The sequence below is a fragment of the Ceratotherium simum genome, chromosome 2 (assembly GCF_057802395.1).
Source record: "Ceratotherium simum simum isolate JZ-2026a chromosome 2, ASM5780239v1, whole genome shotgun sequence".
NCBI lineage: Eukaryota > Metazoa > Chordata > Mammalia > Perissodactyla > Rhinocerotidae > Ceratotherium > Ceratotherium simum.
Window position 1 is genome coordinate 33,065,616 of NC_141901.1, and position 270,505 is coordinate 33,336,120.

The 270,505-nt window shown below is 40.6% G+C and overlaps 3 protein-coding genes across 5 annotated transcripts; 1 reads left to right on the forward strand and 2 right to left on the reverse strand.

The window, feature by feature from the left end:
• The first annotated feature begins 5,296 nt into the window (after positions 1-5,296).
• CCDC190 (coiled-coil domain containing 190) lies at positions 5,297-11,406 on the forward strand. The gene is given in 4 exon segments (XM_087440162.1): positions 5,297-5,492; positions 9,955-10,081; positions 10,372-10,901; positions 10,904-11,406. Coding segments are annotated over 4 exon segments (891 nt in total). The 5' UTR covers positions 5,297-5,305; the 3' UTR covers positions 10,951-11,406.
• Positions 11,407-42,757: 31,351 nt separating this feature from the next.
• On the reverse strand, positions 42,758-64,910 carry HSD17B7 (hydroxysteroid 17-beta dehydrogenase 7). Of its 2 annotated transcripts, XM_087440167.1 has the most exons (9): positions 64,822-64,910; positions 62,717-62,920; positions 59,035-59,127; positions 57,840-57,954; positions 54,762-54,956; positions 50,864-50,968; positions 50,067-50,123; positions 46,324-46,422; positions 42,758-43,879 (listed from the first exon to the last, which is right to left on the reverse strand). In XM_087440167.1, the coding sequence occupies exons 1-9, from the start codon at positions 64,854-64,856 to the stop codon at positions 43,778-43,780; spliced, it is 1,005 nt and encodes a 334-aa protein (XP_087296293.1). In that variant the 5' UTR covers positions 64,857-64,910; the 3' UTR covers positions 42,758-43,777. The 2 variants fall into 2 exon arrangements, with proteins under 2 accessions (XP_087296293.1, XP_087296296.1); XM_087440170.1 differs by lacking the exon at positions 46,324-46,422.
• Positions 64,911-68,517: 3,607 nt separating this feature from the next.
• Positions 68,518-219,941, reverse strand: DDR2 (discoidin domain receptor tyrosine kinase 2). Of its 2 annotated transcripts, XM_014783292.2 has the most exons (18): positions 219,773-219,941; positions 197,470-197,617; positions 129,107-129,215; positions 105,103-105,205; positions 103,415-103,646; positions 102,959-103,106; positions 102,490-102,595; positions 98,302-98,485; positions 93,152-93,395; positions 90,537-90,599; positions 89,268-89,398; positions 86,211-86,421; positions 84,545-84,768; positions 83,164-83,291; positions 80,907-81,098; positions 80,384-80,618; positions 79,772-79,921; positions 68,518-75,439 (listed from the first exon to the last, which is right to left on the reverse strand). In XM_014783292.2, exons 3-18 carry the CDS (start codon positions 129,186-129,188, stop codon positions 75,305-75,307), a joined length of 2,568 nt encoding a protein of 855 aa, XP_014638778.2. In that variant the 5' UTR covers positions 129,189-129,215; positions 197,470-197,617; positions 219,773-219,941; the 3' UTR covers positions 68,518-75,304. The 2 variants fall into 2 exon arrangements, with proteins under 2 accessions (XP_014638778.2, XP_087296302.1); XM_087440176.1 differs by lacking the exon at positions 197,470-197,617.
• Between the last annotated feature and the right edge of the window lie 50,564 nt (positions 219,942-270,505).

A 270,505-nucleotide genomic window follows, 5' to 3' on the forward strand; every position in this document is an offset into this window, starting at 1 on the left:
ATGCTTGATTCTTTCCCTTTGTTAATTTTCAGGATAGTGAGTTGTATGGCCGTCTTTCTCTTAGCATAATCCTTTTGAGATTAATCCACGTTGTTTCATGCATTGGTGGTTCTTTTTATTGCTGAGTAGTTTTCTACTATATGAATGTACCACATTTTATTTATTAATCTACAATTTTATTGGACAGTTTATCCTTGCATGAGTAGATCATTACTCAACCAAAGACTCAAAGAGACCCCTCTGCAGATCTCTGGAACCTGCTCCCCTCATCCCTCTCTCTCTACATTTAACTCCTATCTGGTACTCTGTTCTGCGAATTCCAGCCACCTTGGCCTGCTCAAACTCCATTCTCTGTGTGCTCAACTCAGAGACAGTTGAGTTCTGTTTTGGTTCCCCCTTCCTGCACTGCAGCCTGAAAACTGCTTCCAGATACTAATTTGGGGGCAATCATAGACCTCATCCTGTTCGTTTCTTATCTCAAAGAGATCACAAACTTGCCTTGCCTGTCTTCCAACGTCTAAAAACAGTTGTTTTATATATTTTGTTTAGTTTTCTAGTTTTGATTTTTTTTTTTTTGGTGAGGAAGGTTGGCCCTGAGCTAACATCTGTTGCCAATCTTCCTCTTTTTGCTTGAGGGATACTGGCCCTGTGCTAACATCTGTGCCAATCTTCCTCTACTTTGTACATGGGATGCCACCACAGCATGGCTTGATGAGTGGTGTGTAAGTTCGCGCCCAGGATCTGAACCTGTGAACCCCGGGGGCACCGAAATGGAGCACACAAACTTAACCACTACACCAGCGGGCCAGCCCTTAGTGGTTGCTTTAGAGTTTAGAGAATATAGTTTTAACATATTGCAGTCCTCTTCAACTGATTTTATACCGCTGCACATATAGTATAAGAACCTTATAACAGTATACTTCCATTTCTTCCCACTTGGCCTTTGTACTATTGTTGCCATGCTTCTACTTCCCTATGTGCTATAAATCTCACACTACTTTATTACCTTTTGCTTTGAACAGTCAATTATATTTTAAAGAGATTGAAATAATAAGAGAAACCATCTTTATACCTACTTATGTAGTTACTATTTCCGGGGCTCTTCATTTCTTTGTGTAGATCTGGATTTCCATCTGTTTCCTGCTGCTTTCCATCCATTCCTTCTGCTTTAACATTTCTTGAACTATTGATGGAGAATTATTGATGCTTCTGTATGACTGAAAAATTCTTCAATTGGCCTTTGTTTTTGAAAGATATTTTTGTGGGGTGTAGAATTCTAGGTTAATTCTTTTTTTCTTTAGAACTTTAAAAATCTTGTTCCACTACCTTCTGGCATGCATTGCTTCTGACAGGGAGTTTGCTCTAATTCTTATCTGTGTTCCTCTATTTGTAACGTGTCTTTTTTCTCTCTGGTTGTTTTTAAGATTATTTCTTTATTACTTTTTTTTATCAATTTTATTTTATATACCTCGGAGTAGTTTTATTCATGTTTCTTTTGCTTGGAATTCTTTGAGCTTCTTGGATCTGATTCTCTGCCCTGCTACTGCTAGCTGTCTTGGCCTTTCTGGACTTCTAGCTCTGTCTCCTCAAGTCAGGGAATCCACTGCCTGGCTGCCTCCTCCCTGTGATGTGGCCTGGAAACTCTTTCCAGGCAGTATGTTGTGGCAATGATAGGGCTCCCCTGGTTTGTTTCCACTCTCTCAGGGACCACCATCCTATCTGCCTGATGTCCAATGTCAAAAAAAAAGAACACTATTTCATACATTTTGCCTGATTTTTCAAATTATTTGATACAGAAGAGTAAATCTAGTTCCTATTGCTCCATATTTGCTAGAAACCAGGAAGTAACTTTTATTGAACATCTACAATGCACCAAACACTTTACATTGGTTCTTTCATTCAGTTCTATCAGAAGTCCTATATGAAGATACTATTAACCCTTTTTACAGATGAGGAAGCTAGAGGACATGACATGATTAATGAATAAAGTTGTACATCCTATTAAATGACAAAATAATTATTTGATCTCAGATGTGTTTGACTACAAAAGGATGCCACTTCCTTATAAAACAGAGAGATAGAAAAGTATATGAACGTGAATAAATAATGTCCATTCTGTAAAATTCATTTTAATCATCACCAGTTTAATAAGCAGTTTAAACTTCCTCTTTCCCCAGTGGTGATAGCAGGGACATCATCTGGGAATGAAACTTTTTACACTTCCGGTCACTATCTTTGTTGATTTTTCTTTCTTGTCCCTTAATGATATCATTGGCAGTTTCTACATATTTCTGGCCACTTTGGTTATCAAAAATTTCGAGTACGCTTTGAGGCTCCAATCTCATAGACAATTTAAACCCTTTCCTCTCTGGACTTGGAGGAGGGAAGGAAGATGATCTGCTCTATCATTCTTCCCTCTCCAACCCCTTGCAGCAGAATGGGGAACATGGTCTTGTTTTGTATACCTCCTCTCGCTTGTCTTTTCACTACTTAACCCCGCCAAGGTTGTGGGATAGAAGGGGAATAGAAGAGCTCTTCCTACATAACTGCTGCTTTGGTGGTGCTGAGGCATTAGTTCTTGTTCAGTGTGCTTCTACTGTCCTCTGCTCTTAAGATGTGTTGTTTTCATGAAAAAGTTCACCTTCAATCAGATCCCCTCTGGCCCTGCCTGTGGTTCTATGCCCACTCTGGGTAAAGTATTACCTTATTTGACCTAGAGTCTTCCAGAGGCAATGCCATGGTTTCTGTTCCCTTATATAAGCCCTATGCTCCTTCACAAGGAGCCAGGAAACTGCTGAGGTCTTCTTGGGCACTCTCAAAGGGCCAAGGGGAACTAGGATGAGTTTGGCCACCATTCCCTTCCCAGGCCCACCACACTAAAGCTCATTCTCGCCCTTCATTTATTTATGCAAGCCTCTCCTTTTCAGCTCTCTCTCAAGATAACATGGAGTAACCAAGCTTTTCTAAGAAATCCCTCACTCATCAGCTCTGGTGGCAACAAAGGGTTGGAGCGGGGTTGTTCTGTGGTTCTGTAGTTCATCAAGTCTCCAGCTGGGGAGTGAGGTGCCAGTCTCTCCTTGTGTAGGCATCCCATTCTCTCTGATGATTTTCTTGGAACCCCACCTCATTCATTTAAATTCTAGAGGTGAGAGAATTACCTCATGGGAAGGGATGGGAAAGGAACTACCTCCCACTGAGAGAATAATGGCTTTCTCTCTCAGTCTCCCCAGTAAGCTCCTTATTACAGCTTGTTTGCTAGGTGATGGCTGTGGGTATTGGGGCCTGTTTAGCTACCTCTCAGTAAGCTCTGAGGGCATCAAGAGGTCCCAGTGTTGGCAGTTCTCTTTGGACTGTGGCACATCAGTGCCTCTTGTTTTCAGATGAAGCCCCAAGGCAACAGTGCAAATCCCACTTAGTATCTTAGTCTATAACCAATAGTTCACTGGCCTTCTACTGCAGATGTCCAAAATATGATCACAAAAGTTGCTTTAAATTTCACTTTGCCTAATTCTGTTGTCACAACTTGAAAACCTTAATAAGCACCGAAGGACACAAAACATGGATAGAAGCCTGGGAAAAGTCAGTACGATGTGCAATAATGCAAAATAAACCAATTAACTTCTCTCCTGCACAAAATGTGCACAACCTGATGAAAAAACAGGGTGCCTTCTTTTGGGGCCTGACCTGGTTTCTAAGAAGCAGAAATGAGCTTGTGGGGGGTGGGGGTGGGAGGGGCAGGAAATAAGGCAAAAGAGGAAGGAAAAAAGGAGAAGGGTGTGGGGAGGGAAAGGGAGAGAGAGCGAGACTGAGAACACAGTAAGACACTCCTTGCTTTCATTCTCGGCTCCATGGACACGGCCCAGAGGGAGCACTGTGGGCCCTTCTAGGGGAGGGCTGGAGGCTGGCAGGCTTCCTGAACTCACAGAGCTATTTAGAGCTCTGGGATTGGTGCCCATGCCCAGGGAGTTAGCATTCCTAGGGAAGGGAGGTGGCATGGAAGAAAGCTCTCAAGTGGATTCAATATTCTCCCCTGGGGCCCTCTCCAAAAGTCCCTCTCCCTCCCTCCCCCACAACACCAAACTCCTGAGTTTACTGAAGACTCAGCCTGACAGCAAAAGAAACCAGCAGTATTCTCATGGGGAGAACCCTGGATTTGTAGGTAAGTGCTACACATCCTGTTTTTTAACAAAAGTTTAGTCACCACCTTAGACTATCAAGCAAGCTGTCTTAAAACTTCTTTCCTGTGTCTTGACCTTAACTTCCCTTTTAATGCTAAGCTTTTTCCTGTATTATTATCACCAAAGCCTTATTGATAACAATCCATTCATATCCTGGGCACATGTTATACTCTTAACTCTGAACTAAGTATTGTGAAGGACTCAAAGAAGAGGAAAGATTTGTCCCTGCCCATTAGTGCTGTAGAGCTCAGAGGAGGAGGAAGTTAGTGTGGGCTTGGTCATCAGGGTACGAAAAGCATGGAGAGGATCAAAGTTCTGAGAAGATGGGTGAGGCAGGAAGAGGAGCTTATGTCTGATCCAAGCGGTTTCACCAGTGCTGCCCGGATTACTTGTTTTGGAGGCCGGTACTATTTTGTGACCAGTAGATCCCACCACTCTTCCCACTTTTTGGAATATTGATGTTCATATGTAGCATGCATTATTAGACTCCACAGTCACAAATCTGAAAGCCTCTTGAGAGCTGGGACTGTGTTTCATTCACCAGTACCCTCAGCTCTGAGCATAGCACCTGGCACGTGGTAGGAATACAGGCTGTATGGACCCATGCATATGTGAATGAATGAACTTAAGAGGTCCTGGAATGGCTCTGCCCCAAGTCCCCAAATCCTCTCCAGACCTCTGAGCAGGCTTTTTGCGAGCTTTTACAGAGTAGCAGAAGGGACTTCCCTTATTGGGTGAATAATGTCTTATATATGTAAAGTGTTTCTATTTTTTGTTTCCACAAAGAGTTGTTCGTACACCTTTCACTTGATCTTTGCAGTAATCTGATTGTGGGCTATGTAGGGAGCCTATCATCTATCACTATTTTATTGGCAAGGAGACTGAGGCTCAGAGGAAGACTTTACCCTCAATCCTTCCGTGTCACTCTGGAAACTCATTCTACTATAGGGCAAAATTTCCCAATAGTGTGACTTCATCTGACCAGGCAGCTGTGGATTCAGAAATACACAGGATTCAAACTCTGGTCTCTGATTAAAAGCCAGGGGTCAGGGTCCCAGTCTTGCTTTATCAGGTTAGTTGTGGTGCCTGGGAGAATCTTGTTTTATTGTCTCTAGACCGTGAAGAGGATGGAGAGGCACACGGTCAGGGGGCCACTGTATACGCACTTTGACTTGGAGAGGAAGAGCGCCAAGCAGGCTGAAGCCAGACTCCGCCAAAGACTACAGAGACTAGAGGCTATCTGCCTGTACCATCTGAAGGTGCTGACGCGGGAGCAGAGACAGCTCCAAAAAGAACTGCTGAGGTTGCAGCAAGGTAAGGCTTCCAGTCCTGGGGAGAGGCAGAGCAGGGCAGCCAGCCATCACTGGGCTGAGGTGAGAATAACACCCTCACCTCATGACAGGGGCCCTTTCAGAGACCCAGAAACCAAAGATACCAAGGAAGCAAGAACTTCTGATTTCAACCTGGATTTTAGGCTGCCCACCCTTCCATGCCCCTCCCTCCCTCAATTACACAGCTCCCTGGAGCAGCCCATTTGCAAACCTTCTTGAGCTAATGCCTCTCAGCTTCCAGTCGCTTCAGTCTTTCAAATTAGCTCTCTCTTGCCTAAATCCTTAGTTTTCTTTCTTATTTCATTTTTCATTCTGCTTTCCTTTCACTATATCTGGGTTGATTTGATTTCACCCCTTTTTTATGCCTGGTCAAAACTATTCATTGAGCGACTGTTACTGTGCAAGTCATTTTAAGCAGAGGAAGTAAAAAAAAAAGTTCCCTGGGATTAGTGAACAGAGGGCAGTATATAATGATAGCTGACCTCCATAGGGCTGAGCAGGGAGCTCTTGGCAATTTTCAACACACCCATCGGAGATTCAGGCCCCACACTCCTTGTATTCCGAAGTGTCTTCACACTAGAATCTGCAGATTTTACTTAGATTAGAAAATATCAAGCAGGCAGTTGTAGTGCATTGGTACTGTGTTTTCTTTGTCTTCTTAAGCCAGAGGGCAAATATTTCTGTCATTTCTCCAAAGAGGCCTTTTTGCCTGTAAGTCATGTGCTTATATTCTTTATAATAATTCCCTCCCATAAAGACCTCCTGTCCCCTAGGAATAACACTTTCCATACATCACCTAGAAGGTTATCCAGTTAACATAGACTACATCATTAAATAGTTATAACAAGAATAACATTACTAAGCTTCAAAAACTAGTTTTGAGTTAGTAGCCACTGATCATCACAGAGGGAAGGGCTACACAATGGTGTCCAGAATCTCAGACCTTCCAAAGCTGTCTATACCATTCAGTAAAAAGAGTTAAAATATAGTGGCTAGGAGCACAGACTCTGGACCCAGATTATCTGGGTTGAAATCCTGACTCTGTCACTTACTAGCTGTGAGGCCTTAGGCAGATTTCTGGACCTGTCTGTGCCTCAGTTTCCTCAGACGTAAAATGGAAATGATATTACCTACCTCATGAAATTATTTGAGGGTTCAGTAAACACTTGAAATAGTACCAAAACACAAAGTGAATGCTATATAAGAGTTTATTCTTCTCCATCAATCAAAGATTGTTACAGAATTGAAATTCTTCTACTGTTTTGTTGAAAATTGCCATAGTTGTACCGTTTGTAGAAACTAGTTCTCCTTTGTTCATCTTTAAAATAATTAGATTTTAATATTACTTCAAAATTCAGCATAGAATAGATACATCTCAGCTCTTCAAAACTACAGTCTCTTCTTACTTAAGGCAGGTTCCAGAACTCAAGAGCTCTGAAAATGATGTAGCGCATTCAAGAGGAGAGCCAGGGGTCATGACTCAATGTGAAATCTTTTAGCTCTACACAGCTAATATATGGACACAGGAGCCAAGAATAATGTCCAAATGTCTGGCCTGGGAATTATTTCTGACCTCCAGCTTTGGGTTTGAAAGATGACTCTGAGCAAGTAACTGAACTTCTCTGCTTTCAATTTCCCTGTCTGTAATAAGTGGCTCAACCAAACTAGAATGAGAGCTCACATCCTGGAAAAGGATCTTAGAAGCCAATTGGTTGATTCCCACTTCAATTCTCAAAAAGAACGTTGAAGACCAGATACCTGCTCTCAGGAGGATGAGCAAAAGGCCAGGCCTTAGGTAGGTGGCCATCCTTGCTCAGTAGAGAGTTTGCTTCAGTGACAGGTGGTGTGGAAAAAGTCTGGACCAGGACACAGAAGACTTTGATTCAGGGGCCTCTGTCTCCATGTCCTTTGGAAAGTCATATCCTATGTGAGCTTCAGACTTCTTCAAAGTAAAATTAGGGGAAAGGGAAGGAAATAATATGTGTGAAGGCTCAGTATTTATCAGGCACTGTACGAGGCGATGTTTTTCCACGATTGCTTTAACAAAATTATTATTGAGCTTCGACTACATACCATTTGGTGGATTGTTTAAAATACATATTCCCAGTCCTCATCTGTAGAGATTTGGATCAGTAGGTTAGGAATTAGGCTCAAAATCCACATTTTTAACTGAGGTGATACTAAGGCAGATTATTCTGGAAGAGGTGTTTTGTGGACCAGACTCTACAAAACACTATTACAGCGACTCAGATAAATGCAGGAATGCAAATATGAAAAAAATGATCTGTGCCCTCAAGATGCTCGTGTTTAAATTAGAAGGTAGCTGTGCTTGCAAAAAATTGTGATAGAAAATGCTAATTGCTAAATTAATTAGAGTTATTTACAAAGTAGGGCAGGAGCATAGGAAGGTTCCTATGTCTATAAAAGGGCCTCAGGTAAGATTTCCTGAAAGAGGCAGTGTGCAGGCAAGATCTTAGAGGAGGAGGAGAATGGAGGGGGGCAGTTTGTCATGACGACATGTGGAATGAGGCTACTCCTGGCAGAAGGAACAGCATGTACAAAGGTGCATGCCTGAGCATGACTCACTACAAATAACTCAATACTGCAGGAGTGTAAGGGGTGAGGAGAAGGTGCAGGTGCCAGGTTTAGAGGGAAAGCCATGTGGGCATTGTCTCCAATCACGAACAGCTTCATAGGTCTTGCAAAAGAGTTTGGATTTCACCCTATAGTGTTTGGGAGTGGAGACATTACATATTCCAATGTTAGAAGGATTACTCTGGCTGCAATGTTTAAGGTAGACCTGATAGGAGAATTCCAAAGTTCAAGCCACAATTTGAAGGCCTAAACTAGGGCATTGTCCAGGTGAAGAAAAGGAGTATCTTAAGATATTTAGAAAATGGAACTGTATCTTGAGTGGACTAGCATCTTGAGATATTACAGAAAGTGGAGTTGTCAGAGCTTTATGATTAATTACATGTCCAAGGGTAAAGAAAACCAGAGTCATGAGTATATTGCCCGGCACAAAGTAGGCACCCAAACATACTTGTTAAATTGGATAACTGGATGGATACAGGTACCACGCCCTCACAGAGGGAACACTGGAGAAAGACGAAGTTTCAGAGAAAGGATATGCTCATTTCTGAACCTGTTGGCTCTGCGGGTCAAAATGCAGAAGAGTGACCTGGCTGGGAGAAGCAGCTCAAAATCTCTTAGTTTTAGGGAATTGATGAAGTTCTTAAATAGAAAAGACCTAAAGACAGACACACACACACACATACACTTACATATACACACACACTCAAGGACACAACAGAGGAGGAGAGGCCCACAAAGGACCCTCTCTTATCTTGACTACCTCACAAGGAAGAAATTGGATGAAAGAATATTAGGAGTTTAATGTGAATTCTAGGCCCCTTATCTGGTCATATTCCCTCTGCCTGGTGCCTACTAACTCCAGTGTGGATTGAAGGAACTCACTCCCATTAGTGCAAGACTAGTGCAAGGTTTTCAACCCCAAGTCCCCAACTCATGGGATGACTTGAAAACTAACTGGGTACTCTACAGCAGCAATGACTACAAGATGCTGAAACATTAGCTCAGAGAGTAAAAAATCCACTTAATCACGGCTAGTAGTTGCAATTCATGGCTCAGGTAGGTAGAAGGTCACATAATGGAGGTAAATGAAACAATAGGGCCACCATCTCTAGGTATCGCTCATACCCAGTTATTTTGTTTTGAAAACACCAGGCTTGCCAAAGAAAACATTCAAACAAAACCTCCATGGGCCTAGCCAGTTTAAACTTCTGATCTCAGTGTTTCTAAATCCTCATTAACATGTTCTAGGTAAACATTGGGGAACTGCTTTAAGTTTTTCTGTTTTTACCCATCATGCCAGATCCACCTAATGTGAAATATGATCCAAGGGTATTCATATACTGGTTCTCCGCCCAAAGAACCGGGTTCCAGTTTCCAGTTTCCAGCAGTCTTTTCCTTCTTCTCTTACTCTATTAGTTTTTCAGGGCTGCTATAACAAAGTACCACAGACTGGGTGGCTTAAACGACAGAAGTTTATTGTGTCACAGCTCTAGAGACTGGAAGTCCAAAATCAAGGTTATTGGCAAGGTTGGTTCCTTCTGAGGGCTGTGAGGAAAGGATCTGATCCAGGCCTCTCTCTTGGGCTTGTAGATGACTGTCTTCTCCCTATGTCTCTTCACATCATCTTCCCTCTGTCTGTGCCCCTGCGTCCAAATTTCTCTTTTTTTAGAAAGACATCAATCATATTGGATTAGGGCTCATCCTAATAACTTCATCTTAACTTAATTATCTCTGTAAAGGCCCTATCTCCAAATAAGGTCATCTTCTGAGGTACTAGGGGTTAGGACTTCAACATATGACATTTAGGGAAGACAAAATTTAACCCATAACACTTATTTATTAACTCAAAGCAGATATCATCAAGAAAAAGTTCTCCTCTTATCTTGGGAATGGAATTCAGAAAAGACTAGAAGATGTTCTCGTGTTCTCACCACAGAGAGGGCAGAAGCACAGAGTTCCACAGGCTAATAAAGCTAGGTAAGAAAATGCTTGCTAAACTCATGGATATGGCATTGAATCCCTCTTCCCCATTGGCTTCTTCAAATCATCCTCTCCCTGAGGAAATACTGCCTTCTCCTTCTTAAGCACAGAGACATTTCCTTCACATCATCACCACCCATTCTCACCCTTCACCCCTTCTCACCCACGTTATTACCTCAGCTGATACCACACTGAAGGGTGCCATGGCCTAATAACTTGAAAATTCAAAATATGAGCCTCTTCATTGGTTTTCAGAGATCTTTCTTCTTTTTTACTTCCCTTCCCAGAGCACCGGCAACCAATAGGAACCAAAAAATATACAAAACCAAGTCCCAGATGCCTCCTTTCCTTCACACTGGCCTCAAGGACCCCATGAGAAGCAAAAATCAATCACTGACTCAAAATGACAGAACTTCCCACTTCACAGAAGACAAGTCACAAGCCCAAGAGAAAGATTCTATAAACCCGCCGAAGAGCAAAGACTCCAACGAGGGCATCTCTATTCTGTGTCAAGATCAAGAAGCCTCCACCCACACCCTAGACCAAGGCCCTGGTTCCTGCCCAGCTGGTGATAGTAGAATGGCACATGTTGATGAGACCAGATCAAAAGATGCCAACCAAAAGCCAGACCACAATGCTAGAAAACAGATTCCCCCGAATCCCATGGAACGTGCAGCAGACTTCAAAGGCAAGTCCACAGCATCAACCTACTTAGAGTTGTTTGCAAAGGCCAGAAATGCCCACTACCTCAGGCACAGGGTCCCTCCTGAGTCTGAGAGATTGCTTAGCATTGGAGAGATATTCGGGCACAAGGAATCCTTATGTCCAGAGCAGGAAAGGGGTGTGAGAACAGGGTGACCATCTAAGTTACTTCCTCTCTAACCATCTAATAAACCTCACAATCACTATAGAAATGTGCTCCTCAAGTAACTGTAGTAAGCAATGCAAATATATATAAGTCAATGTTGTTATAAACCCTCAGGTTTTTTTCTTTTACTGGCATATAATCTTTCACTTAATGAGCAATGCTGGTATATAAAAAATGAGGGGAGAGATGAATCTTCTGAAAAGATTTTAAGCAATGCACATGTGTTGCTAATATCATCAAAAATATAAATCTACATTGATGACTAGACTTCCTGAGAGAGAAAATGTTAAGCGTCCACCTTTCCTCGTATGAGATTCTTATGCTGCCACCTGCTGGCAGAATGGCATAGTTCTTCTGTTTGTTTTAGTTTCACACATTAACGGTGAGAATGGGAACTCAATTGAAAATATGTACTATAATATGGTCTATAAATAAAACCTTCTCTCCTGCCATAGCTCTAGGCTCTTTTTTTGAATCCCTTTCCTTACTTCTTTCAATGCCAGTTAATTCCATTTTAGTTTCCTCATTCCCACTTTCAACCTGATCCTATCAAATTTTTGTATCCTACTGAAAGAATAACTAACAATTTACAAGAAATGTGCTCCCTCTAACATTTTCTTCCAAGAAGCAAAGCATCGGGGGAAGGCAGGCCAGGGGCGACAGAATGGATTCATGAATACTTATTTACACTAGTCACCAGTGGGCCAGCAGGAATAGGGACGTGCAGTTGAGAGAACCTCCTCTGTAAACTGCCCAAGCCCTTTATTCTATGTTCTTTCTCCTTGCCTGCTACTTAAACCCTGTCTGTCTCCATCACAATCACCCTCCAAGGGTGAGTTCTCAAAATGACTTAGCCCACTTCTAAATGGGTCTTTTCTCTGTGCTCGCCATAACTGGAGGACTGGGCCACCACCAGGGCAGCAGGGAGCATGGCCTCAGCCTAGGCCTCTGCTCCACTTGGTTAAACCCCCCAGTTCCAAGTACACCTCAGTCGGGTGAACCTGAGAAATAAACATCCTGCATGTTCCTTCTTCTTATCATGCTTGTATCTTATATATACTGGAAGGGCCAGATCTGTATGTATTTCTTTTCTTTTTTTTTTTTTTTGTGAAGAAGATCATCCCTGAGCTAAGATCCAATGCCAATCCTCCTGTTTTTTTGCTGAGGAAGACTGGCCCTGCGCTAACATCCGTGCCCATCTTCCTCTACTTTATATGGGACGCCGCCACAGCATGGCTTGCTAAGCGGTGCGTCGGTGCACGACCAGGATCCAAACCGGCGAACCCCGGGCCAACGCAGCGGAGTGCGTGCACTTAACCGCTTGCGCCACCAGGCCGGCCCCTGTCCGTACTTCTAACTCCAATATTTTATACATTCTATTTCAAATGACATTTCATGCATTGCCACAGAACTGTGCGTTGACAAATCTTCTAACCACTTAGATTTTATATGCTTATGGTTTAGTCTAATACGTTTTCCTTCCTCAGTACAGTAGAGACAACACTTTTCTTGGTACAACTCAACACAACCAAAGGGAAAGCTACTGCACGGGGCCTTGCTTGGCCTACCTCGTTAAATTCTAAAGAACAGTTTAAATCCCTAATCTTCACAAAGCCTACTGAGCTCTGGGACGGCTTGCACCCAATCAGCTTAAAGTCATTCATTCATACCAGTGGTCTCAACTTGGGATAAATCTGTTCCCCAAAAGATGTTTGGCAATGTCCAGAGATATTTTTGGTTGTCACACCCAAGTGAGGGGGTTAAAAGACCCTGACCTATATACCATTGCGTTAAATCTTCGCAAAACCCTCTGAGGTAGGAAATCAGCGAGATAATTGCCCCCATTTTACAGAAAAGAAAATTGAGGCTCACGATAAGCAAAGTGACATTCTCCATACCCAACAGTGAATGAGGAACAAAGGCCAGGATACTGCTTTCCTGTATTATCCTTCTCTCTCAAAGAGGGTGGGGGATGACAGCATGTCCAATGGTGTATGCCCTCATTTTCAGTTATGAAATACTTTTCAACCCTACAAATAAAAATCTTTAACACAAAAATTAGAAAGAAGTGGCAAAAAGGAAAAATTCATACTTCAGTTTGGGGGATCATGGCACTTTTTACTACGTTCATTCATTTGTTCAGAGATGTATTGAGGAGACCCAATGTCCTCTCCATTTACTCCTCCATGAGGAAAAGGGGGCTTTCACCCTGTTACCTGAACCCATCCAAGGGTAGGGAATCCACTTTTCACCTGGAGACAAAGGCAACTGGAAACTCTCAGAGGTGGTGACTCAGCCTCTCACCCAGGGTCCAAAGGTTCTGGAGACTGCTGAGGGAGATGCTGGAGGTTCCCACAATCCTCAGTGTGGGGGATGAGACTGAGTAAATTGCTACCAGTAACGCTGGATGGACCAGCCCCTCCGAGGGTGAAACGGCCCTGACAGCAGGGCAGAGGGACTCGTACTTGGGGAAATGCTTTGGCCCCACACCAAGAGCACTGGGGCAGTGGAAGCCTAGGTCCAGTTCAAACAGAAGTCAACAGCCCCACCTCACCAACGACATCCAGAGTAGCAAGGAACTGCTGCAGAAAAAAGGGAAGCCAGAGGAGTGTGAACTGCTGCATGAGCCAACTCCTTCCCTCACCCCATCCCCACCCCCCAGCAGGCATTTGGACGTTGAGGGCAGAAGGAGGGAGGGAGGGGAGGCCAGGCCTCGCTCTTCTGCCTGAGGCAAGTTGTGGTAGTACAGTAGCTCCACTGGGGTGGGGGAGGAGGACTTTAAACCAGACAAGGACCATAATTAATAATACCCAAATGTGATGAAAGAATATCTACCAGAAATAAAACTTTTAAAACAGAAGTGACTGGCAGTTATTGGATCAGACTGAGATAATATTAAGCAAAGTTAGTGGCACTTATCGAGGGAAAAAGATATCCATCCCTTGTGTATACCTCACCAAGTTGAGATTCCTCAATCTAATCTATATGGTGAGGTGCCGTGCTAAGAAACATTTACCATAAAGAGCACAGGTATTTATTACTTGGTCCTCATCTCAAATGTGGCTTGGGACGTGGCCCACTTGAGATTTACAGGAGAAAAAGTTTTACCTAATTAGATGTAATATGAACTATACTCCAATTTTCCCATCTTCCCACCACTGTTGTTGTGAATGTGTTGCTGCTCCGTGTCCTAATAGTAGGCACCAATCAATTAGAAAATGTCAATGAAATTTAATGTACAGTCATGTGTCTCTTAGCGACCAGGATATGTTCTGAGAAATGCATTGTTAGGCAATTTCGCCATTGTGCAAACATCATAGAGTGTACTCACACAAACCTAGATGGTATAGCCTACTACACACTTAGGCTATATGGTACTAATCTTTTGGGGTCACCAGAGTATATGCAGTCCATCATTGATCAAAACATCATTATGCAGCACATGACTGTAATTAGTTAAATTATTTTGAACAGCTCAAGTTTAATTCCATTCACGTTGTACCATGACACTGGGCAATGAAGAAACCTTCCCAGTAAAAGGAAAACACATACAAATATACACAACAAGACTCCAAATACACTCAACACATGTTGCTTGGAATCAAACCGGATACTAGCATGGACCCTCTCAGCTCAAAATTATTATTAATAAAACGTTATATCAAAAGCATGTGATAGGGCTGGCCCTGTGGCTTAGTGGTTAAGTGCGCACGCTCTGCTACTGGCGGCCTGGGTTTGGATCCCTGGCGCGCACCAACGCACCGCTTCTCCGGCCATGCTGAGGCCGCATCCCACATACAGCAACTAGAAGAATGTGCAACTATGACATACAACTATCTACCGGGGCTTTGGGGAAAAAAAGAGGAGGTTTGGCAATAGATGTTAGCTCAGAGCCGGTCTTCCTCAGCAAAAAGAGGAGGATTGGCATGGATGTTATCTCAGGGCTGATCTTCCTCAAAAAAAAAAAAAAAACAGCATGTGATAATGAGAAAATGTATGCAAGCTGTAAATAAAGATATTTAATTATGTAATTCACTACTGGGAAATTTTGAACACTCTTGCTGAGGACTATTTGTTCATATTGAGGTGAAAGAAATGAGACAAAAGGCATAGACAATGTGTTCAAAAGCAAAGGACAAAAGCTAAGACTGCCAAACCAAGTGACTGATGTGTCTTCACAGCAGTGGAGAGAGCAACAGACAGTGGGCATGTTTGTGCCTGCAGAGCCATCACAGAGTCCTCAGCCTATTTCTCTCTTAGTTTAAGCTTCAGCAAATAGGACAATATGAGCAGAATAATTAGTGATTGCAATAATTATTTTAATTTTATTAAATAAAAGATCAGGTAGAATTTTATAGAATATGTATAAGAATTTATGTTTGAATAATAATTTTCTTAAAGGATTTTTCCCTTGTTTTCCTTAGTGTGTGTGACTTTCCTTTCCTTGTGTGACACAGTCACACAACACTCTCACACAACAATCTTCTCAAAAAATGGCTATGAAAGGAAGGTGCCCCATGGTCTCAGATGGTGGTTCACCACAAACGCTCACACCAACAACATAGTGGCTCCCAGCATGCGAGTGGGAGGTGATCATGTTTCAGGGAGCTTTATCCTCAACTTTGGATATTGGATTTGAATAGTTGCCCTAAAACGTTTTTCAAGTTCTAGCCTAGCAAATTTGGTCAATTTTTCAGCAGTGTTTTCATCCAGGTTCATCTGGATATAAAAGCAAAAAAAAAAGAAAGTACAACTTGGGTCCTAAAATTAAAGGAAAATTAGATTCGTAAAATTTGGATTGAAAAGAAAGGTATTTAATACATCCAGGAAGAGAATTAAAAGTTACTGCTGGAAAGAGATCAGCAAGATAGGGCTCCTCTAGGAATTACTAGGAACATAAGGACACGTTATCTCATAGCTGTAACTCTGTCCCTTGCCAAGCCCACTGGGACTTCTCATAAACAGAAAAGCTGACAGATCTGAGCTTTGCTGCTCCCTAATCCTCTTGTTCTTGTAGCAGAAGCACTAACTACTGGTGTCATGAACAAAGAATAAAGTCCCCATATTAAAAACACACCAGGGCCCTCAGTTCTAAAATCAAGACTCTTTCTGAAGTATCCGAGCAGCAATGAGTAGCTTTTTCTCCTTTGTAACAACCAATTGCCAACGGACAGTCCTTCATCACAGAAAACAAGCGATAGTCATTCATCCACACCTACATTACTTTTACCTCATAGCTGACCCTCCAGAGGTTGCAAATAAGTCACATTCAGGAGAATATACTCTCTGAAATCTGGTTCAGAGTGATCAGAATCCCTAGGTTGAAGAGTTCTACAGCTCATGCCTGTGTTACCATTTAATCCTAAATATCACTAAAAAAATAAACAAACCTGTTTTTAGTAACATAGAAATAACCATCTTCATCTTGTCTATACTAGTTACCTTGGAGTTTTTCCATAGGATATTAGAGTTGGTAAAGGCTGCAGGGATTAACCAGCTCCACCTCAGTCTAGAGGTGTGAAATGACTTTTTCAAAACAAACAGAAAGTGAAAACACTTGTTTTCAGTGAATTTTCCACCAACGATTTTAGTTTAGAGTTGAAAGTTTGTTCGCTCTATGTAAACCAATGACCCTCCTAGTGGTGAAGACAGCAGGCCCAAGCAAGTCATCTTGAGAGCCAGGAAATTAGTTATTAGACTAATATAATTTCCCAAAGGGTATTCCAAAAGATGTTGCTAAGTGCTATAGGAAAAAAGGACTCTAGGTTAAAATAAGTTTGGGAAAACCTGAATTAAACAATGAAAACAAATTTCTCTAGCATGGAACCTCTCTAAATCTTTACTATGCTCAGGCTATGATGAATGTCTAGGGGGGAATTATGTCATGCTGAATTCCCTTCAATGATATGACCAGGAAACTGAGTCCATAAATTATCTTCAGAGACTGTGGTAATTCACTAAGCATACTTCAGAAACACTCTCTTGGAATAAAAACTAGATTAAGATAAGACTTTTATCTCATATAGGTCCAATAGTCAGCAAAGATCTTACAAATTCCAAATGGCGATAGTAGGAATGACATTTTTTTAGAGGATATTTTCCTTATAGGTATTCCCACATGCACATGCATACACACACTTACACGTGTGTACACATACACACACAAATGTGACAACAGCCTTACTCAAAAACATTCTTAGGATAAAATGAAAGAAATGGCAAGAGGGTGGGGAAATATTTGTGGCTATTCAGCCACTTATATATGTTACATGCATTATCAGGAGGTAATCTTTGCTTCGTGTGACAGATGAGAAATCGGAAGTTTAGAGATGTGAACTTCAGAAGTCCAGCTGGATCCTGCAAAGGCAAGAAGTACAGAGCTGAGATCAAGCCTATTTCTTTCTAGATCCAAAGCCGCTGTTCTCCCTACTATATTATACCACCTTGCTTACTCCCATCCAAAAGTCCAATAACAACAAAAATTGCTAATGCCAAGTGCTAGGCTAGGGGCTCCAGCACAGTCCCCGATCTCAAGGAGTTTGCTGTCTAGTAGAATAAACAGACTCAAAGACAAATTCAATTAAAATTGATTTTGCAGTCACAATTGTTGTCTATTCCCTAATATCTATTCCACTCCCAAATGGTCAAACAAAACCAATTATGGTAATTCTATTCCGCCTGCTAGTCACTCATTCAGGAAAGGGCACATGACTCAATCCTTGACTATCAGACTTAAGAAGTCAATCGAGGGCTTCTGGGAAAGTTATTCCCATTCCCAAGAAATCAACAGAGAGAAAATAATTGTCTTCATCCTTTAGACACTGTCACATCTGGGTGTGACTCCCCAAACTGCTGCAGTCATCTTGTTCCAGGCTGAGAGGCAGCATAGGAAGTGATGAGCAGTCCATAGTGGCTTAAGTTTCCCAGGACTGGGAACACACGAGGAGCAGAGTCCTCACCTCACCCTGGGAAAGCCTAGGCAACCAAAACTCTGAAGACTGTGGGAGACTAAGCTCACTTGGACCCGATGAATATGCTTGTGCATAAGATGCCATCTTGATGGGAATCATAGAAAGTAAATTAGGGGTGGAGGAAATTGTTAGTTTTCCTCTAAATCTTTCAGGCAAAGATTAAAAATGAGAGAAAAATTTGAAGGAAGAGAATCAGTGGCTAAGAGTCCAATAGAGACTATCAACAAGAAGAGACTGAGAGCAACATATTGTAATGTGTCTGAGGCACAGGACGCATGAAGAAGACGAAACCTCACCCTCATTGTCAGGAGCCACTCCCTGCCTGGATTTTTTAGACCACACCCATGCTGTGATTCTGGTCAAATCATCCTCTTTCTGCAAAGAATCAATCTCTCTCTCCCTCATTTTCTTTCCTTGTTATTTTACCAGTTTTAATATAATTAGGGGGCCTGACTTTTCCAATACACAGCTAAGTTAATACATGCAATGTGGTAGTTGCCAGCCAGGGGATAAAACATCCACTGTTCTACTGATTGAAAATTCATTCATTCATTCATTCATCCAACATATATCTCTATTGAGCACCATTATGTGATAGGTCTGTCCTTTTATTACAGAGAACAGAAAACAAGCCATGACCAGTGCACAGTAGGCCCACTTCCAGGCTATTGGTTCCTGCCTGTGAATCTAATCCAGTAAAGACATCTGATAGGCCGGTGTTAGCCAGGAAAACACACCACTCTCCCACTCCTCTCCTCAATGACCTCATCATATACCTTTACAACAGCCAAAAGAGCAAAAGATGAGAACGCTTAACTGAAGTAAGCCCTGAATGTGACCAAGATAAAACAATACACAGTTTTTGTAGGTTAACCATGAGTTTTCTCTTTTCTCATTATGAACTTTCTTCTGCTGTTCTGAGTCTAAGAAGACTTTCTCTCTCTCTGCGCTCCACCCTCAGTGCCTTCAAAACAACAGTGTTTAGGACAAACAAAAGTTAGAGCGGCCTTAGGGTGAATTAAAAAGTAGTTAATCTCTTAAGGGAAAACTACTTTTGGTGAATCAGAGCTCTCCTTTGTTTGGCAGTTCATTCAATGCATATTTACTGTCTACTCTATCTAAAGTCTCCGTTCTTTAGACGTGCGGAACACAGGAAACATGCGTATATAACCCTCCCTCTCAAAGCATTTACTCTGGCAGGAAAGCCAAACAATAAGAAAGTAATTATTCAATTAATTTTCTTTTTTTTTTTTAAAGAGTTTATTTATTTATATTTTCCCCCCAAAGCCCCAGTAGATAGTTGCATGTCACAGCTGCACATCCTTCTAGTTGCTGTATGCGGGACGCGGCCTCAGCATGGCTGGAGAAGCGGTGCGTCGGTGCGCGCACGGGATCCTAACCGGGCTGCCAGCAACGGAGCGCGCGCACTTAACCACCAAGCCAGGGGGCCGGCCCTATTCAATTAATTTTCAATCGCAATTATGATGAGTGTGAGGAAGAAGTACAGGTGTTAAGAAAGCCTAAAACAGGGGGCTGGTCTAGCCTGGAGAGACAAGGAAGGCTTCTATGAGGGCCCGATGTCTAGGCTGAGACCTGATGGGTAAGAAGAAGTCGGCAAGATGAAATGGGGTGAGGCAGAGAGTTTCTGGAAGGAAGATGAACCTGAGCACAGGCCCTTAGGCAAGAATAAGCGTAGGGGGTTGGAGGTCCTTAAAGAAGAGCAGTGTGGCTGGAGCTGAGAGAGAGAAAGAGAGTGGCCAGGAATGAACTGGAAAGGTTTGCAGAGATGGCAGGAGTCTTGCTACTCCAAGTGTGCAGTTAAACAACGTTAAAATAACACACTTTGGGGGATTTGTAGAATTGTTTCCAACACCTGTGGAAATGCTATGACATTTGGTGAGTAGATTCAGAGACTCGGGCTGTTGCTGAAACAGCCATACCTAGAAAGGAAATCGTGATGTGCGTGACTCTCACCAACCAGCCAAGGGAGGTTCCAGCGCTGTTCACCTAGTACCTGACACTGGACAACCTTACAAATCCCATATTCTTCATTTGCTATTTCTCCGGTGATTGCTTATACCTGGAAAGTAAGCCAGAGGAAGGAAGTTGGACAAACTGATGAGCAGTGTCCTCAATTATTTAAGGGAAAAAAATCCCATTACGTCTGCCTCCTTCCCTCAAGCTCTATGGAGTATAACATAGCATCCCTGTGTCAACACGAGATACGGATCTCTAATCTGCTGGGACCTTGAAAGTGGAACGGTAACCCACGGATCTAAACAGACCCCTCAACCGTAATTAATTCAACATGTTTTATAGACATCGTTTGGCATAGAATTATTATTAGTCTAGTTTTCCAAATGGAATTGCAGAGCAGACACATCCAAACCCAGGTGAGACAGACAATGCAGGGCTAAGCCTCATACCTGCTAGAGTAGCTCATCCTGTCCAAATCACAGAACAGGACTGCGAACTGCATCTCTAATACAAGCTCCAACATTGATGTGAGCATAGATATACATATGCACAAGCAGGTACAGTTATATGCATGTAAATAGACACATCAATATTCGTTACCATATTCCATTGGACCCAGGGTACCATATTTTATGAGATGCAACATTATTTTATGTACTAGTAAGAAAGAAAAAAAAATGCTGCCAATTACACTATGGCATGCTATTGACTGTAGGTGCATCATAATTTCAAAGAAGTTAAAATATGAAAAAGTAAATTTTAGAATTGATGAAACGAGGTGTATCTGAGTGTGTATATTGTGTGACACACACATACACATACTTTTTTTTAACATCCCTCACCTATGAACAACCCAATATTATGTTAGAATTAAAATGAAGCCTTGGGTGATAGTCTCCCATAGCCCAAATCATAAGGAATCAGAGAAAGATCACATCAACTGAAAATTTAGATTATGCTGAAATCCCTTTATTCCCACTTATGTCCCACTTACTGCATGAAGCCTCTCCCAGCTGGTCTCCCCCGCCCAGCATTGCTAGAACACCTGCCATCTGTACCACACAATTCTGAACCTGAGTACAGAAAGTCTTGTTTTCACTCTCTTTGTTTCTGTATTTAAATTGTGTTTCCTTGTCAAGAATTAAGGTCCCTCAGGGTGTGTGTGAGGGGGAAGGGGTTACTAGGGATGCTGTTTTCTATCTATCCTCTGGAGCTTTAGCATGAGCATCCATAAACATCCATGCTCTTGACCTGTCTCCCAATGCTGTAAATTGCAGAAAGTAAGTGCCCTCAATAGGCTACTCATTAGTGTTCCTGGAGATTTTCAAAAAGAAAGAAAGCCTTATAGGAAAATGAATTTAAGATTTCTCACTCTGATCGCAAATTTCCCTTTTACTAAATACTTTACTTAGTTTTAATCCAGTAATACTTATGAAATACCTAGTAGGCACTCCTGGGTTAGCTGCTTGAGATACAAAGAGAAGAGCTAACGCTCACTGAGCACTCACCATGTGCCAGATGAGGGCCTGGAGCTGCTCACAGAGAGGCGGTGGGGAGCAGACAGATCAACATGCAAGTACAACGCATTGTGATCTTCTCATATGACACAAGGAAGGTTTGGCAAATAGGCTTGTTTCTCATGGGCCATGAGAGCAGCTGCTTTTGGACTACTGTGTTGAGAAGGATTCTGAAGCCCTAGTACTTACCAACACATCTGCTCCATTGGAAGGTGTCTTTGTGAAGGAATTCACAAAAAAGCGCAGCTGAGCAAAGGAAAAAGATAAGTCACTCATTAACAACTTGCAATATTTTCGTATTTTAGCCAGGGTCAGCAAGACATAATTTTTATTTAATTATTTTATGATTGAATAATGTATGTTAATTGTAGATTTTTAGAAAGTACAAAAAAAATGTTACAAGGGGCTAATAAAATATACATAGTCCTACCATTAAGAGGCAACACTGACGTTTCTTTCCAATCTTATTTCTAAGCATCATTAGATGATTATAAAGGAGGAACATTCTAACAACAATAAAGATATAGAGAAGACTTCACCTTTTGTTTCTGTTAAGGGATAGACAACAGTTCTCAAAGTGCATTCATAGAGTGCTCTTGCCACAAGATGCTCTCAAAAAAGAGATCTATGTTTAAGTACATTTGGGATACACTGCAGACTGTACCCACATCCTAGGGTGGGGGAGGGGCAGTGGTGACAACGTATCAGCATACAAAGGTCTTGAGAAATTCCACAGTGAAGAAACATATTCCCATGGAAACTTTTCTTTTTTCTTACTTGCTGTCTTCCTTCCTTCCTCCCTCCCTCCCTCCCTCCCTTCTTTCCTTCCTTCTCCCCTTCCTTCCTTCTTCCCTCTCTCCCTCTCCTCTCCTTCCTTTCTTTCCTGCTTGCTTGCTTTTATTTCCAACTACATCTTGCAGCAGAGCTACATTTCTGCAGAATACACTCAGGAAATACTTTCTCAGTTGATGTTCCCAGGTTCCCACATTTATATGCTTCTCAGGGCCAAGCAGCCAAGCTGAGGGAACCAGGCCTACTTTGTGCAAGATACAAGCGCTAAGATGCTTGCATTGTACCTGATGGTGCTCGCTGAGGTATATTGCCTCAGAAAATACTGTGTGGGCTGAACAAGATTGCCAGATAAAACCCTACCAAGCTATACCCTCTGGAATTGGTAAGATAAACTCAAAGTGAAGAAGTAATAAACTTCAAAAACTTTTAAAACTTGCCATTTACACAGACATCTGCTATCTTCGTTTCACAAACCTGAAATTCATCTTCTATGATCCAAAGTGAATGCATTTTTATAATTGACATATTTCTTATTCACCAACAGTATGATGGGCACCAGCAGCATCCAGATAAAAGGAGGCAGAATTCCAAATGTCAGGCTGGTCGTCACTGCCCCTGGACACACGACACTGGGACGCAGGCCCTGGGGACACAGACAGAGGCGCTGTGAGGATCTTGAGTCATCAGATACACACTAAATTATCATCATCTCCAAGAGACCATCCTAAGCAAATATTCTCTTAATTTTCCTTGAAACTGGAGATCTATTTAGTTTAACAACCATGTGTTGTGTGCCCACTATATGAAAGGATCCTGGAAGATAAAAGAAAACCTCTACGCCCCAGAAACTTCCAGTATAAAAACATTGACAGCTATCCTGTGCCTTTTCCTAAGAAATGGTTAGGGGTGGGGCAATGTTCCCAGAGGTGAAATAGCCATCAGCTCTAGCCTGAGATAGGAGCTTTCGGCACCAAAGTCTCAAAATGATACACTTAGCCTGAGTCGCATCACTCTAGTAAATTCTGCTCCAATAATGAAAATCTCAGTCTACACAAACGTTTGTTGGCTTTTAGCTATTTTATTCCATAAAAAGGGATAGCTTGATCTTTAGTGATTTGTTATCCACAGCAGAATTGCTTCACTATTTTATCTACTTTAATTTTGGGTGATTTATTTTAATTATTGATAATTTATTTTTTAGATATATTTATTATTTATAATCTTAATTTTAATTTATCTTAAAGCTTATTTTTAATTTATTCTTAATAATTATTATAATTATATAATATATAATTATTATAATAATGTCAACAATTATGTCATATAATTATCATAACTAATCATATAATAATTATTTTTAATAACAAATTATTTTAATCTTAGTTTTTTATCTTAATTTTATTCATTTAAGTGAGGAATAGAAAATGCCAATGTCAGTGAAATAATCTGTGTTCAGCCTATGCCCAAAATAAAATAACGTCGTACTGCCTTTCTTCCGCCAGCCAGCAATACAAAAGTCTGTTAGTCCTTAAAGCAGATTTCCTAACCTTAGTGATTAAATACGAGGCTCATAACATCCTCTGGGAAGGTCAGGTGAATAGTTTTAAACCCAATATGAAGATCTTTGACAATTATTTATTTATTGTTTATTTATTTTAATAAACACTAAAATAGCAGTAGCTATATATGCCAGATACTGTTCTAAGCATTTTATAAATATTGACCCAGAACTTTCCCCCAAAAGACTAATGAGTTCTATCTCAAAAAGAGCTTAGAAGCACTGAGAGAGCTGTGTTTCTATCTTATTTTTAGAACTAACACTAAGTCCCTAGCTGAAGAAGTCTCTGAACTAAACCTCAGAGTCTCCAACACATAAATCAATATTAGATGAGAAATAACTAGGCAGGAAGTCACAGCCTAGTGGGCTCCTCATTATAATGCCACCATAACTTTAATTTAAAAAAAAAAAAGGCAGGTAATCCTGAGACTTTCTATAAGAGGTACATGAGCTACTGAAATCTGTTTTTCTGCTTCTATGAAACCTGACAACTGCTAATAGCATAGTCCTTTGAAAGGAATTTTCTAACGTAGTTCTTTCTCAGGTCTTCCCTGATTAAACAAGCCAAGAGACTCTTCAGAAAGGAATATTCTCTCATTAACTTATTCCCTCTTTATAGAAAACAGAGTCTCAAACCTCCCTTGGCAATCATGGCTTAAGTAAAATCCCAGATCCCTTCCAGAACAGAGAACAGGTAACATACTCTGACCTCGCCCAGCACTAGCTTAGTTTTTACAGGCTAAGCAAGGGTAACCGGATTCAAAGAAACTGACCAGAGGAAGAGAGGGACACTGAAACGATCACCACTCCCACCCCACCACCCTTCAAGCTACAGAGAGTCTATTTTATGTGTTTTAGGAGAATTATCCCTTAAAGACTGTGGAACAGCAGTGCTAGATGATTACATAAGATGGAGATAGATCTGAAAGGAAGATCAGCATTAAAAAAATTAAAGCATTAACAGGAAAATTTTCAGGTGAGAGTAACTGGAGGTGGGGATGTCATTACAGCATGTACCCTGAAGGAACATGTTTAGGAAAGTGCAACGTGGACAAAACACTAATGAGGAGGCACAGAAGCCAACAGACTGGTTCAAAGATCCAAACTCAGAGATGTGAAGGTGGAAAGAAACTTCCTTAAGTTTCTTAAGATGTTCTTAAAGCTTCTTAACAAGCATGTTAAGAAAACAAATGTCTGGGCCTAAAAGCAAAGAGAAAAAAAAGATGAAATAAGACACTGAGATCCTACAAAGAGTGTTAGTTCTACGTGTGCTGGAGAAGGAAAGGGACAAAATCGGGAAATAGGCTAAAATTTGAAAAGCTCAACAGAGCTGCCTAGGAGCAATAAACCCTCAGAGGAAATATAGCACTACTAGCATAAATTATTCAAAGCTTCCAACGTGCAAACAATGAGAAAGGGTAAAGTCTGGGGAATGTATGGCAGAACAAGTATTGGTCTTCACTGGGTTGCCTGAAGCCAGACTCTAGAAGCACTAAGAGCAGTTTCAGTTCAGGTGTATTTGAGGAGGATCCTCTAGCTGAGATAAATCCATGACAAGGGGTAGATTCTCCCTAGGATGAAGTTTTCATAGAAAACTTTCATAGGTTTTCGATGAAGTTTTCATAGAAATTCCAGAGCAAGGGGCCATAATGGCATCCGGCTAAAAATGTCTTAACCTTGTTGGGATGGAGAAATCCCCAGAAAGAGCAAGAGATCAGGATGTGGAGAAGGCCAGGCTATGAGCTCTGTGCTTGGGACACACCTGCCACAAATATGTCACCAGACAGATCCTGCTACAGCAATGTAGTCGGGGACACAGCACTTAAGGAGAAAAGGAAATGAAAAGGTTTTAAATAGGCACAGAAGAAAAGAAGGGAATCTCAAGCAAAGGCCTGGTGATGGGTCACCATTATAAACTTTTCAAATTTGCAAGAAGAAATGCCTCAAATACTACTCTCTGACAGAAAATATGCTTAGATGCATTTTCCTCCAAATATGGTCGAGTGCCTTGATGAAGCTCATGATTTCTTACATAGATTTAACTCCAGATAGCTGCACAGAAAGGCCCGCATCCAGTTGAAGCTGAAAACCAAGACTTTCTCTTTTCTCTCGTTTTTTTCACTGTCTACCCTCCTCCCCACTGGTTACCACAAAGTCCCTGCTATGGTCTTTGGTTGGAATAGCAACGAGCATACTGAAGTTTGCTTAGGATGGTTGCTACAAGGGCTCAGGATTTGTTTGTAGTCTCTCAATGTTTGGAGTATGAAGGTAAAACTGTGAAAATCCTATGTCTCCTATTCACACCACAGATCCTTTACAGAGAGGACCAGGAGAGAAGAGGGTTGGATTAATTCAACCATGGAGTTCTAAAGGAACAGTGTCTACTCCAGGAAGAGAAAACCCAGGTTACAGACACTGGAGAGCCCTACTCACCCTAAACATCTGAGTGAGACTGCTAAAGTGGACAGGCAAAGAAAATGGAGAAGGAAGATTTGAGGACATGGACATATTGAGACCATAACATATAAGGGGGAAAGGAAGTTTAATCTTTGGACTTCAATTTTTCCCTGGAAATTTCAAAGTGGAATAATATGCATACTATCCAAATTCAGGGATTTTGTATAATGCTCATACTGTGTATTTTAGTTGTCATTTTAGCTCATTGCTTAACCTCCAGAGAGCTATATTAAACAATGGGACAGACAATTAGAGAATTAGAACAGAGAATTGAGCGTGAATTTTTATTTTGGGTATAGTGTGACTTTAAGGTTAATTTCATAATGAACTGCTCTGATTCCTTCCAGAACTTTCTGGGAGCAAATGTTTACCCCATGAACCTAGAGAAAACACAAAGAAGCAGTAGTTGGTATTAGAACAATGGTTTTGTTGTTGTTTTTTTTTTTTTGGTGAGGAAGATTGGCCTTGAGCTAACATCTGTTCCCAATCTTCCTCTTTTTGCTGAGGAAGACTAGCCCTGAGCTAACATCTGTGGGTATCTTCCTCTAATTTGCGTGTGAGACGCCACCACAGCATGGCTTGATGAGCAGTGCATTGGTCCATGCCCAGGATTCAAACCTGCAAACTCCAGGTTGCTGAAGTGGAGTGCGCAAACTTAACCGCTACGCCACCAGGCTGGCCCCCAAGACCAATGGTTCTTAAAGCGTGATCTGGGAAATTCATTCAGGGGGTCTATGAAGTCAAAACTGTTTTCATAATAATACATCTTTGATTTTTGACTCTTTTCTCTCACGTGTACACAGCCAAAGTTTCCAAAGGCTCCGTGACATGCGGCTCCATGACATTGCTCAGAAGCCTCCATGCCTCCCACCACCTCCTGCTGACCGCCCTATGGAAGAAAGGGTGACTTACAGGTGAGAGTAAGCAAAAGCAATGAGCGTGTGTGGCTCAGCTCTTTCAGAGCTAGCTTCCCACAAGCAGCATCTACTCCTCTTCTCTCTCCTGCCTCCATTCGGTGAGGCAGGCTCTGCCACCAGAGGGAAGGTTGCAATCATCCATCCATGCAGGGTAACATTAATTCACAGAAAAAGGACTAAGAAAAATCTAATTTTAGCTTCAGGTCCTGTTTTGCTAGAAATAAAGCTAATCTGGTAATCCCTTATATATATGTCACTCAAATAGTGCATGACCTGAAAGGGAAAGGGTAGTAGGGATTCATTTATACCTCAGATCCCAGCATGAGACCCAAGGTAAGTACTGTCCTCTCTGTCTCTTAGTGGCCTCCTCTGGAACATGGAGATATCATAGCCGCCTCACAAGCTTATGAGATAATACAAATAAAGAGCCCAGTACAGTGCCATCACAGATAGCTACTGCTTTATTATCACTCATTAGATAAATGAGATATCCCGGAGAGCTTCAGAATGCATGAGAATGAGCTACACACAAGTAGGGAGCCATGAACTTATATTCCCTGCTCTAAAATGTTCCTTCATGCCGACTAGCAATGCTTCCATCCTATCTTGTCCTCACAGCAATCCTACTCAAGTGGTGGTAACACACTTTCTGAAACTATTTTGGTGGCAGCGATTTTGGTGCTGAATCTCATAATCAGGAATTAAACTGTAATAAAGAGACTCTTTCCCTGCCATTTCCATATCATTGAGACAGGCCTGACACGCTGGTTGAAGTTCCTGTTGAAAGCCACACTCAGAAAGTCAGTGGCGTATTTGAAAGAGCTGTAAGATTCATGGCCTTTGCTGTGCTGGATGTCCTCAAGGCTAAAAGTAGATTTCAAGGCACTGCAGGATGATGTCCAGATGAGCTGAGATGGATGGTCGTGGTGACAAAGGAGAGGTTCCAGCTCTCGAATCTGAGGACAAACAACAAACAAAACTGTATCTTGAAAACCAGCTCACTTTTAGATTTGTTAATGTGACATTGTGATTTACAATAAGATATATACATATTTGGTCTTCGTCCCCTGTGCCTGGCACAGAGCTCCTAAAACCCTTGGAATTTCCTAAGTGAAAGTCAAGAAGAGAGAGAAGACACCAGAATCCTGAGAGAGCTGTAGCCGCAGCTATAGCTATAAAAGGGCTCCTGGCTGAAGCTGTGGCCTGCAGTAGAACACAACCTCTTCCCAATTTGGCCCAGCAGAGGGGCATCCAAGGAAGTAAATACTGCAATCTCCCTTTTCTCCCATCTTGCCATCTCTACCTCCTCCTTCCAGTGGCCAAAACCTACTGGAAGCCAGATGGCAGGGGAATCTGGTAGATCATTTGTAATGTCAGTGTCTCTAGCCACAGAGTGGAGAAATGGATCTGGAGGTGTACATAAAGAACAAGGACTAAGAATTGTACCCTAGAGAACTCCAACATTGAGACATCAAGGAGGAAAGGAACTTGAGAAGGACTAACTATCAAGATAGAAGAATATCAGGAAAGTGTGGTGTCCTGGAAGCTAAATGAGGAAAGTGTTTCAACAGGGTGGAAGTGATCGGCTGTGTCAAACGCTACTGATGGGTCAAGTAAGATGAGGACCATTGCAAGTAGCAATGAAGGTTATTGTTGTCAGTGATAAAAAGTGTTTTGGTAGAAGGGAGAGAAGGAAAGTCTGATTGAAGTGGATCTAAGAGAGGAAGGGAGGAGAGGCCTTGGAAACAGTGACTAAAGACAGGTCATCTGAGTTTTGCTACAAAGAAAAGCAAAAAAAAAAATAAAATGAGTAGTAAGTTGCTCGGGGAAATGAGGTCATAAAGAGATTTTTGTTGTATTTTTCTGAAGAAGGAAGACACTGACACATTCATTCATTCCAAGAATTACTAATTTCCTATTCCATCCTGAAAACAATCCAATTTTTGTAGCGTCCTGGAGACTTTGAATTCCATTAAAACATCCGTGCCTAGCAGCATTTCTCGTAATAGAAATTTTCCTTTCATAATATTATGGCAATACCTATTCCTTCCTATTTAACCTATTCAACATCCCCTCACATTTGCCACACACAAAATTAGGCAGAAAAACAAAGACTTGCACTCTAACAAATACATCTAGAATATAGAAGTTAACTTGAAAAGAGGCAGGAGAAAAATGCTTTCATGTTCAGCAGAGGATTAAGCACAATTCCAGCATTTAGATATATGCATAGTCTACTCTCTGACACCTGTAAGTGAAACACGAACACGGTATTGTTAGCTACAACTAGACTCTCCCCAAAAAAGGAAAAACCATTGTTCTTTTCAAAAGAAGACAGCCAAAGGGATTGACATCCAGTATCATCAGGTTTTCTCCACTCCTAAACAGTTGGCCTTTTATCCAGATAAATTTACAAGATCTTGTTGAAGGGACCGCCCCCGGAGGGGAGACCCTTCCAGACTTCTAATCAACCTATGTCACCACCTTTCCATGGCCCCCACTACCCATGCCCTCATTTCCTCCCCTACCTCGGGGAGTTTCCATGACTCATCACGACCTTTCCCCTTGACTCTCTCACTTGCACTTTAACTTTGAAACCCTCACTTTGAGATGGTGTCAGCTAGAGGCATTTCTCTCAGGTTCACAAAACTGACTTTGACCATTTTGGCTTCAATCAGGAGTCCAAGGAGAGATTAAAAAAAAAAAAAAAAAAAAAAAAACAACTCAAAAATCACTTAATGAAAGGGGAGGAGTGAGGCTGTATTCTAATAGCCATTTACTCAGGGTACTGTCAACCAATGAGAGTTGTCCTCTTCCATTTCTGTATCCAGTTTATCTGGCTGTAAGTTATCATCCTGCACTTATTATGCAACTGACGCCTGAGGGTGATTAAAACCATCAAGAGCAGATGTTAAAGACAGCAGCCTCATTAACCATTTTACATACTTTTTATTTCCTCAACCAGTTTTCAAGCCCTTCAGGGGCAAGTACAATATCATGATAATGTATAATCAACACAGGAGCAAACAACAAATATTTTCTGCATGAATGACTGAATGAATTCATTTTTCAGTAGTCAGTATGAGCAAATAACTAACGTAAAAAAAGGGGAGTTAGAGTAATTAAGTATGTGCTTGGCTTTGTGACGTTCTCTTTTCCTTGAAGAAATTGGAATTTTAGGAGGAAGAATGGAGGAAATACAAAATAGGGACCAGGAAGGAGAAACTAGGAAAAGTAGGATGCTCAAGATACAGGCGTTCAAAGGAGGACAGGTCTTCAGAGGAAGCAAACAGGATTGTGTATTTAAAAGACAATAACCATGACCTCTCATCGAATATATCTTCACCATCTCCCTCCCACATGGTGACAAAATGTTCACACATCCTCTAAAGCATGTTGTGAAACATACCCGTAAGCTAAAAGACAATAACCAAGACCTCTCATGGAATATATCTTCACCATCTCCCTCCCACATGGTGACAAAATGTTCACACATCCACTAAAGCATGTTGTGAAACATACCCGTAAGCTGCTGTCCCTGTAAGCACAGAACCCAACACCTTCATTGTGCACTCTTCCTTCGCTGAGAAAGATGAAGCCTTGCCTTATTATTTATTTACTTATTTTTTTGGTGAGGAAGATTGGCCCTGAGCTAACATCTGTGCCAATCTTCCTCTATTTTGTATGTGGGATGCCGCCACAGCATGGCTTGATGAGTGGTGTAGGTCTACGCCCAGGACCTGAATTCGCAAACCCCGGGGCCGCCGAAGTGGAGCACTTGAACCTAACCACTACGCTACCTGGCCGGCCCCAAGCCTTGCCTTATTTTTACATCCATTCACACACACACACACACAGACACACACACACACACACACTCAGAGAGAGAGAGAAAGACCACACATATTGTGGTCTTACGAGAAACAATCTAGTGTAGTAGTTATGAGTACAGAATCTGGAACTAGTCTGGCTAGGTTTGAGTCCAGACTCTATTGCTTGCTAGATTAAGTACCTAGGGCAAGTTACTTAATCTCTTTGCCTCATCTGTAAAATGAGGATAATCATGGTGCCCACCCCATAGCATGAAGATTACATGAAAAATATACATAGTATACTTAGAGCAATGCCTGGCACCTGGTTAGTGTTACTTGTTTAACATAGTTTTATAACAAGACTATCTTGACTTGTGTGCATGATTTAGACACTGCTGTGTGGAAGGCACTATTATAGGCGTTGTTAGGGGGGTTGAGGAGAAGGAAAATGGTGAGGCTTCACTGGGCATGGCAAAGGGGCACTCAGGCACCTGAAAAGCTGTTTCAGTTAATAGAGAGTGTAGGCAAATACAATCAATGCTGTGTTATTTTAATTGAGACCTTCAAATTTAGCACCAGCATAGACTATAAATGCAGATTCCCAAAGTAGCAAAACAGATTGGTGAATGTCTACAGCCATTTCTTTTCATGCCCCTGCACTGGAAAGACAAGTGAAACATCCAGAAACAGAGAGAGCCAGCGCGGGGAGGCACTGAATGTTCTAGTTGTCTTTGATCCTTTCCATACTCAAAAGGTAAATAAATGATTCTTCCCTTCAATCAGTTAGTCATTGAATAAGAATTGATAGATTCTCCCAGTTGCTCAGCACAAGCTCTGAGGGGGCAAAATCCATTTATGCTCCCCCAGTTCCTATTCTGCTTGATCATTAGATCTACTTGGGAGAGAAGCTGTACTCACGTCAAACAACTGGAAACCACTACGTGACCACGTGGGTCAGGACCAGCGGCTGTGAGTGGAGTCAGGGACGGGGGGCTGCTCTTGCCCATCACACTAGATGGTTACTACTTGGATCTGTGTGACGGCGGGACTCCGGTTTTGGAGTCCAGCTTGATTCAATTTTGAGTTCCCTGAGCTCCCCTGGGCTGGGCGCGGTTAGGAGAGGCGATACAATGACCGCCCCCATCCGTAGGTCCCACACTCGGTAGGTGCTTCCGTTGGGGTCCGCGAGGAGGCCCTCACCTGCTCGCCCCGGTGACCAAAACCACCTTCCTCATCAGCGTGATGGGCACGAAAACCGAGCATCCAGCAGCAGAAGCACAGACGCAGTTTCCCAAATAGTTAATTTCTACCCGCACCTGACTCTGCGGCCCCGCCCGCAGCTCAGTCCTTCGACCCCGCCGCACCGAGGCGTGCAAGGCCGGGACCGCCGGCTGGGGGCCCTCCACCCTCCAGCTGCCGGCCACCCGGGCCAAGCCCCGCGCACCGCGCCGCACCTGGCCCGGCGGCCACAGCGTGAGGGTGACCCCTGCTGGCCGAGCGATGTGCCCGGGACCAGAACCTGCCACTTGTTGCCACGGACTCCACATCGGTCCACGCAGTCCGCCCATCACTTCCACGCACGTCCTCCGCCACAGGCTCGAGCTGTTTCTAGGTGGTTGTTTTTTTGCTAGGAGCTAAAATTTTGAATCATTATTCCACTTGTTCTTTCCCTTCATTTTATTTTTTTTTTATTTTTATTTTTTTTTTTAGATTTTTATTTATTCAGTTTTTTCCCCCCAAAGCCCCAGTAGATAGTTGTATGTCATAGGTTCACATCCTTCTAGTTGCTGTACGTGGGACTCGGCCTCACGTTGGATGGAGAGGTGGTGCCTCGGGGCGCTCCCGGGATCCGAACCTGGGCCGCCAGCATCAGAGCGCGCACACTTAACCGCTAAGCCACGGAGCCGGCCCCTCCCTTCATTTTAAATGTGAAGATGGAGACAGTGTGTCATTTTTGAGTTCACCTTCCAATCTCTCATCTCTTCTTTCCCTCCGGTGCCATGGCACTCCTAATTGCAGTCATCTTTGAGAAAACTCTTCATTTGCCTTGATTTCTTTGTTTACAGGCTGAAGTGGAAAATAATCTGGATTTCGATAAGAAATTGTATGTACTATGAATATATATAATTTCATGGTGTAGAAGAGGTCATCCGTTCAGCTACCTAAACTCAAAACTGAACCTCTATAAAATATTTCAATCGGTTTCTCTCTCTCTCTGTTTCTCTGCTTCTCAGGGCCATCTTTCCCAATATCCACCATCAGGGGGAGGTGGCAGCTTCAACATAGGAGGTCTGCAGACAGAACTAAATCTGAACCAACCATTTAACATCCTAGAGATTTTTTTTCTTTTTGAGTAATACAGCCTGACAATTAAAAATGAAATAAAATATATCAACTACAAATTCACTACAAAAGGAATGCAAAGAAAAGCCCATATAGTACTCCTCTTGTCTAGTTCATCTTCCCAGAACAACCAGTCACTCTCACTAAATTCAGGTTTCTTAGGGGTCCTTCCTGAGATTCTGTGTGTGTATGTGTCTGTGTGTATGTGTGTGTGTACACAAATGAAAGCAAAATATACAAACTTCACAGCATCTTGTTTTTATTTACTTACTAACATCAATCCATATATACCTACTTGCATTCTTTTTTTACTTCATTCCTTTTATTACTTTAAATACTTTTTATTACATTTTATGCATATGACATAATCCTTTATCCAGTACCCAAGAGGCTGGAAAAAGACGTTCAAGTTCTTTCTACTCTTTTGCTGTTACAGGAAAAAAAAATGCTGCAATGAATGTTCTTGTCTAAAATCCCCTATCTGTAGTTCCAAAGCCCAAACAGCTTAAAAAACTGACCATCTTTTCAGATTTTTGGCACACTCATTTGGCAGCTAAACTACTGCTGAACCAATATGAGGCTATTTATAGTCTGTATACTACTTAATGTGAATTCATATATCTTTTCGCTGACATATTACTGGGTTCAATTACAGGTTGTTATCCCAGCTCCCAGTAGAGTTGTTACAAAAAATACTGTATTGTATGCACCAATTTATCTTTGTAAAACCCAAGCAGTTTTAAGTTCTGAAGCACATTCAGCCCTAGGGTTTTAGACAAGTGATGGTGGCCCCGTGTAGATATATTTATACATATTTACGAGTTGTATCTTTAGGATAAAGTTGAAAAAGTAGAGTTGTTAAAGGTATGTGCATTTTAAATTTTGATAGATTCTGTCAAATTGCTCTTCAAAAGAGTAAACAATTTATATCACAAATAATATTAAATGAAAATGCCTGTTCTTTCGCACCCTGAACAAAACCTTTTGATGTTTGCTAATATGATACAAGAAAATGTGATAATTCATGTGGTTTTAATTTGAGTTCATTATGGGTGACATTAAGCATCTTTAAAATTTACTATTGATTTGTGGACATTCTTTAAATATTAGGTTAATTACCCCATTGGCTCCCCATATGTGTTACAAATATCTTTTCCCAGTTCATTGTTTGTTTTTTGATTTTGAGTTTATTTGTAATAATTCATTGTGCAGGAAGTTTTAATTCTTTTTTAGTTATATTTATGCATTATTGGTTCATCTGGAATTTGTTTTGGTGTAAGGAATTGTTTGCAGGCCTAACAAATTATTACAAATTGAGCATCTTAAAACAATACAATTGCATTATCTCTCAGTTCTGTAGATCAGAAGTCCAGCACAGCCTGACTAGATTCTCTGCTCTGAGTCTCACTGGGCTAAAATCAAGGTATTGGCTGGGCAGATCTCTTTTTGGAGGCTCTGGGTAGAATCCAATTCCAAGTTCCCTCAGAGCCTTGGCAGAATCTAGCTCCTTGCACGGTAGATCCGAGGTCCCCGTTTCCTTGCTGTTTGTCAGCTAGGGGCCAGCCTTAGCTTCTAGAGGCCACCCATCCTCACGTGTCACATGGCCCTTTCTACAATATGGTAGTTCGCTCCTTCAGAGTCCATAGAAGAGCATCTACTGCAGCTTCAAATCTCTCTGACTTGATCTCTGCTACTTCTCTTCTGCTTTTAAAGGCTCATGTGATTACACTGGGCCCATCTGAATAATCCAGGATAATCTCCCTATCTTAAGGTCAACTGTGCCACATAAGACAACACAGTCATGAAAGTAACACTGGGCAAAGGTCATGGGGGACATCTTGAATTCTGCCTACTACAGCAATGGAGTAAGTCTCCAACTTTTTTCCAGATTACTAGCCAGTTGTTCCAAAGTTATTTTGAATAAATTACTGATACGAATTTGTCTGGTTGCTTGAAACTTGAATTTCTGGATAACTCGGAAATGTTGATGATTTGAGTGGAACTCAGCCCTTACCATTCTCCCACTCCAACTCCTCTAATGATAAGACATCAGTATTTGACAACTCTAAAACCCCTGGAAATAAGAATAGCCCCATTCTAGGGCCAGTCCCATAGGTTCAATGTGAAGGGTCTGGAGCTCAGATGTGCCATTGGTGGAAAGAAAGTGAGTGGAAGCTCAGGCGTGTGGCTGTTCCATGAAGAGCTCACCCCTGTGGAGATGAGGGGTGGGTCTAGATCTTGTAGGTTTCAGTGCTATTATAGCCCAGGAAGGACAGCCAGCACAAAACTGTGAGTCCCAGGACAGCTTGAAGGCATTGGAGCAAGGTCAGCTGCCCCTCTCTCCCATCATACGTCCATCCAAACCTGGTAAGAAAGACCTGGTTGCTTATATCTACGGAGACTTGGCATCTTTCAACTAAAGAAGTTACTTTCAATCTGCTGCCACCTTTGAACAACTGGCTGAACTGGTGAAAATGACAGAGAAGTCAGGAGGACAGAACTTGGGATGCCTGAAGAAGTCATTTATTTAAGCTGTTAAATTATCTTGTGTATAAGATAGTTATTATCATTTTGCCCATTTCTATGCATGAGATTTCAATAACTCCAATGTTTTCATCTTGATTTTTGTTTTGCAGATGTAGATATTTTAGTTTCTGGAGACTCAGAAGAACAGCCTGGTCATGGTAACCTTATTCCTGTACAATCACTGACTCGTTCTCTTGATATTAATCTGACAGCTCTCTCTCTGGATGATTGCTATTTTCTCATCCATTTCTACCCCGAACTTTAAAATCTAGCTCTGATTTCCTTCATGTGTATGAACTATATTATAGACGGCCAGGAATAAAATGAGTTATCCTTAGCCCTTTATAACAGAGAACTTTCACTTCTCTGTCAATCTCTCTGGAATGAATTTACCTTCAGTTGCACGTAGGGGAAAAGAATCGCTGCCTTGCTATCTAATACTTCCTCCTTTCCTCTCCTCTCCCTCCTCTCCCTCATATCTATTCTTTTCAAATCTCCATACATCCAGCCTGGCTCAGAATTCATGTGTGAGATGGGATTTTTTTAGATTGTTATATGTGATAAGTAATGGATTCTTACTCATAGACCACAAATAAGAAATCATTTTTCTGTTCTAAAAGCCTCAGAAGTGAGAAAATGAGAGCTTGTGAATATGCTTTCTTTTTCAAATACAGAATGTAAATGGTAGTTATAAATGGAAATCATTTTGTAATCAAAGTCGTAGAGAATATAGCATCATTCTGGCTGTTAGATAGAATAGAGTAGGACAGAGTTACTTCCTCATCTAAGAAAGGAAAGACATCTATGCATAGCCTACATCTAAAGCTGTATTTATGACACTGCTCCACATTTAAACCCATTTATGAGTCACTAACAAAGAAAAACAGGTGTTTCTTGAACATCAAAAGTTTCTGGGATTTTTTTATCCCACTACAAACCCTCCATAAAACCTCCTAGAATTCCTGCCCTTGAAGCAGGAGTCAATTAGACAGTGAAGGATAACCCCTAATGAAGGCAAGATGGGCCCTCTCTAACCCAGTAGTTTACTCTCCATTTTCAACAGTCCCTGTCTCTATTGCCATAGCTATAAAAAAAAATGAGATTTATCAGATAATGAAAATCATTCAGGTTTTCAGGTGCCAGATAAGAAACATAGATTATCCATTACTAGGAATAAGACTCATTCTACACTCTGGCTGTTCCTAGTACTTTTTAACTGTTTTCCATGAGAAGGAATTGTATGTATTAGCACAGGGCGATCTTCTAGGCTGACAGCGACAGCAGACAGAGCCTCCATAAACTCTGGCTTGGGACTCGCAACATGATTCCCAATGAAGACTGTGAAGTTGTCATATAGTTGTTTTTTTAATGCAGCTACAATAAAAAGAAGTTGATTAAGGTTACAAAACAGAAATATTAAAGAACGGGATATTTTTATTCAAATAAACATTTGTTTAATCAATTGATCATATATTTATTTATGCAACAAGTATTTATCAAGAGCCTACTATGGGCCAGGCATTGATTTAGTGTTGGAGATACAATAATGCACAACTACCAAAAAACCCATTAAAGTCCCAACCCTCTTGAAGCTTATACTTTGGTAGGGTTGAAAGGCCATGAACAAGATAAATAAGTAAAATACATATGATGGATAGGAATAAGTGGTCAAAAGAAAAAATATAGATGAGAAAACTTGCGGGGCATGATGAAATTTTAGATCAGAATCTAAAATTGATCAGAAAGGACCTCATTGAGAAATGAAGAAAACAAAATGAGAATCAAAACACTTAAGCTAGCAACCATAATTACCCCCTTTCCCACACACACACCCACAAGGAAACTACAACAGAGAAGAAAGCTAACACAACACACTGTCTAATTTGAACTATATATTTGTGCTTACAATCCAGCTTAAGAAATAAAATCTTACAGATCCCAATGCAAAACCCCATGTGATGTTCACCCACTGCTTTCTCTTACCTCACATTCAAAGTAACCAGTATTCTTAATTTGGCATTTATCACATCTATAATTTTTACTTTTTCTACATATGAATGTATTCCTAAACTATAAGTGGAATCAAACTGTATGCATCCTTTTTTTTTTTTTTTTTTTTAAATTTTATTTATTTTATTTTTTCCCCCCAAAGCCCCAGCGGACAGTTGTATGTCGTAGCTGCACATCCTTCTAGCTGCTGCATGCGGGACTCGGCCTCAGTATGAACGGAGAAGTGGTGCCTCGATGCGCACCCGGGATCCGAACCCGGGCCACCAGCATCGCAGCGCGCGCACTTAACCACCAAGCCACAGGGCCGGCCCGTGTATGCATCCTTTTGAAACTTGTCTTTATTCAACATTTTTAGATTTATCCCTATTGACACAAGTATCTCTAGGTCATTAATTCTAAACCGCTGTATAGAATTTTATGGTATGACCATCTGTTCTTTTGTTAATGGTCATTTAACTGTTTCTTAATGATGTAAAGGAATGCAATTGATGTATTTTAAAAATTAATTTGTATCTCTATCTTGTTGATCATTTTAATTTTCAATATAGATGATCAATCATCTGCAAATAATAGCTATTTTGTTTCTTGCTTTCTGATCTTTAGACATTTTATTTCTTTGTTTTGTTTTACTCTTCTGGCTCAAACTTCTAGTATAATGTTGAAAAGAAATGAGGATAGCAGACATACATATTTTGTTCTTATCTTTGAAAGAAATGCTTTCAATAGTTCATCAAGTGTGATGTTATGGGTATTTGCTAATTATATCCAGTTATGGAAATACCCTTCCATTACTGATTTGTTAAGATGTTTTTATTATGCATGAGTGTTGAATTTTATTAAATTTATTTCTGCATCTACAAGGGGATCATATTACTTTTCTTCCTTATTCTTTTAACATAATGAGTTACATTATTAGCTCTTCTGGTGCTCAGCTATCCTTTTATTCCTAATATAAATACAACTTGGTCCTATTTAGTTTTGTTTCTTAATATATTGCTATATTCAGTTATAAGATCTTTGTATTTATGTTCAGTGAATTTAGCTTACAAGTTTCCTTTAAAGTATTGTACTTGTCTGGTTTTGATACAGATGTTATGCTAGCTTCCTAACATGATCTTGCCAGCAGGCACTCTTTTTCAAATAGCTGGAATAGTTTGCACAGCATTGAGATGATCTTTTTTTTGATATTTGGAGGAACTCACCAGTAATCCTATCCAGCATTTGGGAAGGATGTATATTTTTAATTGAAATTTTTACTGAGATAATTGTAGGTACATATGCAGGACTAAGAAATAATACAGAGAGATCCCATGTACTCTTTATCCAGTTTCCACCACAGATAACATCTTGCAAAACTATAATACAAGACCTAGGATATTGACAATCATACAATCTTGTCAGATTTCCTCAGTTTTACTTGTACTCATTTGTAAGTGTGTGTATGTATGTACGTATTTTGTTCTATACAATTTATCACATTTGTAGGTTTGTGTATCTACCACCATGGTGAAGATACAGAACAGTCTCATAATCTCAAGGATCTCTTGTATTGTCCTTTTATAACCTTACAGAGGAGAAGGAGTGTATTCTTTATAATATTTCTTTAATGGTTGTAGGTCTATTCAGATTTTCTGTTTCTGCTTGTATTCATTTTGGTAAAGTACATTTTTCCTAGGAAAACTGTTGCCAAATATTTCAAATAAGTATAAGGTTTCTCATAGTTTCCTCTCCTTTTTAAAATCTCTACTTCTTAGTTATGTCCCCCTTTTGGTCCTAAATTGTTATTAGTGTCTATTCTATTTTCATGTATCTACCTTGTCAGAAGTTTGCCTATTTTTCTTTTTAAAGAATCAACTCTCGTCTGTTCTTCTCTATTGTATTTTTAATTCATTATCTTCTGCTTTTATCTTTTCCTTCCTTCTGCTTTTTTTTGAATTTGTTCATCTTTTCCTCTATCTTCTTGAATAGAATGAAGTCATTAATTTTCAGTTTTTCTTTTTTTCTAATCTATTCATCTATAAATTTCTCCCTTGGTAGTTCTCAGATGAATTTCACTCATCAATATGTAGAATTTTCATTGTTGTTTAATTGCAAATATTCTCTAAATTCCAATGTGAATTCTTTCTTGACCCATGAGTTTAAAAGTGGTAAAACATGTTTTATTACTGTTGTTTTTTGCTTTTTTGTTGTTGTGGTTTTTTTTTTTTTTTTTTTGCTGAGGAAGATTCGCCCTGAACTAACATCTGTGCCAATCTTCCTCTATTTTGTATGTGGGTCACCACCACTGTGGCTGCCAACAAGTGGTGTAGGCCCATGCCCAGGAACTGAACCTGGGCCCTGAAGCAGAGAATGCTGAACTTAAACACTAGGCCACAGGGCCAACCCCTGGTTACCTTTATGTAAATGCATTGTGGTCAGAGAACATGGTCCGTGTAATACACATTCTTTAATATTTATTGAGATTTACTTTGAGGTCTAGTATTCCATTAGTTCTTAAATTGTCACATGTGGATTTGAAAAGAATATGCTTCTCCAATATGGTGAGTTCCATACACATATTCATCAGAACAAGCTTATTAATTGTGTTATCTTCCATGAGCCTACTAATTTTTTGTGTGATTAATAAAAGGAATTTTAGAGGTAAACTCTTTCAGTAAGGGTTAGAGATAAACTCTCAACTTTTCTCTCAAAATTTTATTTCAGGCTTGCTCTTAAGTTACAGTTTAGATGGGTTTAATTTCACTCAGTGCTTTGAAGTTACTATTTTCTTGTCTTCTCAACAGCAACACTAGAAGTCTGCTGTTATCTAATTACCTTTCATTAGTAATCTATTTTCTCTGATTGACAAGTCAGTTTCTTTGGTTCTCTGCAGTTTCAGTATACCTAAGTTTTATTTGTGTTTATCTCATTTGATACTTGTCGTTTTTCCTGAATCTGATGATCATGGCTTCCATCAGTTCTGAAAAATGCTCAGCTTTTATCTCTTCAAATATTGCCTCTTTCCCCATTTTTTCACTTCTCTCCTTCTGGAACACCTATTAAATGCATTTTGAAATGTCCCATCCTATCATCCACATGTTCATTCTATATCCTCAAAACCCAACAGTGGCTGGCACATAGCCCGTGCTCCATACATATCTGTGCAATTAATAAATTATTTATACTAAACCCATCACGGAAGTCAGGATAAATGCACCAGTCCAAAGAAATCTGATTAGCCGTTTATGTGAGAGAAATCAGGCAGCTCCTGGAGTGCAACACGTATACCTAGTGGTTGAATCTCCAACCTAGTAGCTAAGCACAGGTACCAAAACAGTAAAATTTGAGATAATTTAACGACAAGAACCAATTATTGAAGTATACCACTTGGGATGTGTGTTTGAGGGGGCAGGGGGAGCTACATACAATTTTTTCTCCATTCTAAGGAAATTGGATAAAATGGCTCAGAAAATACGTAGAGCACCAACCTACTGACACATCATAAATGACGTGAAATCAGGATTTATTTCATGTTTAAAGTCTCCTTTTGGGTACTTAATGTAGAAGAGAATTAATAATTTATACTGACTCTGCATCTACTAGGATATAATCTCAATTTTCTGCAAGGTAAGCACTGGTATCAATACTTTGTATAATTAAATCGAGGTATAAATTGAAGTAACTTGCCCAAAGTCATACAGCTAGTTAATAGCTGAACCCAAATTTGATCCAATGTCCACCCAGTCCCAGAGCCCAAGCTCTCCCACCACCCTCCTGCTTGACCTCATGCTGCCTCCTGGGTGAAGAGTCAACACTCGGGAAACAGAACCAGCTCTTGGTCAGATGGGACATGGTCACTCAGTGCCTCCTACTGTGGCATTTGAACCATGACATTCTGGCTTATCAATCTCTAATAAAAACTCTCTTGTCATCATTCTCAAAAAATGATCTTTACTCATTCACGTATATTATTACATGATCACTCCATACCCATAATCAGAGGAAGCAGAAAGATAATTACTCTACTCTACAGATGAGGAACTTGAGATTCACCATCAAGTGCTTCTTCCAAACGTGCAATGGGAGCGAACGGAAGAGCAAACACCAGCTCTGCTTTCTGCTCTCCAGCCTCATCCTTCTTGCTCAGAGACAGCGGAGAGTGTCCACTAGTGTTCAGCCCTCATTTTCACGCAAAGAATGTTTAACTTTAATAAAAATATCTTGAGCAACAAAATTAGAGAAATTGTAACTAAAAATTTAAAGTGTACAGAAATTAAATTTACACAAAGTTTTTCACTTTTATGAACTCATTCAAAATTTTACTCTATTATATTCTACGTGTTGTGTTGGTTATATTTAGGGTAAAAACATCTAGGCATTTTTGCCTTTTGTCTTCATATAATGCAAACTAAGCCCTAACTGCTTCTTTTTTTTTTTAAATTTTTTGTTTATTGCAGTCACATTGGTTTATAACATTGTATAATTTCAGGTGTACATCATTATACTTCTATTTCTGCATAGATTACATCATGTTCACCACCCAAATACTAATTACAACCCATCACCACACACATGTGCCGAATTATCCCTTTCGCCCTCCTCCCTCCCCCCTTCCCCTCTGGTAACCACCAATCCAATCTCTGTCTCTATGTGTTTGTTTGTTGTTGTTATTATCTACTACTTAATGAAGGAAATCATACAGTATTTGACCTTCTCCCTCTGACTTATTTCACTTTGCATTATACCCTCAATGTCCATCCATGTTGTCACAAATGGCTGGATTTCATTGTTTCTTATGGCTGAGTGGTATTCCATTGTGTATATATACCACATCTTCTTTATCCATTTGTCCCTTGATGGGCACTTAGGTTGCTTCCAAGTCTTGGCTATTGTGAATAATGCTGCTATGAACACACTACTGATACCAGCAGATATCCCACCAGCAATTATTCAATTGGAAAATTTTATTGAAACAATGTGAGTAAATCATTTTTTGCTGTAAGATTACATCCATTAAAATATGATCATGAAAACGGGTTGGTGAGTAATGAACAAATGTGTAAATAGTATTAAAGGTCAGGCCCAATATTAACAGGGACTACCTCAATATCAATAAAAGACGCTTTTAAAACAAGGACAGAAATAATTCAATTCAATAATTGGGCCAATGGTGGCCCAAATACATATATACTTTTTTTTTTTTTTTTGAGGAAGATCAGCCCTGAGCTAACATCCAATGCTAATCCTCCTCTTTTTTGCTGAGGAAGATTGGCCCTTGGCTAACATCTGTGCCCATCTTCCTCTACTTTATATGCAATGCTGCCACAGCATGGCTTGACAAGCGGTGTGTAGGTCCACGTCCAGGATCCAAACCTGTGAACCCTGGGCCGCCAAAGCAGAGTACGCAAACTTAACCGCTATGCCACCAGGCCAGCCCCCTAAATACACATATACTTTTGTTCCTGTGACTAACTACACAGACATCTGTATTAGGATTGTCAGAAGCAGCATTTGGAGGAAGAAATAAAGTACAAGACCTAGGGAAATTGTTCACAAGAAAAGGAACAAAGCTAAGATTACCACTTAGAGAGTGGCCAGTACTTCGCCCTGCTGGGGAAGGCCGAAAGGAGAACCAGCGTGTGCCTGGTCCTCATCTCATCCCATAAAGTGCACTTCGGGCTCCAGCGGGCAGAACAAATAAACAGGTACTCTGTTGGGTACCTCTAGCACAATTTTGATGTGACACCATTCTGGAGACCATCTAACTGTTACTTTACTTTATCAATCTATTTTCTCATGTGCACACACACATGCACACATACACAGTCTTAGAGATAATTCTGAAAGGAAGGAAAAGAGACAATTATGGTTCATAGTTTACCACAAATGCACATCACCCAACTCAACAGAAACCCATGTGCTCCAGAATGCACAGAAGGTATGCAATGTTTCAGAGCATGTCATTGTTAGCTCTGGTTATCTGTTTTTTGAACGGTGTCCTTAATATGCTTTTCCAGTTCCAGTAACTTTTGGTAAAAATTTTCAGCAGTGTCTTCATCCAGGTCCATCTGGAAAAGAAGCAGATAGGGATCACTAGAAAGGAAAAATGAAACTAACAGTATTTGTGTAAAAGGAATGCATTCAACATATGTAAGAGAACTGAAAAAAACCAAAATGGCCGGTTGGAAAGGGCTGTGGTGACAGCCATGTGGGGACTTTTAGGAAACTCGGAGATCCTGAGGACCTATAACTCTCAGTCCAAACTCCAACACTTACCAACTCTACTGATGCTTCCCTTAAATGGCAAGACTGAAAGATCTGAGTTTTGCTGTCTCCCCTAACAGCTACATACCCAGTAACAGAAGACACCAACCAACTGTGATATGACAGGACAAAAGAGGAAAATCAAGGTTTTTTTTTTTTATTCCAACTGCTACTCACCTCCTTCTTTAGTAAAAGAGCCCTGATTTTAGCTAGGCTCACTGCCCTCCAGATGAAAGACTACATTTCCAGCCTCCAGTGAAGTTAGTGGGCACCATGTGACTGTGTTCTGGCCAATGAGATGTAAGCAGAACTGTTGTGGGTCCTATCTAGGAGTCTCTTTAAAAGGAATGGGGCCTTCCCTTCTTCCTCCCTTCTTCCATACTGCTCTCTTGAGCCTTAAGGATGAGGGCCACACTTTAGGGATGGCAGAGGGGTGACGGAAGGAACCTGGGTACCCGACAACTTGCGGAGCTGCCAGGCCAGCCCAAGGCTGCCTCTCTCCAAACTGCTTTCACATGTGAGAAATCTAAGCTTCTATCTTGTTTAATCCATTGTTATTTTACATTCTTCTGTTTCACGTAGAAAATCTAATTTTAACTGACACACTGTACGTAGAAGAAAACTTTCAACCCCTATAAAATAAAGTGATATCTCTTTTCAAGTCAACACAGAGCCAAAACTTCAAAAGAGGTCTTTCTTCACAAAGCTAAGAGGCTAAAAATTAAAGAAAACTGTATAACATTTTAGAAATAGCATTTACATTCATTCAGTCACGTTAAGAGCTTTTCTATATTGGAACTGGAAGAGGTATGAGAGATCCCTTTAGTTCAACCCAACCTTTTAACAGAGGATAAGCTGACTTCCCCAAATTAATCAAAGGTTAAAACATTTTCTTCAATGCATTTCCATAAAATGCTAATAAAATACTTTGGTTTATAGAATTAAACATTTTCTCCCTTTGGTAAACAAATCATTCCCTCAAGATTAATAGTAAGTTAAACTCTAAGGGTCTAAAAGTAAGCTTATTAATTTACAATAGAGCTCTTCGCGATGTTATTAAGTGTTATGTAAAACATGAAGGGAAAAAAAGTCATATAGTCAAGAACAATTTGGAAATGCCAGGATTAAACATTTCATACGTACTTCTTAACTGTATCAACTTCTCAAAAAAGCCTTTACTAGGCTAATGTGCATTGTGCACGTCTCTGAAAGAGGGGAATATAAAATATGAAGCACTTCTCGAATTTACTTGATGGACGAACTGCTTTTTGCAAATCTTCTCAAGGAACTAGTATCCCACAAACATATTTCAGGAAACACTGGAGGTTCACAGGCTCGTTTTTAGTAAACAGATACCATGGGAAGCAGGGAACATGGTTCCCCTTAGACGTCAAGCCACTAACATTTACACAAGATCACTGCCAATTATTTGACTTTCCTGAGATAACTTATTTGCCTCAACCTAATTTTATTTTATGCCAATGACTCCTCACAATAAGCTAGGCAGTGAAAAATGGGAGGCTGAAATAAACCTTACTCATGACAAAAATACAACAAAATTAATTCTTACAGGTTCAAAATAAATTTTCTCATTTTCTAACATGTAACTCTTTGTTTGATTCTTTTTACAAGATTATACAGAGTCTAAAAAACACAGCACTGATTCTTTTCCTATATCCATCCCCCACCTCTCCAAAACACCAATCTCTTAAAGCTAATAATAGTTACAAGTGGAACTGAAGACTCAAAGGGCAGTTAACTTCACTCAGAAACACACTTTATATTTCATCCATCTTGCAACACCTTAATTGAGTACCTACTATGTGCAAGGCAACACACTAGGAAAGGGAGGTATAACCCTCCTTCTCACAGCTTATATTTGGACAAGGGAGCCCGACGTTGACTGAATACTATGCAGGAAAGGTATAAGATGTCAAGAAGGCCTATAATGGAGGCACCTGCCCCAGTCTAAAGGGTCAGAGAAGGCTGAGATACAAGCTGAGATCTTAAGAATAAATAGTAGAAATCAATCAGTTGAAAGAAGAAGGGTAAGAGCAGGTGATGTGCAAAGGCTCAGAGGCAGGAGACAGCGGACAGAAATGAAAACAGGCCAGCGTGATGCCCGCACAAGCGAGGGAAGACTCGGGGAAGAGAAGCTGGGAAGCTGCTCGGGCTGGTCAGCAACCCCAGGACTGGCTCAGCAGCCTGGCAGTAAACCTCTTCCATGTAACAATGTAAACAGATTTACCTTTTGGGTTGTTACATAATTGCTTCCAAAGCCAGTGGTGTTACTCAGATATTTGGCCAAAGGATCAAGAGACTCGGGCTTTTGATGGAAAAGCCATATCTGGAAAGGAAGAGGGTGTCAATGATTTCTTTGTTCTGCCCAAGGTGAGCGAGGCTGGTGGGATTTACAATAAGTGCTTAACAGACCTCCAAACAAATTCTAAAAATCCTCTTCAATATCATCAGCTAATTGTGATATCTTCATGAACCAATACTGTAATCTGAAGGAAGAAAGTAAGGCAGCCTGTTTACATACCCTTTGAAAATTTATTTAAAGCAAAATAACTCTCATATGTTAGCCATCTCTTCCCTTAATCCCCAAATCAAAGTTCACGGCGTATAGACTATCTGAGTTGATACTCAATTCATGCCACAGTAAACTACAAGTCATTTATGTAATATTTCATTTTAATAGATAAGCATGCATAGGTACAACATTCAAAAGATATACGTGGTGAAAAGCTAGTCTTCCTCCCTTCCCAATTTTCCAGCCACCTACTTCTCCTTTCTGGAAGCAAGTACTCTTACTAGTACCTTATGTATTCTTCCAAAGAAAATCTATTCGCGGGGCCAGCCCCGTGGCTTAGCGGTTAAGTGCGCGTGCTCCGCTACTGGCGGCCCGGGCTTGGAACCCCAGGCGTGCACCGACGCACGGCTTGTCTGGCCATGCTGAGGCGGCGTCCCACATACAGCAACTAGAAGGATGTGCAACTATGACATACAACTATCTACTGGGGCTTTCGGGAGAAAAAGGGGAAAAAAGGAGGAGGATTGGCATGGATGTTAGCTCAGGGCTGATCTTCCTCACACAAATACAAAAAATCTATTTGCTTAAAAACACATATATCCTTTTCTCTTACTCAAACGAAAGCAAAAATATACATGCTATTCCACACTTTGCGTTTTTCACTTGAACAATAGGCCCTGGAGATATTTTCAAATCATGTATGTAGGCCTGTTTCATCCTTTTTTAAAGTAGCACAGTATTCCATTTCATGATGTACCATAATTTATACAATCGGTTTCCAATTGATGGACATATAGCTTGTTTCCAGTCTTTGCTATTACAAACCACACTGTGATGAATGATGAATACATCATTTTATATAAATATGAGTACATCTATAAGATAACTACTACAGATGGAATTGCTGGGTTAAGGGTATACATATTTATTATTCTGAATGATCTCGCCAAAGAGTCCTTGACAAAGGCTATATCAATCTACTCTCCCCCAGCAATAGAAGAGTGGATTCTATTCTAAACGAGCACCCTCGTTTCCCTTATCCTTGCCAATCAGTGTCTTATTAAACTTTCTAATCTTTGCTAATTGGAGTTGAAAAACAGTTTTGTAGTTTTAATTCGTATTTCTCTTAGTAGAAGTAAGAGGGCATCTTTTCATATGATTAAAACAGTTTAAAAACTCTGTTCACGTCCTTTGGCCCTTGTTCTAAGAGGTTATTGTTTTTTTTGATTTGTTGACGCTTCTGAACTATTAAGAAAATAAACCCTTTATCTACGATATGAGTGGCAGGTACTTTTCTTCCACTTTGTGCTTAGTCTTTGGAGTATATTTATAATGAGGATTTTGTCATGCAAATGTTTTTACTTTTATTTAACCAAAATTTTTAGTCTTTTCTTGTACGGTAAATTGGAGTATCTAAGGCTCCACACTCAGATTATTTAAAAATTTCCTCATATTTTCTTCTAGTAATTATATATTTTAACTTTTATGTATAAATCTTTTAATTTATCTAGGATTTTATTTGGTTGTAAGGTGTGAAGACGCTATTCTATTGTTTGGCAACATTTGCCGAATAACCCATCTTTTCCCCACTAATTTGGAATGCTATCATTATCATATATTAAATCCCTGAATGCTATGGGCCTATTCTAAACTTTCTATTCTATTCCACTGATCTGTCAATTCACATACCAGAACTATACTATTTTCATTAAGATAGTTTTCTTTAAAATCTTGAACACTGAAATATACTGAATCCTTTACAATAAGCCTTCTATCGTGTACTCCTAAAATTCCTATTTTACAGATAATAGAATGCTCAGACGAGTGAAAAAATGTCCCATGGGTTCATAGCCGGGAATTGGAGAACTGGGATTTGAACAGAATTCTAGAACCCACACTCTTAACCACTGTGCTTTAAGCCACTCAAGCTTAGCCCATTTAAGGAGACAAAATGTATTCCAAGATTGAAGAGACTCTTGCTACACATGTGGTATGCTCAAATCCTCATCCATATCTACCAGCATCTACAACCATCACTAGGTGGTAATTAAAGGGATAGTCTCCTACCCACCCATATTTTAGGAAATTACATCAGGGTCACAACAAATTTTTTACACAGTGACATTGGGATCACGCTGCCTGTCCTACCCAAATCCAACACACCCTTCAGGGCCCAGATCAAGCCCTACTTGGTAAGCAAAGCCTGCTCCAACTGGTCCAGTCCCCACTGATCCCCCTTTCTGGTTGCTCCTAGAGTGTCCACCACCTGCTGACAGAATGTTTTATTTCTTGCCTATTTTCTGTATTCATTCTTTTTTCTAAACATGACTCGGAGCTCCTTAATAACTGGAGATTTTTCTTCTAACTATTCCCCATACCAGTGACACTCAATTTATACTTGATCTCTAGACTTGATTTGCAGTGTTGTAGATGTGCAGAACGAGTAATTCCGAAAGGACTATTCATTATTTCTAATGGTTTGGCAAATATATTAAAAACTAATTAAAATTAGTTTGAAAGCACTTGCTTCTACAATCAACTTCTGTCCCTACAAGAAATGCATTTATTTCTGCAATGTTTACCAAAACAGGAGTGTCAAGCCAATTCCCTTAAGGTTTTCCTTAGTTAATTGCAATTCAGCCAAGATTTAAGAATCTACTAAGTATAAGCACAACAGTACTAGTCTCTCAAGTTTTCAAGATGCATAGCATAAATCCTGAAGGAGCTAAGTGGAGTGAGGAAGACAAACACACGAAGAACTGACTCTAATAAATGGGATTTCAACCAGATGGTATAAAGAACAAAGGACAAATAAGTTCCATCTTGTATAACAATTCTGATCCATTAGCAGAGGATGCCTTTGGGGTCTTGGGTTGAAAATAGTCACAGACATCATTTGCGTACAGTAGAAAAGAGTATTATGATCCATTAGTAACATCTGCCATTGATGAGGAAACATGCAATCCACTTGCCATGTGTGATTCAAGGAAATGCACTGGTTTCCTAACAAAATAACAACTTGATCCTCTACTATTAACAGAGGAAAGGGAATTTTCATATAAGGAAATGGAGCTGGACTTCATTGCCTCTACTCTTGACCCGCAAGATGCACTTTCCCCGTGGGAAATCTCACACTGATTGCCCAGCCACCATTCTTGCTTTGCCTGTCCCTGTGGTACTCTACTGCTCTGCTCTCCTCCAGCGGCTGATGGATCTTGCTTCTACAGGAGCGCTGTCTCCACAACTGTGGCAGCCAGTGCCACAGCAGATACTAAACTCAAACTTCACTCCTAAGGCTCTACACTCAGCCTTATGGTCCCCCTTAGTCCTAAACAGGAGCTTGATTGCTCAAAGCTTGTTCTCTTATCTTTTCTGTTGAGATTGTTCCTACTACCAGTGAACTTACAGTTTACATCTGCTAAGTGATCGTGCAAGCCATTGAACCTCTAGAAACATACCATGGCTTCCGTTCCATTGTGCGTTGTCAGAGTGAAAGCGTTTGCGAAAAAGCGCAGCTGACGAAGAGAAAACAACAGTCATTTTGTGGTGGTTGAGACTAGAGTCACAAAAGCATCATTCATTCATTTACTACAGAGATAACCTGCGTTTCTCAGCAGAGAATATTTCTGTATGTATCGAACAATAAAGACGTTTCCAAAAGCAGTACCGCTTCATCTCCATCACTCCAAGTCAACCACTGCTAACGTGAAGGCATATTTCCTTCTCATCGTTTTTCAATACCTGCCCTAATGGAGGGACACTTTTCCCTGAGCTCTACAAGGGAGGAACACTGCCTAATGTGTGCTGGGGGAACACTGGTCCTGCAAGTTGCTCAAAACACAAGACAAAACAGAGAAGCAAAAACATAGTTCTAAGGTCATACAGTGTACAATCACCTCCTTCTTGGGAACTGCTGGAACACATGACCACATTAAAAGCTGAGAGAAATCCAATTTAATATTGCTTAACACAGTTCCCAAAATTATATAATCATAGAACTCTTGGGCTCTTTGGCGCATGATCAAAGAAACATTCCCTTAAAGAGAAGTGGACACTCAGATGGTGGTGCAGTGGGAATATTGCGTAGCACGAAGCAGAAGTTACTTATTAACTAACTTCAAAAATCTCGAGTGAAATGGTGTTCTGTCATTTTCAGGTTCAATTTCTTAAATCACTTCCCAGCCCTGAAACACATCTTTTTGGTCCCAAATCGAACAGCTTAAGTAAACTAAGAAAAGAAATGTTTACCACTTACCAGCCATATGAATGGCAACAGCAGCGTCCATATAAAGGGAGGTAGAACTCCATATGTCAGATTGGTCAACATCGTACCTGGGCACAACACACTGGAATACAGACCCTGGGAGCACAGAGACAGGTAGCAATAAGATATTAATTCAGCGTATATTGACTCAGCTATTGACTATATGCTAGCTAACAAAAGAGATACACAAATGAGCCAGGAAGCATGAAGGATTTATGCTCTGAGTTGTCCTTGAAGCTGGATGAACCATTTCAGTTTAAGAATCATGTACTGAGAACTCATTAGGAGAGGCCCGCAGGATGTAAAAATTAGTAAGACAAAGTCTCTATTCTGAAGAAACTTACAGTACAAAGAATAACCAAGCTTAAAGCTGGAGGAGAAAAGTCGGACCTGGTTATCCGAGTTTTCCATGTTATTGGCTTAATTGAAGATCAGTTTATCAATCATAATAAGCACTTAAGATAAAAAAGACATATACGGCACAGTCTTTGCCTTCAAGAAGTGTCTGATCTAGTAAATACAGACAGCTAAACCTAAAGTATGTGTCTGTTGCCCTGCAGGTACATAAGACCCATACCTCTAGCTCCCGGCATCAGAGAGGAACGAAAAGCTGTGTGTGGTTCTTCCACAAACAGCCTCCACCTGAATATCTCTAAATCAAGTGCCTAGCCTAGGACTCATCATTTCAGAAAGATCTGTCCTATAAAGAGAGCCCCAATTAACACAGAGTGTATGTTAATAGAAAGGGCCCCATGTGGTCTTCAGTAATCGTTGGAGCACTGGGATTTGTTTTACCAATTTATTTAGTTTAATTTTTACTATATTTTACTTTATCTTGATATTGACCATTTTACCTCGTACTTTTATTACTTTTAATCTTCTTTTTTCTTTTAAATGAAAAATAAGAAGTGCCAGTGTAACACAGACAGTTCAGTGGACAGAGAGCACCCTAAGCAAGAGAAGCTAGCAAGTTTTCTTCCTTTATTCAGGGCTGCAGAGGAGTGGCAGACCTGGCACAGATAATCCAGTCCCTGAGAGACCCCTGGATTTACCAACAGTCCTCTGAAAAAAGGCAAGAGCCTGGACTCATCATCCTTATAGACCAAAAATTCTTCCCAAGAAAGTAATATTTTGCTCCAAAGACAGCTAAGGAAAATTTCTTATTCTGGTAACTAGCTAGGAACAACTAGAGACTATTCAGCCCTAAATGAAGACATCTGTGAACTAAAATCCAGGGTTTCCAACACAATGACTTTCTGACGTTGAGCAACAAAAGAAACAAACAAGGAGGCAATCTTACCCAAGACTGCAGTCCCTCCACGCCCTTAATTATAGGGAATGAACTGTGACGATCCTGAGTATTTCTCTAAGACTCGTGTGAAGGGTCATGAATGAATGATTCAACTATCAGATAGCCTATACGGACCTAACAACATTTCCAGTAATACAAGTCTTCAAAACAATGTAGTTCTTTCTTAGCTGCTTCTCTCTTCATAAAAGCCAAGGAAGAAAAGTCGTGGGCTGAGAACCAATCATACAGATTTTAGGAAGCAGTAGTGTAAGTGAGCATAAGTGAGGCCACCTTGTTACATCAAACAGCACCAGCCCCTGCTCCGTGTGACTACTCACTGCTCTGCATGTACTCTAAAAAATTCACATGCTCTCCTGATTTATGGCTCCACTTACATATGTACTCCCCAATAGCTTGATAAATTAAAACCCTGTTCTATGAGTTTCTCTCCAAGAACAGGCTGACCACAGGCGGTAAACATACCTACAAGGTATCCATCACAGCTGACAGAAGAATGGAACAATGCGATGCCTGGAGCCCATCATGCCTGGAGAGTAACATCCCTGAACCTCCTCCTTACTGCCCATTTTCCCTATATAACTGCCTCAAGATTCTGTAATCCTTGAAGATGGGTTTTTGAGATATTAGTCACCTGTACTCTGATTTGCTGGCTAACCTAATTAAACTTCCTTTCTCAATCTCTAATTCATTGTGATTAAATGGTTCAGATCGCAGCGACCAGAGCGAGACCATTGCTCAGTAACAGTAGCATTAGCTAAACCTCCCTTTTTTGTAAAAGATGAAATCCCAAACCTTACTTGACAATTGAGACTTAAATAAAATCCCAGAGCTTTTTATGAAAAAAGAAGCTATTCCACTCCGATGTTGCCCCTAAATGGGAGCTTCCAGGGCACAAGCAGTTGCAACAAGCTTTTAAACATCTCAAAAAACCTCAGAAGGAGGCTCACAATTGGACCAACACACTAAGGTCAAATATAATAATAATAATTATAACAATAACAGCCAACACACACATATAAGCATGTACACACACATGTGCAGACCACGTGCCCACATGCATATGCAGACATGCATATGCATACACACCACCTATACAATCACATTCATACACATGTGCACACACCCACAAAACCAATACATGTGCATGTGGATGCACACCCACACATGTATGCATGCACACAAGCACACACAACCCCACTCATTCATACCACATGTACACACGTGTGCAGACACATGCACAAATGCACACATTCTGAGCAAAAAGAACCACTGTGACTGCTTCATATCAGTCCCCTCATTCAATCCTCCAACAAATCCTTGAGGTAGGCACTATTATTATCCCTATTTTACAGATGAGGAAACTGAGGCATAGGAAGATTAAGTAATTTGCCCAAGGTTACAAAGCTAGTGACAGAGCCAGGATTGAAATCTAGTTCTAGAGAGTATGCTCTTAGCATCTACTTATATACCATCCTCTTCACTAAGAGGCATGATTCTAAGAGCCAGAACACACAAGTGAGAATTCCATCTGATAAAGGTCTCCAATCCAGAATAAACCATGTTGTTCAGACCATCACATAAGGCTTAGATGGCTGCGTCTAACGTATGATCAAAGAAGCTCCTTAAGGGCAGTTTCTTGGTCATCTTGTGATGTCTCCTTCCTCCTCGCTCCTAAGCCTGGCCCAGTGCCCTAAACATGAAAGGTCTTTCGCAATTATTAGTGGAATTAAATTTCTCCACAGTCCCACACTCAACCAACATAGTCCATGCAAACAAAGGAAGATGCCCACTGGAAAGAGTGGAGATTTTCAGTTAAGATTTTAGACCTGGGCAAGAGAGACATAAAAAGAAGCAGCACGTTCCAGACCACAGAGGCCCCAAGGAGCCAGCACGACTGACAAGGGTTGCCTCTAAACCCAGGGTCCTCACAGAGACAGATCGCTGGAGTCTTACCAAAGATCACCACTATCACCAGAAGGCTTTGTAACTACTGACTGTCCTATAGCATCTGATATGAAAACACTGGGAGACAGAGTAGTTTAGTGGGAAAAGCCCCAGCTATGAAGTCAGACAGCCTTGGGCTCAACTCTGAGCTCTAGTGTTTACTAGTTATGTTACTTCTGGGTAAAAGACGTAATTCTCCAAACTTTAGTGTCCTCACATGAAAATGGGAATACTCAGACCTACCTCACTATGATGAGAAAGGCATTAAATGACATACCCAGATACAGAGTACAGCACCTAAAACACAGCAAGGGCTTAACAGTAGTTATTGGTATTGGTAGTAGCACCACTCTGTTACATAAATTATAGCTCTTGAAGAGCTACAGAATGGTGAATGAACCCCTATTACCTAAAAAGTCAGGAGCTAATTATCTCTGCCCCAAAACTCTCATATACACCAACTATCAATCTTCTTCACGCCTGATCTTGTCCTCACAGCAATCCTGCTCAAAAAACAATATTGTATCTTCTAAACTACAACAGTTAATAGAAAGCCAGCCATGTTACTAGGAAATCAACTGTAGTTCAGAAACCTCTGCCCCACCATTTCCATATCACTAAGACAGGCCTCACCCGCTGGTTGAAATTTCTGTTCAAAGCTAGACTCAGAAGGTCAATAGCATATTTGGAAGAGCTGTAGGGCTCCTGGCCTTTGCTGTGCTGGAAGTCCTCAAGGCTGAAATTAGATTTCTTTGCATTGCGAGATGACGTCCAGATGAGCTGAGATGGACCATCATTCTGACAGAGGAGAGGTTCCAGTTCCTGAATCTGAATGAGCAAAAGAAGGAATAAAAAATGTATCAAAACGCAGTGGGGGAGGACAGGATAACAATTTTGAAGCCACTATAAACGTACACTGGAATTGAACAGGTGTGTCACTGTTAGAGTGAGACAATACAGATAAGCAAGGGAGGAGGCTAGGATGACCCATGTGATAATGGATTAGAGTTAGAGACATCAGTATGAACTGATGTTTAGCTTAATAAAGACATGGATGGTTACATATAAAAATATTTATAGATATTTATACTTGGGTTAGCATCCACATATATATCTCCTTGCTCTGTGAGCTGAGAGGGACTAGAAGCATCTGCTACCTCAACAGCAATGAGCACCCACATCTTGGTTTCTAATACCATTCTCCAATAAAAGGAATCAGATCTTAGAGAACAGCTGATTCTAGGACTGGAGCAGGAAATACACAAGATGAGCCTGAAACATCCTGAAGTGTCAGAAAGGACGTGCTCCAAACAAAACAAACAACCATCATGATGAGGGTATGTCAAAGATATACAGGATCCAACTGAAAGAGCTCCCGATGGCCCAAACTGAAATATTCTGAGCAACAAAATAAAGTAGTATTTATAACACAAAGTAGAAAATACATATCTGTAGTCCTCATGGATATAATAAATGATTTTTTCAGCTTTGAGATATAATTGATCAATAAATAAATGATTGAATAAAGAATTAAATGGAGGAGAATAGACATAGGTCCCTTGCAGAAAAATTCCAAATAATTTATGTAGCTAATCCATCCTCAAGGAGCACTCCTTAAGTGTGGGCTATACATAGTAACTCTCTTCTGAAGAGTACAGTATGTAAAGGGAGATAGAAAAAGAGTAACTTTATAATGGAAAAACCTGACAAACACCACCTCAAGCCAAGTGATCAGAGATAACAGCAATACTGATAAGTCATATCGATAGTACACACACGTGATATGATGTGATGGGAAAGGTAGTTCACCTCTGTGGTCTTCCTCTCAAAAACACATTACTCAACTCTAACCATGAGAAAAACATCAGACAAATCCCCATTGAGGGACTGTCTACAAAATACCTGAGCAGTAATCCTCAAAACTGTCAAGGTCATCAAAAACAAGGAAAGTCTGAGAAACTGTCACAACCAAGAGGAGCCTAAGGAGAGTTGACTACTAAATGTAATGTGGCATCCTAGATGGGATACTAGAACTGAAAAAGGACATTAGACTTCCAGAAATTATCTCTACTCTTTATAACAACCCTAAAAGTTTGGTCATTTCACATATAATCAAAACACAGGTGGATCCCCTTATATAATGCATTTACACCTGAACCTAGAATCCAAGTTTGTGTTCCATAAAAAGTGGTAAGATTTTTAAACTTAATTTGAAGACCATGGAAGACATTATAAGCCTTCCTATTATTTTATTTGATAAGTCAACTCTAAAACCCCTGCTGACATGCCTACCTCTATAAGGATACACAAGGATAAGTCATGTCACCAGGATACCTGTGATAACTGTGCCTATGGTCACAACTCTCCTCTGCCATTCCCCCAACCCAGATTACCCAAACACTTGATTTTCTTAACAACTTAATTTTCTAAACACTAGATTCATCGACAAGTTAACAGACTATTAATAGTAATAATTAACTTATTCTCTATCATTACCAATTAATGTAATAATTCAGAAAGAGGGCAAAGGAGAAAGGATTATTAAACGATAAAGAAAATGTTAGATAATGGATCCCTGTAAAGTTATAAAAAAAGACCAGATGAGAATTCAATCACATCCTGACTTTATATTTTAATTAACTTTTGTCATTGAAAAAGTAATATATCATTTAAAAAAAAGTACTAAAGGATATAGAATGAAACCTGAATCTCCCACTCATCTCTGACACCCTGGCACCCCAGTTCATCAAAGGCACCCAATTCCATTTGTATCATTCTAGAAATATTACATACACGTATATATAACATGTAAAGATATATCTTTTTCTGCTTGTTTATACAAATGAGATCACACTAAACATACTCCTATTTCTTCTTAATATAAAATACTGGAGCCCATCCTATTAAGTGCAAAACATTTATCTCATTTCTTTTAATGATTTCATGATATTCCAAAGTTTGCATACATCTTAATTTATTATAAATATAGGCTAGTCCTCAAGGAGTTCCAATTTGGAGGGAAATCAGGCTTAAGGTGAAGAAAAGTGATCGTGAATATAAAAGTGTCAAAGATATACAGGTTCTGTGCAGGCAAACTCAGCATCAGGAGGAGTTCTTTCGGCACCAAAGAATTATTAGCAACTGGCAACACAGTCGGGCATTACTCAATCTAGATATTACAGCTCAAATGTGAGATTAAACCTGAGTCAAGACACAGAACAGGCCAGACAAGCTACACATCTCCTGCTTCACTTGATACGCATGCCTGGAATCTTGACAAGAAGCATGGATGCTTCAGAAATCAGAAATCAAAATAACAAACGAGTAACTGTGAACTATTATTTAATAACGGCTTGCCTGCTACCCCACCCTATCTGATGCCAAGCCCAAGCCCAGTTTCAAAGACCATTTAGAACAGGACTGGAGCACTTTTTCTCAGTTCTGTACAGTTTCTGAGGGTGTTTGTGTGTTTCTTTCTCGCTTTCTCTCCACTCTCTGTAGCTGATGTTGAAAGAAAAAATAATATATCAATAGGTTGCTTTAGGGAAGTAATGTTTTCAAAGAGTAGAGTGATCACCCTATTTAAATACTCAAAGATTTAATGCTAGCTATAAACTAATGAGCTTAACAAAAGAACACTGTGATGTACCCATGCAAGCCTTGAGGATCACGGCACTAAACATTGACTTATTAAGCCCAAAGTCTTCTTACCAAGATAAAGTGGCCAAAGACATTTGTTTCAAACACCTCCTGGAGCCCGTCAGCAGTGACCTTGTCATCCTGGGTCAGCAGTCCCTCAGCTGTGGAGAACACATGAATCACTTTTCTGAAACAGCAGAAGACAATTGTATGACTTGTAAAAGCTTCTTTAGTTGAAGATACTGGAGAGACACTCTTGCTGCCCTCCCCAGCCCCCAAATCACATTTTCCTTGATTCTGTAATAACAGGGAGAAAAATACCCATTGCTCAGACTGGATTATTGTGAGTATTAAATGCTTCCTTTCCCCCAATTCACGGAAGTACTTACATACTTATAGCCCATACTCCCAATAGGAACCCAAGTCTCTCAAAGACCTGCTGATAGAACTCTCTTTACCTCTTTCCAAATCACGTTACAAGTAAACTTCTCTGGGAGAATAATAGCTATGCCAAGGAGAAAAAGTCCTCCCCTGCACAAACTGATGTTTAACCCCTGACCAAAGTGAAACAGGTTGTTTTCTTACTGGGAATTCTTGGAGCACTGAACATATTAATACAGTGATTTGCTGTGAGATCAATTTCGTAAGTCAAGACCAGTGTGGGATTGTGTGTATGTTTAAGCGAAGAGAAGGAATACAAAAGCAGTGCAGTAGGGAGCATGCAGTAAGAGCAAGAATATCTATTTATGAACAAGTTATTAGGTCACAAAATAAGATTTATTTCTTACTGTAGGTTGCGGTCAAACATTTTTGGAAGCCACTATACTAATGTGTATTGAGACTCTCCCAGGAAGATGTTTCCATCTGTGCATTTCCCCAGGCTACTGGTCAGAGCACCTGACATACAGCTGGGAAACGCTTCCAAAGTAGCCTTCCTGGGTACTGGAGTCTCACTGATGACTCTGCCTGATTCTGAAATGTTCTCACTAACAGACACATTCAGGCAGAGCACAAATTGACCTTCTGAAACATCCAAACACTTGGAATGTCATGGAGACCTAGAACACCGTAAGAACCAAGACTTGCAGCATTCCCCACAAAAGATGAATGCTTTTCTTTCATGACGTGGTTGCAACACTTCCTTTCTGTCTCCGTTCTTCTTAACACCCCCTCATCCTGCCAACTTAACATACTGAGGGCAAAACTAGGCAGAAAACAAACACCATCTTTTTCCTTCTAATCAGTTCATCTAGAAAATGGAAATTACCTTGAAAAGAGGCCAGAGAAAACGGCTTTGATATTCAGCTGTGGATTAGGCATGATCCCAGCATTTAGATATAGACAGTCTAATCTCTGAAACCTGCAAATAAAACAGCAAGACAAGATTGTTAGTTATCTCTAGAGTGACTGGAATAAAGAAGGTCCAGGAAGGACAGCAAATGCTTTCTGAACCAAAAAGGTGTCTACAGCAAGCTGAAGAGAATGCATAACACGTCAGTGTTACACTACTTCTTTCTCAACAGTTTTCCTTTAGCCACAGTAAATATCCGAGTATTGTTTTTTTTGATGGCAGCTTCAAACAGAACTTGGGGTGCTATAACCAGCTTTGAAGTTAAATCTCTGATCAATACTCCTTCCAGCTTAGTCTGCCAAATCATGCACTGCGGTAACCCTCTGTCTATTAAACCCACTCTCCTTCTAGTCTTAAGAAAGTTTTTTGCCTTTTTTTTTTTTTAAGGTTCATATCTTCCCTATTGATAAGTAAAATTCATATAACATTCATATTCAACTAATCTGATCCATCAATGCAGGAATCCAAATGCCAAGCTATCTACTAAAGCAGAAGATTCATGTGGCAACCTTTCCTTGTTCATGGCCAGGTGCTCTGTACCATAAAATGATGAAGGCTCACAAGAATACACTGAGATTATGCAAGCTGAACGGGTGTGAGGTATTCTCGCTGGGCTCTCTCCAGGACACTTGTCATGGAAAGAATTGTGAAATGCTGACTTGAGAAAGCTTTTTCATTTTTAAACCTACATAAGCCTTAATCTAAGTATATTCCTTTCGAACTAGGTCCAAGACAAGTAGAGCCTGCTCTCGTGATACTCACAGACACCATGAATATTCAGAATACCTCCTAGAATTCTATGCACCACACTGATTCTGTGTCCTCTGTAATAGCCCAGGACAATATGGGCCATAGCTACTAAGGCTAGGACCTTAAAATACATACATGGTTACCAATACAGTTCACACACAAACCTTTCTTGATCATCCTACAAGTAATTGACAGCCAAATGACTCGAATTACTAAACTGACTGTTTAAAGTGCTGATATTGATACCATCAAGTCACCCATGTAAGTGCCGCAAGGACAGTGCAGGTCCATCTATCGTTGGTTGTTCCACCATCTAATTTGCAAACTTTCATCTAAGTATATCAACAATTTTACTACGAATGAAGACAAAATGCTTAGCAAAGAGTGTAAATGGTACCAGAACACCAAATTAAGGTCTGGCTTCAGTAAAATGGTATACTTACTACTTTCAAAGATTAAATGACACAACTGCTCTATTCTGGATAAAACAGAACCACTATTTCTTATTAGTTTTCACCTGCACATATCTAATAGAACAGAGGATTACAGATGGAAAGACCAGGGGTCAGGAACGGTGCTGCTTTAGCTGACTGGAAGGGATTCTTCTCAAGCTGTCTTTGGCTCTAACTTACTTCAGGTCTATACTCAAAGATATCCATTTGGGCCTAAGTGCAGGAGATCCTTGACATAAGCAAGAGATCTATCTGAACACTGTCCCATATTCCCAAATTTGTGAATATCACTACAACCATCATTTCCCAAATTTGGATAATACCATCCACCTCAAAGAGAGCTGGTTTTTTTGTGTGAGGAAGATTAGCCCTGAGCTAACATCCTATGCCAATCCTCCTCTTTCTGCTGAGGAAGATTGGCCCTGGCTAACATCAGTGCCCATCTTCCTCTATTTTATATGGGACGCCCCACAGCATGGCCTGACAAGCAGTGCATCAGTGCACGCCCGGGATTCGAACCTGCAAACCCTGGGCCATCAAAGCAGAGCGTGCGCAGTTAACAGCTAAGCCATCAGGCAGGCCCCTCAAAGAGAGCTGTTTTTAAGATTAAATAAATACATCAAAGCTGCACTAAAACGCTGACAGGCAGCTGGGAAAACTCACTTAATTCCTTAGAGCTCCCTTTTACCCCACAGGTTCAGTGCCTTAAATTTGGGCTAAATTACTAAGTTTGCGAATACTGAATATCTTGAACTTTTGAAGGCAATTGAGAATAGTCAATACTATGAATGTTACAACTTTCAATCTCCAAAGTCAACTGGATTGGAATGGGCTATCATTAACTGAGGATGCTAAAAACAGGAAATATACCAAATCTACACAAAACAGGGAAGACAGCCAGCTGGCTAAGAAAGTTGGGAGAAAGAATGCCTGCAAGCATGATTTGAAACTCATAACTTCTGTCCTGATTCCAGGGTTTTTAACTCAGTAAGGATGTTTACTGTGCAGTTTCACAGATTCGGAGACTCTAAGTTATGGAGGAGCAGGGGATGTGGAACTTAGAAAATCTCCCCGGTTTTTTTTTTTTGTGAGGAGATCAGCCCTGTGCTAACATCTGCCAATCCTCCTCTTTTTTTTTTTTTTTTTGCTGAGGAAGACTGGCCCTGGGCTAACATGTATGCCCGTCTTCCTCCACTTTATATGGGATGCCGCCACAGCATGGCTTGACAAGCAGTGTGTCGGTGCATGCCCGGGATCCGAACCGGCGAGCCCTGGGTTGCCGCAGCGGACTGCGTGCACTTAACCGCTTGCGCCACCTGGCTGGCCCCTCTGCCCAGTTTTTTAGAAAGATGATATGGCGGAGCTCAGCAGTGGAGGAGAGAGAAACCACATTCACAAAGGGCTAAGGTTGCAATGAAAAGAGCTGGGGGTGAAGGATACCAATTTTTGCTTTGTAACTTGTGCATCTGGAAAAGGGAAATGCAAATGGCTACCGACAAACATAAAGAACATGCCAAGTTTTAGTCTTCAGGAAATGCCTTTACCAAGAAGGCCTTCCTTGTTTCTACTGCACTTCATTTTACTGTGCAAGGAAATAAAGCAGCTCTTGTTTCTTAAGGGCCTCAATTACAAAAATTTAACTAATTGTTTATTAATTAAATGATTAAATTAATTTGAAAATTAATTATTTCAGATATCCCTAGGGCTCAGCATGGACTAATGCAGGGTTCTTGACTTTTTGATCATAAACTCCTCTTAGAATTAAAAAAAAAAAAAAGCATGCTCTCTCTCTCCAGAAAAATGCATCGTGCACCTACATGTAACTTTTGTGTATACTTTCTGGGGAGTTATATATCCAAGGACTCTACTCCTTCACTTACTAAATATTTATCAAATGTCTATTACATGACAATTACCGTGCAGGTGTGAACAAATCTTTTCTGGCCTAGGGAAAAAAAAAATCCCTGAGGAAGCAAAGCAGAAACCTGGGTCCTAAGACCAACCCAACCAATATCAATATTACTCTTATTTGGGTGTCTCAGTTTCTTCACTTGTTAAATGTTAGTACCTGCCCGATCTACTTAATGAAGTTGTTTTGTGGAGGAAAGATGCAAAAAGTGCATTCAAATATCAAAGGAGTTATATCAATGGAAGGCATTACAATTGAACACACATCAAAGTGTACTTATAAATCAATCTTCACGAAATAATCATGATTATTATTGAGAATGAAAACGTGGTACTGAAACGTAATGGGTCACTCTATACAGATTTCCTCAGCATATCGTTTTCTTACACTGCACCTGTTTCTTTTTAGGTTTTCCTATCCTTTCTCATTTTGTTAACTCTTGTGTTGTGCAATCACATGAAAGAAAACCCATCTACAAGAGGTTTACCTTTGCTTGAGCTCCTTGGAGGCCCGGAGCACCGACTGCAGGTTGCTGACATCCACCTGCACGGTGGTGACCTCACTGGTGGGGTAAGAGGCCAGCAGAGCAGCACGAACAGCTTCCGCTTTGCCCATGTTCCTGCACGCCAAACACAGGTGAAGCTCATCGTCTGCCTCCAGCAACCGCCTGCAGAGGGCTAGGCCAACGCCACTGAGAGGACAATTCAGACACAGCACATGCATTAATCGAGATGGTGCCAAATAGAGCCATTTCTCTCTGGTTCAGAAAACTGATTCTACCAACTTGCGCTCCAATCAGGAGCCCAGGAAGACAGAAAAGACTCAAAAATTATTTAAAGAAGGGGGGAACCCCCACTCGAATAGCCACTTGCTCAGGACACTCTCCGGTTTGTGTTTCTTTCACGCTGCCATAGCTCAATACACAAAAAACTGGAATGCAGATACGAGCTGTCCTTTAGCATTTCTTCCAATGCAGAGTTCATCCTGCCAGTGGTTTTCATTATGTACTTATTATACCACTCATGAAAGTGAGTCAATACATCACCAGCAGGTGTCAAAAAGAGCATCTTATTAGCTGTTCCCTGAGTGCACATTTTACTCTGCTGTCCAAGTTCCTCAAGGGCAAGGGCTCTGCTATCTGTTGGTATCACTGTCACTACCAGAAGCACCAGAAACTCCTGACAAGGAATAGGATGAATCTTTCGAGAAGAGGCATCAGTAACATGGCAGGAGGTACAAGCCCCTCTCAACTACTATGATCAAATAACCAAGAGGAAGAGAAAGAACTCAACACGATTAAGTAGAAGGTCGGAAGAAGAAATATAAGATGAACACCAGGAAAGAGAAGCACGGGTGAATATGAGAGTCAAAGATAAACTACTTCAGAAAGTGAAACTGCACTGTAGACAGGACAGCAGTCAGACCAGCTTGGCTGATAGCAACGAAAACCTAGGTAAATAAATTCTGTTCCAAGACTTAAGTTGATTCCAGGCAAAGAGTCAGAACACCAAAAAGAGCCTAGCACCATCAGTAATCTGTTGGCCCTGCCCACAGAGCATCAAATATATTTATGTCAATTGATGCTCACTTGAGAATAGTAGGCCATTACTATAAACATACAATTGCACATATAACAATATATGTAAAAGAAACGAACAAAACCAATTCTGACTTATTTAAGAAACTTCAACATAGGAAGCTGTTAAAGTCACTCAGGAGAAGACACACTTAAAAACTGCCAGTCATAGACACCTACCACGCTGCCTCAGTTAACATGGATGTGGCTAGATAACTGAAAGTGGACTAATTTTAAATGACATTTATCATATCCTTTGTCTTAATCCCTCAAAAACTCCACATGCAACAAGTAGACAAATGGTTTGATTAGTTTCATCCTCCACACATTCTTCAGGGAAGTGCAAATAAGAAGCTAAATAGGCAACAGAAAATGCTGAGTCCAAATGAGCAACCCCGGAATAATTATGAACTGGCAGTAACGGTTATTTGCACTCCCCTCACGCCTTAACAGGAAAAGGTTACTTTTCTCCGAGTTTCTGAAGAGAATGTGCCAGGTGTCTAGCACTGTGCTAGATGGAATACGATTTTTTGCTCCACTGTTCTCATGCTCATGAATGTTGAAATTTATCAGAGGGTGAAAGTCTTGCACAGATAAAACACCGGGAGTACAAGACATGGCCACACGGTCACAATTAAACTGCCAGGCATGGAAGATAACTGAAGAGAAAGTCAAAGATAAGACGGGGCAGGGTCCGCGTGGAAAGCGCCCTTTCTCCTGGATCTCGACAGGATCATCACTACGACACTCCTCTCTCACTGGCGCTCTAGCTTTTCTTTTCACTGTCAGGTTTAATTCAAAACGCCAGTTACCGAGTACCTCAAGGGCCCGGCACGCCCCGTACCTCGCTCAGTGGGGCACCCAGGGAACAGCGGGACGGGGTCTGGCCCGAGTCCCCGGGGCAAGGTCACGGGTGGGCGCTCTGGGGGTCTGTCCGTGGCAGGTCGTCCTGGCCCCGTTCTTTCTGCTCCCTCGGACCCCCGATCTCCCGCCGCCGCGATCACGAGAGGCCTCACCTGCTCGCCCCGGTGATCAAAACCACCTTCCGCATCGTGGCGCGCCCCAAAGCCGAGCGGTAAGGCAAGGACACGCCACAGCTTTCAGAAGCCCCAAGACCTCCCGCCGCGCCCACGCGCCCGCCCTCCAATCAGGGCCCGGTGAGGCCCCGCCTCCCCTTGCGTCATCGACTCCGAGTCGGGCCCTCCAATCGCAGCCCGCCGTCCGCTCGCCGCGCCGTGGCCGGGGTGGGGTGAGGTAGGCCGAGGGGCGGGGCAGCGTGACGCAGAGGCCCGAGCCGATGCCGGCTCTGCCAAGCAGTCCGCGGCGAAGGTGTCCCGCCGGCTGCTCACCAGCCTTCCCGGGCGCCTGCCGGTTGTCGTGGTTGGGTACGGGATTAATGGCACACACAGAATGGACGCCCAGGCGCTTCAGATGGATGCTTCATCGCAGGAAGGCCTCAGGATATTTGCACCAGAGCTCCTTATTTTAGAAGAAAGGTTTGGATCTAGGAGCTGAAGTTTGGGGATTATCATCTGCTCTGTTTTCCACTCCGCCTGGACGTGTAGATCCGGGCACTGTCACTTTACAGCCCAGCTTCTGGTCCCAGACCTCCTCTTCCTCTAAAAAATCATCTTTGAGAACATGAACATTGGTTTTATTAAGAATTTTACGCAGAATCAATTTTCAAAACTTGGAATGGTTTTGGAAGGGAAATACGGCGTCAGAGAATCTCACGTAGGACGTAATGGCTCTTGTACTCTAACCTCGTATTTGAGTGTGTCTCAAACTCTTTGTGGTAAACGAGCCGTTTTGTTATTCCAAGCCATCCCACATGGGTATTGTATTTTGGAAAATACAATAAAAATGAATTAGTAGAAAAATGAAACAGAAAGCAAAAGGCATACAAAATACAAGCCCCAATTTTTTATTAGACTCAACTCATAAGAATACTCTGCCACATTGCAGTAAAAGTTTCTAATGCTTAGGTTTCTGTAGTTATCGTGAACTGGTAACAACGCCACCAACACCAGTCCGGGTCCACAGTAATGAACGCGGCACATCATGTGTCAAACTCTACAGAACATACTTTACTTCACGGCCTCTTTCGAAGTTTTAATTATCTATGAACAGCAATGTTCTCCGAAAGCTGTGAGACTGAGATAATCTATATTGGCTTTTGAATATCCTAGAGGTGTTGATAAATTTTATATCAAGTAATTTAGTAATCATTTATACCAATAAAATTAGATCAAAAGAATAAATATGATTATTTGAACATTAGGCTCCTAAATAATCGAATTTCTTTGTTATTGTTTGGGTGGAACTCAGCTTCTACCTTTATCCCACTTTCAACTATTCTTAAAGAGATCACAATTTAACAATATTTTCTGAAATTTCTGGAATAAAATTAACCCCAGTCTTTAGAGTATAGACCCAAAGACTCCTTTTAAAGTGTCATAGAGCTCAGAGGTGACATGTAAAAGGGATAAGAGTGGTGACACAGAGTTGTGTGGCTATCCTATGAATAACTCATTTCTACAAAGAAGGAGGAGGGCCCAGGTTGGAGTTTCAGCGTCACCACAATCTTGGGATGACAGTCAGTGTAGGACTAACTGTGAGTAAAGTGAAGGTGGGAAGACTTCAGAGCAAGACCAGCAGTCTCTCCTTCCACCATGATGTCCCTCCAAGCCCAGTGAGGAAACCTTGGTCTCCTCTTCCTTCTTTCAACTAAAGTTGCTCCTTTCAAGGTTCTGCAGCCTTCAGAAGATGGGCTGAACTGCTAGAGGTGCCAGAGAGACCAGGAGAATAGAACTCTGTTGACAACAGATGTCACTTAATTTTGTGTTTTAAAAATATTTTATCAGAGCCAGCCCGGTGGTACAGTGGTTAAGTTCAGCGCACTCCACTTTGGCAGCCTGGGGTTTGCAGGTTCAGATCCCAGGCTCAGACCTACACCACTCATCAAGCCATGCTGTGGTGGCATCCCACATACAAAACAGAGGAAGATGGACGTAGATGTTAGCTCAGGGCCAATCTTCCTCACCAAAAAAAATCGTAATATTTTATCACATGTAGTACTGCCCAACAACAGTCATAACATTTTTATTAAATAGGTAAGTATGGCTTTTATCATCCCAAATGAGTCATCTTGAGTTTGTGTTATTCGTGGGCTATTTTCCTGGAAAGCAGAAGAACAACATGGTACACAATGATCCCATTTATCCCTGACAAACCTTGGCCCTGTGATCGGAATAGTAAATGTAGCATCTTCACCTTTGAATATTTACTACTTCATATAATAAATTCTCCTCGACCCTAAGACCTGAAACCAATCTCTGGTTCCTCTTATGGTGCCTGAAACAATCCTTAGGTAGATAAAGATGAGTAAGAGTATCTTTACCCTCCAGTACAGAGCTCTAGTCTAGACCCTCATAAACCTCTGCAGGACATACTTGTTTGTCTCTGATTTGCAAACAGGGGCAAAAGAACAGCTGCCAATGGGACCATGTAGCTTTTTTTGTCAGTGTCTTTCATCCATCTTCTCTTCAAATCACTATACATCCAGCTTGGCCCAAAACTACTTTGAGTGTAGGATTTTACCCATTTAATTAGATAGTAAGAGGTCATAAGTTGCCTATACATAAGAAGTTATTGTTGTGTGGGACTCAAGGACGAGAAGATATTATAATTGTGTATACTTCTTTTTTGGATACAAAATGAATATAAAATTATAAATGGAAATAAATCAGTTTGTGAGTCCTCAACACTTAAAACACAGAGTCCTCCAAATTGTTAGTCAAAACATAAAAGAGCAGACGTGATCTCTGTCCTCAGTAACAGATTATATATTCAGATATATGCACAATATATATCTATGCTATATCACATACAGCCACATATATATCATTCATACCTACGTTTAAACCTTAGCAATAGGTGTTGACAGTAGAATTGTACTTGTTTGAACATCTCTGCTATCTCTGTTTGCGTTTTTTCCTCCACCCCCAACCCCATTCCCACCACACAGATATTTGAATCCCTGGCCTTAGTCCTAGAATCAGACCAGACACTCTAGGGGGCAGAGTGTGAATTCATGAGTCCTCTGGTTATTCTCTGGGGATTTAGATCCATTCCCTTATCTATCATGGTCATCACTGAAAAAAACATGTTCATATTACTCAGAAAATTAAAAGTATAAATGTATTCTTCAGGGGAAAGAAGAAACATATTGTTTTGGGTAGTTTCATCATCCTAATCTCTGTTATGAAGGCTGAGTCTATATTCTGGTTGTCCATAGTTTTTGTTGCTTTTTGTATGCATAGGCAGTCTTCAGACAGACCATATTTGGATTTAGAAGGGATTTTTGTGTATCAAACAAGACAACTTTGTAACAACAACAATAAAAGATCCCCATTTAATTCTGGACTGGATTCCTCAGAACTGGACTCATGTGACCACATAAAATCTCAATTTCTGGTGTGTTTGGATATGCCAGAGACCATGATGCTTTTCTTCCAATAAACAGTCAACTGATATGTGCAAGGCCCATGTAAATAACCCTCTGCGGGATAGCCCTCAACGAACAGGCGTCCACACCAGACACACCCTCGGCTCTGTCCCCGCGCCCCATCACTTCTCTAAAAAGGACCTAAGGGTGTAAAGGAGTAAGAATAACAAAGCCCACAACTGTGCTGTTTACACAGAAAGAAGGATCCATCAGTAGCATATTTCTTTAATCATTGTTATTTACAATCTATCATCTGACAGACTTACAGAGAATAAATAAAGAAGAGAAAATATACAATTGGTATCTCATATCTTTTTCTAATACAGAGAATTTTTACGCATTCTATTTTGGAATGACTATGATAGTTTTAAGCAGAAATTAAATCAGTTTGCTATGTACCCCTTGACAAGACACATTATCCTCCAAAGCCTGCAGAATGAGGCCCAGATGTTTCCTCCTCATAGGAAGAATGCACCACATTGCTTCAGAAACTCAAGCCTCAGAAAAAGTTACCAGACAACAGGGTAGAAGAATAGCAGTATCAATGAATAGTAAAGGACATAAAATGAATAGGCTAGATTACAAACTCTTGGTGTGTTTACAGGAATCCTGCCAACTTTCAATTATTTCCAAGCCTCTTGTCAAGAAAACAGTTTTTCATTCAAAGGGATTACCTTATCCCATTGTGCTTTCCCTTGAGTCTCGTTGCAAATTCTTCCTTTACATGCAGTTGTGAATGTGGGTAAGCACAGGCTAGTTTGGGACTCCCATCCTTCTTCTTTAGAGACCCATGAAGTTGTTGACAAGGTGTCTGCAGGAGAAACTAAAAAGCTTGTTTCAAATGGACTGGATTTGGGGCCAGAGTCTGGGGCCTACTCTTGATGACGTGCCCTAGAAAACTACCTTGCATTGCTGTCTAAATACCTCAAAGAATAACGTATTTCCATAGATCGATTTCACCATCAGAAAATATACAAATAAAGGATGTATTTCACCAGGTACAAGTCTGGGCACTTTTTCTCTTTCCTCATGCAAAAATAAACCCTCTACATTACAGTAAAGCAATTCTCCCTAAATTCACCCCAGTTATGCTGGATGACAAGTTTCTGTGTCCATCTTTATTCATTCAAAAAACAACATTCAGCAAATATTGACTGGGTGCTCACTCTTATAATCTTATGACACTTAAATAGGGCAGCTTAAAAATGCCATCACAAAACTCAAAACTGTAATTCACAAAACCAGACTTTCTCCTTCCCCCCAGGTTGCTGCTATGTTCGTATTTAATTTGGTCCAATGCGGTTGTTACTCTCTTTAAGAACAGATATTTAGGCAAATGAAATGTCTCTACTATTCTGTACACAGTGTTTTATCACACATTAGGGGTCTATACCATTGTACTCCATCCTTTCCACAAACTATCTATGGTGCCATTAACTAAGTGCCACCTAGCTGTTGACCAAAATACTGGTTTACTCTAAAGTCCTCTCCTTGCCACCATTACAAATCCTACTCATTGTAGGAACTGCAGGAATCATCTACAATATCCTTCCATACCTGATTCTCTAGCAGCAAGCTATAGGCAGGTCTGACTGTCTTTTGTGTTGCTGAATCCTTCTAAGCTGCTTTTGGATTGTTCTAGATGCTAAACAGCCAAACTAGTCAGAAAATGTGGACGCAGTCTAGGCAGGATATTGCTCATTGATAAAGGAACAGGTTAATTTGTTATATTCTCTTCAGAATTTTGTGGTATTGTATCCAGATAGTGTCTGTCCCACCGCATCCAAGCAAGAACGGGTTACAGATCAGCATGGTGAAAAGTATCCAGAAGTGAAATCAGTACGCGTGAAAAACTGATAAAATCTGAGTAAGGTCTGTAGTTTAGTTAGTATTAGACCAATGTCAATTTTCTGGTTTTGAAAATGGACAGTTACCAGTGGGGAAGGCCTGGTGTCAGGGTAAGTCTATTCTGTACTATTTTTGCAACTTCTTGTGAATCTTAAACTATTTCAAGATAACAAGTTTAAAAAAAAGGATACGGCAACTAAACAATTACCTACCACACTCTGCCACCAAACAATGCAGCTAATTGTAGCAGAGAACTCAAAATGCCAGAAATTGAATCACCATTCCCTCCTCTTTCCCTCGCAATTCAGCATTTCAAGACATTTACCAAGTGGAAAAGGCATTAATCTGTTTCTATAAAAATGTTAAATTTCAATTCAGAAGGATTTCCCAGGGTAGATCTAGATCTGCAACTTCCAGAAACATTTAGGGACCTACCATATGCACTGCCAGAGGTCAGAGGTCTCACTGAAAAGACGAAGATGGCAGGTCCATAAATTCAATTTAGGATCAAAGACTTAATAGCTATATATTGGGAGTATTATAAGTCTTAACTGTAATTTTCTTCATTCTTTTTAGTTTTGGGCAAAACAGATGCTGTTCTGTTTTAGAATATTTCCTTGGAACATCTTCATCTTTTTCCCTCTTTCAGACACTTCCCTTCTTCTTTTCTCCTTTACTCAAAACACATGGCTTAGCCCCGCATCATGGCTTTCTTGTGGGAAGCCTGCACGGGACTGGAAAAACACATGGTTCCAACATGGCACATACCTCTTTGTGCAGATATCAAACAAGATTTAGTCTAGTCTAACTTAAGCCTATTGTTTCAGCGTTTCCCTCTGGCCTTTCTGGGCACAGCAATGAAGAGCATTATTTAAAATGAATTTCATTCACAGAAGCAAGAGAGGGGAACACGAAGATCCGTGAACTATCATCAATTCCCCATCTCTGGGTCTTCATTTCCAAAGCAGCACTTGGAAAACCAAGTCCAGTTCAGGCAAAGAGTTTATTTCTTCTCACCAGCATTAAACCCCAGCACCTGAAGTGGTCTAGCTAGAATATGCAGATGCTCGAACGGCCTCCCTTCCTCACTCCCTCTGAAATGAAAAGATCCCTCCGTGATGGTTGCTGATGTGTTTCATGTTCGTGACGGACTTCCCCTTTCTTAAAACCCTGAAAAGCCCCTTTCCATTTCACCCACTGCACCTGACTTCTCTTTTTTTAATAAATATTTTTATAATCTCTATCATCCAGAGTTTCTTCTCTCTCCATATATATTTATCTTTTATCTTCAAGACACTTACTTTTTCTGCCATCTCTCAGATCTCTCTTCAGAGAGATTTGCTTTCATGCTTCAGAATGTATTCTCAACAGCGCATCTGTTTCTACCTTGCTTGCCCTGACCTTCCCCAGCCCTTCTGGAGCATTCTCCATTACCTCTTTTATGTCACCTTCTTTCTAACCCCCACCCGCCTCCCCATTCAGTCTCATGCACATTCGTTTATTCATTTTTCACTCCACTTCCATACAATGCTCTCTGTTATACCATCTTGTACACTCGAAAGTGTTCTTTCCACAGCATTAAAACCACATTTCCCCCTCGGGTGCCTCTTTCCCCTACAGATCTTTCTGAGCACATATGTGTCTGGACAGCACATCAAGATTTGGACCTAGTTATCAGCACATTAACCAGCAAGAGTATAAATTTAAATCTGACGGCCCAAAACCACAATCCAGACATAAAATATTTCACATATATCATGGAGAGTATAACTTACTACAAAGGCAACGAGGCCCCGCAGTTTCTCATCGCTTTTCCTTTCTCTTTTTCTAAATAATTCCTAGCTTCATTCTTCTCATTTAGATTCGAGCTACTTTTAAATTCTGCATACTAAGCCTTCACCATGGACTCTGTCGCATCTCTTAGATTTATGCTGCTAAACTCTATGGGCATGACTAGATTGGAATTTAAACCTTTGTCTGTAATAAAAAGTCTCAGTGCCAGAAAATGGAGCCTTCCTCATCCCAGAAAAGGATAACTCTACATGATAACATATATTTGCTAGCCACCTGAAACAGATTACTTCTCTGACTGAAGGCCAGGAAAATGCAGACACACTAAGTTCATTTTAAATGTGATTTTTTTATATGGGATCATGAAATTCAATGAATTGAGACAGAACTGTAAAAAGAAATAAGTGCAGAGATGTTAGGCAAAGGAAGGGAAAATGATACTAATTTCTCTTGCCACATAAGAAGTCATGGCATGGTCTGGAAGTAGCCCTACAAGAGGAAGGTCGATAAAGAATAGACTGCAGGCCCCGACTTCAAGTCCATTTAATTCTATTGAAGTGTGATGATTAATTTTATGTGTCAACTTTATCGGGACATGGGATGCCCAGATTAAACTTATTTCTGGGTGTGTCTGTGAGAGTGTTTTTGGATGAAATTAGCATTTGAATCAGTGAACTGAGTAAAGCAGATTGCCTTCCCCAATGTGGGTGGGCATCATCAAATCCATTGAGGGCCTGAACAGAAGAAAAAGACAGAGGAAGGGGGAATTAACTTTCTGATGACTGCTTGAGCTGGAATGTCAGTCTTCTGCCCTCCGCTGAGACTTACACCATTGGTCTCTGGTTCTCAGAACTACACCACCACCAGCTTTCCTGGGTCTCCAGCTTGCAAATGGCAGATCGTGGGATTTCTTAGCCTCCATAATTGTGTGAGCCAATTCCTTATAATAAATCATATATATATGTGTATATGTGTGTGTGTGTGTATATATATATATGTTAGTTTTGTTTCTCTGAATAATACATGAATTTAACACTGATCCTGAAAGCAGAGTGTGACAGGCCCAATGTAATAAGAGAACATGTCTGACCCTGCACGTTATCAAATAGATAATGTATGTGGAAACACACAGAAAACTTTAAAGCACCGTACAATTTGTAGGTGTTACCGTTACTACTATTATAGTAACCTCCCCGCATGATCCCTTTTGCTGACCACAATTTTCAGGGGAGGAAATGACCAGATAACTGAGTCCATGTCAATTGTAGATCAAATTATCCAGAGAATACTGAACATATCAGAACTGAGAGAGACTTCTAGACCGCCTAATCCAATTTCCTCATTTTATAGATAAGAAAACAAAAGGACAAAGAGGCAAAATGACTTGTCCAAGATGACACTCTTGGCTTGAGGCAGAAATAGGACCAAAGCTCCCAAAACAATGCTCTCCTGACTCCCAAACCAATGATCTCTCCAAAGTTAGTCCTGGGAGAGACGAGACACCAGAGTCACAGGACAACTGTGGGGAAAGAGTATTTGCTAGGGGAAGGATGGTGACCTTTAAAACGAATCTTGGGGATTTGGGATTTACGCATCTGCTGTAGCCTGGAGCAATGCTGAAGGCTGAACTGGGGAACACTCAAGTTCCTGAGGGACTATGTAGAAAGTGGGCTGGGTGAGGGCAACAGAGCAGACCCAAGGGGCCAAGACTATTTCTTCTAAGCTTAGGAAGCTTACTCTATAATCTTGTCTGTTTCTCCTCAGTGGGAATTGAGGGTTCCCTTTTCCTGCTTCCCACTGCATCTGAGGATTTGTGGAGCGTGAAAGCTCAGAATCTGCTCTGAGGGGACTCTTAGTTGGCAGCGTATCAGTTCCCATGAATTCTGAAACCAGAGCCTCATGCTGTCTTTTCTGCTGGTCATACCACCTCCAAAGCAAGAGTGTATATACTAAGCAGCAGCACTGGCTGACTTCTCTATCATGCTCACCCTGTGCCTCTCAGGGACTCTTAGGGTTAGAAAGACTTGAAACACCATCTTACACAACCACTTATCTTGTTTGATGTGGTTGAAAGCCTACATCTTTCCTGCCTAGTTCTTCAGCCTATATCTGAAACTTTTCAGTGACAAAGGACTCCCCACTCTGGAGACAGCCCACTCCTCCTTGTATGGTCTGCCTCTGGCTGTGTTTTCTCCAATAAGGAGTGGAAGTCAATCTCCCTGTAACTTCCCCTCATTGGTCCTAGGTCAACCCTTTGGGAACACTCAGGACAGATCTATACCCTATTGTGCATGGCCTTCAGATATGAATGCCTGAGAAATTCAACCCCAGCCCACAGGTCCCATAGGTGATTCAGCCATTAAAAGAGCTGGAAGATTTGGAGAAGATGAACCAAAGGGTCTAAGATCAAGATATCGAAATACCAGTTTTTACTGATTCAAAATCAGGCTCTCACTAAAACACACACCTGAAAATGTCTGAACAGGATAAAGAGGAGGGACCCACCGCAGAAAAGAATAGCACACCTGTTACCTGTCCTCCATAGGCCTCTTTTCCTGTGTCCATTCTCTAGTCAAGGATCCTTCCGTGCATGAGGTACTTTTTGTTTGCAAATGACAATTCCCCTTCATACTACCTTGCAGTAAACATTCTTTCCTATGCACATCCTCTGTATTTCCAATGTATATGGACCTCAACCATGACCCCTACCTGTGAATGAACAAATCACCCATTCCAAGAAGCTGGAGTTTTCCAAGCACATATCATCTACTTTGACAAGAGAGGGAAATGTGGAGTATAGGACATGTCCAGAGGCCAAATTAGGAAACTAAGCCATCTGTGATCAGTTACTGAATACCATTTCATCAGATTCTCCACACTTACCAAGGGTTTTCCCTAAGCCTAACTCATGTTTCCTAAGGAATTAGTGCTCTTCAAGTTTTTCTTTCTGAAAATATTTTTTTAAAGGTGACGTAGAGAAAAAATATTGTAGAATCTGCACATTTATAAACACAAGCATATTTAACCTTTATAAATTATCTAAATTATCTAGCCTTCGTTATCCAACACTTTGGTATATCAAGTAAGATTTCTTTACTAGATTTTATCTGCCCTAGGCTTTTTTTTTTTTCTTTTTTAGTTCTTTAATGTAAAAAAAAAAATGTATATATGGGTTGGGGGTAGACAGTGAGGGAGTGGAGTGGAGGGAGACGAGGGACAGAGACAGAGAAAAGCAAACGGCCTCTGTCTCTCAGGCCCATTCAACGTCCAGATGGAGTGGCTTAGGCGTGGGTGAGTGGTAGGTCTTGTGAGGAGGACCTGGGCCATCAGAACGTCGCCAGGCATTGACAGCATCACTCGTCCACCTGTTGAAGGAGCAGAAGGTGGATTTCCTGGAACGAGGGACGGTGCTTGGTGTCTCTTCTCCAGCAGCTGAGCATCAGCTTATATACAGAGTCAGGGCAAATGGCAGGCTGGGGGAGATACGTCTACAGAAACAAAAATGAACAAAAAAAAAGAGAATATTAAGAAGAGGGAGAGAAAAGGAGGAGTAGTTGCATCTCAGTTTGATTGCCCACTCCCCACTTTCTTGAACTTGATAACTGAAACGAGTGTGGTGTCTGTTCTTCCTACTCATGAGAATTCGAACTCATATCGGTCCCTTGCCCATCCCCTCTGTCTTTTCCAGTTCTCTGGAGCAGGATTTCCTGATGGGCCATTCTGTGGTCCCCACCATCATGCAAAAGTTGAAACTGAAGCAAAAAGAGATCTCAGACTGGAAAGCAAGTGGTTAGAACACCAGATCCTCCATTTACGGTCCAGGCCATGTTGAGGTTTATCTTGGCTGAGCCAATCATGGCAGGGGCAGAAAGTAGATTAGTTGCCTCAGCTCTTCAATTGGAATAAAATCTTAGCCAGAAGAAGAAACTGGGATGCAGGATGTATCCATGTAGCTCCTAACCATAATGTCCTCTGTGCTCCCTCCCCGCTGTATTGGTACCAGATAGAGGAGATTGGATTTCTTCTTTACATTATTCACCAGCATCTGTGCATTTACCCTCTCTATAGCCCTGCATTCCAGGCTAGGGCTATATTTGGCACTACTCCCAAAGCATTAGTTACTGACTACTTCCACCAATAAGATGCCACTTTATTGACTCCCAGGCCACCTTCTGCTTGCCTAGAATCTATTGCTGTCATCTCTTTACCTATGTTTTGAATACTCTGGTATATTGACATATTCCTGAACCATACCTAAATTTCCCAAGCTCTTGAACCATGGATCCAACATCTTAATCATTAACCACTTCCTCCTGCCCTGCCTTCTCCCATACCACATCACCCTATATCATACATCATAGGAGCTCTTCTTTACCCAGAGTCTGCTTATTCCCTCTGCCTATCAACTATTTTTTTTGTTGAAATATAATTGACATATAACATCATATTAGTTTCAGGTGTATAATAAAATGATTTCATATTTGTATATACTGTGAAATGATCACCACAATAAGTCTAGTTAACAACTATAACCACACACAGTTACAAAATTTTTTTCCTTGTGATGAGAACTTTTAAGATACACTCTTTTAGCAACTTTCAAATATACAATACAATATTATCAACTGTAGTCACCATGTTGTACATTATATCCCAGGACTTATTTATTTTATAATTAGAAATTTCTACCTTTTCACCACCTTCACCCACTTTGCCCACCCCCACCCCACCTGTGGCAACCACTACCTGTTCTCTGTATCTATGAGTTCATTTATTTTTTAGATTCCACATTTAAGTGAAATCACGTGGTATGTGTTTTTCACTGTCTGACTTATTTCACTCAGCATAATGCCCTCAAGGTTTATCCATGTTGTCACAAATGGCAAGATTTCCTTCTTTTTTATGGTTAAATAATATTCCATTGCTAAATAACATTCCACTCCACATACCACATTTTTTTTATCTGCTCATCCATTGATGGACACTTAGGTTGCTTCCATGTCTTGGCTATTGTAAATAATGCTGCAGTGAATGTGGGGGTGCATATATCTTTTTAAGTTAGTGTTTTCATTTCCTTCAGACAAATACCCAGGAGTGAAATTGCTGGATCATATGTTAGTTTTATTTTTAATGTTTTTAAGAACCTCCATACTGTTTTCCATAGTGGCTGTACCAATTTACATTCCCACCAACAGTGCACAAGAGTTCCCTTTTCTCCGCATCCTCGCCAACACTTGTTATTTCTTGTCTTCTTGATAATAGCCATTCTAACAGATGCAAGGCGGTATCTCATTGTGGTTTTGATTTGCATTTCCCTAATGATTAGTGATATTGAGCACCTTTTCATGTACTTACCAGCCATTTTAATATCTTCTTTGGAAAAATGTCTATTCAGGTTCTTTGCCCATATTTTTTTTTGGTGGGGGGAGGAAGATTAGCCCTGAGCTAACATCTGTTGCCAATCTTCTTCTTTTTTTGCTGAAGAAATTGGCCCAGGGCTAACATCTGTGCCCATCTTCCTCTACTTTACTTGGGACGCCGCCACAGCATGTCTTGATAAGCAGTGCGTAGGTCTGCGCCCAGGATCCAAACTTGTGAACCCCGGGCTGCCGAAGTGGAGTGCGTGAACTTAACCACTATGCCACCAGGCCAGCCCTCTTTGCCCATTTTTTAATTGGATTATTTGGTTTTTTGCTATTAAGTTGTATGAGTCCTTTATCAGATATGTGATTAGCAAATATTTTCTCCCATTTGGTAGGTTGCCTTTTCATTTTGTTGATGGTTTCCTTTGCTGTACAGAAGCTTTTTACTTTGAGGTAGTCTCACTTGTTCGTTTTTGCTTTTGTTGCCTTTGCTTTTGGTCTCAAATCCAGATCATCATCCCTAAGACTGATGTCAAGGAGCTTTCTGCCAGTGGCTCTTAATTAACAAATAAAAAGGCAAATAGGGGCCGGCCCGGTGGCATAGTGTTTAAGTTCAAGGCACTCCGCATCGGTGGCCTGGGGTTCACAGGTTCGGATCCAGGGCGCAGATCTACGCACCACTCATCCAGCCATGCTGTGGCAGGCGTTCCACATATTTAAAAAAGTAGAGGGAGATGGGCACGGATGTTAGCCCAGGGCCAATCTTCCCAGCAAAAAGAGGAGGATTGGCAACAGATGTTAGCTCAGGGCTAATCTTCCCTACAAAAAAAAAAAAAAAAAAGGCAAATAACTGTGACTTCTATTGGAATATCTGATGAGATCTGACAAGCCTAACTCAGTATGTTACAAATTACTATGTATGTAACAATGTATCTATGGTTATGAAATTCCAAGCATTTAAAAGGAAATATTACCAATATAAATAAGGATACAAGATAACAGGCACTCTCGTATACTACTGGTGAAACTTAAAACTGGTAAGCCTTTTCTAAGGTGTTCGTTAAACAACTTTAGAAGAAATATTGTTATCTCTTTTGAGCCAACAAATGTTAATAAAATTGAAATAATAAATAATTTAAATTCTTAGGGCTGCCCTTTTCAAAATCATATAAACTCGGCAAATAATCGAAGTTATATTTCATAATAATTCTTATCACATTTGTAGAATTTTATTACCTTTCGTAATATTAAACAAAATAAACTTTTAAAACTGTATTTGATTTTTAATTAATTCCATTTAGACCATGAGCTTTCAAGAAAAGTACTCTCCGGGAATTCTTCACACTTAAAGATAAATTGAAAACAAAAATGTCAAATACATTTTTTAATTACTGAAATTATTGTTATAGACTTCCAAGCCTCAGTGTCAATTGGCCATGGGACTTCCAATAGGTCCACCTGGTGACCGTGATGTATTAGTTCAGGAGAAAAAACAACATCTTTCCTTGGTCCACTCACTTATCTCACGCACACAGGAGTAAATGTGCCCTTCGCCATGGTAAGAAAGCAATTACCTCACAACCAAGATGGATAATTTAGATCCCTTGATACCAAAATATCTACAGAATGTCAAGATAAAATTCAATTCCAGAACGTTTCTCTCTTATTTTCAACCTGCATATTGCATTATCTCTTGTCATTCCTTTATCTTTTGCTTGCTTGGATCTATTTAAGCCACAGAAGATCTGCTTTTTATTTTCTGCAAGAGTCTTTGCCCTCTCCCCAGCTGTTATCATTTTCCTGCTTGAGATGCCCCACTCCCAGGGTGTGCTGCAGCCAGGCCACTCTGCAGAGGTTCAGTGCTCCAGCCAATCAGCAAGCTTTAAATCCCACATCTCAAAGGAACTTTAAAAACTGAGCCAACCAAAGAAATCTTACAGTGTCTTAGCTAGGAATTAGTACCTTTGTCTTCTTAGAAACTGAGCTTTTCCTGAGCCCCAAGGGGCCACAACAGCTGGACCTGATCATCTCTGGGCATATAAGTCTAGAAACATTGCTAAATTTTTAACTAATGCTAATAAAACTCTTATTCACTTTTACACTTACATTTTTGTTCTTATTTTTTTCAACCAAAAGGACAACCCACACAGTCTAGATTAAGAAATGGATCAAACATGAGAGATAGGATTTTATTTCCTGGTATCTTTGAGTAGGTATCTGTGATGTGACCCCCTCATACCCTCCAATGATCAATGGGTTGACACACAGATGAAGCGGAGTCTATGATGCCTGGGGAGGACCTTGGTCTTTCACATGATTTGGATAATTAGCAACAAAAGACTATCTCCCAGGTAACCCATCATCCAGCTCAGGCCTACCCTGCTAGGTCAGGACTTTCCTTTCTCTCTCCTTCAAAAGTACCCAAGTCCACATCCATCCTTCCCCAACAGTCCTCACCTGCCTCCCTTGGTCTCGGAAGAACTCTCCAGTATTCTCAATGACCTGTTCATCTGAGAGCTGGGAATAGGGTTGCTCCTGGCAAAAGGTGAAAGTCTCCCACAGAGTCACCCCAAAGGCCCACACATCACTTGCTGTAGTGAATTTGCCCTGTTGAAGTAAGGAAAATAAGAGAAAACCAGAATAACTTGTGCACAAGAGCAGATTAGATTTTCATAATCTGGAGTTATCCCCCTTCCTCTACCCAGGACAAGGAATGCCAAAACATTTCTTTAAATGATAAGTTCTTTAATACCCTAAATTAATTAAGACCAATCAGTAGGTAGAAAGAGTAGAGAGAAAAAAAATGATACTAAATCCCTTATCATTATGGGTATACTTTTAACTTTTTTTCCCAAATTGTCTATAGCAAGCATGTTACATTTTATCAGCAGAAATAGGCAAATGTTAAAAAATAATAATTATTAGCACACGAAGAAAATCATTTCAAGTCAAAGAAAATATCGAAGTCTATTGTTTGCCTCCTGCTGTCTCAGATTTGTCCCTACATGCCAGGCACGCCTACCTACATGTCAGCTGCTAGGGTAGGGCTTACAAATGCTGGGAACTCACCAGCAAGATGCTCTCCCAAGACATCCAGCGGATAGGGAGCACTGCCCGGCCCTGGATCCGGTAGTAGTCACCACTGTACAGGTTTCTGCTCATTCCAAAGTCAGCTATCTTGATGGTATAGTTCTTACCCACTAAGCAGTTTCGTGTGGCCAGGTCTCGGTGGACAAAATTAAGAGAGGAAAGGTACTTCATGCCAGAGGCAATCTGGGTAGCCATAAACTTCAGGTTGGCATAACTGAGGAAATATAAAACAAGAGAGAAAGTAGCCTATGGAAAAAGGAAGCCGTGACAGGTACACATTCTAAAGTTGGTACCAACGAACTGGGTACTCAACATCTCATCTCTATTCTTCATGTATCTCTTTGTTTTCCCTCAAAGTGCAGTCACTCCATTATTCCCTGCACACTAACCTCCCCGACCATCCCAGAACATTGATGAACTTTAAGGCTCACTGCTGCCCATCTTCACATCCCATGTTAGTCTCATGAACACAGGGAAGAGACGGAAGACCTGGGTTATTTACCTGACTGTGGGTACGTTGCTGGAGGAAGAATCGGGGGGCTCATGGCGGGAAAGAAACTGATTGAGATCTCCATTCTCCATGTACTCAGTGATCATGCAGAGAGGATCATCAGTGATGCACACAGCTAGAAGACGGATGATGTTTGCATCCTTGAGCCGGGACATGATCTTTATCTCCTTAAGAAAATCATTCCTTTGGAGGACACGGACATAGATAAACCCAGAGGTTGCCAGAGTTAGAAGCAAGAGGAGGAAGAAGACACAGCAAAGTCTAGTCCTATCCGTGACACCAAATCTTGTTTCCCTTTGGATAACCTTTGAAAGGGCAGAGAATTGGCACCTAGAAACTGTCTCATTCTACTCATCCTGGAATATGATGCACCCTTACCCAACAGTAATCTTTCTGAGAACATGAACCATGACTTATTCACATTTGTATCCCTAGTATCCCACAAAAGACATGCCACATCGAAAATGATTAATATTTGCTGAATCAAATATATGCTACTAAACACTACTCTGCATAATGAAACTTTTCACTGGAAATCATATCTTGAATGCACTAGGGTATTTAACTTTTTAAAAAGCCATGGAGTCATTCTGTTAATAAAGTGAAGACACTTTTTATAAAGTGAATAATCACCCTCTGATTTATCTTATAATTATTTATTTTCTCATACTGGCTTCTCTTAAAACAGGGTGCAATAGCAGTCAGTTGCAACACACATTTAGTAGTTTGCTCAAAACAGAGCTGTTTAAAGGTCATGGTGGCGATGTGGGATTATTTCAAAAGAGGTACTCAGTTGGCCAAGACTAATACCTGTTTGAGTACATGGTGACAGCCACCCTTGAATCACAAAGTGGGCTATAACCTTCCCAGTAGCAATATTTGAGTTAGTGAGACCACTAGCCCACATTCTCAAAACCGTTGGAGCAGATCAGTTTTAAGTCTCCTGTGAGCTGTCTAGGAATCCTGGACTGGGAGTCATACCAGGTCAATATAAAACCCTGGAATTCCACGTAGTCCCATGCAATGCCTCCCCTGTTTCATTCTCCCTTCTACCCAAACCAGAGGTTTCCATGTCTCGGGAGGGCCCAGAGTCTAGGCCACCCATCATTGCTAAATTGGAGTGGGCACAGGTGGAGGGACACCAAACCTCACCAACCAAAACAATGGGTAAAGGCTTTCTCATATCATATGGTTCTTCCCTCTGCTTGCCACTTTATCCACTCATGAGTTAAGATTAATGGTAGGAATACTCCATCTCTCTAGGGGACCCAGAGGATGTCACTTTTTATTCATCCTAATATCCTTAAGATTAAAATTCTCAGTTAAAATTCCAAGACCTCCACAATTCTGTTCCCTCACCTTTCTTTCTTCTTCATTCTACATCCTGTCAATTGCAAGACTTTTAATGGAACCTTATCACCCTTCTTGGAATTTATGATATTTGGGGAATAAGGATAATAAAATTTCTCTCACTTTGAATATCAGTGAGACAAATCAAGCCAACACAAATGGGAAAATGCATATGTTACCCAGATGTGCAGATTTCTCTGAGACACATACAACCAGCTTTCAATCAGCATGCCTCTCTGGGTGAGGATTAACTCACCATTACTGTAATGGAAAGGCTGTCAGACAACGAAGTATGGCTGGAAACTGCAATTTATGTAGTAAAGGATCCAAGAGATTATTAGCCAGTTTGAAAAACTGCTAAAGGACTGTGGATCCTTTTGTTTGAGGTCCATGGGTACTTTTCCGAGTAGAGGTAGCTTCTCATTTTGGGGGTTGCTGGACACAGAAGAAAAGGAGCATAAAAGAGAAAAAAAGGGATGAGAAAGTAAATAGAGATGCGAAAAAAAGGAGAATGGAAGAGGCTTAGCAAGAAAGATGTGCGTGATTTTCAAGTTTGCCGAGAGGAGGTAATGACATTCAGGAGTATGTCTGTGTATAATGATTGAAGAAGTACATATTCCGACTGTTGTGTATGTTGAAAAGTACAATGCTGTGCAAAGGGAGTTAGGAAGTAAATATGCAGCAAATACAATGGAAAATGTATATTTGTGTTTGAGAGAGATGGAGAACAAAGGTAAGGACTGCTGACCCATCAGCAAAATAAAGCCTAACAATAGAAACGTGAGGCAGCTCTAAGACCTTCCCATCTCAAAAGAAAAAATTGTTCAAATTTTTCAGGAGTGTTCCTGATCCTGAAGATGAAATACATAAAGGAAAATTCAAAATTCAGACCACAGACCTGGCATTCTTGTTGGCATCTGCTCGGAGCATTTTCACAGCCACCAGGACAGGCTGGTTGGCACTGACATCTAGGGCAAAATCTTTGTCTTTGAATTTTTCCATTCCCTCCACTTCACAGAGATGAACCTAGACAAAAGTCATCTAGTCTCAGCATCATCATTTCTCCTGAAGATGTCTCAGTACTCTTGCTGGGCATTTCCTGGAGATAAACTAACTCTTACAACTCAAGCAAAATAATCAAAAGACCAATAAGAAGATATGTGTAACATATCTTTGATTCACATAATTGATTAAAAACAACGGTAAAGTACCCAGCTGATATGATATGTTACTGCTTTATAAAAGAAATATACATTGACTGGAACATTAAATATGTGAATGAATGAATCTATAACATAGTATTTTACTATAGTATTTTATTACCCACTATAAAACGCCATTTGGTATAAATGCTTGAACTCTGATTCAAGAAAGTTTAGTTACTGGATCATACAAACACAAGGCAATTTCCTCTCTAAGGTAATCCCTTAGTATGAGATTAGCCTTATAAGGAACCCCTATGTATTAGAACAGTAGAACGAGCCTGTGTTTTCAACCCAGGGGACAGAAGGAGTACATATAACACCACAACAGATGCCATGGACCCTTCAACCTCCACCAGCACCAAACCTACCCAAGGGTAAAGCATGCCACCGACACAGAAAACCAATAGCACATTCTTCTGAAACCAAGTGTTACACTTGGAGTGTAGATGGCAGTGTTGAAGAACTCCTGTTGCCACTTAAATCATTGCTTTGAGTTCTCAGAAGGTTCATGTGACTGACGTAAGAGTGAAAAGTCAAACATTACATGCATCCTTCTGAGGGCAATTGGGAAGAGTGTTCCTCCTTATCGTAGTTGGTGATTCATTCCCTAGTGGCTGATTCTGGGACCAAAGGCAGGGGGGAGGTTGTTTTTGACCATTTTACATACAACTCCCATTAAAAGGAGAAAAACAAAGTGGCTATCAAGTAGCAGGGTGTTCTTGGACAGTTTATAAAAGATGATCACATCTTATGGGTCTCCACCCTCTGTAACCTGTTGTAAAAATTTTTGAAAATACTGAATATTTTTCAGGGTATCTGAAGTCTAGAGACTTTGCCTGCTTTAAAAACTCCTATACAAAGATCAGAAGACCCAGGAATTCCACAGCTATTTGACAAAGATGAGGTTGACCCAATGCTAGTCTTCTGGAGGATAATGCAAGGAAAGATAACTGGTGGAGACATTCAGCTGTGAATCCACTTTGGAAGGGAAACTTCACTCTACCAATTGGTTTTATTCAATCACTACCTTTAAGCTACCAAGAAGAGGAGGGACCACTCAAAGATTCAACTCACCTCCCCGAACTGGCCTTCTCCCAGCTTCTCCTTGAAAGTTAAGAGTTTCCTGGGGAACTCTTCCACAGCCACGTCTTTTCCTGAGAGCAGGTCCATGGTAACAGCAGGCACTGAGTAGGTGTTGCCTCCAGTCACGCCCTGGAGGTTCACAATGTCAGCCTCTGCATAGTGGGGCACCCCCTCAGGCCCATTGGGCTGGACCGGCTTCACAATGCCGCTGCAGCCTGGAAGACAGTGGCAATGAGTCTCATTCCAAGGGGCATCTTTGGAGATCTCTCCAAGGAAGAAAATCTGAGAGGAGGGCTAGGACATGCCACTAAGACAGCCTAATCTACTCCACGACATTCTTATTTAGAGAACGGCTCCTCTAGAGACTCTTGTGGCCTTCAGAATACAGGGCATCATTTTATCTCTTATTATTCTCCTCATATTACATGGTCACTAACAACCTCCTTGGCTAATCTTGTGGAATTGTGGTGAAGCTATAGGAAGGTTCATGATATATAGGAGTGGGAGTATTAAAAGTTGAAGATTTAATAGCATATTTTCTTAATTTTAAGATACCTTCACAGATTTAATAATTCATTTTAGGGATTAAAGAACTTTCTGATTAACTTTATATGATCTAGTTTAAGACACATCCTAACTTAAAAAAAACATTAAAATATGAGGCGACGGGGATGTTTTAGACTTCAGAAAATAGGTAAATTACTTCAGTTCAGCCTAGGAAATAAATCAGTTTATATATTTTTTTCTTGCTGTCTCTGTAAAATTCCCTGAGTTCAATGAGCTCTTTCCATGTCTGCTATCCACTGAGTGATGAATACGTGTTAGTTTCCTTTCTTCTTTCGGAAAGACTCCTTGAAAAGCCTCTGTTTTCATATTTAGCCCTATCTACTTCTCCATCCAGCTCTCTCCTGAACACCACAAGTCCTCTTCTACTGACTTGGGTCACTTTGGTTGCTGACCTTATGGAAAAGCTGCTCTGAGCCTCAGTGATCACCCAAGCGTCCCTTCTGATGTCACTCTGCTGCACTTGTTAAAAACATTGGGATGCGAATCAACTGGCACTGTTTTATCAAAGCAATGTTTTCATGGAAAAGGCAAGAAATATCTACTTTCATAATAAAACCTTGTGTTATTCTAATAAATTTTCACCAAAGAGAAATCAACAAAAATGAGATAACTCAATTATCCAGATGGCTAAGAAACTTGGAATCCCAGGATGTCTTTAGCTTCATTTATTTATTTTTTCTCCAAGTGAAATTCTAGCCCTGAATTTACCCCTAATGATGATTAGTATTGTGTGAGCACTTTATCTTGGCCTTCTCACTTTGCTCCTACATAAAATGAGGAGACTGAACTAGTTGGCCGGTTTAGGTTCTTCCAGTGTTAACACCTTAGTAACACCTCGTATTTATTTTCTTCCTCTTCCCCCTGTGGGTCCCTCCAAACATCTGCTATGTTTATTAGCAAAGGAGAAGTGCTCATATTAGGCTCTGAGCAGCAGCACACCAAATCTAGAAAGGGAGTGTGAACTTCTCAGGAGAATGTGGACTTCTCTAGACTAAAGCCAGATTTGGTTGAGTAGGAGCAATAGTGTCACATCTTCACAATACTTAGCAAAGCTTCTCCCTCGATTCTCTGCCCACTCTTTCATCCTCACCTGACTCTTCCCCCCCTGGAGCAAATTCTGGGAGTTTTCGTATCAGCCTGGACGGCTCCTGGTAGTCAGGGCGAAGGGGAAAGATGCGATCATAAGTGGAGTTGGACTCCTGCTCACTTGGCGATGAGGAGCGGTTATTGTTGAACATGCTGGACTCGCTTGGCAGGGAAAGGCTGACTGTCATTTCATCATCCAGCATCCTCCGGGAAGCCTGAAGGAGAAGGACAGGGAGAAAGGCATGTTGGTGCAAAGGGGATCATCATGTCCTCTTCTTCTTAAACCCAGCTCTTCCACTCAGATGAGTTAACTCTTTAATACTCAAACTCCAGAAGCACTGCAGGTGACAGGGATGCAGTCTGGTTCTACAAATGCCTATGTTGTAGGAACTTAGAATAATCTTTCGTTTCTTCAACACAGAATTTGACCTCTAAATTTCTGCACTGCCAACATTCATTAACTTTCGTTTGAAGTTCTTATAAGCATTATTTCCATGACATTATAAGAACCTCTTAGGAGCCAGTCAAAGAACTTCTCAATCTTACGGAGTTTTCTATTAAATAATGGATTTTTCTGACTTATCCTTTAACTGCTTTGATTTTGTGTAGACATAAATTACTGATTTATTACTGATCACTTTGGCACTGTAGATTAGCATGATATCCCTCAACCCTGCAGTTTTACTAACCAAAAGTAAAATGGCTACAAAAGGGGAAAGGAAAGCCCTATATGTCTGGGGATACTGAGGCGAATTACATCTAATACAGGAATAAGAAGAATAAAACAACTGATTGTTTTGGCATCTTGTCTAATGTGACCTGCCTGCCTTCAAAAGGAAAATTCCAGAATCTGAATATATATGACTATTTGGATTTAAACATATAAAATGCTCCACTCCAAGAAATACACTTTGAATGCTCAGTGAAGAAACTTAGATGTCTGCCTCATCTTGTAGACTAAAAGATTCTTTGTTGCAGTAACATCCCCAATACTCAGGATGGAGCCCAGCACAGAGCAGATACTCAATAAATACAGGTTGAATTTCTCAAAAAAAGAATGCTGAGGACACCATCAGAAGTATCCTACAAATAAAGCTATAGTCTAAAGCTATTTGGAGTAATGTTTCTAGAGATTTATGCATATGCTTTTAAGGGTTTTCCACAAAAGTTTATGTCCCCAGGAAGAAACCTTCTGTCATTTCAGAGCATCTTGAGTTATCTTACTCAGGATGTAGAGGTGTGGAAAGAATTTATTGAAGAACCAAGTTAAACACTCAAGGGCAAAAGTTTTGCTTTCTCTTTTACCTGGAGAGTCTCCAATCGAACATTCCTCTCCAGCGCCTGAATATATTCCAATGGGACCCAGAAGAAAGACCCGGAGAAGTGTGGTAAATTCTGGCTCAAAGAGAAAAATAGCTCATAGAGTAGAGAACACAGACCCTCCCCCCTCAACTAAAATGCAGTCATAACAGACTATTTAATAAGGACATACACCAGCTTGAAGGTGTCCAATGAACCTGCAGTCCACCAGCGTCTACCACTACCACTCTTTGCTACTCCTCACCTTGGAATTTAGATACCCAGTGTGTTCCAGCATTCTGAAAAGGTTTTGATAAAACACAAAAGAAGAAAGGTTTTGATATCACCTCATCATGCCAGTGGGTAAGCTCTCTGTGGATTCTGCATTTCAGTCTTCAGCCACTATTAATGGATTGAAAGCTTTATATTAGGTAAAGCATTTTCAGACTGATGATAAGGTCCTTGTGCAAAGCAAAAAGATCCTCTCTTCTGTGAAATATTCCTGCCTAAAAACCTTAAAATAAACTTCAACCATCTCCACTGAATGTGGAATAGGTCAGAAGGAATTGCAGGCTACTTGTCTGGGTCGTTCCCCTCACTTCTCTGACTTGAGCCCCTTCTCTCCTTTCCTACATCCAAAGAGTTCTGGAGATTCAAGTCCATTCTCATGGTGTCCTTTCCCCTCTTCTAGTACATACTCCTGAGAGAGGAGATCAATCAGGCTATACCCTCCCTCCTGTTCCCTGCCCTCGATAGGCAGTTCACAGCTCAGAGCTTCTATGACCTCTCACAGTCCACATCTATTTGAACTCATTGACCAGGGAAGGGCTCCATGGCCAAAGGTAGAAACAATCATCAGCAGACCCCAAGAGCACCAGACTCTTAGTAGCAGTGCCCAAAGAGCTGCTATTTGGCCTAAGAAACCAAGAAAAGTCATAGATATACCATCTTTGACAGAATGCATATATTTTGGAAAAAAAAGAAGCCAACATACTTCAAGACTGACAATTGGAACGAGCATAGAAAACAGTATATTAGTTGTATGACCTTGAAGCACATCACATTTTCTCATCAAAAAAACAGTTCAAATATAACTACTATGCCCAACTCACTATTATTCAATGAGGTTCAAGTAAAATGATACACAGGAAAAAAAGACTTTGTAGACTGTAAAGTGTTAGACAAATGTAATAAAAATTATTCAGATAATTTGGGCTGGACAAAAAGAATCTGAGGAGGCACTCAGAAGCATGCATAGTCACAGCTTTCAATACACAAAGAAGTAGAAATAGAATTCTGAGAAACGTGGCTTGAATATTAATGAGGTTAGCTGTTTTTCTACACACACACACTCAAAACAAACAAGCAAACAGAAAAAGAAGAGAAGGAACAGCTTTATCAGAAATTTTAGTGCATCAGAATCACTTGTTAATTTTTTTTTAAATACAGATATCTGCACGCTCTCCCAAACTCAGTGAATCCGAATCTTCAAAGGAGATGCCTGAGCTGAAATTCAGTGTACTGGAAGAATTTGCTCATCTTTCTAGGGAGGTTCCATTCTAAAAACAAGAAAATGGACTTAGCTTATTCTTTTCTGACTCCTTTCAGCAACAAACTTCTCCATTCCTGTGCTTCTTGGCAGCCTCAGTTAACTCTCTAACCATTTATAAATTCTCATAATTTGCCTATTACTCCTGGGGTAACCGTGGCTTAGAAAAGGGCAGAGCAGCTTCCTAACCATGATTGTTCTGCATCTCCTCACCTTCTCCAGCATTTTCTGCCAAAACTGCCTCCAGAGAATGATGACAATGATGGCCAGAAGGATGAAGATGATGGCCACCAAGCAGCCAATCAGGATCCGAGTGTTGCTGTCATCGACTTTAAGCATTGGATCTGTGACCAGGAAGAAAAAGGTGGAGAATATTATCATCTCCTGGGGCAAGGACAAGTCTAGGAGATTGGACTAGATACAGGGAAGTAGAACCTTCCCCCTCAGGATAATTCCACAAAATGCCACCTGAACACTGCTGCTTGTTCTTGGTCTTGCTACTTCTGTACTACTTTGCTCCTTTATCCTACAGACCTCCTCCATGGGACGGCAGCCTCCTCCTCCTCACGTATCACACTGGATAACGGAGAGGTTTTCCATTCTTCCAAAATTTTGTTCCTTTATTGTCACAGCCTGGGTCTACTGGCCCCTAATCACACCTCATGAGAAGCAGGTGGAGAAGCAGTTTCACAATTTGTCTTCTTTGAGACATGTTCAAGTTCACTGAGAGTCCTCTTTGTAGACACTTGATCACACATGTTTCCTGGATGGCTGCCTCATACAGCCAGTGACTGTCTGAAGCAATGGATATACTCTTTTTCTTCATTATTTTATTGAGGTCATATTGGCTTACAATATGGTGCAAATTTCAGGTGTACACAATAGCCAAGATGCGGAAGCAACCCAAGTGCCCATCCACGGATGAATGAATAAAGAAGATGTGGTGTATATATATATATATATATATACACAATGGAATACTACTCAGCCATAAAAAAAGACAAAATCATGCCATTTGCGACAACACAGATGGACCTTGAGGGTATTATGCTAAGCGAAATAAGACAGAGAAAGACAAACACTGTATGATTTCACTCATATGTGGATACACTTTTGCATAAATATCTCCAGTTGGAGAGACTAGCATTTTATTTCATAGACTTCCACCCATTCATTGAGATCCCCACTACGGCTCTTACCTAGAAATGTCCCTTTCCCTGTTCCTGCCTCAAGCTTCCCAAACTTTCATGGATCAATTGGAACAACTCCAGACTCTGCCTGAGCTGAAGAATCACATGAACCAGCGGTGAAGAGAGTAAGTTTAGGCCCATAACATTGGAGGTGAGCTGTCCTGTCTTTCCAGGGCTACTCTTTATCCAGAGCCACCTGGTATCAAGGCTCCTACACAGACAGTCAGGCCTTTGCAAGTCTCCACCCTTCTTCATCCGCCAGGAGATTGTTATAACTAGGACTCACACATACCGTAGGTTGTAGGTGCCACAGGCAAGGTGGGCAGGGCTCCAGAGTTGTTGTACATCGCAGCATCTGTTACAAAACAACGGGAAGTCAGAGCTGGGGAGAAGACAGCTAAGTAGCGGTTTTTCTGAAGGCAGAGTGTGACCTAGCACATTGTGAAATCAATTTAGTGGGTTGCCACCAGCCTTTCTTAAAAATGAAATCATGTAATATAGTAAATAAAAAATACCACCATTCATCTACATAGTATGGGCAACTTGTCTGTTGTAAAATTTTTGTTTAAACTTTTACATACTAGGTGTCACGGTACAAAAAGTTTAAGAAACAGTGGTTGAGAGGAGTGTGACCACATATTATCATAAAGCATGCATGGGAAGTGAGACTCAAATTCAGCAAAATGTAGAGAGAATACCGTGTGTAAGTGGGCATGAAACAGACATAGTGCTAAGAGGCTCTTTCCTTCAAGGAAACTGAATTGTTTATTGAAGGGTTTTCACTATGCTTCATTGCTCTCACCCTTTAATTTATAAACTAAACCTTCATCCTTACAGATAGATTATTGATATCAGAGGATCCTTTACTGTGATGTTGCAGCTTCTAAGACTTGATCTCAAGAGTGTATTTGCCAGATTGATGTTGGCAAGTAATTATTCCCTCTGACTTGTCTAATCAAGAATTAGAATATGTATTTCCCTCCTAAGAGACATTCTCTCCAAAAATCCTAATTTTTCTTCCTCCTAGCATTATTATACAAATAGGGAGGCATTTGGCATCTACATATATTCAGGTATTTTCTGAATTGGGTCCTCAGGCTCCATTGAAAACTAATATTATTATGACATTGGATTTAAAGCTCAAGAGATCCCAGGAGTCAAAAACTATAATCCAAAGCTATAATTAGCTATAATAAGATAAATGTACCAATTACTCTGCTGAGATAAGCATTGAGAATGCATGGAAATCTATTGTTCCCCAGTTAACACTTACAGTGTAAGTGACACTGCCTTTGAACATCTAAATTTCTGCTCTTAATGAAAACTTCACATAAAATAATCATTTACTTTTAGATTAAATCTTTATAACAGAAGGCATTGAGGCACCAAACCTGTTTTTCTAAACATATGCTCTATATTTTTATCAGTACATCGTTTTTTTGTGTGTTTGTGAGGAAGATCAGCCCTGAGCTAATACCCATGCCAATCCTCCTCTTTTTGCTGAGGAAGATTGGCCCTGGGCTAACATCTGTGCCCATCTTCCTCTACTTTATATGGGACGCCACCACAGCACGGCCTGACAAGCGGTGCGTTGGTGCGCGCCCGGGATCCAAACCCTGGGCTGCCAGCAGCAGAGCACACGCACTTTATCACTGCACCATGGGGCCGGCCCATATCAGTACATCTTAATGAGCAAACTCTCTCGAAATTTTCTTCTTTTAAAAATCAAATCAGGAAGTATGGGGTCTTCTGGTTTATCTTTAAATTAGTCTTTCCTTTTCTCTTCTGTTATTTTTTGCCTATATATACTTTTCTTCCAGGCTCAGTACAAGTCTCACTCCTTTGACAATGTCCATTACAAATCCACCCTCTAGTGGCCTCTCTCCTTCTGACCACTTATTGTTGGTACCACTTTGAGCATCTTTTGAAAAATCATCATATAGGTTTTGTACCTGCAACTAAATTGTGATGGTACAGACAATGTCCTAAATGCCTTTTAACTTTTCAAGACTAGGCACAGTCCCTATTACCCAGCTGTGGCGGTGTCCCATATAAAGTGGAGGAAGATGGGCACCGATGTTAGCCCAGGGCCAGTCTGCCTCAGCAAAAAAAGAGGAGGATTGGCAGATGTTAGCACAGGGCTGATCTTCCTCACAAAAACAAAAAAAAAAGAAAGAAAAGAAATTGAGCTAAATTGAGCTAATAAGTGCAGAAGGAATAAAAGCATTAGAAAATCACCTTTTAACAATCCCCAATGAAATAAATAATTCAAGCAGTGGTCATCAGTGGAAGGTAGAACCTAAGGTAGAAGTTTATGGGGAACTTTCTTCTGAAGAGGTAATCACCTGAGCCCAGAGATCAATCTCAGCATCACTAAAAGTCAGAGAATCTAACACTGCATCCCAGCGATGAGGTTCAACATCAAGTACACAGCACTACCTATGAAAAATCCTGGACAAAAATAAATATTGGACTTGAATCAAATTAGCCTGTAGATATAACCTCCAGGCTACAGGATGACAGAGGATAGAGGCTATCAATAAATATTATTTATTTAGAAATTTTCCTTTAAATATTTTAATGCTACTTACGTGTGCTTCCCCTTAACTGACTTAATTTATATAAAGTTTTTAACACATTGTACTCTTATTATTTTAAATCCTTCATCTTACAACTCTTTTAGACAAATAGGTGGGAGCCCAGTAAATATTCTGTCCACTTCCAGTCTCATCTCTGCCCTTCCACAATTAAAACTAGTTGCACAAAAGATTCTCTGTATCCACCAATGAGGAGCCACCTGTACAACCCTCCTCCTCCCAGAGATCTGCCCATGAGAAGCTCCAGACACATGCCTGCCTCCTTCACCACCCTGCTCCCACTTCCCTAAGGGGCCCCTGAGCTCCCAACCTGATTGGAAGGTGATCTCACTGAACATCATCCAGGTGTCAGCAAAATGGTATTGGCACTTGATGGCACTGGCCATGCGGTGATGGAGAGGCACTGTGACGAACCGAGCACTGGGGTTGACGTCATCCAGGACAAGGGGAAAGGAGATGGCATTAGGTTCCCACTCATTGGCTTCAGAGCGGAAGTAGCACTGTACCTCCTTAAAGATCTTCACACCTTTAGCAAACATGTTGTTGCAGTGGACCTGGCAGAGAAAGAGGCATGTGAGTGACAGGCTGACACTGCTAGGTAGCATGAGGACATAGTGCAAGCTAACCCAGTAAGACACTAAACCATTTCTCTAAGCACCACTCGGTGAATAGTTGGTGCTCTGCAGTCTTTTGGCTTGTCCCTTCTAGGAACCCACAGTGGCAGCGATACATTGGTCTAGCCTTATAAAACCTGGGTGGCTATCTCAGTCACCTCTAGGCAACCGTGTGCCCCTAGCCACCTCATTTCATGTTGCTGGGAGTAGTCTCCTCATCTGTTAAATGAGGGCTGGACCAACATCGTCTCAGGTACTTCCTTTCCCTTGATAGTCTCAAGTCTATAATCCTCTCAAACACAGTTGCTGTCTACCCCAAATCAAGCTATTCTGAACTGAGGTAAGAGGAAGACCTCCATCGTCCTTCCTCCTTCATACATCCCAAAGCCAGTTCACTCCTCCCAACAGGTTTAGTTGGGAAACCTGAAATAATACACAATCCAAAGCAATTTCATCTTTCTCTTTAGAAATCTCTTTTCAAGTGTTATGTATTAGCATTTTTCAGCCAAAGACACAAAACTTAATGATCTCTCTTAATTAAATTCAGTTTAGGTGAAGCTATTCTGATGAAGACATCCAGTCTTCCTCATAGATATTTTCCGAGATGAGAAAAGAAGGTCTTTTGGAAGGTAGCTACATCCTCTTGCCTGCTCTCATAACTCTTTCACCCAGATATCTGTGTGGCTTTTAAGGGTCCTAAGGAACAAAGAATTCACAACAGTTCCTCTGCAGCACCTTGCTGTGTTTCATTTCCTTCCAAAATGGAAGGTGCATATTTGTAACTAAGTTAAGTTCCTCGTGGTAGCTCACTAACATTTCCTCTGGCTCAGTGTTACATGGAAAATGGAGCTTTGCTGGTCACTATCTCCTGAATTTACAGTCTTCATAGGTTGGAAAAGCATCACTGTCATTCTCAGAATATATTTGCTGTTCCATTTTAATGTCTTGCCTAGGTCCTGAATTGTAATCTTTTAACTGTCTTCACTACCCTCCCCTGATTTCTGGATAGTCAATACAGAATTACAGGATTCAGAATTTATTTTTAACTGAGGAAGAAGCAACAATGATTATAGAAATTTAATGACTGAAGAAACAGACCAGAGATACTCTAAAAGAATAGAATCAGGGGCCAGCCCGGTGGAGTAGTGGTTGAGTTCAAGCACTCTACTTTGGTGGCCCAAGGTTGGCAGGTTCGGATCCTGGGCACAGATCTACACACTGCTCATCAAGCCATGCTGTGGTGGTGTCCCACATACAAAATAGAGGAAGATTGGCACAGATGTTAGCTCAGGGACAATCTGCCTCAAGCAAAAAGAGTAAGATTGGCGACAAATGTTAGCTCAGAGCTGGTCTTCCTCACCGAAAAAAGACTACAATCATAGAATATTAGAGCAACTGGAGACTTTAAAAATCATCTAGTCCAACTCTCTATTTACTAATGAGGAAGCTGGTGCTCAGAGAGGTTTGACTTGCCTGTGGTCAGTCAACAACAGAACTGAGTCTAGAACGTTAGACTCCTAGTCCAGTGCTCATTCCACATACCATGCTACATGGGAAGGGAGCAAATCACCTTAACTTTTCCATTTGGATTTTCCTATAAATGTTTTAATGATGAAAACATATGTTAATGCCTTCCTTGGGATGAATTAGTTCCACTTTATTGAATACAAGTCAATGGAGCAAGGCTAAGAACAAAATCAAAGAAATACCATCTACAGCTTCAATAGAATTTTCAGATATTTTGAAATCTACAAAGTGTTGGATAAGTAGCCTGTGGGGAAGGTAATAATCTCTGCTACAGATGTTTTGAGAATTCTCCTGGAATGCAAATAAATAGCATAGGATTTCATTCTCCTGTGGACTTACATATTTATTTAATAAATAGAATACATTTTTTAAATGCATTAATATATTTTCATGGTATATTTTAACTATACTTCCGGGGGGGGGGGAATGGGCAGTAATTTGCCTAGCAAACAAAAACTACTCCTAGAAGACATCAGTGACATGAAAGTCATCTTTTACTTTTTATTTGTTTCAGAAAAATTAAAATATACTAGAGATCTGTGTGACCTTGAGATGTTCTGGAACATTCTCATTGCAGAATATGCTTTTGAATAATTTTGACCTGTGATAAACTACTTAAATAGGAGCTGCTAGAGACTCAGGAAGATCAAAGCCTACTGACTAAATATTCTACCTCTATGGTGAGTTTAAAATACATTTTATTATTTGTGGGACTAGAAATTCTTCCACTGGTATATAATAAATTGATATACATGTTCATAGGTGCATATGGATATATACATTATTCAACAATACAATAAATTTTCTCTTGAAGCATAGTTTTGTTACTATTCATATTTCCCTCCTCCCTCACAAAAAAACTATGAAGAATAATATGTTGCACACCCGTATGTTTTACAATTACCAAAGAGCCATCCTTGAACAATACACTGGCAGACTGGGCATGTGTTGATCCTTCTGTTCTCATCTTAAATGTTTATTCATTTAACTAATGGCTATTAATTCACTTAGGAGATATTATCATATTAACATGTAGGAGTAATATTATAGACATGCACTGTCTTTTTGACCCTAAGTTTGTGCCAAGAATAACAAATTTGCTTTACTAGGAATCTTTAATGATAAAACAGTTTTCCTTCTTCTGGGTCTCCATATCATCCTACACACCTCCTTTTGCAAATAAATATTGTCTTCTCCCGCTGAACTGCAAATTCTCCCAAGGTAGGGGCCAATTCTTATTCAACTGTTTACTCCCAGAACCTAGCTTCATGCTATATACACTCCAAATACTGTTGCTAAATTAAAAACAAAGATAGAAGAATGAATGAATTTAGGAAACAAACACTGAAGCTGAGAACTGAGTGTAAATAGAGGCAGAGTCACCAATTTGTTGGTCATTAATATTCTGCACCCAACTACTGATGGGGAAAAATAACAGATAAACAGGGATCCACGTGTGAGGTCAAATTCACTTGCCTATTCTCTTTCTTGAGGCTTATACTGGCGTCCTCTCATGCTCCTTCATAAACCTGTAGGTGTTATATGTAAACCACAAAAGCTCCTGGGGTCTCTTTCTTACATTCAACAAAGGGACTTTCCTCTCTATCCTTAAATCCCAGTTTTCGTCAAGCTTAGAATTCAGGTTTAGCATCCAATCTGGTCACTTTTTGCAAGGACTTTTCTTCCCTTCCATTCCTTTCTCTCTGAAACATACTTGGGATTGAGTAAGGGAAAAGAAAAATAATCATTTGAGCTAAGTACCAGGAAACTCACCATTTTATTAAAAGAGATGTCCTCACCCCTCAGTCAATGTTGGGCTCTCCTGGGAGGGCCTACCTCAGAGAAATTGGAACTCAGACCGTAACCCCCTCCCCCGGCTCTTCTCAGTGTCTGCAGGTGCCGTGATCCAGCACACGCCCAGGCTGCACCTTTCCCAGCCTTTCAGCTTCCATCCAACCACTCAACAAAATTTCCCTTCTCTTCTAACCACTCTGTGCCAATAAACTGACAAAATAACTTCTGCTATTGCATTTAAGACATTAATGATTTAATGTCTTACTCTCCGGCAGGTAAAATACTTGCATTCTAATACAGAGTTTTAGGTGATGGTATTTTAGCCACACCCACAAAAAAATCTAATAATTTACATTTTAGGCTTTACATCAGACTTGGGTTAAACCCACCCTACCCCACTCCCAGCCTTGAATCTCACTTATTGGGTAACCAACTCCTCTCACTGCACAAAGAGTCACTGAGATCCCACAGAGAACACAGACTGAAGCCCTGGGCCTGAGAGCTGGAATTCTGATGTTGGCCCAGCCACGAGTAACAGCAGTTCCTCCTCCCTGGCCTCAGCCTCTCCTTCAAGTTTCTGTTTATGGTTAAGAAAAAACTATTTGCCAGTGTCCTATTTCTGTTCATCATTTCTCCTCTTCCTTCTACCCAAAGTGGCAGAGATATTTATAACTATAAATGGTTAGAGTAGGCAATAAAGGATATCATTTGTTCACTCACAAATGTTTATTGAGCCAGCACAATTTAAGTGCCAAGCACTCAGGTATAGAGATCAGAAAGCAGAGTCAAAGTCCTCCTACCTTAGAGGAGTTTGAAATCTAGTAAGAGACCAGACACATAGATAGATGACAATAGATGTGCTGTTACAATAGATAAGGAAACAAAGAACTCTGGGGACAGAAGAAGTATGGAATCTTCTATCATGATTTTTCAGTGCTGCGAGAGTGGAGGAAACTCTAGAGATGGGAAGAGATACAGAGTCCTTTCCTCTTCCGTTGAGAATCAGAGTTGCAATGAGCCACCTTTACTGATATAAGTATGTCCTCTCCTTGGGGAGTGATGGGCAGGGCCATGAAATGACCTCCATGGACTCTAGTCACTTTTGTCTTTGCAGAGCCCTCCTTCCATATAAATATATTAAAAATTACATTTTACAACTGTGGTGTTAAACACATGAAAATAATTTTTGACCCTAAAATTTCATTTTTCTTTTGACAGTAAAAGTTAAAACATTTTCAAGAGCCCTAGACACTGCCCACTGTGCTTAATGTATCCACTCTGGTATTGAAACAACAGAAACAATGAGAACCAATGACCTAGTCTAACACCCTTATTCACAAATGAAGAAACAAACCCAGAAAGATGAAGTTACTTGTGAAATGCACGTAGCTAACTAGGAGCAGATTATGTATGTGAATACAGTTCTGCTGGTATCGCCCCAGCGTTCTTTCTAGCATGTCTTGTTTCTATCACACCATGATTTTGACCTCCTTGAAGAAGTTCTACCACACCTAACTCCACTGACCTTCATTGTAGTGAAATTCCTGATGCGGTCAAATTCAAACATGATCTCGATGTAACCATTGGTGGCACTCTCATTCCTCCAGCCTACGTAGTCATAACCGGGCCACACGTGGTATTCATGGGTCTGGGTGAAATCGTCCAGGCCAGACACCCCATCTGTCAACTGACCCAGCCCTTCAGTCATGCTGCTCAGGCCAGGAGAGGAGAAGGGAAAGGGAGAGAAGAACCTGGAGTTAATTACACATTCACAGAAGAGCTGAAACAATGTTTTTTCACCCCGGGTTTAGTAAGGGCTGATTATCTTGGAGGTTGAAGGATTATGAAAAATCCAATACATTTTATATCATTGACTCATTTCTTCCACACCAGTGGAGAGCTAAGAATTTCACATAAATGGATTTCACAAAATATTTCATGTTTACTCCTTTAGTAGCGAAATTTTTAAACAAAATTTTATCATTTTATATGAAAAGCTTTCTATAATTCCTTGTATCCTTACCTATTCTTATATACAGAATATAATAAGTCTTTCTATAATGGCTCAATATTATCAAAATGCATTTGATTAATGGATACGTTAATGAGTAAATGAGTGAATGAATGAATGCATTGAATGAACATTACAGTAGATAGTAGCACTTTCCCATCACTAAATAAATGGCCCCAGAGGTTGTTGGAAACTTTTATGACTGTATGTTGTCATTGTTCAGTGAATCAGTTTCAGAGAAGCCAGTCATGCCCTCTTCTACCCTACATCTCCAACAACCCAATTTGAAATCAAACTAAAGGGGAAAAAAAAAAAAGTAATCTTTGCCAAGTTTAAATACTAATTTATATTTAATTTTAATTACATTTGTAGAATACTAGACTCATGAAATAGAATGCATGGATTACACGAGGGTCTCAGGCATTGGGTTTAGTTTTGTTTTCCAGCTTGGCAGGCTTTCCACTTCGGAGTGTAAGCCTCTGTTTTGAATGGTTGAGTTTGCCAGATGCCTGACTGCTAGACGGGATATATGCGTATTTATGTTAATTTGACTATTTTAAGAATGTAAAGAGGTCTTCCTTCTTTTCATGGAGGGACAGAGCAAGAACCTATCATATAGAACGTCCCTCTCAAGCTCTGCATCTCAAGCTCTGGAAGATATGTCAGGAGTCTCCCAAATGAGGAGATCGGGCTACTCACCCTCAAGCAAGAATGTATGTGACCCTTGGGGTTACAGCCAGACTAACGATATGTAAAATTTGTGAATTACAAAAAAATGATTAACAGTGATTATGCCAGCCTTACAGATACACTTTTAAATATATTGTTCACTGAAAAATGTTTGGCAAATTAAAAATTTGACTGGCCTTATCCACAGTGACCAGAGCCTGGATCTCCCTTCCAAGGTTTTGCCATCTTTTTCTTCTCTCTACAGATCAGAAGGCTAGGAGAACATAAGTTTACTTGCAATAAATATATTTCCTATTGTCCCCAGAAATAAAAAGCCCCATAAAAATCTTATGAAAAGCAATATAAATTAAACAGAATGCTTATTCAGTTTCTCCTTAATCAAAATTAAATCAAGGGGGGAAGAGACAAGGAAAGAAACTTTTCCTGTTTACTTCATATTCTTCAGAATTGTTAGAATTACTACAACATGCATATACTACTTTTAGAATTTTTTTAATTAAAAAAAGCACTTTTGCTACTATGACTGTTTCCTGAGACTCTGAATTAGGCGGCTTGTATCTCATCACTCAGCCACACCCCTACTGGATATCTCATTGTCTCAATTAAGTGGAAGCTGGCTGTATCTATATCCCTGTAACTATTTTTGATCTCTCCTCTGGGGTTCAGACCTATACTTCCAGCTACCTGCCTTATTTCTCCATTTGAATGTCCTGTCAGTCCCTTAAACTTATATGCCAGACAAAACCATCACCATCTCTTTCTAAACTAAATCTTTCACCTGAGTTTCCCACTTCTGTCAATTATATTTCTCTTTCATCTGCACTGAAAGTACCTGGTGCATAGTAAGAACTCAAAATACATTTGTTGAAGGAATAAATGTCCTCTCCATTGTTTCAGTCATCTGGACTATTATGTTTCATCTAGCTCCCTACATCCAATCAGATTGCAAATGTTCCCTAAATGAATGTCTCCTCCTCTTTCCCATTCCCACAGTCACCATTATGGCCTTGGTCCTTAATTCTTTTCATCTGACAGAATTCAGAATTAGAAAATGTCCCTCACTACCTCCTCTTTCCACTCAAATCTAAACTGTACATGCTGCTCGATTAACCTGTCTAAAGCACAGTTCCAATCATGTCCTTCCCCAGTTTTAAAAATCTTCAATGACTCATTATGTTGGTAAAGAAGAAAAACTCCTCCTCCTCCTCCTCCTCCTCCTCCTCTTCCTCCTGGCTCTGACATTCAAGTTCTCCAAAATATGACATAATCTGCCCTGTTATGCTTCTCATCTACTACTTTGCTACATAAACATGGCCCATGGTTAACTAAATTGTTGATCTTTCCCAGACATTCCCCTAAACTTTACAACTGTGATTCTTTTGTCCTCATGGTAGTCCCTCCACCTAAAATGTCATTTCAAGATTCTTTGCCTGTGAAAGTTCTACCCATCTTTTGGGGCCCATTTCCAATTTCATCTATTCCATCATGTCTTTATTGGTCCTCCAATCAGATAATAACTTACATGTATATAATGCTTTACCTTTACAAAATGCTTTTCTTATACATTTTATCACCTAAGACTCACAGCAAACAGAAGTAACTTTTATTACATGAATCCAGGTGTTTCCACTCCCAATGCTGTGCTTTCCTAGTATAGCTTACTCTTTCTTTGGAACCCCAGAGCACTCACACTATATCTCTTACTTGATGCTTATGTCATAGTAATTTATATCCTATTGTAGCCCCCATTCCTAACTGTGAGCTTCTTAACGGTAGGATCAATGACTTCACTATATGTGAATACCTACCATGTCTAGCCAAATTCCTTGCACACAATAACAGTTGATTAACAAAGATATTCAATCAATCTCTAATTTCTTCTATTCCTTGAGTATACGCTGGTTGGGGCGGGGCTGAGTGAAATAATGCCATGACAGTTTAAGCAAATGGGGAAGAACAGTGACTAAGTAGATGGAAAGGAAGTGACTAGGAATAGAACACTGGATGAGTCAGATCTTCACCAGGGGATGGCAGCTGGGCTGGGGGGCAATAGTTTGCTCTTCACATCTAAACCATTGGAAGTACTGTCATTCCACACTCCTATTCCTGAGACTCACTAATCTCTCTTTCTCAGCCACTAGCAACCTGCATCATCTAGTCTGGATTTACTATGGACTGACCTCTCTGCCAGGCTCAATCTCTGCAGACAAAGGTCAAGCTAAGAGAGAGAAAATTGTTGAAGTGGGTAGAAGAAGAATGACAAGGCTTGGAGTGAAGTGGGATGGGTGGGGACATCTCTGATCCAAACCTAAACTCCTACTGTATCTGAACATACTTCTCCACCATGGCCCTCCATTGGTCCATTTCACGTCTAGCCATTGGTCATTCTGCCGTTCACAGCTCTAGCTTCTGCTATAGTCAAGTCATTCTTGTCCTCAGCCCTGCTTCCTTTCCTCTGTCCCCTTCTACCTACCTCCTCTGCTCCAAATATCATCTCATCCTAGAAACTTTCCTTGTCTATTGTAAGCCTTACTAGTTTCCTTTTCACAATTTCTACAGCATTTATATTTATGGGGTTCATTCTTCCTGAACTTCTTGATCCACCCAATTTACTATACTTATAACTTCAATTCTTCTGGTCCTTTGTCTCCATAAGTAGGCCACTATTTGTGTCAGATGACATGTCCTCTTTTGAGGGTCAAAAAATATGGCTACCATACTTAGCTCCATACCACAAAGTTTAACCCTTGCTTTGTGTAATTTATTGTTTTCGTTGTGATTACTTTGTCTTCCCAAACCAGGCTCTAAGTTTCTTGCAAATAAAGATTACATGTTTTACTTCATTGAATTATCTTACAATGGTAATTTACATTGAATTATCTCACAAATCTCAGGGTCTAAATAAACGCTGGTTGGTTGGTTGATTGAGTATTGATCCCAAGCCATGATAAAATATTATTCTGTTCTAGTGGCCATTTCCCATTCTGATGACCAAAGTTTCCCAGAATTTACCTGTACCCAACGGCTCCATCATAGACAGAATCGTTTAGATAAATGATGGAGCCTCCAGGGAGTACAAACTGCTGTCCAGCTGGAGCGTTGTAAGACACCAAGCCATCTGTCAAAAGAAACACAGATGTGTCAGTGCCTTTGGAAAGGAGATGAGCCTGCTGCTCAGACCAACCATCCCACAGAGCTACCTGAGGCCTCAAGGGTGCAATCTTGTGCAGTGTGACCACCCAGGACTCAATCTGGACACACAGCGAGCACTGCTGAGGAGCACTCCTCAGTGGCAGTCAGCAAAGTGTCTCTGAATGCATTACTCCAGGTACTGGGTGGATGAACAATATTCCTTTCTTTAACCAAGAGGGAATCACTTCTTGGTGATTAGTAATCCCATCCCTCTCTGATTTGACTGCCTTTATTTCCCAGGGGTTGGAGTTTTTAATAAGGTCTGTAAGATCTCTCTCTAGAGACCTACCTAGCCAGACACAGCCATAAAGCTCCACTCTCATGCACACATTCATGGAGTGGTCAGTGACCGGAATGAAGCGGACAAATCTGGCCACAATGGGTGGCTCCAAGTCCTTTAGGAAAATGTCATAGGGGTTACTATTTCCATCCAGCACCTGAAGAGAGAGAAGAGAAAGAGTGAGGAGATGCTATGAAGTCACGTTGACTTTTCTTCACCCCCTAAGTCATCCCCCCTTTGATGGACCCTCTCTTTTCAATTCAAGGAGCAGAATATATCCACTCAGCTTTCTCAGTAGCCTTAATATTCCTCTCTATACACCCTCCCTCATCTTGGGTCACACATTTACAAGGGCATGCCAGGTCTGTGGATACATGTACCTATACAACATGTATACTTCCTCTTCTAGCCCAAGTCAAATTATGGTCCTGGACATCCCAGGGTCTAGATGTCTCTTCTTCCTACCTGTTTTCCATGCCGGTTCCGCCAAGAGATCCAGCGAGTGCCATCCCGACTGTAATTGATCTTGTACTTGGGGGCAAACTCAATACCATGGCCCCCTGCATGGCGCCCCTGGGTCCCCACCAGAGTGATAAAGTGCAGGGTGTGCAAGTCAATCTGCAGAAACTCCTTCAGGTCATCGGGTTCCACTGGAATCTCAGGACACCAGGCTCCATCCCCTTCTTCTGAATCCAGCCTTGAAAGACGACGGTTGGGGAGAGAGGGAGGAACCATGAAACCACAGAGTTATTTACCAATCCACAGCAAGCAGCTACCCTGTCCTGAGGAGAGAGAGCAGGCTGGGAGTCCCATCCAGACGGACTCTTGGGGTTTTCCCCACCACTCTGACTGCCGCCACAGTACCCACTTGCGGTCAGTTCCCTCTCCCTGGAGCACCATGAAACTTAGAAAAACAGTCACCACCAGGGAGTTAGAAGCCTTCCACTCATATGTAGCCTTTATTTCCCATCCTAATTTAGAGATCTCAAGGGAGGTCCCGTGCACTGAAACCCTTTCTACCCTCTACTCCCCCATTGAGTCATTTTACCACCCCCCTCCCACTTTCAGTCTCAGCGTAACAAGGTTAGCCACTCCTTGCCTGGATATCAAGTTATAGGAGTGGGGAGGGAGGGATCATAAGATCTCCAGAGTGGGTTATGTAACGCAGTGGAATGTTAACCAGCAAGATGGGCCTGGCAGCCCAGCAAAAAGCCATGGAAACCCATGTTGAGAGTGAGGGGTAAGAGAATGCCAGGGAAATAGTAAATAATCTGGTTTCATTTTATTACCTCCAGGCTGAACTACCAGTGAAGAAAATTGTGAAATCAGTATAAGGTTTATTTCAGGAACCTCTTACCACTTTCCCTCCTCCCTTGAATGCACCTTTTCTCACAGACGTCACCTACTCATTGTTGCTCCCTTCCAACCCCACCAACCATCACTCTAATCTGTCACACACTGACACAGAAATTATGAGGTTTACTAGTGTTGCTTTTCTTAGGGGTGATTCCATTTTAACAGAAATCAATACTTTACACCAAAAGAATTAGATTCCATGAGGAGGATTAGGCCCTAACAAGCAGAGTAGTTTTTGACAAAGACGTTTATTGCTTTAGAGGACCCCTTGTATTAGACCACAAGGAGCCCCTATATTCTGTTTGTGGATGAGGCTGGCTCTTCTAGGGGAGGTATCTTTGAGAGAAGGGAAGAACTTGTTGGAGGTTTCAATGGCTGTTTAAGGCCTGATGCTTTGCACTGTGAGTGATGTTTCACAGAAACCACCTGAGAAAAGGACTGAGTTTCCAACTCCCAGTGTCCTACATAATCCACATCTTCCCAAATCTACCACTGTAGTCCACTTCCTGTGGTAGCTCGCAGTGAGAAGGTAAAGTAAAACAAATTCACCGCACATCAATGAACCCATTTGCTGTGAGTGGTGTGGTTGTAGGGCCTCTGTGGTTGGAACGAGGTTGCTAGACCACCACATGCTGCCAGGCCCTGAATTCTCTCCCTGAAAACATAGACAGGCCCACTTGATGTCTTTCCTTCATTCCCACCAGCTCCTACCAGGTACCACCCTTCTTCCCTAGCTCCTTGAGTCGGGAAACCTGTCCAACCCAGAACTCAGGCTTTCTTGGGATGTCCATCCTTACCTTCCATATTTGGCAGCTGTGGATTCTGACCACTGACTGGAAGCTGTGATGTCCTCATCTGGAATGTGGCCTCCTGACATGCCCAGAGGATAGCGGCATATGGCTGGACCAAGAGAAAGCAAAGAGTAAAGAGATGAAATGTTCTTACTTTTATTTCCAGAGACCCTCATGAAGAATGTAATTGATTATTGGCAAGAAAGAAGAGGACTTAATCTTTCTAAGTCCCTCTATGACCCCAGTTTGATTAACCTGACTCTCTCAGCATTTTTTTCCTGGCCCTACCTCCAAACTTATTACCAATGAATCATCCAAGCATTGACCCTCAGCCAAATCTATCTTTTGGACCAAACTCTGACAGATACTGTAACGTAATGTAACATAATACAAGGTGCTGGTTTATCCTTTATTTGGTAATATCCCCATGGCCTATCCCCATTCCCTTATTAGCAGGCATGCACTTCTAATCAGTTTCCCAACAGTGGTGGTCATCCTCATAATCACCATATACCCTTTATGATCCATAGCATTCTTTTTTTCTAGGTAGCTGATTGCATTAAACTATGGAGCAAAGCCAACAAACTCTCCTACAATAGGATTGAACACAGCTTTGGCTCCCATCAGCACCATGTTTTGGCCTCTGGCTAAAAATAATAACCTCTGGAGATGGACTTCCACTTTCCAACCAAGATAGAGTAACAGAGACCAGATTTACTCTCTTGGGTAAAACAACAAAAAATGGACAAAGTGCATGAAAAATTGCGTTTCAATATAATGAATATCAGACAACAAAAGACAGCAATCCCTGAGAGACAGGAAACAAAGAAGATGAGCCCTATGATTGCACCAGCTTACCGCCATGAGAGAGTGCTCAGACTGCAGCACAGCGAGTGAGAACTCAGGCAGAGGCTGGAGGATTCCCTGAGTTGAGGAGACAAAGATAAGAGTCTGGAGAGATCAGGGGAACTAGAGCTCTCAGGACATATGGTTGCCAGATAAAACACAGGATTCCTAGCTAAATTTAAATTTCAGATAAACAACGAATAATTTTTTAGTATAAATATGTCCCATGCAATAAAAAAAAATATGAGGCATGTAGACAAGCAGGGAAATAGAACCTATAATGAGAAAAAAATATCAATCAGTTGAAACTGATTCCAAACTAATATAGAAGTTAGAATTAGAAAAGAAAACATTAAAACAGTTATAACTGTATTGCATGTGTTTAAAAATATAAGGAGAGTTATAGACAATATAAAAAATAAATAAATAAAATTTCTAGAGGTAAAACTTGAATGCGTGATATAAAATGCATTGGATGGGATTAAAGGCAGATTACACATTGAAGAAAAGATTAATGAATTTAAAGACAGCAGTAGAAACTATCCAAAATGAAACAATGACAGAAAAGAGAATCAATCAATCAATCAATCAATAAAAAGTAGAACATCAGTGAGTTGTGGAACAACTTCAAACATCCTAATGTACATATAAGTGGATTCTTTGAAGAGGAAGGAGAAAGACAGAAAAAATTTTGAATATAAGATGGTGGAAATTTTTTCAAATTTGGTGAAACTTATAAATCCAAGAAATCCAACGACCTAAAGCTCAAGAAACATAAAGAAAACTACACTGCAGCACATCATAATCCATTTGCTTACAACAAGTGATAAAGAGAAAAGTTTTAAAGGAGCCAGAGAAAAAGGACACATTATGAACAGAAGACCAAAGATAAAAATGACAGCAAATTTCCTATTCAAAATGGTAATTACACAGTAAATACATAAAAGGATTCTTCATCTTATTTCTATTTCTTTAAGTGGTAACTGACTAAACAAAAGTTATAACAATATATTGTGGGGTTTACAACATATACAAAAGTTAAATGCATGACAGTAATAGCATAAAGACTTAAAGGGGAAAACTGGACATCATCCTATTGAAAGTTTCTTATATTCTATATGAGTGATACAATATCACTTGAACATAAACTTTATTGAGTTAAAGATGTACACTATAAACCATAAAGCAAGCACTAAAATAATATTTTAAAAGCGCTTATAGCTATTAAGTTAAGAAGAAATAAAATGGAATCATAAAAATTCAATTAATTGAAAAGAAGGCAGAAAAAAAGGAAATAAAGAACATAGGACAAACAGAAAACAAATAGCAAAAATACAGACCTTAAATTAACCATATAAATACTCCCATTAAATATAAATGGTCTAAATACCCTAATTAGAAAGTAGAGATTATCAGATTGGATTTTTAAAAAATGTTTAAACTATATATTGCCTATCAGAAACATACTTTAAATATAAAAACACAGGTAAGTTACACGTAAAAGAATGGAAAAAGATATACAACAAAAACTTAACCAAAAGAAAGCTGGAGTGGTTATATTACTACCAGACAAAAAATTTCAAGACAAAGAATAAAGATGATATTTCACAATGAGAAAAAGTTTAGTTCATCCAGAACTCATGACAGTCCTAAATATCTATGCACCTAATAACAGAGCTTCACAACAAATGAAGCAAAAACACAATTACAAAAAAAAATGGACAAATCCATAATTATCCTTGGAGATTTCAACTAACTTCTTTCCAAAGAAGACATACAAATGGCCAATAGGTACATGAAAAGATGCTCAAATGCAAATCAAAACCACAATGGGATATCACCTCACAACTGTTAGAATGGCTATTATCAAAAAGACAAAAGATAATAAGTGTTGGTGAGGATTTGGAGAAAAGGGAACTCTTATGCACTGTTGGTGGGAAGGTAAATTGGTGCAGCCACTATGAAAAACAGTGTGGAGTTCCCTCAAAAAACTAAAAATAGAATTACCATGCGATCCAGCAATTCCACTTCTGGGTATTTATCCAAAGAAAACAAAACACCAACTCAAAAAGATATATGCACCTCCATGTTCATTGCAGCATTATTTACAACAGCCGAGATATGGAAACAACTTAAGTGTCCATCGATGGATGAAAGGATAAAGAAAATGTGATACACACACACACACACAATGGAAGATTATCCAGCCATAAAAAAGAATGAAATCTTGCCATTTGCAACAACATGGATAGACCTTGAGGGCATTATGCTAAGTGAAATAAGTCAGACAGAGAAGGATGAATACAGTGTGATCTAACTTACATGTGAAATCTAAAAAACAAAAAAAACCAAGCTTATAGGTATAGAGAACAGATTGGTGGTTGTCAGAGGCAGGGGGTGGGGGGCGGGCGAAATGGGTGAAGGGAGTCAAAAGGTACAAACTTCCAGTTATAAAATAAATAAGTCATGAGGATGTAATGTACAATATGGTGATTATAGTTAATAATACTCTATCGCATATTTGAAAGCTAAGAGAGTAGATCTTAAAAGTTCTCATCACGAGAAAAAAAATTTTTAACTATGTACGGTGACGGATGTTAACTAGACTTATTATGGTGATTGTTTCACAACATATACAAATAAAGAAACATTATGTTGTACACCTGAAACTAATACAATATTATATGTCAATTATACCTCAATAAAAAAAACCCATTATGTTGGAATTTCCAGATAGAGCAATAAGGCAAGGGAAAAAAATAATAAAAAGCACCTAGATTGGAAAGAAAGAAGTAAAACTGTCTTTGATTGCAGATAATATGATCAGTTATATAAAAAAATGAGATGGAGTCTACAAAAAAGCTACTACTAGAACTAATAAATGAGTTTAGTAATATACAACAATCAGTTGGATTTCTATGTACTAGCAGTGAACAGTTACAAGTTATAGTAGTACGAAAAATTATAAAATACTTAGGGATAAACATGACAAAAGATGTGAAAGACATGTACACTGAAAACTACTCAACATTGCTGAGAGAAATTAAAGATCTAAATAAGTGGAGATATATACAATGCTCATGGGTCAAAAACTTAATACTATCAACATGTCTATACTACCCAGTCTTAGCAAGCATTTTTGTTTAAACAAAATGATTCTAAAATTCATATGGAAACGCAAAGATCTCAGAATAGCCAAAACAACTTTGAAAAAGAAGATCAAAGAAGGCAGACTTACATCAGATTTTAAGATTTATTATAAAGCTACGGTAATCAAGACAGTGTGATATTGATGTAAAGATAGACAAATACATCAGTGAAACAGGAAAAATCCAGAAGTAGACCCACACATAACGTACACCTATCATATTATGCAACCATTCTACTCCTAGGTATTTACCCAGAAGAAATAAAAGTGTCTGTCCATACAAAGACTTATGAGTGTTCATAACAGCTTTAATTGTTGTACACAACCCAAATTGGAAAACAATCATATGTCCATCAACAGGCAAATGGATAAACAAATTCTGATACATCTATACAATGGAATACTACAGAGCAGGATGGGGATTAGAATGAAGCAAGTGAGGAGCCTAGAGTGCCAAATGCAAGGAGGCGCTGGCTCCCAGGGTTATGGAAGTGCCAGTGCTGCCTTTGCACGATCCTGAGAGCGAGGATCACCTTGCATTTTGCACCCTAGGCTCCTCACTCCCATCTCTGCTACTCAGTGATAAAAAAGAATGATCTATTGATACATGCTCCAACACGGATAGATTTCAAAATAGTTACACTGAGTGAAAGAAGTTGGATGGAAAGAGTACATAATGTATGCTTCCATTTATATATTATTCTAGAAAATGAAAACAAGTCAATCTGTAGTGACAGAAAGCAGATCAGTGGTTTCCTGGGGAAGGGAGGAGTGGGTGGGAGGAATTACAACGGGGCACGAAAAAGCTTCTGGTGGTGATGGATATGGTCATTATCTCGATTATGGTGATGATTTCATGGGTTTATACATATGTCAGAACAGATCAAATTGTGCATTTTACTGTATGTCAATTATACGTCAAATTATACTTTTTGAAAAAGTACCCTCTGAGGCAGGATAATACATTGAGATTTTTATTTGTATATTTTCACTCCCCTTGTCAAAGCAGGAAGCCAGGCCTTCATGTTACTTCACCCCATGGGAGGTTCACGTTTACAGGGCAGCAACAAGAAATTGCTTGAAGACAAATGGCTTCCTGGAAAGCCTGCCCTTGTTAAGAGACTGTAGGATGGAGTAGAGGTGGCAGGAAGAAAGGTGAGATTTCTCTAGGCTTGGAACGGTCAGAGGAAGTCAAATTACAGCACTAACAGGACAAAGCCCCATTTCCTGGAAGTACCCTGCAGAGGCAGCAAAACATCAAAGGGAAAATGGTTTCACGTGAGCATAGTGCCCAAGCTTGGCACAGAAACAGCAGAACCACTGTCTTTAAGGAACATCATGGGCTTGGAGAATGAGGTTATCCACTGCAACCATGATGAACTGAAGACAAGAGGCCTTCCTGCCTGTATCATACCAACTAAATCTCCTGGATTCTTGTCTGACCCTAGGACACAGAAGGATGGCTCCAGGCCAAGGACCAGCTGATACTTCCAGAAACAGTATGATTAAGCAAAACCATGTAAATGCAGCTTTGGCAAGAAACATGGCCATATACCCAACTGAAACACTTCCATGTCCCTGTCCACTACATTTTCCAAGTCAGATTTGAATCAAGAGATGGACATGGGTATTTGGTTTCATTTTGCCTTTTCTTGTCAAATGTATAATTTCTCCATGTGAGGTGGTAGGTTCTGCAGATAATCATTTTGCTTAAATTTTAAATGCAAATCTGGACTGTTTGGGAATGAAGCACCAAATTCTCAAATTCTGAACTCTCTGGAATGTGAAATTGAAGGGAGGAGTAAGGATGTGGAAATACTAACACTGGATACCAATGAGGCCAAAATTACCAATGAGTGAGGTCAATGTACATTTCAAAATCACGCACTGGGCTCGGCCCTCTTCTGCTCCATCCCATTATGCAGCAGAGGCCGTACCCTGACGCACGGCCTGCTCTGGCTCCACTTCTCAGTGTTTATCCTACATGTTGTTGGGTGTGCTAAGTGTTGTAGTCTTCAGTACCAGTGATTTAATGGGCAAGGAGAGGCTTCTGGAGGCATTTATCCCACATGCTGCATGCCTCAGTCCAGTTTACCAGAGCACTTGCATTGGCATTTGAGACACAAGCCCAGCTACATTTTATTAAAAGTAGAATTTTGCTTTCCTTTTGCCACTGTCCTCTGTGTGTATATCTCCCTCAGGGACCTCCTGCAGAGGGTGCCTGGCTGGCCAAGGCAGTCAATCCTAGCTTCTTTGGCTATCGTCCACGTCATAGTGCCCCCATTTGTCACCTTGGCCCCTAAAACACAGTTCTTCACAATTTGCAAAGTGCTGTCCCATTGCGTACCTCTTTGCATCCTTACAACAACCCGGTGCGGTAGGCAGGGCATGTACTATTACTCCCAAATTATATATGAGGAAACTAGTTGAAGTCCCACAGCCATTAAGTGGCACGGGTTCGACTTAGATCACATTTCTGAGTCCTGATCCAAAGTTCATCCCAATACACCAGACTGCCCCTGCTCTGCTTTAACCAAAAGAATGACCTCATGCGAGCTGCTTCTCCCAAGATGCGAGGCTGCTGAGTGAAGCACTGCAGGTTAGTAAGAGAGCTGCTCTGCAGCACCTTCCCTCCCTTCTGAAACCAAAGCTTTGTTCATGAATCCGGTCCTATCTTCAACCTCACCCCAGCGGGATAATTTACTTGTTTGCTTATTGCTTTCCAAATCCATAGACTTTTTAAATTCCTATTTTTATTAATTCATTCACTCAACGATTTTTTGAGCACTAGGGGGATACAGCAATAAACAAAACAGACATAGGGCCTTTTGTCACAAAGTTTATGTGCTAGTGTAGGGAAAGAGACAATAAACAAATAAATATACAATATGAGAGAAGATGGCAAATGCTGTGGAAAAAAATAAACTATGGAAAGGGAATAGGTGTTCTTTTATGTATAGTTATCAGGAAGGCCTTTCAGATAAGGTGACTTTGAGCAGAGACCTGAGTGAAGGAAGACAGCAAGCCAGGTGACTCTTTGAGGGGAAGATGCTTCAAGCAAAGGGAACAGGAAGCACAAAGGTGCGCTTAAGGAGAGAGTATCTTGATTATGGGGAAGTACAGCAAGAAGGTCAGTTTACCTGAAGACGAAAGACCAGCTTAAGATATTATCTAGCATTCTCCTTTTGCAATGTAATGAACTTGAATGAAGAAACGAATGCAATGAATGAAAAAAAGCAAGCATTTTTGAGGGAGGATTGTATCAATTCCAATAAATTTCTTGTGCCTCTATTTCTGACATTTTTATTCTCTCTTTTATAGCATTGGATACATACTGCTTTGTAATTATTTGTGTGTGAGTCCTATCTCCCTTACAGATGGCAAACTTTTTGGAAAAAAAGGGAGGGGACTGTATCTTTTTCATTTTTATTTCTCAATGCATATCCAGGGAGAGAATAGGTGCTCAAAAATATTTATTGAAAAAAGAAGGTAAACCTTAGAGATAGCTATAAATTAGGCATAAGAATAAAGTTGAGTAAAATATAGTCTCCCTCTAAACCTTATCCTCTAGTCCTTTCCACTTTAGCCCACTCCATTCTTCCAATTACTCGAGCCAAAAATCTTGAGTCCATCCTTGACTCCTTTAATACTCCATATCCAGTCCATCAGCTGATAGAAAATCCCCTAAAAATATTCCCATATCCTGCAGACTTCTTGCGTAATCTGTTACCATTCTGAGCCAATTCATTGTCTTCTAGCACCGGGAATGGAACAGTAATCTCATAACTGGTCTCCCTTTGTCCACCTTGCCCCATGTATCTATTAAAATGTAAGCCAGATCATGTAACTCTTCTGCTTATAGATCTCCAGTAATTTCCCATCCCACTCATAATAAAATTCAAAATCTTTACATGGTCTCCAGGGCCCTGCATAACTTACCCCTGGGGGTCTTGGACCTCTTCTCCACGCGACTCACCCCATCAGCCACACTGGCCTCCTTGCTGTTCCTCAGGTGCACTAAGTATGCTTCTTTTTCAGGAATTTGCATCTACTGTTTAAGTATTTAATTTAGTAACATAATAATCTTCATAGGGTCGAGGAAAGAAAAGTAGAGTACAGATGATCCCTAACTTGTGATGGTTCGACTTTACGATGGTGCAAAAGCTATATGCATTCCGTAGAAACTGTACTTCGAATTTTGAATTTTGATCATTTCCTGGGCTAGCAATATGTGGTATGATACTCTCTCCTGATGGTGTGCAGCAGCAGCGAGCCACAGCTCCCAGTCAGCCACACGATCACAAGGGTAAACAGTTACAACCATTCTGTGCTCATACAACCATTCTGTCTTTCACTTTCAGTATAGTGTTCAATAAACTACACGAGATATTCAACCCCTTACTATAAGACACGCTTTGTGTGAGATGATTTTGCCCAACTATAGGCTAATGTAAGTGTTCTGAGCACGTTTAAGGTAGGCTAGGCTAAGCTATGGTGTTCGGTAGGGTAGGTGTAGTAAATGCATTTTCAACAATATTTTCAACTTACAATGAGTTTGTTGGGATGTAACTCCATTATAAGTCGAGGAAGGTCTGTACTGTATTTCCCATTTTTTTTTCACACATTAACGTATCTGAAATCTGATTGCGTATTACAAGCAAGGAGTAAGTCATAGTTTAATGGGTTTTTTTCCCTTAAAGTTACCTAAAGTAGTGATGCATCTTAGAGTCAGCAGTTTCTTAAATTTGATGAAATACAGTAATAATAGCACCCATTTAGAAGCATTTATCAAGTGTCAAGCAATGTGATATGTATTTTCTCCTTTATTATTTCATGGTTTCCACTAATCATCCATTCTCCAAATAAGAGCTTAAACAACCGCCCAAGGCCATTCGTTGAGTAAATAATAACTCAGTTTAGAATCTGACACTAAAGACTGTGACCTCTTTAAATTACACAACCTCTGAAAATCCAAAGATTTCGAATCCACTCCTGGCTCTAACACTTACACCATGTGCAATCTGAGCAAACTCCACACCCTCTTTGGGCCTCAGTTTCCTCTTGTGGAAAGCAAGGGAGCTGGATTAGACATTTTCTAAGGCAGTGGTTCCCAAAAGCCAGTCCATGGACCAATTGCTTTAGAATTGCTTGGGAAGGTTCTAGAATACATGTTTCTGAGCCTTCTTTTAGAGATTTTTCTTTGGTATATTTGAAGCTGAGCCCAGGAACCTGCATATTTTTAAAGTTTCCCAGGTGTACAGGTGAGGACGGGTGGCTCTGTTGTACAGCCAGGCCTGGGAACCACTGCTCTCAGGTCCCTTCCAGTCTGGACATGTGATGATTCTCTGGGGCCATGATGGGCAGCCAGAGAAATCCACATGCTCAGTCCCCGTGATAGCTCATTCCTGGCTATCATGCATCTCTAGACACTGGGCCATGAATATAATGAGAACTTGTGCTTCTCAGAACATCTAAAGTAAATCAGAAATGGAGAAAGAGGGTCGCACAGGGTGAGTCATGGTATTGTTGCAAATAGCTCTCCCATCAAAGCGCTGCTTTTCCTGGGAACAGCAACCAAAAAGTTTTAACAGAGCTGCTGCAGCTGCAGCTGCCTTTATGAAATATTTCAGTTCAATTATATTTCCTGGGCTCAAGATTCCTTTCTATTTTGTGTTCTAACTAAACCCATACAGGAACTTTCCATATTTAAGAGAGAGAGAAAGACAGAGATCCACCTACGATCCTCTACTTGGTGTCAAAGGAGTAACAATTCCCTTCCTGAAGGCTCTTTGCTCTCCTTATCTACCGTTGTGTTAGAGGTGCAATCCTCGGTGTGCTCCCAGGACCAGCAGCATCACCATCAGCTGGGAACTTGTCAGAAATGCAAATTCTCAGTCCCCACCCCAGACCTACTGAATCAGACACTCTGGGGGTGGGGCCCAGCAAACTATGTTTTCACCAGCCCTCCAGGTGACTCTGACGCACACTCAACTTTGATAACTAGAGGAACTGGAGAATGAGATGAGGCTTCCTTTCTCCACACGAAAAAAATGCTAAATATATGTGTGCTCCCCCCTCCTCACCCCTTCCAATCCTTCCATTACACAAAAGGGTTTAAGCCAACTGTGTGTGGACAGCAGAGTGCCAACAACATTGATAAGAACTGGAAGGGCTCTCCCTGAGTGAGGACGGGTGACTCTGAACCTCTGCCTGGAGACCAATATGGAATTCTTGGCGAAGAGGAGTTTAGGAATGAGAGGTGACATGTTATTCCTGCTAGGAGGAATCAAGGGGTGAGAAGTAAACCTGGCCTTTGAGAATCATCCAGTCCTTCAGCAAATCCTACAAATTCTACCTCCTGCGAATTTCTTGAGTTCAGCTCTTTCTCTCCTCCACTCCTCCTAGGCAGGGCCCAACCTCCGCCACCTCCCATCTGGACTACTATGCCTTCCAGCCCTTCCTCCTGGTTCATCCATCGTCTCTTCTCCACACAACAGCCCAAGTGCGCTTCCTAAAACGTTATCCTGACATGAACCTTCTAACAGCTTTCCATTCTTCTCAGGATAATGTAACCCATGGGGCCTACGTGATCAGGCCTCAGCCAACGTCTCAGATGTCTGGGCGTCAAAGATGCCCAGATCTTTGTTCTCTATATCCCAGCACACTGTCTTATTTCAACTTCATAAATGCACAAAGTACCTTCCAGCCTCAGGGTCTCTCTGCATATGATGCTCCGCTGTCCTGGAGTGTTCTTCCTCTCCCTTCTTTTACCTGCTGACTCTCGCTCATCTGCAGCTCTCAGACTAGCCCTCCCTCAGGGAATTCCTCTAAGCCCTTGTGTAAATTAGGAATCTCTGTTATATGCTCCTATAATGCACTGGTTTTCCTCTTTAGGCTTTTCCCACTTGCAATACAAATAATGTTTGTTTAATTTTGGTCGTTACAGGAAGTGTCATGAGGGCATGGATCCTGTCTCTCTTTGTCTCTGTTGTCTCTCCAATTTCTATTCTGGCATTAACTGAGTGCTCAATAAATATCTGTTGAAAAAGTGAGAAAAAAAGAGTTTTCTGTTTTTCATTATTACAGGGCTTAAAAACAAAGATCTGGGAAGTTAGTAATGGGTATCCCCTGTCAATGACATTTAAACAGGCAACAGATGTACGAGTCATTATGTATTTTATTGCAACCTATCTTTTTCTTCATGGATTTATTTAACAAAAAAGTTCCTGCTATGTGTCAGGTACTATTCTCAAGACACAGTAGTGAACAAGACAGATAAAATGATTTATCTCATGGACCTTACATTCTGGTAGGAGAGACAGACAAAACACAATATATTTTCAATAATCAAACACGCAATCAAATTGTCTATTCAACAATAGCTATTACTAGCTATTGCTATTTCAGGTAGTGTGACAAAAGAATGGAAAACACTAAAATGTAGTATGAGGGTAAAAGTGATGGTGAGAGGGCTCTTTTAGGTAAGAACCTTCACTAGACATTTTCTGTTTCACCTGTGATTGTTTACCTTCTTATTGAAACCGCAAGCAATTTGGAGAATAGTAATCATATCAGATGTTCCTTTCCCCCTCAGTGACTGCCAACCCATAGCACCCATTAGATGCTCAACACACACTTGGCAAATAAATAAGTAAAGAAAAAGGTAGAGAGATGGGCAGATGAATGCAACGACGGGTGAATGGAGACCGTGAACTTCACCACATGTTGCCCTCTTCAGGCAGGTGCTGTAATTGATTCATTCCTCTGCCCAGGATCTCCCAAAGTGCCTGGCCATAGTGGGTACTCAGCACACATTTGCTGAAGAAATACCCTGCTCAACTGCCCATCAGCAGGCAGTGCTCTCCCCGACGAGGGTCAAGGTTTGTCGGCGTGAGCATCATCTGGTTCCCAGTTCACAACCATCTCCAGAGGACAGTGAGCAGCAAGGATGCTCTTTAACGGCTTTGTGGGCATTTGCACTAGAGGAAGAGAAGCTCTGGCACGAATTTTAGTCAGTAGACACTGGATAACTATCCAACAAGCTGTGCTAAGGGGGGATCCCCAGCTTTGGTAAGGAGAGGTACAGAGGATGGAAAAAAAAAAACAGGAATCTGGCTCTGTGCTTTGATGAGGATCCCCAGCTCAATGCAAGAGTAAGGCTCTGGATCACAAGTACTACAAACCCTCTTCAGACAATGGGAGTGAGTCTGGAGATCTAGAAGTTGGGGCCAAGGAATGTAAGGATGAGAATAGGGAATTCAGAGACAGGAATCAGCAAAGCGGCCATTAGGCAAAATTTCTTGGTGAATCAGTATTCCCAGGGGCCTCAGAGAAAGGGCACAGGAAAATAGACAAGCTGATCTTGGATGGCCTTTCTCATCCTAGTGGGTCTTTGGAACCAGGACAAGCCTTGGCCCAGGGCAACCAACGTGGCACTTCTCAGCAGGACCAGTGTGGTTTTCCTATTGAATATGCCTATTTTTGGTAAACTCCTTCTGTGGAAGGGATCCCAGCCAATAGCAAAGACTCAGAACTGCCAAGTAGGTCCAAGTCCTAAATGTCAGGCCCCCTTGCTCTCCCCAAACCCACTTCATTGTTTATCAGATCCCATCAATCTGTCCCTGAATGCTGCATTATGAACTATAAAGAAGCACGAAAAGGGAGAGAATAGCAAAGGAAGCCAGAGACCCGGCAGCAAAGAAGTCTCTCCTGATTTTGCCTGCTGAGTCGTCTTGGTGGTTTCTTGACGCTTCCGCTACCCACCAATCTCCTGGACAGAGAAGCCAATTTACTTTCCAGTTTCCCAGAGTGGAAAACTACCAGCACTGGCTGCTGCATGCCCAGGCAGGAGCTCGATCTGTCCCGAGCCCTGGTAGGGCCTGGCAGGCAGGCTGAAGAGAAGCAGCTGCCACCAGGCCCAAGCTTCCCAAGAATTATTTTCATATCATGCTGCCAAGCTTGAGAGCCTGAAGGGCTGCTTGTTCCATGATGTTTACCATCTCACTGCTCGCTCCAGACCACAGGCTTACCCATCAATGAGTGTCCTATATGCAGCTTCCAGGAAAACACACACATGGCACACGTGAGGCCTGAGGCACAGAGAGCTGATACCTGGGCCTCTCTGGGCACAGGGAAGACAAGACTGACCGGGAGGGGGGTCACCCCTCCCCACTCCCATTGGGGTCACCCATGGGACCCAAGATAGTCTGTGGTCTAAAGGAAAATATGCAATCAAAAAACTTTAGAGCCAGGAAGGGACTTGAGGAAACCAACCCCTCCAATGGCTCCATGTTAAATATCAGAACTTCTGAGGCCCAGAAAGGTGAATTGATTTACTCAAGGATGCACAGCTGATTAGTATAACCAGGACTGAAATTCTGGTCTCCTAATCTTTGGTTCCTCTTTCCTCAGCCTCAGGCTACCACGATCTAGTTCTTCCAATTCCAGAAACGACAAGATGGTCCAATTAAAGACGCTGTCAGCAGGGCTCTGGCTCTCCACAAGCTCCACGGTGCAGGCTACTTCAGACTGGCTTACTGTTCAGGTAAATATCTACATGATGGGATCCTGCTGGGGGCTAAGGAAGATTATGTGGTTTTCTCTATGTACAAGGAGGCCATTTTACCAAGACCTCTTTTGCCCAAGTTGAGATTCTCCTTAGGAATAGCCCTTTAGAATTGCAGTTTTCCTAGAAGCCCAAAATACTTTCCAGAAACAATTATTGCAGAGTTCCAGAAGAGGGGTCCCCAAACTGTATTGGATTTCAGGGTACTGAAGTAAGGGTCAGACAAGATACGTTCTTCTTCCTGGTTAACAATGTCAGTGAAGGCCTCATGGTAAGATAGCATGTCCTTTCCTCCAACAAGGAGGTGAGTTGAAGAGACAGCCAGGTAGCCATGAAGGTCAGGAGTCGAGAAGCAGACTGGGGCATGGTTTGGGGTCATAATAGGTCTATGCTTAAAACTTGATTCTGCCACTTCCAAATTACGGGAACCCAAGACAAGTTAGTAAATCTCCATGAACCCCAATTTCCTCATCTTTAATAATTCTGCCAAGCAGTGTTGTTGTAGAGATTTAATATAATGTATACACAGAATTTAGCACACTTCATGGAATGTAATAGGGTTCAATAAATGGGAGAGGGGATTCTTTGTTTTAAATATTACACTACTCTGTCTTAAGCAATTCACAGGTTTTATAGCCTTGGGAAGGTTACTTAAGCTTTCAACCTCTCAGTTTAATGGTAATAATAGTACTTGTTTACAGGAATGCTGTAAGAAAGTATGAGTTAAGGGGGCCAGCCCACTGGCACAAGCAGCTAAGTGCGCGTGCTCCGCTGTGGCGGCCCGGGGTTCACAGGTTCGGGTCCCGGGAGCACACCAACACACCGCCTGTCAAGCCATGCTGTGGTGGCGTCCCATATAAAGTAGAGTAAGATGGGCACAGATGTTAGCCCAGGGCCAATCTTCCTTGGCACAAAAGAGGAGGATTGGCAACAGATGTTAGCTCAGGGCTGATCTTCCTCACCAAAAAAAAAAGAAAATATGAGTTAATATATGTCAAGTATTTAGAGCAGTAATGTTTAATAAAGGTTAGGCTTTTTAAAATTGTTTTTATTCTGACTCATTCTAAAAAAACATTGGAGTTGGCTTCCAAAGTTATATAAGATACAAAAATAAATAAATAAATAAACGTGAAGGAATATGGGTTAAGGGGAAAGAAAATAGGGACATAAGATAGGCTGGTAGTAAGGTTGATATCCAAAATATATTTGGTTTTATACTCTTTGCTGGTGTAGGGCCTTGAATTTGGCTCTGAGCTTCCTACTAGCCAATTCAAAAAGTTAAATATAATCAGTTAACAAGAGTCACAATGGCAACAGGGTAAAGTTAACTTTTTATTTCTGTTTCCAGGTGGGATGGAGTAGCTTGCGAGAATAACTAGAAGAGCTAGATAAAATTCATAAATCAGCTATTTGAAGGCCCCTGATTGCTGCTGAGGTAGTACGAACAGAGGAACTAACACTTCAGAGAAGGGAGAATCTGAGAAGTAAGATGTAGCCACTTTTAGCCATTTGTCAATTTGAGGCAGGGGCAAGAGGCTGACGCTGGGCTTTGCACTGTGGAGGGTCACCATAGGACAGAGTCCCAGAGCTTTTGAAGGAGACCCGGGATCCCTCTAGCAGGCAGCATTTTTCTTGCTCAGCACGTTTACCAAATGTCGGGGCTGTGTAAAAGGGGGAATGTAAAAACCTAAGGAGAAATTCGAGCTGAGTTTTGGAGAGTCTGTTAAGACAAAGATTAGAGTTGAGAACCCACCAGAGAGAGAGGCCCCAGAGAACACACGGGAGTTTTTTAAAAGAACCGAACAACCAAGAATTCAAGCTTATCCTCTACCAACTACCCAGAGTGAAGATATTCTACTCCATCAACTGAAGGCAGATCTGACTGCTGTAACTGTTGGCCAGTCCGGACTTTGGGTTCACATTCTCTTAAGAAAGCCGAAGATCCAAACACATTTTTAAAGGGAAGACCACCTAGCCTCACAGGGAAATGGGCCAAGCTAGTTTCCGCCTACAGGCAGGGCATTTAAGCGACTATAAATTAGGGCAAATGTGCTTAAATATACCCAAATACGTGTAAAGCTCTTACTCTTGGCACGTCAAGGGAAGAATTCAGATTCAGGCTTTCAGGTGCTGTAACCCATATTCAAGCTATAAGGTCTAACAACAGAGCTCACCTTCTGTGTATAAGCAATGCTAACTTAAGAAACGCTTCATCCCCTTAAGAGAAATTAGAGACTAATTTATTTAATCAAGAAACACAGCGGTAACCAAAGATATATCATGTTCTCGTTTTTATTATCAACAGTTAAGAGTAGTAGTGATATGGCTAGCCATCACTATTGAGCAAATTTATCAATAAGAAAAGCTATAACAAAGTCCTAAATATTGGTCTAACCTATTAAAAACAAACAAACAAATGGAAATGATAGCTTCCGCAAGGTAGATTTACTCTATCCCCACAGCCAGGGATCCTGCTACGCCGAGATGAAGCATGTCTTAAGTTAGCAACGCTTGTACCTAGAAGATACACTTCATTGTTAGACTTTATGTCTTGACTATAGGTTACAGCACCCAAAATATTGAATCTGAATTCCCCCCTTGACACGCCAAGAGTAAGAGCTTTACACGTATTTAGGTAAAGTTTAGCACATTTTCCTTTACTTATAACTTATAATTTATAACTACTAAAATCCTCTGTCAATAGGCCAAAGCAGGGAGACCTTAGACGTTTAGGAATAAGCACAGAGGCTACTCTCTGTCTGCAAGGGGAAGGGCTCTTCCCCAGCTCTTGGACACCAGAAGGCTGGATCTCCGGTACTGCACATTAGTAGGTGCAGCTCAGGGGACTTCAGTCTGTCAACCACCTTCCGGTTTACTCATCCCATACTTAGCAGCCCCATCGTTTAAAGGGATGATATTCTTATGGGCTCCTTCTCAGCTTCCTAACATCTTTGTGAGATCAAGTCTCACATGGCATAATTTAGATCCTTTTTTGCAGAAAAATACAGAGAAGCTGAGAGCTCATTGCCTTCCCCCCTTCCTGCCTTCTCCTTATTCCTCAAACACTTATTGATTACCTATCTAAGCCAAGCACTGTGCTAGGTGTCAGTCATGAGTACACAAGAGATCATCACCACACCAAATAAGACAAAGACTATAAAGTCACAAACATCTGTGAAGCAGGGAAAAAAAAGTTGCATATTTTTCAACTCTTCACCTCATACTTAAGCCCAAAAAACACGCTCACTGTTTCGAATGTCTTAACTTTTACTATATTGTGTATGTCTCCAAACCACTGAAAAATTCTGAGTGGCCTATCTTGCCACAGCCATGCTCTTCAGAGGCCTTCTGGCTAAGACCAAGATCAAGAGCTAAGTCAACAATCACACAATTCTCTCCTGAAAAAATACACTGTCATGGATATGCTCAACCTGGGCACAGGGCCCTGTGTCCCTTGGAGTTAGGACGGCCAGAGTTCATGGTTGTTAGAAATCCCATTTCCCAAAGGTAATTTGAGTCTCTCTTGGAGACCACAAAGCACCATAATGGTCACTAATGAACTCTTTTTCTCTTTCCTCCTCCATCATCTGCTTGATAGGAACTATTGTTTTATGGTGTTTGGGCTATTTTAATTTCCTTCTCTTCCAAAAGTAACAAATCACAACCTTTAATATTTGCACATAACTTTCCAAAGCACGTTGACTTCCACTATCTCATTTGGTCCCCCTATAGCAACTCTATGAAGTACAGAGAGCAAAGTTGATTCTTCCTATTTTATAAGTGAGCGAAGTGAGGTACAGAGACTTACCTTAAGTCACAAAGCTAGACAGTGACAGGGTTGGAACTAGAATCTAGATCTCTTGATTTCCATTGCCATACCACACACTATTCACCATCCCATGTTGTCATGACACTCCACTGTCAGCACACACTCTCCACACTGCCTATAGTGTGACCTAAGGGTCAAGAAGAACCACCAATTTGGGGAACAATCTGGAAAGAGGGCCCAGGAAGCGTATTGCCTGTCTAAATCTTGGAATGTCCTGGTCTCAGATTTGTTGAAATCTTATAGCAAAAGGAACCTGCATGCTGGGAGGGAGGACATGGCATGGCATCTTGTTATCACTGGGCGAAGACAAAGCTTTTGATCAGAAAGTACTTGTCGCATAGTGAGGATCCAAAAATTATGTGGTTCCTGTTTTTGGTGCAACCCTAACCTCACCTTTGCCCTCATAACCCCTCAATGACAACCATCCTCACCCTGTTGTTTTTCTATTTGTGCCTCTGTGCCTTTTCTGAAACTCAAATTGTTCCTCTTTTCACCCAGCCCGACAAATTCCTTCATCTCTAGTTCACTCTCATATCTTCAATATCTCGGCCAACATGACATTGAAGACTTGACCTGATTGGGCAGCACATGAACATTCTGTGAGTTTAATACTCCAAGAGGCAGTAGAGCACAGCTGTCAAGAATGTGCTTGCTGGAAGTGGATCGCATCCCAGGACTGCCACTTGGCTAGGTCTGTAACCTTGAGTGAGTTACCTAATGTTTCTGGGCCTCAATTTCTCTTCTGTCAAACTGGAATAATAATACTGCCTACTTCATAAGGTTACTGTGAAGATTAAGTTTGTTGATATCACTTAGAATGGTCGCAGGAATATACCAAGCGGTCATTGAATATTAGTTGGTACTCTTCTTTAAACTCTGCTTTCTCTTTTTTCCTATTTGGCACAATCAAGGGTGCTTAAGGGGCAGATGAGTTTCTGTTGTCCCTAGAGTAAGATCCTTTCCCTGGCAGGAAGGATAGCAGAGGCCATCCTCAGGCTAGACTCAACAAACACACAAGCAAGAAAAAGCCAATCTGAGCAGCATGTAGCATTGCTCACTTAAGAGAAATTCAAGCAGGGAGGTCTCCTCCCAGCTTTTTTATCTCCCTCCCTGGGCCCCGCTCAAGCCATATAAAGCACGCACACACACACACACACACACACACAGCATTAGCACCTCAGGCCTGGTTTTAGACACCACATTCTCATTAACAGATGAGGCTCCATGAACCCTCTCAGCACATCTCTGGGGACGTGAGTGATGAGAACCCAGGGAAACAAAAATGATTTTCCAATTTGGAGATGTATGTAGGTAAAGTAACATGTATCAGCCTTGGTGGGAGACAAGAGGGTGGGAGAAAGGGACAACTCTGTGCAGAGGGAACCAGAACATCTCCAGTGCTTCGATGTCTTTGTGACAGTGAGTCGGTGCCAAAGGGTTTCTAGCTCTAGCCTTGCCTGCTGAGCGTGCTAACGAGACCTAGTTTCCAAGTGTGAGCTCCATGTGGGATCCTGTTAGTCATACTCTAGTCCTTGGCCTCAGGCTGTCCCTCAAACCCCAATTGCCTCTCGCCCCCATAAGTGTACATTGGAAGCCCCAGAAAGGAAACCATGAGGCTGCACAGCTATACATGATTATTAAGGAAAGGTCATCTCCTCAAATGGCTCCCTGAACGGCCAGGTGGTCTTGTGGAATGAACCTGCTTTACCATTAGCCAGATGTGTGATCATGGACAAATCACCTGTCCCCTTTGACACCCAGTCCCTTTATCTGTAAAATGAGGAAGAGAGATTTAGACATCTCTAAGGTCCATTGCAATATGACTAGCCTAGGATTCTAGTTGCCTAAATCCTAAGAAGTCACTGGAATGTAGGATTGATGGGGGAAAGAACAAAACCACAGTGATGAACCTAAAACACATTTGGAGCCTGTAAGAAAAGAACTCCGCCTCTCTGAATCCCAAACCCTTAATGTCTTTGTCCCTGCCTTCAAAGTGGGAACATTCTAGACACCAAAGGAGGACTCCCTGATCCCAGGGCTCTGAACCACCAGCAAGTTGCCTGCTTCCTATGAAGGGAAAATGTGAAATGGAAATGGCAAGTCCCAGCACTGCCCTGCCCTGGCTCTGTACCATGGATCCTAAATGCCTGAGTTGCCTGTGGGGGAGAAGTGTTTCTCCCTTTTCCAAGCACAAGCAGTTGTCACAGGGCAAGTCAGGAGAGTGCGGCCAACTGCCCCTGTGCTCTTTACACATAGCAGTTATCTAGCTGGCTGCATGAGTCCTCAGGACTTCAGACCTCCGGGCTAGGTTTTCAGGATAGTCAGGTTACTTCTACGCATCCTCCTACCTGGAAATCCATAAGGTTCTGGACCCCTGCTGGCCATTGGACCACTGGTTGTATACCCTCTGGAAGAGCCTGACCTTGGTGGCTGATCAAAGAACTACTATAGCCCAGAGTAGTCTTGTACTTCACTGTGGAGTCTAAAGACTTCCCTTTCTCATGGAGGTACTCTTAGCTCTCCTATTAAGTCCAGTAGCCCCAGTCCAAGTCAGGAAAGAGGGGAAACTTGACCCAAACTCTACAGAAGGATGGAAAAGCTGCCCGCTTTGCGTCCCTCTCTCATCACCCTCCACCACGCAGCCCCACCTCTACTGCTCCCTCTCTCCCAGCCATTGCATATGTTATATTTCCTGCCTGAAATGCTTCCTCTTGGACCCACCTCTAGAGAAAAAGATGCCCTAGAGTAGGGTGGCTTCTAGTACAATGAAGCTCCTGCAGGTTATGCTGAAGCAGGTTTCTGTACCCAACTTGTCACTAGGGCATTTTAGGGTTTAAATTTTAAAAATATCAGCTATCTCCTATGTGCTTAGCCACATAGGCAAGATTCTCCTGAAGTTCAGACTTTAGACCCCGGGCCTGGGAAGTGGGAGAGAGTTGGGGACAAATGGTCTTTCTTACAAAGAAAGGCCATGCAAGTTCAGGGACGCTGCTTCCAAGCCTAAAGCCCATCAATATCTTCCAATATGGGCAGTAAAGCTCCCACTCATAAAATTATAGTAAGTTTGTGATGGAAAGAACCTCATAGATTATCTAATCCAATTTCATCTTACTACAGGTAAAAGGATTAAGGAAGTACAAAGAGAAATATAACAACTTGCCCAATGTCACACAACTAATTTAAGACCAAGCCAGGATTTGAACTAGGGTTGTTCCTCAAACTAATTTTCTAAATGAGTTAAATATTATTTTCCAAATCAATTGTAAATCATTCATCAGAATGTTCTAATAACATCCAAATCATTTGTTGATTTGTAGAAATACTTTTCAGAAATTGTTGGTATGATTGTTTGACGCAGATGCCAATAGCTAAATGATACTACTGAGTCATGATTTTGACGGAGGTAACTGGCTCAAACTTTTCCAGGGACTTCCTCCATTGAATTGACAGTCAGTAGGTCCCAGTCCCTGGTGCACTGTTGCAGCTGGGAGATGGCTAGTGGATCTGCATATGTTCCACTGCAGCCCCCAGTGACAACACCACCTTCAACACTGCCATCACTGGAAATGCCACTAACACCAGCTGCCCCACTACTTGCTTTGCTGCCACTGTCAAAGCTCCAGTGGTTTAGAGCAGTGAATCCCACTGCCATTGCGCCTTGACTTATAGGCTACCTATATCACACATGCATTACTCTGCAGCCTTCATGGGGGGACGCCTGTAAGAGACTTATGGTCTCAAATAGTAGAGAATTTCTCTAAATATCAACATTATTTACACTCTATTGGCTTCTGCAGATCTTTCTAGATTGATATTTTTAAATATTCGATATCCCTATTATCAATAAGTCATGCTAAACCAGAAGGCTCATTGACCAGCAGTCATGGTGAAATATTCAAAATGAGCTTAAATTAATGTTTGTTTTAGACTTTGTATTGTTAATTGAATTTATTGCTTTGCACAGTTACTGTTTTCCAAACAATGTTTATATTCAATAATCTATTAAAATATATTTCAATATTTTAACAATTGGCTGTATATATAATGTTTGCTCATATTCCAGTTCTCCTGACTTAAGTCCAACATTCCATCTATTTATACCATATGGCCAGCCTGTGGGGAAAATCTAACTGGCTTAGCAGCTGGTAGCAGAATTTACTCTGCTGCTTTCAGTCTTTGAGTAGACACCAAAGAGGACATCTGAAAAGTCATCCTTAAATCAACATGCATTTGTTACATACGTACTCTATATTCATCAGTGTGCAAGCCCTACGACTCCATGAGCCCCAAGCTTTGTGACCAGACTCTCTGATGACAACTTCCCATTGCTTGTCTCCAGCTTACCTTGGTAAAATAGAAGAAATGGTAACGAAAAAGATTATTCCTTCAACATACCTCAAATATTCCAGGGTCCTATAAAGATCTTTGCAAGTCATGACTTTCTCTGGGAGAAAAAGCCAGTAGAAACAGTTGACACCAGGAATAGGGGAAACAATTTTTAAAGATAACTGTTTGCTGTCTTCAAACAGCCTGTTTCCTGCTGTAGAGCTACAGAAGTGTTCTCTAACACAGATGACTGGCTCTTTTGGTTTAGTCACCACGTCACACTAGTCTCCGTGAGTGTGCCCAGCACCAAAACATCCTACCATTCTGTGCAATCACAGAGACTCTTCCTTGGAGACCAAAGCACGGAGAAGGACACTGGCCTTGTTAGATGTAATAGAAGGTAACCAAACTCCAACTGGGAGAGAGGAATATAGAGCATAAAAATGAAAGAATGGTGTCCAAGTTCAGATCTGAGATGCACCAACTAAGCTTATTACAAGAAAATAATATGGCACTGGATACATTAAACCAATAAATCTTTGATTTTAAGATGTTTTGATTATATTTTCTGTTAAAGTATAAAGAATATCTCATGGAAATGGAATTTTTGTGAGGGGAAGAGGGTGAGCATTTTCACAAATGTACCTTCATGCTAATGTGAAGAGGACAAAATGAAAATGCCCGCAGGGATCCAAATACAGCATGGAGCCACTGGAGCTCTCATACACTACCGTGGAATAGTAAATAAGTAAAACCACTTTGGAAAACTCTTTGGTAGTATGTAGTAAAACAGATGTTATGTAGTACATAACCCAGCAATTCCACTTATAGGTATATACCCAAAAGAGTTAAGTATACACTTCTACCAAAAGACCTCTACAAGAATGATTATGGGAGCTTTATTCATCATAATGGGCCCAAAATGGAGAAGATCCAAATTCTCATCCACAGTAGACTAGATAAATAAAATATTCAAACAAAGCAATATTATACAACCATAAGAAACGTCACGAACTGCATGCAATAATATGGATGAATATTATAAACAAAACATTGAATGAAAGAAGCCAGACAAAAAAGTATTTATGCATCATCGACTCCATTTATATAAAGTATAAAAACAGGCAAAACTAATCCATGTTGTTAGAAAGCAGGATAATGATTACCCTTGGGTGAGGGTGGAGAGAAGTGACTGGAAGGGAGCCTGAGAAGGGTAAGTGCTGAAGTGCTGGTAGAGTTCTGTTTCTTAATCTGGATACTGCTTAGATGGACGTGCTCAATTTGTAAAATGCATCAAATTGAGCACTTACGCTAGGTATACTTTCCTATCTTTATAGTTGTGGCAAAATGACTCCAATCCTTCACCTTCCCCTGTATCAGACCCTCCCCGTGTAATTTTTTGTGCCCTCCCACTCTGACTTTGGGCTTGGCTGCATGACTTGCTTTGGCCAATGAGATCTCAGCAAACATAACTCAAGCATTGGCTTGAAAAATGCTGCACATTTCTGTTTCTGCTCTTGCTCCTGTGCAATTTCAATTAAAACATATCCATGTTAGTCTGCTGGAGAAGAACACAGCCAAGTTGCCCCAGTCGTCAGAACCAAGGCCATCCTAGACGAGCCAATAACCAGCTGACTCCCAGATATGTGCCTGAACCTAGACGAGACCAGAAGAATAACCCAACCAAGCCCAGACTAAATCACCAACTTTGCATTGGTTGTTAAACAGTATTAGTGTGGTAATAGACAAGTGATACAACAGTAGACTTCAGTTCAAAGTTAAAATATACGTGTAATAAAAAAATTGAGGGGGAACTAAAAGATTCCTCTTAATACATCTATTTTTTAGCATGGCCACACTCTGTAGTAAAGAGACTGCCTGAGATCCCACAAGACCAGGGTCCCAAAAGCAGAACATGACATCCAAGTAAAATATAGGCCTAAACCAGCCAAAAATAACTGGAAAACCAACCTGCAGAAGTTCTCCAAAGCATCTAAAAATTCTCTCCTTCCGTTTCCCAGAAGATGCAGAAGTAAATGGTTGCTCCTTCCACCTCTTATTTTTTTAAAATTCCCTCTTACTCCACTCTACTCTATATCAGAGGCCCTTTCACAATATTCAATGTGTTATATAGAGAGAATATATTAGTTTCTGTTCCTGCTGTGGCCATGTTTCACTATAGAAGTAAAAAAAAAAAAGACCCTTTGGACCCCTTGGCAAGGCCTGTCTCAAGGTGAACATTGATGGGCTTGAGTATCCAGTCTTCTAGCATGTGGCTGAGCAAAGGCTGTGTTACCTGGATTAACCTGAGCTTTTGCAGAACTCAAGATAGGCAGCAGCAGGAGCAGCACCAAGGGCATTCTGGGAATCAGGATCATCTCAGAAGATGGTGTTGGAACTGGAGCCTACAGCCCACCAAATATGCAAGAAAACAAGAAAGAGAAGGAGAGGAAATGAGTGAGGCAGATACTATCAACATGAATGAACACAATTTGCATGATTATCTTTGTGTTCTCACAGTGTTTATTTCTACACTTAGGATTTCAAATCATAGACTTTGAGAGTTGAATGGGACATTCACAATTCAAAAGAATTTTCAAATTCTATTAGATCATATTCTCGTGGAATTAAAATTAGCAAAACTATAGGCAGGTAACAAAGTTTCACTAAGATAAATACTTACCCAAATTGTGTATAGTGATAAAGTAAAACTTACACTTATGATGTTTTCATAATTTTAATATTTATTCTAATATTAAACTGAGAAAAACATTCAATGATGTTAATGTGATTGCCTTTCAAAAGATGTAAGGTCAATATTTATCCTGATTTATTAGCTCTGGAGTGGTACCTAGGATTCTTTATTTTGAAGTTTCCCCAGAATGATCCATGTGGTAAAGGATTAGAGTTGAGACAGTAGTATGAACTCATGTTTAGCTTAACAGAGATACAGATGGTTACATATGGAAATATTTATAGACGTGTATACGCACAGGTTAGTATGCATACATATAACTCCTTGCTATATCAGCTGAGAGGGCCTAGAAGCCATGACACCCCAATACAATGAGCAAACCTAGCACCCAGATCTTGGTTTCTAATACCATTCTCCAACAAAAGGAACCAGGGTTCCTTGGAGAAATGGCTGATTCCACGACTAGAGAAGGAAATATACAAGATGAGCCAGGAGGATTTTTTAGTGCCAGAAATTGAGAAAGTGTACATATAAAAAAATGATTTGGGTATGTCAAAAGGACACAGGAGCCAACTGAAAGAGTTCCCAAAGGCCAAAGCTGGAATAATTTGAGCAACAAAACAAATAAAGTAGTATTGGATTATAACTCAAAGTATAAAACAAATATCTACAAGTCCATGTTGATATAAAGAAATGATTGAATAAACAAATGGGGGAGAATAGACAAATTTCCCATGCAAAAGAATTCTAAATAATTTATGTAGATACTCTCTACTCTTAAAGCATAGGGGGGAGCATAACCACCTCCCCTCCACTCCTTGAGTGTGAGCTGCACATAATGACTTTCTTCCAAAGAGTACAGTATGCAATGGAGAAAGAAAAAGAGTAATTTTTCAGCAGAGAAACCTGACAAACACTAATTCAAACCAGGTGATCAAGGTTAACATCAACTTCGGTAAGTCATATTGATAATATGTATCCTTGATATAATGTGATGAGAATGACACTTTACCTCTGTGGTCTTCCTCATCTAATCATGAGAAAAACATCAGACAAATCCCAATTGAGGGACATTCTACAAAATTCATGATGAGCAATCCTCAAAACTTTCAAGGTCGCTAAAGACAAGAAAGTCTGAGAAACCATCACAGCTAAGTGAGCTTGAGGAGACATGATGACAAAATGTAACATGATATCCTGGATGGGATTCTGGAAGAGAAAAAGGACATTAGGGGAAAACTGAGGAAATATGAATAAAATGTAGACTTCAGTTAATAATAATGTATCAATATTGATTCATTAACTGTGACAAATGTACTATACTAATGTAAGGTGTTAATAATAGGGGAAACTGAGTGTGGGGTAAACAGGAATTCTATGTACTATCTTTGCAATACTTATGTAAATATAAAACTGTTCTGAAATAAAAAAATTATTAAAAAAGAGACAGTTTCTTCCAGGTAACACTAATAATCAACCAAACATTGGATCCACTATTAAAAATAATCTGTAATACAAAATTGTAAAGGAGATGAAATCCCTTTAAGTTGGGGTGATCAGAAAAGGCTTCATGCAGAAATCAGCGTCTGATCAAGTTCTTGAAGGATGGGTAAGATTTTAATGGGCAATAATGAGGATGGAGTAAATAACAGGATAACATAGCAAAGACACTTTTTTGAGGAAGCAGAACTATGATATTCTCTAGGCAGTAGAACTCTGACTCCCCAAAGTGGTAAAAAAAAAAATATATATATATATATATATATATATCAGATATTCAGATGGTTCTGCTTGAAGAGGATGGAGCCAAAACCAATAAAATACAAAAGACTAAAGCGGCCCCATGGTGGGGGACAGGGGTTGGTGATCCACAGACCACAAAAGGGTGATGAGCATCGTTTCATGGCATTGATTTAGATGGGATAAAATATGTGTCTCAGTGTGCCTAGTCACTGCCAGCAGCGAGAACACTGTGTTTCCATAAATGAGTCCCCAAGCAAACATGCCCAGAAAAGGAAACACACAGGCAGATGTTGGAGACATTGATCTTGGCTGTAGTCGAGAACTAGCCCATGATCATGATCCAGGATGTCCTTCCACAAAGACCCAAGCTCCTGGTGAGCAGCCATTCAGCCTTGTAAGTATTGCCAGGGCTAACCAGCATTTCCCAGCAGCCTTTGTTAGAAGAATCCTACAGTTCTCTCTCTCTCGTGGCACCTTCCCCATGGTTACTAGCCATAACTTTCTCCCCTCCATAAGCTTCCCTAGTGGTTCCTTCTACAGGGAACATCTTCTACACCTCATTCCCTTCACCAAAACACACACTGAATCTACCTCTATTAGATCCTCAATAACATTGTTATAAAATTATCCATTTAATCGTTAGCTTCAAAATGGCTCATTCTTTATCTCCAAAGTAATACTTTATATCTTGTACGAAGTAGGTGCTCACAAATGGTTTTGAACTGAGCTAAGAAGAACTCACTAAGTGCTCAAAAGTTGTTGACTGAATTTCCTTTTAGAAACTGTGACTTGGTTTCAGGCTGTGAATCTCCAAAACCAGTGATTATTTCTGCTTTGTTTGCTTAAAATTAGGGTGACCAGCAGCTAACAAACACAGAAGAACCATTAACAAACCTGGAAGTACTATAACTATACCGTGAATGTCTAACATGTGCCAAGGGCTATCTCATGTAACATTCACAGTAACCCAACGAGGTTTCTTTTCATCAATAAGGTCACCAAGGAGGAAGAGGTTAAAACTGATCTGGTTACACAGTTGATTGGTGCCAAAACTCATATGTGAACCCAGGGTTTGTATTACTCCAAAATCCACATAGGATTTTTTTGTTGTTTGTTTTGTTTGTGTTTGTCATACTACACTCTCCTTTGATCTGGCCTCTGCCTACCTTATCAGAGCTACACTGCTGCTCCATCTTTCCACTTCAGTCACATTTGGGGCTTCTTTCACTTTTTTCTTCCATTTTCTTCTGCCTCAGGACCTCTGCCAAAAAGTTTCATGCTCTCTTTGTCTAGATCAAATCTCCATTCAAAGGTCACTTCCTCAGTGAAATATTCTCCGGCCCTCTTGATTGTTACATGCACTAAAAGCATCTTATAACTTTTCTACATAGAAATGGTCATAGTTTCTAATTATACATTCATTGCTGTATCATCTAATTAGTGTCTGTTCCCTCATAATGGGGAAAAAGCTCCACGTTTATTTTACTCGTCATTGCATTCTCAACACCTACCAGAGTGCTGCATAAATATTTGCAGAATGAATTAATGATTGCCTTGAGCCACATATTCAGTGATTGCATCTGCCCACTCTAAACTCCATACCCTAAAAGGCAGTATCCCCAAAGCTTTTATAAGCAGACATCACTCTTTTCTGCCCCTTTGAATGAGTCCTTCCAAGGGTTCAATATTTAAGCAATGTAGCATGTGAACAGAACCCATAAACATACATGGAAGAATTTCACGGAGCTGAAAAGGTCCTTCTCTAGCCACTTCTTTGGTTAATAGTACAAATTCCTTTGACAAACAGTTTATTTAAGCCTTAAAAATAAAACTCAAAATGTAAATACCCCTGGTCTGGGGTATTCTTTCATTCATTCTTTTAGCAACTATTTTCTAAGTGTTGATTAGGTGCTATTCTAGGTGCTAAGAAAGGCAGAGAAGGAGCTTATAACAAGCAAACAAGTAAATAGAGAAGAAATCTAAAGAGGTATATGTGCCATGAAGAAAATAAAATGGAATAACGTGATAGAGAGTGAATGAGGGCTATTTTAGGTAAGGCGGTCAGGAAAGGCCTCTCTGAGTATGGGACTGGCACACAAACAGAACAGTGTAGAGAACTGGTAACTCAGAAAAGACTCAACTATAAATCGGAACGTACTCTATGATAAAAGGGGCATTTAAAGTCAGTGAAACAGTTTATTTGTTTTCAAAAAGAAATAAAAGCATACCCATACCTCACACAAAAAATAAAGAGTCCAAGATGTAAAAACAGAACTATAAAAGCATTTCAAGAAAATATAGGGTAATTTGCTATGAGCTAAAGGTAAGGAAGGCCCGCATAAATAAGACATAGAAAGCAAAATTCGTAAATTAAAGAATGATAAATTTTTCCATCAAAATTCAAAATGTCTTTGTGACAAAAGACATCATAAACTTAGACAAGCAACAGGCTAAGGTAAATATTTGAAATTTTATGACAAAATAATTTGTGGTATGAATAATCTCTAGAAATCATTTTTTTAAAAGCACTACAAAAATGGGTGAAGTAAATTAAAAGCATTTAACAGAGGAGAAAATAAAATGAGAGTAAACATCTAAAAGTACTCAACCTCACTAGTGATCAGAAAGACACACATTAAAGCACTCATTGAATACCAGTTTTATTCACCAGATTGGCAAAAATTTTGTGTGATAATATGAAATTTGGCAATAATGTGGGGAAATGGATACTCCCATACTCTGCCACTGGGTATATAAATTAGAAGATAATTTAATTTAAAAAGGCATATACCTTATAAGTCATATAGTTCACTTATTATTATTTACCCCTGAGAAAGACTTATGTATCTGCACAATGAGGTATGCACAAAGAAATGCTTTACAACATTGAAATTTTATTTTATGTGGTAAGAACACTTAACATAAGATCTACCCTCTTAAATTTTTAAGTGTATAATACATTGTTGACTACAGGTACAATGTTGTACATCAGATCTCTAGAACTTACTCATCTTGCTTAACTGAAACTTTATGACTGTTGACTAGTAACTCCCCATTTTACCCTCCCCTCAGTCCCTGGCAACCAGCATTCCACTCTTTCATTCTATGAATTTGACTATTTTAGTTATCTAATGTAGTGGAATCACACGGTATTTGTCCTTCTGCGACTGACTTATTTCACTCAACATAATGTCCTCAAGATTCATCAATGTTGTTGCATATTGCAGAATTTCCTTCTTTTTAAAGGCTGAATAATATTCCGTTGTGTGTATATATCACATTTTGTTTATCCATTCATCTGTAGATAGATATTTAGGTTGTTTCCACATCTTGGTTACTGTGAATACTGCTGCAATGAACAAGGAAGTGCTAATATCTCTTCAAGATCCTGATTTAATTATTTTGGAAAAATATCCACAAGTGGGATTGCTGGGTTATATGGTAGTTCTATTTTTAATTTTTTGAGGAACCTCCATACTTTTTCCCATAGTGGCTGCAGCCAACTTATCTTCAACAAGAGTGCCAAGAATATACAACGGGGAAAGGAATGTCTGCTCAACAATGTTGAGAAAACTGGATACCCACAAGCAAAGAACGAAATTGGACCCTTATCTTACACTACACACAAAAATCAACTCAAAATAGATTAAAGACTTACATGTAAGACCTGAAACTTTAAAACTTCTAGAAGAAAACATATAGAAAAATCTTCATGACATTGGTCTTGGCAATGACTTCTTAGATATGACACCAAAGCACAGGCGACAACAATAAAAATAAACAAGTGGGACTACATCAAACTAAAAAGCTTTTGCACAGCAAAGGAAACCATCAACAGAGTGAAAAGGCAACCTGTACAATGCGAGAAAATATTTGCAAACCATATATCTGATGAGAGATTAATATCCAAAATATATAAGGAACTCCTACAACTCAACAGCAAAAAACTAATAACTTGATTTAAAAATCAGCTAAGGATTTGAACAGACATTTCTCCAAAGAAGATATACAAATGGCCAACAGGTAAATGAAAAAATGCTCAACATTACTAATCATCAGGGAAATGCAAATCAAAACCACAATAAGATATCACCTCACATCTGTCAGTATGGCTAATATCAAAAAAACAAAAGACAACATGTGTTGGCAAGGATGTGGAGACATTGGAAACTGTGAACACTGTTGGTGCAATTTTTTTTTAAATTTAATTTGAACAAAAACTTGGAAAAATTTCTATCAATATGGGAATGCTATAAACTATAGTATATTTCTGCTGTGAAATACTAAGCAATAGTTAAAAAGCATGAGTTAGAACTACATGTAGTTACATGGTTAGATGTCTATGACATGTTTTTAGTGAACAAGCAGGTTGCAAGATTTATGAAAAGCACACCATATGTTTTTACGGATAGATACACACACTCACAGACATTTAGATATACATAAAAGATCTAGAGAGTTAAACACCACACTGATAACAAGCTTCACTCTAGTACTCACTCTGGTGCTCACATAGCATGGCAAGTGGGGATAGAGCAAGGAACCTTGGGAGATGAGTCTTGATAACAGTAATTCCCTCAGAGATAGGAGTGTTTGGCAGGGGAGATTGGGAATGGTGATCAAAAGGAAACTCTAGCCCAATTTGTGATGTTTTGATTCTTAACAAGGAAAATATGTTCTTTGTTAACGTCTTTTACATTGTCTTTTCTGACAAAAAACAATTTTCTGGGGATAGTTTATCAGAATCTTGAGGGAGCTTTCCAACCAACCATGCATATCCCAGAGGTTGGAGGTGTGGGAGGAACTTAAACCTCGAGAATCACTTGGGGGATTGAGAGATATTATTGATTCGTACATCTTGAACACAAATTAAACAGAAGCAGAAAACAGTTGAGAATTGCTGCTTATACCCTACTTTCTTTTTTTTGGAAAACTTGCACTGTAGTGGATGCTTACAAACACAATATCACTGAGGCTTATAACAATCCTGAGGAGAGGGATTACCACTTCCCTTTATGACGTAGAAAAGTAAGGCCCAAAATCACTTCACCCGCAACCTAGACAGATTTACCTGGTCACAAAACTAAAAAGAGACAGAGTTAAGACTCAATTCCTGTTCTTCTGACTCCAAGGCCAGTGTTTCTTCATTGACAGTCCAATATTTTCCAAGGAACATCAATGAATATGTAGCTCAGAGAGAATGTGTCCCTTGTAATAAAGACCCCACTTCCCTCTTCACAGTCAAAATCCCCTCCCCTAGCCCAGCTGCATGAACACTCCAAATTGACTCCAGAATGAGCCATGGCTGAAGACCTCCCAGAGCCAATGGGAGGTGGTTGACTCTCTATCTCAAGGCTGCCCACAGCAGGATCAGGAAAATCAGGAAGCAAATGGAAGGTCAGGCAGATGGGAGTGTGGCAGCCACAACTAGAAATTAGCAAAAATGCAAAAATACAAGAATCTAGAAGGTCAAACTTCCTACAAGTTGTCTCGTACTTGGGTAAGCTTCCAAAAACCTCTTTCTGAAACGTAGACAGGGCCACATTATGACGAAGGAGCAAGTCATCAGCACGTTCTGCTTGACAAACCTGGGAGAGGAGAGCTGAAATGACTCTTGAGCTGCTGAGTGAGAAAGAGTGAGCAGGAAGTTAAAGTCTCTCACCCAGCTCCCACCGCCAGTGATCTTGGAGGATGGAGCTCTCTATGCTGGTGGAACAATAGCCTTTCAGTCTGCCAAAACACAAGCCCTACTGCAATGTTTATTTTTTACTATAGAACTGAATACACATGATAGAGATAGATCGATGGATGGTAGATAGATGATAGATAGGTAGATAGGTAGGTAGGTAGGTAGATAGATACATAGATAGATATTTAGATGATATAGATGTAGATATAAAGAGAAACACTTTCACAAATGTAGCTATAATAGTTAACTCCATTTATTTGGAAAAACAGCAGCATCATTTCCACTCTGTGATAATGTGGAAAGTAGGCAGAGCAGGCAACCCTTGGGATCTTTTGCCCTAACAAAGTGGAAACTCTGAGTACCTCTGGTCCTCCCAAGCCCCTTTGGAGTGACCATAACTTACAGATAGTAAAGCTGTCTTTCTTCCCCCAAGTTTGAATATTAGCAAAAACCATCTTTTTCTCTACAGCAGAATTAGAGGTATATCCCACTTCAAGAAATGTCTGAACTTGCCAAACTCATAAATCATGAAATGTTTATCCACATTACAGAATAATTCTTTGCACAAGCCATCAGTGCTTGGCACCTTTGAATAACAAGTTTTCACACAGTACATTTAAAATAACATTTGGTATACAAAAATGTTCCATCTACTTACCTAACTCATAAATCACTGAGAGAGTCTCCACATTACAGAATAGTTCTTCACTGTACAAAAGGATTCAGTGCTGGGTTCCTTTGAATAGCAAATCCTTCCGGTACATTCAAAATATGATTCAAGATACCTAAATCTAGTTTATAATCAATTTTTCAGGAATACAGCTTGTGTACAAAGCAGGGCACATCTGATTTGGCAGATGGTCATTCTCCCCAGATAGCACATCTTCCCAGATCCAAAAGCTAGAAATGATCTGAGGTGACCACACTTTGGCAAAAAATAAAAAGTCACAGATTTCCTGCAGGGATATTCACAGTGAGCCTGTGACAGGGGCCAAAGAGGAAGCGCCCGCCCTCCTGACAAATCAGCTGCGGCAGCCCGGACCCCTCCACCGAAACATGAATAAGCCTTCGCTGCAGGAAAGGGTAGGGCCCTGGAAAGGCTGGAGTGGGAAGCGGAAATGAGATAAAGGACTTGGGTTAAGTCGGAGCAGATACACGAGGTGTAGTGTGTGCACAAGTGTGCGTGGTACTTGTGCTGTAGCCAGCCCCGGTGGTCTAGTGGGTCAGATTCGGCACTCTCAGCACCACGCCCAGGGTTTGTTCCCCGCTCAGGGAACCACACCACCTGTTTGTGGGTTGTCATACCGTGGCGGCTGCATGTTGCTGTGATGCTGAAAGCTACGATTTCCATATTTCAAATACCAGCAGGGTCACCCCTGGTGGACAGGTTTCAGGGGAGCTTCCAGACTAGATAGACAAGGAAGAAGGACCTGGCCACCCATTTTCGAAAAAAATGGCCATGAAAACCCTATGAATAGTGGTGGAGCATTCTCTGTTACAACACTTGGAGAGGAGAGGATGGAGCCAAAACACCACCCAGGGTTCTGCTGTGCTGTACACAAGTCTCTAGGAGTCGGAATCCACTCGCATGCAGTAACAACAACAAACTTGTGCCTGTGTGTGTTGTAGATTAGGGCTTGGTGGGGAGAAGAAAACCCACGTGATTTAGGGCCATATATTTTCATTTAGGGGCCATTCAGGGCATTCAAGGCTTGTTTTTCCTCTCTGCTGAGTCATTTTCATTTCAGATTCAACAAATAGAAAGAGTAATCTTTAGAGTATTTAATACTCAGCAAACAAGTATGCAGAAATGAGTTTGGTTTTGGCAAGAGATGGGCCCCCAAACACACACACACACGCACATGCACACGCACACACCCCACAGCTACCCCAAACATCCTTATGTTTTATCTTGATTCCCAAGGATTTCTTGAAGTCTTCCTCATTCCCAGCTTTCCTCTGGGAGTCCTAATCTCGTGCTTCTCAAAATGTAGCCCCTCAGTGCTGAGCCAAAGGCCCAGAATGGCGCAATCTGTAAGTATTTAAGCACATAGGACACGCCCCAGATGATCTGAGGTGTGCCTTACTGCTCAGAGGGGGATGGAACAGCAAGGTCTGCACCTGCCTTTGTTAGAAGAGCACTTTGCTTCCCTCTACCTCACTCTTCTCATCTGTAGAATGGAGACAACTAGAGTTCACGGAAGAGGTGGAAGGGGAAAGAAACAGAGAGCTATCTCACTCTCTCACTCCCCATTCAGGAAGAGGAGAGGACGCTGAATGAAATTATTGTCACAGAAGATACTCCCCCTGCCAGGGGCAGAATGGACCACAGAACATCAATGGTGTGACGTCATTTGCCTGTTATGCTTTCTGTATTATAAGCACAAGGGATGTCAAGTCTAACGTCTTCATGCAATTAGTGGGAGGAAGAAGGAGAGTAAATACAAATTGAAGGCAGAGGATTTTCAAAACAGAAAATGATGTTAGAAGCTCTACAATCCAGTATCCCTGGGCCACCTGAGACCTTGAGCAGGTCCTCTGACCTCGCTGAGCTCTAGCTATCCCTGGCTCTTCACAGGGATATTTTACTCCCACTCCTGACTTCCACTATCCTGCACTTGAGCATCTTCCCCACCTAGCCTCTCTCATTCTCTTCCCCCATCTCACCCTCTACCCCAGGGTCCTCAGACCCCTGACGCATGTGCTGGTGCGCAGAGGGCCGCCTGCATGCGCTATTGGGCACAGAAGGTCAGCATGAGGAGCTATGGTCAGAGGGCTTTGGAGGTTGTGAAAGAAAGATACTAGTCCTCAAAATTGTAAATCCACAACAGCGAAAGCTTGAAGGGACCTGGGAGCTCATCTTTCTCAATCCTCTCGGGTTAAAGGGAAGGAAAGTAAGGCAGCCCAAAAAGCAGACAGGCCTCCCCACAGGCAACAGCTGGTCAAAGGCAGGGCCAGGCCTCTGGTCACCCAGTCTAGCACTTGTTCTCTTATCACACTGCCTCTCTTGGCCCAACCTCCTGTTCTTCCCTCCTAAAACTCAGAGCGCACACAGCTTCTTTAGGCCCTGCCTGTCTCAGATAACTGATTTCTTTAAACCAGAGGGAAGTTACTTGGAAAATCTCTGTGGTGGTTTTCAAATGTGTCCACAAATTTTGTGACACTGTCCCCTTGAGAGCTGGTATCTAATTTCCCTCCTCTTGAATATAGGCTCTAATAAAATGAATGTAGTAACAGCGATGGCTATGAAACTTCAGAGCTAGTCCCAGGAGGTAACGTACTTCCACTTGGCTCTCTCTCTTGGGATAGTTGCCTTGGGAACCCAGCTGCCATGTGGTGAGGGAGCCCAGGGCACATGGAGAAGCCACGTGCAGGTGTTCTGGCCGGTAGTCCTAGCTGAGGTTCCAGCAGACAGAGGCATCGACTCATACTTGTGAGTGAGGAAGCCTCGCAGGTGACTCCAGCCCCAGCTACTATCTGCTGCAATCACAGGGGAGACCCTGAGCAAGAACAGCCTAGCCGAGCCCAGTCATCTCAGAAACAGGAGAGAGAATAGCAATAATGGGATCATTGTTGTTTTAAACCATAAATTGTGAGGTGATTTATTACACAGCAAGAAATAACTGGAACAACCTCCTTGAGTCAGGCGCAACCTCCACAAACATAAGTATTTGTTTTTGAACGTTGCCTAGTTTTTTCTCATCACTAATCTGTCCATTGCCTCAAGAACTAGAAGGAAGACATAGGCCATGTAGTAAAGTGGTCAAAGGGAAAACAATGGTAAGCAAGAGACACATCTCTCTCCTAATCCCAGAAGTGAGTTTAAAGACAAATGGTGTCTACATATAAGATGCCTTCCTCTTGAGGGCTCAGCGGCAAATCTGGAAGCAGAACCAGACTCCGTGGATCACCCCTTCCTGTGGCCCCTGGGCCCCTGTACCCCATGCTCTGCCTCCTATGTCCCTGGCCGATCTTGCTCAGGCGCCTTGTCCGAAACCAGACTTGCTGGGTTTTAATCCCGTCTCCTCCTCCACCAGCTGTGTGGACCTGGCCACACACCTGAACCTTGGCACCTCTATTTCCTCATCTGTAAAGGGAAGGTAATAACAACACGTGCTCCTGTAAGAATGTTGTGAGGATGAAATGAGTTATCCCATAGGAAGTGTCTAGGACAGTGCCTGGCTCGTAAATGTTTGCATTTATTTGTATTTCTATTTTACTTTTCTGTGCCTAGGCGTTGTCTCCTCAATAAATTAGGGGCAAGTTAGGGGCAAAAAGCATGCCTCCCCCACCCATATCTTTATTTTTGTATTGGCTAACACCGACATAGTGGGTGCTCAGAGAACACTTGTAGGTTGACTGACAGGTCATTTCAGTGGTAATAAAATAGGTGAGAACAACACCACAAACTCCTTGCCTCTCACCAGCACACTAAACTTTGCTGGGTGCACACTGTGAGTGATGCTGCCTCTGGAGAAAGTGACTTGGTCCCTTACATGCAGTCATTCAGAAGTCATGAAAGACCCACGTGCTTAACTATGAACCAGCACAGCAGAAACCAGCCTGAGGCTGAGGAGAGCTCGGCAGTGGCCACATCCATGGGGACAGTGATGCGATCACACTGCTTGCTCGAGTACTGTTCTGTCCCTGTGTGTGAGAGTGCACATGCCCCAACAATCTCCCAATCCAGCTACCCAAAGCCTGGAGGGCCAAGAGCTTGTTCTGGCCATGCAATTTCCATCAGGGCCACCCTACTCTTGGGGTCCGTGATGCTGCTGGCCTCTTAAGAACACATGGCTCTATCAGGCTGCTTACTTTTTGCACAAGACCAGTCAACATGGGCTTGAAGCATCTCTGGGACATGAATAAATTCTCTCTCATCCAGCTGTAAGAAACCCTCCTGAACCCCAGAAGAGACTAGTATGATGCCAACGAACCCTGATTTCTGTTCCCTGAAGGAGGTCCTCCATGGAGAGAGACTTGGACCCACTTTCCCAGGCTCCAGCCAGGGTCTGCCCTTTCAGCAGAGCAATCTAAGTGTCTTTCCTTTAACATATTCAGGACCTCCAGGATGTGAGGGCTAAGCCTGGTGCTTTTGCCATAAAGGGCGATCCCTCACCTTCTCCAAGACCATCAGCTAAAGGAGGCAGCGAGGATTTCACCTCTTAGGCTTTTGCCACCATATTCTGTGGTGAAAACGTCAGCAATGAGACAGGTCAGGCACTTCTAAAATAGCTAGATACTAATAAATCTCTGAGTTGAAGGACACTTTCTACAAAAAGTAGAAAATAGGTCACTATTAAAATTAAATGAGATGATGTATAGAAAGGATTTACAGCACAGTGCCTGGGAGACAGTAAGTGCTTATTAACATGTAGTTATTAGTAGTGGTATTATTAATAGAATGGTGTATAGGGAGAAAGAAAGATGAGTAGTCTAGGTGACAAGTATATACCGGGCATCTATAGTAAGCCAGCACAGGTGGAGGCAATACAATAAAATGCACCCATCTTAGTTCTTGCCAGGAGGACATTTACATGACTGGCATATGCGAACATTTGGAAAAACAAAGACAGTGGACAAGAAAGTTCATGCCAGGCCATGGCTGCAAAGATGGTATGATAGAAGAGGAGATATACAAGCAGGCCTAGATAAATAATAGATGAAGAAGGACCAAGAAAGACCAAGAAGGAAAAATACAAAATAAGGAATCATGAAAAACTGCAAAGTTTGAATGTCCTGGCCAATGAAAGAGGCAAAAGCTCAGGACGACCTTCCAGATTGAGAGAGAGAGGAATGCAGAGTTGACCAGCCTGTTCTCTATCTCAACCAAGCCCTGACACCTTGTCGACCCTCTCAGGGATTTAGAATGTCTTCTTAGGCTCAAATGTGTTAGGAAAAACAATCAGGGGAAGGACATGGAGTAGTAATTCTAAACTTAATCTTCCCATTTCTCTCTGACTTTAGGGACGACAGTGCAAAGTGGAAGATGTGGTGTTATACAACAATTGGCCCAGGAACATATAGACACTAAGAGTGAAGTCTCACAGTTCCCCACCACCTTGGACAAATATGACTCAGGAGTTCCTGCCCAAATCCCAGAGCCTGAAAGCCTCGTTCAACAGTTGGGTTAGGACTAAGTGTCTGGGATTCCTTTCCTGGTCCCTACCCCTTCCTTCAAGCAGTCACTCTCTCAGCACCTGCAGCTCTTGCAATCCTTGTCAAAATAATAATGTCATTGATCAAAAAAAGTTCTGCCTCTAATCTTTTCCGTTTCATGCTTCCTTCACATTGCTGGCTGGACATTCCCTTCTATCTTACTTTTATTGGCAGCCTCTGAGCCAAGCGACACAGAAAATGTAAGTTTATTTAAGGCTTTGAAACATCTGCAGACTCCATCTGCCTTCAGGAAGATTCCCCTTGAGTCATCAGTGTCTGGCATTTACTCTTGATGTGTAAAGAGCCTCCTCTCTCCAATATGCCAGGCCTGCCCCTCTCCACTTCCTAGCCCAGGTCAGGGCTGAGTGTGAGACCAAGGACCTGCCAATTCTGGCCTCAGAGCCTCCTCAGTCTCAGTCTCAGAATGTTCTTGTTTAGAACATCAACTCCACCTCTCCTGCAGAAAGACTCACACCAACCAGCTCCTTTGGACAAGAGCTCATGGCTTGTGCCCCTTTTTCACCAAGTATATACAAGCTTTCCTTCAACTCTTGTTCTGAGCTCCTCTCTGACTACCCCCCGCCTTTGGGCTCAGATTGGTTTGGAGATATAAGCAGATATGAATACAGCATTTGTTAGTTGTAATATCTCTATGCATGCCCGCTTCTCTAGCTAGACTGTGAGCTCCTGGAGGGAGAGACCTTGTTATGCTTTTCTTTAAATTCCCAGTGCAGAGCACAGAGTCTGGAGATAATCAGTGAATGTGTTCGGTGGGCAAATGGATGACCTGAGGGATCTGCAGTATCCAGGCACGGCTGTTGCCCTGTTCATCTCACTGCTAAGAGTTGAGAAGATGGAGTACACAGGCTTTTTTCCATAAGGCTCTTACCTCCTCTTTGGCACATCTTCCAGCTCATAATAATCTGCCTCATTTCTCAACTCCATTGCATCTACCCCAAAACTTAGCAGATACCATATAGTGACTTATAGCTCCCTAATTGTGCTTGCATATGTGTATGAAATCTTGTCTCTTCAACAAGTCTGTGAGCTCCTTAAGGACAAGAATACTTTGCATCTCTCAGGACTTATGAGAGAGATGATAAACATTTATAGAGCACTTATTATGTACTTTTGCTAAGTTAGACACTAATTTTCTCATTTTTTCCTCATAACAACTTTATGAGGTTATTATTATTATTATTATCCTCATTTTGAAGATGAGAAGACTGAGACCCAGAGAGTAGATCATTTGCCCAAGATCACACAGGTAGCAACCACAATGGCATTCAATATCTGGTTGCTATGGGATGGTCAATGTGGCTTTAGGGGTATGCCACGCCATGTTCTCCCCATCCACCTCTACTACCTAGTCTAACAGGACAGTCTCATCAGGCACAAAGGTGTGCTCAGCTCTACTCCACTTGCAATATTTCTGTCACATGCCAGCATGTGAAGCAGACTTTAGGAGGGAGTTCCCACCTGGCTCCACGGTGCTCATTGTTTCCCATTGGCTGACCTGGAGACTCTGAGGGACCTGACCTCAGAGCTGGCTTTGGCAGCACAGCATCAGGACAGCTCAATGTCCACGTCTGTCCTCTCCCCTCACACTCAAACTCACACACACAGGCAGTTCAGGGTAGTAGAAAGGTCTGGGCAGGGGCAGGTGGTTCTATGGCACTTAAAGCCTAGACAATTTGAAGTGCCTACTTTATTAAGAAATATAAAATTACAAATAGAAAATTAGGTTCAGGGCCTCAAAAGGATCTTGAACAAGCAAGGAAGACAGAGGCAGAAGCTTCACTCACTGACGGCAAATCCACTTTGGGACCTGAGTTCTAGTCTCAGCTCTGCCAGTAACCACTCTATTGCCTGAGCAACAATCCCTTTCCCCAAATGGGCTTAGCTCCCACTTTATTCAAATGAGGAGGTTGAAACGAGTGAGAATGGAGGAGCTCTGAGGCCCTGCTCAACACTGGCATTCAAAATTCCATCAGCCATGGTTCCACTTTCCCAGGCTCACCACAACATAACTGCCCCCGGATCCAGGAGGGATTCTGCTCCTCCCTCCAGCCCAGGCACATACTGTATTACAGTAATGAGAGCTTTGGTTGCTTTAAATATCACAAAACAAAAACAACAGGCAGCCTGCTTCATCATCATTCCCCATCCAGACCACAGAGGAGAGCGCCGCCAGACCGAAGCCAGAGAAGAGATGGCGAGAGGAGCCCATATAGCCAGGAATCCATTGGCTTGTATCTGGAAAGAAAATCACCAATGGCAAGGGCTGTTAAAAGCCAGTCAGAGGGAGAGCCCGCGAGGTCACTCTGGGACGCAGAGGCCCTAGCCATAGTGAGATTGGAGATCTGCGCCCTGGATCCACCAGAGATGAGCTGGTGCCAAGCCTGAGGCTGCAAGAACCGCGGTCTTTCACCTCTGGGAGAGCCAGAGAAGTCCAGCCAAAGGTCTCCATAGAAAGGAGGCTAGTCTTCCCCTGGGTCCTGGGAGGCATCCGCAAAGCAGAACAACAAGCATTAATCAGAAGGGAAGGAGCCATGCGCAATGTGGGAGAGGACTGAAACCAGACACTTTCTCCCTCAGGGCTTCCCCCAAAGCCAGAGGACAATCTTCAGGGGAATCTGGCAGATCCTACAAGGTGAACTCCTTGAAGCAAGAATTATGCTGCTCAGCTCACCATAGAGAGTTTCTAGCAAACTTGTATTCTGGTAAAATGGTCCCTGGCTGTTCAGAGGCCTTATCAGACAGTTGTTTGATGTTGGTATGTGTTAAATCAGGGGGAAGGGCATGCGCATAAGCAATCCCCCACATAGACAACAAACAAGGCCCATATGCATACTCTCATCCTGCAAACCTGGCTCCTCTGCCCCTTACAAGCTCAGGCTGTTTGACTCCACTGCTCCAAGGAGTTCCCTGGTGATTAGAGAATACAGCATTTATGTCAGGACAAATAGGGGTTAGGGACAGGGAAATGCCCTTTCTACACCATGTCCATCCCACACCCCTGAACCCTCCAATACATGGTGCCTCCACCAGAAAAGGAAGTTAGGAGGAAATTTGCCAATAATTTGTGTTTGACAGCAAACACTCATGGGCAACTCTTCCCTGAGCTTTAGGTTCTTCACAGGATGAAGCTTCTCAATAGCCATGTCAGTCAGACGTTTTAAAAGGGAAGTGGAATGTCTGAAGGCAAATGAAGGACTGAGCTCCTTTGCCAGGATCCTGCTCAGCAGAAACTGCAGGAATGTGCATCGAGCAACAGGATCCAATGGCGGATGGTGTCACCAATCCTATGGGGACCTCTGCATGATCACAGAGGATAGAACTAGGCCTGGGAAAGACCGAGAGACTCGGGAAAAGGCTGGGGTTGACTGGAGGGGGAGAAGCTACTGCAAAATCCATTAGACATGAAAACCAGGCCCTGGAATACCTGGTTCCTAGCACACGGCCTGGCTAGCACTTGAATTTACACTCCATGAAGGCAGAGATATTATCTCTCTTGATCATTGCTGAATCCCCAACACCTAACACAGTGCCTGCCACGGAGCAGGAGCTCAGAAAATATTTGTTGAATTAATATATAGTAAGTGCTCAACCAACTCTTGTCCCCTTCTTTACATTCTTAATCTCTTCTGTCTCAGGAACTTAAGTCGACTGTGGGTTTCTGGCCTGTTTGCCACCCGTGGCTGGCACTAAATGGACAATACTTTTCTGGAGCACACCTGTTTCTCATTTTCCATCTGGTCGCCCTTCCTCCCTCCTTTCACCACCCTTCCAATGAGAACAACAACATAATAGCAAGATGTCCATTACCTTCCCTTCTGTGAGCTCCTCATTGATATTGAATACATTCTCCCTTGGACTGGAAGTTAATTTTTTTCATATGATTCAGTCTTGTCTCTATTTTTATCCCATCTATATAGTGCCAACTGTATTTATCTCACTGTAAACTCACTGAGATCAGAGATCGAGTTTCACATCCTTTGTAGGCACCGTGGTACCCAGCAAGATGCTTTAATAGTTCTCTGAAAAAACCTCACAGACTCTCTCTCCCAAGATATGACGTCCCTAGTTATACTTACTTCCTTGATACTCAATCTAGTCTTTTTCTCTTAAACATTTTCCCAACTTTCAAAAGGAAAAAAGGCTTTAAACTCTAGCTAACAAGAATTTATTGAGAACTTATCACATACCAGACAACGTGTTAACTGATGAAAAGGGAAAAGATGTATATACACACACAATATAGATCGGAAATGCCACATTTAAGTCTATTTCTCTACTGAAGCCAAGGGAATGAGCTAGCTGAGCAGTTTAGCGGAAACAGTATCTGACCAGCTGCTCAACTAATGGTGTAGCCTTGGACGAGCCAAATATTCTCCCTGCGATTCTGTTTCTTCATCTGTAAAACAGAGAGAAGGACTGCCAAGGACATGCCCTATCTCATATTCTGTTCCTTCTGGACAATGAGCAGGACCAAAGTTCATGTGATTAAATTCTGTGGTAGGGAGTAAAAGCACCATAGCTCTTGAGAGGAGAATAAGATCCACGAAGTTGAAATAATCAGGAGGTAAAATTTAAACTGCGTGTAGAAGCAACTACTCTTAAGCCCACAGCCATAAACTACATACACAGAGACTTTAGCAGTGACAGACATTCTATGACCTGTACTCAGAGTCACACATGTGAATCTAGCTGAGTAGACAACATCGATGCAAATGAGGGTGAATGTAAGACCTTGCATTGCTCTTGGTCTTTTTGAACTCACTGGTTCCAGGGGCTGTAAATAGAATCTGGTTTTACAGCTGTGGGAGAAAGAATAGGACCTAAAGAGTGTCTCTCTTTGCTCCAGCTGATGGGACAAGTTAAAAATTTTCAAAGGAGAATGGAAGAAATAATCCACGAAGGAAGGCAGAGTGACCACAATTGCAAAGAAGCGAAGATAAGGAATGTGGTTCAGTACATTATGCATAATAATGCCTGTGTGATAAGGATGCTGGGAAGGAAAAAAAAGACAAAGAAGAGAAAGAGAAGAACTCGAAATGGTACATCTGGGACTAAGAAGAAGAATGAGACTCCCTCAAAGAGGGTGTATTGGACTTTGCGGCAAGGAAGCAGAACCTCCAGGATCCACAGGTTCAAGGAGCTTACTACATACCCAGTGGGAAGAAGGGAGAAGTTGTCTCCCTGTAAAGACAACAAGAGTCACAGAAGGACCTCGGAATGTTTCACTTGGAAAAAAGAAGACTCCACTAGGAGTTGATGGTCTTCAAATATGTGATGCATTGTCCTGAAGCAGAGGGATTCAGACCATGCAACAGAGCTCTAAAGTCATAACCAAGGAAGTTGCAGAGAGGCAGATTTCAGCCAAAAATAAGGGGGAACATACTAAAAATTAGAGCCATTCAAAATTGGAATGTGCTTCTTTTTGAGGGGATGAGCTCCCCATTACCCAAGTGTTCAAGTAGAAGCTGAATAATCATCGATTTTAAGAGACTGTAGGAAAGAGTCCTTTTCTAACCAGAAGACTGGGCTAGCTAACTTCTAAAATCCCTTCCAATATTAATACTCTATGTGACTGTTCATCAGAGCACAAAAACAAGGCAATCTGACACAGAGGACAGAGAGGTACCCGTGAATTGAAATAACTACTTACTTATGCTGATACAAATTTGAAACCTCACATAACGATAACATATGGCCCAAGAGTCATATGGCTTGTAGACACATGGACACTCTCACGTGCTCACAACACACATGGACACTCTCACGTGCTCACAACACATACACATGCAGACACCAGAGCTGGTCATTGTTACCTTCTGTCTTACACATATGCCATCTGGCTCAGATTCTGCGGCAAAAGCGGTATATCAGGGCTATGCTCTACTCCAGCTAAGTTGTTTAAAGCAACTTTGAGCTTCAGTCAGAAGTGAGATCTGGAACGCAAAATTGATCACTTTTCCAAGAAAATATGGTCAGCCTATTTAATTCCACTTAATAGCTGTAAAAAAAATAATTAGATCTATTGTGGTCAGTCATAAAATCCTAGCTATTCAAGTCTTTTAATCTATGAACATACATTGCAAATTACCTTTGTTTTTCAGTTTCTCCTCTTGTATACTGATATCCCCAAATGCTAAATTATTTATCAAGGTCTTGAACACCACTGAAACACAAACCAACACTGCTCAGTGTTTCTCCTATTTCGTTTCACTACAACATACATAGAAGACAGAATATGGGAAAGAAAACATTGGTTTAATTACACAGCGTATAGTTTCATTTTCTATCTCTACCCAGAAGCTATAAGCAGTTTGAGGGCATGGACTCTGGCCTGTTCCCCATAGTGCCCTGCAAGTGATTAATGACTCTGAGTAACACCTCATAGCTGCATCTTCTCAAGACTATCTCCTCCAGTGGCTTGTCATCACCCCAGATCCCAATATTAGCATCCTAAAGTCCCATTACTTCTAAAATTTTGGTTAAAATGTACATTTTAACATGTTTAGTAAAGGAAAGACCCAACCCAAGCGTGCTCATCCTCCTACATGACTACTTTCTCTTGTGTAGAGGTTTGTCTGTACACCAGGGTCCCAACACTGAAATCATATGATAAAAATTCCAAAAGCTCAACACTATCCATATAAGCCTGGAGTCCCAAAGTCTCAGGCTGCCCAGGAACAAAATATTCCCCTGGGTGTGATCTTTAATATGGCACTCAAACGAGTTGCATGATGTCCTTGACCTAGCTCCCTGAAAAGGGATATGGCAGACAAAATTATCTAGCCCGATAACCGTAGCACTCACAAGGTCCTGAGCCTAGGTATAGGATCCGGCACTGATAAGAAGGAGCACATTTACGCAAAGTGGCAGAAGATAATGCTGCCTGTGGAAGCTAGGATATTGCTGCTGAACATCAAGTGAGGGGTGAGCTAAGGCTGAAAACAGGAAAGCAAATCATAAGGTTAGAATTCCGAAATATTGGAAATAAGAAACATGGTGAGAGACAGGCTCAGGGCAAAGTTACTGTCACGGCAAATGAGCTGAATGCCACCTCTGTGTGGTCCATGACAGTTTAAAGAAGCTCTCTCATGAGTAACAACATTTGTCTGAAAATGCTTGTGATTATGGTCAGGGCATACACGGGATATCTCGTTCCTGACTAATTGAGCCACATACCAACTGATACAACAGGACGGGGTGAGAACAGAAGCTAATTAGGTGGAAGAGATCTTTCCGAGTGTTATTTAAACTATTTACAAATCCAAAAAAAATTGGCATTAATGTCTAAGAATTTTACCATAGAATTTTGGCTCTTATTCTTATATCCATAGTGTTACGAAACTAAAACTGGGTTTCCACGCGGATAAAATTGATGGTATTTGTAGAAATAATGAGTGATTCTTAGAGAAGGAAACAATAATGAACTTAAGAGAAGTTGAACACACTGAAGATACTCTACATCTCGCTTTTATTTCCTTATACTTTGAATGGACCCAACAAGAAATAGAGAATGGCATAACGGTATCCAGCCACCAGCTGGACAGTTTGCAGGAACCAGATCACATAATCACATTTAGTCTCAAACTGTTCTCCAACAACACTCCGCAGTCTTCAAAACCAATGTTCATAAAAGTAAACAATCCCAATTTAGAGCAACTACTATAGTCAGTTTTTCACAGAAATTGGATTTGCAGTACAGGACAGGGCAAACACTATTTTTTAAACAAGTGATATAGGGGAAGTGGGATAAGTGTCCAGAATTGATGTAGAATTGAAACCATGAATGCAAGTGAAACCAACATAGGTCTTACGAAGGCAATCATTAAATCATTACACTGCCCAGTAAGGCCAGTGTTTAGAATTATAATGCTAAGGAGATAAGTTTCAATTCGATTCAGCAAACACTTTTCGAGAAGGCATTGAGAAATCCAAATGCCTCTAGTCAGTTCTCAAAATCTCCTTGCCCTCTTCCCACGTTCATAGGCATCATGGAGCACTGACATAAATTAGTAGTCAGTGCTAGCCTTCTCCTGCTTATCTTGCCATGGGAGCATCCTGTTACAGATAATTCTGGTTAAATAAGGATCTGGAGAGCCCCAGAGAATATCATCAGAGTACCAAAAACCCCCAAAGGATTACAGATTAAAAACTCCTCACCCTATGAATCAGCAATTTCAGGCTTGGCAGAGCCTACTAATCTCTCCTCCCTTCCCTCTGAAAACCCCCAGGACAGGCCTTTAGAAATAAAGCACATTCTTAAGAGGCGATGAATTACAGAAGAAGCCCTCCAAAGCTAGCAATGGAAACAATTAGGGAGGAGCTCTCTAAAAAGCCCCTCAGACTCCTCTGTAGTTTGAAAGGAGAGCTGTGAGTTGCAAGGCGCCTACAAGCCTTCCAGCAGTCAGCTTCTGCTGGTGGGAACATTCCTCACCGCACCTTCCGGCCCTGAAGATGCTTGAGCCATGCCCACAGAAGGAGCCAGAGGAGAGGCAGGCAGAGGATGGCCTGATCCTAATCGTAGGGCTGGATCTCAACCCAGCTTGAGATAAGCAATATTCCTCCGTCTTCCCTGAAAATTAATCACCATGGCACATCCAGAGTGAAAATAAAGGAGAAGGAAGGGTAAATTAAACATATTCTCTATACTGGGCAGGCCTGAAGGGGCAACAAGATTAGGCATGTTGAATGAGTCAGAGATCAATCGTGCCTCCTCTGATGCTTTGAACAGTCTCAAGTGTGCACACAGCAAGGGGCAAATCCCCTCTGGTAAGCAGAGCATCTACGTGGATGGCTTCTGAGGACTGAATCCCTGGGCAGCTCTGCTTGTACAAAGTAGCCCACAGAGCTTTGCCATTTATCTGATCTTTCTCCCTTCTCAATTATCGCACCTTCTCAGTTTCCCACTCAGTCAGCTGGCCCAGTGTTGAGTTTCATTCAGCAAAGCTTTCTAAGAGGATACTTTTAATGCACATAGACAAGAAGATAAATTGCAAGTATCGGTCACCAAGAAATCAGTAGATTCTATTCTCAGTCTCAGAGAGGATTTATTTGATTGGCAGTTGCTATCTTTATGATCAATAAGTATAGATTCTCAGGGTTAGAAATAGAGCCCCCTAGCCCTTCTAATGCTACAAGCCCTCCTTCAACAGCCGTAGCAAGCAGGAGAGCTCAGGGGGTGGGCCACAGGCTCTGGAACCAGGATGCCTGGCTTTAATCTCAACTCTGACCTTTATAAGCTGTGTGATTTTAAACAAGTTATGTAACACTCACACCTCAGTTTCCTCATCCAAATAATGAGATACTAACAGCAGTGCTCCCCAAAAGGACCATCACGAGGAATAAATGGGTTAAAACTTAGAGCAGTGCTTGGCCTCAAGCCTTGGCTATTATTATTACAACTGGAGTTCGTCTCCTTTCGTAGTAAATATATTTTGACTACCCCTAGTACATGGCGAGGGCTCATACGTATTAAATAATCACGACATTACAACACTTTGGCAGCAAAAACAAACATACCAGAAACAAACAAAAAGCCCCACCTTCTTCGCTCTAACAAGAAGCAGTCCAGGTTAGCATGCAAAGTTGTCAGATTCAATCCCTTCCTGGAACGTCTTTCTCCAAGGATAGCTAACGCTACATTTGTTATAAACTTATAGGATATTTCAGCTTTCAGCAAATGACTGTGTGAGATTCTGCAGTTTCGATTACTTGCCAGGGGGCTCTTATGACTTGGATTTTATGACCTACCCAGGAGACTACTTTGGCTCCAATAGTTGAGCTGCTCTGTGCACTCCTGGGAGGCAGTCTCTGGTTCTTCTTAAAAACAGTCTCTAATTCCATCTCTTCTAAGAAACACACACTCTAACCAGTAAGCCTAATCCATGAATTCAATGAAGTTCAACAAACAAACGAACAGAGAAAGAGGTGCTCATAAAAGTGTCATTACTTCTCTACTGCGCTCTCCCCCTAGGACGATGATCAGACTCCAGCTGCATGCGTCCCCACCAATTCCACCCCACCCCACCCCTCCCAGAGTGGTGACGGGGGATTCAGCAAAAAGAAATGGCTGCACGAGGAGAGGGTTCTAGAACAGGGAAATCTCAGCAAGGAAGTGGAGATTCTGGGCAGCAAAGTACAGGGACTCAAGGTCCAGAAATTGGGAAGTGAACTCTGGAGCCTCAAGCAGAGGATTAGTCCAGTTAGACAAGCAGGGCTTTCCATCACAGAGGAAACTAGTGGCTGAGGAGAGAGCGTGGGCAGGGAAGAAGTCTCTGGGGCACATGGCCTACCTCTGATTGCAGCAGGAAGAGCTGGGCAAGCAGCGAGTGTGTGGGTGAGGAGGGAGAGGAAGGGGCCTCTCTTAATAAGGCAGTGGTTTGGGCCCCTACCAGGAGGGTGTAGCTGTCAGTTTCATTTTGGGCTGGGGATTGGAGAGGTGTTTGTCCAGCAATCGCCCCCACCAAATGTGCATCCAATCAGTGTCATTTTTCAAACCCTCACTCTGCTTTGGCCAAGGAGGCAGCGACTAAAGCCAGAGGCTCAGGCCGAAAACAGGCGGGGGAGCCTGGAGCTCTGTGGCAGGCTCTGGCCCTGGAGCTCATGAAATCTGACACCTCGAGAGGGAAACTGAAGGAAAAGAGTCACAGCCAAACAAACAAACGCCCTCAGCCAGAGCTCTGGGCCCAGAGGCCAAAGAGGGGGCTGCCGGCCCTTCGGGGAGAGAGGGCCAACCGTTCCCTCTCCTTTTCTCCTTCTTTCCTCAGAGAGGAGGGACTCTTTCTGCGCAGAAAGAATAATTACGCACCCCACCCACAATTTAGAGATCTTCTTTCATGAACCCGTGCTTGGTGAAGCTTATTTTAGTGTTATTTGGTGAAAAAGATGTTATTTCAGTGTCTTCTGTAGGTCAGATGCTCACGTTTGCATGGAATTTGCCATCACTTGTCTCCCACACTTTAACCAGGACTGCAGCATAATGGGTGGATTATGCTGTGGATAATCCACAGCAATAGATAACCTAAAGTGAGATGCATTTAGCTGTAGAATGAGTTAGTTGATTTATTTTTCAACATGGGAGGCAGTAGGGCCTAGGAAGTAGGAGGCTTGCACGTTTCGAGTCAGAGGGAATGGGTTCATAGCTCAGCACTACCAGTGACATGCTGCGTAACCTGGGGCAAATCATTCAACCTCTCTGAACCTTATTTTCTCATCTGTAAAATGGGGATATAATGATATTGATCCTGTGGAATTAAAACAAAAGATAGAGGACCCCTAAAAGGGAAAGACAAAATGGACTCTGTGTAGCTAACCAAGACCTAAAACAAAACAGAGTCAAGTGGCCATGCGAGCCGAGGTGCAGTCACACACTCTGTTCTCAGAAAAACCCCAACTTGTACATGAAACTGAGCGTTCCCTCCTAACTGATGGCCAGAAGCCTGATATAGCTGATTTTAGAACACCAGTATCTAGAGGGGAACCAATAAATCAGAGGGCTTTCAAAACAATCCCTGTGGGAAAGGAATAAAGACAGGCAGACACCTTCATTTTAGCCTTGTGGGACTCAAAACAGAGAATACCATTAAGCCAGGCTTGGACTACAGAAACTATGACAGCAAATGGGTGCTGTTTTAAGCCACTCAGTTGGAGGTAAGTTGTTATAGACCACCGGAAAGGTAATACAACACTCTGAGTATTTGACAAGTGGATGGTCCCCTTTCTTAGCTTAGAATGGCAATATAGACTTTTCCCTATTTTATTTCTTTAGTTACTTCAGTGAGAATTTGAAATAAATGAGAACTTGAAGCAGATGACTTGGGAAAAAAAAAAACATCCCTGTGGTCTATGGATTTTGTCTTTATAAGCTCTGCTCTCCCACACCCTCCCCTGTGCATACTTTTGATTTGTTTCGGAGGCTGCGACTCCCCAGTTTGCAAATTGTATGAGCAATAAAGCTTTCCTAACTAAATTCTTGTATTGCAGATATTTTTTGTTGACAATCCCATATGCCTGGTATTGGAATTAAATAAGACTGTCTATTTAAAGCAGTTATGGTGACTGCCATATAGCAAGGCCTCAATAAATGGTACCTATGTGTGTGTCAGATGCTCATTTATAATTCTCTAAATAATCCTGTTACAACAATTTTAAAAGTCAGTTTGAGACACTTTGACACAATGCCCCATCCCCATTTTAAGTCCCTGCTCAACTCTCTTCTAGTCCTCACACCTCGTGGGGTCAGGAGTACCACTTCTCACCTAGGTACAAACCACAGGTGAGAAGAGCTTCTACTTTCTCTCTTGTATCCCTCACTCTCTCAGCGTGTTAAAAGCATTCAGTTCCATATTAAGGGGCTGTGACAAACTGGAACGTCCACCTAGCATGCCAAAAACTTGACGAAACTCATAAAGTTTGACTCAGAATTTTTTTTCTAGAATTAAGTCTCAACTCTAGAAATAAGTCACAATAATGATATTATCTGCAGCCAGAGCACATTTGGAGCTCTACATTTGAATTTTTTCACAGATAGATTCAAAGTTCTCTGAATTGAAATTTTACATATTATTGATTGAAATAAGATAATATTAAAATTTGAAAGATAATATTTACGTGTTTGAGAAATAATGGAACACAAAACTACCAGGAACAAGAACTTAAACACAAGGCTGGTCTAGCTTTTGTGAGTTGATGAATATTGTTTTGACTGTAAAATAGTTCTATCAATTATTAATAAAAATACTTCTAGAGGCCTTCCCTGTGGCATAGCGGTTAAGTGCGTGTGCTCCGCTGCTGGTGGCCCGGGTTCGGATCCTGGGCGTGCACCGATGCACCACTGGTCAGGCCATGCTGTGGTGGCGTCCCATATAAAGTGGAGGAAGATAGGCACAGATGTTAGCCCAGGGCCAGTCTTCCTCAGCAAAAAGAGGAGGATTGGCATGGATGTTAGCTCAGTGCTGATCTTCCTCACAAAAAAAAAAAAATACTTCTAGACTCTTGTTGTATCAGAGGGAGCTAGCTCAACATGCATTCATTTGTTTAATATTTATTGTGCAATTTCTAAAGGTCAGGAACTGTGCTAAGCACTGGGGCACAAAGCAGCAACAGTTTCTTCCCGCTTGTGTCTTACTTAGAGTTTATTGAGAGGTTCAGAAAAATAAAAGGCAATTACAGAATGATGTAAAAGAGCAATGATGGGGAGACACAGGGTTCGATGAGACCCCCTTGGAAAGATACCCGGCTGACGTTTAAGGGGCAGGAAAAAAATCCCAGAATAAACATCTAAGCTAAGATCTGTGGGATGTGCAAGGTGTGAAATGAGTAGGGGGGGAGGGGAAAGCAAGCAACAAGGAGAAGCACCCTCATATAGAAAGGCCCAGAGACCAGAGGGCTCAGAGGGAAACTAGAGAAAAGAAATCATTTTGGTGTTGACTTGAGCATGAAGTTCAAGGCACAGGCAGCAAGAAATGAGAGCAGAGAGGAAAGCAGAAGTTTTGCGGGGCATTGACTCTGAGCACAAAGGGGAGAGGTCCATCAGAGGACCAAAAAAATGGGAAGTGGGCAGGCAGAGTTAAGAGACTGTTGCCCAAATAGGCAACACCTGTGCAGATGGAGAAACAGTAGAAAAATTAAAAGATACTAGGTATGGAATCAAATGGATTGGTGATTTGGTTTGAATATGAGGGTGAAGAAGAGAGAGAGAAGCTCAGAATGAGGCCCTAGTTTCTGGCTTGGGAAGCTGGGGACCCCACTACAGGGCCACTGCACTCACTGTTCTTTCTGCCCGGAATGCTCTTCCCCCACATACCTCCTCCGCTCACTCCGTCACCTCATTCGGGTTCTTGCTCCAACGATGCCTCATCAGAGAGTCTTCTTCAACCACCCTCTATAAAATCACACCGAATCAGTGCCCAAATCCTCACCCCAGCTCCATTACTCTCTATCCTCCTACTCCAATGTTACTTCATAGCATTTATCACCACCTGACATTTGATGTATTTGTTTGTTCAATTGCCTTTCTGTTCCCACGTGAGCTCCACGAGAGCAGCAATTTTCTCTATTTTGTTCCCTGTTTTATCCTCAGTATCTAAAATAGCTCCTGGCATATGGTCACTCTCAATATATCTTTGTTTAACGACTAAATTCACAAAGACAGGAAATGCTGAAAAAGAAAACACAAAAGCAGTCTAGAAAAACATGCCCTCACCTCTAACACTTTCATTCAGAAGTTCCTTTGTTTGTTTTAGTTAATGAAAATGTAAGACATACAGAAAGGTACACAAATCATACATATATAGCTCAAGGAATTATAACACAATGAACATACTCACATCATCACCACTCAGGGCAAGAAGTAAAGCATCACCAGAGCACATGACCCTCCCAATCACTACCAGCCTTGCTCTTCCCCAAAGGTAACCAGTAAACTGACCTCTAACCCCATAAATAGTTTTGCCTGCTTTTGAACTTTATATAAATGGAATAATTCCATTTGTATTCTTTTGTGTCTGGTCCATTTCATTCAATATTAGATTTGTGAGATTCATCCATGTTGTTCTATGGAGTAACACTTCATTCTTTTTTTTTTTTTTGGTGAGGAGGATCGGCCCTGAGCTAACATCTGCCAATCCACCTCTTTTTGCTGAGGAAGACTGGCCCTGGGCTAACATCCATGCCCGTCTTCTTCCACTTTATATGGGACGCCGCCACAGCATGGCTTGCCAAGCGGTGTGTCGGTGCGCACCTGGGATCCGAACCGGCAAACCCCAGGCCACCGCAGTGGAGCACGCGCACTTAACCGCTTGCGCCACCGGACCAGCCCCTGCATTCTTTTTCATAGCTGTATAGGATTCCAATTTATAAATGGTCCATAACTTATTTTCTACTATTGATGAACATCTGGATGTTTCCAATTTGGAGCCATTACTACTGATGCTGCTATGAACATTCCAGTACATACCTTTAGGTGAACATGTGCATGCATTTGGGGCAGGGTGGGGGAAGCTATATATCTTAAGAGAATAATTGCTGAGTCATAGAGTATGTATATGTCCAATTTTAACAAATACTGCCAAAAAGTTTTCAAAATGATTGTATCAATTCCAACTCTCAACTACAATGTATGTTACTTTCCATTGCTCCAAATCCTCAACACTACTTGGTAGTGCAAGTCTATTTAATTTTAGCCATTTTTGTGGGTGCGTAGTCGAATCTCACTTCCTCAATGACTAGTGAAGGTAAGCATCTTTTCGTATATGCCACTTGGATATCCACTCTTGTGAAGTTCCTGTTCACATCTCTCTCTCCTTTTTCTGTCTTTTTCTTATTGATTTGTGAGGGTTCTTTATATGTTCTGAATACAAGCCATTTGTTGGTTATAAGTGCTGCAAATACTTTTTTCTGACTCTGTTGTTTGCCTTTTACTTTCTTAACAGTGACTTTCGATGAACATAAATTCTTAACTTTGATGTAATCCACTTTATCAATGTTTGTGCTTTCTGTGACTTGGAAGAGTTCCTAAAGGAGGATGAGGAAAACAGAGAAATGGAGATGAGGGGAAAGTGCTTTCCAAATGGGGAGAGTGGTGTGAGCCAAGGCAAGGATGTGCCCTCAAGACTGGGCGGGACTGGCCAGAGGGGAAAGCTTGTGTCAGTCAACGTGGGAGAAAAGGTTAGCCAGGTAAGGTGAGGCTAGACTGCAAGGGACCTTAAAGCCAGGCCAAGGCATTTCTCCTTGACCTGAAGACAACAGGGATGCTCTGAAAGTCCCTGTCTCCAGACCTTCCTTACATATCTTTTCTGTCCCTGCAGCTCACCATGTGGATGTGCCCGGCATAGAACTGAATCACTATCCACCGTGACACCTTGCTACCTTGTACATACTTCTATCTCTGCCCTTATCATACTGCACTGCAATTTATCTACGCTCCAGTTTAAACTGACAACTTTTTGAAAGCAGACATTGGCAGGAGAGTACAGGACCAGCTTGTATAGCCTCATGAGAGCTGACTAGCAAATTTTCAAGACTTCTGCAAGCTGGTTGACATCTTGTTGGTAGCTTGAAATCAACCATGGTGAGAGTATTTTTACACTATGGAAATCAGCAAATGCTACAGACTGGGGCTCCCCTGTGCCCCCACAGAGCCCCTTGTTAAACTTTTGCCAGCACATCACTAGACACTGGTCTTATTCATCTTTACATGCCTGTCACTGAGCATAGCGCCTGCACCAACATTAGCTGAATTAAATCACATTTTTTTGACAACACCTATCACTGCTTTGAAAACCCCAAGTAAACAGATTCTTCCAATAATAATTAGACACTATGCTAAGTGAAATAAGCCAGACACAGAAAGACACGTACTGCAGGATTCCACTTATATGAGGTATCTAAAATAGTCAAATTCATAGAATCAAAGACTGGAATGGTGTTTACCACGGGCTGGGGGAAAGGGGAAATATACAACTATAATGCATTGTACACTTAAATTTGTCAAGAGGATAGATCTCATGTTAAGTGTTCTTCTCAAAATAAAAAAACATTTTGAATAATCCTGCTTTCTACACCTTCAGTACAACCAGCAAGTATGTCATGCTCATTTACTGTACATGGCGACACCATCCCTGAGAGTCTACAAGTGAGTCCCTGACGCATTTAGAGAACAACGGGGGTAATGCATAACCAAGCTCACAGCAGTGTGTTAGAGAAGCGAACCCTTCCAGAGCCCAGTTCTCAAGGGGCATTTATAAGCCAGTTGGTGTTCCTAAGAGGTCTGTGAAGCATCGTTTCCCATGCAAATCTCAAAGTAAAAACAGCCCAGACATTTCCTAGAGCCAAAAGCTCAGGTAACTCACAAGGCCACTAAATGAGGAGGAGCCTGTGGGCCCACTGTGTCAGACACATGGACGTGTCCCTTGATGTCTCCTCCATAAACAGGATGGGAAAATGTCAGATGATGAGAGAGCTCATGACTCACAACAATGCCCTGGTGGGGGAAAGAGGTTTTCAGTAAAAGGAATGAGTAAAGTTTTGTTTGCCACACAAACCCAAGAGCCAAAACCTGGTGAAAGAATGAATACAAATTAAATAGAACAACCCCAGCATTTCAAAGCAATTAAAACTTAACTGTAGATCCTTTTGTTGTTAGAGTGAGACTACCATCCCGATGATACTTAAACGAAAGAATACCCGGTGTTGGGGAGGGCAGCGTATCAGAATCTCCCTAGGGGAAGGGATGAGGGCCTGTGTGATTCAAACAAAAATTACTCAATATTATAATTGCTTTAATTTATTTTTAGTCACGGTAATTCACTCACTTAAAAATTTCAAAGAACATCAGGGAAGGCGTAATGTTTTGTGTTTATAAAAAGAGGCATGGGTTTTCAAAAGAATGAGAAATGTTTTTAATACATTTTAATTCTCATCTTTTGTAGATGAGAAAACTGACAATTCAGCCGTAAACTCTACAAGAGCATGACCAAGTCTGTCTTATTGACCAGTATGTGCCCAGCACTAACAATGCTTGGCACATAGTAGGTATGCTATAAATAGTTGTTGAATGAATGAATGGGAACCAGAGAAATGGTGAGACTTGGCCAGCATTACACAGCACATTGTGTAATTGACATTTTGGCAGAGCCGGCATGAGTGTCCTAACCCCAAACCCAACAATCTTTGGACGCTAGAGTGGTGGGTAATTAAGAACATGGACTCTGGAGCCAGACAGCCTGGGTTCCTATGCCAGTCCCGCCACTGACTAGCTGTGTGACTGTGAGCAGGTTATATAACATCCTCAAACCTCAATTTCCTCTTCCATAAAATGGGGATAATTATAGTCCACTCCCAGAGAGTAGTTATGAGCCTAAAGTGAGGAAACACATGTAAAGTGTACAGAAAGTGCCCAGCTCACAGGATGTGCTCAATATACAATGGCCATTATGATACCACAAATGATAAGATGGCACTAAATGATCTTAGTCCCAAATGGCTCGGCATTGTCTTCTGTGTTCTTGATAAGCTCTTTGAAAAATTAGCTCGAGACAAAACCTTGAAGCATTACTTATAAACAACGCTTTACATTTTTTCCAGAAGTCCCTCAACTTAAGGTAAACCCAAAGACTACCAAAAACCTAAATAATTGAGACCAATGAGACAGTCTTAGAGGGAAGTCCTATGTTATTCATCACTTTATCTCCTATAAAGTCTAGCAGAGAAGACGAGGGTACTTGATGGTCGAGAGCACAGATGCTGGGCCTTAACTGTCTAGGTTTAAATCCTAATTCCCCCATTTGTTTACTGTGTGACCTGGGCCAAATTATTTGCCCCCTCTATGCCTATGCTCCTTCAATTGTAACATGGTTTAACAATTGCACCTACCAATAGGGTTGTGGTGAGGACTAAGCAGTGATGGGCACATTGAAAGCACTACAAGTAGTAGCCATCACCACATGCAATAGACACCCCAGTGAATTCATGTGAGTCACTATGAATTCAGCTACACGACAGAGTATGTTGTTGTCCTGCCATTGGCTATCCTTGCAACAGTTGATCACATTGCAACTGGCACCTGAGCCATGGTCCCAACCCATAGTGCAGCCCTGACACAAGCCAGAAGAGATGCAAAGAGTAATACACAAAGCCAACACTGATTACTGGAACAAAGTCCCGTCATCCAGACTGAATTAAGCAACTCAAGTCACACAACAAAAGCGTGGGCAATTTCCTGGCCCAACATTGTGACGGCATCCCAGGGGCCTGGGACTTCATCATCAGTGGAAAAAAAGCCACCAAGATACTAATCCATTGACAAGAGTCTGAAGAGAGCTAGCACCATAGCCAGAACCAGCAGAGCTACGAGCTACGATTGTCAGGTTCTGAGGGATGTGCTGGGAGCTAAGCACTCTCAGGTTACCTTTCCACCCCTCCATACCTTCCTGAACCTTCTCCAGCCAGTGTTCTGGCAGCTGCTGTAACAACTCAGTTCAACCCAGGACAGCTTTTGGACTATCATGGCTACTTATGCACCCCGGCCACCCCTCCTCTGTGAGTCACAGCAGAGTCTTCCTTACAGACAGATTCATAACCCAAACATAGCTCAGATTTTTAATAAAGATAGTATATAAATGCTTTTCAACTAACAGAGCTTAAAATCAATAACCTTGTAGATTTTATAGAGCCAGTGTAGTGTTGTAGTTAAAAACTTAGACTCTAGAGCCGGGTGCTGCCTGAGTTCAAATCTTGGGTAAACCAGTTATTTATCTTGGGTGAGATACTCAACATCTTCGTGCGTTAGTTGCCTTATCAGTAAAGTATAACAATTATATCTACCGCACATGGCTGCCATGAGATTCAACGAGGTAATGTGTAAAACACTTAGGAAGTATCTGACAAATACTAAGCACTACACACGAACTAGCTTTGATTAGCATACCACTTGCACTGGGTGGTAAAGGTACCTGTGCAAATGAAGATATAGGAGACCCAAAGAAGAAGTCTCACACCGACCAGAACAAAAGACTGTGTCCACTTGTGTGTGCTGGCACTGGACTGGAGAAATATGTTAGTCTCACTTGTTTCAGTCTTAACCCTTGCTCAAGTATTCCCATTGGTAAGAGTCACTTAGAACATATCCAAAGTAAAGGGACCAGCCTGGTGGCATAGTAGTTGGGTTCACGTGCTCCGCTTTAGCAGCCCAGGGTTCTCAGGCCTGGATCTTGGGCACGGACCTACGCGCCGCTTGTCAAGCCGTGCTGTGGTGGCGTCCCATATAAAGTAGAGGAAGATGGGCATGGATGTTAGCCCAGGGCCAATCTTCCTCAGCAAAAAGAAGAGGATTGGCAATGGATGTTAGCTCAGGGCTAATCTTCCTCACAAAAAAGAACATATCCAAAGCAAAGCTTCTTTCAACTGCCTCCATCCTTCACTTGCATAACACTGGAGTCACCAACCAATCTCATTCAAATTTTCCAAAACAATCACCTTTGTACTGAATCAGCCTGGAAACTTTTAGTAGATTGGGTTGCAGTTTCAAAAAGCTGTGAATGAAAACACCAGATACTCACCTACATCATGTCTTGCTTTTCTGATTGTACCAACATGTAAAAGGGCACCCACAAAAACGATCCACTCTGTTACCCCATTAATGCGTGCTGTGTGTAGCCTAAACACTCATTATTCATTGAAGGATCAAGTATGTAACTGCATTAAGGAACTGATGAGGTCAAAGTCTTAGAATTCAACTTCTCTCCTACCCGCAGTCTGGCCCAAGCAATATCACCTGTGCATCAGGCATTTCATCCATCCCCACCAGAAATCTGGGTCATAAAACAGCACAGGTCAGAGTGTCATTACAGTATCATAGTCAGTTAAAACCAAAACTGAGACTAGAACACCCAGGGCTACTGGCTCCAAGATCAGAGCTCTTTTGCTAGGACAGCTGAGAAAACACCTCTAAAGATTATGTCCTTGCAACAATGTACAGAACTAAAAATAAATATTAAATTAAAATTAAATATTAATAAAAATATTAAAATTAAATAAAACAAAAACTCAAAACAAAGCACTATTTCTAATCTACCATGCTCATTTCTCGAAATAATAAGTGAGCTCAACATTGCTAGAGAGAGTCTGATAGTCAGCACAGAATTTACAGAGGCTAGGGAAAGCAAGCTAAGCAGTGGTGCCATTTTATGGCCGTGGCGGCCATACTTGTTCCTAAGCTTACAACTAGGCTACTGGGCACACAGGGAAGAGAAAACTCTTGTCAGTATTCCTGGTCCAGGTAGTGACTTACCTCCTTTTCCTTCTACCACGTCTAGGGCATCTTTGAGGGACATCAGAGAGTGCAACTCGCCTCATAGGAACATAGTAAGACCACTTTACCAGATGTGAAATGAAAACAATGGCAGGAGGAGGAGAGACCAGAGCGGCCCAAAGCCAGGCAGCCTCACTGTCTTCTCCTTGCTCTAGATCTTCCCATTTTCCTGTCAAGAGGCCTCCTGTGCCCCTCCTGTGCCCCTAAGGGAACCTTCACCTTGTGTGGATAATATTAACAAAAGAAAATGAAGTTTAACATCGTCAGCTTCTAAAACATGGCCAGGAGGCTGAAATTAACTTAATTCAACAAATTTGTATCATCATCATCAACAACAAGAATGATAAATGTGTATTGAGGACCTATACAAAGCTCCAGGTACTCTTAACAGGCCTGTGGGGGACACTAGATGAATAGGACACAGCCCCTCTTCTTTAGTTATTACTTGCCTAGTACTGTCTGGTACTGAACAGAATGCCTGGTATGTGTGCTCTACATCATCTGGATATAAATCCCAGCTCTGCCATTTAATAGCCATGTGACCTTGGGCAAATCGCTTAGCCTCTCTCTGCTTCAGTTTCCAGCTCTCTAAAATGGGGATAATGATAAAGCCTTCTTCAGCGGATGGCTGCAAGGGTTAAATAGGTCAAAGGGCTTAGAAAAGCAGCTGCTACAGAAAAAGTGCTCAATAAATGCTAACTATTATTAAGCTTCCATAGTATCTATGTCAATAAAAACAGTCTCTTCACAGAGATTGGATTGGTGGTTACCAGAGGGGAATGGGGGAGGGAGGAGAGGGAAAAGGATGATTAGGCACATGTGTGTGGTGATGGATTGTAATTAGTATTTGGGTGGTGAACATGAGAACATGATGTAATCCATGCAGAAATAGAAGTAAATGATGTACACCTGAAATTTATACAATGTTATAAACCAATGTTACCACAATAAACAAAAAATTTAAAAAATATAAGATAGAAAAAAAAGTCTCTTCATCCATGGAGCATCTTGTCTCTTCAGATATTAGAGCTGGAAAGGACCTCAGCAATCATACAGCTCAGCGTCCTCAGTGCACAGATAAGAATGAGGTTCAGGGACACCAGTTGACTTGTCCAAAATTATGCACCTTGTTAACAGGAGCCCTGGGATTAGATCCAGGCCCCTAACCCAGGTCTTCAAACTGCCTCCCAGTGTAATAAGCTAGTTTATAAATCACTCTGGTGACACTTCTCAAAATGTATTTGTATTTTAATGACTCAAATAAAGAAATGAATAATGTTAGGAGTATTGTGGCAACAGTACCATGACAGGTATATGGAGAAATTATTTTAAGACATTGGGCACCAAACTGTCCCACTCCATTCATACATTATATGAAAGAACACAATTATTTCTGATTTACTCTGTTCTAAATGTATTTCATGCATAAAAGCTCAGCATAAATTATTTCTTCAAATCCTCACAGCAATCTTGTGACATAGGTATTATTCTAATTACAGTGAAGAGCAAACCAAGGCACAAGGTAGTTAAGTAATGTGTCCAATATCATAGTTAATACATGGTGAGGTTGTGATCTCAACTCAGGCAGTCTGCCCCTACAATTCATATTTCTAACCACTATGCTGTGCTGCCTCACTAGTTTGAGAGGGAAAAGTTCTTGTGGCCTAGTTCAAGTTTGGGTGTTATTGACATCTACATATTTTAAATTTTCTTACTTGGTTTTAACCATGAGTATTTATGGTAGTAATCATATAAGGTGGGATTGGTGCTGAACGTGCTGTTAGTTTGTGTGTGTGTGTGTGGTGTGTATCTGTGCATCTGTGTTCCATGTATGTGGCTTTCAAAGCTCCCAGTACCCACACAGCATGAATTTACCTATAATCCTCTTCGGGTGGTTGGCTGTTGGTTGGTTGAGTCATTTCAAGATCTTTCTGCCCACACAAGCAGAAGTATTCTACTGGGAAACAGAGCATCTATCTTTGAACTTCTTTTAAATTGCTATAAAATATCTTATTCACAGACATTCTCAGAAGTTCACATAGCCAAACCCGGAACTTTGGGCCTTAGAGAACTCTAAAAACAGCTCCACAAAAATGAGTCCCATTCCTCATGCTCCTTAAGAAGTCCAAATGAAGAACTGATGGTGTTGGGAAGAAAGAAACTAAATTACAAACAAACAAACAAATTACACTGAAGTTCCTAGCATTTGACTTTGGGTGCACAGAGTTGAGTTCTCATGATGTTGAGGTGTATTATTAACATCAATCAATATAGTAATTCTTTTAGCTTGTAGAATTCTTTGTGCATAAAAGAGAAAGGTATTTTGTCATCCCTTGTCAAACAGAGGGTGGGAAGGAAGAGAGGCCAGGTGTCCCCATTAAACAGAAGGGGAAGTTGAGACAGAAAAGTTAAGTGATTTAGACCCAGAGAATCAAAGACTTTTAGAACTGGAGGAAGTCACTTGTCCAAGGCCACACAGCAAGTGAACAGTAGTTCCTGGGACCAAAACTTAGGCCTCCTGACTCTGAATCTAGAGCTTTTTTGCAAAATAAAGCCTCACAGAAGCATATTTGTGTAAGTCTATTTTTTGACTCTCTATTTTCTTCTTTTGTCTATGTGTGTATCCTTTTTATTAAAGTACCACACAGTCTTGATTACTGTAGCTATATAAGTCTTCAATTAGGATAGACTGATTCCTCCCACTGTATCCTTTTTCAAAAATTTTCTAGTTATTGTAGTTCCTTGACCTTTCCATCTAAATTTTAGAATAATATGGTCTATATTCATTTTTAAAAATTGCTAAGATTTTGATAGGAGTTGTGTTAAACCTGTATATCAATTTGGGGAGAATTGGCATCTTTGCTATATTGAGTCTTCCAATCCACGAACACAGTATGTCTCTCCATTTATTTAGTTTTTCTTTTGATTTCTTTCCTCAGGTTTTAAAATTTTCAGCATACAAGTTCTGTGTACATTTTACTAAATTTACCTTTAAGTATTTTTGAGTGATTACAAATGGCATTGTATTTTTAATTTTGGTGTGCACATGTTCATTGCTAGTATATGAAAATACAACTGATTTTTGTATCCGGGGCTTATTGTGCTTGTATCCTGTGACTTTGCTAAACCCACTTATTAGTTCTAGGAGGGGTTTTTGTATAGATTTGGGGGGATTGTATAAGTAGGCAGTCAAGTCACCTTCAAAGATAGTTTTATTTCTTCCTTTCCAATCTGCATGCCTTTATTTCTTTTTTTGCAATGACTAGAACTTCCAGCACCCTGTTGAATAAGAGTGTCAAGAGCAGACATCCTTGCCTCGATCCCAGTCTTAGGGAAAAAAGCACTCAGTCTTTCATTATTAAGTATGCTGTTAGCTGTTAATTTTTTACAGATGCTCTTTGTCAAGTTGAGGTAATTCCCCTCTATTACCAATTTGCTAAGAATTTTTATCATGAGTGGGTGTTGGCTTTTGTCAAATGCTTTTTCTACATCAATTAATATGATCATATGATTTTTCATATTGAACCACCCTTGCATACCTGAAATAAATCCTACTTGGTTGTAGGATTGTGCAATTCTTTTTATACATTGTTGTAGTCTATTTGCTAATATTCTATTGAGGATTTTCACATTATTATTATAGTCACTCCTGCTTTCTTTGGGTTAGTATTTGCATAATATAGCTTTTTTTTGTTCTTTTTCCTTCAACATGTCTATATCATTATATTTGAAGTGAGTTTCTTATAGACAGCATATTAGGCAGACATGTTTTTAAAGCACTCTGCTAATCTTTGTTATGTTTATAGGTTCAAAACAGTTAAAATATCAGCAGTTACATGTGTTTCAATCTAATGTGTTATCTCATTCAATCCTCAATACAGTATCCTCAAAACCCCCAAAACATATCCATTTTACAGATTAGGAAACCAAGACACATTTGCCTAAGTCAACACATCCAGATATCAGTGGAGCTGGAATTTGAACCCAATCTGGCTCCAGCATGCTTGCTTGCACCGATTATACTTCACCAGCTTAGGCTAGCCAGCAAGCAGGTAGCCTAGTTCCTACCCCTGGTGTTGTTTGGCACAGGCTGTGTATATTCTAACAGGTACACCAGCTCAGGGAGCTTCAGTCCCACTAGGGAGAGAAATGAAGTTCCAGTTCACTGGCTAGTCCTTCAGCCTGATAGTACTTGTAGCCCTGAATGCTAGTCGGAACTGGCTGCTGCTGGGTTTGGGCAGGCAGGGGGAAATAGGGCTCTCCTTATGATCCCAGAGGGCCTCAGCAGAAAGGGCCAAATCATTGGTAGGCCAAGTGCCTGTGGGAGAGTCTCTGGCCAATTAAAAAAAGAGAGGCATACTTCAGCCTCAGCCAACAAAGCATCAGTGTCCAGCTCAAGTGAGGTCCACCAAGATAAACACTGATCCCCATCTCCACCCTCACTGTGAATAGGACACAGGGCAGCACCTTGGGTCTGGTCCAAAGCAGACACACAGACACATCCAGGGGCCCCATGGGGTTACAGCTCAAGGCTCTCCTGGATTTGGCAAGAGTCCCTTGAATGTTCCAAGGGGGACCCAAAATTAACCTTCCTTCCTTGAAATGAAGCAGCTAATAAGATGACTCAGGGAAGAAGAGTGGAGTTTTACACACAATTCATGGCTCCCTTCAGCTGTGAACATCCCTGTGCTGGGAACATTCACTCTCCTACCACCTCCACCATTTATGCAGAGTCTCCTGGGATCTGGGTGGGCTTGAGTAGCTTAATTAACAAAAATAGAAGGACAAAATGATCTGGTAAATGACCCCCGTCACCACAGAGAGGAGAGGACCTGGGGAACCAGCATAAAGAAAATCAGTTAGCAAAGACTCTCAATCAATCCACAATTGTAAATCATATAAATGAACCAAACTGCAATCAAAGACCATATAAATGAAATTTTACCCTGAGTCCCCTGGAAACCTATTGCCTGTGTCAAGGCTGAGCACAGTACCTGTTAAACAAGCTGATGCTATCACCATGTGGCAGTAATCTACTTTATAAAAGCCAAAAAACAGATCCAGAAAGGTTAAGACACTTTCTCAAGGTCATCCAGCAAACAGGGAAGCAGAGCTCAGGCTTAAAGTCTGGTTTCTACCACACTCCATCACGGAAACAAACAGACTCCAATGCTCATGTTCATAAGGATGCAACACTCTCCTCCCAAAAAAGAAGCCAGACTGACTTCCCTGAGACTAGTCAGCAAGTCCTTCACTGAACCAAGAGCAGGACTTGAGTTTTCTTAGAAATGTCTAGCTCTATAATTTCAATTTTATAAAATTTTGCCTTTATAGAAAAAGCCTGGAATATGCTCACCTGATAGGATTATGAGTGAAGTCCTCTCCCCCAGAAAAGACATCTCCTCTAAGGTTGAGTTGTATTATTTTTACACTTTGTTTTAAAGGAGTCTGTTTCCCCAATGTTGTTCTAAATATGTCTAAGGCCAAGGAACTGAGGCCTTCAACAAGAAAGAAATAAACTGGGGGACGTCACTCTTCTTAAGAACATGCCTCAGCAATGCAGGAACCATCACAACAAAAATTTACCTAAGTTCTTGACTCAAAAATAAGATGTTCATGTGTGTCTTTGAGAATTTTCATGTTTCTCATTCCATTTCAAATTACCTCAAAATCCTCCTTTACCCACAGGTCTCCAGGCCTCTCAGACTTCACTGAGCTCCCCTTACCAAGTCCAACCTGGAGATCAGTGGCTGAGGCAGTGTCTCCACTTCACAGGTCTTTGAACACAACCTACTTTGTTACCTGAGGGACTCCCACAGAAATTGTGCCACTGTCAAGGGGAGATGGCTTTACAAGGTAATATGAGGTCATGCCTGGAGAGCTGGTCCATCTGCCCTCCAGGACAAGGATGAGCAGTTTTATGAGAGGAAACGTGTTCTGAGCAACAGACAGGATGCTGTTTTCCGATGCCTTAGCAACTCACTCTGTGACCTTGGGCCTACATTTCTTCATTGACAAAAGAGGCGTTTGTATTAGATCACTTCTAAGGTTCCTCCCAGCCCCAACTTTCTGCAAGCCTAGGTTTCTAACGCTAAATCCTAGGGGATTTATTTGAGAGAGGTTAACACACCAGGTAGGACAGAACTTTAGAACCAGATATTAACCATAGCTCATTTTAAGCAGCATTTTACTATGTGTCATGCACTATTGTTAGTTTTCTACATATTTGCTTCATTTAATCCTCACAGCAACCCTATGAAGTAGGAATTATTACTATCACTAATTTATATAGGAGTAAACTAAGGCTCAGAGAAGTTACCTAACGTGCCCAAGGTCACACAACCAGTAGGTAACAGAGTCAACACTTGAACTCAGCCAGTTTGGTTGTAGGGCCATGTTCTTAACTGCTTTTATATGTTGAAGGATCTGTCTGCAGAACTCAGGGTCTCCCCAATGAGTGACATTTACTGACTTTAGGTTTCACCAAATTCACTCTCTCCTTCCCTCAAGTTGCACAAACCCTTCATAGTTTCCCTTCTATAAATTTTTTTTTACCCAACACATAAGTATAAATAATATGAAACGAGAGAAGTGATGAAGAGTATATCTCAAGTAGAGACCTAAGCATAAAGCTGAGGGAACGATGCTAATATCTAGCAGATAGGGGAAGTGGTTTGGAAGTAGGATACCTTCCTGTAGTCCTGAAATCACTGACTTCCCCAAAATTCATAACCCCCCATGTTCATTTCTGCCTAGTTTCCAGGGCTGAGGGCTGCCTGGGAGATGCTGTTCAGTCCCAAAATGCTAAATAAAAAGACCATGTGGATGAGTCCTCCAAATTGGAGAGTGTAGAAAAGTCAGGCAGGAAGAAAACAAACTAAAAGATCTCCCTGGGATACCCCACCTGTCCACGTAGGAGAGGCTCCTCTGTGCTGCTTCCTTCTCCCTGGGTTACCCACGACAATGAGAAGCCCACTGGGAAAAGAGCTGAGGAGCCTGGAGAGATCAACGGTGATTTATCCATGAATGGAGCCTTACAAAGAGTAACCAGCCAACTGGGATCTATCAACAAATAAAATAGTAATAAAATACCAACTGTGTGCAAGGCAATCTGGAGATAGAAGTTCCTTGCCTTTTTGTTTAAATCCCCCATAGTAACTAACACAGAGTTGCAAATAGCAAACCCTCGATAAATTTGAAGTTTTCAACCAACAGAGCAGAATTTGGAAGTGGCTCCCCCTGAGGTGGAAAGCATCCCGCCTGGATCCTTGGCGAAGAAAAGAAAAAGGCAAACATTTGAGGAAAGGGGAATCTCTATCCTCAACCCACCATGAGCTTGGATCTCAACGATTATCATTCCTCCTGCGCTCCTGGGAACCAGCTCACAGCATCCAGAGCTGGAGTTAACCCAAACCAGCCACATCTCTGGGATAATATTGTTTTTGGTTCTTTCTCTGTGATTGCCAAACCCCCTTAAGCACAGAGGAAACACTGTTTCCTTTTGACCAGATTAAACCCTTGATTTCTCACAGGAAGGGCAGTGACTTCTCCCATAGTGCAGGAAATAGAGAGCTGGGGATGGGGCGCCGTAGGGAAGGGCAAGCTGCAGAGTGCAGGAGTTCAGAGTGCAGGTTTTGCTTGTGGTGGTAGCTCTCTCCTTTCTAGCTGTGTGACTTGGCAAGTTACTTGACCTTCGTGAGACCTCTGTTGTCTGTAGGAGGCAGCTGATGATATTTACCTCCTAGGATTTTTGAAACTCCAGGGACTTTTAAAAACATTGCACATAATGTACTTGGCATTGTACCTAGCACATAGTAGGTTCTTAACAAATGGTAACTGTTATTACTGTTGTTTCCAAGAGGTAGAGGAGGCAAAAATGAGACTTGCTTTGGAGACTTTAAGTTTTGGTCAGCTACAAAATTGCTCTTTTCCTTTAGTTTATTCAACAAATATTAGCTGAATACCCACTATGTGCCTGAATAAATTAGGCTCTGGGGATAGAAAGATAAATGATACACTTTCCCATCCTTTAGGATTTCACAGCCTAGCAATGGCAAAGTACTATATAAACTAAGAAGAACAGTGGTGTGACAAGTGTTATAGAAGAAAGTGCTGTGTGAGCATTAGGAGGGAACAATTAATTAACTGGGCTGGAAATGGCCTGGGGTGAGTCAGGGTGGAATTACTGGGCTGAGCTGTTCTGCCCATTTCTGCATGTGACTTGGAGCATGTGATCAGGAGTGAGGCAGAAGGAGGACTTTACTAGCCTTTAGGCCAAATAGATAACTATTAGTAGAAATCATTTGTGACTGCTCACCTGCACTCATGCGTGCACACACACCCATTCCAATGCACTAGCACTCATAGCATTCCAACATGCACACACTCCAAATCACTTGCACACACACACACATTCCAACTCACTCACACAAACATACACTCCAACTCAAGTATACACACATATTCCAACTCAAGTGTACACACACACACTTTTCATCTCACTTGCCTACACACACACACATTCCACTTTGTGCAAGTGCACACATACACACACTCCAACTCTTTCTCTCTCCCACACACACATTCAGCTTAATCACGTTCACACATTCCAATCAGTGCCCAGATGGTGATGCTCCACGTGTCTGTCTCTACCTTTCTACAATGCTGGGCCAGGCCCAGGGCTTCTCCCTGGATTACGCAACCGTCTCTGAATGCCCTTCCTGTCTCCACTGTCAGCTCCCACCAAATGCTCGGCTACCCTTCCTGTCTGTGCTTAGGGCTTCAGTCTCATTCTCTCCAATCCATCCTCTGTTCTGCAGCCAAAGGAATGTTTCTAAAATTCAAACCAATCCGGTCTCTTCCCTGCTTAAAGAAAACTCCATTGGCCACCTCTCCACTCTCATCACTGATCTAGCTTGACATACAAGGCCCCCTATGATCTTGCCTCTCCCAACATCTCTAGCTTCCCCCTTGCCACTTTTATCTACTCATTCATTTACTAAATATTAACTAAGTGCCTACTATGTGCAAGTCTTTGGGCCAGGCACATTCTCTTTGAAACTCATGCTTCAGCAGGCCAGGCGAAGCGTGGTTCCTTGAAAGCCCCAGGCTACCTCCAGCCTCCAGGCCACCTCCAGCCTCCAGGCCTTTCTCATCTGTTCCTTTTCACTGGTAAACTCACCACCAACAATGACATGATCATCAGTCTTCCCTTTCCCACATAATCCCCCCATAAAGCTGACCCCATGTCCTCTGTGGTCCCATCCACCCTGTGCGAATGCTACACCAGCACCCATCCCTTTCTTCCTCTCATTGTGTACATGCCTAACCCCCCATGAGCCTGTGATCTCTGTATGATTCACTTCCATATCTGCAGCATCCAGCATAGTCCCTGGACCACCAGAAACTCTTACTAGCACTTGCCAAGGGAAGCAGTGTTCCTCCTCTATTCCCAAACAGAAAAGCTTGGTTGTGCACTATTTATCCCTCGCAGTCAAAGTGCTTCTAGAGAGGAAACTCTATATGGGGTTTTCCAAAATTGATATTAGCTTTATTATTAATAATTACAATGTAATTAGCAAACAATGTCTTGTACAGCGTTCTACAGCAGTTGACCTTTATACTAGTAAGGAACAGAAGTAGGATTCAAACTCAGACTTCTGACAGAATTGTGTGTCCAAAAGAACTGGTAAAAGCAAAGGGTAGATCACAGAGACAGAAAGTAGAAAGATGGTGGCCAGGGGCCAGGGGAGGGAAGAATGGAGAGTTATTGTTTAATGGGTATAAGAGTTTTGGTTTTACAAGATGAAAAGAGCTATGGAGACAGATGGTAGTAATGGTTGCACATTATGAATATATTTAATGTCACCGAACTGTATACCTAAAAATGGTTAAGATGGTATTTTTATGTTATTTGTATTTTACCACAATAAAAAAAATTGGGAAAAAAAGAGAGATTTGTTGGTGAAACAGTAAAGCAGAAGGGGTGGTCTGCTCTCACCGAAAGATAAATGTCACACTTTACCCTGTTTGTTAATTACCTATGAAAGTGGGTTAATCCTACTCTGAATTATTAATTCCTAGGAGGCAGAGTCTCTGTTATTCATTCATTCATTCCTCAATATATATTATTGAGTATCGAACATGTTCCAGGTTCTATGTTAAATGCTGTATAACCTATCAGTGAATTAAGAGTATATAAATTGCTGTTCTAGTGGAATTTACAACATGTTGGGGGAAATAATTACAAGGCATGCTGAGTCCTGTGAAAGAAATGACCAGCACACAGTGATTGAGAAGAATAATCTCCAGTTGGGGAGCCTTCCCTGAGAAGGTGGAAGCTCAGACCTGAAGGATGAAAAGGAGTCACCAGGAGAAAAGTCAGGAGGAGGGGTGAAGTTGGTTGTTCCAGGCAAATAAAATGGCTTGCATGAAGGTCCTGAACCAGAAAAGAGTTTGATCTGTTCAAGGAACCAAAGAGTCCAGAATGGCTAGAATGGAGATGACCAGTGCAAGTGAAGGGGACCACACCACATAGAACTTCACGGCCATGTGCTATGGACTGAATTGTGTCCCCCCAAAATCCATATGTTGAAGCCCTAACCCCTAATGTGACTATATTTGGAGTCACATTACTTAAGGGAAGTAATTAAGGTTAAATGAGATCATAAGGGCAGAGGCCTGATCCAAAAGGATTAGTGTTCCTATAAGAAGAGACACCAGAGAGCTCACTTTCTGTCTCTCTGCCGTGTGAGAACACAGCAAGAAAGTAGCCATCTGCAAGCCAGGAAGGGAGCTCTCACCAGAAATCGAACCCTGCCAGACCTTGATCTTGGACTTTCCAGCCTCCAGAACCATGAGGAAATAAATTTCAGGTGTTTAAGCCACACAGTCTGTGGCATTTTGTTATGGCAGCCCGAGCTGAATAATAGACCATGTAAGAGGTTTGAGATTATAGAAAGGAAATCAATGAAAATTTTTAAGCAAGAGAATGACGTGAGCTAATTAATTTTAACAATTGCTCTTGCTGGCACTTGGGAGAAAGATGAGATGTACAAGCACTGAAGTGGAGAAAACAAGACGCTACCACAGTTAGCTCGGTGAGCAATGATGGTGGCCTGCCCCGGGACAATAGCACTGGAGAAAGAGAGAACTGGATAGATTTAAGATACGTTCTGCAGGACAAAACAATTTTTGCTGACGGCTCCTATATGGAAAGAGGAACCATCAAGGATGACTTTGAGAGTTCTGACTTGAATAGCTGAGTGGACGGTGTTGCCATTTATCGAGTTTGGGAAGAATAGACAAGCAATGAGTTTGGGGGAAACGTAAATCCAGTTTTGGATGCATCAAGCTCAAAACACCGATGAGTCATGCAAGTAGAAATATCTAGAGTTCTGATGGTTATCTGAATCTGGAGCTCAGAAGAGAGGCCGGGGCTCTCCTAGAGACAGCATTTGAAGCATGAGACTAGTGAGATCGCGTACAGAGAGTGTGTATGTGCAGAAAGGAAGACAAAAGGGCCCGGACCCTTACTAAGGCTCTTTCTACTCTACCAGACTGCCTCTTTTTGCTTAGATTTACAAATGGAGGCAAATAGATAAATACGTAGAATCTCTAGGATACAATGGAACAGCATGGTCCACAGAGAAAAACCCTGGAGTTACTCTTTTTTTTAAAGTAGAGTGCTATAGATAGAGAAAACAATAAAGAAAGATCTAAATTATTGAGAGTACTTATAAAATTAATTCTAATTTAATCAAAGTCTGGGCTTGTTAAACATGTAAAGTAACCTCTGTCTCTTTCTTTCTCTCTCTTTCTCTCTCTCTTATAGACGATAGATGATAGGTAGATAGATAGATAGATAGATAGATAGATAGATAGATAGATAGACAGACGATTAGCTGCTCATAGACAAATAAAAAATACAAACTCCATGAATCTAAAATGTTTCATCTTTTCATCTTTTAGTAAGTCACAAGAGAAACAAAAAGCCAGAGTTTCTCCAACATTAGTTCTTTCCTCTCCCATGATTCATTAAGTATTGATGTCACCTTCAAATTTTCCAGTCAAGAGAAATTGCTTCTATATGAATTAAAGGAGCTCTTCACTGCCCTAGACCCAGCAAGGTCTCTCTGACATGCAGCAGCACAGTCTCTGGGGAATATAGGGAGGGTAGCATTCCTGTATCATTCCTGAACCAGGGTTCCCAAAAGCTGCCCTCTGAAAGGCACCTTCCGTGCACAAAATTTTTAATGATGTATTGATTTTCTTTGAAAGGTAGGGTATGGGAAAGAATCTGGAAGCACATTTGAGCTGATTGTAATATCTACAAAATTAACGTTTTTATACCTAATTACAGAACTAAAATGGGCAATTAGAGCCCATAATTAAAGGATGTATGTAATGATGAAATTACAGTGGGCAATGAGTCGGGGAAAATCCTAATTATACTCTGTGAACCTGAAATCCCTGGCACTACCTCACATTGCTATTTTCATCACAGAAACTGTTTACATGAGCTCTCATCTCAGAGAAGGTTTTCCACGTCTCTGAGTGGGTCCCTTTCATCGGCACAGAGAATCCCTGAGAACATGCCCACTGGTAACATTTACTAAGACCAGTCAGCACTGGCCAACCTTATCAGAATAACCAGTACATTGGGGAAAAAAACTATATCACGTGCTTGGTGTGATGGAAAGCTATTCTCCAGACAGTTTTGAAAAATTAATCTTTTGCCATCACACAATGCATAGGGATTTGCCTAAATAAGTTTTTTTCATTTAGAAGCATCATCAAAACATTGAGTCGATTAATTAAGCAACAAAGAAGAGACTATACATGAATCTATATGTATATGTGTGTATATACTTTAGTATGTATATGCATGTGTGTGTATATATGTGTGTATAGTTTAGTATATTTATACATATGTGTATATATGCATATCACGTATCATGTAGGTCCAGCCATTAGTCTATGAACTACTTTGCAAACAACAATTCAGAAATATAACAGACAATGAGAGTTAGAAAGCAAAAAGCCCAGGTACAAGAAGGAAAACATGGAGAAACAAGGGGCCAGAGGATCTATCTGGATGGAATGCTGACAGTACGGCAGGCACTTTTATAAGCACTGCACATGCATTGACTCATTTAATCCCCATCACAACCCCAAGAGATGCACACGACTCTTTTACAGATGAAATAATGGCAGCACAGAGTGGTTAATCACTTGCCCAAGGTTACCCAGCTGGTAAGGGGCAGAGTCGGGTTTAGAACCCAGGCGTCTGGCTGCAGAGCCCAGCAGTGATCCACTGAAGGCTTCTGAGCCACAGAGTGACACCATGAGACCTATCAAGAATATGCTCTCTCTGTCTGAAGAGGTGGACTAACGAGGAGGGAAAACTACAAGTATGGAGGCTGTCAGGAAGCTACAGTGATTGCCCAGAAAAGTGGCCAAGACAGTCTGACCAGGCTTTGGGAGTGGCAAATAAATGGAGGGGAGAGATAAGAGACATAATGGGGGTACTTAGGGGAAGGCTAAGTGACTGGCAGGTGTGATAGAGAGGGTAGGTCAAAGATGACTAAGTTTTGAATCTAAAAGAAAAAAAGAATTGTGATAAAATTATCAGAGACAGAAAAGGGAAGGAAGAATATAATGGAAATGTTGACTTCTTCCACAAATGTTGTGCCTTTGAAATGCCGGAGGGTTTCCACCAGGAGGTATCCATCAGGCAGCTGGAGATTCAAGATGAGAGCTTGGGCAAAAGGTCAGGTACAGAGGCTGATGGGAGAGAGGTCTCAGAAGAGAGGAGATCCCAGCCACGGGCCATCCTGAGATGGCCAGGGGAAAGGACAGAGAGGAGAAGAAAAGAGGATCCAAGAACGGACTTGACTCCAAAGGAGAAGAGATATTAATAATTTATCCATCTCCTTCCAGAAGTTTCCCTAAGCCTAACCTAGACTAACCCCCTACTTCCTCTATCATAACCCACACGCTTGGGACATGGTAACTCTCGGTAAATACTAACTATATGATCACTATTACTCATTGAAATTGCTTGACATAGGCTCAAAAAGGGCAGGGACAGCATCAGCCTTATTCACTGCTGATCCTAAAAGCCTGCTGCTTAGCCTGGCATGAAATAAATACGTCCTGAGTAATGAAGGAACGAGCAGAGGGTTGAAGGAACCATGTCGATGAGAAGTCGGTAGTAGTTAGTTAGCATCAAGAACTCATTCCCAGTCCAGTGCTGTTTCCACCAAGCCCTACTGCCTCCCCTTCCCCCAGACCACCACCTACAGTTTCTCAGGGCAGCCCCCACACAAGGCATTCACATGTCAAAGAACACGCATGTGCACTGACAGGGTGCGGAGAGGCCAAGCCACAGCCACTTTCCCTTAACAGACCACACCCCTCATTTACTGTGAACCTCCTGGCGCACGAATAAAAGATGAAATCCAGCATTTCAACCACCATAACAAGCATAAAATGTTTACCAGGGCCAAAGGAAAAAACTTCATCCCACCCTCTGTCCCCACAGAACTAGTACCAGAGTCAAATCAGTGAAATTAGTGTTCGGCTCCAAAGCTAACATAACCACTTGCTTCTGGCAAATCAGAGAGGAGCCACTTACCCTTCCAGACCACGTGAGCCTCTGAGTACAACTGACGACAGAAGCAGCTTGGAGTTTGCACTTGGTTAACACAACTGAAGTCAGAGGCAGAAGCAAAGCTGAATTCAGTAAATATCATCAAAAGTATTCAAGTTGATATTATCTCTATTGTCGAAGCCCAAGAGGAAACTAGAGGGCAACAGTTTCTTTAATCACTGGTATCATGGTCTTCTTGATCTGTCAACTTGGCTGGCTCCAGTCCCCGGTTATTCAAACACTAATCTAGGTATTACCGTGAAGGCGTTTTGTAGATGTGATTAAAATCCGTAATCAGTTGACTTCATGGAAGAGAGATTATCCTAGGTAATCTGGATGGACCTTACTTAATCAATTGAAAGGCCTTAAAAGCAGAGCTGAGGGGCCGACCCCATGGCATAGTGGTTGAGTTCACGTGCTCTATTATGGTGGTTCACAGGTTCAGATCCCAGGTGTGGACCTACACACCGCTCTTCAAGCCATGCTGTGGCAGCATACCATACACAAAATAGAGGAAGATGGGCACAAGTGTTAGTTCAGGGACAATCTTCCTCAAGCAAATAGAGGAAGACTGGCAATGGATGTTAGCTCAGGCCCAATCTTCCTCACCAAAAAAAAACCAAAGCTGAAACTTCCCTGAAGAAGAAATTCAGGGAAACAGCTTCAGCCAGTGCCCAAGAGTTCCAGCCTGCCCTTCCTGATGGCTTGCCCTATGGATTTTGGACTTGCCTATGCAGCCCCCACAGTCACTTAAGCCAAGTCCTCGCAATAAACCTCTTGATATGTACCTCCTACTGGTTCTGCTTCTCTGGTTGAATCCTGAATGATACAATCCAAGATAGCCTCTGAATAGATACATCCAGTCAGCAAGTATTTATTGAGTGTTTACTAGGTGCCATGCCCTGTTTTAGATGGCAGAGATGCAACAGAACAGAATAAAGACAGGTGAAGGGGCAGCTGCCTGCACCTTGTGAAGGATGAGCACCAGAACACCCGCCTCACCAGGAGTACCTCCCACACCAGCCTGAAACCCCTGCCGTTAGGTACTGGTGGTTGCCGCAAACCCCCTTAAATGCATATACAGTACCTGGAATTGCCCTCTCCCGATTGTCTGATAGATGTGGACTTTGAAGGGAATAAGGAAATAGGATTCATTTTACAGAAGTAAAATCTTCACAGTTTTTCCTAAGATGAGGGTGCGGTCTACAAGAATGGCAATTTTCTCAGCGGTGAAGTTAAGAGGGGGTAGCAGAGAGCAGCCCTCAAGCAGAGGGCACAGGGGAGTAGATCAGAAGTCACAGAAGAATGAAGGTGCCCAAAGGGAAAATGGGGCACCTAACATGGTCTCTCTCTTCTACCACCAGGCTGAACTCTGGCCTTTGAAACCTTGACCTTGGCTGTGCCCCACACCTTCGTACACTCTTTTCACAGTTGGAGTGGGGGAAATATGCTGCAAAGGTGGGTATTTTTTAGCCTCAAAAAGGGCATATCTTTTAGAGGTTATAAGTTTGAGGCTATCCACTTGAACCCCTAAAACTTTAAAACTCAGGCAAATTAGGAAGAACAGAAAAACAATCATTCTAATATATGTCTAGTAATTCCAGATCGCCCATGAATTTTCCATATGAAGCTAGAGGTCCAGCTGGGATTCTATACTGCAGACGTACAGCACAGAGCTTATTCACACATGTCCTAGTCTGTGTGGAGGAATTTGGAGATAGAATTTTCTAGAAGTCTGTCTCATGAGGGACTGAGGCACCTCCAGGGGAATCACTTGCTCCAAGGAAGAGAGAATCAAGACTACAAGTTTAGGCCAATTAAGTCACCTCTGGGTTGATGGAGTGGGTGGCAAAGAGTTCAAGACAACGTTTCTCACTCATGCAGCCACTGCTGACATAGCTGTGTCTCAGCATCTGAGAGAGGGATCCTGAAGTAAGACTGAAAAATCTGTTTTCACTAAAAATGTGTATACTGCCTATGAGGCATTGAAAACATGAGACAGTAGACAACGAAACTCTATTATAAACATTAAACTTGTTAAGAGACTAGATCTTAACTGTTCCCAACACTAGAAGAAATGACAATTATGTGACCCAATAGAGGTGTTAGCTAACACTACAATGGTGATCATCATACTGCAATATAAATGTGTCAAGTCAATATGTTGCACACCTTAAACTTCCACAACGTCGTACGTCAAATATATCTCAACTAAAAAAAAAAAACATGAGACAGAACTGGATCATAGCATTAATGTGGTATCAGAATGATACCTCCTTTTCGTTGAAAAACCCAGAGCGTCAACAGGATCAGGGTTTGGCAAGACTTGGCAGCTCGGGCACAGCACAGCTGTGGCTTTGGGGCAGCTGCCTGGGGTGGACATTCAGGTGATACCCTGGGCTGGATGGGAGTGGGAGGTGAGGCTGCCATGGAGACAGGGGTGGTGGCGGCTGCGGCAGGCACCTTCCCTACTATGCAGGCATCAGAGACCTCAACGGTGAAGGCAGCACATAGAGCCAGAGCTGGAGCCAGGAAAGAAGGATTGAAAAATGGAGCTGCTGCAGGGTGAATGGGAGAGCTGTGTGCCTGAGCCACATGAGAGACATCCCCCCAAGAAGCCCTGGAGCTACTGGAAGGGATCTTCATGCCCTAACAGAGAAGGAGCTGGAGGTTCACTAATTGAGGATGCAGACAAAATCAGAGAATTACTCTTTTTTGCCATTATAGTAACTTAGTGTTTACACACACCAGCCTAAAGAAACAGTGGTAAACAGGAGACAAATATTAAACCAGAACAGTTACAGACTTTGAGGTAGTACCAGCAGTGTGGCAAGAAGGGCCCTGTACAAGCCAACAGCACTCTGTCACATCGGGGTGCTAGGGGGCGCTGTATTATTTTTCTATTGCTGCTGTACCAAATTATCACAAACTTAGTGGCTTAGAACAACATGAATTTATTATCTGGAGGTCAGAAGTCCTAAAATCAAAGTGTTGGCAGGGCTTTCTTCTTTCTAGAGGTTCTAGGGGAGAATCCATTCCCTTGCCTTTTCCATCTTCTAGAGGCTGCCAACACTCCTTGGCCATTGTCAGCAGGGTAGCATCTTCTCTCCTCTCTGACCTCTGCTTCTATCCTTACATCTTCTCTCTCTGACTCTGATCCTTCTGACTCTCCCTTTCAAGGACCATTGTGATTATTTCAGGCCGACCTAGATAACCCAGAATAATCTCTCCATCTCAAGGTCCTTAATGCTAATCACATCTGCAAATTCCCTTTTACCAAGTAAAGCAACGTATTCACAGCTTCCAGGGATTAGGACATGGACATCTTCCGGGGGACCGTCATTCAGCCTACCACAAGCCCCTCACCCACTCCCATTAAATTACTCTGGCCATCCCAGGCCAAAGAGCTTCCAGGCTTTGTTGCCCCCTGCTCCTTGTGCCTGTCCCAGAGTGCCAGGCAGCAGGGTCAAACTAGATCAGCCTCCAGAATACCTTTCTGCCAACAGGACTCCCTTATGCTTGTAAAACACTTCAGAGTTTACGGGAGTTTTTCCATTCTCTCTCTCATTCATCACCACTAGAGATCAGTCACATGGGGCAAGAGGAGAAATTCGATTCATCTCGCTTTACGGATGAGACACAGAGGGGCTGACTGACAAGATAAAGCTACACATTTAGAAAGCAGCCAAGTGGAGATCAGACACCAGCCTCTCTGGCTCCGAGTCAACGTACATTCTGATGTCTGTACACTACCCTTGGTGAAGGTGGCCAGCCAAGTGTCATCTTAAGTAAGGAGCCATGCAATGGAAAAATTTACATCTATTTCATTTTGTTCCTCGTGACCCATCAGCCACTTATTTATAAGGAAACACCCTGCTATCACACACACATTCCTAAAACAGCATCACGCCCATGCCGTCATGAACTCACAGACAGAATCAACAAGTGAGAAGGGCCCAACAGGGTTCCTCCAGTCCAGAAGTTCTTAACTTTTTTCATGCCATGGATACTTTCTGCAGTCTGGTGAAGCTTCTGAACTTTTTCCAGGAATAATGTTGTTAAATGAATAAAATAAAGAACATAGGATTACAACAAAAAACAATGATATTCAAGTATAGTTATCAAAATATTTAAAAATATGTATGTTACAGTAAATATACGTGCACCTTATAATCCATTAAATAACAAGATCTCATCAGGGGTCTAATGCTGCTACAGGTTCAAAGTGAGGATGACTATACGCAATATTTTGAGATAGTTGTTACAATTATAATGTGTATAAAAAACGTGATAAAAAATACCTTTGATTTCTACTAATTGGGTGAAATGCTAAATCTTGATTAGAGTTTATAAAAGTAAACATAATTTTTCCCCAACCAAGGTTATAGACCCTTCCCTCCAAATTCTATTCTCCAACCTCTTGTGTGAACCTCAGATTTAAGAATTCTTATTTTAGTCCATTCTTTTGCCCCTAGACAAGTTCATACCTAAAGCAATTAGACAAATGTTGGGTATTTAAACAAAATTAAAATTTCAACAGGAATGGAAAATCCACACACTCCTCTAGCCGCTTAATTCAAATTATAGACCTTCATTCTTTAGACACTTTTGTAAAATTATTTAGTTTCTACTTATTTTTAGTCTATAATAAGGGGTAAACTGAATTAAACTAAAATAAATTCAATTTTACCTTTCTACCATAAAAAGTGTTTACAAAGCAAATCATTTATATAAACAAGATGGCAGGGAGAACTTTAGCCTTTTTGAGAATGCAAACTATTTTCAAGCTCTTAAAAAATGGTTTGGTAATTTAATATGTGTATCAACAACATTAATGCTCATGACAACTGGTTTCTCCCTGTTCATTAAAGCAGGACCCCTTCACTTGGCGCCAGCAGCCCTTGCTGGCCATGCTTCCTACCTGTTCATGTTCACGCACTTATACAGAAAATAACCTATGTACATACAGAAAGACACAAATATCTTTAAATGGGCTGGTGTCCCCTGACCAAAAGCAGAAAAAACTATGTAGGGCATTTCAAACCCAAGTAAACAGAATATCATTCTTAAGAAACAATTACTGCATTAGTAAATGAAATAATGCACATTAAGGGATCAATCCCTATACCTGGCACATAATAAGCCCTTAATAAATATTAGCTATTATTGTTGAATTATTAATTTAATAATGATACATTTATTGATTATATAGTAATTATGGATTAGTGATATAATAATTAAAATAAATAATATATTATTATTGCTGATGCAACCAATTGTACCTGCACTTTAAGCAAACATGTTTATAAACGTTGTTCACTAAAAGACTATGACTCTTTCATGTTTTGGAGCTTGGCTGTGATATGTCTGAAAAATGGGAGAAAGCAGACTTGCTTCCCATTTACATCTCAACTTACTCAAAACTCAAATGGCATCCAGTAATCCCCATTGTTTCACTGCCTTTGAGCAGGCCTCAGGGGCATAACAGCCATATTTCATGAGCTAAAAGTCAGAATGCCAGGTCTGACAAAGGACATTTTTCCCCCAGTTTGTGAATTTATGTGAAAAATCTCTAAAAGGCATCACATTCAGTTATAGTAGTAATAAATTAGTAAATTGCTTTTATTGAGAAGACTAAAATGTCAACAAAAGAAATATAAAATTTAGCAAAAATATTTTCCAGTCACTATCATTTGAATATTTGAAATCAGGACTACCATTAAAAATCCTGCACCTATTTGTCACCGTGTCCATTAACAGAGGTTATAACATATAAACTAAACTGTATTTCCTTCAATATTTCTTTAGGTACTTAAATCACGGCAAGGGTTGGCCCCTGACTCTGCTGTCAGATTCCTGCAAATAGATAATATGTTTCTGCTGCATCTAAGTTAAATCCTCTGTTTAATAGAGTAGTGAGCTGAATTGTGTCCCCCCCCCAGGAAGATATGTTGAAGTCCTCACCCCTGGTACCTGTGAATGTGACCTTATTTGGAAATAGAGTCTTCACAGATGTTATCAAGTTAGGATGAGGTCATACTAGATTAGGGTGTCATCAAATGAGCGGTATCTTTATAAGAGAAAAGAGAGGGAAATTCAGACACAGAGACAGAGACACACACACAGGGAAGAAGGCTATGTGACTATGAAGGCAGGGTTTGGAGAGATTGCAGCAGCCACCAGAGGATAGAAGACGCAAGGAAGGATCCTTCCCTAGAGCCTTCAGAGGAAGCATGGCCATGCTGACATCTTGATTTTGGACTTCTAGCCTCCAGAACTGTGAGACAATCAATTTCGGTTGTCTTAAGCAACCCAATTTGTGGTAATTTGTTAAGACAGCCCTAGGAAACTAACAGAAACTGTTAAATCTATTTATTCTTTTTCTTCAGAAGTATTTTTCCCATAAATCACAGGCTAAAGTCTGATATTTCTAGCATTCACATGCTTAACCAGGGTTTTTACATGTCAAAGAATTAGCTTGGAGCTCCCCTGCTGTTGCACCTCTACTTTGAGTGGCTTTCCAATAAAACTTTATTGACAAACAGGCTGCCAGCCCATAGGTTGTAGATTGCTGATTTGATTATTTTAGTATTATATTAAAGTATTATTTATCTTGATCACAGAGTTTTTTGGTGCCCCTTTAAAGTTTTTACCGGAGGTGAGGGCTTCACTGTCTCACCCCAGGCCCAACCCTGTTCCCCTAAGACTTTTCCCACTATATTCATTAGTATGCATTTTTCCAGGCTGAATTACTCTTCCTGCCAGCCTCTCTCCAGTGCTCTTGATGCCTGTGAAATAATTCTTGGTCCCCAGCGACTCTGACAATTGATTGCATCTGTGAATTTTAATAACAGAGCTGATATTTCCTGCAGATAATTGAGGAAGATGGCAATCAAGGCCAATCCTAACCAGATGGCTACAGACTCTTTGTAGACACCTCCCAGGGGTGGGAATTGGGCGGGGCAGGAGGAGTGTCATTGTTGGGATTGTTGGGATGTCCTTTGTAATTCTCCTGCCAAATTTATGAAACCTAAGCCATCCTCACCACTTGGATATCATATTGAAAACATTGCAAAAGAGGTGGTAGCTAGACAAGAACAATTCATCTTACGCTGGCCCCTCACTCGCTGCTAGTGTGATTCTCCCAAACTATCTTTTAAATGTGTTTGGACTTGAGTTTTTTGTGTTTTTGTGTGTGTGTTTGTTTTTTTTAAATACAATTTAATGCAGCTGCCTGCTCACTGATGCCCTCTTCTCTGCCTGGGTGTGGCTGTTCCCTCTTGACTAGTGCTTTATTGGAGGGCTTTATCACACTTGACTAGCGTGAGAAGAGGAGTTCTGGACTAGAAGTCGAGTAACTGGGAAATGCCAGCTCTGCCACACCCAGCTTGCTCCATCTCTGGCAAGTTGCTGGTTCCCTTTCATCCTCTGTTTCTTCATCTGTGAAATGGTCTAACAATATCTACTCTTCCTTCTTAGTGGTTATAAGTCAAGAGAAGAATAAATATTTAAGTGCCTTGTTGTTAAAGTAAGTGCTACACAAAAGCTTACAAATGTATATGTACAAAGAAGTTCATTGCAATATTGTTTGTAATCCCAAAACACTGGAATGGGGGACTGGTGGTAAATTATGGTATATTCAAACAATGAATAGTTCTGCTGTCATTCAAAGAATAATTGACTTTGAGATGATAGATGGATAATTGATAGACAATAAATATGAATAGTTCCATTTTGAAAATGTGGGTCTGTGTGCATAGAGATACGCCTGTGCAACTTTGGAAAAATATCAGGAAGGATAAGCATCAAACCTTAAATGTTAAGGAAAGGAGTTATCTCTGGGGAATTAAAAGAGATGGCTGGGAAGGGAAATTTTACTTCTTATTTTATATCATTCTTAAATGATGGGATTATGGGTTATGTTTACTTAGTAATTTGGGGGTTTATTAATTTTAAAAAATTTAAGGAAGAAAAGTGCTCCATAAATGCCTACTCTTCAGCTGCCAGCATGTGCCACGTGATTTTGCATACACTCTGCTTAAGGCTCACATTTTCAATCACTAACTGCTTTATACACACACACACACACACTTTTTCAACTGCTGAGGGAACTCATCTCACAGTGATAAAGGGGTTTGGCCAAGGTTACATAACCAGTCAGTCAGAGCAATGGTCTATCACCTACTCTGACTATAACCCTGTACTCTTTCCGTAGTTCACACTGCTCCTATTGTGATCAGAGTATGTCTGTCCTTCATTTGCTCATTCATTCATTCCACTAATAATTACTAATGCCTGCCCTGTGTTTAACACCATACTTGGTTCCAGAAAAGATTACAAAGATAAACAAGGTAAGATTTCTGCCCTTAAGCAATTCACAGTCTCTTGTGCGGTTAATAAAAAACAGAAGGAAAAAGAAGGCTCCATAGGCAGAGAGAGAGTAAACAGTTGGGAATCGTCCACCTGCCCTGGCTACTCTTGAGAGGTTGAGTCAGAAGACGACTCTGATCCCCTCCTTCTAAAATGCCCTTTGTGCTGGAACATGGCAAAGATGCTCTCGACATTTTGGTACATCCTCAGTTTTCTCAACCAACCTCTTTCATTATTTTGTCCAATGTGGAAATATGGGTAGTGGAGACAAAGAAGGAGACCGATGTATTTGTAGAAATTTGAATGCAGAGAAGGGCTCTGGTCATGGTAAGAGTTATACATGAACTGAAGGTTAAACCAATAGTTGGTAGAAGGGCAACTACTCTGATGGATTCTTGAAGTTCACATTCATATGCTGGTGAAGAAAGAAAAAATTCCTCTGACACAAAATAAAGAAACACAGATTTACTGCGGGCCCATGTGTGATTTTTTTGAGAATTTTTGGGAATATTGTGAATAGTCTATACACCCTTCTCCCCTTATGTATTTGGGGATCACAGGTTGGACACTATTGGACCATAAACAAAGGATTTAGAGAAGTGTACACCTTCATCTCTAAAGTTAACTTAATTTGGTGTTTTACCATGGAGTTGAATTGTTTTTCCAATGATAGTATCTCTTATATCCTTGGCATGTGGCATGGTTTTGATTAAGAGGCGGTACATATGAGTGACCAAAGGATTGATACACACAGTCATTGTTAACTGGAACTGCTGGGGATACATCATGAAGGAAAAGAAACACGAGCTAGGAAGTGGAGAACTTGACAGGTGGAGAGGAGGGGAGAGGCACAAAAGGCAGCGATCACAACCTGAGACAAGGTGCAGAGAGATGAATGAGCACACCTATGACAGTGAGAGGACAAGGCTCACCAAGCTTTAGAGCTGCAAGGAAACTTGGCAACCATCTATTACCCTCCCTTGTGCCACAGGTGTGCCATCTGAGATCCAGAGAGGTGAATAACTTGCAAAGACCACACAGCAGTATCAACCTGGTCATGTCGAACCTGGTCCACTTGACTGTGTTTAATACATGCTCTGTGAACACGCTGTCTCCAGGAACAAGTAGAGGTTCAGAAACGGGAAGGTGGGGACACATAGAAGAAAAAGAAAATCCAAGGGGGGTTTTGATTTGAGTAGACAATACATGTAGGGAACTGATTGGAAGTGAAGTTGGAAAGATCAGTTGGGATTTGATTCTGAAAGACCTTGCATAGCAGACCAAGGGGTGTGGATCTTGTTTTCCGTGAAGTTAACAGAGAATTACTACATATGTTGAAGCAGAGCTCAAATACCAAACTCGCTAGTTTTGTCCCCAGGAAGAGACTGACATGTAAAGATCATTTAACCAGGAGCAAGGAAAGATCTTCTTGAGAGTAAAAAAAAGCTCAGAATCCCTGGGAAGGAAAGAGGTTATATAGATTTTTCATATATTCTCTCTGAAAACAGCAAATATTCCTCTATAATATCTTCTCTTTTAAAAAAAATACACAACTTCTTTTATTTCTTTTTCTGATATAAAAGTAATGCACGCTCATTTATGAACTTCCAGTTGTACAAAGAACCAAAAATCTTCCCATAATCTCCTCACCTAAAGTCAAGCATGGTTAATATTTTGGCATATTTTCATTTGAGTTTTTTTCCTGCACATTTTAACATCATGACTTCGTACCTTTATATAACTTTGTGACTTCTAATTTCACTTCATATAAAACTATAAATACCTTCCTGTGCTATCTAAAATTCTCAAAACTATCATTTCAAAGGCTTATAACCTATATACTTAAACAATATCCTCAGTGCTGGCCATTTAGATTATTTCTTTTTTTTTAATTATTTTTTTCATTGAAGTATAGTTGACATACAATAGTATGTTAGTTTCAGATGTTAGATTATTTCTTTTTTGTACCTAATACTACATCTTTTTGTATAAATTTTGTACCTTTCAAGATACTCTCTTAGAATAGATTCATAAAAGTGAAATTCCTACATCAAATAGTATGGACATTTTTTTAAGGTCATTCATGCATCTGGTTGAATTGATTTACAATTCTGAGGGGTATATTACCTAGAGTTACTAAAGTTTTTATTGAGGGAAACTAGTTTCTCCTTTTTAATGGCTTTTCTTTTATTACAAAAATATTTTGTATTTGAAGAACAGAAAATTCTCCATAAAATTAGACTGTGAGGGGAAAAAAAACCCATGAATTACATGAAATCAAATGTCTGCTCACCCTTGACCACTTTTTGAATTGTTGCTTTCTCCTGGTTTCTGCTCAATGTTACGTCGCCCTCCCTTGCCTCACAACCTACCCCACCCCTGTCCTCTCTCAGCCTCTCAGATTCTTGAATACATTATTATTTGTTCTGTGAATGATTAAGGGGGATTCCATCTTCTAGTTCCTATTAAAAGGCCCAAGTTCACACACTAAGGCTTCTGCACCCTTGCCCAGGACTTTGGAAAGCAAAGTTTTGCAACAAAAAGATTAACGGTGCTTTCCTGATCTTCATGGCCTGTGTGTTTCTCATTATCTGCTCTTGGATGCAATCACTGGCTTTTGTTCCAAAGTCACACAAGGCTGGACATTGTTCCTCCCAGAGCAAGGAGACTTCTCTGGGGCTGATGCTCTGGAGAAAGCCGAGTCATCAGCCTCTTGTATAGTCCAGGGCCCCTCCTCTCTATTCCTCATGGCCTAGCTCTGCTTCAGACTCCTTCACTGCCCACCTGCTCTTCTGCTAGGCCTCCTAACAAGTCTTCCCACTCCCACCTCCCTTCCCTTCCAATCTTTCTTATACACTGCAGCAAGATCAGGACTTCCTGAACAAAATCCATATCATCTTATAACTCTGCTCAAACATCTGCAGCAGATCTTTGTTACCTACATGGGAAGCAAGGTCCAATATTTTGCAATGGATCAATAAATATTTATCATGTGCTTTTTAATGGTGAGCATTAAGCACTGTGGGAGCTATACCATGAGTTCTGTGTCTAGTTCTGGGAGCTAAAACAGACACGTGAAAAGTTAAATAACAAGGCTCCAGCTCTCGTCTCCTTCCAGTTCTCCAGTCCTGCACATTTGATGGCCAGATCTCACACTCACTGTATTTCAAACTGAACTTACTCTCTTCTCCCGAAATCTACGTTTTCTATATAATGGTTCCACAAACCAGGTTCTCAAGACAAGACGGATACAAGTCAGGAATATGGGGAGATTTGGGGGACAGGAGATTTTGGCCTTGTAGTGCCCATCAAAATCCAATTACCTACTGCTCCACTTTTTTAGTTGTGTTTAGGAACATAAAAGAACACAATAAATACAGAAGTACAGAAAAAAATGACATGTCCCACTGTTGTGAGCATGTAATCTAGTGAGGGAGATGTAGAGCCTCCTGTCCAGTGTCAGCTCATACACCCAAACTGTGCCTCACAAGCCTAAGGCTCCTGATCCCCCTCATTCAATTCTCCAGTTTAGGAAAAGTGGACTAAGACACCTCCACATATTTTTATGATTCTCTTGTACTTGTCTTCTACCAAATCCCAATCAATCCAGGTATTAGAACAACAGTAATACCTGTGAGCACTTTATATTTACGGAACATTCTTCCAAACATTATCTGATTTAACCCTCACAACAAAATCACAAGGTATATTTTTATCACCTTCATTCCATAGATGAGAAAACCGTACTTTAGGGAAGTTAAGTCACACAACCAGTTCCTTTCAGTGCAACAGACATGTGTTTAATTTCTAATGTGTGTCAGGCACTAAGGGTAAAAAAATATTAACAAAGATTTCTGCCATCAATGACTTTACAATCTGGAGAGAGAGACGGACGCTGAAATGGATGATTTCCACATAATATGGTATGAGGACAGACTATACGGAAGTTGCAGCCAAAGCAGACAGATTCGGGGAAGGTGAGATGAGGACAGAGGAAACATGCCAACTGAACCAGAACTTGAACGAGGAGGAGTTAGCTCATAGACGAGGAAACTAGAACTTGAACTCAGGTTTGGCTGACTCTCCAGTTCATGCTATTCCCACTACCCTGTTATATGGTAGGTGTATCAAAGGATACTCATTGAATGAAAATGAATGAATGAATGAGTGAATGATACTTCTTCCAATGGAGAGAATGGCTGAAATCTCAGCCTAAACAATAACTTTGGTTTTAAAACCCCTACATTCTGACCAGTCGAGCTAATCAGCTAACGCACCCTAGGGAACTCCAGGAGGACTCTCTGGCAATAGGGCGGGGGGTTCTCAAAACATGGGGCCCTAATTCACTCCTATGTCTCTCCGAATTGGTTGGAGGTAAGACAGAGTCTAGAACAGAGGAGGTGACCCCCCGCTTTTGTCTACTCCACCTCCTCAAAAAACCCATTTAGTGCCCTGGGCTCTGCAGACAGAGGGAAAAGAAACAAAGACGAAAGCTCCTAGAGCTACAGCAAAGATTCCTCTAGAATCCCACACTAAACCTCTTTGGCTCCAAATAACTCTGGATAAGGAAAAAAGATCCTAATTCTCCTATACCCACCTCCTCTGAAATTTGGTTCTGGAAGGAGGAGAGCCTGGATCTCCAAGACTTGAAGATCAGAGTGATGCGCCCACATCCTCCAACGATTACATGAGACTGCCTGTCTCCTCCCAGAACCTTCCGCCCCGCGGTGTTTGTGGAGCAGATGCCTTCCTGCCAGCAGCCCCACTTCTGTACTTCCTGCTCCTTGGCCCAAGTCACTGCTTTGCGTCTCTGTAGGCTTGGCATACACATGCGGCAAGCTTGGAGCTTGTGTGTGCCATCATTTCACAATTCAAAAACCTCAAATAAGAGACAGGTGGTGGGATTCTCCCCGGGAATTAAAAGAAGGACTCCAAGCCCACACCCTCTGAGTCTGGCTGCCCAGTGAACAGCTCAGGGGTGGGCTGGCTGAGGCTACTGTTTCAGGAGTAAAACGCGGATTCCACGCGACCCATACAAGGCTGTTTTTATCCTTTGGTCCCGGACTTCTCTACTCAGAATTTCCTCTTAGCCCTTTCCTATTCTTGAGGAAAGTCAAACTTATTTTGAACAATTAATAGAATCAATTTGTGGAAGGAGTCAGCTCAATAAAATTATGATCATTTCTTTAAGGAGGAAGGTATGAAATGGCCCTTGGAAAATCACAGACTCTTTGGTACCATTATGTGGATCAATCTGGGTCTCAAAACCCTTCCTCGCCTGCTTGGGAATCATGACTTATGATTCAGCTTCTCCACGATGGATTAATACAGGCTTGCAAATTTTGCAGCTGGACAAAAGATCATAGCTATTTCCTTTACTTCAAGGAAATATTTAGGGTTCATCTCATAAGCCAGGGATCAACAAACTTTTTTCTGTAAAGGCCCAGAGAGTAAATATTTTAGGCTTTGCAGTCCATAAGGCCTCAATCGTAACTATTCAAGTTGGCCTATGTAGCATGAAAGAAACCATAGACAGTATGCAAATAAATGAGCACAGCTGCATTCTAATAAAACTTTATTTACAAAAACAGGCAGCAGCCGGGATTTGGACCACATGCCATAACTTTCCAACCCCTGACATAAATCATTTGTTCTGTGCAGGAGTGTCAATTTAAGAAAGGAATGATGTTCAATGACACCCTTAGAAAGGAAGTTGCTACTCTGGTGCAAGAAAACTTTGAAACCTAGTTGTTCTACCATTACCTAAGTAACCTTGAATTATCAGCATCTGCATTTAACATGATACCCAGGTGACTTGTATATAGTACCTCTGGAGACCAATGTGTCTCAAACACCAATCAAATTACAGATTTTGAGGTCTGAGGACTAAGATTCTATATTTTGAACAAGCTCCTGGGTGACGCTGATGCTGTCAGTGGATGATACTTCAATTAGCAAAGATCTATTTTAAACCATCCTCTACAAAACCCAATACTGGGGTGGAACATGGGAGCAGGTGGGTTCCAGCAGCCCACCACCACCTACTCAGTTCCGCTACCCCCAAACAGAATAACGCATGTGTAATACTATGCTAAATGTTATGCAAAAGCGAAAATACCTGACAGAGACTCAGACCTCGACTAAGAGGGTCTCACCATCTTTAGAGGGGGGAAAAGCTTATATACATAAAAAGTTAATCAACATGAGAGGTTGTATGAATGTCTCTTATAAGACAACGAAACATCAGTGAGAAATCCTGACAAATGCTATGAATGGTTAGAAGGGAAACCCCAATCCCTTTCATTCATCATAAATGGAGGAGGAACCAGGAGCTCCACGCCCCAGGAAGCAGGAACTTTGAGCAGGTTCAAGCGCAGGAGGAAATTCAGTGGACATTGCCAGCCAGGAACACTTAACATCATTCCTGCAGCCCACAGTCTCAGGCTGATGTATACCTGAAATTTATACAATGTTATAAACCAATGCTACTGCAATAAACAAAAAATTAAAAAAAAAAAGAAATTATAAGGCAATGAAAATTGAAACAATGGAAATAAGATTCTTGCTCGCAGCCCTAGATCTACTCTGACGGTAATACAGTTTGTTGCTTACCCTTAAACTGACTCTTGTAAGCTATGAAGACCAAATCAAAAACAAGACATTGAGACCTTAGAAAACACTGGCTCAAACTGTCTCATGCATATATATTTTAGGCCCCCAAATATTTCCCCCTGACGGTTTATTGTTATGAATAACAATAATTACATTAATAACCACCTTAAATCTGGTTCAGAACTGCTCCCACACTCAGCAAGAGGGGCATTGGAAATGAGCAAATCCAAAAGCAAAGTCATCTTTCCCTCCCAGAGCGTGTACCACGCAGATGCTGAATCCCTAAGATGGGGTCCAGATGTCTTAGCCCAGGCAGTGGTCAGAGCTCTCAACAATCTGGCACACTCTCTTTTCCAGCTTTATCTTCCGCTACTCCTCCACCCTACCGCTCTGCTCCCAGTAGATTGCTATCTCCTCCTTCCCTTCCACCTGCATGCCCAGTGTGGTCCTTGTTCACTGGTCACTCTGAGTCCTTGTTGACTAGTCAGCTCCACCGATAGTGACTGACGCACACTCCTCTCTATACGTTGAGTTCCTGCCTAGCCTCCAAGGTTTGGCCCAAAGCCACCCCCTCCACAGTCAAGGCATTTGTTAACTGACCATCCCAACTACAAGTGCTCTCTCCTTCCTTCAACCATTCATCACTCTCTTGATACGTCCTTACCCTCCCTTGAGGTAGTTCTTTTTTGTTCCTTCCCTCTCCTACTAGCCGTGAGCAACTTAGGCTGGGATTATCTCATATTTATATTTGTATCCTTTCAAGTCACTTCCAGAGTCCCTTACACGTCACAGGTGCTCAATAAACATTGTTATTATTTTAGTAAGTAAAAATATCCAAAGTCCTTGGATCCTGTGAGCAAATAAGAGCATGTTGTTCTCCAACCCAACAGATTTTTTTCATATTACCATACGCTCTCAGCTTATGCTTTTCAGAATGTTTTTGGAACCCTGTTCATACAGAAATGTCTAAGTCAACCTTTGGCACAGCTTACCTCCCTTGCCCTTTGAAGGGCTTGTTTCCTCAGTTTCTAATAGGTTCTCTCCTCGCCTGTAGAGACACACCCACAATAGCCATGGCTCTCTGATTAGTTAGACACTGATCCTTATCTTGCCTTTTCTAAAATGATCCTGGCACATCCAATGTTCAAAATCTCAGACAATAAGGCTTATGCAGCAACATTATCAGAATGTCTCATTTATCTCAACCATAATCCATTTTGTAACAAGCACATGCCTCTGAGGTTTGTTCCTGTCACAGCCCCAACTTCCACCCATCCCCACTCCTACCCCCACCTCCAACACCCCAGGCTATGCTCTCTTCATGCTCTAGAAAACATGTCCTCCAGGACACATGAAACCAGAACCTCCCATCAAAGAGATTCATGAGAAACAGACCACCTGCAATGGGAAAAAGATAGTTTCACACTCGTGAAGGAAAATCAAGTTACAGTTGGAAATACAAGGTTTTTCTTTAAAGGGGAAATTAATGTTGGCAGCATTCCTCATTTGAGTTGACCTCCAACAATGCTGAAAGAGCCATTTTGGGAGAGAGAGGGAAAGGAAGAAAGTGTGAGTGGCAAATGGAGAGAAGGAAATAGAGAAAGAGAGGGAGACAAAAAGATAAAAGGAGAGAGAAAACAGAACAGGAGGGAGACAGAGGGAGGAGGAGGTGGGAGGCAGAATAAGAGAATGAGGGTCAAAAGGATTAGGGAGCAAAGGGGAGAGGTGGAAGAGGCGAGAAATAAGGGGGAAGAAAGGCAGAGGAAGTTGCTTGCTGTACCGCTGGGTCTCACCAACTCAGGTCCCCAGTTCTGTGGCAATCTTGACAGCTCCCCTAAGAGCTCTAACATCCATGAGGGGACAGACTCTCCGCTGGCTTATTATGAACACTCAATGCTATGAAATCTATGCCAGAGTCCCCTCCGCCCAAAACAGATAACTGAACAGAGTTTGGGGAGTTTAACTCCAAAAGCTCTTGTTAACTTTTTGCTCTCAGTATTCATTAAAGATGCAAAATTTTTAAAAAGTAGGTGAGCATACATACAGATTAAGCCTCATGTTCCAGAGTATACTAATAATGCCCCCTTTTCCTCACAAGTCTTCCAGTTTAGATGCTAAATTACTTTGTCTTTCTATTAATAAGAAACACAGGAAACTGAGACCTATTAAGTCTCTAAACAGACTGAAATACTTAGTCTCATCATTCTCAGAAAAGGAGTAAGCCTAGAATAGTGACCAGAAGAGATGAGGACTCTTTCCTGCGGGAGCCAAAGTACTTGAGATAGTTCTAGGCATAATACTATGATAGTGGGGGTGGGGAAAGGCACCCAGATTATGCTTCACAAGCCAAGGCTATATATAGCACATGCCTTGGATACTGAAATAATAATTTCTGGAAATAGTTGTTTACGTTTGGGTGGCAGGGGAAGAAAAGACCACAATGACAGTTTCTGAAAGGTAAAGCAGAATGATTCACAGATAAATAACGTTTGAGGAATCTCACGTAATAGAGAAAACCTGCAATAACTTCTGGTTAGTGGTTAAATGTAGCTATGAATTATTGATTCTGAAATGTACACTATGAAGGCTCAAGTTAAGACCTCATAGCTCTCCAGTATCAAGAGTCTACTGGAGAGAGGGAGGGAAGGAAAGGAGGAAGAAAGAGAGGGAGGGAGGGAAGGAGAGAGGGAGGGACGAAGGAAAGGAGGAAAGAAAGGGAAAGGAAATTAGTTTCAAGGCAATTTGTGGGAATAAGAGGATCCAAGATATTTTGTCACCACAAAAAGACTAAGGAGAAATGGGTGGGTGGGGGGTCCCTAGATAGTAAACAGAAAGGAGTATATATTCCAACAAGCATCTTGACAGTGAGAAGAAATCTCCTGGGGAATGTGAGAAAATACTACTTTATCTTCCTGCCCTCATCCTTCACTCCCAAGAACTCACAGGTCCACATATTTCACTCACTCATCCATTTATTCAGCAAGTTTTACAGAAGCCGTAATGGATATAATAAGTCTAAGTCAGGTCACTGGCTTCTCCCTGAGCATCTCCCATGTGCCAGACCCTGCATTAGATGCTGGAGATGCAGGAATGAAGGAGGTAAGGTTTCTGCCTTCAATGAGCTCCAGGCTGAGAATTCTGGAATTACTACAGATCTAGATTTGTTGGTGAGATTTGAGCTGCTGAAGGATGAACTGAGAAGTCCCACTGAGACCAGAATTCACCTATAGCAGACCACCTTGACATGTGCGAGTGCTTCCTAGTTTCCTCATGAAAGCTATGCAGTGTATCACACTTCTCTTTTGCCTTGAATCCCGAGCTAAGTATTGCATTTATCTGCAATGAGTATCCCTGGGCTAGGTTTTCTTGTACATTTAACTCCCCCAAATCTTATTACCAGACTCTGGTTCTAATATCCTGGTTTTAGTAGTTCTATTAAGTATTATTTTTCTCTAAGCCACCTCAAATTATTGCTGGAAGAAGGAAACTCACAAAAAAATTAATACATGAAATTACAATATTAGAAGAGACCTAGATCCAGGAACCCCAGAGATTCTGACAGGGCCTGTAGGGACAGGGAAGGCCTAGATATCCCCTAGGTCACTCGGAACAGACACTCTGAGCCAAGACACCCCAAGATTGGCCTCTAACCTGGGCTGGCCCTAACTGGATCCATGAAGTGTGAAGAGGAAGCTGACATTCAACATCAGGTTTCCTAGACAGTAAAATACATGAGCTTCTCTCTTGATCTCAGCTCAGACACAGAACCCAGGTGCTCAATTTTCCCTGTGACACCAGCCAGGGTGAGTGAGGGACTCCAGGGGAGCCACATTGGGAACAGGGGGTTTCCCCTCCTGCCATCACCCCCAACCTCATGTGCTGACAGAGTGTCCATGACAGGCCCTGCTTACATCAACAGGTGCAGAACATTCTCTGAGGAACGAGATCTTCAAGAACAGCTGGCCTCTGTTTCTCTTCAATTATTGCAGCTTCCTTGCTTCAAGCCACCAGCCTCGGAACTTCCTAGAGCATTGAACCCCAGACCGGTTGTAGATCTCCCTTTATGTAGGGGGAAAAAAGGGAAAACAATATTACATTGCAAACTTTTGCTTCATTCATGTTTTCTTCCCAACTTGACATTCCTGTCACTGCTATCAAACAGAAGCCTCCCAAGTACCCCAGGCAGTGAAGGAATTTGACAAATCCCAGAGGACCTCAAAGAGATTCTGTTTACGGGGGTAATACCTATTGATATTTATTGACTTATAAATTAAAGCTGAGAATTTTAAATTTATGATTTATTAATTCATTAAAATAATAATTGCATGTTAACATAATTTTTTATAAAAAATAACTGTTTTCAAAAAATATTTAGTGCAAAGAGTGACTTTGTTTTACATTTTTGAAAATCTCTTTGATATCTGGCTTAATCAAACAAAGATTCTCATATCTGCTTCTGGATTCAATTTGTTGCAGTATCATGTGTATTTAACTTCTGGAAAACTCCACCATACACTCACGCGAGAATGAGAGTGAAAAAAGCAAAAGCATCTTAGTACTATTAGGACAATAGTTTTGACCTTGTGGATCCCCCAAAAGGGTCTCAAGGACTCTCAGTGTTCCCCAGACAACAGTGGAACCACTGCTCCATACAATCAAAAGTCAGTCTCTCTTCCACCTCAGACTGTCACTCCCTTCATCAGATACAACTAGTTATCAGTTACCTGAGTAGTCTTCTAGAACCATCCTACACGGCTATAAAATATATGGATGTATAGTTTATTTTTAATTAAAAAAATCAAGTCTTAGCATACTATACATTTCACCTTGGGTTTTCTGCTGTACAGTCATGCATTGCTTAACAACAGGGATCTGTTCTGAGAAATGCGTCGTTAGGCAATTTCGTCATTGTGCGAACATCATAGAGTGTGTACTTACACAAACCTAGATGGTGTAGCCTACTACACACCTAGGCTATGTGGTACTAATCTTATGGGACCACTGTTGTATACACGGTCCGTCATTGACTGAAACGTCGTTATGCGATGCATGACTGTATATGTTGGGGTAGTTGCATGTTAGCACGTGTAGTTATGTCATTCCTTCCCACAGATCCATTTTTTCTCACTGAATGGATATAACGACATATAACTCTAGTGCCACAGTGTTCATGTGGGTCGCTGAACAGCTACTGTAAATTGCCAATTTCTTCAGGGAAGGATACAGAACTTAATGGGAATAAAGTGGCCACACAGAGCAAGAACAGATGTCACATATATTAGTACATCTTTCCCCTGGCTTCTAGTTCCCTAACAAGGCATGCAGCTAAAGTCTTCAAATTTGAGAAAATATTCAAACTTGTGCTATACTACTGCCCTTTTATACTTGGGGCTCACCTCATTATTCCACAAAAACTTGTACTAACAATCTCTGTGCCTATTTTTACGGGAATGTTTACAAATATCAACCTCTCTTGAAATACTCACTATCATTAGTGTCACATATTGTGGAAGAGGAAAGCAGGATGAGGGTCCAAGTGTCCCCAAACAGTATTTCTGAAAACTATTTGCCTGTAGAACTAAGGTGGCAAAGGTTAACCCTGTTAGATCACAATTTTCCTGACATAGAAAACCAAAAGGAAACCTTCACCTAAAGGAAACCTTCACGTCATACAGCTAATTTGCTCAAATCACCTTGCAGGCTTGAAACGCTAAAATTTATGCAGAGCATCTGGGTTCATTTTCTCACTCTGAGATTGACCAGCTGTGTAATCTGGGGGATTACTTGGCTTCTACTTATTTGTAAAAGAGATAATGAGACCTATCTCACAAAGTTATTAAGAAGAATAATTATAATTGTGTATAAAATGTGCCTGCCACATAGTAGGTGCTCAATGCTCAGTAATTGTTAGCTCCTTCCCTTTATTGCTCTATGAACAGACATAAGATATGAGACAGATGTGTCCTGGACTGAGCTGGCTTTTCAGGGAACCCTGGCAATCTAGTCTTTTAGGAAGTCTGGAGATATAGAAGACTGGGGCAAAAGAAGATGGTAGAGGACTTTTTTCCAACAAAAAGGAGTTTCGTGAGACGTTTGTCATCTGTCTAATTCAAAATAAGAGGCACAGGTCGACTTTCTTCCTTTCTTCCTCAACAGGCCAGGAAAATGGGCACCAACAGTCCCTGCATTTCTGTTTCAGCTTTCTATCTGCCTCTGAAATTACATAGGCCAGTGTGGTTTGCATTTGTAGGTCCAGGGAAACTAGAGAAAATCCACGAGGTTTGGAGGAGCCCCCAAGGAGAGGATGAGGAAGAGATTTACTCCTGAACCATTCCCAGGAGTAGAATCCACATCTACAACAATTACAGGACAGATGTATTATGACCTCCATTTACAGATGAGGAAACTAAGGTTTGGAGACACTAAGTAAATTCCCCAAGGTAGCAGAGCTAACAAGGACAGGGTCAGAATTCAAAACCAGATCTGCCCTACTCCAAAGCCCAGGTTTGCAACCACATCATATGATGCTCCAACTAGAAAGGGTCCCAGCCCTGTCATGACTTAGTAAGGCCAGCCGGCTTCATAGAGATGGTCTCACAAGAAAGACAAATTATCCTCAGCTGTAAGTTAATGATTTCACTAACCCAATACTGTAACTAAAATCAAAATCAAAATTCTTCAGAAAATCATCCCTAAACTACACATAAAAGTAGAATAGAAGGACACTAAAACCCAGATTTTATTAGTTTTGGATTTGTAGATTATTTATTTTATTTTCTCAGTATTTGATTAGATTAAGATTAGTAGATTGTTTCATTTTATAGATTATTATTTTGAATAATAGATTAATAATTTAATACTAATTTATCCAACAAAGTTTCTAGCTTCCAGTATGTATTAAGTGCTAGAGGTGCTAAAGATGAAGAAAACATGTTTCTTGGCCTCAAAGAAGATATAATGGCTATAACTATTCATTTGGGTTGGTGGGATAATAAGATAAAAAAAGAATAAGGTGGTAAAAGAAGGAGAAAGCAAGCCAGTGGAGTGTTCTGGAAAGACTTGTTGAAGGAGGGAGGAGGCATCATCTGAGCTGACTCTTGAAATATAAGTAGAATTTTGTCAGGTGGAAAAAGTGAAGACAAAAGTCTAAGACAAGGGAACAATTTGAACAGGCAAGTTATGGAATGAGGACATCAATAAATAGTGGCCAGAGGACAGGAACACCTCAGAAATTGAAGATAAAGCTGGAAGATGGTTGAGGCTGTGGGCGCTGGCAAGGAGTGAGCACAGGTGACCCAGGAAAAGCTTTGGAAGGGAGGGATGGCAGGTTCAGAGAGGCTCTATAAGGCTTAACCTGGCACGTGCGATGCTTTAGAGGAGAGACGGGCAGAGTGACCAATTAGAGCCTGACCTAGAATAACGACACAGGAAGGGAAAAGAAATAACGAGGAGGTATAATGATGATAATGTGGAGAGAATTGAGGATTGACCTCTGACTGGCTACAGCATGGCAGAACGAGGAGTCAAAGAAGCCTGAGTTTCCAGCCTGCCCGTGACCAGGACCATGTCACTATTAATGAGTCCTGCGAAAACTGGGAGAGGAGTCAGTTTGTAAGGGAAGATTGTGAGTTTGGTTCTGAACACAAGGAATTTGGTTTCCTTACAATCAGAACAGGTAAGCACTTTAAGTAGAGAAGTAGAAATTTGGCTCTGGCACTCAAGAGAGAGTTTGGTGTTAGAGACACATATTTGAACATCAAATATGTAAGGGCAATAATTGAAGTATGAGGCAGTTGAGATGATCTAGGAAGAAGGGAGAGAGGAAAACTGAACACAGAACCTTGGCGCCCATCTCTATTGAGTGGGTGGAAGAACATCTCTGAGTAAGACCCAGGACAAATTAAAAATAGTTCTTTCACACAAAACATCAGGAGTCCCTGATCTAACCTAACTCCCTTATTTCACAGATGCAGAAAACCCAGGCCCATAGGATTAACTGTTTATGTAAGATAAATCAGTAGCAAAACAGCTGCTTAGTAGCAAAACTAAGACTAGATGGATGAAGTGACTCTTGGGAATTAGTATTGCCTTAGCAACTGGGAGAGATGTATGTGCACCATAGGACATAGTTGGATTCAGAGAAGCCTAAGAGCAAACTAGAAACTTCATTTATCTCTGCTACATCAGTCCAGCACTGTCACTGTGCCCAACCATATAATCAGCTCAGGGGTTCAAACCACATCTTATTCATCTTGTTGTCACTGTCTCTCTGCCCTCACTTTCCCCACCACTGTCTCCACCAGCAGTGTTATTACAGAGTAGAAAAATCACAGATTATTTTCCTCGTCTGAATATGCACGTGATCACAGACTTTTGGAGTTGAAAGAACTTAAGAATTCATCTAGTATTAGCGTAATGTCTGTGGAAACAGATCCAGAGAAGTTCAATGAACAGATGACCCATTAGAAGTAGAACCCTCACCCAAATTCCGGTCTCTTATTTTTTCCCATTACCCTACCAACCTTTAGTGCAAGAGACTTAGTTTTAAGACAAACTCTCTAGTCTCTAATTTCTCGAAATCTATGTTACGCAACCCTCTTCCCTCAAGATGCTTCTTTAAAAAAGAGCTCCATGGTCCAAAAAGTTTGTGGAGCACTATAAGCTACCCCTCTCTTGGACAGTCAGAGTGCTCATTACCATATTAAAGACCTTGGGAAGTCCTGCAGTGAAGAAACCTATTTAATTCTCTACGAATATTTCCCAAACTTATTTGACCACAGAATTCTGGCCCTTGCCCTGTCCCTGTCGTTATCTATTTAAAAACCCACAGGTTTCCAAGGATTGTACTTTGGGAGACACCACTTTTGTCTAATTAGCAAGATTTCTTCGGCAGGTCCCAAGCAGAAGTGTCAATGCTGAGAGGTCTTCACTGTGAGAACCGGGTGGGGGAAGTGAAGAGAGACAGAGAAGGAAAGAGAAACAACAAATAGTCGGTCTCCTCCAGAGCCAACTGCTCCGCCAACAACAAAGGGTGAAAAAGCTATTTGAGAAATTTTGACTTAGCATCCTGGTTGTAAGCTTAAGGCACTAGTCTTCAGCTAAGAGTTCTTGTGGGAAAACGGGTTGCTAAGTACTCAAGTACTCCACGTCAGCTGGTGTGTGAGTTTCACTCTGCTTCTGCCACCCCCCACCCCACCCCCAGACCTACCCCTGGTTAGCAGCAATACTATCCCGTCAGTGTCCTTCAGGTTACTCCCACAGCCTCCCCAGCTTGTCCTTGCTCATTCCACCCTCCTGGTCCAACCCCAATCACATCACATCTGGACAGCTAGAGCTGCCTTCTAACGAGTCTCCCTGACTTAACTCCTTCTCCCCTGCAGTTTACCTTACATGCTGCAGTCACATTAATCTTAAAACAACACTTCACCTGCTTTAAGATAAAGAAAAATGTTCAAAACTCCACAACATCCGAAGCTCTCCTTAATGTAATGAAACACATCTGTGCAATGCTGTTTCTCCAGGCTCCCCAGTGGAAATTTCCCACCACCCCAGGCTCCTGTCCTCACTGGTAACTGAGCTGGCCAGTCATAAGCAGGCTGACTGCCAAGCCTCTGCTCTCGCTGCTCTTTGCTTCCTGCCTATCCAATTCCATTCAGTTCTCACTCAACTTCCAACATCCAGCCCAAGACCCTTGACTGTCGAAACCCTTCTGTGCTCTCTCCACTTGCGGACACTGAGCAACTAGCCCCAAGTTTACTCGTGTTGCTCCTTTACTGTTTCCTGAATTTTCTTACTGATAATAAACTCAGGAAGAGAAAAGACTGTGCTTTATTAGGTTCAAGGTACCAGTAAGTACTCAAAAACACTCTTGCCGAATCAAGGATTGAATTCATATTGACCTCAGAACTGTGAGTTAAGCAGAAAACTTCACATCTACAAAACACTAGGGAAACTAACCCCTTTCTGGGCCTCAAAGGTGTTTAAACCTTTCTAGTTCCATTGATCTTAAGTTTAGAAAAAGGGAAGATTGATTCTCTCACATCCTGGAGTTTTCATTCTTTTTCTTATGGACAGAGCTGTGCTTTCTGCCACCTTTGTAGGCTCCTTGCCATGCTTGGCCTCCAGGAGAGAGAGTCTAGACTGAGTATATTAAGTGATATTTAAACATGTATCTCTAAATTTTCCAAGGGTCTGGCCAAAAGAGTGTTCTTCCCAAGAACATATTCTCAATTGACAATTGTTCCTTTCTTCATTCATCCTTTGAATTATTCGACAGACATTTAGTGAGCAAGTCCTCGAGATACAAAGGAGGATAAAAAATAATCACCATCCTTGAGGCACCCACGACTGAATGCAGTTTTACTCAAAACATGATCAGAAGAACTACTGAAAAAGAATCACACGATGGAGGTTGTTAAAAAATATAGGTTCCCTGGACACTGGACAGAAAATATCTTATTTACCAAATCTCAGGTGGAGCCTGGGATCTGCATTTTTAAAAAGCACTCCATGTGATTCTGATGCATACTGAAGTTTGAGACCCACTGGCCCAGTGGAAGAGACAGGCATATAAGGAGATAATTATAAAAGAGCGGTGCCTACTTGCAATAAAAGAGATATTCACAGGGTGTAACGGAGGTGCAAGGAGAGTAACGAAGCAGTGGTAAAAAGTTAGATGTTGCAAGGAGAAAGACCTAGGTTCAAATTCTCGTTCTGCCACTTACTTGTTATGTGATTGACCCTCTCTTAGTGTCATGTGTCCTCATATATAAAATATGAAAAATCCCCACTTTACACAATTATTATAAGGTTTCGATGAGATTACGTATATTAAACGGCTTAACATAAATTTTGGTACACAATGAACACTCATCACTCTGAAGTCATCATGATTATTATTTTTAATTATTAATGAAATTTAAAGGAAAGGGCAGATTGGGAAAGTTTCCCTTAAAAAAAATGGATGCTGAATTTAGTTTTAAAGCCGCATGTCTCCAAGTATAAATACATTCCTGTGGTCCACAGCACACTTCTAGAATTTTTTAAATTTTATATCTTCAATTCTATAATTTGAAACTCTTAATCCCAGCAGTAACCAAGTACTGTCATGGAATTTCAGTACCTGCCATTTCATTTGTATATACGATTATACAAATGCCAAATGAAAGCCAGATCAAGTCAAGAACCAATCTAGAAACAGAAAATGGTGGGAGAGTTGAGTTATGGCATGGCATGGGGCAATTTAATCTGCTCAGCCATAGGGGTCAATGTCACGTTCCTGCTGCAAACAGATGTCTGATACGGACTCTCTCTTTTTACATACCAACACCTACCAGTTTATAAGCCAAAACCTGAGGCATAAACACACAAAGCAGAATGGTTCTGTCCCTAGTTCTATTAGTCATTGGATTAGATACCCATTTAGTAGCAATTTCAATAACACGACAATGCCAACCTCATCTTCAAGTGAATAGACCGTTGAACCAATTATTAAATGATACCTCATTAAACTGACATGTGACCATTGGCTACTGGCAGAGTTTTGGTTAAGTGTGAGATCTGATTTTCCTAAACTTGTAAACCCTTGAGGCTATTAATAACAATTTGTTTAACATACTTACACCAACAGGCATTTTCTGCATGAAATTATTAATTATCTTTAAATAACAGACCCAGATTAAACATGACCAGGTCCTAAGGCTACATGGGTCCACTCTGCCTATCTTTAACCTCCACACTAGTGATTAATTTCAACAAACCACATCATCTGACACATTAAAATAATGTTTTTAACTTATTTTATTGAGTTTATAGTTATGTTTAATTTCAGTTATAAATTTGCTTTGGCTTGATATTGCAGAACTAAAGCATAAGAAGTGTTGCAATATTGTGCTTTATAAAGAAGTATAGCATTCAGACAACCAAAATATATTTCTCGTATATTATATTTGATCTTCGTACACAGCTCCTGGCTCATAGAGCTCCCAAAACCCTTGGAATTTTCTGTGATGAGAGCCATAAAGGTGCCTTTTGTTAGGTTAATGAGGTGATTTTTGGACCCCACCTAAGGACGGGGGCTGGTTGTCAGGGAAACCAAACATGTGATTAGAGGGGTAGAACTTGCAGTCTTATCCCACACCTCTGGGGAGAGGAGGAAGGCTGGAGGTTGAATCAATCACCAATGGCCAGTGATTTAATTAATCACCTCTATGTAATGAAGCCTCCATAAAAACCCAAAAGGACAGGGTTCGGAGAGCATCTGGGTTGGTGAACAAGTGGAGGTGCTAGGAGAGTGGTGCACCTGGAGAGGGCCTGGAAGCTCCATGCCCTTTCCCCACACCTTGCCCTATGCATCTCTTCCATCTGGCTGTTCTTGATTTATAGCCTTTTATAATAAACCAATGATCTAGTAAGTAAAATATTTCTCTGAGTTCTGTGTGTTAATCCAGCAAATTAATTGAATCCAAGGAGGGGGTCTTGGGAACTTCTGATTTATGGCCAGCTGGTCAAAAGTACAAGTAACAGCCTGGACTTGCAACTAGCATCTGAAGTCCAATAGGGAGTTGTGGGAACCTCCAATCTGTAGGCTGTTGGTCAGAAGCACAGGTAACAGCCTGGGCTTGCAACTGGTGGCTGAAGTGGTGGTAGGGTGGAGGGCACTCTTGTAGGACTGAACCCTTAACCTGTGAAATCTGATGCTATCTCTGGATGCGTAGTGTCAGAATTGAGTTGAATTGTAGGACACCCAGCTGATGTCCCAAGAATTGTTTGGTGTTGTGTGGGAAACTCCCCTCAAGACACACACACGTGAAAATTGGGTCCAGGAACCTAATTTAAGTGTATACTTCATTTTATGCTGGTACACGTTTTAATAATGTCCAAATAATTGATCATCTTAAGGAGCTGAAAAAATTTTCCCTATAAAATGGTCCATATATTTTTCAGGTTTGAGTAACATCAAATTAGATACTCCTGAAGGAAGTTTCTTAGAGAGCGGAGTCTATTCTGTCTCCCTTAAAAAAGCCTGCCCCTACCTTTTCACCAAGAGTAAGCAGCAAAGAATCTGCTCCTTCAGAAACCCGTGACTAAAGCCACCCCTGCAGCATATCTGTTCTACACAGCCTTTGACAGCTGTTTCATTGACTTCCCAATGCATCCTCCATCAGCATTAGCAAAGCTATTATTCTAGGGTTGGGGGGTGGGGGTCAAGAGAGTACTTCTTTGAATGTGAAAAATCATTTGCCTTACCCTTGAAGCCATTTACCTGGCCTTAAGAAGTGGAGTTAATGGTGACAGTGGGAATTACTGAGTTCTGATGAAAGGAAAAGACATGGGTCTAGATATCTTAATGCTTTGTCACCACTTTCATCTAACCCTCATTTATTCACAAGAAAATGTTTTAACACCCCATGATCCGTGGGGTGGATATTTTTCCCTAATGTCTACTGCTGAATCATGCAATGGTAACTATAATAACCTCCTCATCCTAAGGATGGATTTGAACGTATTTTTGAATGGCGTCATAGTACTTCTCCCTACAGCTCTGAGGAACTGTGGCTGAGTAAATTCAGGAACAAGTTGTGGATGGCATAGTTTATGTGCCTACAAAGGGCTGGATTAAGACCTTCAGAGCCTCCAAGCACTGAAAATATTATAGCACCTTCCCCAACCCCACCCCACCATGTATTTTGTTATTAAAAAAATGGAAAAATGTAGAATTAACTGTAAGAACGTTCAATAAAGTTCCTATTTTTTTTCATTATGACTATTTTAATACTTTTATGGAACACCAAATATCAACTTATTTCCAAAAGAAATTGGAGGTACCCCTGCTAGTGCCTTAAACACCTTTGCGTAAAGCAACATCGTAAGTGTGTTCAGGGTTTTCACATACATCATTTCACTTGAAACTAAGACTCATTTGTTACATATGGTCTGCAGATAACAAATATGGAGCCATTTTTACGGTGTCAAACTCTTTTTTTCCTATTTAACTGCCCAATACCTTCTTTGCCAGGCTTCTCTTTGCCCTAACCCTGCCCAACTCAAATGAGAACTTAGATCAGTGATTCAAGACTTAGCTGTGAAAGTGAATATGGGGGTACAGGTGCTGGTACAGACAGTGATTAGCATAATTGAACTGGAAAATGTAGAAATTTTACATTGCCCTTTACAGATGATAAAATTGAAGTGCAGATAGGTTAAAAAATATAGTTGCACAAAGTCCAACTACTAGTAGGTGGCAAATTGAAAATGAAAATCTCACCCTGTTGACCCCTGGCCCATCACTCTTTCTACCATACCATGATTTTAAGTGAGAATGTTTGTATGTTGCATTAGTTAAAACAACTTAAGTGACTATTCTTTCAAGCAATAGTTATTATGATTTGAATATGACAAAAAGATTTCCCAAGTATCTGCTACTAACCTGTTGGATTAGTTTTTCTCACTAATTTTTAAAGTTTCTGCTTCCATTAGCTTTATTAAATAAAATAATATTATTAAAGTTTAGGATACAATAGCCATACTTATCCGAAAAACAAAATCAATAATTTTAAAATATAAATTATTAATTTTGTTATGTATATAATATATAACAAATATATATATAAATGTTCGTGATTATAACTATATTACAAAGTCTGCCTTCAGATAAGAAAGAAATAGCCAGGATGAAATCAGAGTGTTGGGAATTTTGGATTTGGGGGTTTTATTTTTTGGAGCAGCTTTCCTTTCATGCAAAATTGAGCAGAAAGTAGAGAGTTCCCATACACCCCCACACGCACACTCACGACCTCCCTCACTGTCAACATCCCGCACCACAGTGGCACATTTGTTACAATCGATGAACTTACATTGACACATCATTATCACCAAAAAATTCTAGTTTACACTCAGGTTCACTCTTGGTGTTGTATATTCTATGGATTTGGACAAATTTATAATGACATGTATCCACCATTATAGTATCATATGGAATAGTTTCACTGCCTTAAAAATCTTCTGTGCTCTGCCCATTCATCCATCCCCACTCCCCAACCACTGGCAACCACTAATATTTTCACTGTCCCCATAGTTTTGCCTTTTCCAGCATGTCATTTGGTTGGAATCATACAGTGTGTAGCCTCTTCAGATTGGCTTCTTCCACTTAGTAATATGCATGTAAGCTTCCTCCTTGTCTTTCCATGGCTTGATAGCTCATTTCTTTTTAGTGCTGAATAATACTCCATTGTCCGGATGTACCAACAGTTTATTTATCCACTCACCTACTGAAGGACATCTTGGTTGCTTCAAAGTCTTGACAGTTATGAATAAAGCTGCTATAAACATCACAAACATCTGTGTGCAGGTTTTTGTGTGGACGTAAGTTTTCAATTTATTTGGGTAAATACCATGGAGCATGATTTCTGGATCAAATGGTTAGAGTATGTTTAGTTTTCTAAAAAACTGCCAAACTATCTTGCAAAGTAGCAATACCATTTTGCATTCCCCCCAGCAAGGAATGAGAGTTCTTGTTGCTCCATATCAGCACCAGCACTTGGTGTTGTCAGTGTTCTGGATTTTGAGCATTATCCAGTGTTCTGGATGATACCTATTATACAATAGGTATATAGTGGTGATTCACTGTTGTTTTAATTTGCAATTCTCTAATGACATATAATGTTGAACATCATTTCATATGTTTACTTGCCATCTGTATATCCTCTTTGGTGAGATGTCTGCCCAGTTTTTAATTGGGTTGTTCGTTTTCTTATTGTTGAATTTTAAGAGTTCTTTGTATTATTTTGGACAACAGTCCTTTATCAGATGTGTCTTTTGCAAATATTTTCTCCCAATCTATGGCTTGTACTCACATCGTCTTGATACTGTCTCTTACACAGCAGAAATTTTTAATTCTAATGATGTCCAGCTTATCAATTATTTCTTTCAGGGATCATGCCTTTGGTGTTGAAAAGTCATCACCATACCCAAGGTCCCCTAGACTTTCTTTTATGTTATCTTCTAGGAGTTTTATAGTTTTGCATTTTACATTTAGGTCCATGACCCATTTTGGGTTAATTCTTGTGAAGGACATAAGGGCCCATTTTTTTTGGATTTTTTTCTTTTTTTTTTTTTTTGCATATGGATGTCCAGTTGTTCCAGCACCATTTGTTGAAAAGACTATCTTTGCTCCATTGTACTGCCTTTGCTCCTTTGTCTAAGATCAGTTGACTATATCTATATGGATCTATTTCTGGGCTCTCTATTCTGTTCCATTGATCTATTTGTCTATTCTTTCACCAATATCACACCATCTTGATTACTGTAACTTTATAGTAAGTCTTGAAATTGGGTAATATCAGTTCTCTAACTTTGTTCTTCTCCTGCAATACTGAGTTGGTTACTCTGGATCTTTTGCCTCTCCATACAAAGTTTAGAATCAGTTTGTCAATAGCCACAAAATCACTTACTGGAACTTTCATTGGGATTAGAATTTATTTTTAATTTCCTTTGATACTATTTTAACATTATAATCTCAATTTTAAAACTCTATGTAATGTATACATTCTAAAATTAGAACTTCTGTCTGAGGAACAATTAGCTGCTCTTGAGTGAATTTAACTCCCACCACTCTTTTCTTTAGATCAACTTGTTCCCTAGACTCTCAAGAGAGTACATCCTGAAGGACAAGTCCCAGCAGCCTTTGTAACCCTCACCACTCCTCTAAGTTTTTTGTCTCTGGGAAATTACAGTCCTACAAGGCATTTTGTTGGTATAGCTCCCATGAGGACTTCCAAGGTGTGATCTCTTTTTACACAGCCCACATAGCAGTTCGTTTTACTCCCAGTGAGCAATGTAACTGGCATGAATTGGTGTGATGGCACTTTAAAATTGCTAAAATCACACATACATATGTGTGTGTATCCATCATGAGGATGAGGGAGTTCTTTTTTTAATGCTTGGGTTTAGACACAGAAAGATAGCCATAATTAAGACCATAATATGAAGGCCATGGCAACAAAGACAATACTGATGATAAGGTCAGGAATACAATCCCAATAAGGAAGATGGGCCTATGGCTTTATACCTTATTTGCCTATACCAATGACTCCCTTATCAGAGATCCAATAATATTTTATATATTTTTGAAATTTTCTCTAGTCACTGTCATATTTGTCCATTGTTTCCCAAGCTCTTAAGGACCGGGATTATTTCTTCTAATTCTCAATCATTCGTTTTCATTTGTTCATATAATCAACAGGTATTTATTGATTGTCTACTACGTCCAGAGCCAGCTCTGGGGGTCTACTGGTTAAGATTCAGCCCTCTCACCACCACAACCAGGGTTTGTTTCCCAGTCAGGAAACCACACCACCCGTCTGTCGGTTGTCATACTGTGGTGGCTGCGTGTTGCTGTGATGCTGAAAGCTATGCCACCAGTATTTCAAATACCAGCAGGGTCACCCATGGTGGGCAGGTTTCAGCAGAGCTTCCAGACTAAGACTGACTAGGAAGAAGGACCTGGCCACCCACTTCTGAAAAAATCGGCCCTGAGTAGCAGCAGAGCATTGCCTGATACAGTGCTGGAAGATAAGAGGATGGTGCAAAAGAACCAGGCAGGGTCCACTCTGCTGTACACAGGGTCACTAGGGGTCAGTGTTGACTCAATGGCACTAACAACAACAAACTGTGTCCAGGCACTGTGCTAACCTTACCACCAAATTAGGCAGGCACTAAGTGCACAACAAATTTTTTTAATGAGTGAGAGGATCCAAACTGTAGATATACAACATTATAAACAATTTGAGAGGCAGAAATATGATTTATTCTTTTTTACCTCGATAATAACTAGTAGAAAACATACAATGGATGTTAATAAATACATATTGAGCAATTGATAAAATATAAACTATAATACTAATGCAGGATGTTAACAGGGAAATTGTATGCAAAAAGGAGATGAGGTGCATGGGAACTCTCTGTACTTTCTCCTCTATTTTTCTGTAAACCTAAAGCTGCTCTAAAATATAAAGTCCTAATTTAAAGAAAGAAATTATGGAAAATAAAATAGTAAACTTCGGGTCTTATGTTTTATACAATGTCTAGCTCTGCTGACAATCACCATACAAGAACTTTTTTGAATTACAGTTAAAATTTAAAAAGAAAAATCTTATTAACCTAATCCTGGGTACGGATTTTCCAAAGAGAATTTTGTACAATCAAATTCATATTTTGCTTCCCAGAACCTAAAGTAATGAGTGTCTAAAGCAATGAATGATCATAAACATCTATAATCTTTCTGGTTTCCTTGATCACTAAAACCTATAACAGTTGCCTGGCAGACAGCAGGCACCCAATAACTATTTGCTGAAGAAATGAATTCAGCCAAAACAAAATTATGACAGAGTTTACCAGGATGCTGTGAAATTCATAGGGATAAAAACACACCTTGTGATTTAAAAAAATCAGTGCCATTGGAGTGAAAAAATAAAATCAATGAGAAACTGCTTATCTTAGACATGAGAGTTCACTGTGATTTTAATTGCTTCATGTTTTCTGAATTCATGGAGTGTTCAAAATTTAAAAAGAAAAAATGCAAAAAAGAAAACCCACTAGATTATTTGTCCTCCTTTTTAATCCATCTCCCTTCTCAATCTATTTTTGGCTATCTAAGCCATTAAGACCCTAAAGACAATCTTGCACACAGTGAATTTTGCTGGATTAGCTACCCAAGAAATGTGTCCGAAAAGGCATCCACACCTACCATCTTCATAGGCACAGTGCTCCCCAGTTTACAAGGTTTCCTGCACATTATCTTATTTGAACCTAAAAGGAGGGCACAAAAACTCATGAGGGAGACAGATGAGGAAACTGAGGCACAATGAAGTTAAAGACTTCTCTGAGGTCAAAAATCTGGAAAATGATGGTTCGGGGACCAAAATCTTACTACCTATTCTTTTCACAACCTTTTGCGCACGAGGTTCTATTTTTCACACGCCCTCTCCCTCACACCCACTCCATGGAGCATGTAGCATTAATCTCTGAGAAGCAGGTCCAAGGAAGTCCTCAAACATTTCTTTGGGGTCTCTCTAGGCACAAAACACAAGCCACAAGACAGTTGAATGAGTGAATCCATTACAGACAATGCCCAATCTCCAGCAGAAGCCCAGCTGAACCCGGGAGCTTTGGAGTAAGCCTAAACCCATTTCAGAATTTCTCTGCCTTTTCATTGCTCTTCCGGGCCTCAGTGATACTTGGGCTGGCTCAAACCTAACCTTTCTCAGGGCTTAGAGGCCAAAGTGAGAGTCCAGCTAATAAGTACATGACCTGCCAAATCCTGGGATGTCCATTGCTTGGAGAACTACAGAAACTTGGAAACATCAGATAGTTCTGTGCAAAACAGGAAGGATAGAAGCGAAAATAAGAAAGGAAATCAAAATAAGAAGAGAACTGGGGCTGGCCCTGTGGCGTAGCGGTTAAGCTCGGTGAGCTCTACTTCAGCCAACCGGGTTCACGGGTTCAGATCCCGGGCGCAGACCTATACCACTCATCAGCCATGCTATGGGGGCAACCCACATAGAAAACAGAGGAAGAGTGGCCACATATGTTAGCTGAGGGCGAATCTTCCTCAGCAAAAAAAATAAATAAAAATAAAAAAATAAGAAGAGAATTATTTTCAGCTAAATCATATCTGAATAACACAGGCCCAATCATAACATATGCAAATAAAATTAAAAGAGATGGAGAAAATTTAGAGACCATCATTTTAGGCATTAGGTGATTGGTGTTCTGGTGAATATCCCCGGACAGTCATCTCGGTTCCTTTATTAAGCTATTGTTATTAGAAAATGTTAAGCAGAGCTTCTTGCAGTAGGCAGTCAATAAATGCTAAATAGAATTAAGCCAAATAAAATAAAGTAGAATTGCCGAAGGATCCTAAAACGATCAGGGAGAGAAACAGGTTAGAAACTCCTGAGAAATGTAGCAGAATGGGGAAAAGGGGTAGAGACTTGGGTATTTAGACTGTAAAGTATCAAAGATTCCATCAGAAAAAGTAAGAGAGTTAACGTTTACTGAGCACTCACTTCTTTAGAGCATCAATTATGTATGAGGCTTTATGCTGGCCCCTTTGCATATCTAATGGTACCTAGTTTTTGTAACAAACAAGTCTCTACGGCTTGAGAAAAATGAGACTTGGAGAGGTTAAATATCCTGTCCAAGGTTACACGGCTAGTAAGTGGTGGCAGAGCCAAAATTTAAACTCACATCCTTTCCACTGTGAAAGCACTTTGGGGAGTACTCTTGGCAGAAGTGGACTTTGGTGGGTGAATGCTGTTGGCCTGGAAGAATGTTGTTGGACTGAGGAATGGGCTATGGGAAAATAGTTGGGCTGGTTCTACGTGGTTTAACAAGGGTAGCCAAAGCAACACTGCTGACCTAATAACAAAACTAATCATCATCAACATCATTTATTAACTACATGGCAAACATATGCTAAGTCCTCACAAGTGGCATCTGTAATAACTATTAGATGGGAACTATAATCCTTATTTTACAGAGTGGGAAACTGAGACTTAGAGAGCTTAAGCAGTTGCCTAAGGTCACACAGCCAGTGAGTGTATAGCAAGGATTGGAAGCCAGGTCTGTCTGACTTGACACTGGAAAGAGTCTGAGGCCTGGACAAGCTTCTACTTGAGGGGAAAAGGGAAGTTGTGTACATCATGAGGAGATCTCAACCAAGCTCAGAGAAGCCAGCTAGAAAAGGGAAGGATGCCAACCAGAGGAGGGGGGCACTGACAGTTAAATTCTTTATAGGACAGTGAGGAAGGGGAATGTGACCATGTTTGGTTTCTCTCCCAAGCCTGCCCTTACTCCTTGCTAAAGAATGGCTGAGGCAACAAACATGGAGATTTATCAACAGAGGTTCATATTAGAATCACGAGGAACACTTCAAAGTACTGATTCCCATGCCCCACTCACAGATGTTCTTATATAATTGATCTGGAGATCCTTAAGTTCTACCCAAGGTTTCTAATTTATTGGTGACAGCCCTCATTGTGGATGGTTGCTGAATTCAGAGAAGCTCTGGATGCCTGGGGATGTGGGACATATATCTGGACTGAGGAGTCATTGTTGGGGAAGAGTCAGTTGATATGTAACACAGCTTCAAACAGGTCAAGGGGTACAAAGAATCCAGTGTGTCTGCATTGCAGACAGGTCACCATTTATGTCAGCTGGCACAAGGCTTCAGCATGTCTGTGAAGGTCCGTTTTTAGATGAGTGTTAGCTTTCTGGATGCCTGTGAGACGTGTGTTTGGGTTGTGTGTTTGAGGTGTGGGTGATGTGAAGTGCCTAAAAGTGTATCTTATAAGGGAACTTGGGAAGGGTGTCCAAGAGTTAATGATAATTTAAAATGGTGTGACATTAATATATAGGGGGTGGCCACTAATTTTTCAGTGTGTCTATTAAAAATGCAGTCCCATGTAGCCACACACAAAAGAACAAAAGTAGACCATTACCTTTCCATACACAAAAATTAACTCAAAATGGATCAAAGACTTGCAGGTAAGATGTGAAACCATAAATCTCCTAGAAGAAAATATAGGCAGTTCACTCTGACATCGGTCTTAGAAGGATCTTTTTGAATACTGTGTCTACTTGGCAAGAGAAACAAAAGAAAAAATAAACAAATGGGACTTCATCAGACTACAGAGCTTCTGCAAGGCAAAGGAAACCAGGAACAAAACGAAAAGACAACCCACCAACTGGGAGAAAATATTTGCAAATCATATATCTGACCAGAGGTTAATCTCCAAAATATATAAAGAACTCACACAACCCAACAACAAAAAAACAAACGACCTGATCAAAAATTGGGCAGAGGATATGAATAGACATTTTTCCAAAGAAGATATACAGAAGGCCAATAGGCACATGAAATGATGTTTGACATCACTAATCATCAGGGAAATGCAAATCAAAGCTACACTGAGATATCACCTTATACCCGTTAGAATGCCTATAATCACCAGGACAAAAAATAACAAATGTTGGAGAGGTTCTGGAGAAAAGGGAACCCTCATATACTGCTGGTGGGAATGCAAACTGGTGTAGCCACTATGGAAAACAGTATGGTGATTTCTCAAAAAGTTAAAAATAGAAATACCTTATGATCTAGCTGTCCCACTACCATGCATTTATCCAAAGAACTTGAAATCAACAATTCAAAGAGACTTATGTACCCCTATGTTCATTGCAGCATTATTCGCAATAGCCAAGACGTGGAAGCAATCCAAGTGCCCATCGATTGATGAATGGATAAAGAAGAAGTGGTATATATATATATATATATATATATATATATATATATATATACACAATGGAATACTACTCAGCCATAAAAAAGACGAAGTCGTCCCATTTGCAACAACATGGATGGACCTTGAGGGTATTATGTTAAGCGAAATAAGCCAGACAGGGAAAGACAAACACCACATGATTTCACTCATATGTGAAAGATAAACAGACACATGGACAAAGAGAATAGATTAGTGGTTACCAGAGGGGAAGGCGGTTGGGGTGTGGGCACAAGGGGTAAAGGGGCACATGTATATATGGTGATGGATGAATAATAATGTACAACTGAAATTTCACAATGTTACAAACTATTATGACCTCAATAAAAATTTTTTTAAAATGCAGTCACATGGAAAGCTCTGACTAGATTCATTACATGTGACAGATAATTCATATGACAAAGTCTGGAAAGTGACTATAAAAAGGGAAGAAAACAGTGAGTTAACAGAGAGGCTAGGGGAGAGTGGGGAGGTGATGAGGCTCCTTGAGATGACACTCCCACTCTGTGGTTGGACATCACCTAGGAAAAACTCACTGTTTTTTTCTACTCACACACTCACAATATTTCTGACGCAGATGTGTGGGTTACACCTAGCAATTCTGACACTAACTTCCTGGAGTTAGTGCAGACCCCACAGGTTAAGGACTCAGTCCCACAAAATTGTCCCCCCAGTGCAGACACCAATTACAACAGGTAGGTCCCAGGTTACCCACAACTTTTGTCTGACTTGGATACAAATCAGAGGTCCCCACAGTCCCCTCCTTGGACTCACTCATTTGCTAGAACAGCTCACAGAACTCAGGGAAACTTTTTTTTACATTTACCAGTTAATTATATAATGAGGGATCCAGAGGAATAACCAGACAAGGAGGTACATAAGGCAAGGTCTGGAAGGGTCCCAAGTGCAGGAGCTTCTGTCCCTGTGGAGTGGGGTATGCCACCCTCCCAGCACATAGATGTGTTCACCAACCTGGAAACTCCCCAAGCCCCATACTTTTGGGATTTTCATGGAAGCTTCATCACGTAGGCATGATCGATCATTAACTCAGTTTCCAAACCCTCTGCCCTTCCTGGAATATGGGAGGTGGGGCTGAAAATTCCAAGCTTCTAATCATGGTTTGGTCTTTCTGATGACCAGCCCCCATCCAGGAGCCCACTCAGAGTCACCTCATTAGAACAAAAGACACTGCTATCACTCAGGAAATTTTGAAGGATTTAAGAGCTCTCTGTCAGGAACTGGGGTCAAAAACCAAATATTAGAACAAAAGATGTTCCTAGTGCTCTTATCACTTAGGAAATTACAAGGACTTTAGAATTTCTGTGCTGGGATCTGGGGGCAGAGACCAAGATATATATTTTGTATTATCTCACAGACATGGATACAGTTGGGAGCTTCAATTTGAGGATTCTAAGTAAAAGATTCTGGAAACGCCTTCTGTGTCTCCATTACCTTTGGTGTTTATAAAGGAAACAGATCTTAACCAGAAGCAGAGTCAGGGGCCTCCCCACTGCCGCTGGCCCCTCACCCCCACCCCCAGGGCCACTGCATTCCTTCTGACTGCAGGCACAGAAGAAGAAACGAAGGAAAGGACAGGGTGAGATGTGCCTGCCGGTGACAAGAAGGTCCTGGGTCCTGAAAAGCCAGTCTCCTTTGAGGAGAAACCAGTGGACTGATGCTGACTGAACCCTTCTTGTTCAAAGACGAAGCAGACCCCAGCAGGTGATGCTCGAACAACCTGGTGTCCTTCAGCCTCCACTGCTTTCCTCGGATAAGGAATCACGGCCAAGCTAGGCCATCAGAGGAAAGTTTCAGATAGAAAACCCAGGAATATTCCCTGTGACGAGGGATTGCTTCCATTCAAAAGAGATGGGCACTGAGGCGGAAGCCACCCATTTCAGAGTTTCACACACAGCCAAACACAACCGCCCTCCTGCCGACATCAGCACTGCTGGCCAGACCCAGCTCGTTGGAGGCTGCTGCCCGTCACGTTCCAGTATTCAGTGATCATCAGCAGAAGAACTGGTATGGTTAAGCCCTTCATAGCCTTCAGAACACACTCGTGTCCAATACCTCTTAAAACAATAATACCAAAGAGTATTGCCACTATCCTCTTGTCATCAATACAGAGGCTGAGGCACGGAAAGGTGAAGCAACTTGGCCGAGTAGTAAAAGGTAGACCCAGAACTTGAACCTGGATCTTCTGACTCTAAATCGCAGGCTCATTGCATAACAAAGCTAAGTATATACCAAGCACTCAGAATTAAGGCACAGAGATGCCTACCTGCAGCCCCTCTCTGACATCCAGACAAACACTCGTCCAAGTGCAGAAGCTGCCTCCAAGAGAGAATCCGTACTGCTCCCCTCGCCTGATACCTTCACCTCCTGGTCACAGAGGGAAACGTGGAATCTGACTAGAAAAGTAATCAAAAGTGTGTGCGGAGGAGCAAGGGGAGTATAACTGCAGAGTGATTCAGAGCATAGCCTGTAGAATCACACACACATGAGTTTCAAACCTATTAGCTGCATTTCCTTGAACAACTCATTCTGCTTCTCTAAGCCTTAATATTCTTATCTATAAAATAGGAATAACGCCTTAAGAACTGTGAGGATTCAATCAAATAATGTATGTAAAGCTCTGAGCATGGAGCTTGGTGCATAATAAATACTCAAATGTTAGCTTTTTTTAGTTCCACACACACAACCAAATATAACCATAGATACACCATTAGCTGATGCATTACCATTAGCATCCATCCTCTCTTGCTGATAATGCATGTCCTTGTGGCGACTTGTTAATTCAACTGCTTCTATTATCTCAGCCGTGAAATGAACATGAAAGTAGAGGTATGGAGAAGGAGCATGAGCATGAGATATGGAGTGGAAGGAGCACTAGATGAGCCGGAAACGGAACCTCAATTTCATTGTCAGCTCCGCGACTATGCTGTGTGACCCTGAACGTGTCAGTCTCCCTTCTATCATTGCCAACATCTGCCAAGTGAGGGGGTCAGATGAGACCTCTAAGGCTCTTTTCAGGACTCTACCTCAACGTTCCTCCAGGGAAAGGATGCAGAAGGCAAGCAGTCAGCAAAATGGTGCTGAACCCCTACTGGCTTGAACAGAGTGAACTCCCGCCTCGAATGGCTGGCCTGGGAGTTTCAGCCTCTTGGAAAAATTCTCTTTCCCCTTGGATGGGACTCTTGAACCTCAGCCAGGACTCAGAGGTCCCAACTGCAACCAGTCCCAAGTGATTCGTTAACAAAGGGAAAGGCTGCCCAGGGGAAGATGAGGCTGGGCAGCTGTATTTCCTGGTCCCCAACTGAGAAATGCCGGCTCTACCCAGCGCCAACCCCCCCCCCCCGCACCCCCGGGCACCCTAAACTCATCCAAAGTTGCCCTTCACACAATGAAGTCAGCATCTCCCCTGACAAAACAAAAGTACTGAAAGTTGCCCTCTCCAAAACTCAGGACCCTCGAGCACCACAACTAAATGCCAAAAAACCTAGCTCCCCTGCTCTGGTTTCTCCATCTCAAAACTAGCTCTGCAATCGGCCTGTCTGGCCTGCCAACAATTTCAACTCTGCTAACGCTGTTTATTGTATCTCGCAGCTGCTAAGATTCGTTTATTTTGCTTCAGTCTTCTTTGGTTATTAATGCTCTTTATTCTCCCTCCGTAACATAAATCCAGCCCCCCGAAGATGTGAGATCTTGGATTTCTCGAGTCTGTGGTGCCCCATTCCCTTCCCTTTCTCTCCTGACTTGAAACTCCCTTCTGCCTCCTTTTTAAAACTTTTCCTGAGACACCAGGAAAAGTTGATTCAGAGCTTTCATTTTCGGAAAGGAAAAAAAAAGGAAGAAAAAAAAACACATAACTTACGTTCATCCAGGAGTGAACAGTTTTGAAAGGAGAAAACAGAGCTATAATCCACCGCGTTCCCCCAACCCAAAAGGAAGGATTTGTTGTGAGACGCTTCTTCTTCCACTTTGCCGGTGAAGGCGCCCGGCGGTAGGCATACATCCACAGGCTGATGCAAGATGCCTTTGAGAGAAACCTCACATTCTGAGGATTCCTGGGAAAGCGCCAGGGATCCCAGCATCCAATATATTGCACATTTGGTTTCAATTAGGAAGGGGGTTGGGGAGGGAAGAAGGAAAGTCACCAATCAGAGCTGTTTTCTGTTTAGAATCTATTTCTTTTGACCCAGGGGACCACGGGCAAAGCTATAATTTACAGCAAAACCCATTCATAGAAGAAAAAAATATGTATAACCATAAGACAGACTTAAAGACATAGCTCTCTTCCGCCTTATCCCCACTGGATCCATCCCCGAGCCCTCCCCCTCCATCTAAGGCTTGGTCCCCGCCCCGAGACCCCCCACCCCATTTTTCTTACTGAAGCAAAACTATAAGCACAACTTAAGGTTTGGATTCTCTTCCAGTTGAAGCTTCCAGGAGAGTTGGGTCACACACATGGAGCTGATCTTTAGTGTTTTATCCACGAAAGCCCAGAGCTGAGCCCTCCCCAGAAAGATTTGATTTAATCCCGTCCTCCCCTCTACCTCCCCCACCAAAAAGCTGGGCAGTTCGAGAGTCTAGGATTCCTATTTTTTTTCCACTCAATTCCCAGTCGGTTGCTGCCTCTGAGGGTCTGTTGCTGTCCTGGATTCATGCTGCTAAATGAAAACACAAGCATTTACAAGAACTCTCTAAATTATTTTGAAAACCTTTTTTTTTTTTTTCCCTTTTTCTTCTTTTTTTTTCCCTCTCCGTGGCCATGGCCAGAGATCCTGTTGAAAGGAGAGTGTAGGCGACAGGGAGGAACCCTGCCTCCGCTCTCTAAACGGTAACTAATAATCCTCTCCATCCATCAAGGCTCCAGAGCTTAACCCTTTGGAGCCTGGGTCGTTTCTGACCACGGGCAGGCTCAGGTTGCCCTGGAGGTCCTGATTTTCTCTGAGTATCGAGAATGCAGAGCAAGTGGAGACTCAGGGTCAGAGGATCCCTGGAGGAAGGCAGATGGCAAAAGAGAGGTTAAGAAGACCTAACCTGCCTTTGAGAGATGGACTCCTCATAAAGAGACTTCCTTCCTCTGGGCTCTTGAGCCATCACCATCTCTTCCCTGCTTGTGTTTTGGCAGGCAATCTGGGATTGCACAGCCTCCAAGATGAGCAGGAAGAGAGGTGGAGCAAACAGGGAAAGGAGAGTGAGAAGGGACCATGCAGGGACATTTCCATAGCAAGTCTGGAGCAGGAGATACTTGATAAGAGGACCAGGGAGGCAAGGAGACCTCCAAGTGGGATGGCCATGAAGAGCCAAGCTGTCAGGGTTAAGTCCCTAAAGGCCCTTCAGCTCAGTCAGAAAGTGGCCTTTCATATCTGTGCTTCACAGCTGGAAGAGGACACGGAGAACTCGGAGACTGTTCAGAGGGCAGCCACAGAGAAGATTAAAGGTAGAAAACAAGACCTAAGAGAAAAAACTACAACCAGGGTTATTTTACAAAGAGAAGAGACAGCACAGAGATAAACCTATTAAGAAGACTCTTCAAATTACTTAGAAACTCTGAAGTCAGGTCTGAGGGTGACCAAGGCTAGGACACTCAGCCCAACTCAATAAATACAAATTGAGCATTTGTCAGGCACTTTACTGAGTGCTTGCCTGAGACAACTACAGACATCTGGTTATAGAAAGAGTCCTAGAATCCTCCCAAATGTCTAGGCCTGTAGTAATTTACTGTGTTGGCATTACCATAAAGAATGCACTGATAGTATGATCTACAATTTCCACAGGTTTGGTGAGACTACAGGTCAAATGTGGAAAACAGTGTAATAATTTCATAAAGCCAGAACCTAATAAAGGACAGGTACCTGTAAGTATAAGCATGTGTCCTCAAACAGCAGTATTTAAGGTCGTTCTGCTCCATAGCCAAGGTTGTTTGTTTGTGTATGTGTGTAACTAGGATTCCAGCTTGAGCCAGCAATGTTGCCTCCAAAAGTCAGGCACACTGGGATCTGTCTGAGGAAGGATGGGCAGTCCCGTCAAGAGTCTATTGGTACGCAGTCCGAGGAAACTTCTGGGAGGAACACTGAGTGAAGAGAGAACCAAGGGACAAAAGACAGCCCCAAATGCACCTGAGCTGTGTCAAAGGTAGGGAGAACCTCTAAGAAAAACACCGTATCTATCCCTCAGGTTATTCTCAGCCAAATCTGGGGTCTAACCTTGAACTCTAAGAAGAAGGTGCTACCAAAAAAAGAGCAAGGAAAAGCTGAAAGCAGTATTTTACTAAAATCTTTGAGGGATGTTTAGAGCATCGGGAGGAATCATTAGATTTGAGCCTCCGTTTTGGAAGACAGCTCTGGTTGGGGAAGAGGGCTATGCTTTCTCAGCCTTGACAACAGCCATTGCTGCAGGAAGCCACAGCTGAAAAGAAAGAAAATGGCAAACACCACTTCAAAGCTGAGAGAAGTAATTCATGGAATACACAGAAAAAATTTCCTGGAGACTCAGAACGATTTGATAGTTTTGAGTAAGACTGGAATTCCTAAAGTTGTGGGAACAGATGTGGAGAAATACCATTTTGTTACTCTTTTGCAAACAGATTTTGCCCCCCTGGTTTGGCTTGGAAAACATGAGTCATTGCAATTGGAATTATTTATGTTCCATGGGAGGTAATACATCCTGGTTATGAGGACTGTTTTACACTAAAAATGAATTACTGACAAACAGTATAGAATTCCATTACCTGGATTTTACTAAAAATAGGATAAATCCAACTGGAACGGTCAAGATGGTAGTATTAATTAGAAGTAAGGAAATGTGCAAGATGACTTTTCAACATCTTTTCCAGTCTATAAACCAAGGTTCAAGAAATACAAGTGTTAAGAATTGAAATAACTATAGTATTTCTGTCTTGAAATGGCCAGGGGTTGGACACCTTTGTAATGTCTTAGGAAGTAAAATAAAGGATGGAAGTAAACGGAATGTAACTAACTTAGTTTAAGAAATACACACACACACACACACACACACACACACACATCTTCAAAGGCTTATGTGGGTATTTACAGAAACCAACCCAGTTGGTACATTTAAGCTTCACAAGGAATTAAAACCAGAAATTAGCCAGCAGTATCCTAGTGCCTAGTTAACTGTCTTTTCGCTCTCTTTCTCTCTCCTTCGTTCATTCATTTCTCATCTCTCTCCTCTGCTTATCTCTACACATCTTGCTTTAACTCATTCTTTTTCAGCAGACTAGCCTTTCTGCTTCTTTTCACACATTATTGAGGGTGGTTACACTAAAACGATGCCTTAGCTCTCAGACGTATATCTCCTCACTTCACATGAACAGGAGAGAATGACTAGTTTTATGGAAGCCCAGTTCCAGAATCTTGAGATGAAATATTGATTGGTCATGTGTGTGTCATGTATTTATCCTCGATCTCTAAACTGTGGAGGGCAATGGGTCATGTAATATAAATATGGCTCCATCATGCTCACAGGCAAGTCAATTCTCAGAAAACGGGTGTCATACATTGAAAGACAGGCCAAAATCATCTGCTACCTCAATAATGAACAAAGCCTGACAATCCCTGGGCTTTAAAGAAATTATAACTCACCGAACAAAACCAGAGAACACTGTATACAGTGGAGTCATATTGTGCACAGTATTTATTTAACTTGAGTACCGAATTTAGAACCTAATCCTTAAAATCAGATGCTTTGTTACTGGTTAATCTCCTTATAACATATTAAGGCACAAAGGCTTAATATTTTTTAAAAATCAATGTGGAGAAAATCTAGGTAATAGAAATACTTTGGTTTTCTTAAAAGCAGAATGGTCTGAATGTCCAGACAGCTGCATATAGGCTTTCCTTTGGTTTCTTCCTGAGTTTAGCTCATGATTCAAGAATCTTAGTGTGCTTAAGAACTATCCTATGGAATTGTATCCACAAAAGCATGAATACTGAGGTCAGCCCAGTGGCATAGTGGTTAAGTTTGCGCACTCCTCTTCTGCAGCCCAGGCTTCACAGGTTCGGATCCCAGGCACGGACCTATGCACCACTCATCAAGCCATGCTGTGGCAGCACCCCATATACAAAAAATAGAGGAAGATAGGCACAGATGTTAGCTCAGGGCCAATCTTCCTCAGCAAAAAGAGGAAGATTGGCAACACAAGTTCACTCAGGGCCAATCTTCCCCACCAAAAAAAAAAAGAAAAAAAGAAAGCATGAATACTATCTTTATGAGGGATTTAAAGGTCTTTCAAAGATCATCTTAACCCTAAGAGATTTTTTCCCTTTATGAGCTGGGTCCCAACCCTACATGCTACTAGATGCTGTTTTTCTGTGATGGACTTTAATTGAGGATGATCCAAGGTCAAACCCCTAGTGAACAGAGTCACCTAGAACAAGTCATTAACTTTTCTATCTATAAAATGGGGGATGATATGAACTGACAACTCACAGGGTTGTGAGGATAAAATTAGATCAGGAAAGAATAATTTATTGAGTGCTTACTGTATGTCAGGCACTCTTCTAAGAGCTTTACATTTATTATTTCATTTCTCACAAGACCATTATTTCATTTCTCACAAGACTAAAGGTGGGTACTATTATTTCCCCAATGTCCATATGAGGAAACTAATGCACAAAAAAGTTAACTTGCCTGAGATCATGCCTGATGGAGCTAGAATACACAGATGTGTATACGTGCTTTGTTGACAATAAAGTGTGTGTTTAGGTGGCGAACAGGAAAGACGCAGAGTAGGTGGGAAGAGTCAATTCTTAGTTTTTCAGGGATTGATGTCTTGTTATCCATATGGAGAATCATCACGTCATTTTCCTTCGCATCCTTTTTTCCCCTGAAGCCCATCCTTGTGTCACTGCTTCTTAACACTTCCACCAGAGGAAGAAATGAGAAATTTTTAAAAAATTAAGATCATTCTGTCTTCGACTCTTTCATGGATGAGCTGAAAAGTCAAGCAAAGAGAAAGTTGGGGTTAATGGCCAAAATAAGGTTCCTATTTGCTTGTGTTTTTAACAATGGCTCATATAATATTTCACAGCGTAAGGAGTGCTTTCACAGACATGACTTCATCTGATCCTCAGACAGCCCCAATATGTACTCAGTGTGGATATTAATATCCACATTTTACAAATAAGGAAAACGAAGCTCAGGGAAGTAGTAACTTACTTGAGGGCTTTTGCTGGCAAATGGCAGAGTCTGAGTTTGAATCTACTTTGATTCTCGGTGCTCTTCCTGCCCATTTGGCATCAACCACAAACCTTCTCAGAGCCTCTGGACACTCGATTTGCACGCACTTCTAGGAATCTAGGTTATCTGGTTTCCCTGCCTGCCTTGCTGTCCTTCCATTTCCCTTCTCGCCGTGGAGCAACAATAACAGATCCTCACCTCGGCAGAAATTCCAAGATGGGGTGAAAAAACAGGCACAGAAAACTCGGAAGCGTAACTCGGCTTTAGATTCCCTGAGGAGAGTGAGGGCTACAAAATGAGTTTTTAAAATAATTTATTTCACATCATCATGCTGGAAATGTAACTCTTCTCCAGGCTCAAGTCTGGAAACCTAAACTGTCCTTGTCAGATAAGAAACCAACCTACTTTTAAATGTCTCCAGGGAACAGGATCTCTCAACAGCCTGAGTGTTTATCAACAGTGTCAAAAGTTCTGCTTTATATCTACCCTGAATCTCCCCTGCTACCATTTGTACCTTATCCTTGTCTGCACTCATGGAAACAACCGTCAGCTAGTTAAACTATCTTGCAGCTCCTCACACACATATTTCAGAGCAGAGTGGAGTTCGAGGAGCAGTGTTATTTTTCCTTGCTCAGGCCCAGTTTGGAGCAATCATCTTATGCATAATGATAACCCTCCTTATGAAATTTGAAGACCCTCAGCTGCCTCGCTTCCGGGCTGGGGTTTTTCCGGTGTCTGGGAGAAAAACAACATAATCCCCACTGACTGTCCTGTTAGGGATCCAAGAAGCTTGGAAAAATCAAAGGACTTTTAGTTGTTTGAGTCTTGCTTTTAGGGATTTAGCCTCCTTTCCTCATGTATCTCTGGGGGGCATTGAGAAGTTAATATCTGTGAGTTCCTATTGGGAGGGAGCCTCTACATAATTATTAAATATTATTTTATCCTCTAAAACAGCTCACTTTAGAGACTTGGTTTGCTTAACATCCAATCATGCAGCTCTCGATGCATAACTCCATCCCACTTGCCCTGAGTTACATCATAAACACCACCTCTCTGTTTCTAATACACAACATATTTCAAAGCAGAAAGGAATTTATAGCGCCAATGTTATTTTTCCATGTACAATTCCAGTTTGGAATGTCCAGCAGCATTCAAATTGCCTCTCAAGATAAAGACCAGATTCTGATTCTATGTAATCCTTGTGTGCTTCTGGGAAGGCTCAGATGTTAGTCTTATGGATGGAATCTGCATTCTCCTGGGCCCTTCATGCCCCAGAGAGGAACCATTCATACCAAGCCAGGCTCCATCGGAATTCCACGGTGGTCTTTTGCCAGAGTTCTCACAACTAGCAAAGCAAGTTTCAGTTCTCTGCAACAGAAAGCAAGTGCAAATTCTTCTAAAGCTGCAAGGAGCCTCAGTGGTCAACCAGCCTAGCCCCCGTTTTTTATAGCTGAGTCTCAGCACAGTTGAGTGACTTGTCAGAGGTCATACAATACAGGAGGGGAAAGCACAGCATAGAACCCACATCTCTTGAGTTCCCATCCATTACTCTTTCCAAAACATCATGCAATTGCACAAAATGCTTTTACTTTAAAGAGGTTTGAGACAAACAAAGTAAATAAGAAAAGGTAGGTAAAGTGTCCCTAGACCAATTGAGGGTTAAAAGAGTGGCCAGATGGGAATGGAGTCTGGAGAAGATCACCCCGTGAGATGTCAGCAGTCTCTGAGAACACAGATGAAGTCCTGCAATCTCTTGTTCTTTGCTCTGCCTATAGGCAGCCCCAGTTTCTTCAAAAGCAGGAAGGTTCAAGGTAAAATTATTTTTTTCATGAGAAATCTGAAGTATACTTGAGAGAGATCTGGCAGAGGTGAATGGAGAGATGGGTCCTGAGTCTGTATCCCTCCCACTCCCTACAAAGGAGGCCCCTGGATCCTCACCTGCAGACTCAGTCTCGTCCACCCTCCCCTATCTTGTTAGAGTCCATCTGAGCCTGAGATGGGAGGATCTGTGCAGTTACGGTTCGTCTGTCTTGGATAAAGACCTACATCTGGTCATGGTCCCGATTCCAAGTTTTATCAACATTCTTGAGGCCCAGGATAGTAAATATTTGTAGATCTGCTCAATCCACAGTGACCTCAGTACTGCCCTCTGTCTCTCCCCTGTAGGGATGGATTACCAGAATCCGTGCTTGTGTTACATAATCTCCACTTCCTTGGCTATAATTGAAGGGATCAGTAATAGACAAATGATCCAAGATATTTTATTAATTCTGTTTCATAGAAGGCAAGAAATTGTTTAATAAAATTTGAAAATGGATCAAGGAGTTGCAAGTCCAGTCTGGACTAGTTTCTTGGAAAGAGGAGATATCAACTCTGAAACCGTAAGTGGTAATAGTCTCTGCATCACATGGACTGTGGAAGCAGAGAAAGCTTGTCTGCAGGGAAAAAACAATGAAGTTGATATGCAGAAAAATACAAAGGCAAGTAAGAATCCTGGCTTTTTTCTAGTTCCCAGTCCCAAGCTCTTCTTCCCACAGTCAAGATGTATTTCCTGCTCTTGGATCCCCTAAGACACTCTGTATCCTTATAATACATTGACCTGTGTTACTTAAACTGTGTCAGGTGAGCTTCTGTTAACTTGAAATCACACTTCTTTCAGGTCTCTATGGGCATCTCTTCTGCTAAATTAACTGATACTTCAATAAGAATAGAAGATAGGTAACCTTATTTCAATTATAACAGATGAAGAAATCCACTCAGAAACTCACATAGGCATCCCAGTAACTCTTTGGCTACCTGTTGACCAACTACATACTTGGATTCCTAAGTAATACCCGCCTCTTGTGTTCTGTGCTCTGAGCTCTACTCCTATATAAGTCAGGATCCAGTCAGGAAAACAGACACCACACTAGGTATTTCAACAGAAGGGATCTAATGTAAGGAATTGGCCACCAAGGTGTTGGAGGGCTGACTGATCAGAAATAATAACTGCAGAAAGCAGCTACCACCCTAAGGCTGGGGAAATAAAAGGAGTGGGATCGGGACTACGACAATCTAGGAGCTAGAAGGAGGGGCTACCATGAAACCACAGCTCAGATCTCTAAGATGCTGAAAATCTGGTTTCTACTGGTACCATTGAGGAGACATGTTGAGGCTGGTTCTGGGAGTGTGGAAAGAAGCTGGAAGCTGGAACAAACTGCCATGCTGGTATGAAAAGCCACTGCTGGGACTAAGTGCCACTGCTGGAGCAACAACACTGATATCAAGAAACAGGAAATGACTCTCTTCTCTCCTCCTCCTGTCTTTTTTTTTTTTTTTTTTGTGAGGAAGATCAGCCCTGTGCTAACATCTGTCAATCATCTTCTTTTTTTGTTGAGGAAGACTGGCCCTGGGCTAATATCCATGCCCCTCTTCCCCCACTTTATATGGGACGCTGCCACAGCATGGCCTGCCAAGCAGTGTGTCGGTGTGTGCCCAGGATCCGAACCGGCGAACCCCGGACCGCCACAGCAGAGCACGCGCACCTAACCACTTGCGCCATCCAGCAGACCCCCTCTCCTCCTCCCTTCTTTCAATCCTCATCTCCTGCCTCCTATTGGCAGAATCTAAGAGATGGTCTGTTGGTAAAGGAATTTCTGAATGTAGTTTGCAAAGACCCAGCTCCAACATTACAGAGCAGAGCACAAAATGGATTTAGAACTGAGAGACAATAGGCAAATCACCAAGACTATTTCTATCCACTTGTTGGACACACTGTCTCCACCCATTACCAATCTCTTATATGGCTTGCCACCCACATATGTCTTCCTTCCTTAGATGCCAGTCTTTGCTGTGCCATCTAAACCTTCTTTCAATTGCTGTACCTAGTGCAGTGTTCAAGGTACCAGTTCTTCTCCACAGGGTATTTCTAATTCTACATCATGGTCTTTCTCCAACTTGCTCCAACTAATCCGATATGCTAATATGCCTCCTCAAATCAAATAACCAGCTCCAGGGCCTTTGCACATTGCTATTACCTTTGCATGGAATACTCTTCCTCGTATATTCACCTGGATTGCTCCCTAACTTCCTAAAGGGCTTTACTCAAATGCCACTTTTCAATGAACTCTGACGACACTTTCTAATAGTTTAACCTCACTACCACTTCCTATCTGCCCTTCCCATTTCTTTTTCATTTTATGGCTGATTGACACATTATATATTTACTCCTTTATACCCACTAGAACGTAAGCACTATTTATTTTGCTTACTACCATATTCCCAAGTATCTATAACTGTTGTTGGCATATGGTGGGAACTCATAAAATATTTGTTGAATGTTGAATGAATGAATGAATGAATGCCTGCAATAAGACCTGAGGGAGCTGGAAATGTGTGTTTCCTAAACAAAGAAAACAGAAAGAGACAAGAAGAAATATCCCTTGCCTGTGCTAGAAGTCTCCTTTGGAGTCAGCTGGGGAGAGATGGACATCAAAGCTCCTAGAGCTGACAGGGCTATTCTGGAATGAGAAATAAAAAGGACAAGGTGGGGAAAAAATGCGGGGGTCAAGAGTATCCAGCTCTTTCAGCAACTCTTACTCTGATAGGCCAAAGGAGCTATAGCTAGTGCAGGATGAGGTGTCTAAACCTCATAGTGGAGAAAGGCAAATTGTTAAAAGATAAAGACAAAGCAGGGGCATGTAGTGGCAGGATGGGGACAGTAGGACATCAGGATGTGGACAGGATGGAGACTTTGGGGCTTGGCAGGCAACAGGGCCATCTATCCCTTCAGAAAATCCCAGTCCAGGCCCAGGCTAGCAATGAACTTTGATCCTTGTCCTCACAACAAGTTGTGCTTGCATTAAGTGGAGAGAATATGATTTTCACGTTGAGGAATGAAGAATTCCAGGCATCATTCACCCTGCTATGCCCCCACCACTGGAGGCTGAGTCATGATGGCTTGAGGAGAAACATGGGACTAGCACAGCCTGAAATCCTGGCGGTGCTTAGGAAGTGCCCTCCTTATGCTAGTAATTGAGACTGCTGCTGATGGAGGAACCCAAACTATGGACCAGCCTGGTCCTAATACTTTCTTAAGAGGGCTCTCCCTGAACCCCGTTTCTCCATCCTCTGCCTCCCAAAACTCCACCTCTCTCTCTCACCTGCCAATGAATTCTCACCAGGGAGGAATAAAAGCTGGTGGCTATGTAGCACTGGGAAGTCCCCTCACTTCACCAGCAGCAGAAAAATTCCAAAACAATACAGGGAAGTAGCAGTGTGGCGGGATGGGAAGGAGCAGGGGCTCTAGAGTGAGAATTATAGGGCTTATTTTTTCCAGCTTTTTTGAAATATAATTGACAAATAAAAATTGTATATATTTAAGGTGTACAAGGTGATGTTTTGATATACGTATACATGGTCAAATGATTACCACAATCAATCTAATTAACATTTACATTACCTTACATTGTTACCTTTTGTATGTATGAGAACACTTAGGACCTACTCTCTTACAAATTTCAAGTGTTCAATACGGTATTATTAACCATAGTCACCATGCTGTACATTAGATCCCCAGAACTTATTCATCCTGTGTAACTGAAACTTTATACCCTTTGATCAATATCTCTCCCTTTGTCCCACATTCCATTCTCTGGAAACCACCATTCTGCTCTGTGCTGCTATGAGTTCAACTTTTTTAGATTCCACGTATAAGTGAGATCACGCAATTTTTGTGTTTCTGTATCTGGTTTATTTCACTTAGCATAATGTCCTCCAGGTTCATCCACGTTGTTGCAAATTGGAAGATTTCCTTCTTAAATGCTGAATAATATCTCACTGTGTGTATATGTATGTATGTATATATACATATATATCACATTCCTTTACTCATTCACGTATATATCATCATATATATATCACATTTTCTTTATTCATTCATCAGTCAACGGTCAGTTAGGTTTGTTTCTGTATCTTGGCTATTGTGAGTATTTCTAGAATGAACATGGGAGTGCAGATATCTCTTTCAGATACTGTTTTCATTTCCTTTGGATATAAACCCAGAAGTGGGATCGCTGGATCATATGGTAGTTCTATTTTTAATTTTTTGAGGAACTTACATACTATTTTCCATTATAGCTATACCACTTTACAGCCCCACCAACAGTATTCAAGTGTTTCATTTTCTCCACATGGCCAACCTTGTTATCTCTTGGCTTTTTGTTAAAGGTCATCCTAACAGGTGTGAGCTGACATCTCATCACTGTTTTGATTTGAATTTCCCTGATGAGAAGTGACACTGAGCACTATTTAATATAACTATTGGCCATTAGCATGTCTTTTGAGAAATGTCTATTCAAATCCTTTGTTCATTTTTTAATCAGGTTATTTGTTTTTTTGCTATTGAGTTGTTTGAGTTTCTTATATATTGGATATTAAGGCCTTATCAAATGTATGGTTTGCAAATATTTTCTCCCATTCCATAGGTTGTCTCTTCACTCTGTTGATTGTTTCCTCTGCTGTGCAGAAGTTTTTGGTGTGATGCAATCTCACTAGTCTATTTTTGCTTTTGTTGCCTTTGCGTTTGGGATTATATCCAAAAAAAATCACCGTCCGTACCCACGTTAAATAGCTTTTTCCCTATGTTTTCTTCTAGTAGTTTTATAGTTTCAAGTCTTAGGTTTAAGTCTTTAATCCATTTTCAGTTGATTTTTGTGAATGGTGTAAGATAGGGATCCAGTTTTATTCTTTTGCATATGGCTGTCCAGTTTTCCCAGCACCATTTAATGAAGAGACTATCCTTTCCTCATTGTATATTCTTGGCTCTTTTGTTAAAAATTAACTGACCATATATGCTTAGGTTTATTCTTGGCTCTCTATTCTGTTCCATTGATCTATGTATCTGTTCTTATGCCGATACCACATTGTTTTGATTACTGTAGCTTTGTAATATAGTTTGAAATCAGGAATTGTGATGCCTCCAGCTTAGTTCTTCTTGCTCACGGTAGTTTTGGCTATTCAGGGTCTTTTGTGGTTCCATATAAATTTTAAAATTGTTTTTTCTATTTCTGTGAAATATGCCATTGAAATTTTGACACAGATTGCATTGAATCTGTAGATTGCTTTGGGTCATATGGACATTTTAACAATATTAAGTCTTCCAATCCATGAACATTGAATTTCTTTCCATTTATTTGTGTCTTTTTCAATTTTTTTCATCAACATTTTATAGTTTTCAGTATACAAATCTTTCACTTCCTCGTTTAAATATTTTCCTAAGTATTCTATTCTTTTTGATGCTGTTGTAAATAAGATTGTTTTCGTAATTTCTTTTTTGGCCAGATTGTTATTAGTGTATAGAAATACAACTGATTTTTGTATGTGGATTGTGTATCCTGCAACTTTACTTAATTTGCTTATTAATTCTAACAGCTTTTTGGTGGAGTTTTTGGGGTTTTCTATATATAGGATCATGTCATCTGCAAACACTGACAATTTTACTTCTTTTCCCATTTGGATGTCTCTTATTCCTTTTTCTTGCCATATCTCTCTGGCTACAAGTTCCAGTACTATATTGAATAGAAGTGGTAAGAGTGGGCATCCTTATCTTACTCCTGATCTTAGAGGAAAAGTTTTCAGCTTTCACTGTTGAGTATGATGTCAGGTGTGGGCTTGTCTTAAATGAACTTCCTTATGTTGAGGTATATTCCTTCTATACCTAATGTTTTGAGAGTTTTTATCATGAGAGGATGTCGAATTTTTTCAAATGCTTTTTCTACATCTATTGAGATGATCATATGACTTTTATCCTTCACTCTGTTAATGTGATGTATCAAATTTTTTGATTTGCAGATGTTGAACCATCCTTGCATCCCAGGGATAAATCTCACTTGATTGTTGCGTATAATTATTTTAATGTGCTATAGAATTGGTTTGCTAGTATTTTGTTGAATATTTTTGCATCTATGTTCATCAGGGATATTACCCTGTAATTTTCTTTTCTTGTAGTGTCCTTGTTTGGCTTTGGTATCAGGGTAATGCTGGCCTCATAAAATGGGTTTGGAAGTTTTCCTTCCTCTTCTATTTTTTGGAAGAGTTTGAGAAGGATTGGTGTTAACTCCTCTTTAAATGTTTGATAGAATTTACCAGTGAAGCCACCTGGCCCTAAGCTTTTCTTTGTTGGCAGGTTCTTGATTAGTGATTCAATTCCTTACTCATTATTAGTCTATTCTAATTTTCTATTTCTTCATGATTCAGTCTTGGTAGGCTGTATATTGCTAGGAAGTTATCCATTTCTTCTAGGTTATCCAATTTGTTGGCATATAATTGTTTATAGTAGTCTCTTATTTCTTTCTTTGTATTTCTTTGGTTATCAGTTGTAATGTCTCCTCTTTCATTTACAATTTATTTGAGTCTTTTCTTAGTCTAGCTAAAGGTCTATCAATTTTGTTTATCTCTCTAAGAAATCAACTCAGTTTTGTTGAACTTTACTATTGTTTTTCTATTCTCAATTTGATTTATTTGTGTTCTGATCTTTGTTATTTTTGTGTGTGTGTGTGTGAGGAGGACCAGCCCTGAGCTAACATCCAAGCCAATTCTCCTCTTTTTTGCTGAGGAAGACTGGCCCTGGGTTAACATCTGTGCCCATCTTCCTCCACTTTATATGGGATGCTGCCACAGCATGGCTTAACAAGCAGTGCGTTGGCATGTGCCCGGGATCCGAACGGACAAACCCTGGGCCGCTGCAGCAGAGCGCGCGCACTTAACCGCTTGCGCCACCAGGCAGGCCCCCTCATCTTTGTTATTTAATTCCTTCTGATAACTTTAGGTTTAGTTTGTTCTTCTTTTTCTAGTTCTTTGAAGTGTAAAGTTAGGTTGTTTATTCAAGATCTTTCTTTTTTCTCAATGCAGACATTTTTGCTATAAACTTTCCTCTTAGAATTGCTTTTGCTGCATCCCGTAAATTTTGGTATGTTGTATTTCCATTTTTGTTTGTCTCAAGATATATTTTGATTTCCTTTTTGATTTCTTATTTGAACCATTTTCAAGAATGTGTTAATTTCCACATGTTTGTGAATTTTACAATTTTTCTTCTGTTATTGATTTCTAGTTTGATGTATTGTGGTCAGAAATGATACTTGATATGACTTCAATTCTTCATAAATTTGTTAAAATTTGTTTTGTGGCCTAACATATGCTCTATCCTGGAGAATGATGTGTGTGAGCCTGAGAAAAATGTGTATGCTGCTGCTTTTGTATAGGATGTCCTGCAAATGTCTGTTAGGTCCACTTTATCTATACTGTTGTTCAAATCTCCTCTTTCCTTATTGATTTCCTGCCTGGATGATCTATCCATTGTTGAAAGTGGAGTATTAAAGTCTCCTACTATTATTTTATTCCTTTCTATCTCTCCCTTCAGTTCTGTTAATATTTGCTTAATATAATAAGGTGCTCTGATGTCGAGTGCATATATATTTATGATTGTTATATCTTCTGGATGTATTGACCCTTTTATTTCTCTTTGACTTCCTTTGTCTCTTGTGACAGTTTTTGATTTAAAGTCTATTTTGGCTGATATAAGTATAGCCATCCAGGCTCTTTTGGTTACCATTTGCATGAAATGTCTTTTTCCATCCCCTCACTTTCAGCCTCTGTGTGTCCTGAGTCTCTTGTGGCAACATATAGTTGGGTCTTGTTTTTTTTTTTTTTTTTTTTTATCCATCAGTCACTCTATGTCTTTTGATTTGAGAATTTAATCCATTTACATTTAAAGTCATTATTAATAGGTAAGGAGTTACTATTGTCATTTTGTTCATTGTTTTCTGACTTTTTTGTAATTTCTTTGTTTCTTTCTTCCTCTCTTGCTGTCTTCTTTTGTGATTTGGTGATATTTTGTAGTGATATACTTTGATTCCTTTCTGTTTATCTTTTGTGCATCTACAACAGGTTTTTTCTTTGTGATTACCATGAGGCTTCCATAAAACATCTTATATTTATAATAGTCTATTTTAAGCTGATATCAACTTCATTTCAATAGCATACAAAAACTCTATACTTACTTCTTCCATCGCCATATTTTATGTTATTGATGTCACAATTTACACCTTTTTATATTGTGTGTCCATTAACAAATTATTGTAGCTATAATTATTTTAATATTTTTGTCTTTTAACCTTTATGCTAGAGTTAAAAATGATTTATGTATCACCATTACAGTATTACAGTATTCTGAATTTGATTATATACTTACTTTAACCAGTGAGTTTTATACTTTCACGTGTTTTTGTGTTGCTAATTAATGTCCTTTCATTCTTACTTGAACTCCCTTTAGCATTTTTTGTAAGAAAGGTCTAGAGGTGATGAACTTCCTTACCTTTTGTTTTTCTGGAAAATGCTTTGTTTCTCCTTCATTTCTGAAGGACAACTTTGCCAGGTATAGTATTCTTGGTGGGAGTTTTTTCCTTTCAGGACTTTGACTATAGCATCTGACACTCTCCTGGCCTGCAAAGTTTCTGCTGAGAAATCTGCTGATAGTCTTACAAGGGTTCCCTTCTATGTGATGAGTCATTTTTCTCTTGCTACTTTCAAAATTCTCTCCTTGTCTTTGACTTCTGACAATTTGGTTATAGTATGTCTCAATGAAGACTTCTTGATGTCCAGTCTATTTGAGGTTCTTTGGGCATCATGAATCCAGATGTTCATTTCCCTCTGCAGATTTGGAAAGTTTTCTGACATTATTTATTTAAGTAAGCTTTCTGCCCTTTCTCATTCTCTGCTCCTTCTGGGACTCCCATAATGCGTATATTAGTTCTTTTGCTGTATCCCATAAGTCATGTAGGCTTTCTTCTCTCTTTTTCATTCTTTTTTCTTTTTTTCCTCTAATTGGATAATTTCAAATTACTTGTCTTCAAGTTTGCTGATTCTTTCTTCTGCATAATCAAGTCTGATGCTGGAGCTCTCTGTTGAATTTTTTGATTTAGTCATTGTATTCTTCAGCTCCAGAATTTCTGTTTGGTTCTTTTTTATGGTTTCTATTTCTTTGTTAAACTTCTCATTGTGTTCGTATTTTTTTTTCTGATTTTGTATAGTTGTCTGTGTTCTCTTGTAGTTCATCGAGCTTCTTTTAGATGAATATTTTTAATTCTTTGTTAGCAGTTCAAGGCTCTCCATTTCTTTAGGTTCAGTTACTGGAACTTTATTAGTTTCCTTTGGTGGTGTCATGTTTGCCTAATTCTTCATGATCCATGTAGTCTTGTATTGATGTCTGTGCATTGGAAAGAGCAGATACCTCTTCCAGCTTTCCCAACTGGTTTTGGCAGATCTTTTCCTGCTGGGTCCCTGGTTAATGGAGCTACCTCAAGAATTGTGGTCAAGCAGAGTTAGAACAAATTCTATTGGCTGCTGTTTGGACTGCAGTCAGGTCTGAGGTTGGCAGGCCTTTTATCAGGAGTGTAGTTGAGTGTGGCTTCTGCCAGGTCCCTGAGCATGTGCCCGTCAGGTGGCTGGGCTGGCCCCTGAGAGTTACAGGGTTTAAATCCAAGTTCTGCCATTTTTACCCATATTTATTGAGATATAATTGACAAGCAAAGATCTATGTATTTAAGGTATATGATTTGATGTTGTGATATACATACAATCATTCTTTGGTATCCATGGAGGATTGGTTCCAGGAACCCCCGCAGTTACCAAAATCCACAGATACTCAGGTCCCTCATATAAAATGGTGTATTACAATGAATACAGTAGACCCTCTGTATCCACGGGTTTTGGTACCACAGAGTCAACCAACTGGGAATTCCTCTGCGTTGGTTGAATCTGCAGATGCAAAACCTGCACATACGGAGGGCTGACTGTATACATTGTGAAATAGTCACCACAATCAAGCTAATTAACATATCCATCACCTCGACAGTTACTTTTTGTGTTTGTGGTGAAAACAAGATATAGGCTTTAGCAAATTTCAAGTATACAATACAGTATTGTTAACTATATTTACGTTGCTGTACACTAGGTCTCCAGAACTTATACAACTTGCATAACTAAAACGTTTTTCCCCTTGACCCATTTCCTCCTCCTCACTCTTCCACTTATTAACCATGAGAATTTGGGCAAGACTTTTACCAAAATTCTCACAATGAGCAAGGCAAGTCCTCACTCTACGATCCCGTGCAATGTAACTTAAGAGGAAGCCATTCCACTCATGACCTAAATTTTCTGTGCCTCGGTTTTCTCATCTGTAAAATGAAGATGTTAATAGTATCTATCTTGTGGGTATAAATGAGTTAGTACACTTCAAGAGTTTATAATAGTGCTGACATTCCTCAGTTAGTATTAGCCATTATTACCATTATAATTATACCATTATATATTCTTTATAGTTATTATTCTTAAATGTAAGCTTGACCAATTCTCTTAATGGTCTTTCTGCTCACTATTGGCTCCCATCTACTATTTCTTTCAATCCTACCCAGATCTAAGTTCATCAGAGTGTCTTAATTCCCTCTCAAGCGTTAAGTGCTCCCACTTGGAAACTATTAAGTTACATTCCCAAATGATTATAATAAGCTTTGAGTATCTCTGCCAGAAATTTTCCCAAAGAAAGAAAAGAAGAGTCCTCTACACAGTTACAGAGCATGATGATTAACTGGGATCCATTAGTCTCCCACAGTCTCCCGCAGAGGCACATTTGCAGTGAAGTTTCAGTTTCAGTACCCCTAACTGGCATGGTCCCTTCTCCCTCTCCTCTCACTTCTCCATGCTGAATATTCCAAAGAAAGTCTCTTCTACCAGCCTCAAAACCTTTTGAAAGTTGATATTATGCCTTATTCATCTTTGTATCCCAAGAATTTCCAGTTCATAGTAGGAATTCAATCCATGCCAACAGAATTATAATACATGGTAGAAAATAAATGTCATTAGTGAGTTCTAGATCAAATGTTATAAGATTTTAGAGGAATAGAGGACTTCTTGTTGGATGGATCACAAAGGCTTCATGGAGAAAATAGCATTTTTCGAGGTCTTGGAGAACAAATACAATTTGTAATTCCAGGCAGATAGAACCAAGCCAGCAAAGATGCACTAGAAAGTGAAGATCATATTCTAGAGGCCAAAAAAAAAAATGGTGACTAAGTCCCAAATGTGGTACCTGTGTGCATCTGAAGCAGAGAAGAGAGGAAGACATTTATGTTTGATAAAGTAGAGCAAAATTAAGAACCAGGTATCTACCTGTGGTCAGAGAAGATAACAGCAGAATGTGGAGGAGAGAGATACTGAACCAGGTGCTACATCCTTAAAGATGGGAATGAAGAGTCAGCTTGCAAGGTGTTGAGGAATTAGTATGTAAAGAAAAGGAAGAACATTGAATGAGGAATAATATTTTATATAATTTTATAGTGAAAGGCAAAGAATAAAAAGATAGTAGCTTGAAGCTAGATTAAGGTGAAACAAGATTCTTACACAAAAAGTGGTTTGGTGCATTTGAGAACATGATTCTAACACCTGGCTACTTGAGTTTAAATTTTAGTTCAGGTTTTGCTATCAGAGTTATCTTTAACAACTTATTTAACCTCTCTGTGCCCTATTTCCCTGATATATAGCTTGGATGGTTGTTGTGAGGAATAAATGAGCTAACAAATATAAAACAGTTACAACAGTATCTGACTCATAGTAACCACTCAATAAATGCTATTTAGAATATATAAGACAGAAAATATGTATATATAGAAATATATAGAAAGAGGATGACTATCAAGGAAATTAGGAAAAGTCGAAAGCAGTGGATAATTACGGTATATTGCATAACCAGAAATATTTTTCTTTTGAATCATAGAAAAATATACTTGAAACTCATTGAGCCCAACTCCTTTCCCCACACACACTCTGTTTAATTCTATAGATGAGGAAACCTGAGGCTCAGAACGAATAGGTAACATGGCTGCAGGTCACTCTGGTTAATAACAAGGTAGGATGAGGGCCTGGGTATCTTGATTCCCAATCCAGTGTAGAGCAACCATCTCATAGAAAATGCCATAAAGGTGACCCAACCAGTTGATCAAAATCTGAAGTGATTTACCAAAAGAATAAGAGGGAGACCCAGAGAAGTTAAGGGGTGAAGGTTGCATTGAACTGGCCTCCTAGCTCTCAATCTCAATTCTCCAGCACTTTTATTTCTACTTGAAATTAGTTTAGAAGACAGTTTCTCTAGAAACAACCCACAAACTATCCAAATCTGAAACACAATATTATATAATCGTAATCATATCCCAAAATGGGCATTTGAGAATAATGTCTCAAAGAAAATGAAAAAAGTAGGAAAAGCAACCACACAAAAAACCTTCTGTGGAATGCTAAAAATAAAATATTGGTTAAACTTTTAATTCTCCACTTTCAAATTTTATCAAATGATATAATTTTAGTGTGTCCTGTTTTGTACTAAAAAGTTTCTGTTGTCTATGGAAAGCTAAATGAGAATATCTCAGTCAGAGATGGAGATATATTATTCTCAGATATATTAAACAAAATTTGGTTAGCCAATAGGTCAGATTATGTTTCTGATTAAACAACTTGCTGGTTAAATATAGGACTTAAACCAGCAACAGATTACCAGTGGTTTTCTATTGTTTGGTTCTTCACAAAGGAGCAATTATTTGAGAAACCAGGGAGGGAGAAAAGAAAGGAAGCCTGTTTTTGGAATAATATAAAGGGACTTAATTTGTAGTTTTCAGAGAAAATGAGAATCAAATGAAAATAAAATTGGCATTCTGGGTTTGGGGACCTAAACAGGCCCAATATAAAAAAAGAAAGAAAGAGATTATAGAAATGTGAAACTATCATCATAATTTCAGTTGCACACTTGAAATAAATAAGGAAAAAAATGTCTAAAATAGAACTTTTATTTGGCCTGCCAACTGAAAATTGATATTTTAATCATGCTTTCAGTCAAGGGTTGATTTGTAAATACTGGGTAGACTTTGGCTCCATGAGTTAAGCAGCTTTTTCCTATAGAGAATCTTGTGGAGAGTATGGGAAGTAAGAAAAAGCATATATTAGGAGATTTTTTTAATAACAGCAGAGACAGCGGTCTCTGGGTCTCATCTCTTGGATTCCTATAATGGTGTAGCAAAGTGCTGGGTCCAACTTTACCACTCATTAAATCCGTTTTGGTTCACTCACCTAAATCAAGTAAGATGAACAAAGGCTCAAAGGATCATTGTCCTTAGCTAACGGTTGGTTATAAATTATGCTGGTCTGAACCATGAAATTTTTTTTTTCAAGATTTTTCTTTCTTTTTTTTTTTCCTCAAAGCCCCAGTAGATAGTTGTACGTCATAGTTGCACATTCTTCTAGTTGCTGTACGTGGGACGCGGCCTCAGCATGGCCGGAGAAGCGGTGCGTCGGTGCGTGCCCGGGATCTGAACCCGGGCCGCCAGTAGTGGAGTGCGCGCACTTAACCGCCAAGCCACGGGGCTGGCCCTAAACCATGAAATTTAATGCTTCAGTTTGTCCACCAATAAAAATAAAACCCTGTAAGGACAATGCCTATATATGTTTAAGGTAGCTGTCAGGGGAGAAAAATATATGTATCTTATAAATGGTATCCTTTAAAAATAAGGCATGCAGATGAATCATCATCCACCAGTTTGTATTCTCTCTAAAAATCAAAGTCATTGGATCAGTCATGAGATGTGTTCTTTTTTAAGCTAAACCTCCAGGTTTTGAGGTTATGTTCACAAACTTTTAGACATGATTATAAAATAATTTGCCTGTGTGAGATGTGTTGTGGCCAGTTTCTTACAGGAGAAATAGTAATATGAGGATTCAAATTTTAAGAAATCAATTTAGCCATTTCAAGATGACATATTTACCTGCATTAGTACTTCCTTCCACCTGAGTTTGAATCCAAATGTTAGCAAAAGGAGAAGCACTTCCAGAATGGTGTAGTAAGCACCTCCAAAAATCTATTCCTCCATAAAAGCAACAAAAACACTGGAAAATTGTCAAAATCAACTTTTTCAAAACTCTGGAAATGAACCAAAGGTTTGCAACAATCTAAAGAGCATTTATTGAAGAAAAATGGCTGAAACTAGGTAAGAATAGTGAATTTTGTGGTGTTTTAACTTGCTCTACTCTCATCCCCTTCTGCCAAGCTCTGTGGTAGCCTTTAAAACCAGCAGTCTCAAAACCATGGTAGCTGTGAAAAACAGCAGCCTAGTAGCCACTAGAAGAGACAGGGGTTTTGAGCTCCCAAAGTAATATCCCCAGAAAATTGTTGTTATTTTACCTGTCTGGTAACTCTCTGGAAAAGCTACATTCACAGGCCTTGATCTGACTCAGATCTCATTCAGTAAAACACCCTATCCCTAGGACATTTGTCCGAAATAATCAGTGACAATGGTTTAACATTGCAGTGATGTGAGGTGGCAATACGAGTTAGGACAAATAAGAAGCTGGTCAAAAAACTTAAAAGGAAAATCTGGATATGCTATCTCCACTGGGGAGTTTGAAAAGCCCAAACATATTCCTAGAAGGCCACACACATGTATAAGCCTATAGGCATGCCAAGGAAAGATCTGAGCAAGACCTAAGCTCTCTCCTCTGGTCAACCTTGAGGCTCTGTGCAAGTAGGCAGTAAAGACTAAGAAGAATTGTAAACTGCTGGCCAATGCATTGAAGATGTGTCCCAAGACAGAGACCCTCAGAAAAGAATGGGAGACTTTTTGGTTCAAAGCATTTAAGGAAATCTTTAACCAATCAATAACTGGCCTCTGAGTTATCATAACAGATATTCCAGTGTCCATATACGCAAAGAATACAGACTGCAGAATTAATCAAGAAAAGTCACTAAACAAAAAAACAGCAACAACAAAAAAACAACACTAAGCCCTGGGGAGAGAAGGGAACCTGATTTCTAAGTTGCCACATTTTATTATTTGAATTGTGCAACTAAAAAAAAAAAAAAGACAAATGCACACAACCAGGAAAGTATGGCCCACACAAGGAAAAAAAGTAGTCAATAAAAACTATCCCTGAGGAAGACCAGATGTTAAACTTACCAGTCAAAGACTTTAAATCAACTATTATAAATATTTCCTAAGAACTAAAGAAAAACATACCCAAAGCATTAAAACTGTGAGAACAATGTCTCACCAAATAGATAATATAAATAAAGAGAAAGAAGTTATAAAAAAAAACTAAGTAGAAATTTTGGAGTTGAAAAGTACAATAATCAAAATCAAAAGTTCACTAGAGGGTTTCAACAGAAGATTTCGGCTGGCAGAAGTAAGAATCAGTGAACTTGAAGATAGATCAATTGTGATTACTGAGTCTGAGAAACATAAAGAAAAATAATAAACAAAAAGGAACTAAGCCTCAGATACTTGTGAGATGCTATCAAGCTACCAACATGTTCATAATGGGAGTCCTGGAAGAAAAGGAGGGAGAAAGGGGCAAGAAGACTATATGGACAAATAATGACGAAGAATAGACCAAATTTGATGACAAACATTAATTTACACATCCAAGATCAATGAATTCCAAAAAGAATAAATGTAAAACACTACACCCAGACCCATTATAGTCAAACTATTGAATTCCCAAGACTAAAATAGAATCTTGAAAGCATCAAGAGAAAAATGACTCATCATAACAAGGGGTCCAAATTAAGATTAAATGCTGACTCCTCCTTAGATACCATGGAGGTCACAAAGCAGTGGGATAACATATTTAAAGGGCCAAAACAAAAAGAATGCCAACCAAGAATTTTATATCCTGCAAAGCTATCCCTCAAAAATGAAGGAGAAATTAAGATATTAAGAGATTTTTAAAAACTGAAAGAATTCATTGCTAGACCTTCATGCAAGAAATACTAAAAGAGTCCTTCAGGCTCAAGTGAAAGGACTCTAGACAGAAACTTGAATCCATATGAAGAAATAAAAAGCACTGGTAAAAGTAACTACACAAGTATATGTGAAAACCATATAAATGTGTTTTTATTTTTAACACTTTTCTTCTCCTAATTTATTTAGACGGCAACTACCTAAAGCAAAAATTATAAGATTGTGTTGCTGGGCTTATAATATATAAATATATAATTTGTATAGATAATAATCGCAGAAAGGAGTGGGCCAAGAGGAGAGCTATATTGGATACTAATTTTTATATACTATTAAAATTAAGTTGGTATTAATTTGAACCAGATTGTTTTAAGTTAACATGTTAATTGTAACCCCTAGAGAAAGCACTAAAAAAAAAAACCCCAAAAAAATATAGTAATAGAAAAAGCAAGAGAATTAAAATGGTACACTAGAAAATATCTATTTAACACACAAAAGAAGGTATTAATGTAGAAATAAGGCAAATAGGGGGCCGGCCCAGTGGCACAAGCAGTTAAGTGTACACACTCTGCTGCAGCGGTCCGGGGTTCGCCGGCTTGGATCCTGGGCACGCACCAACACACTGCTTGGCAAGCCATGCTGTGGTGGCATCCCATATAAAGTGAAGGAAGATGGGCATGGATGTTAGCCCATGGCCAGTCTTCCTCAGCAAAAAGAGGAGGATTGGCAGATCTTAGCCCAGGGCCGATATTCCTCAAAAAATAAATAAATAAAATAAAATAAAATAAAAGCTTAAAAAAAAAGAAATAAGGCAAATAGAAAACAATGACAAAATGGAGATGTAAAACTTACACCATTAGTAATTACATTAAATGTAAATGGATTGAGCTGCTATAGGTCAAGATGGCAGCTCAGGCAGATTCTGAACTCACCTCTTTCCATGGACACAACAAATTTACAACTACTCTTGGAAGAATTATCCCTGAGAGAGAACTGAAAACTGGATAAAAAGAATGCCTACTACAAGGGACAGTGCTGACTGAGGTGGAAGAGGCAGAAATTCCTTTCTGGAGAGAAAAAAGTCACCTTCTAGCTGCATTGCTTCATGGCTGGCAGGGAGCAGTCTCAAGGTACAAATCCTTCCCTGGAGGAGTGGGGGATCTGAGCAGGGGAACGTTACTGCAATAGGCATCTTTTGGACTCAGCACAACTGAGACAAGTGTCATAATATCTGGCTTTGCTGGCTATTAATTACAATGGGGAATATCCCCAGAAAAGCTATCAGATATAAGGGAAAAAAGCCTGCTTCTAAAAGGCCCACACACAAATTCACCCATTTTGGGAAGCAACCTAAAATCACCAGAAAGAAAGCTGCACAAGTCCTTTGGCGAAAAGAGATTCACTTGATAGGCTCTGAGTGCATCTTGGTGAGAGGTGAGACCTCCCCAGGGACTGAGACATTGGCAGAGGCCATTATTGTGACCTAGTACAGGCATGTTGACACAGCCACTGGCAGACTCCATTGGAGTTCTTCCCCTGGCCTGTTAGCACAGAGGTCTGCCCCACAGACTAGAGCACTGATTTAATCCAGCTCAGCCAGGGCAGGCAGCCCACCCTAGAAACTGGCCTCACCCAACAGCAAGCCCTCAGGCAACTTGTGGGCCTGCATAGGTGGGATGCCTGGAACCTCTGCAGCTGGGTGACTGGGTCCAGCTCTGCAGGGCAGGGTGTGCATGAGGGGTGGCCCTGCATTGGTGGAGCATGTGGAGCCTCTGCAGTGGGGCAACTGAGTCCGCTTCAGTGGGTCAGGGCACACGTGTGAGACAGGACTGTGTTGACAGAGCGTGTGGCCCTGTAGGTGGTGGGGCTTCTCAGCAGCAGCAGACTTGTGCTTCTCAAACAGCCACATACGGGATCAGCCTCACCCTCCAAAGCCTGAAACAACTGGGTGCTCCCACTCAAGCCAGCCCCACTCAGCTGCAATCCTGAGAGAGCTGACAATAGCCTTGCAGCCCAGAGGCCTACAGAAATTATGAGACCCTGAGCCTAACAATTAGCCACACTTGGGGCCGACTCACTTCAGAGAAAAACTGAAACAGGAATCTGCTATTAGACCTTGCAGCCAACTGTGCTGGGACTCCCCATACCCAATAAAGTCACTGAAGGGTCCATAGCAGCCACAAGCAGCTGAGCATGACAACCAGCCAGCCAGGGGGACAGCCTAGCCTCCCTGGGCACCTGCAGCAAGAGCAACCCTGCCACAACAGAATGACACAGGTAGCCCGCTCAGGGATGCTCTTGAAACATTTGGGACTGGTGACAAGATGGAAGCACACTGCTGGGCCTCATAAGGCATCTCTTATGTAAGGCCACCTCTCCAAGATCGGGAGACACAGCTGACCTACCTAACACATAGATAAAAGCACAGAGAAAGAGGCAAAATGAGGAGACAAAGGAATATGTTCCAAGAAGGGAACAGGACAAAACCCCAGAAAAGAACTAAACAAAACAGAGATAAACAATCTACCTGACAAAGGGTTCAAACTAATAGTCATAAGGATGCTCACTGATCTTGGGAGAAGAATGGATGAACTCAGTGAGAACTTCAACAAAGAATTGGAAAATATAAAAAAGAACCAATCAGAAATAAAGAATACAATACTGGAAATGAAAAATTCACTAGAGGGACTCAATAGCAGAGTAGATGATACAGAAGAATGGATCAGTGAGCTGGATGAAAGACTAAGGGAAATCACCCAAGCTGAACAGCTAAAAGAAAAAAGAATTTAAAAGAACAAGGACAATCTAAGGGACATCTGAGACAACATCAAGTGCACTAACATCCGTATTATAGGTGTCCCAGAAGGAAAAGAGAGAGGCAAAGGGGTAGAGAACCTATTTGAAGAAATAATAGCTGAAAACTTTCCTAACATAAGGAAGGAAACAGACATCCAGTTACAGGAAGCACAGAGAGCACCAAACAAGATAAACCTAAAGAGGCCCACACCAAAACACACTTTAATTAAAATGTCAAGAATTAAAGATAAAGAGAGAATCCTAAAAACTGCAAGAGAAAGGCAATAACTTACACACAAAGGAAACCCCGTAAGGCTATTAGCTGACTTCTCAGGAGAAATCTTACAAGCCAGAAGGGAGTGGCATGATTCATTTAAAGTGCTGAAAGGAAAAAAAACTACAGCCAAGAATACTCTACCCAGCAAGGTTATCATTCAGAATGGAAGGAGAGATAAAGAGTTTCCCAGACAAGCAAAAACTAAAGGAGTTTATCACCAAGAAACCAGTCCTACATGAAATGCTAAAGGGACTTATCTAAGTGGAAAACAGAAGATCACAAATAAGAATAAGAAAATTATCAAAAAAAAGAAAGCAAAAAAATCACTGGTAAAGGCAAATATACAGTAAAGGTAGCAGATCAGCCACCTATGAAGCTAATATGAAGGTCAAAAGATAAAAGTACTAAAATTATCTATTTCTATGATAAGTGGGTAATGGATACACACTCACCAAAAAAAAGGTTAGATATGATATCAAAAACATAAAATATGGGAGGAGGGGAGTAAAAGAGTGAGCTTTTAGCAAGAGGTCAAACTAAAGAGACTATCAACTTAGTATAGAATGCTATATACATAGGTTATTATATATGAACTTCATGGTAATCACAAACCAGAAACCTGTAATAAATAAACAAAAAATTAAGAGGAAGGAACCAAAACATAATACTAAAGAAAGCCATCAAACCACAAGGGAAGAGAGCAAGAGAAGAAGAAAGGAACAGAGAAGAAATACTAAAACACCCAGAAAAAAGGTAACAAAATGGCAATAAGTACACACTTATCAATAACCACTTTAAATGTCAGTGGACTAAATGCTCCAATCAAAATGCACAGGGTGACCAATTGGATAAAAAAAAAAACAAGACCGATATACATGCCACATACAAAAGACACAGTTCAGACCTAAAGACACTCACAAACTGAAAGTGAAGGGATGGAAAAAGATACTCCATGCAAATGGCAATGAAAAGAAAGCTGGGGTAGCAATACTTATATCAGACAAAGGGGACTTTAAAACAAAAACTGTAACAAGAGACAAAGAAGGGCACTACATAATGATCAAGGGAACAACCCAACAAGAGGATATAACACTTATAAATATCTATGCACCCAACACAGGAGCACCTAAATATATAAAGCAATTATTAACAGACATAAAAGGAGAAATAGACAGCAACACAATAATAGTAGGGGAATTTAACATTCTACTTACACAAACCAATAGATGATCTAAACAGAAGATCAATAAGGAAACACGGGCCTTAAATGACACATTAAACCTGATGGACTTAGTAGATATATACAGAACATTCCATCCAAAAGCTGCAGAATACACATTCTTTTCGAATGCACATGGAACATTCTCCAGGACAGATCACATATTAGGCCACAAAACAAGTCTTAATAAATTTATGAAGATTGAAATAATACCAAGCATCTTTTCTGACCACAACAGTGTGAAACTATAAGTCAACTACAGGAAGAAAATCAGAAAAGCCACAAATATGTGGAGATTAAACAAAATGCTACTGAACAACGATTGGGTCAATGAGGAAATCAAAGCAGAAATCAAAAAATACCTGGAGACAAATGAAAATGAAAACACAACATGCCAAAATTTATGGGATACAGCAAAAGCAGTTCTAAGAGGGAAGTTTATAGCAATACAGGCCTACTTCAACAACAAGAAAAATCTCAAATAAAAAATCTAACAGTGCACCTAAAGGAACTGGAAAAAGAAAAGCAAACATAGCCCAAAATCAGTAGAAGGAAGGAAATAATAAAAATCAGAGCAAAAATAAATGAAATAGAGACTAAAAAAAAAATAGAAAAAATCAATGAAACTAAAGCTGGTTCTTTGAAAAGATAAACGAAATTGACAAACCTTTAGCTAGACTCACCAAGAAGAAAGGAGAGAAGGCTCAAATAAATAAAATCAGAAATGAAAGAAGAAATATTACAGAGGACACCTCAGAAATAGAAAAGATTATAAGAGAATACTACGAAAAGCTATATGCCAACAAATTGGATGGATAATCTAGAAGAAATGGATACATTCTTAGAATCATACAACCTTCCACAACTGAATCAAGAAGAAAGAGAGAATTTGAATAGACCAATCACCAGTAAGTAGATTGAAACAGTAATCAAAAACCTCCCCAAAAATAAAAGTCCAGGACAAGACAGCTTCCCTGGTGAATTCCACCAACCTTTCAAAGAAGACTTAATGCCTATCCTTCTCAAACTCTTCCAAAAAACGGAAGAGGAGGAGAAGATTCCTAACTCTTTCTACAAAGCCAACATTACCCTGATACCAAAACCAGACAAGGACAACACAAAAAAAGAAAATTACAGGCCAATATCACTGATGAACATTGATGCAAAAATCCTCGACAAAATACTAGCAAATTGAGTTCAACAATACATTCAAAAGATCATACACTATGATCAACTGGGATTTATTCTGGGATGCAGGGATGGTTCAACATCCACAAATCAATCAATGTGATACACCAGATTAACAAAATGAGGTATAAAAATAACATGATCATCTTAATAGATGCAGAGAAAGCATTTGACAAGATACAGCTTCCATTTATGTTAACAACTCTGAATAAAATGGGTATAGAAGGAAAGTACCTCAACATAATAAAGGCCATATATGACAAACCCACAGCTAATATCACTCTCAGTGGAGAAAAACTGAAAGCTGTCCCTCTAAGAACAGGAACCAGACAAGGATGCCCACTTTCACCATTCTTATTTAACATAGTGTTGGAAGTCCTAGCCAGAGCAGTCAGGCAAGAAAAATAAATAAAAGGGATCCAAATTGGAAAGGAAGAAGTGAAACTGTCACTATTTTCAGGTGACATGATTTTATATATAGAAAACCCTAAAGAATCCACCAAAAAACTTTTAGAAATAATAATGAATACGGTAAAGTTGCAGGATACAAAATCAACATAGAAAAATCAGTTGCGTTTCTATAAACTAAAACCAAAGTAGCAGAAAGAGAAATTAAAAATACAATCCTACTTACAATTGCAACAAAAAGAATAAAATACCTATGAAACTTAACCAAAGAGGTGAAAGACCTGTACACTGAAAACTATAAAACATTGTTGGAAAAAATAGAAGAAGACACAAAGAAATGGAAAGATATTCCACGCTCTTGGATTGGAAGCATGGAATCTAAAGCAATCTACAGATTCAATGCAATCCCTATCAATGTTCCAGTGACATTTGTCACAAAACAGAACAAAGAATCCTATTTTATATGGAATAATTTATGGAAAATTTATATGGAATAATAAAAGACCCCAAATAACCAAAGGAATCCTCAGAAAAAAGAACAAAGCTGGAGGCATCACACTCCCTGATCTCAAAATAGACTACAAACCTATAGTAATCAAAACAACAAGGTACTGGCACAAAAACAGACACATAGATCAATGGAACAGAATCAAGAGCCCAGAAATAAACCCACACATCTATGGAAAGCTAATTTTCAACAAGGAAGCCAAGAACATGCAATGGAGAAAGGAAAATCTCTTCAATAAATGCTGTTGGGAAAACTGGACAGCCACATGCAAAAAAAATGAAAGTAGACCATTATCTTACACCATACACAAAAGTTAACTCAAAATGGATTAAAGACTTGAACGTAAGACTTGAAACCATGAAACGTCTAGAATAAAACATAGGCAGCACGCTCTTCGACATCGGTCTTAGCAGCATATTTTCAAGTACCATGTCTGACCAGGCAAGAGAAACAATAGAAAAAATAAACAAACGGGACTACATCAAACTAAAAAGCTTCTCCACAGCAAGGGAAAGAAAATGAAAAGACAACCTAACAATTGGGAGGAGTATTTGCAAACCATATATCTGATAAGGGGTTAACATCCAAAATATATAAAGAACTCACAGATCTCAACAACAAAAAAACTAACAACCCAGTTAAAAAATGGGCAAAAGTTCTGAACAGACATTTCTCCAAAGAAGATATACAGATGGCCAACAGGCACATGAAAAGATCTTCAACGTCATTAACTATCAGGGAAATGCAAATCAAAACTACAATGAGATATCACCTCACATCTGTCAGAATGGCTATAATTAACAAGACAGGAAACAAAAAGTGTTAGAGAGGATGTGGAGAAAAGGGAACTCTCGTACACTGCTGGTGGGAGTTCAAACTGGTGCAGCCACTATGGAAAACAGTATGGCGATTCCTCAAAAAATTAAGAATAGAACTACCATACAATCCAGCTATTCCACTGCTGGGTATTTATCCAAAGAATATGAAAACACAAATGCGCAAAGATATATGCACCCCTATGTTCATTGCAACATTATTCATAATAGCCAAGACTTGGAATCAACCTATGTACCCATCAAGGGATGAATGGACAAAGAGATATGGTATATACACACAATGGAATACTACCCAGCCATAAGAAAAGGATGAAATCTGGCCATATGTGACAACATGGATGGACCTTGAGAGTATTATGGTAAGTGAAATAAGTCAGAGGGAGAAGGTCAAATACTGTATGATCTCACTTATAAGTAGAAGATAAAAACAACAACAAACAATCACATAGAGACAAAGATTGGATTGGTGGTTACCAGAGGGGAAGGGAGGAGGAAGGAGGGCAAAACAGGTGATTAGGCACATGTGCATGGTGATGGATTGTAGCTAGTCTTTGGGTGGTGAACATGATGTAATCTACACAGAAATCGAAACATAATGATGTACAACCAAAATTTATATAAGGTTATAAACCGATGTTACTATGATAAAAAAAAAAAAACAGAAAAATAAAACCAAAAAACAAGCAGAAAAATATAAATGAATTAAACATTCAATCAAAAGGGTGAGATTGGAAGAACAGATTAAAAACATACGTATGTATATTTGTGTGTGTGTATATGTATATATATATAACTATATGCTATCTACAAGAGACCCACTTTAGATTCAAACACACAAACAGATTAAAGTTAAAGGACAGAAAAAGATATACTGTGCAAACAGTAACAATAAGAGAGCTGCAGTGGCTATGCTAATATAAGACAAAATAGAATTTGAAACGAAAAATGTTACTAGAGATGACGTCCACTTTATAGTGATAAAAAGGTCAATCCATCAAGAAGACATATAATCATAAACAAATATGCACCTAACAACAGAGCCTCAAAATACATGAAGCAATAACTGACAGAATTGAAAGGAGACATAGGCAATAAACAATAATAGTTGGAGACTTCCATTTTCCACTTTCAGCAATGGGTAGAACAACTAGGCAGAAGATAAACAAGGAAATAGAAGACTTAAACAACAACATAAACTAACTAGATCTAGTAGATATCTATAGAGCACTCCACCCAACAACAGCAGAATATACATTCTTCTCAAGTGCACATAGAACATTCTCCAAGTTAGACTATATGTTAAGCCGTAAAATAAGCTTTAGTAAATTTAAAAAGATTGAAATCATTCAAAATATATTCTCTGACAACAGTGAAATTATATTAGAAATCAACAGCAGAAAGAAATTTGGGGAAATTCATATAGCACGAAAATTAAACAACACACTCTTAAGTAATTCATGGGTCAAACAAGAAATCACAAGAAAGTAGAAAATATTGAGTGAGTAATAAAATGAAAACACAATATGCCAGAAACTTAGATAATGCAGCTAAGACAGTGACTAAAGGGAAATTTGTAGCTGTAAATTTGTATATTTAAAAAGAAATATTGCAAATAATTAACCTAACTTCCAGCTTAACAAATTAGAAAAATAAGAGAAAACTAAACCCAAAAAAACAAAAGTCATTTAATAATAAAGATTAGGGCAGATATAAATAAAATAGAGAATAGAAAAATAATAGAGAAAATCAACAAAACCAAGAGTTGGTTCTTTGAAAAGATCAACAAAACTGACAAATCTTTAGTTAGACTGACCAAGAGGAAAGAGAGAGGACTCAAATTACTAAAACCAGAAATGGAAGAAGAGACATTACTATCAACCTTACAAAAATAATTTTTAAAAAGACTATAAGAGAATGCTATAAACAATTATATGCCAACAAATTAAATAATCTAGATGAAATTGATAATTTCTAGAAAAAGAGACAGTACAAGAACTGACTGAAGAAGAAATAGAAAATCTGAATATACATATAATAATAAAAGAGGCTGAATTAGTAATGAAAAAACTACCCACAAAGAAAAGCCCAGGCCTAGATGGCTTCACTGAACTCTACCAAACATTTAAAGAAGAAATTTATCAGTTCTTCTCAAGTTCTTCCAAAATATAAAAGAGAAAGGACCACTTTCTAACTCATTTAATGGGGCCAGCATTACCCTGACACTAAAGCTAGACAAAAACATCATGAAAAAGAAAACTACAGAACAATATCCCTTATGAATATAGACACAAAAATCCTCAATAAAATGCTAGTAAAATGAAAGCAGTACATTAAAAGGATTTTACATATAACCAAGTAGCATTTTTACCAGGAATAAAAAAGTGATTCAACATGTAAAAATCATTCAATGTAATACACCACATTAATAGATGAAGGGAAAAAACACGTGATCATCTAAATTGATGAAGAAAAAGCATTTGACAAAATCCAACACTCTCTCCTGGTGAAAACATTCAACAGTCTAGGAATAGAAGGAAACTTCCTTAATCTGACTAAAGTCTTTTATGAAAATTCATAGCTAACATCATACTCAATGGTGAAAAACTGAAAGCATACCTCTTTTTTATTTTTTTTAAAATTTTTTGTTTATTGCAGTAACATTGGTTTATAACATTGTAAAAATTTCAGGTGTACATCATTATACTTCTATTTCTGCATAGATTACATCATGTTCACCACCAAATGCAAAGTGAAATAAGTCAGAGGGAGAAGGTCAAATACTGTATGATTTCCTTCATTAAGTAGTAGATAATAACAACAATAAACAAACACGTAGGGACAGAGATTGGAAAGCATGCCTCTTAAGATCAGGAACAAGTCTGGGGCCGGCCCAGTGGCGCAAGCGGTTAAGTGCACGTGCCGCTGCAGCAGCCTGGGGTTCGCCAGTTCGGATCCCGGGCAGCACCGACGCACCGCTTGTTAACCCATGCTGTGGCGGCGTCCTATATAAAGTAGAGGAAGATGGGCACAGATGTTAGCCCAAGGCCAGTCTTCCTCAGCAAAAAAGAGGAGTCTTGGTATTAGATGTTAGCTCAGGGCAGGTCTTCCTCACAGATCAGGAACAAGTCAAGGATGTCCACTCTTGCCTTTCAATTTTTCATCACACTGGAGGTCCAGAGCAATTAGACAAGAAAGCGAAATAGAAGGAATCCAGCTTAGTATGGAAGGAGAAAAAGTATCTCTATTCTCACATGATGTAATCTTGTACATAGAAAATACTAAGGAATCCACACCCAGAAAAACCTGTTAGAACTGAAGAAACAAGTTCAGCAAGGTTGCAGGATACAAGATCAATATACAAAAATCAATTCTGGTTCTAAACATTAGCAATCAACACCCTGAAAATGAAATTAAGAAAACAATTCCGGGGCCGGCCCAGTGGCGCAAGCGGTTAAGTGCGCAAGCTCCGCTGCAGTGGCCCAGGGTTCGCTTGTTCGGATCCCGGGCGCGCACCAACACACCGCTTGTCGGGCCATGCTGTGGCGGCGTCCTTTATAAAGTGGAGGAAGACGGGCATGAATGTTAGCCCAGGGCCAGTCTTCCTCAGCAAAAAGAGGATGATCGGCAGATGTTAGTTCAGGGCCGATCTTCCTCACAAAAAAAAAAAGAAAGAAAGAAAATTCCATTTATAATCATAGCAAAAGGAGTAAAATACTTAGGAATAAATTTAACAAAGGAAGTGCAAGGCTTGTACACAGAAAACTGCAAAACACTGTTGAAAAAAATGACCTAATGAAAGACATTCCATGTTTATAGATCAGAAGACAATATCACCATGACAATATTCTCCAAAATGATACTCAGATTCAACACAATCCCTATCAAATTCCCATCGTCTTTTTTTTCAGAAATTGCCAAACTGACCCAATAATTCAATGTAAAAGCAAGAGACCAGAATAGCCAAGATAATCTTGAAAAAGAAGAACAAAGTTGGAGGACTTGAGCTTCCCAATTTCAAAGCTTACTACAAAGCTACGGTAATCAAAACAGCCCTCACATTACGGCAGTTGGGAGGTACTACTATAATAGCTTGCTCCTTGCCCGTCCATATTAAAATGAAGACTACCAGGAGAAAGAAACAATCACAGAGCTCCCAGACGCTGTATTTTGCCTCCTCTTAAATATAAATCAACAGCTGAGGACTACCAGAATGTGAAGAATGTCTACAGCATGAAAGAAAAGGATCAAGTTAAAAAAAAAAATAGAAAAAAGAGACAACCAGATATTATGTACCTTCTAATAGATACCACCTATGACATATTCTGGCCAAAAACATCCAATATGAGTATAAACAAGCCTCTCTATCTCACTCCAATTCACAGAAAATATAGGAGCTTGTTACATGCGGTTGCAATCAATAAGGGCCAAACTGTGGGAAGCTCTTCCCCATGTTCTTAACAAAATAAATTGCATAGGGAGTAAAGAGAAAGAGAGAGAGGAAATGTATAGCTTAAACGAGACTTAAGACATATAAATTAATTGCAATATGTAGACTTTATTTGAATCTTGAATGGGACAAGCTTGAAAAACCACACACACATACATAAAATGAGCAAATCATGGAAATTTTAACACACACTGGATATTTGATGATATTAAGGAATTTTTGTTAGTGTGGTTTATGAATTTTTAAATTCCTTATCTTTTAAATGAACATTGCCTATTTATGGATAAAATGATATGATGTTTTTAATTTTCTTCAAAATAATTCAGTTGGGGGGATAATAAAGAATTTAAACAATACAAGATTGGCGGTAAATTGATCATTGTCAAGACTGTGTGAGGGGTACATAATACATGTAGGTTCACTTTACTATTTTCTCTACTTTTATATATGTTTGGAATTTCCATAATAAAAAAGTTTAAATTAATTATTTAATTTAAAAGCATCTACCAGAAAAAAAGGGGGGGGCCTACCAGGATACATACCCTCTATTAGGCATATCATTGTGGAATTTCACATCTCCCAAGATACAGAGAAGATTTTTAAATTTTTCAGAGAAAGAAAAATAATTTGCCCGTAAATAACAAGAATCATAATGGCAGCAGGCTTTTCAAGAACAATAACGGATGTGTGAAGATGATGAAGCAAGACTGTCCAAGTTCTGAAGGAAAATTCATTTCAACTTAGAATATTCCACTCTGCCAAAATATCTATCAAATGTAAGAGTAAAGTTTGTAAGAACTCAAGAAGTTTAGTTCTCATTGACACTTTCTGGGGATGTTGCTTGAGGACCCTTGGAGCAAACCGAGAATGAAAACCAAGAAAGACACAGATGCAATTTCAAGAAGAATCTGGCAGGAGGAGGGAAATGTGTCTTCAAGAAGAAAAATGTAATAATTTCCAAGCAATAGGAAGAACTGGTAGGGATATTACAGAAAAGATACATATATAATATATGGATAGATAGATAGGTAGGTAGGAAGATAGGTAGGTAGGTAGGTAGATAGATAGATAGATAGATAGATAGATAGATAGATAGATAGATAGATAGATAGATAATCTCTACCATGAAGCAGGCTTAGAGAACAACCAGTTCAGGTGGGAGGATAGAGGGAAGCAGAAGGGATGACTGATGTGTTGGAGCATTTTGAAAATACTATTGCTTTGCATTTGCAGATTTTTTGGAGCATTTGGATAAAATAGCAGTAGATAAATAGAAAACTAAGCAAACAGAAAAAATCAGGAAATGATTAACTCTAGGTTAAACAAAAAGTTGTATACAAAAGAAAGCATAATCATAGCATACCACTTGGAGCAATTGTGATACATATTTATAGAATCATAACACTGTAAATGCTAATATTGATTTGACCGAATATTGTGATATAATCATATTGGGAAGATATTAGGAGGAAGAAGGGGAGATGATTAGTAGAGAAGTATTAGAAAGCTAAGCCTTCATCTACGATAATAGAAAGTTAATAGATAACATCTAAAATTGATACATTATTAAATTGTAGTATATACATACACAAATACATATATATAAAAATATGGAAGTAAATACTAGAAGAATAACCTATAAGAATTTGAAGTGGTTACTTCTAGGGAACAGGACTGGTGGGAGGCTGAGCAGGGGTGGGGCAGAGGATTGGTACTATTTTAATAATCCTTTTACCATCTTTTAATTTTCTAAATCAAAAGAAGTAACAAATTAAATCTGTCAAGTAACATTTTAGTATTAACAAATTTATCAGATCCTCTTTTCAAAAGGGCTTTTATTGGAGTGAAATCTGGAGAGAGCATACAAAAAACAAGAAAATTTCACTAATTTCTTTAATCCATACTCTTAGTACTATTCCTGGGACTCCTTCCTGGGCCCCATCCTACCCTGCCCATTCTTATCTTACTCTGTAGTCTCTACCATTTTTTTTCCCTTTTTTTTTAAATTTTATTGCAGTCACATTGCTTTATAACATTGTATAAATTTAAGGTGTACATCATTATACTTCTATTTCTGCATAGATTACATCATGTTCACCACCCAAAGACTAATTACAGTCCATTATCACACACATGTGCCTAATCATCTCTTTCGCCCTCCTCCCTTCCCACTTCCCCTCTGGTAACCACCAATCCAATCGCTGTCTCTATGAGATTATTTGTTGTTGTTTTTATCTTCTACTTATGAATGAGATCATACAGTATTTGACCTTTTCTCTCTGACTTATTTCGCTTAGTATAATACCCTCAATGTCCCTCCATGTTGTCACAACATGGCTGGATTGCATCATTTCTTATGGCTGAGTAGTATTCCATTGTGTATATATACCACATCCTATTTATCAACTCGTCGCTTGATGGGCTCTTAGGTTGCTTCCAAGTCTTGGCTATTGTGAATAATGCTGCAGTGAACACAGGGGTGCATGTTTCTTTATGCATTTGTGTTTTCATGTTCTTTGGATAAACAGCCAGCAGTGGAATAGCTGGATCGTATGGTAGTTCTATTCTTAATTTTTTGAGGAATCTTCAAACAAACTGTTTTCCATAGTGGCTGCACCAATACGCACTCCCACCAGCAGTGTATGAGAGTTTCCTTCTCTCCACATCCTCTCCAACACTTGTTGTTTCCTGTCTTGTTAATTATAGCCATTCCGATGGGCATGAGGTGATATCTCATTGTAGTTTTGATTTGCATTTCCCCAATAGTTAATGATGTTGAACATCTTTTCATGTGCCTGTTGGCCATCTGTATATATTCTTTGGAGAATTGTCTGTTCAGGTCTTTTGCCCATTTTTTAATTGGGTTGTTAGTTGTTTTGTTGTTGAGATGTTGTAGTCTCTACCATTTTATCCACACCTAGACCTTTAGTTACTCTCAATAAACTGATGACCCCTAAATTCTAACTCCAGCTTGGCCCCAGAATCTAGTCTGAACTTTGTCACTAACCAGCCATGTGACTTTGAAGGAGTCACTTCTCCCCTTTGGCCCTCGATTGCCTGGTCTGTAAAATGAAGTACTCAGACTAAGTGAGCTCTTAGGCCTTCTGCAGATGGGAGCGGCGACAACAGAGACACGTTTGTGTGAGCCAAATTGTGGTAAGACCCCTCCTGAAATATTGATCTGGAAGGGGAAGTGGGCTCATGGGGCATTAATGCTGGCATTCTGGGATAAACATCCATATCCCAACATTCTAGAACCTCTAGTTCCACTTTCTCCTGTCTGAGCATTTGAAACTTCTGCCCTCTACTGCACAGAAATAACCCTACCAGGAAGGCCACAAAGGCCTCCAGCAACCACAGCCAGCCAGAACAAGGCCTCTAGGGAGGCTGCTGACTCACAGGAACTAGCCTATAATGCACTCAGAAAATACGTAAAAAATCAAGCCATAAAAATCTGCTTAAGCAAATACATTCTGCTCCAAGGCTTCGGGTATGACCTCATTATTACTCTCAAGTTTTGCTTACTCCAGCCCCCCTGACAGCAGGGCAGATTAAGATAGGACAAGCAATGGTGCCAAGGCCACTGCCACATTCCAAAGGACTCGAGACATCTCCAGAAACAAGCCCCCTGGAGTGTCATTGTTGGAGGGGCAGTGAACTATGGATACAAAGATAGAAGGGTGAGGCAAAAATAGCTCTTTAATAATAGATGTTAGTCTAAAGAGTACTATGGGAGGCCGGCCCGGTGGCGCAAGCGGTTAAGTGCTCGCGTGGCCCAGGGTTCGCAGGTTCGGATCCCAGGCGCACACCGACACACCACTTGTTAAGCCATGCTGTGGCGGCGTCCCATATGAAGTGGAGGAAGATGGGCACGGATGTTAGCCCAGGGCCAATCTTCCTCAGCAAAAGAGAGGAGGATTGGCATGGGATGTTAGCTCAGGGCTAGCCCTCCTCACAAAAAAAATAAAAAATAGAGTACTATGGGCGTTTTTGATCACCATTTGGATAGTCCCATCTCTCTGATTGAGAACAGGCCAATAAGCAAAGCAGTTAGTCTTACAACTTTGTTCTCTGCAGGGGTAAAGTTTTTAACTTCCTCCTGCAGCCCAAAGCATAAATTGTAGGTTGTGGTTTTTTCTTCTCACTCTCCAGAAGCAAGTTATCAAGATTCCCAGCCCATTTCCCAACAGCTCAATAAATGGAATTGGATAGAATTTAGTGTCCTCAGGCCCTTTTCTCTGCTGAGACAGTCTGACCAGTGCCAAATTCAGCCTGCCAAATGCATTGCCCCTCAGTATGTCTTTTATGAGCAGTGGACAGATGTGTGCTGAGAATATAATAAAGGGAGAGGAAAGAGTATGAGAAAAACTTTTCCACTGAAACAACTCTGCTTATCTAAATATAGCCCAATTCTACTCTCAATGTTGATTAGATAGTCCCAGAACTGCTCTTTGCTATTCCCTGCAACTACACACACACATAATGCATGCACACACGCACACACACACGCACACACGCATACACACACGCACACACGCATACACACATGCTTTCCTATAAATAAAGAGGAAATGTAGCAGAGGCTCAAGAAGAGTAATTGGCTTGGGGCTGGTGTTGCATAAACTTGTCGTTATTCCCCTTATTTTCACACTAACTTGAGTGGGGCTCTGGGGACAGCCATCTGGTCCTGATCATCATCTGGTTTCTCTCTTATGCTTATGATCTTTCCTCCTTTGAGACTGCAGAAGGAACTTGGTAAGAAATCTCTTACCAAATTGCCTTTCACTTGAACTGCTAATTGTGAAGCGCACTGAAAACAATTGCTCTCCCTTTGTTATTAGTTTTTTCCATTCTTCCTCAAACTTTATAGCTTAAGAATTGAAATACACAACTGTTTCACTCCTTTTCTCTTTCAAAAGCTATAGTTGATGCATATAGCATTTTTCAGAATGCTTTTGGGATTAGGAGAAGTCGTGGCAGGAAGCAGATAGTATAGCAATTAAATCAGGGATTTTAGAGTCCGGTAGACTCGGGTTTTAATCCCACTGTGTCTTCTACTAAATTATAGAATCTTAGGTAAGTTATTTAAACTTGCTCTTTGACCAATGAATTATTTTAAAATGTATTTTAAACTTCAAAATGCATAGGGGAGTAAGATATCTATTTTTTCTCCTTAATTGAGGTATGCCTTCAAAGAGTAAAATAAACAAATATTAGGTGTTCAGCTTGATGCATTTTTACAAATGTGTACCCATCTGTAACCACCACTGGTCAACTTATAGAATATTTCCAGCACTCAGCAAGCTCCCTTGTGCTTCTAACTCAGTAGATCCCCCTCCATAGATATTACTATTCTGACCTTCTTCACCATAGATTAGCTTTGCTAATTCTTGATCATCATATAAATGGAATAGTATAATGTGTACTCTTTTGTGTCTGACTTCTCTCTCCCAACGTTATTGCTAGGCAATATGCTTAATTTATGTTTAACTTTTTAAGAAATGCCAAACTATTTTCCAACATGGCAGCACCATTTTATACTGGCACCAGCAACAATGTATAAGAGTTCCACATCTTTGTCAACTTTTGGTATGGTCAGTCCTTTTAATTCCAATATATGTGTCATGGTACCTCATCATTATGGTTTTAATTTCCATTTCCTTAATGACTAATGATGCTCAACATCTTTTCATGTGCTTATTTGCTATCAATATATCGTCCTTAGTGAAGTATCTTTTCAAATCTTCTGTCTATTTTTAAAATTAGTTGCTTTGCTATTGAGTTTTGAGAGTTCTTTATGTATTCTGGATACAAGTCCTTTACCAGATATATGAGTTGCAAATATTCTCTATCAATCTATAGCTTGTCTTTTCATTCTCTTAACAGTGTCTGTCAAAGAACAGAAATTCTTAATTTTGATAAATTTCTATTTATCATTTTTTTCTTTTATGGATTGTGCTTTTGGTGTTATAGCTAAGAAATCTTGGCCTAACCACAGGCCACAAAGGTTTCTCTTATGTTTTATTCTAGAAGTTTTATAGTCTTAGGTTTTACATTTAGGTCTATGATTCATTTTGAGTTAATTTTTACATAGGGGGCAAAGAATGGATAAAAGTTCCCTTTTTTGCATACAGATATATAATTATTCCGGGATCATTTGTTGAAAAGACTATTCTGTATACACTGAAATGCCCCTGTACTTTTGTTGAAAATCAATTGACCATGTTCTGTTCTGTTGATCTGTTTGCTACCTTGTCATCATTACCACACTATCTTGATTACTGCAGCTTTATAATAAGTCTTGAAGTCAGGTATAAGATTTTCAACTTTGTTCTTCCTTTTCAAAGTTGCTGTGGCTTTACATTTCCATATCCATTTTAGAATCATCTTGTTAATTTCTAAAAAAAAGGCTACTGAGATATTAATTGAGATTAACTGGAATCTATAGATTAATTTGGGGAGAACTTACATCTTTACAACACTGAATCTTCTGATTTCTGTAATTTCACTAAGCAGTGTTTTGTAGTTTTCAGTATACAGGTCTTTCACATATTGGTCAGATTTATCCATAAGCATTTCATGTATTTTGACATTATTATGATACTGATTTTTTAAATTTCAATGTCTGATTGTTTGTTGCTAGGATATAGAAATACAATTAATCTTTGTAGGGGGCCAGCCCGGTGGTGTAGTGGTCAAGTTCACGCATTCCGCTTTGGTGGCCCAGGGTGCACCGGTTCAGATCCTGGGTGCAGACCTACTCACCGCTCATCAAGCCATGCTGAAGCAGCATCCCACATAGAAGAGCTACAACTCTACAACTATGATACACAACTATGTACTAGGGCTTTGGGGAGAAAAAAGAAAAAGAGAAAGATTGGCAACAGATGTTAGTGCAGGGCCAATGTTCCTCAAAAAAAAAAAATTTGATGATAACCCACAATCTTGCTAAACCAACTTATTAGTTCTAATGACTTTTATGTAAATCCCACAGGATTTTCTAGGTAGATGATCAGGTCATCTGCAAATAAAGACAGGCTTACTTCTTTCTTTCCAATCTGAATGCCTTCTATATCTTTTTCTTGCCCTATTGCACTGGCTAAAACTTCCATACAACATTGAATAGAAGTGGCAAGGACAAACATACTGCCTTGTTCCTGATTTTAGGGGGAAAGCATACAGTCTTTCACCATTAAGTGTGATATTAAACTGTAGGTTCTATATACATGACATTTGTTTATCACATTTATCCCTTCTATCCCTAGTACATTGAGACTTTTTATCAGGAAAGGATATTGGATTTTGTGAAATGCATTTTCTGAATCTCTAATTTGTCTGTTAATATGGTGTGAACATTCATCAATTTTCAAATGTTAAGCCAACCATGCATTCTTAGGATAAACTCCACTTCATTATAATACATTACCCATTTTATATATCATTGGATTGGATTTGTTAAAATTTTGTCGAGAATTTTATACCTATGTTTGTGGTAGCCAGCCTCTAAGATGGCCCCTAATGATCTCTGCCTCCCTTGAACAGTCCCTTCCCATATTGTACTCTAGTTGACCAATACAATACTGTAAAACTGTTGCTATGTCGCTTCTGAGATTAGCTTATAAAAGACACCATGGCTTCCACCTTGCTTGCTCTCTCTCTCTTGCTTGGATCACTTATGCTGAAGAGAGCCAGCTTCCATGTCATGAGCAGCCCTATGGAGAGGCCCACATGGCAAAGAAACTGAGGCCTCTTGCCAACAGCCACATGAGTGAGCTTAGCATCAGATTCTCCAGCCCTAGTCAAGGCTTCAGATGATTGCCACCTGGGCTGACAGAGTGACTGCAACCACATGAGAGAACCTGGGCCAGAACCATCCAGCTAAGCCACTCTCTGGATTCCCAATCCCCAGAAACTGTAAGAAAATAGGTGTATGTTGTTATGCAGCAATAAAAAATAATACAGACACCATTAAATTACATGGAAACAGTTTGATCCTTTCAGGTCTTGCTTTTAAGCTTAGTTAGGCTGGACAAGAACTGCATTTAGTCTAGGCAACACCCTCTTAGTACTCTATCCAATACCCTGTGAATTATGAGGTTTCCCACTCCGGGCACTGTTCTATCCTTTCAGGTAGTTCTTTCCTCAGCCTCAAGTAATTTCTTTATACACATGTGTGCTGATCATACTCAACTGAATACTCAAGGGGGTGCCTTTGCAGATCTCCAGGATTTTCTTTATGCAGCTCTCTCTTCTCCAGTACTCTGCCCTATGAACTCTAGCCATGTTGGCTTCCCCAAATTCCTAGCTCCATCTCCTCAACTCAAGGAGACTACCAGATTTTTCTTGGTTCCTCCTTCCTGTGCTATGGCCTGAAAATTCTCTCCAGGCAGCAAGCTGGGACAATCATAGGGCTAACTTGATTAGTGGCCTGTCTCCCCTGGATCATTGACCTTCATTGCCTGACGACCAATGTCTTCAGTGCCATTGTTTCATTTATTTTATCTGGTTTTTTAGTTGTTTCAGGTGAGAGGGCAAATCCAGTCTCTGTTTATTACCTCTTCATAAGAAGTGGAAGTTCCAACAAGTCTCTCTTAAGCTCCAGAGAAACAGAACCAATAGGATGCATATATATAGAGAGAGATTTATTTTAAGGAATTAGCTCATGTAATTGTGAAGACTGGCCAGTCCAAAATCCATAGGGTAGGCCTGCAGGCTGGAGACCCAGGGAAGAGCCCACGTTGAAATTCAAGTGCAAAGGCTATCGGCTGGCAGAATTCCTTCTTGCCCAGGAGAGGTCAGTCTTTGTCCCATTAAGGCCTTCAACTGACTGGACAAGGCCCACCTACATTATGAAAGGCAATCTGTTTTACTCAAATTCCAACAATTTAAATGTTAATCTTACCTGAAAACATTCTCACAGAAACATCCAGAATAATGTTTGACCAAATATCTGAGCACCGTGGCTCAGTCAAGTTGACACAAAAATTAACCATCACAGTAATATAAAGAAAATAAATAATTACATTGGTTGTTAGGAACCAAGATTTTCAGCTTAAGATAAAAAGAGACACAAATATAAAATCAAAGAAGTAACTGATTTTTAAAAATTGAAATTATCAGTATAAACTCATGTCATATTTTTCCTTTTCAAAACAAACAAAATGTATTTTCTAGCTCAGTCCTCTAAGAGTCTAGAACCTCTAGCAATAAACTCTCCTAGTGCCCATATTATAGTATCTAAATACCATTTCCTACTAAAAAGAACCAAGGTTTTTTTGAGAAATGGCTTTCTTTGGCCAGTTGAATTCCTTTCCCGGTGCTGGGCACCACTGGGTACCTCTCTCTTTAAAAGACTTGCAATCTCATTTAAAGGGGACCTCATGAAGTTTGTAGGAATTATCCAGATTTAACTTGCACTGAGTGAGTCACAGACTCTGGGAGCATGCAGGGAGGAGTGTGGGTGCCACAGTTCCTAGAAACTGACTCCTGGCATGTCCCTGGACTACACTCATTATTTACATTCTTATCCCAGAGAGTACTGGATATTTCTAGAATGTGGTCTCATCCCTTTGGTCCAAGAGTGCAAGCATGATTCCACAAGTAAATTTAGATTTACAAACCTAAATTTTCATTGCAAAGATTTCCCCTAAATACAGTCAGAAAAGTAAATATGTCACAATAAATGAGTTAATAAATATATTTTATAGAACATGTAAACCAGTATTCCAAAAAAAACCCAAAATCTGTCCAGGGTAGGACTGGAAATGTTTAAGTTGCTCCTGAGACATCTTGTCATACCAGAAAGCAAAGAAGCTACAAAAGAATATTGGAGTTATGTCAGAAGGACGCAGGAGGCAACTCAAAGGGGTTCACTGGCCAAAACTAACAGTAACTGTAACGGATGGAAACATATAAAATATGTTTTTAAAAATCCGTGAGTTCATAATGATATTTAGGATTGGGGAAGACTTCACTGATCACCTTCAGAGGGTGCTGGGGTATAACTCATTCTTCTGGAAACTGGTGAAGGGAAAGAATCAAGCATTTATGCTGCTTTTGTGGTTCTAGGTAATCAAATAACGGATGAAAGTTTTCTTTATAAAGAATTCTTGCTAATACAAAAGAAATGATAGGAAAATCTCCATTTTTCAGCCCTCAACGAAATAATGGATCTAGGAAACAATCATCAATTACTACTAAGATATTAAATGAAAGATTGATGGGAAACTTTATAATGGCTGGATCAGGATGACAATACCTAAATTAAAAACACTGATCAATCTTAACATCACAAAGAGAAAGACAATTACGTGCCTTCAAATCAGATTCAGTAGGAAGCATGCAGAACGATCTATGAAGTAGTTTTTATCAAAATAAGAAAAAAAAAGAGGCTGAATCTGATGAAGCCTAGATACAACTACAATTTTCAGGAAATATGGAAGATAAAGGGAAATATTAAAGGACACCATGGAAATGAAATCCAAAATCTATAAAATGATATTGGAAAAATAACCAGTTTTTTCCAATAAATATTAAAAAAAAATAGGAAGAGGACCTCCATAGGTTAAAAAACATTTAAGAGATGTAACAGTTAAAGGCAATAAATGGACTTTAGAACCCGATTCAAACAAATCAATATTAAAAAGACAAGTATGTGACGCTTGGGGAAATCTGAACACTGGCTGGATATTAGTTGATGTCTTAGTCTGTTCAGGCTGCTATAACAAAAATACCATAGACTGGGTGACTTATAAACAGACATTTATTTCTCCCAGTTCTGGAGGCTGGGAACTCCAAGTTCAAGCTGCCAGCAGATTTGGCATCTGGTGAGTTTCCACTTCCTGGTTCATAGATTGATGGCCATCTTCTCGCTGTGTCCTCACATGGTAGAATGGGCAAGGGAGCTCTCTGGGGTCCCTTTTATAAGGTCACTAATCGCATTCATGAGGGCTCCACCTTCATGACCTAATCACCTCCCAAAGGCCCCACCTCCTAATATCACCACACTGAGGGTTAGCTTTCAACAAGCAAATTTGGGCAAGACACATTCAGTCTATAGCAGACAATATTAAAGAATTATTATTAAGGTTTTTAAGGTGTGTGGCTATCTATATACAAAATAGAATTCTATCTGTTAGATATATACTGAAGTATCATGTCCAATATGTAGAACTGATTTTAAAGAAATTCAGTGGAAGTGTTGGTGGGTGAGAATTAAATGAAACAGGACTAGCCCATGTTCATTGTTACAGAGTAAGTAACAGAGGGTCATTATTCTGTTCTCTGCTATTATCATGTTTGAAAATTTTAAATACAAAAATAAACAAAAAGAGTAGGTCTCTGGATTCAGACTCTAGGTTGAATTTCCAGCTTTACTAGGTGCATAATCTTAAACAATTTACTTAGCCTCTTAGCCTCAGTTTCCTTATGGACTGGACAATAAAAGTTCTCACCTCATAATAAGGATTAAATGAGACACTGTACATAAAGTGCTTGACGCAATGCCTGGCACAGGGTGAAGTGCCATAAGATGTTGGCCCTAGTTATCATTACTTAATATTCACTTTGTATGTTTATGAGATTTAATCTCTCCTCTGTCAAATTTTAGACCTTTTAGAAGTATATAAATTAGGAGAAATTTTAAGCTTTAAAAAGAAATCTATTTTCTCTTTTAACCTTATTCATATCTCCTATATTTTTTCTGTATAAAATATATACGTTATGAGTTCTACACATCATTTTGTAAAAGAAACTTTGCCCGAGAGAAGAAAATCTGAGAAGGAACATTTCCTGAGAAGCAGAATCACTGAGAAATAAAAGAACTGATGTGGAAACAATGAGTCATGAAGCTATAATGATAGACTTTTTGTTCTTACGTTATCCTTCTAACTTTGTTCAGAACTTTGAAAACACTGTCTATATAAACATACTTGGTGTCACCACTGACTCACTGTGCTTTTGGCGAGCCTTTTGGGCCTCGTCTTTAAGAGGGCCTGATATAATACTGAATTCATATATTACACCAGAGGACTCATATCAAGCCTCCCACAGAAAGGCTTTATCTCCAAGTGCATTACCTTGAATTCATACAATATATTTGCTTCATACATCCCTCTGAATTAAGACATTATCATATTTCACAAATAAAGAAGCTCTAAGTAATACCACGATCAGAGATAAAGCATGTGAAAACCATCTTGCCTTACACTACAATGGTGCACTGTCAACACTGCATTATCCGAAGGTATGTTTACATCCCCCAACTTCACCACAGTCAATTTTACCTCCAAGTTCTCTCACAGCTGTACCTAATTGGTTACTGTGCATACCCTTGGTTTAGTTATCCTTTGAGCCTTTATAAAAGGTAAAATTTTTTATCATAAAATTACTAAGAATGCATCATCCAAAAATCTATGAGAGAAAAACTCCACCCATAATGTCATCACCTTAACACATCATTTTACATTTTACTTCTCATTCAGCCTGAAACTCATATTTTTAAACCAAATTATCCATTAACTTTTATCTTCTCCCCTACTATCCCCACCCTGTTTTAGGAAATACTATGAGTCAGAGAGAAATAAAATTTAGAAAGAGCCTTATTTAATGTGGTTCTTTCTAGCAGTCTGAGATATTTGCAAAACGGAATCATCCCCAGAATGCTTGTTTCCTGGCCCCATCCACCCATCCTGTTTGTACTGTTTTTCTCAAGTGAAATGTTCTTCACTCTTTGCCTCCCCTTGTCTAATTTTTCAAAGCCAGAACACATTCAAACTCCTTTTTCCCTTGGTTGGTGATTTGTAAGTGTATACCTCCAAGTCAGTGATTCTCACTTGAGCTGCATTTTAGAACCATCTACCGTAGTGCTTTTTATAAATTAGCTACCAGGCCCTCCACCAGACTGCGAATCATAATCTCTGGGATTGGAGTATGTTTTGTTTAAATTTCTCCAAGTGATTCAGAGGACCAAGGGTTTGGAAACCATTGTTCTAGCAATTGCACCTGTCCTGGTCAGTTCTAGTTAGTTCCATCTTCCATTCTTTTACCACTATCAGTACATCCCTTGATATTCTAAAGAATAAAGCTCACAGAAGACATATCTATTTGGTTTCTGGCTTAAGCTGTTCTTGCTCTAGGAACACTGGCCTCCCTGTCTCTCCCCCTAGTTTACATTCTCTTTTTGGTACCATCTCTGAACTTTTGATTAGCCTCCCTGAATTCTCTTACGGCAGTGGTTCTCAAACTTTAGTGTGTAGCAGAATCACCTGGAGGGCTTGTGAGAACACAAATTTCTAGGCCCCAACCACAAATGTATAATGCAGTAATTCTGAGAATCTGCATTTCTAACAAGTTTGCAGGTGATAGTGATGTACCTGGTCAGGGGACGACACTTAGAAAATCACTGTTACAGGTTTTCTAATTAACCCTATAACTTGGGCATCACCTGGCAGTTTGACAGAGTTAAGTGACCCCTTCATCTCCCCAGAATAATCATCCATCTCCCTTTAACAATCCATTTCTGCATCACAATACACATTTGCATTCTAAAGCAATTAAATCCAATAAATTAGATTTAAATTGAGTGCTTACTATGGGCAAAACATGGTTCTGATTACTAAAAAACTCTGATTTTCCATAATACATTAGAATTATTAAGGTACATTTTCTTGTTAGAACATAAACCTGTGACCCCAATTTAAGAAGGGAACAGCTCTACTCTCAAAATGATGGGGTTCTTTGTTGAAGAGTTCTGTCACATCAAACTCCAGTTCATAATGACCTTTAACTGTTACTGAACTTAATTCCTTACATTTTAGTACTAAATTATCTTTCCATTGTAAGTGGGTTAATTTTATCTCTAACCAGAATGTAAGCTCTGTAAGGAGAGGACTCTGTGTCATCCTTTTTATCCCAATAGTGCTGGCGATGGGACAGGCACTCAGCCCTTATTGGCTGACTCATTCATTCATCACTTCCCAACGTGCTTTTCCTAAACTAGGGCTCTAAAGGGGGCCATGAATTGCAAAAGCCATCAGTCTCAGCCAGTAGAAAAACAGATTTCCAAGCCAACTGAATGATATGTGTTTTAGTCACTCTCCTGGATCATGCAGGACTTTTGCCTTTTTTTACCTTGATAACTGAGATCTGACTGTACCATGATGAATCATCAAGAAAAAACACTGGAGATAGTAAGCTAGGGTTAGAAATGAAATCGCATATTACCAATAACAGCCCGAATTCCAGGAATACAAGGGCTAGAAATTGAAAATGGAATTCTTTTTGTTCATCTTCCTGAAAATGTCACTAATAATTCCTTTTTAGACATCAAAACTGGATCAATTTCAAAAGCAAAAGGGAAATTGAGGAACAAAAATTAAATATTCAAATAACGCACCTATTGGGCTTATATGTTCATTGTGACTATCAGTAAAGTTATTAATACATGGCAAGAGTGAGTTCAAGCAAACTCAAAGTGATTATTAACTCCCACATAAATTCCACCACACTGTTGACAAGTGATTCTAACTTCTATTTTCGTAAACATTTTACCCAATTCTGTATTTTCCTAATTAGAACAATTAACGAGGACTTATGAAGGTACGTAATGTTATCACCCTATAAATTCATGGCTCAGAGGCTCTGAGACTCTTTGCCCTTAATGCAGCCACTGTTCCCAGCCACTGCTCCTCTCTAATAAAACCACTACCACCATCCCATGCTGCAAGCCCTTTCTCTCCCTGGCATTACTAGTATGATGTGAGAGAGAAGAAATAGCAGATGAAGGTTCAGAAAAAACGAAACGAAGCCTATCATTCAGGTGCTAAAAACCACAGTTCTATCCTCACAATCCATTTGGAGCTTGTTTTAATGGAGAAATCAAACCTCACAAATCTTTTTGAGAAATGGAATGGATAACAATAGCAAAATTGGGCTGTTACTGAAATAAAACAGAAAATATGCTAGACACATTATTTAGGCCTTAGCACAAAAAAATAAATTTAAATAGATATAAATATGATATACTCTTTAAAAAACAGTGATCTTTAAACTTGGTACTTCTAGAGAACAAAAGACCCACCCATGACCTTCCATCTTATAACAACTTGTCAGTGGAAAATAAAATTTACTAATCGCTTCTGTACACATAATTTTCAGAATTTTTCATTTACCCAGATGTTAATTTTTATGCTTTTGATCAATACTCAAATGCTATATAAAATGCATTTATAAAGCTCAATAGTTTCATGCAAACTACATTTTAGACATAGAGAACCTTTACTAATGACCAATGATCTATGGCCCATATTTAAAGAACCACCTTTGTCTCTTTTTTTTAACTCTTTAGCTGAAAAAAAAACCAAAAAATAAAAAAACAAAACTGGAATGGTAGTGATTAACTTACCTGGGGAAATGCAGGAACTGTATTCTTTTGAATTCCTAAGTGCCACCAAATATTTGGGCAAAAGAGAATAAATCAATGATATGAAACAATGTTTCTCAATGTTAACAGCACTATTTTGGGCCAGATAATTCTGTTGTAAGAAGCTGTCCTGTGCATTGTAGGATGTTCAGCAACATCCCTGGTCTCTATTCATTCATTAGACGCCACTACTACCGTCCCACACTCTCCATTGTGACCACCAGAAATGTCTCCAGACATTGCTAAATGTCCCCTGTGAGAGCAAAAACTATCTTTGGGTGACAGCCACTATTATAAAGTGACAGGAGGATAAAGTCCAAACTTAGATACTCATTAAAAAACTATGACTCTGGGGGCTGGCCCCGTGGCCTAGTGGTTAAGTTTGGCACACTTTGCTGCAGCAGCCGAGGTTCGGTTCCCAGGTGCAGACCCACACCACTCACCAGCAGCACCATGTGCTGTATGTGGCGGTGACCCACATACAAAATAG

What these genes read in the sequence shown, in the direction of transcription:
- DDR2 (XM_087440176.1), bottom strand. Translation starts at nt 219,913, where the DNA reads ATGTATGCCTACCGCCGGGCGCCTTCACCGGCAAAGTGGAAGAAGAAG. An exon ending in TGAGATCACCTTCCAATCAG is followed by an intron (nt 90,600 to 93,151) that starts GTTGGGAGCTCA and finishes GTTTTGTAACAG; the next exon opens with ATGCTGCGATGTACAACAAC. An exon ending in GGCAGAAAATGCTGGAGAAG is followed by an intron (nt 86,422 to 89,267) that starts GTGAGGAGATGC and finishes CTTCTCCTTCAG; the next exon opens with GCTTCCCGGAGGATGCTGGA.
- HSD17B7 (XM_087440167.1), bottom strand. Translation starts at nt 64,856, where the DNA reads ATGCGGAAGGTGGTTTTGATCACCGGGGCGAGCAG. An exon ending in ACAGAAATTTCAACCAGCGG is followed by an intron (nt 50,969 to 54,761) that starts GTGAGGCCTGTC and finishes CTGTGCTCCCAG; the next exon opens with GGTCTGTATTCCAGTGTGTT. An exon ending in TGTTGCCATTCATATGGCTG is followed by an intron (nt 50,124 to 50,863) that starts GTAAGTGGTAAA and finishes TCTCTTCGTCAG; the next exon opens with CTGCGCTTTTTCGCAAACGC.